We start from the raw sequence: 288,358 nt of genomic DNA on the forward strand, positions 1-288,358 counted from the left end.
CAGAGGTCACCCCCACAGGAATGTCTCCAGAGTTGCTCCTGTGTTTGTGTCTTCTGCTTAGAATATGCTCTTCCAGAGATCCTGTGGCCCTCCTCCTCACCTCTGCAGATCTCCCTCCCAGGATCCTGGTTCCAGCAGGACCAACCTGGCTACACAACTGTTCCCTCCTGCTCCACCTAGGCTATCTAATCTTCCCAAGCATGTCCCACTTTTCCTTTTCCTTAGTGTGTGTGTGTGTGTTTCTAACACTTCACCCTTTCTAACTTACCATATCTTTTGATTACTATCTCTAGAGCCAGTGTGTGTACAGTGCTTCCAACACCGACTAGCTGTGTGGCATGATGAAGTCTCCTCTATCACTCGGGTAGCTTTTCTCATATATAAAATTGGAAACTTAATAGCATAATGGATTTTCTAGTGCTGCACTCAACACATAATAATCACTATGCAAATGTTTAGCAAATAGACTGTCTCTCCCTGTGCCCATGCCTCTGGGAGCTCCCCAGAAGTGCTTGTCATGAGTGGTATTAAGCAGAGGGAAAAGGTGAGTAATGAATGCATTTTCTAGAAATGTTTCTTTTGGAACCTGGATTTAGAAAGGGTTGAGATTTCCAAGGACAGTCATGGGCACAGGCCACTATCCAGCTATGAGGAGCTCTCTACCCATCAGAAAATCCTGAGTAACTTGTCTCCAAAATCTGCCCAAGAGGAAGGACTAAGATGGGTCACGAAAGTTTTGCCAAGATTTTCAGAAGCCACACAGACTTCCAGGGTAACTGTATGTTGGAAAAATGAAGAGAGGTAGCATTGAGACATGGTGGATGTCTCACCAGTTCATCGCAATGCTAAGGACCTTGATGATGTGAGAAAACATTGCACCAAGGAAAGTATGTTGGGCTGAGTAAGGTAAGCAGAAGTGCACATGGCGTGGTGTAATAAAGGGGAAAAGAAAAACAAATACATATCTAGGCCAGGGCCAGTGTTTTCCAAATGAATCCCCTAGAACACTCAAACTAGTTAGATGTGTTTTGAAGAAAAGTTCTGTCATGAAGTTAAATTCTCAAACACTGTGAGCTATACACTCCCTCCTGGAGACAGATTCACAGGACGTATTCCCAGAATCAAGGCTCTAAGAAGTCCCTCAGTAAAACAAATGTAGTTACTTCAAACTTTGAAATGTACGTGGCCATGGGTCTTTTTCTTCTGGAACATTTGGAAACAGTGTCCTCGGATCTGGCTTTGGAGATCATTGTGTAATACATGAAGCTCCTTGGAGTCAGGTCTTTTTCTCATTTATCTTTCTATCTTGAAGATCTTGGTTGGGACCAATAACCTATGAGTATTTGACAAATTGTCATCAAACAAGTGAATATCCGGATCAAGGTAGGGTGGCAATCCCAAAAGAACTGGAACGAGATGAAGATGGGAACCAGGCCATTGAAAAGACTTTTGTAAGAAACATTATATTGTAGTAAACTTTTTTCGATGCGAGCTAGCCATCACAGCTGTGAAGGCACACCTGCCACACTTTCTCTGTCTCTCAAGTCTGGTCCACACTCACTGTTGGATGCCAAGCTCCCTTTCGGTCCACAGGCTCTCGTACTCTCACTGGCACAAGTGCCCATCCATGTTCTCACCAATGTCTTCTCTTCCCTCAAAGCCACTTACTTCTAAACCTTTTGAAGAAGAGGCTATTTCCATTGCATTAAAGACACTTTCTAGAGACCTGGGCTGTTCATCCTATATCAAACAAATGTAAAAACTTGACTCTGCAGTAGCACACAGTCTTGGGACACCAAAATTACACTGTCTTTGGATGATTTGACTTTTCCTATCTTCCTGTTTTTCAAACAATTGGCTCTAAGGACCTTCAGAAGCTCCTTAGTAAGTATTCCTTAGCTTTTTTTTTTTTTTTTTTTTTTTGCTTAAATTCTTTTATTGGTACATTTTAGGTATACAATATATTTACATTTATCATTGGGTGCTTGTACATGATGTATCTTGGTTCTTATTTTTTTCCCATTACCTGTGTGCCCTTCACCTCTCCAAGTACTCCTTAGCTTTGATGCTTGGCTTTGTGTCTCAAATACCATCTTCTGTTCATCCTGCACTACATGTTGGTCCTCAAATATTTTACTTGTATATTTAACAGATCTCTATGGTGAATCCCTGATGTGCTGACAAAGAGAACATGAAGGTCCCTGCCTAGGGTGTGGGCATTCTTACAGAAGAAACAGACAATGGACAATAAACACCAAGGAGATTATAGATTTGGGAAAAAGTAGTAAATGCTATGGAAGAGCAGGGAGAAGTAGAGCAAGGTAGGTATATTTCCTTCTAGCCAATTGCTGCAGGATTGACTTCCTCACTCAGAAGATAGGAAAAAATTATGGATGGAAAAATGCTTCCAGTAATCCACCAGGAGGGAAATTATGCTATCTACCTGTAGCATTTCAGGATGGGAGGGCTCTCTTCTGTATCAGAAAAAAGTCTTTATATATGGAGGAAGAGATGGGATTCATCTTTTACTGTGGGGGCAGAGCCACATTCTAGTAACCACAACATAAATGAGTGAGGCATGGTGACCTCCAGCCAGCATAGAAGTAGACTGAGCAGGCAATGACATGTCTGGTCCTATGGAAGAGGAACAGCAGGAAAGATACGGATGCTGCTCCTTATATACACTCACTTTCACAGTTCACCACCTTCAAAGGTGGATGGGTATTTGAAAGTCCCTCTGGCTATAACAGCTGGCATTCTAGTGCGGCCCTTGTCTCACTCTCTTTTTCTTTCGCCCACACACATCTGCAGCTTTAGAGAACCATAAACCACACCCATATATCGGAGGCTTGTGAGATTTCAAATGATCTCAGCTCCAGGGCTGAGCATGTCCAGGAACGTCTGACCTGACTTTTTCTCTGCAATTTCAAATGCCCTTAGGGCTGAGGACAGGAGACATAAAACCACTGTTACTCCAGAAAACACAGAGAGACATTGGCTACCCGTTAGGGTTCTTACCTTAGTGCCCTATTTCCCAAACTGTGCCATTGGGCACCTTGGGAAACTGTAGTGAGCTCACAAGGATTTCATGGGAGATTTTACATTTCTAAGGGAAACAAGGCAGTACTCAACCTCTCTCAGGGCCTGTGCAAACTATTAGCTCAAGGTAATTTGCAATTTGTATGTTAGAATCACACTTCCTTCCTTTTGATGATATTTTATGTTTTTGCAAAACTGGATTTTTTTCAGTCATCATTAAGATGAGAAGCAAGGACCATGCGAAAATCAGTGTGGAACAGGAAATGAAAATAGTGGTTCCAATTTGATTTCAAACTGAGAATTTTTCCCAGTGCCCAATAGGCATGCACAGTCCATTCATAACTAACTGGGGTTAAGAATGAGAAAAAAAGATTATTTCTCTCAAATATTCTGTATTAACTTTCAAAGAGCTACTAAGCTGTTAAAACACAAATATGGAAGTGTTTGGATATAACTAAGTGGAATGATTTTGTATCTCTTTTGGCCAAGAGAAAATATTACTGAACACCACATGCTTACCTTAGTTCCTTACCATTTTGCTGACATACAGTAACCCTGCTTCAGTGGGACCTTCTAAGAGTCTAGAGCTAAGGGTCAGGATGGTGCCCATCCTGAGGGCAGAAGTAGTAATGGTATAGCTAACGTGCACTGAGCAGTAATTTACCAAGCTCTATGCAGAGTGTCCCTCACATATTATTTCATTGATATGCGTTATGCAGTTTACTTCATTTTATTTTCCTTAACCCCAAAAAAAGGTTTTCCCCAGAGTCTCTGGCCCCTGGACTTTTAGAGGAAATTTAGAAATCAGTGAATATTTCCTGTGACAGATTCCATAAAAAACATTATAACTTTTTCTGACAATTATAAAACCAATTTTCTATTCCCTGCTGCATTTTCAACAACCCACACATTAGAAAAAATACCAATCTCCTCTAAAGTTCATAATTTTTCCTTCAGAATTCTAAATAGAAATCAATGAACCAAAATAAATTCAGCAGTGCTCCCTGCTAGGCATCATGGAGGATGCAAGATGGTAATGCTTGTTCTCTTTCCTCAAGGGGATTAAAACCTAGTCTATACATGAAGCAACTAGAGGAAAATAAGAAAGAGCGCATTATTAATGGACTAAGTGTGGAGGTGGAGGGCAGAAGTACACTGAGAGAGAAGTGAGCTCTCAAATTGAATTGCCACAGACTTGGTCCCTCTGCAGCTTGCCTTCCTGCCTCATTTCTCCCTTGCTATGAACATCCTTCCCCTCCTTAGACACCTCTTCTGTTAAATTCTATACTTCCTCGGTTCTAAGACACACTCTTCACTCAAAGGGAGACTCTGTTTCTCTGGAAATCACTGCCATTTTAAACATTATCAAAAATTAATCTTCCCCTTACCTGAAAGCTTGCTAACTTTGGTGTATCTACCAAAGGTGATGGTCTCATAACTTCATGTGCCATTCAGCTTTTGTATTAGCTCTCCTTTTCTTTCTACTCAGTCTTCATATGTATACATGTATGTGTGTATATATAGGCTATGGGCTCCATCACCTCTATAGCTTTACTATTTTTCTTTGGAACTTTCTCACCAGTGCCATTTTCATGTTTATTCATTTAATTATTCAACAGGTACTCAGTGTCTGCTATTGTACAACTGCATGTTAAGGAACAACCACTGACAAGAAAGTATGGTCACTTGTCTCACAGAGGCCAGTGAGCTATACAAGCAAGTAAGACACATTTATAACGCACTGTGAGAATTGCTATCATGAATAAAATGTCGAGGTGCCATGGAAGTCATGGCAGTCAAGGAAGGCTTCTTGAAGAAGATGATATGCAGTGCTGCTAGATGGAAACACGTTAGGGGGGTGTGAAATGAACAGAAAATGTTTCCGGTAGAGATAATCCAGGTCGAACTCATCAAGGATGTGACACATTCCAGAGACGAGAATGAGTTTAGTAATGCTGAATGTGAAGTAAGAGGGAAGTGTGTTCCAGAGGCACAATGAGATTATATACTCGGGAAGTAAGCAGAGGATTTATCCAGAAGATAATGGGAGTGACGGAAAGACTATGCAGGCCATGCATCATAAGATTTGCGTTTTCTTTAATTCATTTACAAATTATTATTTTCTTTATCGATGCATTAGTATTTGCAGTATACAATGATAACATTCATCATGTGGAGCTGGCATATGCACATAACACATCCTAAATCTTTGTCTGCCCCTTTCCCTCCCCTCCCTCCTCTGCTGGGCTGAGGCAGCGAGTAGAGTGGAAAATGAGGGGCAAGCCTGGGTCAGAGGTGAAGACTGGACAGGAGGCAATGGGAGCTTGAACTAGAAACACAGCAGAGAAAGTGGAGAGAAGAGCCTGGGCCAAGGTATATAAAGCACTTGGGTATATTTGGATACAGTAGGAAGTGAGAGAGAAGCAGACATCAGTGACTGCAGCTCGCATCCGTGAAGCGGTAAACATAAGAGAAATACATTTGAAGGAATAAACACTATTTTAGTTGGAGAAAAGGTGAAGATGAATTTATCTCTGATACATTCAAGTGAAGGATTGGGCCCAGAGGCCAAGCGAAAGGGATGGAGGGACAGATTTGGAATTCATCAACCTGTAGAAGATAACTGACAAATCCAAAGGTGTTATTTTTAAATTTGGATTCTTCTAGCTCTGACTTTACGTCAGATGCACTTGATCGTCTTCACACTTATTCTATGTTTGCTTTCTCAACCATTCTCCTTCCCATTCGGCATATTATAACCTCAATAAAGTTTAAGCTTCTTTCCACAGTTTGAAGAAACATATGTTGAGTTACAAAAAGAAAAGAAGGGAAAGGGAGAAGAAGAAGAAGAAGAAGAAGAAGAAGAAGAAGAAGAAGAAGAAGAAGAAGAAGAAGAAGAAGAAGAAGAAGAAGGAAGAAGAAGAAAGAAGGAAAGTCCAGCTTATATCTCAAGTGCTTTGCATCAGTCACTTCATTCATTTAGCATGCATTTGTTACGGATCACCCTCCACCCCCATCTTTCAGTTACATGAAAATTAGGGGATGCAGAAACAACGGTGACTCCTGATGCTGAAAAGGTGGCTGGGAAGGTAGACCTGAAGTAAACAATGAACTAAATAACTCTATAACCGTATCCAGCAGTACTTGCTCCGAAGTGCACAACAGCTATAAAAGCTTGCTATTCAAAGAGTGGTCCATGAACTGGCTGCTTCAATACCACTTGGGAGCTTGTTAGAAAACCGTAATCTCACTATCCACCCAGGAACTAGTGAGATCAGATCTGCATTTTAACAAGATCCCCGGGGGATTTGCGTGCACATTAAAATTTGAGAAGCACTATTCTGGAGTCCACAGGGCTGTGAGAGAAAACAACAGGTGGACCTAAATTCATCTTGTGGGTCAGGGAAAGGGTCCCTGAAAAACTGGCTTCTGATTGGGCCAGAGAAGTAGGCGAAGGTCAGGTGATTCCCAGCCTGGAGGAGTACTTCATCATGTTCCTAAGAGCAGCTCTGAGAGATTTAAAGGCTGTATCAGTCTACTTTGGTTGTCATTTGAAAATGCCATAAACTAGATGACTTGCACTACCAAAATTTATTTTCTCTCAGTTCTGGAAATGAGGTATCTGAGATCAGGGATCAGTGTGGTGAGATTCTAGGGAGGGCTCTTCCTGGCCAGCAGAGGGCCACCTCCTTGCTGTGTCCTCACAGGGTGGGGAGAGAAAGAGACCTTTCTCTGGTGTCTTTTCTGAGAACACTAATCCCATCACGAAGGCCCCGTTCTCATGACCTTACCTAATCTTAATTGCTTTCAAAAGTCCTGTCTCCAAATGCCCTCACCTCACGGTTAGGACTTCAACGTCTGAATTTAGGACACACAATTCATTCTATTGTAAAGGTTTTAAGGAAAGGAGTGTGGAAAAATAAGATTTCTGGTTTTGAAATTGTACTCTGGCTGAAATGTGCAAAAGGGCTTGAAGAGGATCTAAAATATATTTTAGGAGACCAGCTAAGAAACTAGCTCAATAGAAACAGTTACAGACACCCATAGCTTGGACAAAGCTGTATGGGTAAAGAGGGAGCAAAGTGAAACATTTTGGAATATTCAAGGGTTAAACTCAATAGTCCTTGATAATGGTGGTTGGGGAACAGGGTCAAGAAATTCTGTCTGTCAGGGCCGGGGGTTTAGCTCAGTGGTTTCGCTGCCTGCTGCGCAAGTGTAAAGACCTGAGTTCGATCCCTGGTACCAAAAAAAAAAAAAAAAGAAATTCTGTCTGGTTTCCAGCTTGTTCACTTGAATAAAGATGATATGAATTCTTGAAATAAGAATCATGAAATTATCATATTTGTGCATGGTATGTATAAGAATAGCTACCATTTGGTGAGCATTTATCATGTGCCAGTCACTGTGTAGATGTACACATTATCTTAATTACTATATGACACAAACTTTACCTTCTGAGATGCAAAGATCAACTCAGGCAAGCTAGCTATATGTACAAGACTATGACGATAAGGACTTTTTCTTAGATTTCAATTTTTTATTAGTGCATGTTTGTGATACACAATGACCACATTCTTCTTGGGGAGTTGGTACATGTACATAACACATCTTGATTCTTTTTTCATCTTCCACCCTCTCCTTCCATTTCTTGGTCCCCTTACCATTTGCAAAAGATCTATCTCCATACTTATTCTCTACCTTTTATTTTGCTTTTTATTTATATTTGGGGTTTCTCGTATAAGAGATACCATGTGATGTTTAAGCATGTCTGTTGATTTATTTTTCTTAACATTATGTTAAGGGTTTAAAATGGTCTGGCACAAAGAATAGTTCAGAATACTTTGAAGAACTTCAGAGAAGCTAAAGTGGAGAGGGGAAAAAAGGAGATGTGATGACTCCAGGTTGAGGAAGGCAGAAATAATCATGGAAGGGGAGAGAAGAATGACACTATTGGCAAGTTCCTTTAGGAAAACAGTGAAGAAAAGTTGGCCAGGAAGGGAGGGACCAAATTATGAAAGCCCTTGAAAGTCTGTAATTTGGATTTTACAGAGCGAAGGGTTTGAGTATGAAAGGAACATGACTCTACAAGATTCAGGAAAACCTGTCTGGCAACAAAGAAGCTTGGAGTTAGGAGGCTTGAGTCCCAGAAGCCATTAATTAGTGTTTGTACCATGCGGGTAATGGGTCAGAGTTCTGGGTTAGCTTGGAGAAAAAAAAACAATGAGACTTCATTTCTTGGGATGAGAATGGAGATTAAAGGGGACTAAACTTTCAGGAATAAAATTTCAAATTCAGAATCAGAGGGAGATGGGGAAGAGGAGAATCATAAACCTTGGATCACCTGTCTGCAGGCCGTATGGTATTACGTATATTACTATGTTAAGATAACTTTCTGTTTCACCACAAAGCTAATTTAAATTTCTAAAAAATTATACCAGATGAAAGGCTGAAGTTATGATATTAAAAAGACTTACATAGGAAAGAGAGTATTGTTAAGTATAAAAATTGAGGGGAATAAAATATGGTATTCTCTTGAAGAAACAGTCCCCAAATCATATGAAACATTGTGTTCTGTAAGACACAATTGGCAAAATGAAAAGAAACTATTACATTCCACTCTGTTACTCCATTCCAGATGCACTAAATAGCTGCTTATATTAAAAAAAAATGGTGTTGGGTTCAACCTTTCAGATGAATAAGGGCTTTGTTCCTGACTCGGTCTAGTCATGGAACCATCATATTTAATTTTTTTTTTTTTTTGGTACTGAGGATCGAACTTGGGACCTTGGGCTTGCGAGGCAGGCGGCGGAACCACTGAGCTAAATCCCTGGCCCCATCATACTTAATTTTTAAAATTCAAAATGTTGTGTTTAGTGGAAGGAAAATGTGTGCTTATTGTGTTTTCTAAGTGCCATATGTTTTTGTTTTCAAGGCATGCAGAAATGTTGTTGACTGGAAAAGAATAAATAAGTAACCCTTACCAACCTTGCCATTTCTCTTCTGCTTTATCTCAGAGAACCTCAGCACCTCGCAAGACATTCTTTGTGGAGGGGCACCTGGTGGCCCCCCTTGAATAACGTGTCCTGTGTGTTCAGCAATAAATACCTTCCTGTAATCACCCCTCCATTAATGACGACGTGGGCCAAAGCAAGGGATTTATCAAATGGCATCTGAGACGGTTAAGGTGCACCTACTCATTCTGTGGGAGTCTGGCAATAGCTCCGAAGGGTAATGTATAGATATCAATTTTATTGTGCAGCATTCCCTAATTGACGTCCCCAATGGTCTGAAAACTTAGATGAAAGATATATGGGCTACAGTAATTAACCACTGCAATAACAGATGTTTTACAGAAAAACTGTGTGTGCCTGGGCTACAAACAGGTCTTGACTGTGAATATGTTCTTGGCTGATACATTCTCTCTCAAGCATGGAAATCATATGTAAATGTTTTGTAAGGTATCACTTTCCATGGCAGGCATTGAATTGTTTTTCTTTAAAACAGATATATATAATATTCACATACGCCTTCTTAAATGGTACAACGACTTCAGTTTCAGGTACACCCTGCATTTCTTTGGAATCTGCGGAGTTCGGTGTTTTCCAAAGTATTTACGGTGCAGCTCCCAGCTTTGGGCTGGCTGTCTTCGAGCGTGTTTCCTGAGCTACCCCTCTCTGTGCTCTGCCAATTATGTGCCACTTTGTCTTGGTGCTATGATTGCTTTCTTCGGAGAGGGAAATTCCCCTTTCATCAGTATGGATGCGCTGTTTTCAGACACTGCAAGCGCTGTGTTGCCGTGTCAGTCATCCTATGAGGGCCCGCTTCAGACGAGGAGGGCTGACGAACTGGCTGCCGATTGGCTGGCCGCGGCGGGGCGGGTCTTGTCGGAAGGAAGGGCTGCAGCTTTACAGCAACAGAGTTTAGACTGTCTATGCTTCATCATCTGAAGGTAAAATTTTCCAGATACGGCAGACGGCGTTCAGAGTACAATAAACAGGGAAGGAGAACTATTGGCATGGAAATTTCTTCCTCATGATGCAGTGGAGAAGCCTGGGCCACTCGATTCTGCCAGATGTCCCTGGGGTTACTGTACAGGGGGAGGACAAGCTGAGCTAAACAAGGTAGGCGATCCCTCCCCCCCTTTTTTTGAATGTTTAAAGAGTTTGCTGCAGTGTGCTGCATTCCATGTGTGTTGCTTAGGGAAGCCAGGGAAACCGGATTCCACTAATTCAAATGTAATACTTGCCGGGAATCCTGGAGTTTTACGTAACATTTTGATTTGAGAAAAAGAAATGGCAAAAGCTCGAATCTTCGCCGCCTGTTTGGGGTGAGGCATACAGGCGAGTTTTTATTCAAAGAATAGATCCATTTATTTATTTTTTTTTTTAAATTCAGTTGAAATCTTGAGGGCATTTTTATTTTCTTGTCATAGAAAATTTTCAAGCTGTCATAGTTAGTTCTGGAATAGGTAAAGTTTACGTTGATTCTGTTATTTGAAAACAGACCTGCAATTAACAATTCTAAAAAACAAAACAAAACACTTAATAGTAAATAATCATCGATTGAATATTTGGGCCCAAAATAGGTTTGTGTATTGGAAATTAGGGACCTCCCTCCTTCTACAATGCTAGGCTTTAATTGAGTTTCAAAGACACGTTTTTAACAACCTAGCAAGAGGTAGCTTTCTGGCAAGTTTTTGATACTGTAGTTCAATGTTTACATTTCTTTTCCTGGCATGTCCGAGCCTTTGTTTCCAGCTTTAAAGTGGAACCATTATATTCCAAAGTAAAGCTGGGTTAATAATGCTTACTGCAATTATCTGATCTGTATGCATTTTTAATGAGAACACACAGCCAGCAGAATAATTTAATGAGAGCAAGCTAGCTTTTAAAGCTGTGTTTTCACCGCGCCGAACCATATCAACTTTCTTGCCGACAAGCAGCAGTGAGAAATGATGGAAAAGATTTATTTTTAACACACTTGGCCCAGGAGAGGGAAAGGATATATTTGTTAAAGAATTCTTTCTGCCCTTTTCCGTTTTAAATTTCTGCCAGGCATGAGGAAACTGTGCTTTTTTGTTAGGCCTCGGAAGCATGTGTTTACAATAAATGTGTAACATTTTTAGAATAGTTAGCAAGCACTGAAGCGAAGGAAAAGAAAATCCAGACTTGCCTAACCACAACCGTGAATGCTTTTCAAGGGACATTACTGTCCCTTTTACAAGACAAAGGTTAAGTGGAAAGATAGTTAACTGTACATTTTGGGGACAATAAGGTAGAAAGAATAAAGCAGGGGGACATCTTTATAATCTTTACGTAAGAGGAAGTTTCTTCAGCTCTCCCGCTCGCTTTTGGAGGGCAGCAATGCTCATTTAAATAACGGCAGTGCCACATAGATTCTTCTAGACCCACTGTTTTTACTTTCAAGGAGAAGTGCAGGACACTAGCCCAGAACTTCTGACGTCATCCCCCAACTATTTGTGCTGTGTGTTCTTTTATTCGGGCTCGTGGAGAGGAATATTTCTCTAAGTCCTGGGCAGGAACATTCTAACTCCCAGTTAGCAGGACTTGAGTTATGTCTTCAAATTTTAGCTTGTTCTTTATAAACTCTGAAGAAATCCCCTTCATAAATAAAGCATCATCTCCTACCTGCTGGTCAGCACAGGTTTTCTTCAGGGTTCTGGCTTGGCTGCTAAAAAGTAGCAGGAAGCCGAGCTCAGCTTTCTTTCAGGCCTACCTTCCCCCTGGTGCACCCCAGTACTGCCACCTGTGTGGACTGTTCCCAGGGCCCTATTCCCAGTCCCCGAGGAGCTATTGTCTAGGATGCAGGTTATGCCACCAAGTTCAAGGCTGCTTGTGATGGTGAGAACAGCTGCTTTTAGAGATAATGCACCATGTTCTAGGGCAGATGGCCCAGAGGAAGTAAAATACAATACTACCGGCTGTTAATCCCGTGTCACAGGTGGCACTCTTGGTCTTGTGGATGAGGGGGAAGATTAGTGCTGACTAAGGATCCTTTTAAGATAGAATTTTTGTTAGAACACATTGGAGTTCCCGGGAATTCCCAGTGCTAGTCCGCTAGTCCGTGTCCTCTTTCTCACCACTCACTGAGCCTTGAGCGAGTGCCTACCTAATTTTCCTAGCTCTTAATAGAAATGAATAATACTTTCTCTCATGGTGCCAGCACTTTCAGAGACCTTGACCTTGTACCCCCCCCCCAAAACAAAACAAAGAAAAAGAAAAGAAAGTTGTATCTTGGCACAATGAGCTATTTAAAGTACAAAAGGTAGAAACCCTGGTATTAAATTGTTGGATGATATATGTCTTGCTTCATCTTATGCTCATAAAATTTTTCTAGAGATATTTATTCTTAGACCAACAATTACATTTCCAAGGAAGTCAGAGAATTGTCACTTGCATTTTCTCCGTAGATCTAGTCTAATATACTAGAAGCTGAGCAAGGCAGACTGTTCCAGGGATAGGCCTTGTAGTGCCCAAAGCATTTAGTGCTATTTTTACTGTGGCTTTTGTATTAAATTTGTGAAAGTAAAACAAAAAAGGAAGAAAACAAAAGGATGGGAAAAAATATGCTTGTGAAATATACTGGTCATGTAGCTTTACTGCTTAACCGCCTGCCTTCTCTCTGCTGGTTGTTTTAATTTGCTGTTGCTATGGTGAAAACAAATCAATATCACATGGCTACCAGCCAGTCCCGCGCTCGGGGAGCGCCATAGAAATTCAAGATCTGGTACTCAGGATTCCAAGTAAGAATTGGGAGAAGAGGATTTAGATATTGAGCTGAAAAGAATTCCACAGAGCACAATGAGTAGGGTCAATCTTGTATGCTTTTTCTCTTCCTTTCTTCCTACACTCCTACCGATAACAAGAGATGGGAAGGAAAGCGTATGTTTACATTTTCTAAAATAAAACAGTAACAACACGGAAGTAGTAGGAGACATTGCAAGGGTTAAAGGATTCTCATTAATGAAAAGATCGTATAAGTCCAAGACATGTTGGTTGTTGAAAGCATAGTTTGGGGGGCCTCTGACATCTCTAGGTGCACATCAGAGCTGGCTCAGACAGAGAACCCCAACAACGAAGCAGCTGCTGGGCAGTGGAGACCAACCAAGGCTGTCATGGGAGGTTGGAGAGGCAGGACCTCAAAGACAGGAGAAAGCTGCAGTCGGAAGTGAAGCCAGTCGAGCACAGAACTCCAAGGGCATGGCAGAACAGAGAGAGAATCTTTTCCCACTTTTACAAAATCTGCCTGGAAAGAGAGGAAGAGGCTGCAAGGAGAACTCAAGAGTCGTAAGCCCAGGATCCTTCCCGGAATGAGCTGCTGAATTAGACAGATATGGATGCCTACTGCGGCATGGCGCAAGGAACTTGGTATTTCATGCTTTGAAAAAAAGCCTCTTGGCAGGATGAAATAGGAAGTCTTGGGCAGGCAGTGTTCATCATTTACAATACTATTTTTTTCTCCTTGTTTTTCTTCTGCTCAGTTTTTGTTTTTCTTCTTGCAATTGTACATAAACTCATAGGTGCGGCTGTGGTGATACTCAGTCAGGAGTCAAAGGTGGTATGGAGCTGGGTTTACATCAGGCCCAGGCCTCCATCTGCATGCCAGCTGTTTACAGAGGTGGGTGTTGGAGGTAAACCCTTACTTAGGGTTTCCTTTACGAACCTGAGCTCCAAGATGGACAGGCTTTTGGCTGGCCTCTTCTCCTCAATATGGCAAAAACACTTGCTAATAAAAATGGACTCCACAATGTACCTTAGTGCTTTGACAAAGAGTTCATCGTCTAAGGTATCCTTCGCCCGCAGATTCCATCCATCAGTCAACAAGTGTTTGTTAAACACCTCTTGGGCTCGCTGGCTGTGGCTAATTCAGTTAGAACACGAAGCCAGTTATCCAGGACCTGCCTTTGTGGGTGTGTGCACAAAAATATGAGGTATAAGACTGTAAGTTTTAAAGCCTTGAATGATATTGTGATTGCCTACTATCAGTTTACACTGTTAATCATTAGACATGGTTTTTAGGTTTGAGATGGCTTTGGTGTTGAGAACAAGAAGAATTTTGAGTTTGAGATATCTGTCTGTCTGTACTTCTTTTAACCTTTATTATGTTTCTTAGTATAAGAGCTGTTTCAGTAATATACAGATGTGAGATGAGAGATACCAAAAATTCTAAATGTGGAAAAAAAACCAAGAAAAGAAAAATCCTAAATGTGAGTGAGGCTACTGTGAGCAATCACAGAGTCTCAGCAGCCAGAGTTTCAGCTCTAAAGTGACCAGGGACCATGGGCATATGGTTTATAAAGCCTTCAACATTAGCCAGCCAGCAAAAGGAAATCTTAGACATTGTCCCACTCCTGCACTGCAGGGTGCCTACCGAAGCCCCTGGTGCTGTTAGCGGACTGTCTGTGTCCTCAGCAAGGAAACTGAGGCCTGACGCTGGAGGATTATACTCCCCACTTTCCTCATAAAAGCAGAGTTTGTTTTAAAATTGATTTCCTCTTGAAATATCAAGTTGTCTTGTTGTTGGGTTTTGGTCCGAATTAACACCCATTCTCAGTCCTGGGTGTTGGCAAAGAGCAGGTCCAAGGTCCTGAGCATCAGTGGCCAGCTGGTTGCTGCTGAAGGACTTGGGGCATAGTAAGGCCCCTCTAGGGACCGAAAGGGAGCAGGCAAGACTCCGAAAATGCTGCTGGTCTCCCTGCTGAGCAGTTTGCAATCCACAATAGCCAGGAAAGGAGATACTTACAAACAAGATAAGAACAGTTAAGCACACAAAAGTCTTCAGAAGGGTAATTAGCATATGCGTCGCTCCTTGCCCTTTACAAAGGGCTTTCAGTGGCACTATCTCAATTAACAGTTCAAACAGAGAGGTAACAAACTAGGGCACTCTGGCAAGGGTGTGGGAGGTAAAGCTCCTTCAGGACAAGATTTATAAGCTAGATTTAAAAATCTTTTACTCATTGATGGTTTGCAGTGGTTAATTGACTCGAATTTTGAAGCAAAGGACCAGTTTAGAAGTGTACTGGGTAGGTGGGCACATACCTCTTGTCCCCAGATGCATTCTTACACTGCAGGTGTATTTAGAGTAGGCTTTGGGAGCTCGAAGAGAGGTTGACTCCTCAGCTCTGAGTGCTCAGAAGGTATTAGGGCACAATATATGTGCCTACTCCACGTCCCAACCCCCAACCCAGTCATAGGGCAGTGAGGTGCTTCTAGGATCCACCATTTATTAATGATTATAAAGGGGAAAAAAACCAAAGTCAACAAGGAAACCAAAATTCAAATATTCTGTTTTCCCATGGGAGCATCTGAGTTCTCTTAAACCTGCTGAAAGGTTGGGGGAAAAACAGTATTTAGAGTCACGTGTTATAAACAAGGGCTTTGCACACATATCTCATGTAATTTAAGCCTTAGAACAACAACAAGAGAGGCCCAGAAGATTAATGTTCTTCCCAATTGGCTTATATAAGCAAAGAAGCTCCCAAGGACTCAGTGACACACTTGTGACCCTGCAGCTAACATTTGGCAGAGCCACATCTTAAATTCAGGCCTGCAAGACCCCTAAGCCCTCTAGGTAGGCAGCATCATGGCTTCAGCTGAACAAACAAAATGGAGAAAATAAAAATAATTCACGTGCACAGAGCTATTAAAGCTCAAGTTGGATGTGGAAGGTCAGTTATTTTTGAAATCTCAGATGTACCTTAAAGTTTATATTATATTGTGTAAATAAGAAGTGTAGGACCACGGATTTAGCTCAGCGGTTTTGCCGCCTGCTGCACAAGTGCAAGGACCTGAGTTCGATCCCCGGTACCAAAAAAAAAATAAAAAGAAGTGTAATCGTGATGGTAACTTGCTACCATCTTGTATGTCACTTCAGTTTTTATGCTTATTTTTAAATGCCCCTTTTCTCCTGTTTTATAAATGAAGACTGAATTTGAGTGAAGTTAAGGACTATGCTAAAAGTCTTATTAGCCAAAAAGTGGAAAAAAAAAATTCCTCAAATCTATGGAGACCCAAGTAGATGCTATTTAATGAGATGAATGAAATTGCACTGCAGTGTCACTTGGAGTTTTCTCGTAATTCATGTGGCATACTTGAGTAGAGCCCAAGCCAAGCAATTTTGGTAAGACAGTAATGTTTTTAATTAAGAGATTGAATTATTCTAAAAATTTATAAGTTTCTGGCATCTTAAATGAAAGTTTCAATTAATCAAACTAAAAGTATCAGTGAAGCATATATTATATAAATGATTTAGTGCTTGTAATTTTAATGTTCTGTGAGTTCAGGAAAGGCGAGTTCTGTTTGGGTTGGAGTGGTAGATAAGGTCTTGGAGAAAGGGCTGCTTCCTCTGGATCAGAATGGAGATATTTTGTCTAGATCCACATTTCTGATGAAGAATATTCACACCCCAGGCCAAGGGCAAAATTACTCGCTATGTAAGAAAACAGTCGAACTAATATATTATTTAGCTTATCTTTTTAAATGTAAATTTTCATTTATGTTCAGTATTGTATAGAAAATCTAAGTATTGTTATGAATGCATACCACTGACAAATAAGTAGCTATCTTTATGATGACTGTTTCTGCTAAAAATATTTGTCTGACAATATGTGGTCAAAAAATTTACAGAAGCCAGTGATCAGAATCTCAGGAAGGAGAGGCAGCATGATGTGGGGTGGGGACAGTGAGGAAACATGTCTTTGGAGATGAAATGTTAGGGAACAGGGGTACATCAGGCTAGATGGAACAGCTGGAATCAGAATGCAGAAGAGCTGAACAGCCCTACGAAGGAGTTTTATCTCATCACCTGTAAAACAGGTCTAATGCTTTATAGAGATTCATCTAGGATTTATTAGATTGGGTAAGAGGTTAGAACATTTGTAACAAGTGATGCCAGTGGCCAGAAAACTTTTGCAATATTCTGGGCATAGTGTGGGAAGGAGGTGGATGAGCATGGGAAGTGTGAGAATGCAGGAGAAAAGGCAGATCCAAAGGCATCTTAAAGGAAAAATAGTACAAACTACCGAGGGCCTAGAAAAGCCAGTGATAAGTCATGGCTCTCAAGAGAAACGCTGATGGTAGACAGTATGAAAGAAGTGGGGGTAGAGAGAAAAGGGGGCCAAACAATGGGATTAGGATCAGAGGAGCAAGGGAGATGATGAGTTTTAGGATTAGGGCCCAGAGATTTTAGCAAGAGATGGGACATCTAAGTGGAGAGATCTCATAAGTATAGGACAATGTGGAGATGAAGAGCAGTCTAGACACCCAGTTATCAAGGTCAGCCTGAGACGCAACTGTGTAGATGCTATAGTTGAAGCCATGAATTCTCAGAACCTCATGGAAGGTGGGAGCATGAAGAGAGATGAGCAGATGATACAGGAAGAGCTTTTGGGAACATAGCCAGAGGTCTAGAAGAAGAGCTAGCAAAGAACCAGGAAAATAAATATCCACAAAAGAGAAAGTGTTTTAAAACATAAATAAGCAGGGCTGGGGATTTAGCTCAGTGGCACCGTGCCTTCCTCGAAAGCGCAAAGTCCTGAGTTCGAGCCCCAATACCAGAAAAAAATAAAAAATTAAAATAAACCCAAATAAACATTACGATTAAACACCATAGCCCAGTCTCCAGGACTGCATGAGAAAGCAGTGTGGCCTTCTGCATTGCACTAACCTCTCAAGTATTTTACTCTCTTTGGCACGAGTCTCTAGCAGCAGTCAAATATTCATCTAGGGCAGTGATGGTGCACCTTTTGGAGCTTTGAATGATATAAACAGTTGACTGCGGCACGTGTGCCATAGATTCGCCACCACTGGTCCAGGGCCATGTGTAGAGCTTTAGAAAATTGGAATAGAAAAGGGAGCATTTGTTGCTAATCTTTCATATCTATAAGTGACTTTCTAATAAGTAGATCTCCATTAATAACCAAAAAACACCATTTAAAACCAACAATTATCAAGACTTCTGTATCTGTCTTTCAAAATAAGCATTTGGGGAGGGCCAGGGATTTAGCTCAGTGGTTCCACCACCTGCCTCACAAGCGCAAGGTCCCAAGTTGGATCCCTGGTAACTAAAAAAAAAAGCATTTGGGGGATATTACTGGTTAGAACAGTAATTCCAGTGTGACTGGAAATAGGGCTAGATACTGGTCATCTTGGTCATCTTGTTCTCCAAGACCGTGGAGTTTATTCTTCCTGGATCTAGTGGCTCCTACATGAGCCCGGCCATAGGACTGCTTTGAAGAAAACAGACTTTCAAGATGAAAAAGTACTTGGCCAAGTGGTTGCTGCCTTCATGCCAGGTGCCTCCGATGACTAAATCAGAACAGCACTTCTCAAACTTTTGTGTGCCTGCAGATCACCTGGGGATCTTATTAAAAATGTAGATTCCGATTCAATAGGCCTGGGGAGAGGCCAATATTCTGCTTTTCTAACAAACCCCCAGAGGATGAGATGGCGCACGTCTGCGAGGCTCTAAACTACAATGGCTGTGTTGCAGAAATGTAAGGGGCTGCAGATGCCTGGATCCAGAAGGCTGCTTTGAAATGCAAGCCATAGGGCTGGAAGCAGCTGCTAAAACTTCAGCCCAGGAAGCCTCACCAGGCTGCCTCAGGCTCAGGGTGGGGCTGAAGTAGGGCTGAAGTAACCAGCAGCCTTGCACCAGAGCTGCTAGGGCCAAGGTCGGAAGGCGGGGACTTCACTGGGGTTGACCAGCTCTGCGGCTGCACATCGCCTGTCTGTGGATATCGTCCCACACCCAAAATGTCTGCCTGCTCTGTGGCACAGACTCCGATTCCCCAAGGGATTTGGTTACCACCTCCAGGAAAGGCTAGTGTGTTTACACATCTGCTCCTGAGATTTTTTCTTTTCTCCTAAGAAATACATGTGTTAGAAATCAGCCTTAGATTCCCTTTTTCTGGGGGTAGAACTAGAGCCCCAGAGTCTAATGTGCCTACTTTAGCTATCACAGCCTCAGTGAGCCAGTTTGGGGAGTTCTGGCAAAATCACCTATTCAGATGTAGATAATGCTATTCTGTGCTCATCTCTCCAAAGAATATGAAGAGCACAGAGAGAGTGTTCTATGCCATTATCACTGCATTTGTTTAAAAATGTTAGATTGAAAGTCTCATAGCATGAAATGAAGACATCATTAGAGGAGATAGCCTTCTAATGGAGTTGCCTCTGCGAAGGCCCAGGCCTGATTCCAGACATTTTCTATCTGGTTATAAGGCTCCTACCTTGCGCCTCCATCTGCCCTCTCTCCTCTGGGGTGCTTCTCTTCTCTGTGCCCTGCGCGTGGCTTCCTCTTTCCTACAGCCAGGAGTCAAGCTAAACTGATTTAGAGGAAGTCTTCCTGCCCAGATGCCCATGTAGGCCACCCAGATGGCTGATGTTTTTATGAATTTTTAATTTACCACTAACCTTTTAGGAATGAAACGGAGCAAATGCTTACTGAATTTATGGACTGCCTACTATATGGCGAGCCCTCTGCTGAGAGCTCTATGCATGTCAGTTCAGTTAAAACTTTTCTCAAAGAAAATGAAGCTTAGAGAGACCAAGCTGCTTGCCTGGGTCACACACTAACCAGTGACAGGAAGAAGGGTGAAACCCACGTTGGTAGCATAGAGACACCCAGACCTTATTTCAGCAGCAACTGCTTGGGGGTTGCAAAAAACGGGGGATTGCTTCAGGAAATCTTTCACAGTTGCAACCACAGGGAGCAGAATAAAATAGTTCAGCACTAAATAGTTCAACAGAACATAAACAAGCAATTACTGGCGCACTGTGCAGGCAGGAGTCCAGTTTTAGCCGGGAGTCCCTCCTCACAAAGGGACTTGGTACACCGCCAGGCATGACGAGGGCATGGTCTCCATTATGTGGCCTTTTCATTCCTCTCCAGCCTCATACGTGTATGTGCATGCGCAGGCGCACTCTCTGACTGAGAGTTAAAGAACCCGATGGGCCTCACTGGGTAAATGGCTCAAACAGAGAGCCCACAAGCTCATGACCAGCAGCTAACCTTTTGGAGGGTGAGTTGTTTCTCGTGCTGTTGTGACTCTGTGGCCTTCTGTGAGAACTCTTAGAGACCCCATCTTCATCCCTAGGCAAGCCTCCTTTTTTCCACCGAGGCAGGCAGTTCTCCTCTCTGACTACACAGGTGACTGTGAGAGTTCGCGTGGTCTCCTTTCTCCTCCTGGCTCCAAGTCTGCACCTCCCATCCAGCCGAAAGGGCCCCTGACCCTGGGGTCCTCCTGCACCTGACCAGTGAAGGGATGATTGATTTCGCACAGCCATCCTCCAAGCCGCTGCAGTGTCAGCTTCCTGGCAGCCACCGCAAAGACTGTCCCCTCAGGAAAGCAAACAAACCCTATCTCTAGAGTTTCCCTGTTTCTTTTCTTTACAGTTCCCCAGTGCAACTGGGCTGTAATTAAGAGCGGGATCAAAGGGACTGTCTGCCCCTGGGGCCCCCAGAGAGCTTTGATCTTTTTAACTCTTTACCTCCCAGAACTGGCTACTCCAGTGGCTGCCTGGTGGATTCAGGCATTCAGGTGCCAGCATGGCGGTTGCTGTGGGGAGACATTTTAGAGTCCTTAGAGTCCAAAGGAGACCTCTTTACTTTCTAACTACTCACCTGCTAACTACCTTGTGTCTCTCCAGCTGCACAAGCCCAGCTCCATTGTGCATCCCAGCCATAACATTTGGTCAGAAAATTCTGTCCTGGGCTGCAATAGAGTGCAATTCCATGATACCTTCACTCCTCACCCTTATTTCTAACTTCAGGACTTTGGATTAACCCTAGGCGGATCCACTGAGTCTCCAGCTGGCCAGCCCTTCACACATTTGAGGATGTCAAGCTTCCTCCAGCAGGACCAGTATGGCAGCTCCCTTATTTGGGGTGTGACATTTTATTTATGCAACCCAAGATATTCTTGGTTTCTCCAGCAGCTTTGGCCCATGATTGGCCATCTGAACACTGAACCAGCGGTGGTAGGGAAGATGGTGGGACACTCGTTTTCTCTGGGCTCTGCTCAGGCCTGAGCACAGTGGGCAAAACCAATAGGTGATGGTGAAGTGGGGAGGGACAGACATCTTCCACAATGGCAAGGGATGCTTTAAAATTGTCTCCAGTCCTCACCGCAGACCAGTGATGGCAAGCCTTTTAGAGACCGAGTGCCTAAACTGTGACCCAAAACCCACTTATGTATCGCAAAGTGTAGTGCAACACTGCCATCAAGCCTGAGTGCTGAGGTTTTAGTTTAGAAAAAACTGTCATTCAATGCTTGGATGCTGGGGTGACTTGGCTCGTGTCCCAACAGAGAGGGCTCTGCATGCCTGTTGTGGCACGCATGCCATACGTTCGCCATCACTGCTATAGACTATGGCCACCTCCAGAAATACCTGTCAAGGTGCTAGACATTGTCTTGCCGAATGAGGTAGATAAATAGAGATTTAAATAAGCGTATGTGATATACGCACAAAGAGTGATAGATGGAGATACATCGTCACACAATTTGAGTAACACACTAAGGCAGTTTTCAGAGTTAAAATACATGGTTTTGGGTTTCCTTTTCTCTTGTTGTTTCTTTAGTTTTCTGGCTCAGTCTCTGGGTGATCATTTTAGCAGTAGCCCAGCCTCCTCGAGTTCCTCAGCGGCTCTCAGCACCAAGTCTTCAGCAGCTTAGAGACAGGTTTGCTCCGCCAGTAGGTGTCAAGGTCACAGAAGAAACTAATTAATCCCAGCTGCAGCCAACAGCCAGCCACACTCACCTGCCCTGCTTCCTCCAGACAGCAACCAGGAAGGATTTTTTTCCCTCAGTTCCACTCAGGCCCACTCAGAGACACCCCAAGTAAACACAGGGAGGGCAAGGAGGGCCTGGGCCACTTCCCTACCCTGTGTCCTGGTTTTCATCTAGAGGAAGCAGGAATCTGCTGCATGGTTTTTCAGACTTGCCCTGAGACAAGCATTTCGATTTTTAACTTAAAGATCCCTAGGCCTCTACTCTACTGCACTCTGCCTCTTTTTTCTTTCTCTCTCTTTCTTTCTTTCTTTCTTTCTTTCTTTCTTTCTTTCTTTCTTTCTTTCTTTCTTTCTTTCTTTCTTTCTTTCTTCTTTCTTTCTTTTCTTTCTCTCTTTCTCTCTTTCCTTCTTTCTCCCTCTCTCTCCTTCCTTACTTCCTTTCTCTTTCTGCCCCTCTGTCTGTTAAGATTACTGATGTCCTATAAACTTTTCCAACAGTCTGCTTGCCATGCTGAAGATGTGCCTTTTTATCAAAAACTGCCAATTTTCTAGCTGACTGCTAAAGAGCATGCATTCCCCCACCTCAGGGTGAAATTTCTGTTGTATAACCCAGACCATACTAAATAATTGATCCAAAAAAGGAACTGAGAGGAATGATGATTTCTAGAAGCACTGGTAGCCAGTAACCCAAGATAGAAAGCTGGAGAATGTTGCCAGCTAATCCTGTGTAGATATGGGTACATGTTGGATCTTGAGTTAATCGCTTTGTGGCTGTGAAGTTGCATTTGATGTTCTGAACTCTCCCTTCCAGTTTGATAAACTAGCACAGAAAGGCACGGCACAGAGGGGACAGGTCTGTGTGCTTTGTCAGGTCAACACGACAGCGCCCCTCTCTGAGGCTTCAGTGACCCTGCATGTCCACCATGCCATCTGTGGTCCCTTCCTCCTGGGCCCCCAAAGCTGCTGAGCCTGGGGGTTGGGGGTCATGGTCACTGGTGTAGGAGTTACTTTCCCATTACAGTTTGGCAGAACCCAGAAAATCCTGAAGTTAGGTCTGTGACACTCCATCTGACTGGTTAAAAACAGAAAAAAAAAAAAAATCGAAACCATATGTTTAATATCTTATCTGCCTCCGAGCGAACATGTTGCTATTAAATAGCCACTGACCTGTCCACTGACTTGCACATTATGGGCATGAGCCTGGGCAGGCTGGGGAAGGTAGGGAAAGGGCCACTCTATTTGCTTCCTTCCTCAAAACAAAAAAGGGCTTCCTTCCTCAAACGGCTTCCAGGCCCTGGCCAGGAAGCTGAGCCAGGACCGCATTAACGGACCGACTTCCCTCCTTCACTATTCCTTCTGCCCCTCGTGTCTGCGGGACTGATAATTAGAAACACTTTTCTCCTACACACAAAATTACTCCCTCACACACATTTTTCTTTCCCCCTCTTTGAGATGGCAGTTTGCTGCCAACAAAAACTTGTTGAAGGAGAGCACATGCCATCCTGGCCTGAACAGCAGATTTTGCTTAAAATGGATCCAGAAAGGGGGTCCTGGAGGTGGGGGTGGGGGAGTAGGGACTGAAAGGACCCCAGGGAGTGGAGCTCCCTAGGCCCTGCAGATATTTTATTTCTTAACTGAGGTGTGGATTTCTCAGATGTGTTTGCTTTGGGAAAATTCAGGAAACTGGACACTTAGGATTTGTGGTCTTTTCTGTTTTTAATAAAACCATTTTAAAAATATAGTTGGCAAGCTGGGCATTGTGGTGCATGTCTGTAATCCCCAACACTCTGGGAGGCTGATGCAGGAAGATGACAAGTTTGAACCCAGCCTGGGCAACTTAGCAACTTAGTGAGACCGTCCCAAAATTAAAAACCTTTTAAAAAGGGCTGTGGGTATGGCTCAGTGTGAAGGCCCTGTGTCCAATCCCTGGCACTGCAATTTTTTTTAAAAAATGAGCTGCCCACAGTGTACTGGCTATTCTAAGATAGAGGGAAGGCTCATGGAAAGGGCTCCTAATCTCTTCTTCTATTCCCATTTGTGCCTCCCCTCCTCATCTGTCTCTGTCCTGACCCTCAGACCTTCCAGAAATGGTCTCTTAGGCATCACAAGCATCACTGATCTCACTAATAATGAGAGCCCTGAAGGACTACAATAGTCAGCTCGTCATCTTCTCTGGGCTCAAGAGGACATAAATGCCTCAGATGTGAAACTTGAAATGAAGAGAAATGATCAGTGTTAAACAATAATAAGAAGGAGGATAGTAGTGATGATGATCATGATGATGATGATAATGATGGCCACTTTATGATCCTGCACAAAGTATCTTCCTTTTTCTCTGTTTTTTATTCAAATACGTGGAAGTTTTGCTTGAAGAGTTTTTCTCTAGTTGACATTAAGACTAGTGGAAGAGGGCCGGGGATTTAGCTCAGTGGTTCCACTGCCTGCCTCAAAAGCTAAGGACCTGAGTTCGATCCCTGGTACCAAAAAAAAAAAAAGACTAGTGGAAGGAAAGACGAGCCAGAGGGCTGCAGATGACAGTCCCCTTTGACCTCTGCCTTTCTCAGTATGTAGCCATAGGACCTGTTAGTCCATTTAAGAACTCAAAAAATAAATAAACCTGGCCAAGTTAGGTAGCAAGAACCCATAGCCCAAGAGCCATCAACACAGATTTATGTCCTGGGCTCCTATAGAATTTGAGACAGTTACCAAATCGCCTGGGACTTTGTTTACCTCTTTTGCAGAAGTCATTATGGTCATGCCCAACTCGCTCAAATTTTGTGAAGATTTGGTGAAACAAGGTACCAGAAGTGCCTCACCCATGGTGAGGGCCCCTTTGTCAATGGGTTGAGACTGATAGCATTGTCAATTTAATCTCGACCAGCTCTGCCAGGACAAATGTGTTTTACTTAATAAAGTTATTACTAACTATTGATAAATTTGCAAAAAAACCCCCATATGAACAGTATAGGAAAAGGAAAAAAAGTATGCCTTAAATCTTCACCCTTTTCTGTTACTCTCATGGAATTTATACTTTAGTATGACAAGTCGAATGTATAAGCACCATGGTGAAGATCACACATGCCACAAGGGAGGTATGGGGTGAGTTTGTTACTGCCATCCAGGCAAGCAAAGAAGGGTTCCTGGACAGGACAGCATCTGACGTGGCCTTGACGTGACCTTGGTGTGGCAGTGCATGCACTCGGGAAGTACCCTGGGGTGTGAGGTGCAGTCCCAGGAGCATTGGATGCAGACTAAATTGTTGATGGCCTTGAATTCCAGCCATACTATGGATTTTAGAACTCATTCAGAATGCAGCAGAGAGTTGCCACATGTTAGAACAGATGTAAGATGGGGTCAGGCATCACTTAAGAGAGAATTCCGAGAGAGGGACTGGACTGGAGAATTACATGCACCCTGTTCAGTCATGAAGGCAGCAGCTGGAAGAGGGACAATGAGAACCAAGCAAGAGCTGATGCCGGGTGCAGGGAGCGAGTCACTAAGTGCATGGGCAGGATGTATGAGGCCAAGGGAGAGGGAGAGCATCAGAGAGGATCTGAAGACACGAACCCAGAAGCAGAACACCAAGGATGCTGATGAGAGGAGGATGGCAAGGGTCAGAACGGTGGTTCTGGACACTGGAAGGTTGAAGAGAAGCTGACTGTGCTCTTGGAAGTGCAGGTTTGTGGTTTCTGGCATGCAGAGCTAGATGTAGATTGGGGTTCATCCATAGAGAACAGATATTTGGCATCCTAAAAGGAGGTATGATAGCTGAGGAAGTAATTGTAATCTAGGAAAAGGTTGATGCCCCAGCCTTGGGGAATGCATACACATAAGAGGGTTTCCTAGGCACACTCCAAATAGCAAAAATTTCAAGGGCGGGGAGCATTTCATAGAGGGCACCTTGGAACAGGTATCTGGGCCTTCTGACCTTTCTTGCTGCCTTTGGGTCATGAGAAGGGATTGTTCTATTAGAGTTTCCTGCACCCGGGTGATAGTGAAAAATAATGCCAGATCCTGAAATTCAGTAAAGATGGGGACTAGGCCTGTGACCATGACATGTGGAAGTTAAGGTGACACCCTAACCTCACTTTTGGAAGAGTGGTTGTGGGAAGATAAATTGCAAGGCACAGGAAGCAGGAAGTGAGAATGTTTTTAGAAGGTTGCTTTGGAATATGCAGGGTAATCAAAAGAGACGTGGCAGTAAGTGGGGAGGAAACAGGGTTAAGCTACAGATTGTTTGGGTTTGGGGGGAAGGTGTGCTGGGTTGGCAGATGGCGCCTGGTGCCACTTGGAGCCCAAGGAGGCTATGAGGCCATTGGGGTGGGTGGGCTGAGGCCACAGGGAAGAAATGTTTTTTACAAATTTATAGGAATAAGTTTGATTCTGCTGTAGCAGGAAAGGTGAAAAATACCGGATAAATACGAAGGATGGTAGCAAGTTAAGGTCCAAATGCTGCTTCAGGAAGCTCCCAGAGGCTTTTTGCCTTGAAATGAGTTCTGCTGTATTCAGAATAACTATAGCAGGGACAGGCCAAAGAGACTGCATCCAACCCCATTACTAATGAAAGATGAGCTTTGCACCATTACAGGCTTAACTAAATACAGCAACTGCTGCTTCTTTTTAAAGTGTTCTACAGTGTCATTTGTCGTACTTCTGTTACCTTTTAATTTTCCTTAGCTTTTTGCTTCATTCCACTGGGTATTAGCAAAGGATAATTCATGATCCTAGCAATCTTCCATTAATGAACAAAATCTACCAATGCAGATGCCATATGTGGACTATTTTAAGTGCCTTCTTATTGCAGCATTCCTTATGCATTTTAAACTTGAGCCAATGTCTGGAAAGTAGTACATACTCAATAAATGCTTGTGAGATACAATTGAGTGAAGTGTTTTGTTACTGAGACAGACATTACTATAGGTGATTATTAGGTATGTGTCATACTCGCAGAAATCTATAGTCCATCTTCCACCTAAAAAGAGTCAGAATTTTCCCTTACAAAGAAAACAGAAAACATGTTGCCCCTGGAAGAGTATAATTTCTATGAAGTTCTACTTTGGTACTAAAGAGAGACCAGCTAAGGCCCAACCCCTTAATCAAGTATTGCTTTACATTTAAACTTCAGTGAAGAAGTTTGGCTGCTGAAGTCAAAGGGCAGAGAAGTGAGGGGTGAAATACATAAACTGGGAATTATCTGAAGTGTCCTGAGTTAACATAAGTTTTAGTTGTGGATTGCTGTAAGATAAATCAGGTAATGTTAAGCTGCACAAAATGTCCAGCATGTCTCACAAAATGTATTGGCCTATTTCTACACCACTTAAAAACTAAAGGGCAAGCACACCCACAGTCAAGGCCAAATGAGATTTGCAGCCACAGCACAAGGTCAGATGTCTATATGACACTCATGTTACCCAACTACAACCCCAAGAGGAGAAAGAAATATTTTCTCACCATGCCCATTTACTTACCAGTTACTCCAAAAATTGGTTTTGTTCTCTAGACAAACTCTTGGGAAACTTAGTAAAAAAAGATTTCTTGGCCTTTGCCCCCAAGATTTTGACTTGGAGTCTAGTTTGGGGTCCAGGAATTTATATTCATTGCAAAAATGCACAGTGATTTAGTCACAAACTTAACAGACTTGCAGGCACCTGGGTTTAAAAACTATTTGGATCCAAGGGAGGGCAGGGGAATGGAGAAAAAAATAAGAACCAAGATATATCATGTAAAGGTACAAACTCCCAATGATGAATGTCATCATATTATATACCTAAAATGTACCAATAAACTTAATAAATAAAAAAAATTTGGATCCAACATTCATTTTCTGGCCCTGTTGTGAACTAGATGCTCAACTTCAGGCAAATTTGAAAATATATTGAAACCTTAGTTTTCTCCTCTTTAAAATGGGGTAACAAAATCCACTTTGCTGAGAGTCAATTAGTATTAAATGAAATCAAAATGAAATTAAATAAAATGTAAAGGATTTTCTATACTACACAAATAAACACTCAATGTATAATAGTCAAGGCATATTTCCTGAGGCAAACATGAAACTATTAGAGAATAACCTCCAACTAATGCTCCAGGCATTCCAAAAAGAGCAGGGACTTCAAAAGGAGGATTTCTCCAAATTCTTAAAGTATTGTTGTCACTCATAAAGACCTTATTGTTCTTCTAGCGAAATGCAGAAGGCTTTATATTCTACAAAAGAGTTTTGTGCTGGACTTTTGGGAATGTTTACCCTTGGTAGGAATGATGGGACCTGGAGCAGATTATCCAAGACTAGAGGGATCTTAATATTTCTGAGATGATTAAAATGCAGTTGCTTTTGAAAACAAAAAGGCTGGGCTACATTTGGCAAGTTTTCTATAATGCATGAATGAAAATGGATCATTTGAACAAACTCCATGGTAGGCTGGACTGTTTTGGTAAGGATAAAATGGATTCTGTACTCACCCAGGCTGTTTTTAGGTTGTTCAAGCACATAATAATTGGATCTTATTAGGACTAAACTTCTGAATTTAAATTTTTGGAAATGAATGAATGAAAGATTTTCCTCTGGGGCCACCAAAACGTCCCATAATATTTGCCAGTCCATTAAGGCCTCTAGTGAGCCAAGGAAGGTGAGCCTCTTTGTCACCCAGAGAACGAATAACCAAGGATGCTTCAAGGTGCTTCTTAGAAGCAGACTTTCTTTCCTTCCTGGATATGGTGACCCAATTGCCTGTGTTGGAAAATTCAATATCACATGTTCTTTTTTTCCCACTGAGAACCCATCAACAGCAGAGAGACTTTCACAACTTAGGTGTTTGCTAGAACTCTGGGTCATGAGATTTGGGTCACACACAAACAAGAGGAAAGAAATGTGGTCTGGAGTCCATTTGATCTGTACACAGGGAGAAAATAAGAACAGAAAAGTGAAAAAGACATTTAAAAATAGAGAAAGGAGTGAAAAGGGAAGTGTATGATACCCTGAGATCTAAAAGTCTCAGCTCCAGCTTTCACTTGAGAAAGATTTTCAAATTTTTCCCAATCAAAATATGTCCACAGATCTTCAAATCCATTGAATCCACTGAATCATCTTCAAAAGACTCAGTCCCTCCATTCACAGGATGTTGATCAAAATTCATGTGTCTAGTTTGATGCTATGTAAAGGAAGCAAAATAAAAATGATTGGCAGACAGCAATCAAAATGAGAAGTGAAGACACACACATATGAGCATCACCCAAGCACACACTCATTCGCACACTTGTACATTCATATCCAGATGCACTCACAGCAAAAGCCAGTGGAGAATCCTAAGACTAACCTCCTTTGGATTGGATCCTGGACATGTCGTGCTTAATGTAAGTGGGATGGAGGGAGAGGTCTGTCCAAGTGGGGCCAGGTGGGCATGACTCCAGCTGGGGAAGGCCATATACCGAGTTTAGAAGGATGCTTGCATTTAGATAACTGCGAAGGAGAGTGGCATACATCCTATATCAAAGGAAACTGCTCAAACAAAAGCCAATGGGAGGAAATGAGCTCTTATTGTGTACACACATGGGGTTCCTTGGAAAGGAAATTGCCTGATTTGGGACACTTCCGATGCCTTCTGAAGCTACAAGGAAAGGCTGGGCCTTTGCCCACAAACCAGAGAAGGCATCTCTTTCAACCCTGAGTTAGCTGCAAGGACATGGGTGGGATTCCAGCAAATCCACCCACACTCCTGCACTTCCAGAAACCTCAATTGCAAAATGTTCTTGAGAACCCCAAATCCAGTTCCTATGCTCATCCTTGTACTCTGGGGTATTTTGATCTAGGAAAAGGTGGAGAGTAGGCACTTGGCTCAGATATCTTGCTCTCTCCTCGGCCAAGGCTCACCTGTTCCTTAGAGCCCACCAGCCACAGGAGAACAGCTGAGGCCCTGCTGGGCTTCCTCTCTGCAGGTCCCTTGGTGTGGGCCAGGCCAACTTGGCTGAGGCCCCTTGATTAGCTGGGGTGGGAGTTACCTCCAGGCCCCTGAATGGGACAATAATAGCATCAGCACTCCTGTTACCTTCCATTGTCCATCAGAAATATAATCCTGGCAATGAGGTTTTGATTTTGGAGGGCACAGCATGGAACCTGCTATTTATCCTGGGCCACAGGGGGAATATAGAGATATTCCCAGTCCCCAAGATTTAGCTCAGTGGTTTTGCCGCCTGCTGCGCAAGCGCAAGGACCTGAGATCGATCCCCGGTACCAAAAAAGAAGAGGAGCATCCATTCCAGTTAACATAAGAAATGGATCCCCTAGGTTTTGGGGGCTTAGGAGCACCTAATAGTCTTAAAAGAGCCTGGCTAGAGCAGGACTTGTTATTTTTTCCTCCTTTGTGTTGCTTGATTGACAGTTTGAGTACACTTAAGCTTGGATCCATGGGGATGCTCCTATAACAGGCATGTAAGATGGAGACATTTTCTACTGACATCATCTTCTGAAAGTGGTGCTCGTGGAAGGAAACCCGAAAGCAGACCGAGGAGGCTGAGTGGAGCTGCACTGGTGGAGGAGGCACCATCTTCCCTCTGACTCTGCCCCCAGCGCCAGGCTTCAGCATGAGCTCAGTGTTACTGCCCCAGTCGTCCTCTCCATACCCACTCCCAGGAGACCTTCTGCAGCTGTAGCCAGTAGCAGATGTGGCCAGTGGAAGTAGGGGAGAAAAGTCATCAAGATAATGCTCCTGAGGCTGGGGATTTAGCTCAGTGGTTCTGTCACCTGCCTCACAAGCACAAGGTCCCGAGTTCAATCCCCGGTACCAAAAAAAACACACCAAAAATACAAAGATAATGCTCCTGAAGTACATCAAGTTCCATTGCAGTTTAGGTAGATAGATTTTCAGTTTACTCTGAAAAAAATCTAGGTCCTCACTTTTCTTATGGTCTGCACTTGGATGTTTCATTTATGTAGTCAGACGGCAAACCTGCCTGAGATGGACAGGCAGGATGTGCCAGGTCCTTTTCTGGGTGCTGGGCTGCAAAGATGCATTGGCCTGCCCCTGGGCTCAGTTGGCCCACCTTCCAATTCTAATTAAACCCAACAGCAACAAGGTCAACCTCAAGGAGATGAGGGTGGTAGGGGGCCCACGGGGGTCAGGGAAGCCAGCAGTGGCTGTCTGAGGGGAGTGAGGCCAAGGAACAGAGTTGGGAATGATTTTCCAAAGAGACATGAACTGGGCCTTGGATGTTGCACTGAGTGACAGCAAGCAAAGGAAGAAAAGAAAGGTGTCATAATCTCACAGTTGTCTTCTAATTAGCACACTCCTTCGAATTAGTTGCTTCTGGGGCTTATCGAGTCTCATCTATAAACCAAAACTAATAAGAAGTTAAGCATTGAACAGTTGTCTTGCTTGCTTCTTTCCTTTTCTTTTTTGGTACTGGGGATCGAACTTGGGACCTTGCGCTTGCAAGGCAGGCGGCAGAGCCACTGAGCTAAATCCCCAGCCCATTGCTTCTTTCCTTTTCAAGGGGAAACCACATGAATTAACAGTTAAATTTGCCAGCAAATAGCATAATGTGGATGCACAGAAACAAGACTGTTTTATTCAGCATGGATAGGCCTGGGTTGCTGCAGATTTTATCTTTTCGGCATGGATCTTGTGTTTTACTATTCATCAGGAGCAATAGGGAAAAAAAAAATTTAGAGTAAAACTTCTCTGCGGATTATTCCCCCTGCATTTCTTCTACAGCATCAAAAAGGCAAGCAAAGGAACCACACCCTTGTTCTGGGCCACAATGTATTTTTCCCTCCCTTCTGGCTAAGAATGACTCAATAAAAATACGATTCATCTCACATGATCTTGAATAATGGCTGTTCCAGAATTTCTCATAGTTTAAAGGCTAAATTGCAGGATTAGGTCATAGAAATTCTTGTAAAATTCCAGTGTGATTCTTGTATTTATTTCAGAGTCCCAGACGTCATAAATTTAAAGATTGACAAAACTAACTTGTAAATGGTTTCATGTTTTCTTGCATCACCAGCATGACTTTTGTAACTGTCCTGGATAAACACAAGCTGTAATTTCAAAAGCTACAAATTGGAGGACACAGAGAAAACTAGGCCAGTACCCAATAATACTGCTGAATAGATCAAAATCAGGAAAACTAAGGAAAACATGTCACGTGCTAAGGAAAACATGAAAACAAATAGAGACAAGTCCACTTATATTCAGGATGATCCCCCCAAACCATTGAATTTCAGTGAAAACCATGAAACTTTGACTTTTTCATGTATTAACAGTGCTTTTGTGCGTTTGTTTCATAATGTAGACCAACTGATAATGTGACTTGTTCCTCATTGACTTTGTAATCTCGTTCTTTGCCACACATATAATGGCCTGTTTGTTTTGCTGCTGGTGCATGCAGGCCAAAGAATTAGACATTTGTTTCCCAGTGCTTGTTTTGAAGAAATCAGTTCTGGGTACATCTTTACACTGCCCATAAAAACAGAGGCTTATCTGGGTGAGAGATACATCAGATCTGCTGTAGGGTAGGCTTACATTTATCCACCACTATAGAAAATGAAGTTGAAATATAATAAAACTTCATTTCAATCTAATTACCAAAGAGCCTGAATTATAGACTATTCATAAAGATGTACAGTTTTATTAATTATAATGACATACAGCAATTTGAGCCAGCCAAGGGTATTTTATCTAATAATGACCCTTAAGAAGCTCTTATTAATGAAGAGATAAGAATGATTTATAAGTAGTATTATAGGTATTTATATCTAAATGAATGGTAATGAAACTCCTGAGAAGTTTGGTCTCATAAGTAGGGTAAATATTCCCATTAGAATGATGTTAAGACTAGTAATTTATTCAGCAAGCATGTCCCTTACACCGTTTAATTTCATCAATAGTTTAAAGGTGAAGTCTGGCCTAGGCTAGGGGTGGTTTCAGTTCACATAGGAATTCTGATCAGTGAGTGGTGGCTGTCTGCCTGGAAACCCATTTTGAGAAGCTGTAGGATGCCAAGTCTAGGCTCACAGGGAAAAAGTACTGGGATCAATTAGTGATGCCTGCCATGGATGGGAAGGGGAAGACTAGACCAGATGGCTTTCATTTGCTAACAGTGGCAAAAGTCCTTCCAAACCATTACAAAGCAGATTCTCAGAAGTCATCATTATTCTGTACAAAATGATAGTAACTTCTGTGTTTCCAGTAACAAAGTTCTTGGGTGTCTCCAAAATCCAGCAGTGGAAGATTCTTCCTACGAGGATGGTAGACATTTGACTATCTTAATTGACTTAGACACTAAGTAAGAAAATTAAAGTCAGGGCTCAGTGGTACAGCTGTTACCTACCAAGTGTGAGGCCCTGGATTCAATCCCTAGTACTGGGGTGGGGGGGATTAGGCTAAATTTAAATGTAGCTATGTAAAATGCATTTTTGTTTATACGAAGGTAAGGAACGAAATTGTTTTACAGCTCTTCTTTGTCTTACGTTATTTGAAGGCAGAGGATGAGGGTTTTCACACTAGAGTGAGTCCTTTGAAACAGTTTAATATTTTGGTTTAATTTCAAGTGTAATTATAATTGTAGTTTTGAAATAAAGGAGTTAAGTACTTATTATCCTCTACTAAAATCAATCTAAAATTCAGGTCCAAATCCACGTAGCAGCACCCTGTTCTTTTATCTTGAAGTTAAAGAATAAATAATGTAGAGGAGAACTAATTCCCAAAAAGCACTGTATATTCTAGGTATGTTGACATTCACTTTCAAAAAAATTTTATTTTCTAATGTAATACTCCCAGCTGCATGAGAGATATGTGGTATTGCCCTATTGAATAGATAAGAAAATGAGATTTAGAGAGGTCTGGTTAGGGGTTCAATACGGAGCTTAAATTGGAACTAGCCTATAAAGTTGGCTAAAACTTCTGTTTGGAGTTTAGAATTTAAGTACATGACACTTGTCCCAATTTTTAAGCAGGACGCTGTGGGTGAGGTTTTGTGTATTGACTAATAAGAATTTGAGAACCTTAACATTTTGAGAGCCCTCCATAATTGTTGACTGCTGCTGTTTCTCATACACAACACACATACAGACAGACATAAACACACACACACATACACACACACGCACATGCACACACATAGATGCCTATTTGAGCTTCAAACATTTATTGCTACTGCAAGCTACTCTGCCTTCTTATCTCAAAAAGAAAATGTGAATGCATACTCTTTATGTTAGACTATTGCCTAAAACCTAGAATGGGGAAATTTTTATAGGAGGATAAAGACTGTAAAGTATATAATAAAATCAGCAGTGTGTGTAAGAAACTAGAATATCATTCTGACATTTTGTTCAGTACGTAAATTGAACTTCTAATCCGGAGGAAGTCTGCTTTCAGTTTAACCACCTTGAATAAACTCCTGGTTCTAGAATTCTCTGTCATTTGGTCGGCTGGGGCCATAAGGCTGGGCCTTTCTCTCTCTCCTATAGAAGCCTTTTTTATTATTATTAATTTCTGTTGCTGAATTTTTGACCCTGTACAGAAAAAGAGATCCATTGTACCGAACCACACTCCAGGACAGACTCCCCAGAGGGGCTTTTTCCTTCCTGCTGAAGGACGCAGATATCAGCTTTATGAGCTGGTTACAGTCAGCTTTGTCATAAAGCCAGCAGATTTTCTTAATATACTTATTACTGTTTTGTAAATAGCACAGGGGCAATCATGAATCTGAATCACTTATGGAGTCACAATTAGACCGGTACTGATAATCTTGGGATAAAGGGGTTGAGTAGCCCAAATAATCAAACTAGTAATTGGAATTATTTCTTATTGTGTAAGCCGATAGTCTCAAAAACAATCTGTTGAGTACCTAATGTCTACCTCTGACATTTAAGGAGATAATACATGCTAGAAGTCCTTTGTTTACTGTATAAAATTCTATGTAAATACCAGCTGGTTGTATTAGTGATAATAATTATATTAAAATTTTTAATTAAGAAATGTAGAGCAGTCCAAGATTGCCCACCATGTTTCTTTATAAAGATAATTCATTTAAAACAGCAGTACGTTAAAGAAAGCTTTTGTATATAGGGAGGGGAGGGGAGATAGGAAAAAGGAAGAGGCAAGATATATCATGTACAGATGCAAATTCCCTATGACGAGTGTTATTATGTATATCTAAATGTACCAATAAATGTTTTGCTAAAAAAGAGAATACTTAGAAGAATGAGCACTTGAATCCTAACTTTATGTTAATAATATAAAAGCTTGCAGGAAGCAGATAAAATGCTTTTTCCTTTAAAATGATTTGTTAAATTCTGAATTGCCCTTTGAACCCTTTAGAAACAGGACAGAATAAAAAAAAAGAAAGAAAGAAAGAAACAGGACAGAATAGCTGAGCTCTAAGGCCTCAGACTGGAGACTACTTTTAACTCTGGCATGACTGCCGTTCTTCATGCTCGGAGAGACAGCTCCATTGCTCGCATACCTGCTCCTCGTGTTTATCGATTGCTGTTAATGATCAGCCTGAAGCATGAATGCATGCATTTCAGTATAAAGCGGCCTGGTGGTTAAAGCAGCCATGGGGCCAGTACTGAAAGTGTTTAGAACTCTAGATATTTCCTTTCATTTATCTACTTTATTTTTTAAAAAGCACAGTGGTAAACCAATTAACAACATCTTTTATTCCATGTTCTCATCACATTTTGGTTCAGTGGCATCATTTTTATTTTAGACAACTTTATAAACAGTCAATATTTGAATCTGCAAGCTAATTAATTTTTCCACCTGTGAATTTTACCCTCAAAATAGGCTTACCCAAGTCTAGAAAACAATCTGAATCAAAGCATATCTGGCAAATCCTTCACTGCACATTTTAACCTTAATTTACCATGCATCAGACAGCCTCTTTCTGGTTTAGTGTTTTTATGCTACATTAGAAACAATGCTTTATAGCAGATATTCTTTCCAGTATTTATTACTCCTGGATTTAACATGTAATTATTTATTCTTTGCATAACAATTTACTTTTCATAATATTTCACAGCCATGGTTGCAGCTCTTACGCGTGGTTGAAGAACTGAGCTGGTGAGAGTCTGAGACAGTGATTACAGGTCTCTGATATCACACTTATGTTTCATCCCAAACCTTAGCCAGCCACTCCGGAAGTGTGTGCTATGGGTCCCCAGAGGGGCCAAGACATCAAATAGTATATCCATTTGAAATACAAACAGAAAGTTTATGCTCATTACTGCTGCTAAAAATAATAAAATCAGTCTGGGGTGTAGCTCAGCGATGCAGAACTGTACTTGTCTATCATGCACAAGGCCCTGAGTTTTGTCCCAGGACCAATAATAAGAATAATAAAATACTTAAAAGTTGTTTTCTTAGAATGCCCCCCTTTTTCTTCTAAAGTCTTATGAAATCAAAGGAGATGAAGAGAATACGGAGCAAAACCCTTAATATAATGTTCAAACTGTCATTTATGGAACTTTAGTGGTTAATTTTATATCAGTTATGTTTTATTATTAGAAGCAATAATAAGCAGTTATAATTTAACATTTTTAAGCCAAGTCTATGAGAAGTGTTATGCAAATTTTACTTTTATTAGAAAAGCTACAATTTGCAAGCCATTGTCACTCCATTCTGTTATTTAATCTTTTCTTAAAAGTTGGTCAAACCCCACCGCCCACACAATCTACTTCCTGTGAGTTAGAATTACTCAAATTATCAAGTTGTTTAATGATTAAACTGTATTTCACCTTTTGACTTATTTCTCAATAACATGTAATTTCTGATAAACAATTTCGCCTATTTTAACATCTAAATGAGAACAGCTCAAAACAACAAAATTGTGTACTGACTGAGTAAAATAATATGATTTCCCCGTTTCTTTGCTTTCTTGCAATTGAGGATATTCAGTCCGGAAAGTGTGTCCATATTTTATAAATGATCATCACTGGATTGTAGTCGCATTTGACCTACTGTTCCATTTTATATGAGGAAATGACATGTTCACAAGCATTAAAGCCCAGGAGGCATTTTTAGAATTTTTGTCTTAGACTGTTTTTGTTTTAGTTTATTTTCCAATGAAAACATATTTGCTTTCCCAAGAAAAAATATAATGCCTAATATCATATGGTAAGCATTTGGACCTGACAATCTACATTGCTAGAAAACAGGATTTTAAAGCTCTAATAATATGATATCATAACTTTTATTAGCATTTCTTGTCACTAGTATTTACCTTGGTTCTCATTGTTTATTTTTATAAACTGTGCTGTGATTAACATCCCGACAGATATTTAATCCCATTTGTAATTTTTGCTCTTTAGTGAGATTCCTGGAAACTGTTATTTTTTAAATTTCTTGCATATCTAAGAATATTTTTAAATTTTCACATGGGAAATATACCGTGATTGAGTACATCATGTGGATTATTAAATTTCTCCCTTAAAATGCTATAGATATTTTCAGGTTGAGTTTGTGTGTCTGTGTGTGTGTGTGTTTGTGAGTGTGTGTGCATGTGTTTTGCAAAAAAGAAATTGTAAACCAGTCGATTCATTTGTAGTTAACTGATTTGGGCAGAGGGGTAACTCATTTTGGAAATCTCCCGTTGTCTTCATGATTGCTACGAAGGTCCAGGTTTGTAGAGTTCTTGCAGGGACCAGAGCCCAGAAGCCTCTTTGGATCTCTGTTCTCAGCTCTTTTTTAAACCTTGCAAGATTTCCTTAATTACTTTTTAATTATTGCTTTCATTTCATTTGTGCATTTATTTTTTTCCTCTTGATGAACTTTAGTGATTCTTAGGTTGGATCTTTTGTTTTCTGACTTCCGGGTCTGTCAATAGTTTTTGGATTATTTTAATCTCATTTCCATTTTTTTCTATATTGTGGAAATTAATGTTTTAAGCATATTCTCTGTCTCATTGATTCCACTTTGTACACAGATTGTGCGCTTTACTGCGTCAAATTCAGATTTCAGTTCTGCTCTCAAAATGTATGATTTGGCCCTTTATGTCCACCAACTACCACACTTATTTCTGGCTCTCCTATTTCCTTTTAACTTAGTCTGTTGTCTTCTCATCTTTCCTATTTCATATAAGTTCAGCTTTCTTTTTTTATTAAGTTTATTGATATAATTTAGATATACACAATGGTCACATTCAGCATATGGAATTTGTACCTGTACATGAGATATCTTAATTCTTATTTTTTCTCATTCCCATCCTTTCCCTTCAACTTCTCTTCCCCTCCTTATTCACACAAGCTTTGGTCCTATTTCACATTTTCTATTATACATTTCGGTCCTACACTTTGTTTCTCATAGCAGAGAAACAATACGATATTTTCACATGTGTGTCCGATTTATTTCACTTAAGAGTATGGTCTCTAGGTGCATCCATTTAGCTATTACTGTCTCAAGTTTATCCTTTTTTGTGCCTGAGTAGTACTCGGTTGTATAAAAAAACAACATCTTCTTTATCTGTTCATTGGTTGATGGGTATTTGGGTTGTTTCCAAGATTTAGCGATTACAAATTGTGTTCCTATGAACATGGGTGTGCATATATCACTATTATATGATGCTTTTAATTCTTTTGGGAAGATACCAAGAAGTGGGGTAGCTGAGTCAAATGGAACCTCTAGTCCTAGTTTTTTGAGGAAACTCAACACTGATTTCCACAGTGGTTGCAACAGGCTACACTCCCACAAACTGGTTTCTTTTTCAGCATTTGTTATTGGTTGATTTCTTGATAATAGCCATTCTTTCTGTAGTGAGATGGAATCTCAATGTTGTTTTAATTTGCATCTCTCGAATGACCAGTGATGTTGAACATTTTCTCATATGTTTATTTGCCCTTTGTACTTCATCTGAGAAGTGTGTATTCATTTCAGATGCCTATTTTTGGATTGGCTCTTAAATTTGGAGGGTCTGATTTTTTTCAGTTCTTTATATATTTTAGATATCAGTCTTTTGTCTGAGGAACAGCTGGCAAAAATTTTTTCCCACTCTGTTGATTATCTTTTCGCTCTGTTGGTGATTTCTTTTGCTGTGCAAAAGCTTTTTAATAAGATGAGATCCCAGTTGTTGATTCCTTGTAATATTTCCTGTGCGGCCAGGGTTTTGTTTATAAAGTCTTTGACTATGCCTATGTCTTCAAGAGTTCTACCTAGTCTCTCTTCTCTCAGATGTAGTATTTCTGTTTTAATATTTAGATCTTTGATCCATTTTTATTTTAGTTTAGTTCATGGTGAGAGACATGGGTTTAGTTTTAGTCTTTGGCACGTGGAAAGCCAGTTTTTCCACACCATTTATTAAAGAGGCTATCTTTCTTCCAGTGAAGGTGTTTGGCCCCTTTGTCAAAAATAAGGTGGCTGAGTTTGTTTGGGGTTGTTTCTGCATCTTCTAACCTGTTCCATTGATCATTGGGTCTGCTTTTTTCCAGTACCATGCTGTTTTATCACAGTATCTCTGTAGTATAATTTCAAGTCAGGGACTGTGATGCCCCCTGCCTTGCCTTTGCTTTTGCTATTTTGAAATTGTTTATGCTATTCTGGGCCTCTTCTGGTTCCAAATGAATTTTAGGAATGTTTTCTCTAGTTCTGTGAGGTAATGTTATTGGTATTTTGAGTGGTATTGCATTAAATCTGTATAATAATTTTGGGAGTATGGCCATTTTCACTATGTTGGTTCTACCTATCCAGGAACAAGGGATGTCTTTCCGTTTTCTGATATCCTCTTCCATCTCCTTTTTCAGAGTACTGTAGTTTTTGATGTAAAGATCTTTTACTTCCTTTGATAGATTGATTCCTAAGTATTTTATTTTTTTCGATGCTATTGTGAAAGGCTTGGTTTTCCTCATTTCTCTCTGAGTAAATTTGTTATTTGTGTACAGGCAAGCTATTGATTTTTGAGTGTGAACTTTGTATCCAGCTACGAGACTGAATTTGGTTATTAAATCAAAAAGCCTTTTGGTGGAATTTGGCTTTCTTAATCTTCACTGAAAGCACAGAAAGTGAGATGTTGCCCGAAAATTACTTTATACTTTTAATAATAAACCTTCAACTCTCCTCCTTGACTCTCCTTTGGTTTGCAGAATCCTTCAGTTTCATATTAGATCTTTATTGTATACAGAGCTGTTTATTTCTTTTTTATTCATTCACTCATCTTTATTCATTCACTTAGCCGGGATGCCAAGGATGATGTTGCTGTTTTCTCTGCATCGAGAAGAAACACCAGACTGTCAGCCTTTGGTTTGGCGTTGCTACCAGGCTAAGTTTAGAGGTTTTCATTTTACCTGGTAGAAGGACAGAGGCTTCAAAATGTGGCTAATATATTTTCTTGTTTCTTTTTTTATTTAAATTTTTTATTAGTACGTGCTTGCAGTACCTAGTTTTCCTTCTATAGAAATCAGATGCATCCTGATTTACTAAGACCGACTCCATATATTGTGATTCTTTTCCTAAAATGTATGTTTCGTTATCTATTTCTTCTTCCAGAGAAATGTCCAAATCATTTTTCAAGTTCTTCCCCATACATCATAACAACCTCCCCCAACAACAAAATTCCTCTGAGACTTTATTAAAATTGTGCTAAATCTACAAGTTAATGTGGTAGGAACGAATATTTTAAAATAAGAATGGTGTGGTTGAGGGGAGTAGCTCAGTGGCAGAACACTTGCCTACCGTGTGAAGGACCTGGGTTCTATCTCCAGCAATGAGGGATTTAAAGAAAAGAAGCCTTTAGTCCTAGGTTCAATTCCCAGCACCACAAGAAAAACAAGAAAAGTAATGTTAATCTATATTTATCTCTCAATTTCATTCAAACTATTACTTTGTATCTTAGTAAAGTGTATTCATGTTTGTCCAATACATCTCCTGTTAACATTTTTAACAGCTTTTTTATAAAGCTGTCAAAAATGCAGTATTTTTCTATTATATATTCTACCTGATTATTGCCAGAAACAAGAAAACCATTGGTTCCATTTAACTTTATTTAGTTATCTTATTTCTAGCAACTTCACCGAACATACTTTTTCCTTGTGAGGATTAAATTTAATTCTCTTGAATATTCTCGGTATATAATCATATCTGAAGATAATGTTAACATTATCTCCTCTTTTCCGATAGTTGTGCCATATACTCCTATTTCATGTTAATGCATTGGCTGCCCCATTTCCTGACTTTTTGAAAATTTTGAATAGTTTATCTTTAGAACATTCCCAAAAATAAATGGTTACTGATAGAGGCCTCTATTCTATATTTTCTTGTGAATAAAAAATTCCCAAAGAGAATTTTAAACTGATTATAGCAACCAGCAGCAACTTTTCCAACTTGCTAACTGAAGGCTGGGATACTTAAGCATCTCGTAAATATTAGCCTTATGATATTAATAATAAAGTTCAGGGTAGTACATTTAAAATTGATTGCATATACATTTCATGCTTAATAGAAAATACGGCTTTGTTATACACATTTAAAATTAACTTTGTTTGCTTTTTTTTTTTTAACCCATGCATACACTTACCTACTCAACAAATATTTAGTGAGCCTTGTACTTGAAACAAAGAAATGAACTGGTTGCAGATTACAGCCTCTCGGCCTAGCCTTATTAGGGATATATAGTTCTGTTGATATAATGTGCCCCCAAATGTGCCTGACTTGAATAACTGTTATCAAGTGAAAACGTATATACTTATTAAGTTCTTGTTGTATTCTAATTACATACTTAGGAGTTAAAACTTGATCCTTTGAGATAGAGACACTTGTGGCAGGTGAGTTAAAAGAGGTGTCACTTGTTAATCCTGTTCATTCTTTACCTGTCCAGTTTCTTGTGTCAGCAAGGTTTCTCATTTGAGGAAAGTTTGGAGCTATACATATAATAAATGTAGAGAAGTTAAAAATATTTCAAGTTTGTTAGTTTTCTTAAACATCCTTAAGATAATTATTTCTTTATAAAATAAATAGTCCTTCAAAAAGTCCTCTTTTGAGACAGTAATACTGTATGTATTAATGCTCATAGAAATGATCAAATAGTGTTTGTTGGATGTTTATATTCTAGAAAACATATTTGGTAGATTTTTCTTAGGAATTTTGAGGGTGTTTGTTTGTTTGTTTTAGATTTTTGCAGTAGTGGTGATTGAACCTAGGACCTTTGCACTGAGATACATCCCCAGACTTGTGTAATTTGATTTTTTATTTTTAAGTTTTGAGACATGGTGTTGCCAAGTCACTGAATTGCTCAGGCTGGGCTTTAATTTGGATTCCCCTGGATTACAGGAGTGCACCACTATACCCAACACAGCAAAAACAATTAAACATGTAAAATTTTAATTATTAAATGCTGCTAATAAGAAGGATTTAGACATTAGATTAAAATATTATAACACTGAATTGTTTCCAAATTTGGTAATGCTTCTGAATTCTGTGTAAAATAAACAATAATTTACACCTAAAAATCTTTTGGAGTGATTGATACTAACTTTTGATCCATCACAAAGGATTTTGTTACTCTGTAATTGAAAAGTATTTAGCAATATTCTGAAAGTAGGTCATGAAAATTTTAGTTGTAAAAGTTTCAACTAAAATAAAAATCTGTTATTAACTCTTTCTCTAAAATGGCCATTGAAAAAGATTTGCAGAAAATTTCAGAATAATATCTTAATCTAAACATCTGATTTGAACTTGACTTTTGACTTCTTTTGACTCTAAATCCGGCTTCCCTTGTCCTCTATCACCATATTTGATTCTCGTAATTGTAGGAATATAAGATCCTCTACAATTCTCAATCGGCTTTTCAATTACTGTGTTATCCTCAGCTATAGTAAAAATTTTTAAGAAAAATAATTTAATGGACTTTTTAAAGCAATATTGATCCTTGTCAAGCAAGAGCAAAAACAGCTGAAACCAATGAATGTTATTTTTCAGTGGCGTGAACAGCTGATTTATTTATCTTCCAGTAAATAAATCCATATGTTGGATTTCTCAGCCTCAAAGGTGATACCAAAGCCAGAGTATGCACCGAGCGAGCTCTCAGGAACTTAGCTCTGGAGAAGCACTATTTTCTTCTCCTAGGAGTGGTAGCGATTTAGCCAAAATCATTAGGCTTAATGAACCGTGCCTTGTTCTCCAGAGTTAACAAACTGAGCCCCTTGGGTCACAGTCCTCCCCCTCAAGACCCTTCCCTCCGCTGGGGAGAAATGTTGATTCCTAGCACATCTGAAGAGGACAGGACCTGGGATGCCTTGTTGCCCAGCATTTCGAGCTTTTCCACTGCAGCATCCTTTCAGCAGAGGAAAGAGAAGTTGGACTTTTTAGGCTTAGAAGCATTAACAGAAGTTTCCTATTTATCTACAGAAATTTCTAAATATTGCTTTTTTGTTCCAATATAAAAAATAAAATTTAAATTAGTTACCACTTCCAGGTATTAGACTTGTAAGGTAAAAGGCCGAAGACCAAGACCAGACCAGGCCACACAACAAGCCTTTATTAGGGGAATAGATCTGCCGGGCTGTCTCTGAACAAAGGAGAGACAAAAGCAATATGGCTGGGGCAGGGAGAGTCTTTTATAGAGACTGGGGTGGGGTTTGTAGGGGCTGAGGCGGGGTTGTAGTGACTAGGGAATGGAGGAGCCTGTGACATCACTAGGTGGTAGGAGGTGAGCGAGTATTAGGTTACTTTCTAGGTGGGAACAGGGGCATGCTGGGAAGAAGGGTTTATTCTTTGGTGGGAGCAACCATCTTGGCATGACGTCACACAGGGGAGGGGGCAAGGCACGATAGGAAGAGGGCAGCTACTATACATAATAGCTGCTGAGGTAGTGGGAGATCTATCAAGACTTTCTCTTTGGCCACGAACTTTATAAGTAACACTGATGCTCCTGTAAATTGCACCTGAGCTTGACAGTTGCTGCTTTGTCTACCATCTTCTTTTATGTTTGGGTAAACTGAGGCCTGCAGAGGAACTATGACTCCCAGATAGTATGTGATGTGCAGGATTAACCTTCAGTTCTTTTAATTCCCAGTGATACCCATTTTCTGATAATTAAGCTACTCCCAAAGGGCAACCAAGAATTTATTAGAGCATCTTTTTACAGTTTTCCACTTTGGAAAAAGAATGAGTAGTTGCCCTTTTCATTCTAGAAACTGCTTGGAACCTAACGGGCTTAGCCGTGTTTTAGGAAGAGGAAGAGGATGCTGAACCAATAATCTGTAGCATATCCATAATTCACCTACACTCTTGGTTATAAAGTGCTTCTCTTTCTGAAGGAAGCCATTGCAAAGCCTAAACCATTAGTGTAAGAAAGGTAGCAGCAAACCCTCAAAGTGGCCAGCTCAGGCATATAGAGCTTTATTATGTCGTTTTTTTTTTTTTTTTTTTAACATTGGAACTATTTGCAAAGCTGGCTGAAACTTTAGAATGCCTGTTAGCTGGATGATGAGTTGGTGGGTGAAGAACTCGTCATCAGAGGTAATAAGTAATTCCATGGGCCAGGGATTTAGCTCAGTGGTTTTGCCACCAGCTGTGCAAGCGCAAGGACCCGAGTTCGATCCCCAGTACAAAAAAAAGAAAAAGTAATTCCAATGATGAGTCATTTTCACTGGAAAAAGTGAAGCAGCCAGGGACATGCATCCCTGCCACCTGCTGCCGACAGGATCAGAGTGGCCTTAGCCAAAATTTCCACCATCAGTCTTGCAGTCTTCCTAACAAGAAGGACCCCAGAAATGGCAGTGCTTCATAGTAACCTTCTGCTGTAATTTTTCCCAATTCCTCCATAGGTGCTATGTGGTCTAGAGTACGTATCAGCAACAATCCAGTAGGAGGAGGCAACTCAAGTTTCAAGTTCAACACTTGCTTGCCCAGGGTCCATGGTGACATAAGCTCCGTGTCTTGACTCTTAGCACTGTGGATCTGAGTAAACAGTCCATTTCTCACTCAGAGAAGTCCTGGTGATGTCACTTGCTAAATCCTGATAAGTTATTTTGATTACCACCAAGAGGACACATTTTGATAACAAAACATCATTTTACATATGTAAATATATTTTATTATCACAACAATTAGTTCACATTTCATCTCTAGTTAAAAAGAGACTATGATTAAAATAATGCTTTAAACGTACAAGAATCATTACATGGCTAAGTTGCTTTTTCATACATAGTGTTGGTGACCAAAAAATAAAACATTTTGATCGTTGGGATATGCAAACTATTGTAAGTACATAACCATGTGATACTCTGTATACCAGAAAAAGGTATTCAGACTTTATCTTTTTATCCCTCATTTCCGCTTGTCAGGTTTGGTTTGATTCAAAGCCATTGGTTCTCTTAGAGAAAGAGGTCAGACCAGTTTGGGGAACAAGCACCCTTAGAAGAGCAATTGAAGTATGCACATGGGAACGCAAATGATAAAATCGTTTTGAAAAACAATGAACAAGTAACTTGAGAGCTTGTCTTAAGGGTGGTATCACAGGTTATGCCAGGTTATTAATTTTCCAGCTCAGCAGTATGCCTCTTAAAAAAAAAAAACACTTCAAGGCAAATGAATCTATTTTTGAAAGAAATGCAGTGGGTCAAGAGGAATCACAAAACTGAATGAAGTCCACAGGCCAGTGGGCTTGGGAAAGCAAAACTACTTACATTTAAATAAGAATTGTATACTGAAGAAAATGTGCAAACTGTAGCAAAGACAACAGTGTTGAGTGCACTCTAAATGTTTCCTGGCTCATTTCCATGACACCAAAGCAATCCCCAAGCCCAGATGTTTATGGAAATGCAGATTCATGTAAACAGCCAGGGAAACCTCAGATGTAACCTCATGTGGACCTTTTACATTTTGCTCCACCATTCACAGGATTTAGGGGAACACTGGCCATTCCTCAGTTTCCCCTTCTATAAAATGGGAAGATGCATGGTGGCCACCACAGAAGTGGCTAGTGACCCAGAGTCAGCACAGCCTGTAGCTGGGATTCTTCCTTTCCTCCCTGTTTCTCTGTTGCACTCCTCAAAGTGGTGGCCCGCAGTTACCATGGTGATGCGGCACACAGTGCCGTTGCTTAGAAATAATGACAAGTGGTGGCAGCCAGGAAGCAGAGCAGGGTGGTGATTAGCCTCTGAGGAGTGCCCGGTCTGGCTATAGAGGCAACAAAAGAAGCTGTTCCCAAGTAAAAGAGGGATCAAGGAGTGGGGTACTGGTGCTCCCCAATGTCACCTCCCTGTGCCTCAGTGTCCCCAGGTTTCCACGCTACAGAATATGCACTTTGTTACCAGAGTATTTTATTGCTTAGGGCTCAGGGGATTTAAACACAGTAAATATTCATTGTTGATTTCAATATCTGGCAGTTAGCTCAATTTCCTGAAAGATAAGACGAACTGTTGACTCAAGACTCATTTCTGTAGCCCACTTCATACTTGTGGCTTGAGTCACTCACTCCTTGTCAATGGCGATTAAAAAGTATGGCAGGAAATTGATTTTTTTTTATTTCTAGGGCGAGTGAAATCACAACAAAACCCAATCTCACTTTAACAAATTGGCCTCTCCCTGATCCAGGATTCCTGGGTTCTGCTTTTCTGCTCAAGTCAAAAGGAAGGGAATATAAGGAAATCTTATTTTATTGAATGTTAGTGAAATACTGTCACCTCAATGTCTACCCCTGTTGAGACTTTCCCCATAAGTATTCAGAAAAACAAGTAGCTCTCTGTGATTTTCTGGGCCTCCTGAGCCTGTGGAACCGTCAATCCACGCACGCACCCACGTGCAGCTCTGTGCCAGGATGACTGTGCTCTGCACAGGAATTGAGGGAGAGGGTCAGATATGGAAAGAGCTAGAAGCTTCTTCCTGCAGAAGAGGGTGTCTAGGGCATCCTCAGAAGCCAAATTGAAAACTCAACAACTATGGCCATGCCGCAAGAGACCAGACCAGAGCAGCATCTGCTTTGCGTCCCTCTTCAGAGACCTGTAAACCCCACCACCACCCAAGGTTCTCAGTGATGAGGGTGCCTGTGGCTCAGAGCCAGGTCCCTGTTGTTAAGGAACATCTCCCAGCCCCTCAGACTGCAGCCATTCCTGCTGATGGCCTTGGGAACCAGTGCCATTCCCATTCAGAAGTTGGAGACCTTTGTCTGGGGCCAGACCCAGAGCAATGCCCCCCCCCCCCAACCGCGCACATGGAGTCTTGGTGGGATGCTGCAGACTCTGGCTTCCGGCAGCCTTCTGCATGCCATGCAAATGGGAAAATGTGCAGAAGAATTCAACTGTGGAGGACCAAGTTCCTGGCCCATGTCCCTCATGCAGCTTGGCCTCAAGTATTGTGCAGAAGCTCTTCTGCCTGATCTTCCCCAGGCGTGAGTGCTGCAGGGACAACTGCCGCCACCTCCCCATCTCTCCTGGAGCCCCTTTTGTGCTGCCCCCTCAGGCCTGAGATCCACTGGGAGAAGGAACAAAACGGGCTCCACAAATGTCCCCTTCCCCTGGTACAGATACTCCCTTTAGATTCCACAGCTCAAAAGCCCTGCTAACAAATCTAGGCCAAACCCAGCCGAGCTGATAAGATTTCCAGAAGAGTTCCTAAAAATACATTTCTCCTTAAATCAGCCTTGCCAATCATTGTACAATCATAGAACTTTAAAGACAGAAATGGCTGTAGAAATTGCTGAGCCCCCTCCCTTTTAAAGCTAAGAAACCAGAGTTCCAGAGAGCTAAAATAATAGCAAGACCAATAACAGCAGAGAAATATTTCAGATCACATCAAGGAGATGGAACAAAGCAAATCATACAGGCAGGCACAGACTGCGAGCGCTAGAGACTATTCAGTCGTTTGTCTATCCATTCAAGTTTCTGCTGAGTGCTCTCTATATACCAAAGTTAGATCTTACTCTAGTTGTCAGAGATATAGACAGACTCTATCCTCTCAAGACATTGCATTCTAGCTGTGCGAGAAAACCAACAGATAGGCATGCAACTATTTGAGTGTCAAATAATGAGAACTTCAGAGGGAAAATAAATCGGAGTGAGCCAGAGTGAGAAGGTAGGACTGACGTAATATTACATCAGCAAAGGAGTCCCCATGTGACTGTCTGGGAGAGGAGTATTCCCAGCAGAGAGAACGGCAAGGTCAAAGCACTGAGCAGGATGTGTCTAGCTGTCCAATGACCAGCTGAAGGCTAGGGTGGCTACAGGGGAGTAAACAAGGAGTGAGGCAGTATGGGGGAACATCCAAGGTCCTGAAGGCTCTGACTAAAGCTCTCCACTGCCACACTCAGCGAGGTGGGAGCCAGTAGAGGTTCCTAGGCAGAGAAGCAAAACACATTTCAAAGGCTCCCTTGGGGTAGATTGTTGGGAGTGACTACAGAAATCAAGGGCAGAATCATCAGGAGACTGGTTTGGAGGCTACTGCAGTAACCCAGGAGAGAGAGGAGTGGCTTCAGTGATGGTGGTGAGGGGCAGAAGGTGAGGGGCAACCAGAGTCTGGAACTACTAGGAGAGTCAAGCCGATGGATTTGCCAACCGATCAGATGTAGAGCACTTGAAGGAAGGAAGGAGGGACAGAAGAAAAGGAGCAGGGTATACAAACTGGGGAGTCATCTGCCTAAAGCTATAGAACTGAAGGAGTGTGCTTAAAGCCCTGTCACTGAGCAAAGAAAAGGTTAACTGGGGCCTAGTAGATTTTGCAGGCAGATTGTTTGTTTTCCAGCCCTTGCCTCTCCTCTCACCATCCCCACCTGCAGGTATGCTAACCTCTGTCTTCCACTAACACAGGCCACCAGGCAGAAACTCAGCCCTTGCTCTCCTCTGTGTCACCCTTCACCTTAAACACCTTATCTCAACTGGTCCTCAGTAAATGTTTGTTCTAAGCTCCACCTGGGTCTTATCTCCCCATTAAAGATGCTAACCCTAGGGTAAGTGCTGCTATCTGGGTAATCTATCAGTGGGTGCTACACTGGCTCCCTGCAGTGCTGTCCAGCTCTGCCTTTGCCCCTCTCTCACTGACACCAAGCGCACTTTTTATTGCTCCTTCTAGGCAGTGACTCATTCTGATAGAAGGAGGCTTCCACCCTCAGCCTTTGGCAGAGCATGTGTGACTGAGTCCACAAGGAGTCCAGCCCTTCTAGGTTGGGGACATCAGCCACACCCACTGCTGCTTTGCTTAATGCCTCTACTTAGCATGTGCACGGTCACAAGCGCGCATGTCATTTGTTTTTGTTTTGTTTTGTTTTGTTTTGTTTTGGTGCCGGGGATTGAACTCAGGTCCTTGCGCTTGCAGCAGGTGGCGAAACCACTGAGCTAAATCCCCGGCCCAACTTTGAGGTATTTATGGAGTCGCAGGACAGCAGATACAGTTTCCACCCAGGAGAGCAGCCCTTCCACTGTCCTCAGCTGCAGTTCCCTCCATGTGCACTGTCCTCGGACCAAAGGCCTTTCTGTTCTTTAAACTGTCCTACGTCCAAGGCCTTGGCCTTTGCAATGGGCAGCTCCCATGCTCTAGCCTTGCTCTCTGCCAACCAAGGGTAGATGGAGAAATCAACAAAACCACAGCAGTTCATTGCAGAACAAATTCCTGCTACTCCACAAAAGCTGCATCCTCTGGGCTACTTGATGTTCCCAGCTTCTGTCTCCCTCTGCCGTCGTGTCACTGCCACAGTCAATGCCCTGAGCATCTGTTCCCTTCTGAGGGTTCCAACCCTGCCTCCACCTGTCTGAGATGGCAAGGGTTTGAGACACAACCTACCTGGGCATCATTTCCCTGGCGTGTAGCTCCTGAAGCTGGTGACCTCCCCGTTCCTTCCCTCAGGATGCTTGCAGCTCTCTGGCCCCTGACTCCATGCTGCCATCTTTCCAAGCTCCTTCCAATTTCTCTCTTTCCCTTCAAAAAGAAGGCACCCTGGGAGCAGCAGGCACAGGTGCTTTACAAGGTGCATCCTTACACTTCCGTGAGCAAACCTGAGGATCCACAAAGGCTGGTGCCTAGGACCCTAAGGCAGTCAGAGCTCACTTGACTCCAGAGTCAGGAGCATGGACAACTGCACTGCTCTTCATGTCCTTGGAGCACCAAGAACCATAGGCATGGAGTATCTGTCCCCCAGCTGCCTCTGTGCTCACCCCACAGCAATGTGCAGTAGAAACCACTACCCTGGAGAGCCAGCAGCAGCTTCCTTATCGCAACAGCCCATCACCACTAACCGCCCATGTGCCTTGATCTCCTCCTAGCAGTGGACTTTACTGGCTCCTCCCTCCTCTTGAATCTCTGGCCCTTTCTCCCTTGATCTTCCCTTATTTAGAGGATCTTTGGTCCCTCATTAGTCTTTTTCTGTGGTTTGGCCTGCTTTTCTTTTCTGCCTCCTCTAAATAACTAAATGAAGTGCCCTTGATCCTGCTCAAGTCTTTCTCTTTTCTCTCCTAGATGTGTGCACATATCTCTCTTGCACTCTTGTTCTTGCTCTTGCTCCGTATGTGTCTCAGTTATCTCCTGTCTTAGCTGTCATTTCCAGGGACATGCATCTCAGCTCTGTGTCTGTGACCATGGCCTCTATATCCGCATTTCCAGCTTGTGTTCCGCTCCCGACACCCTCCCTCCAAGCAGAGCATCAATGTTCTCCCTTGCAGGATCCACATTTTGAAGTCTCTTTCCTGTTCTTCTCATTCCCAATCCCTAAAGATTACCTGTTGCTAATGAGCCTCTTTCAGTCTGGATCTGGAAGCACGCTCCTCCTTTTCCTCCCACCACTGTCATTTTTACCTGGATTATTCCTTTTCTCCTGGGCCACCGCTATAACCTCTAACCAACTCCTCACTTGCTGCAAGCTCTTTCCAGGTCTCATGCATCCCAGGTGAAGCTCCTAGGCAGAGCTTCCTCCAGTTGGGGTCTTGTCTGCATCCTTCCAGTACTCATGTGGTGACACATTACGCCCAGGCCTACTTAGGTAGCCTAAGACCCAACCTGCCTATTCTCAGTGGGAACCATACAACCCCAAAGGAGCACGATGAAACCTAGGAGCACTGACTTTTAAAAAATATGTCTGTTGGTTACACTATTCATTCCTTTCATTTGATGATGAAGTTATGTTACAAAAGTTTTTTTTTCAAAAAAGAATTGGCAGCAGATGCATAGGCAGATGATGTGGCCATTAGCTGGTGCCAACAGAGGGAGAGAAGGACAAAGGTGAGCTGAGAGGCAGGCCTGTCCACCACAGGCTGAGGCCAGGGAGGAAACTGGGAGTTCTAACAAAGACTTCCTTGGGAATTCAGGGTGGGATTCAGCCAGCAGCTTGGCAATGGTATTGTCCGGTTGCAGCCATGGGTTCTTGGACATCCAGGAAACCAGTAAGTGCTATGTCAGTCTTAAATGTTCTCTAATACAATTGCTTTTATTCTAATAGCAGTGTCTCCTAACTGAATTACAGGTACTGGGACAGAAAACACAGCCACAGTGAAAAAACATAATTTGAATACAAATATGTGCTGAATATATTCTATCTGGCTGTGGTTTCGGGAATATATTTAGAAATTTTCTCATTTCTAATTAAAGATGGGATTTCTATCTCTGCATATTTCTGGAACCAGCTAAGAAATACATTGGAAATTTTCACATATTAAAATGAGCCCTGGATTTTGTGGGTTTTTTTACTTGTACTCTAAGATATAAGATACTTGGGAAAAAAGTTTTAGTTGGGGATTTTTCCTTTTATTACCTTTGTCAAGGAATATTGACCTTTTTGACCCATGTGTGACTTTGGGCGTCTCTGTGTTTTATTTCCCTACAGAAAAGTACTTGAAAGTATGTTCAAAAGAGCAAAATACCATGTGAAATGGAGATATCGCTGTCAGCCATAGTTCTTTCCTCTCTCAGAATGAGTGTTTGTAGTTACTTTTAGAAGAAGATTATCAAAGCTTTCTCTAACTCACATTCTAGAAAGGACTTCCTGGCTTGTACCCAGAGTTTTTCTACTTCCTTTTACTTACACATCATTGACTTGGAGAAAATTATAACTGTTAGTAAGTAGAAGTTATTTTTGCCTGTCATTTCTGTATCTCCATGTGTCCATACTGACAGGTATAACTAGCAATGTGGCTTTTCATAATGCCAAACAAATCCCAGTGAAGTTCCTAGCAAGTAAAAGAACAGTTTTGCCTCAGTTCACCCACTTATTGCAGTCTTAAAAAGTTCAATTATACTGACTGTTCAGAAATTAGAAAATAAAACTGGTATGTTTCATTGAAGCTCATATTTTGTTTTTGTTTTGTTTTGTTTTGGTTTTTTTTGTTACCAGGGATCAAACTCAGGTCCTTGCACTTGCACAGCAGAACGAGCTTATATTGATAGAAGTTAGATATCACAGCAAGAGTACTAGTAATATACTGTGCTTGTGCTATGCTGTGATTGCAGTACATATATTTATAGCATTGGCATTATTCTTGTTTACAAACGGAAAACTGAAGCTCAGAGAGGAACCATTGCACACCTATTCAGATGTAGAAGAGGGACTTGAATGGGGGTCCAGTCCTCAACCAAGCAGAACATTCAAAGAACTCTTTTTATACACTTTCAATAAATTATACCAATTAAAAGCCTAGAAATAAGAATTCTTTGAAAGACATCACTTTTGCTGTCCTGCTCAATCTTTTTCTTTGAAAAACCAATCCTTTTTTGTTTTTTTACACTGTATTCTCTCTCACTTCTGTATTTTTCTTGGTCCTCTGAGCTTCCTGTAAGAAGGCCCCAGTCAGAAACCTCTTCTCCGTGCCTGTGATTACATGGCAGTATTACACCCCACTCCTGGGGGTCAAGTGGCTCTCAGCCTTGGTGCTGCAGCGGGCAGCTTCTCAGGGTCCCTTTCCAGCCCAGGGTGCCTGCATCTGATAGGCTCAGGATAAGGCCCAGTCATTGATCTACAGAGAGAGAGCATTGAGAGCTAGTTTAAATCAGGCTCCAGAAGTGCAAGTGTGGATGCTCCAATATCTAGCCACTCCCAGGAAGGAAAATTATTTTTTTTAAAAAATATGCTTTAAGAATTTAAAATTATTAAATTATTAAAAATTAAAAATAGAAAACTCAAAGCTTCTGAAAATGAGAAATAGAAAGGTTAAGGAGATAAGGGTCCTTTATTGTAATTGGATTTATGCAAAATAAAATTAAAGGCATCCTATAAATTACATAATGGTTAATGAGTCCTTGACTGTCTGACTCAGAAACCAGTTTGTTTTGCAAAGATCCTTTAATCAGCTCCCTGGGAGCCCCAGGTCTGGCAGACAGTTAAAATATCCTAGATGACCAAAGTATCCTCATGGATACTGCGCTGCAGAACTATTTCGCTCAAGGCGGTCTTAAATTTTGATCAACCTCAGTCTCAAGATCACACGAGATTGATGTTTTCCCTTAAAAAAAAATGAACAAGCAATCTGCAAAGAGTAGGTGGGGTAGAGACAGCTGGGGCCTGCAGCCTGGGCTTGTCTGGGGCATGGAATGGAGGGAGGCGCCTCCTCTCCTGGCAGAGTGCAAGCCAGGCTCTCCAGACTGGCCTGGCCGGCTACGTAATTGAGTGACTGTCAAAGAATGTGAGCTGCCAATTATTCCATATAGTCAAAGGTCACACCACTCTGGAAAAATCTAACACCTAAAACAGTTTTAAAAATGTTTTGATAATGAAGTGTCATGTATATAAAGACCCTAAATAGTTGAGATTTGGTTGTAGAGTTGAATGGCAAGCACTTTGGCATTTCAGGAAATACTGCAGACCCTTGTTTCCTTATCCTTGAATTTTTATCTGGTCTTCCCTTTAGAGACCGTGACGGAGGAGTGTGAGGGTTCATTATAACACACCCTACAGCCTTTGCTGACTGAGGCCTGAGCTGCTGGTCTCCAAGGGCCACAGGTCCTTTTAAGGTGGTGATTCTGTCCCAGACAAGCCCCACCCACCCCTTGCAGGTCTCCAGGGCTCTATGTTAGTCTATTATCAAATGCTCATAGAAGAGTCTTATCTAAAGCAAATCTCTCAGGTGTTTTCTGTTGGTCTAGTTTTGTTTTGCTTTTATCGATCAGACACATAGCCACAGGGAATCCTGCAGCTGGTTCAGTGGGAATCAGTGAACTGAGGACCCTGCAGGCCACCCAGGGCAGTCACCTCTGTGCATCCAGCATGCCGAAAGGTGCCTGGCCAACAGCAGGGTGGCAAGGGATGCTGACCTCAGCGATTCCCAAACTGAGGCATCCATCACCCCCACCCAGGCCTTGTTAAAATGCACAGTTCTGGGCCTCATCCCCAGAGTTTCTGATGCAGGGCCTGTGGGGTGAAGCTGGAGAATTTGCATCTCTAACCTGTTCCCTGGGGATCCTGCTGCTACTGGCTCAGGTACTACACTTTGAAAATCACTGAGCTGAGGGTTCTGGGTTTGGGAACTCAAATCATTTATCCTTAGGGCAGCTACTGTCCCTCAACCTGCTTAGCAGCAGCAGGATAAGCCACAGGTACCTGCTGGAATGTTCCTGCAGCTAATACTGAAATTCTTTGTTTAGAGCATTATACCTTTAGCTTAGAATTTGTGCCATATTAAAATGCAAATGTTCCTGGAGGAGGATCAAGAGTTCATTCAACAAACATTTGTGGAGCATATTCTACAGACCCGTCACTGAGCTGAGCTCTCGGGATTCAAATATAATAGCCAAAGTCTATTATATACACAGAGCAAACCCTGGAGGAGTTTACACTGAGGGGGAGGCAGTTGGATAAATCAATATTTACAGTTCTTGTGAATTAAGAAATAATGACGCCTATTTAAAAATAATTACCAGGCAATGTTAAGTGATGGGCTGTAAGAGAGGGCCTGAAAGGGGCTAAAGGAAGACAGAGAAAGAGGAGCTGCATCAGGACATGGTGGGAAAGGCTTGCTGGATGTGACTCAGTGGAAGGGCAAGGGCAAGCTCTCTCTTTCTCCATGAGGGAACTTAGAAAGGCAGGAGGTTTCTGCATGTCAGCAGAGGAAGCCAAAGGAGAAACTAAAGGCCAGAGAAATAATGGAGGCCGCCACTTCCAAATCTCACCTAATTCTGCACAAATGGGTAGAGGCTACTGAAGGTGGGGTAGTTTGAGACATTGGAAATAAAACTAAAGCCAAAGCCAAAAAGAAGGGAAGAGAGATACAAAGTAGCTGATAGCAAAGATGAACACAAGATGATGCAAAGATGAACAAAGATGATGCAAAGATCTAAAGAAGACTAAAGTTAGTAAAATTGTATTGTTTTAGGATTTTAGTGCTCTTGTCGTAAAGAGGTAATTGTGTGAGATGACAGATGTGTTAAACTGCTTCCCTATAGTAACCATTTTACTGTCTGTGTATCTCATAAAATATATTATGTTTTAGACCTCAAACACACACAATAAAGCTTATTAAAAATAGAAAGAAGTGAGAAAAATGGAAGCACAAGCAAACCAGTGAAAGAGACTTACACAGAAGTGGAGAGTAATGTGAGCTGAGATTCTGCTTCCCGGGGAGCCCAGAACTTGTGGGGAAGGTGGATGGGGTCTGGCAGACTCAGGGCCAATGCTGGAGAGGGCCTTTTCCAGACAGATATATTATTGACAGGGGGCCTTTGGGCAGAGGAACTTGAAAGTGCCACTTCTTCTGCTCACCCAGACAGTGGGAATGGAAACTCTGCCCCCAAATGAAGCACGCTCAGGCCAGTACTTCCAGAGCATTCTGATGCACTTCTCACCTCCAGTGACTACTGGAGGCCTGATGGCACTCTATCCACTTCCAGGTTAGCAGCAGCTAGAGGCAGGAAGTAGTGAGATCTCTCTGTGGTTCCCTGGGGCTGCAGAATGAAGTCCTGAGAGCTGCCACGGATGGGTTGGGGGCCCCAGGTGTCCTGTGCAGCCAAGTCTGATCTCCAAGGCACCTACCTGCTCAGTAGCTGTGCTAGGGCAGATGCACCCCAGGCACAATCCTGGGCATCCACACAGCATTATTGCAGGGAAGGAAGAAGCCTGAAACTAGATTTCTTTGATAAATATGTATAGAGCAACTCTTTTTTAATCACTTTACTTGGGACACTTTATTATATAAGAAGAACTTTTATAGTTCCTCATGTAAATGTAGGCAGAGACTATTATCAACATTTTACAGGTGAAGAAGGTAGATCTCAGAAAACTGACTCAGCAAAGATAGATAACAAGGAGCCATGGGAAGAGGAAGGCTGAAGGCAGATTCTTAGGACTGGGCACTTTCCACCATTCCAGAAAGTTCCATGTAAACGTGTTGTCCGCAGAAATACAATGAGAGCTACATATATAATTCTGAATTGTTCTAGTGGTAAAAAAGAACCAAGTGGTATTAACTTTAATAATATTTAACCCAATATATTAAAATTAATTTAAAAAAAAGAAAAGAAAGCTTGGCTACCCCTGCTTTTAAAAGCAAGTTTATATTAAAGATTTATGTGTGGAATCTAAAAAAAAATCAACTCACAGAAGCAGAGAATTGAATGATGCTTACCAGCGCTGGGGAGAAATAAGGACTAGAGATGTTAATCAATGGTATAAGATTTCAGTTAAACAGGAAGGATAAGTTCAAGAAATCCATTGTATAATGCACTGACTATAGTTATTAGCAAGTTGTTGTATTCTTGAAAATCACTGAGAGTAGATTTTAAGTGTTTTCACCTCCGAAATATAATATGCATATGTTGATGATTCACAATACATACTCATTTCAAAATATTGTATTATACTTGAGAAATATAAACTGTTATTTGTTATTAAAATAACAAATAAGTTAAATTAAACAATTAACAGATAAATTAAGCAATTAACAAATAAATTAAATTAATAAATTAAAATTTTTCCAAAGGCAAGTTTGTTTTGATAGAATCTGACCATCTAAATTCTGTTTGGGCTTTATTATAACTAGAAATGAGAATCTGTTTCTCTAGGGGAAAATGTCCTTCTCAGCGCAAGGTATATCCAAAAGCTTATACTGGACTGGATTGAAAGCATTGGCCCTGTGTGGTTTTAGGAATATCTGAGCAATTATTCATCTCAAACATGCATAAATGCATGTTTTCCTGTTTCTCTCCTACATGTGAAGCCTGAGGGGGACTCCACTGACTTTGAGAGTGATCACATACTTCATCTTTGTTGTCCTATGCAGAACTCAGGAACTCTCTATAACATTCTACAAACACAAACTGTATTCAGCCCATGATTTGCAATCCCCTTGGCATTAGTGCCCATCTCCTCAGACACAGAGCCATGTTCCCTTGGCCCTTGCTTCCCCTGTGTTTTGTTCTCCGCTGGGATGAGAGATGGGGGGAAGGTGGTGAGGACGCAGGCCCAGGCTGGCCTAGGAAGCCTGACCCAGAGTAAAGCTGGCCTTTAGACTTGTCTTCCTAAGCTCCTCGACTGAAGTTAGTTGATATTGGTGCTGTGAATGTGTGCTGCCAAACAGACAAGCAGGAGCCTGACTGGCTTCCTCAAATATTTTATAATTGAAGTTAGGTATGTGTCACAGCTTTCAACATTGCCAGTTCCCTTAAATGCACATACATATGTAACTCATGAAAACACTTTTACAAACAAATAAAAGAATGATTGAGATGAAGCAGCATCAACCACCAGCCCCAAGAGAAGACTTTCTAAATAAATGTGTCATGATCAGAAAAGCTGGAGAGATACCATTCTGGTCCCTCCCTTACTACAGACTGAGAAAACACAGCAGCTCTTCCAAGAATAGGAAAAGCACTATTGCAAGGCAGCCTGCTTGGCTTGGTTTTCCCAGCTAACTAAACTTAATTGAGATGGTATAGGTCCATTACTCCATGCAGCCTTTTGATACAATCAAGAAAGATGTTAAAAAGAGATGTTTGAAACTGCTGCTGTCGTGTAACATGGCTACTGTTTTATAATAAGCAGTTTTATAAGTAGAAGGTATATGCTCTAAAATAATGATATAAACTATAGTATGGCAAATACAGAAAGTAACAGTCATTTATTGTCATTATCAAGTATTAATGACTTCATATCATTGCATGTGCTATACTTTTACCTGACTGGCAGTGCAGCAGGTTTGTTTACATCAGCATCACACAAACACAGTTACAATGGCTAAGATGTCACTAGGAGATAGAAATTTTTTAGCTTAATTATACTCTTATGGGACCACAAACGTGTGGTTTGTCATTGACCAATATGTCATTATTCAGCACAACTGTAATCTACTTTCAATGTGCATTAAATTCTCAACTGTACAATTTTTAGAAAGATGACAAGGCTAAGCAATTATATAAGGTAGTTTATGGTATATACAGTTTTTGAAAATGACCAGCTTCTGGACCATCATCTTTTATTCATACTTATCCCGGTAATGTTAAATTTTTAATGTTTGAATAATTTCATAACCTTTGGAAAAATTAAGAGAAATGAAATGTGCTGACTTTAGAAATCTGAACTTATTACATTTTTGTTATACAGATGTTTTAATTACAGGATCCATACAAGAGAATATTTTTAGACTGTGTCTCAGTTCAAAACTAAACTGAACTCAACTAAAATTAACTTGCATTCATTTAGTCATTAGTTAAATTAGTAAGTAAACAGTTCTTGAGGCCTAATAGATGCCATGAACCAAGGAAACTGAGATACAGGAAACTATAAAAAATACTTTTTACTGTAGAAGTATTCACAGTATAAGGGGAATGCTAACATTAAGCAAGTAACAACAGGAGGGAGGGAATGGTAAGAGATCAGAGAATAAATATCAAGAGGCTCCTACCTATCTACCTTGAAGGTCAAGTCTGTGAAAACTAGAAATAACACAAAGAGTAGGAGCCCACGCTTCATCCAAAATGACAATATCTTCATTATATAGAAGAAACACATCCCAAATAATTGTTTATAGAATTCCCTACAATAAAATCAATGGCCTAAATGTGAAATTAATTGGGAGCCACAGTGGTAATACACTGGTTTGCGATTAAGCACATTAGATTGAATTGTTGCAGAAGGTTTAATTATTGTGGCTGCCACACTCATCCGTTTGAGTCATTCCTAACTTTTGGACTACTGCCTAGATCATTCTGCAATTCGGCTTCGGATGCATATTCTTCTCTTTTTTTAATGTATAACTTTCCTTACTATATTCAAAGCTCTAAACTGCACTTTTGCAAATTCTAGACAAGAGCTTAATAGTTTGTTCAAGTCTCAATTTCATTGAGTTTGGGCATAAGCTGATGTTCTCTTGTGTTTTGCAGGTTCATGATTTAAAAGTGCCTGTGTGAAGTCACTTTTGCTGGAAACTGCAGACTGGGAGCTCTTTTTACATTCATGTCTCATTTTTCTGTCAAGTACACTTTACCCTGACTTTATGAGTGGATGAAGATACCTCAGTTGTCTGACTTTGCTAGTTGCTTAATTTCAGAATTTCAAAAGAACGAAGGAAGGAAATATCCTACTAAAATATGAACATCTGAGAGGCTTCTTTTCCAGCAACATCCATTTCTGAGCATCAAAACTGAATATTCTCCAAAGGAGTGCCATGATATTTAAGTCACTTTATTAAAAACAGTTATATCTCCAAAACAGTCAAGAGACTGAGACACGGAAAGCCAGAGATGACACTGAGCATGCTTTTATTGCGGCCCTCAGTCTTCAAGTGGGGCATATTGATTGGTGAGTGACTGCCTGCCAATAAATTCTCTCACCACTGTGTCTCCTGAATTGGACTTCATTAAGAAATTTATCACTTACCTTCAGACTTACATGTGGGAGTTTTCAAAACAGTAGTTTTGGAATCATTGAAACTGGGATTGATTTCATCCTTTAACAGAAACTAACAGTCCAAAGTACTTTCTCATCATGGCTTTGAACGTTGCCCCAGTCAGAGATACAAAATGGCTGACGTTAGAAGTCTGCAGACAGTTCCAGAGAGGAACGTGCTCACGCTCCGATGAGGAATGCAAATTTGCTCACCCCCCAAAAAGTTGTCAGGTTGAAAATGGAAGAGTAATTGCCTGCTTTGATTCCCTAAAGGTAAGTGAATGCATTTTACATGTCAATTCAAAACCACAAACAGAATGTTTTTCATTGTACTTTTATGGAAATTTAATAATCACTTTGAGATACTGTATTCTTGTTTGTGGACTGGGAGATTTCCCCTCAAATTTGTTCATATCAGGGATTGATAAATTTTTTACACATCTGTGTTTAAATTAAAATTACATGATGGTGTATTTCTGGACTGGCATGACATTCACATACCCAAGAGTTTTAAATCAAAGTCAGTCTTGTGACAACTGAAGATAAATATTTTATTAACGTTTGATCTTCTGGAGGGTGTATAAAGGTGAAGAAATTGAATGTGTCACTTTCATGTGCCAGTCACCGTGACTTACATCTTGAAGAATTTTCTATTCTTGTGGTTTTCTTTCTTGACCAAGGGCTTTCTAAAATACTTGTTAATAGTGCTTTCATTCTCTTTGAAAATTTTTTATGGCTAACAGAAATTATTAAGTATATATTCAATACTCTGTACTTGGGAACCTACTATCAGTAAGTTATATAACAAAAGAAACTAATGTGGTTCAGAGGGCCCTTGATGAGCTCATGTCTGGTAGAGAAAATACAGCGCATCAGCAAATAACAACAGAGGAAGGAGAAAGACATTCATGCATTATAGGAGGAACAGAGAGAACCCTTCTATGAGAAACCACAGAAAAGAGCTGGATTCCAGCTGAGCCTTTCAAGAAAGGTTTTGGAAGGTGGGGGACCTGAGTTGTATACTGAGTTGGCTTGAAGAAATGGGAGAATGTAATGAATAAGCTAGTTGACAGATGTGGAATGATTTAACCCAGGGTGCTTGGGGTTTATTTAGCCCTAAAATTATGGTGCTATGAGTTCCAGATTGTCTCAGGCAGTCCTAAAGGCATGATGATACTGCTCTCAAGAGATCAAGTAAGACAAATAATGTTTCCGTCTCTGTAGAATTTCAGTAAGCTTATTCAACAGTTTAAAATTTATTCATGCTCTTGATATATAACTTGAGAATTCATAGTGCTGTGAGTTTACTCAAATAGTCACCTTACTTAGCCTGTTCTTGGGTGTTGAAGGGACTGGTTGTGTCTTTGAAGAGAAATTCATCTTATCTAGAGTATTATGTTTTGTTTTGTTTTTTTTGGTACCGGAGATCGAACTCGGGACCTTGCACTTGCAAGGCAGGCGCCGGAACCACTGAGCTAAATCCCTGGCCCGGAGAGTATTATGTTTTAAGAGACTTATCAATCAACTTTTATAACTCTTATAAATATAAGACTTTAAATCATATATTTATGTATTTTAAAAGGGAAAATTTATATATATACTAAAAGCAGAATAATACATTTATAGCCCAAAAGAAGACTTTTAAGAGTAAAAATTTGACAAGTTAGATGTTTTATCTACATCATGAGCTATCTGTTTTATTTCCTTTTTATCATAAAAGGTTTATTGGACTAGTCTAAACTGAACTGACTAGATGGATAAATCACAATTCATATAAACAATAACAGTATAAGTACTTCTGTAAATTACTATTTATTTTACCTTTAGTCTAAAAAACAAAACCAGGCTGATTTTGCCTATATGATCATCACCAATGGAAACATTCACTATGAAAAGCAGTATAGATTTAAAATTGGATCATAAGAGCTTCAAGATATGGAAACAGGTCAGAGATGAGAAATTAATTTTTAGGTCATCTGCAATTCCTTTATTAACCCAAGTGTTCTTGGATATTTGATATTAAATATCACTATTTTTATAAGTTTCTTAAAGCTTTATATTCCTTAAATCCAATTGAAGAAACACCAGGAAATATTCCCAACCTACTAAGGCCACATGTTTCCCAAATATCAACTGGGCAAAAACTCCCAGCAGAGGCCTTGCTCCCTGTATTCATTAAATGATGAGGGCTCCCCAGGACCACATTTGTTTGAGGAGTCCAGCACATGCATCCAGGGTTATGAACTATGTTATATTTTGTGTGAAAATAATATGAACTGAATCCATGAGAATGTGGAACACTATTCGAGTAAAAGAGGCTTAAGTCATTTTCGGTACTGTCCAGGAGACCCATATTCAAGTTGGAAGCATGTTTGTACATGGCTTCAAGTTATCAGTTCACTTCTAGAGCTGTAGAATTGCAGATTACTTAATTTGTTTGTGATATTGTATGTTTTTAAAGTTGTCAAACTGAAAAGAATGTGAAAAGACCCCACAGGCACAAGAATAAGTCAGGCCTGAGTCTAAACACCTACTCAGTCACCTCGAGGGTGTGAGTGGGTTATTTATGACTGATTAACTGTTCCCTCCTCAGTAAAATGAGGACATGCAGCAGAAAAATGACTAAAGTATGCAGAGTCCCTAGCAGCTCCAAAAATTCATCATCACATTGCAAGGTTGCTTTTAGGATTAGAAGTCCTTGCAATAGGAATGACAAGTTAGAAAGGCAATAAAAATAGTACCTAAAAAGAAAACTAGTCCTCATGATCATTGTGAAACTATTTAACCTTATTACATTTAATACAAGTTGAGCATCTCTAGTCAAAAAAATCTGAAATCTGGAGTGCTCCAAAATCCAAAATTTTTTGATCACTAATGATACCACAAGTGGAAAATTCCACACCTGACCTCATGTGACAGTTTGCAGTCAAAATACAAGAAATTATTTAAAATGTTGTATAACTTTACTTTCAGGTGATATGTATCAGGTGTGTTTGAAACAAATGAATTTTCTGTTTAAACTTGTATCTCATTTCAAGGATGTGTCATTACTTATAGAAAAGTTTTCCAAAACATGAAAATATCCAAAATCTGAAATGCTTCTGGCCCTGAGCAGTTGATGTAAGAAATATTCACCCTATAAAAGGAGACAGTGTTGCTCAATGGAGCCAGCTTATAATAGGGAGAATGGGTCAGGGATCGAAAATCAAACAAACTTTGATGAGTCCTGGCAGGGCATAGGAGAGCTATTTCATTTGAGACAGAATACTTTATCTCTTTGGCTTCAAGTTCCTCATATAAAATTGATATAATAATTCCTATTTTTTAAGGTTATTGCGAGGAATACCTGTCTGCATGTCCCACATGCTTAATCCAGAGCTGAACATGATAGGAAGTGGAGATGTTGATTTCTTTCCCTTCATAATAAAGTCTCCCAGTACAGCCATAATTGTGATGACTGGTTTTAAAGATGTGTCCATCTCTTCATATGACCAACTCAGAATCAACTGTGTGTGATAATATCTCAGTCCTAAAAATTAGTCATCATATTAAAAAAAATAAGGTTTGGGGTAGATACCATTTTTGTATTGGTATTGTATTGTTATTACAAGATATTTTCTGCAAACACCATGGAGTATTTTTTCTTTCTTTTTTATCTTGTTTTTTTCCCCATTTTCCTTCCTTCCCTTCCACCCCCCACCCCCCTACAAAAGCATTGTTTCTGTTTTTTCCTCCTTTTCTCATATTTTTTCCTTCCCTTCTTCCCCTGCCCCCATGGAGTATTTATTGATATAACTGTGAGAGGAACCTGTTCTGGCCTGTGGATATAGGGACAACTCAATTGTGAGTTTTCTTATTGTTATCAGTTGTTTGTATGTATGAGTAAATATTCCATAATTGCATAATAAAACAAATTTTTGAACATTGGAAAGTTACTGAAGTCTTTGGAAAGAGACCTGTACTCCTAATCCCCTTCTCCAGCTCTGAAAGTCTGTCTTCTAGTTTCCTGTCATTTTTCTTCTATTTACTTTTTTAGATTTCTCATATAAAAGAAAACATAGGATATCTAACTTTCTGAGACTGGGTTATTTTATATAACATGATAGTCTCCAGTTCCATCTATTTTCCTGCAAGTGACATGATTTCATTTATCTTTATGGCTGAATAATATTCCACATTTTCTTTATGAATTCATCTGTCGACAGGCATGAGGCTGTCTCCATAGCTTAGCTATTATGAATTGCACCACTGTAGACATGGGCATGTACGTTTTGATATAGTCTGTGTCTTTAATTCTGTGGTATAGCTGGACCAATGGTATTTCTACTTTTAGTTTTTTGTGCAACCTCCATATGGATTTCCATGGTGGTTGTACTAGTTTACATTCCTACCTACCCTGTAGAAGAGTTCCTTTTTACCATATCCTCTCCACTATTTATTGTTTTGTTTTGTTTGTGTTCTTGATAATAGCCGTTCTCACTAGAGTGAGATGAAATCTCAAAATTGTTTTGATTTGCATCTCCCCAATGGCTGAAGATTTTGACATTTTTATATAATTTTGGGCCATTTGTATTTCTTCTTTTGAGAAATATCTATTCAATTCATTTGCCCATTTATTGATTGGATTATTTGGGAGTTTTAAGTTAATTTTTTGAGTTCTTTATAGATGCTAGATAGTAATTCTCTGTCACAAGAGCAGCTAGTGAAGATTTTCTCCCACTCTGCAGATAGTCTTTTCACACTTTTGACTGTTTCCTTTGCTGTGCAGAAGCTCTTTAATTTGATATAATCCCTTTTGTGATTCTTGCAGTTACTTATTGTGCTGTCAGAGTCCTACACAGGAAATCTTTGCCTGTGCCTATAGGCTTCAGGAGTTTCCTTTAAGTTTTTTGTTTTTTTTTTTCCAGTAGATTCAGTTTCTGGTCTCATTTCTAGGCCTTTGCTCCACTTAGATTCAACTTTAGTACAGGGTCAGAGATAGGGAACTAGTTTTAGTCTAGTCACTGGAACTAGTTTCAGTGGATATCCAGTTTTCTCAACATCATTTGTTAAAGAAGCTGTCTTCTTTGGCCTCTTTGCAAAACTCAGATGGCTGTATTGCAGAAGTTGGTTTATATGTCTTCTGTTATCCCACTTAGCTGCACGTTTGTTTTTGTTCAAGTACCATGTTCTTTTTGTTACTATGGCTTTTTGGACTACTTGAAATCAGATATTGTGATGCCTCCAACACTGGTCTTTTACTCAGTATTGCTTTGGCTATTCTGGGTCTTTTTTGCCTCTATATGAATGTAAGAATTTTTTCTAGTTCTGTGAAGAATGGTGTTCTTTTAATAGGGATTGTGCTGAAACTGTAGATGGCTTTGGTAATGTGGCCATTTTAACAATATTAATTCTACCAACCCATGAACAAGGAAGGTCTTTTCATTTTCTAGTGTCTTTTTCAGTGTTCTATAATTTTCATTACAGAGGGCCTTCACTTTCTTAGTTTGGTTGATCCCTGGGTATTTTTGGAGGCTATTATGAATGGAATAGTTTCCTTGATTTCTTTCTTGGCTAGGGTTCATTATTGGTGAATAGGAACGCTATTGATTTTTGTGTGTTGATTTTGTATCCTGCCAGTTTATAGCAGAGTTCTTACAGTGACATTTGTATAGTATTCACCAATGTTACCTTGTTGCAATTTATGAGAAACACATGCAAGCAGTTGATTTTGTTTTGAAAGTTTCAGTATGATGATGAGCCATAGATACCACTTAAATATTTTTCAGAAGGCCAGATTACATTCCAGAACACACATTAGGTTGACTTGACAAAATGCAAATTGTTTCTTGAGCAATGAACTCACTTGCAGCAAAAGTCTTGATGAAGTTAACCACATCCCCAGTGCCTCTCTGAGCCATAAAACATTTTCCCTCAAAGTTAAGATCGTTGAGATTTTCTTTTCATATTCTTTTTCTTGTAACTGACAGGAATTGACCTGGACTATAATGCAAATTGAAACATCTGGAAAGACATATATGAACTAATGTTAATGTTTACTGAGATTAAGGTTTGGTATTTGCCATTTTCATTTTTTATTTATTCACTTAAACATTTGAATTCAAACTTAGCTTTAAAAAAAGGAAACAGTTTTCAAAATCATATTGCTAATTTTCGTTGAAACTACTCAGTATTTGGAGAAACTGTGTAGAAAATTTTTAGAATTCAGATGTAACTTTTCTTAATAAGAATTGGTTCAAAGAAAGACAGTGGGATTCATTGCACACCTGAATCAAATGATGTCACTTCTCTGTTTAAGATTTTCCAGTAGCTTCTGGTCTCACACAGACCAACATTATAGATGTGGGAAGGCCCTATGAGATGGGTCTGCTGCCCAGCCCAACCATCTGACTTCATTTCTGCAGGTCTTTTATCCAGTCCGCTCCAGCCCTGTGTCTTTGCTGTCCCCTCCATATGCCCCTAGGCTTCGTCTTTGGACATTTGAGCTTGCTCTGTGCTCTCCCTGAAGCACTCCTGCCTCAATTATAAAAACAGGGAGCACCCTCATTTCCTTCAGGCTTCTGATAAAAAAAGACAGATTGGTGAAGTCTTTCAGCCAGCATTAATACAAAGACTGACTCCACCATTGCAGGAACACCACTTCCTTCTCACTCTGCCTTCCTGTTCTCCCCAACAATTACCAGCACTTGATATTCTGGATCATTATTTGTCTGTGGGCTTTGGTTTATTGGTTTTTATCTGCCTCCTCCCTCTATTCTGCTAGGAGGTTAGCTGTACGTGGATGGAGATCATGTCTGCTGGGATCACTGGTGTCTTCAGAGCCTAGAATAGTGTCTCATACATAATAGATACTCAATCAATATTTGTTCAGTGGTAGAGCATGTTCATCAGGCAAGTATTCAAGCTTCTCAGACATGGCTGTAGAATATGACTATACAGGGCTGTGTTGCAGTACAAGGACGATTTCTCATTGTAGTGTCTATGTTGTGATCTACAAACCCCTGGAGTTGAATGGTACATAACTTGTGTGGCCATGTACTTGGCCCTGTTGCCAGTATCCCAGTAGTTTTCAAATCAGGGAGCTCTGTGCAGGAATTTCAAGACACAGATGTGATTCTGGAGGTATAAAGCAACATTGAAAAATTGACAAGTAAATAATTTGATTTTCCTCTCAGAGTAATTTAAGCTGCAAGTGATGTGGAAACTATTTTTTCCTGCTCTCTCATTCTCTCTAAATTTCAGATGTAAAAAGAGAAAATCTAGCTCATTTATCTTTGATGGCAAATAAAATTTAGTCTTAGTATACATGGATGACAATTTCAAAATTAAAAGTGATACATATCAGGCCATTCTGGATGGTTCCTAAAATCATGTGCTAGAATTGCTACTGGACCCTTAAATAGAGGCTAGTGATTTACAGAAATTGCTCATGTGTTTTCTAAATTACATGCCTAATTTTGCCTGATTTGCAAATGTAATCTCAGACAAATTATTCACTACCAATAGTAATCATTGCAGTCGTATGGAACCTACTCTATGTGAGGTACTTTTCGTACATGGGCTAGTCCTTGCAATAACTCTATCAAGTAAATGGTATTCGCCCAACCTCATTTATGCAGATATAGATTCAAAAATTTAAATAACTCAGTTGTAACTCCAAACTTGTAAGTGGTAGAAAGGGGACTGAGCCCCATGTCTGTGTGGCTCCAAAGCCAGCACTATCGCTTCCCTTCTCCTGACTCTTCTTACAGAGTAAGTCATTGATATAATTAATTGTAAAATGCCTAATAGCTTCATAGTATTCGTGTTTGACAAGTTTAGTGTATTGAAGTACAAACAAAAATTCAAAAATAGAAGCCCCCAGGAATAAATCTATTTAAGAACTAGAAATTTAAATATTTTAAAAAGAGAGAAACTGCAAGAGGAAGCAAGGCACATGTTATTTATTTTTGTTTGTCTCAGTGTACAGATATATATTGCATCATTTACTAGATCTGTGTAATAAAAATGATTTTGTGCCCATGCATTGGGGCATGTGTATGTGTGTGTGCATGCGTGTGTGTGTGTGTGTCCACGTGGTTCTGAAATGTTTCCACCAGCTTTTAATGCAGCACTGATCCATGCTTGAAAGGTTCTTGGAGCCACCAATTGTACTTCTTGCATCACAAGTCCACTTCTCTGTCATCCGGCTTCTGCCCTCCTGGCAAATCAGCCACCTCCCTGTGCACTCCTGCCCAACACTTCTCAGACCTCCACTTCTGTTCATTACTGGAAGTCAGGGTTCTAGAATAAGCCTATGAGCTTCCAAAAGATGGAGTTCCAAAAGAGGACCATGAGCCCTGGCATGGCATCTGTCCAGCATATAGCCAAAATACATTTAAAGTAAGCATAAATTAATAAAGGAATCTCCATAACTATTCCACATGGACTTCTGACGATCACTAGCAACCTCTCAATTTAAAATGTTTGTGTGACATTCAGCATTTTAACATCTCTGTTTCACTGTGCAGGGTTGGTCATCTCTAGAGAATCCTTTCCCCACGGTGTTTTCGGAGTTCCTTTGCCTGCTCCCACCTTCCTTCCTATTTTATCTCTAATGCCGCCAGTTTCTCACCTTGCTCCCTAACTGTGGCTGTCCTCTAGGACTCTGGAGTGGACTTTCCTATTTCAGACTCAGTCATTAGCACTGGAAGCTTATCTTCATTCATGGATTCAGTTCCACCTCTGTGCCAATGAACTCCTAATCTGGTGTTTGCCCTTTCCAGGAACCTCGGTGGCTCCAGCTGCCTAATGAACATCTCCATCTGAATGGCCACTGCACCTCCAATTCCACATGTCTAGATCCAAATTCTTCATCCTGCTCTCACCTCAAGCCACTGCTCCAGGCCCCTCAATGCCTTGTTCCCCAGGCAAAAAACTTGACCACCAGGGCCTGAACTCTTGGCCTGTTTGTCATTATTGTTATTTTCTTGTTCTGGCTGTAGGGAAGTGTGACATCTTCATGAATTAAGTCTAATATCCAAAACTAGGAAAGCACCCACTCATGTTTGCCTCTAAAAACTATGGGCAGATTGCAAGTTAGGAAACCCTCATCTAAGGAGAACTCAGAAACATTAAAATGGGCACAAAGGATCATTGAAGAAGCCTTTTGGTTATTTCACAGATTTGACTAGAGCTAAGATTAGTGTCAACTTCTTCCTACTATTTCAAGATACTTTGTACTATTGAAGGAGAAACGTGTAGCTCTCAGGACAAGAGGACCACTAAGCCCTATGTAAAAGCAGGTGGAATTAGTTCTGATACGGTGAGTGAGGGAAGAAATTAGGAGTCTCAAGGCATCAAGCTTCAGCCTAAATGTCTCAGTGAGGGCCAGCACACATGCACAGTAGATGATGCACTTTCCTGGAGAATAAGCTTCCCTCAGCACAACACCTACATTAAAATTCAGAGTCAGGCAAGATAATATCTGTATTAGCTTCCTAGGACTGTCAGGGCTGTAGTATTCTCTCATAGTTCTTGAGGCTAGTCGTTCAAAATCAAGGTATTTGCAGGGCCCTGGTCTCTCTGTGCCTTTTCCATCTTCTGGTAGCCCTAGGCATCCTTGACTGGTGGCAGCATTACTCTAACTTCTCTGTGTCTTCACATTTTTATCTGTGACATAGTCATCTTTCTGTGTTGAATCCTCCTGTTTTGAGGCTGGGCCCACATTTTCCCATCTTGTAAGAATACCAGTTAGATGAGGTTAGGGGCCCACCTTTCTCCAGTGTGGCCTCATCTTCATCAATTACATCTGCAACGAATCTATTTCTAAACAAAGTCAAATTCTGAGGAACTGGAAGTTAGCACTTCAGTGTATATTTTGGGACAACACAACTCAACTCGTGGCAATAATAAATAAATCTGAAAAGCATCAGAAATCAAACACCATGCTCTAATTCGAGTTTAATGATTGGAGTTGATAAGAGAAACGAGGCAGAAAGAACTCCAAAGAGTATTTGGCACTAAGGAAAAGAAGGAATGATGACACTGGATGTTTCTGATGACAATCTTGTGGGGCTAAAACTTCTTAGAATAGGTAAAAATAATATGTAGGGAAGAATGACAAAAGTTATTTTTATCTAAAAATGAAAGGAGCACAACATCAGTTTTCATTTAATTATATTTTAAATAATTACATTTGTTTATTACTCATTTTATATTGGGCAGTGAGGCTAACTTTTATCAGCTTGTATACCAGTTCTATGAAACCATTTCTCAATAGAGATTAAGGAGAAAGAAATATTTATCATGTTAAAGGATTTGCTTAATGTTTTAACAATGGAAACAGCATTCTGCCCATCCCTTTTTCTTTCATTAAAACTTATTTTTATTTTAGGATTTAAAAAAAATGTAATTAAACAATAGGAAGCAAAGATTTCAAATAAAAGCCCTGAGCTGAGAATCTGCACCCAAACCATGGTTTTGCTGAATTACAATCTATGTATCATTTCACCTCTCTGAGTTCCAGGTGCTTTAGTTATAAGTAGAGTTAGTTTGTCCTTCCTTCATATCTTAGGGCTCTGCATCAAAGATTCAACCAACTGCAGATTGAAAATATTTGAAAAAATATTACTTGTATACCTAATATGTACAGACCATTTTCCTTTGTCATTCCCTAAATATATAGTATAACTATGTATATAACATTTACATTGTATTAATTATTGTAAGTAATCCAGGGAAGATTTAAAGTGTATAACAGGATGTGTGTAGTTTTATGAAAATATTTACCACTTTATGTAAAAGACTTGAGAATCTGAGGGTGTTAGTATCTAAAGAGGTCTTGGAAAAAGTTCCCCATGGACAATGAGGGATTACTGTATGCATTCATTCATTCATTTCCCCTTTAACTGAACTAGAGGTGTGTGCTAGGTGTCTGTCACCCTTCCGTTGCTGAGGCAAAATATCTGATACACAGAACTTAAAGGAGAAGACTTATTTTGGCTCATGATTTCAGAGGTGTCAGTCCATGGTCAGCTGACTCCAAGGCAGAAACACGGTAGAAGAACTTGGCAGAGAAAATCTGCTTAACCCATGACCAGAAAGCAAAGAGAATGTAAGAGAGCCAGAGCAAGAGGAATGGATGGGGGACAAGAATACACTCTCTTAAGTCACACTCCCAGTAACTCACCTCCTCTAACCAAGCCCCACCTCCTATTCAGCTATGGATACATCAGTGCTTTAATCTATTGATGAAGTTAGTGCCTCCTGATCTAATCATCTCCCAAAGCTCCACTTCTGAACACATGGGCCTTTGAGGAGACCTTTCTGATCCAAACCATACCAAGGTGCAAACTGAAAAGGAACTAGTGACTCAGCTTTCAGTGTTGTGGAGACTCAGGGATTTCTAGGAACTGCAGAAAATTAACTGAAGAGCACATAACCCATAGGAAACAAACAGGTATTGATGCTTTGTGATAATCCAGCTGGTTTTTAAGAGCCAGAGATCTGAATTTCTATGTGAGGCGTCCCAATTTCTGAATCTTGCCAATCCATTAAAATATTTTTAAACCTTAAAGTCCAAACAAACCACATTAACAGGAGGCATTCAGCCTGCAGACTGCCACGTTTTACCTCTAAAATAAACAAACAAATATTGATCACATGACAGAGCCTGCTAAAAATCATGACTATCCCAGTGTCACTGCTTCTTCCATTGATAGACTTCACTGAGGGCACAGTGAATTCATAAACTGCCTTAAACATCTTTGAAAGACTTGATTCACAATGATTTGGTGATTCTCTCTCATGTAGTTTTTCCTTCCCTCCCTGGCTGCTCCTTCTGTGTCTTCCCTTTCTCCTGACCTCCAAATGCTGGAGTCTCCCCAGATGCAATCCCTGAACCTCTTCTCCACATTCCTTCACATTCACAGTGGACACTTACTGTTCTTAGAACTCCCCAAGCTTGTCCTTGCCTTCAAGCCTTTGGATGTGCTGGCCCATCTACCAGAAAACTTAACTTCATAGGTGACCTCATCTGATACATTGACCACAAACATTTTCTACCTGTTAAATATCACTTAACTTTTGTCTCCAGCCCGGCTTTCTCCCCATGTACCCATTGCTTACTTGGGCATGAAAGTGACCTTTCAAATTCACTATGTTCACTAACAACTTCCAAATTCACCTTTCTCCCTTCTTTCCTCAGTTATCTCCTTCGCCATAGATGGTATCATTCATATAGTTGATCAGATCAAACACTTTGAAGCCTGGCTTAATTGAGTACTTTTTTTTTTTTTTTTTTTTTTTACCATTACTGCTATATCCAATCCATTGCAAGTCCTATTCTCTCTGTTTTTGTGCACATCTGAAACTGGAACAATTTCCGTCACTTCTACCATAGCCAACGGTGGTTCATAGGTCCATTAAATACTCCCAAGACCTCTCTCTTTGCCATTCCCTACCCCAGGTGACCATTTCAAAACAGAAGTCTCAGCATGCCACTCTCTTGTTGAAAACCTTCTCCTAGCTTTCCATTCCATTCCTGAAATCCAAAGACCCCTAAGGTCCAATATGGTCTGGCCCCATAGGCTGGCCATTCTCTCCCAGCCACTCTGCTTAGTCTCATGCATGGGCTTGTTCACTCTGCAGGGCCTCTGCCCTGGCTTTTCGCATCTCCTGAGATGTTCTTTCTCCAGCTGACGGCAAGCCTTAGATCTTCCCTTTAGTCTGATCTTTATTAAATATCGCACACCTACCCACAAAAGCAGCCCCAGAACTTTACACTTGAGTGGTGTTATCTATGTGTGTCTCCATTATCTGTCTCCACCACTAAGATGTAAAGCTGTGATGTCGTGATCTCATTCCTGTACCCCAGTGTACCTGGCAGCTACTGGATGCACAATCATATGTGGATAAATATATTCTTAAATCCTAAACTTTTAGATAAGACTGTTCCAATAAAATTCATATCACTTGTCTGGCAACCTATTGTTCAGTTTCTTCCATTTATGTACAGACAGAAAAATATCAGTGTTAAAGGCTTTGTACAAATAGGGATTTTTGGTTTACAACTCAAAAGGTGTTTGTGGGCCATGTTCATATTCCTAGCTATCCTAACAGGAAGGTCACCTGGAGACTTCCTACAGTCAACTAAAAGCTATTAAAATTCATAGAGTAGTTCATTGGGCCAGCGTTGGCAACTCTCCAGTTCCCTTTTAAAAGCCTGACTTTAAACTGCCATTGGTATTTGATAAAGTTTTCACTAATCTGTTATAAAATAAGGACATTGAACTATGTTTTTCCCATGAAGATAAGTTAATCCCATTTAAAAGTTATTTTTTATTCTGAGATTGTTTCCTTTTTATTTTTACGCCATCACAATATTTCTTTCTTTTATAAAATGATTATCTTAGATGAGTATTATAGTCCCTTTTCCCTTAATGCCCTTGCTTGGCAAAAGAAAAAGTAGGTGACATGTCAGTTTCCTACTCTACCTATTAAGTATTAGTGCTCCATAAAATTCAAAGGCAAGGATCTACCCTTCTATACTACTTTGACTGAAATCCACACCCTCAGCCTCTCTCCTTTGAGTTCTAAACACTGTAATTGTTTTGTCATAACAAAGTTATTGTTAATCCACATGTTACCTGGGAGGACTCTCAAAGTTCCTCAAACTTTTTTCTGCTATCAAATGAGGACACTTTGATCCATCCAATAAACTATTTTTCATTTGAAAGTAGGGGAGAGGAGAGCCCCTGTGGAGACCTTGAGACCTAGAATGCATTTGTTTCTGTGACCCCAAGCAAGACCTCAAGAAGCCCAGGACAGGTGTCAGACAATGCCAAGGTCTACACCATGGCAGGGGGCACAACTCTGGGGCTGTGGAGACCAGCCTTGCTCTGCAGGGGCTCCACCAACAATGAGCTTCACCCATTTCACAACTGAACTGACCCCACTAATACTAAATAGCATATTCTTTGCACTTGGTTTGATTCAATTTCTTCCAGCTCAACGATTATAGTCCAGTGTGTATTACTCTAGCCCTGTCATGACCGAGAATAAAATTGATACTTTCAGGACAAAGTCTTCCCAATGAGTGCTGACCTTTGGGACCAAAGGAGTGAGTAGAGACTGACATATTATCTGCAATCAAACTTACCTAAGCCATCCTGTCCAACCAAACCAGCGTTTTAGGGTTAGGACCAATGGGACCACTTTCTTGATTCGGGTCATATTCCTACATTGACTGTTAAGCCCTGTAGAAGATGAAATATTTCCAGGGGAAAAGAAAACGACTCTGAGACCTTAACCTAGTTAAATCAAAAACAGAATGACTAGATTCAACTTTAGACCTATTTATATTTCACTTAAATTATTATTACCTAGCCAGAGCATTTCTTATTCTTAAAAAATATTGTGTCTAATTTTTGACTGAAGGAGTGATGTGTCTGCTAAGGTACATTAGTAATCAATCTTAATATAGAAGCTGACTTGTTGAAAAATAGAATACAGTACATGTAGGTTTTTAAAAAATGTCCATCCTGTTCACTTCTCACTTCTCACGGCCAAAGAATATTTCAAGTGGTCCTAGCCCTTATAAAAATCATTAATGACACCAAAGAGATCATTTCTACACCTGCCATGAAACTAAGCCCTGACCTAGATGCTCAGAATCTAAAATTAATCAGTAGCAGTGCTCATTTCAGACAGTTAATTCACCTAGCTTCTCTTCCATTCCCTTCAGGCACCCAGCCATTAAGAGGAGCTGACATGTGGAAAATATTGGGATAAGAGTATTCTTATCTTTCTTTAATACATATATGTATTTACAAGAAATAGTGACTGAGGAGGATTTGTACAGACAGGAGGGTGGAAAGCCTTCTCTAAAGAGTAGCTTTCAGAGCTGAGATGTAAAGGAGGAGGCAGGCCTGAGAAGGGTGAAGGGCTTCTCAGGGAAGAGAAAAGAAAGTGCTAAGCCTGGAAAGGGAAGTTTGCCAATTCCTGGAAACAAGAAGCTCGAGACAATAAATAAGAGGAGCTGTGTAGGAGTGTGCATTTTATGCCCAGCATAAGACTTGAGCAAAGGGGTAACAGGCTCAGATTTCTCTTGTGGGAGGGCCACATGCCTGGGGGAGTTGTGGAGCTTTTGCATCTTCCAAACTCCTGGCAATAGCTCCTAACTAGGGTGGTGGTGGCAGAGACAGGGAATGTGTGTAGATTTGAAATATACTTTGGAAGTAGAATTATTAGGAAAGATGCACCATGATGAGTTATTAAAAGAATCCATTGATACGCATCCTGTTTCCATTTGTTATTCACCTTCATGTCATCTAGACATTGAAGAGGGGACTGCACTTTCCTCTTAAGAGTATGTCCCTCCTGTGTCTGTCTCTCTTTTTCTCTTTCTTACTCTTCTTACTCTCCTCTTCCTCCTCCTCCTCCTCCTCCTCCTCCTCCTCATTCTTTTTCTCTCCTATCTTTGACTCTCTGTCTTGGTATCATCCTCTCTCTCTCTCTCTCTCTCTTTCTCTCCTCTCATCTTTTTGTGCTGCTGGGAATGGAACCCAGGCCTTCCTGGGTTCTAGGCAAACTCCACCAAACACACCAGACCCGATTACTTTTTTCTTAAGGTCTTCAAAGACTCCTCTCCATTTGTTGAGGGGCTGGCTGTAGATCAGAGCTCCAAGGAGAACTTGGTTTATTATCTGTGCAGACTTCAATATTAGGCCGCTTATGTATTAAAATCTTTCTCAAAGTACCTGATATAATTGAAGCTCCAGTTATATTTGGTTTTTCCATGGTCTTGAGATCTTGAGATTAAATCTCATTAACTTTTTTTTTTTTTTTTGGTACCGGGGATCGAACTCGGGTCCTCACGCTTGCATAGCAGGTGGCGAAACCACTGAGCTAAATCCCCAGCCCATTAACTTTTTCTTAAGTATTTTAAATAGAAAGTTCTGTCTCATCATTTGCTTTCCAGAACTATTTATTTCCAGTTTCAACTCTTAAGTAAAATTCCAGGTTATTCTGACAGGAACTTTAAATCCACTTCTTTAATCATATTCTAAAAATTGTTGTCAAGATCGAAATTCCTTTTTCAGGGAACCCCCTACCTACTGAAAATATCTAAAATCTCCATTCAAAGTACAAATACCTTCATGATAAGTAGTTGCATTTCTTTTTTCTTATAGATTTTGTTTTCATTAAGTTCATATTGACTTACATTTTCTTAAAAAATTGTTTACCTAGGGTTTCCAACTTTATCACTCATGTTATACGTCAGTCTTCTCTTTATTATTTAATAGATATATTTTATAATTTACTTTTTTCCTTTTCCTTTTCAAATTAAGTTAATCAAAGATGTATCTATTTTATCTGAAAAACACATATTTACTCTTAGCTACCAATTCTACAAAAGATAATTTATTGTTACACTTCTTTTTTTTTTACTTTTATATTTATTATTTTCTTTCTCCATCATTCCTTATTTGTTTTGTCTTTTTTCCCTAAATTCCGAGTAGAATATTGGGTTATTTTCTCAAAATTCTTTTTACTTTAAGACATATCTACTATATAAAACAGCATTACTGTTATCTCATAAGTTTTTGTTAAATAATAATCTCACATTTGTTACAGTTTAACTTATTTAACTCAATCATTACTTTTACAGCTATTTTAAAATACTCAAGTAATTCGGGGTTTTTTTCCCCTTTAAAGTTCCACTATTAGTTTTTAGTAATATTTACTGACTTAGATAACAAGATTGTGCAATTTTTACTTCATAAATGCATGGAAATATTGTTTTAGTCCAGATTACTATCAAAGTTTGTAGGTAGTACATGACACCTGAGAAAATGCATCTCCTGTTCTTAAGGTAGAAGCTTATACCAATGTGTGGATATTTTTTCAGACATTATATAATTCAAGTGCTTTATGTCTATAATTATTTATTTTTGTCTCCTGGGCCCGCCAGAGTTATAGTATTACAAGGAAGTTTAATCTACTCATGTATCTCCATGTAATTCTAACAACCTTTGTTTCCATAGAGTGATACTGTGTTATCCTGTGCTTGGTGATTACTGACTTTTGTGGCATTTTAAAGGTTCAGCCTTGTATCACATACATTTAACCCTTTGTCTAGTTTGTTCTTTAGCATAAAGATACCATTGCTGATCTTTTCATCATCATGCTTCATATATAAGTGTGTATGCATATGTGTATCTGTCTATGTAAGTATCTAAGGGACTTCTGGATCCTTATTTTGGAACTTTTAACAGGGGTCTACAGTCTAGATCATCACTCTCACTATGTGAGGTGAACAAAATGCACCAAAAGTAATAGGATTCATGCACCTCAAATGAATAAACCTAATGCCCATATTAATACAGTGTTATCTTGTAGATTATTGGTCTAGCATCTCCAAAGATCAGATTTGCTGAAACAGAGGCAATCAAACTCTATCACTTATATCTGGTAGGCCACAAGCATAATGGGAAAGAAAGGCCCTCCTTAAATCCCCCTTGTCTAAAACATTTCCAACCAGGTTCCTGTGTCTGCCTCCTCTTTCTCTTTTTTCTGCTATATCCTCCCAAATGCTTCATCAATCCATCAATGAATCTATTCAGTATATTGCCATATCCCTCAGGAGAGACTTGGAAATTTGGATTTTCTAAACCAACTGAGGAGACACAAAGCCATGCAAAACTAACAATTAAATATTAAACTATTTGGTACAAATTACTAGTAGAAGAGTTTTTTAAAGAAAAGAGATAGATGTGCCTAAATGCATTTAATAGGCAGCCAAAAAGTATAATGACAGAGAGCTTCATGAGCCAGGGAGAATTTAGCTAGGAGGAAAGACTGATCTTCATGGTGCATACCCTATGCTAGTAATTCCCAAGTGTGAGGTGCCTGTTCAGCAAGTCTGGGGATAAATCCCAGGAATCCGTATTTTTAGAACTACTCCCATGATTCAGATGCACAGCCAAGTTTAAAAAATATTAAATGATCTCATCACCTACTCTGAAATTGTTCTTATGCTGTTGTTCTGTATAAATCTGTTATATATCCCTGAAGGTCTTACTGGAAGTTTATATATGTCTTATAAGGAACAAATAAGGCACAAAACTATGTTACTCCATAGATAGCACTTTTTCCAAATCAGGATAAAAAAATAAAAAGGATCAGGCACCTGCACACACTCCCTGACTTCTTGTTCCTGTGTCAACTTCAATTGCAGTGTCTACAAGACAACAGTCTGTAAGGTGTTAACTGTGCCTGTAAACTAAAACAACAACAATCCCAGGGGGTTTTTTTGGGGTTTTTTTGAGACAGGGTCTCCCTTTGTAGTTCAAGCTGGCCCTGAACTCACTATATAGCCCAGTCTGGCCTCGAACTCTCAGCAATCCTCCTGCCTCAGCCTCCCAAGTGCTGGGATTACAGGCATGTGCCACCACGCCTGGCAACAATCCCAGTTATTGCCAGTTTTATTATTATTGGTAATATTATGGTGTCATTCCTTGGGAGGAAAGAGCAATCAGTATGTGGAAAAAAATAGGAATGAACTGGTTATGTTTATTCTGGAGAAAGAAAGATTCAAGGAAACATGATAATCCTCTCCAAATATTCAGAGTTGGCATGTTGAAGAGGAAGTGCCCTATTTCTATGTAAAAAACAAGGCCAATATATGAGATCTATGAGAAAACTTATCTTTGTTGAATATGTAGAAGTGCACAATCATACCATAAGGAATAAAAGTTCCCATTTCATAAACTGTTCAAATAGATGCAAGCCCGAACTGATCTTTGGATTGTGTCTTTTCTTTGGTTCTTCCTATACCAGAGACACTAAGAGACTGCCCCCATGTAGAATTACTTGCTAGCACTGCCAATCCTACTTTAGCAATAGAAGATTTCCCTGGTGTCAGTGTTGAGATACCTGGTTGCCTAGCAACCAATAAATATCTATGATACCTCAGAAAATCATTTCTGTGTCTGAGTTGATTGTGTAGTTCTTAACATTACACGTGGTCCATTTCATTCATGACAAGGATTGCCATTATAGCTTGTTACATATCAAAAGTGTTGATCTGCAATTCTCACAGTTCTAATCTTTATCGAACACTTGTCAGCTGCCCAGCTTAGCTATGATGCAAACAAAAAAAGAGGTTTGACCCATGCCGATGTCAGGATGAGATGGTGAGAGCAGAATAGCAGTGTAAGGATCTGGAAAACTGTTAAACACAGTTAAATCTAGCAGAGTTCTTGGAGTGATGGCACAAGTTTAATCATGAACTTTTCAACTCTGGAATTCGATGAATTTTTAATATGTGACTAATACCAGCATCGAAGGTATAGAACGAAGTTTAAATACATAATACATTTTAGTCATAATTTCCCTTCATAAACTCCTAGGAAACCAACCCATTATATCTGGATAGTTTAAAAGTTTGATCTCATTTATAAAGGGCGGCTTTACATTACAAGAACCAAAGAGCTGTTATTTGTCAAACTTCTACATTAAACATCTGCCAAGATATCTTATTAGGTTTTCTTAGTAATAATGACTCAGTACATAAGATAAACCATACAACCCTGTCAGATTCTATCCATGCTAAATAATTGAGACATTCATTTCCACCCCTTTGTTTGATCTCTCAAACCCAAATTGTAATTTAAAAAAGTGATTGATTTTGATTAATTCCTTTTTTTCACTGAAGATTTAGAACTGCTTTAGGTAGCTTTTTGTTAGCCAATCTAAGACATTTTGCAATAATACAATTAATCACATTTTTAATGAAAATGATGGCATATTAATTGGTAATTTTGGGATGAGTGTTCTTCCTAATTACTTATTAACCTTTAAATCAGATATACACAAGGGAACAGAACAATATTCATGTCTTTGGAAGCTTTTACAGGGTAGTTTTTATAAAAAGAATCCAAAGAAGCTGTCTCCCCCCCACCAGAGAAAACTTAAAATTATAACAGGAGCAAAGTGTGGTATGATGCTTAACACATTAATATGCTATGGAAGTGTTCAGTGTATCTATTCTTGGCACTTCAGTGACTCATCATTAATAGAAGTATGGTTTAATAAGATAGCAGAGATGAAGCTCTCAAATTTTCTTTATCATTTAAATTTGTAGCTAGTTGCAAAAGGTTCTGAAAAGAGAAAAATCCTCTTATTAGTTGAGATATTCTATTTGAAAATCTTAATATAATTTAAAAAATTCCACAATGAGTGTAATCATTATGTCCTGCAAACATGTACTAAAAAAAGAATATCTTATTATGTATACTAGAAAATGAGGAAGGCTAGGTCCACAGAAGATTTCTGGAACTTTGGCTTCAAACATCCAGCCTGACTTCGTAGAGCTGAAGAAGGTTCCTGACGCACTGCCATTTAAACAGTAGGCCCATTTAAATGGTTGAACATAAACTAGATGAAGCAACAGATAAGTGGATTTCAGAGTCCAAGAGTCCAATTTCATTTTCCCTGATGGGAAAAGAGCCCACTCTGGGGCTTTGTCTCTCTCTGAGTTTCTCTTTAGCCTTTTTGTCCATGTAGCTCTGTTGAAAAAGAGTTACTATTTGAAGGTCAAAGTTGCTTTTCACTCCTTCTGGAGATTCATTTTATACTTGTGCTTGACCTCTGGGCCTTTCCTTTATATCTTTCCTACTTTCTCTCTCTGCCTTCATTTGCATCAGTGGGAATTTAGTGAGAGCCTAATGTGGAGTGGGTTATGTCTTTGGCACAGAGGTTACAGCAGTGAAGACACCATGCCTGCATTCCAGTTCCAGGTAGTCTGACAAGGGATCAAGATGCCAGACGTGGAGTCTGGGCAGATCAGGAAAAATGTCTCATGGGTCTTGACTGGGAGGATGGGGGCAGGAATGAATAAGAAAGGGCAACACTCTGACTCTGCCTTCTCTAAATGCATAAGGCCAGCTGCTCTCTCAGCCACCTCATTTCTGCCTTTGTGTCCCTTCATCTTCCATGTCTCCCTGTGGATCATTATCTGCTTGAGTAGCCCTGGTGAGGACCAATGAGCAGCAAGAAAGAGTAGGACAGTGTTCAAAGGCCCTGCTTTGGAGTGACAACGGAGTTGACTATCCATTCTCCTATTAGGGTGTGTGCATTCCAAGAGGTCTGTGTGCAATCAGACCGAGCCATAGCTGAGGTATTGCATGCCATTCTCAGCAAGGCAGCATTGCTGAAAACATATGCAAAGATAAAATACTTAACTATAGGCAGAATAGCAATTAATAGGTAAATAAAATCTTTCTTGAGAGGAAGAAGAGGTAAGAAAGAAAATAATAATAATAACCATAGCTGCCATTTACTGAGCATATACTATCCATAGTGCACTGAACCAGGCCTTTTCAGTATATATATGTAATTCTTAAAATAATTCTGGAGGCAGCAGATTTAAAAAAAAAGCAATTCCTGGAATAGTTTTTGGCACTGAGTAGGAATTCATTCAGTGACTGTTTCTAGAATAAAAGAATAAATCTATTTTCTTGGAGTCTGTCTACCACCCCCCACCCCGCTTCCTAGAACAGAAGCTGCTGAAGGGCAGGATCATTGTTCTTTCTGCCTTTAGCCTGTATCCCAGGAACCTGGGATGGAGGCTGCCGTGAGGGTCTCAGTGAGAATGCCCCATGGAAAGGGGGCTCAGTAAGGTTCAGTATTGTAAGCAAAAGTCATATATAAACTGGGGAGATTCAGTTCTTGATCATATACCCCCAACCTTTTCCTTCTGCCTCTCCATGCCCATTCTCTAATTATTTCAGGCTGCTCGTATTCTAGAGGTACTTTTCTGTCTATAGCCCAGCAGTAAGTTCTGTTAAAAGGACTTACCACAATAGCATGCACTGGGGAATATTTAGCTCATTCCTATTACACCAGAGAGGATGGGTAGACTTTATTCCTCCTGTTTGTGCTGAAAGAGCAGTGGAGGAATACACAGGCAGAATGGATTGCCATTCCCCTTGCAGTGGAGTAGGGCTTTAGGTCTGGAGACATTGCAGTTTATTTTTAACAATGCAAAGGCAAACTCCTCAGCCCAAGGATATTGTGGGAACCCAGCCTGTGAAGGCCGCCTATAACCCTATAGTGCATAAGCACAGTGAAGTGAATAACTTGGAGTGTACCTGGCTAGTTTAGAAGGAAGGCAGAAGGAAAACAAGGGGATGTTAGAAAGTACAGGATTAGGTATGAAGATTTTTGCGCTTGTCTGAATAACTCAAGTGACTCCGAATTTCAGAGTGTGGGCATTGATGTTTCATTATTTTATAGTACTAGGTTCCAGCTACTTTCATTTTTAAAATTTTATTTTCTATTTTTTCTATAATAATTCTTCTCTGTATTTTCTTATGAGTTCAATAAAATCTAAAGATTACTAATATTGGCAGGCTTAAAGAGGTTTTGTATTCTCATATGAAATTACAGCATTATGCACTGTCATATGGAATTAGGCACTCCTATGGAAGAATAATTTGATTTAGACTTGTAGAGAAGAGTTTGTGAACACATGTTATTTTTTGAAATGTTCATGCTATTCAACCTAACCACTTCATTTTTAGTATTTATTCTAAAGAAATACTTGTGTTTATGCCCAAAGAGTTATGGAAAAGGACATTCATTCAGTGCTGTTAATAATAGTGAACAGTGAAAACAATCACAAAGCTCATCAATAACTTAAGGAAGAAATTGGTTAAAAGAACTATGGTTCATCAATGTTGTGAAATAACTGTGTCATTTTAAAACTAAGGTAGAATTGCTGATTCTATCTGTTTGTCTGTCTGTCTCTTATCTATAGCAAACACTCATGCAACTTGGAAAAATATCCAAAACATATTATTTAGTAGGACTGAAAAACTTGCTATAATATTTTATACACTATTACCTGTTTATATTTTAAATAGAAATATTTATATAGGCACATATATACTGTGTTAATCAGGTTGTAGCAGCTAAGCTGTAGTAAGAAAGCTGAGAATCATACAGCCTTTAACCATGTGATATACACCAATGAACAAGAAACTTACTTCTGTCTCATCACAAGATGTGGTGGGTGTTCTACAGTTGTTCAGGGCCTAGTTCCCTTCCCTGTCATTGCTCTGGTATTCTCTGGGATCTAAGACCTTACAATTGCATGGTTAAGGCTAGGTCACTGCTATAGGCAACTTCCAACCAGCATTGAAAGAAAGGAGAAAATATGGAAGAAGCCTACTCAACTTGAGTCCCAACTTGGAGACTGTACACATCATGTCCACTAACAACCTATTGGTGAAAAGTAGGCCAAATAGCCATCCTTATAGTAGTAGGGAGATTGAAAATTTAGGCTTGGCAAGATGACCAAATATCCAACCAAAGCTCTATTATGGTATAAGCAAAAGAGCATACATTTTGGTCTGTACATTTTTTCTCTTCCATCTTAAACACAAATAGAAAATAGGGGAAACTGAAGGATGGAACAGGATGTTAAAGGACATCTTTGCTTTAGCCATGTTCTGTAAATTGTTACTGTAAGTAGGAGAGACCCTGACTGAGGTCACATACCCTGTCTAATTCAGAGTAAGTGGTAGCTCCATGCAGCCCACTTGACCTTCTGCCTGATCTCTCATAACTCTTTCAACATTGCCTTTCTCTTCATCTTACCCTTTACCGACAATATCTTTACCCTACTATCTCTTCCATGCTAACCACCATTGAAATGCTTCAAAAATCTAGGTGCTCAACACTTAGATTGTTACCATTAAAAAATCAGATTGTCACTCATCTTTTACTCTCACACTGGTATTTTCTTACTCCTTTACTCACACAAATGTATTGGGCATTTAGAATGATGACGGATACAGTAGGAAGTTGGAGTGATGAGATAGAATTATCATGACACTAGCTTTCTTCCCCAGAGACACCTATCTAATTGGTCAGGCAAGACATCTGCATCAGAAAAGGTGAGTAACAATGGCAGTTCATATGCCCAAGTTAGTAATAAATCTATTAAGCTAAGTAGAACTTCAGAACAGAAGGTGATGACTAGGATTAGGTTTCAGGGAAGGTTCCTTATTGAGATGAGACTGGAATTAGGCCCCCAGGCACATGTGATATTTGTCTAAACGTAATGAGAGGAACATGTCTTGGGGTGCTGGGGTGAACATTTATTGCTTGCCTGTGAAATGCCAGACATTTTGTATGCATTATTCTATTTATCCTTGCAGTATGTCATTAAAATAAATGCCCTAATCTTGCAGGCAAAAGAAGCAGAGAGTGCCTGTAGCAGTGATTCAGGATCACGTAGCTAGTAGGTAGAAGGTGGGATTTGAGTCCAGATCCGTCTTGTAGATAGCTCTGTCTGGTTTCTGATTACTTCACTGTTTCACAGCATTTGAGACAGGAGGAAAAGCAGAGCAGTGTAATGGGTCTGGTCTGTGGAGGGGCAGGGAGAGAGGAGCAGGTTGTGTGGCAGGATGTCCCTCTGTGTCCTTTCAGGTTGAGGTCACCCTCATGTCTGAGGTGCTCTGGTACAAGAAGATTGAGTTACTCATAGGAAGTACTGTATCATGCTTCACTCGGCATTGAGTTCTCCCCCAGTCCCAGGGGAAAGAAACCCTGCAAGCCAGTCGAGCTCCACGCCCCAGTTTAACAAACCAGTTTAGATGAAGGGGTGAGTTGTCAGAAAACACTGACAGTATATGCTATTACTCCAGGTGGCAGAGCACGGATTGGACGCAGGACCAGTGTTGCTCCCAGTCCTAAACACTTGGCACCACAATGCACTGCCTCAAATGTGCCTCTAACCTAGAGCCCCACACATGAATTGGGGTTACAATTCCACTTCCAGAAACAGAGAAATTATGTCGAGGGAAAGATGTGGATGGGAATGGGAGCAGTGAGATTGTTGGGGGCCGGGGGCAGGAGTCTATTGGGGCAGAATCTCTCAGGTGTCTGGGGACAGAAGCTGAAAATGCACCTTTGGTTCATTGATGTCACCAGACAGTTGCTAGCCTCTTGAAGGGAAAACAAATGGAGTAGGAGGCCACTATAGGGGCTGGGCAGGGTAAATGGAAACCCAAAAATAGGGACCTAGAGAGACCACGGGCATCAGCAAAAGAGATGGAGAAGGTGAAACAGCACTGCAGAGGGAGCCATGGTCAGAGACACTCAAGATGGCGGACGTGAAGAGAAGGCTCAGAATCCAAGTGTGTCTCAGCCAAGAGCTGCTGGCTTGCTCTAAGCTGCCCAGGCTGCCACCATAATATTTCAGATCATGTTGAATTTATTAGGAATGTACTACATTCCATTAAATGCTATAACCATGAAGGACAGTGAAGTATTTCCTCTCAGTCATCACTGCTGTGAGTGGCAGGATGCCCTGCTTTCACAGAGGCTCCCTATGATGGGCATTGTTTTCCAATAAAGTATTTGCTGAACATTTGCCTTACATAAACAAATAGAAAAAATAATAATAGTTTATACTCCCTCTGAACATTATAAGAAAGTGCAGGCTTCCATTTAATGAGGTTTGGAGACAACATAGCAATTTTGATGTCCTGTCAAGCTTATTAAATTGCGATTCTACCAGGATTTTACATTGAGCCAAAACCAGCATGTCCCAGGGTATAAATTAGGCATAATTGGATATGCACCAACTCTTTTGGGTCACTGGGATATAATTAATGCTATAATTGAATAAATGGTGTTGTGATGGCCTGAAAAGCCCTCTCCCAAAACTTCTAGCCCACTCTCAGGAAGTAACTGAGGAGGTTGAGTATACTGTGTGACTTTTATAACTGTGTTTCCCGAACGTTACCTCCTATCTGAAAAATCACTCCAATTCAGACTTTTGAATTGGGGGTGGGATTAATTTGCATTTTAAAAAAGTTTTCTGGTTAATTCAGTTGGAAAGCCATATTTTGAAAACACAGTTTTATGCGACTCAGGGAGGAAACTTTGCCACATGTTTTATCTATCTAAACTTTGTAGGGATTAGCTTAGTTTGGTGGTCAAAGTGTCTATTTGATCATTTCTTACACTAGCTATCTGTATGAGCTAAAATTTCTATTTAAAAAATTGTTTGATCTTTTCTTTTTAGTACTGGAAATTGAACTCAAAGCCTTCACACTGAGCTACATCTGTAGCCTTTTGGTAATTTTGTATTTTCTTGCTAAATCACTGAAGCTCTCCAGGCTGGACTTGAACTTGCAATCCTCCTGCCTCATCCTCCCAGAGTGCTGGGATTACAAGCATGCACCACCACGCCCAGCTGCTTTACATTTTTTACGTAGGTCAAAAATATAAAAACAGATTTATTTACTTTTTACATTTTTAATTTAATGATGCTTGCTATTGTCCTTTGGTATTCTATATAAATTCTCTATTACATCCTGACCATGGAGTATAATGATTTGACAAGAGAAAGCTGTTATAATCCAGGTTGAGCTTCCCTAGTCCCAAAATCCAAACTCTGGAACATTTTTGAGCATCGTTTGATGTTCCCCTGGAAAATTACATACTATGAAACTTTGTTTAATACACCAAACTATTAAGAATATTGTATAAAATGTCCTTCAGCCACAGGTATAATGTGCATATGAAACATAAATGTACCTTAGGCTTCCACTTAGGACCCATCCCTCAAGCACTCTATTATGTATATGCAAATATTCCAAAATCCCAAACAATCTGAAACCCAAAACACTTCTGGTACCAAGATTTTCAGATAAGATGTACTCAATTTATGTCATAGTAAAGACCCCTGAAGACCTAGTTCTGCACCCCTGATCTGTCATTTGTAAAGTAGATGTCCTACGCAAGCTATTTGCAAAGTGACAATCATAATGGCAATATCTAGTCTGCTTACCTCACAGAATTATTATAAAAATCAAGTGATGTTGTGAAAGTGATGGTGCTTTGCAGACTATTAAATGCTTACAATCATAATGCATTACTACAAAATAGAATTAAAATAATAAGCCCTATGGTGTTAACTCCAGGGCAGGCCCTGAGGAGAGGAAGTTGGAAGGATACCAGTCTGCCTAATTTACGGAAGCTCTATTTTACCTTTATGCCTTAGATCTGATTTATATGTTGGTCTTTTACGTAAGGCTTCGCTGGAAATATGGAGCTTTAAAAAAAAAAGGTTAAAAAATCACTCTTCTGTGTTATTTGGGCTTTCTGCTCATATTCTTCCTTCTTCTAATTACTGGCCCACCCTTAAGCAAGTAACTGCTCATTAACACCTTCCTAGGATTGCTAAAAAGGTAACATTCCAGTTAGCTTTGTGTCTTGACTTCTTATCAGCACTTCTGGTTAAATTCTTTGTTTGAGTCAAAACTAATGGATAAAGTATACTTGTAGATGAATTATTATTATTATTTTCAAATTCTCTTTCTACTACCTTTATGCATATTAAGAGATTGCTGTAACAACAGAATTCTTACTACTTGTAAATAAGAATGAATTCTAAGACTTATGCATATATGAAGCAAACATAAGGGGAAATAGAAAACTAATCAGTCTCCAGAGCTCAGACAACACTGGGTTGATATAATTTTAGATTAACTGATTAAAATTCTAAATCATTATTTCAGAACTCCAAACCACATATATTTAGGGTGTCTATATTTTTGTCAGATTCCTATGTGGAATTTTTTATGAAAAGTTTATCATATTTGACAGAAAGTCATTCAAGCAATAATTATTTCTGAGGGGAATTGAACAAGAGAGAAACAGAAGGGGAAAGTAGAAAAGGAATAGAATAAATGAATCAATTGCTGTATTTACATGCACTAATGGAAACAAAATACAATAACTTCTATGACAAGTCTGCCTATGTTCCCTATTTTTCACTCACAGAAGAAAGGTGGGGAAATAGAGATTTTTTTTCTATTACATAAAATATCATTTTCTCTCTTCTTCAACATCCTTGACCAGAGGGCCTAACATAATAGAATGTTTCAGATGAAAGAATTGTCCAGCCTTATTTCTCACCCGTGCCCGAGCCTAGCTCACTACATTGTGATCTGGTTTTTACTCCCAACACTGCAAACTGCCTGTGATGAGATCACCAGTAACAATTTAACTATCATCATCATTGGTCATCTTTGCAACCCTTAATTTGCTTGGTCTCTCACCAATACTGAATGCTGTTGAGCACCTTTGCTTTCTCACTTACTTCAAGCCTGACATTCTCCTTTCTTTTCTCTTTCCTACAAAACACGTATTTCAGAAGCCTTCCATTACTAACTCAAACAAACTGATGATGGTCTTTTTATTTGCCCCATGTAATTTAAGGAACATATACTGCATTTTTTGCAATGATCTGTTGACACTGTTGAGAAGCTGGTGCTAGGCCACCAGTGTCAATGCCTGGGACACAAATGGAAAATTCACTCTTTGATAATTCTCCTTTAACTTGCTCCCTTTGAGCAAGGAACAAAGGAGCAAACACTTCTAGAGAAACCTGAAGGGATTCCCAGCACCATAAAGGGTTGGGGAAGGTGTGGGTCCTGAAGTCCTACTGATTAGCTTGTTTTCTGTGAGAAAATAACATGCGTGGGAAGTCCGGAGCCTTTGGACTTTGATCTCTTGGGGCTCAGGAGAGTCTGAGGTTGGTTGCTAAGCAACAAGATCCAAAGAGTTTTAAGTTCTTGACTAGTTGACAAGCAAATGTGCGTGGATTCTCAGCGAGATTTCAGGAATTTATGGAGGCTCATCTGTGCCTAGATCTTTTAATGTTCATGAGGTCCTCCTGCATGCCCAGCCCTTTAGATTGTTACTTTTTATCAACACAGCATCTGTTCATTATTTCTATGTATGGTCCTGTTAAACTGAAAACTTTTTCAAAGAATGAAAAAGAAACCGAAGTCTTATAAGTCCCATTTCCTAGCATCCAGTGTATAATGTATATTCCATAAACTCATACTGATTGATTGATTATTTGGCCTACCATCCTAGTTGGTTGGCAAAGACCCTATTTTCATTTTTCTTGATGGACACAAGTTTAATGACACTTGTAGAGACAAACTTTGCCTTTTAACTTCCATTGATTTTCCATTGTGAGTGCCAGAGCTTAAATTGGTTCCAGTTGCTTAAAAGAGATGTATATATTTCTTTTACACGTTTTAATGGGAAAAAAATGCATTTAATGTATTATTCCTAGACTAAACCAAAATCACATAGTTTTTGCAGAAATGTATGAATGAAAACAAAGCAGTTACTTTGGAAGTTGAAATATCATTATATTGGATTTCAGAAAAGTCAAGTGATGCCATACTTCATGTGACTCCAGGTGAAAGAGAAGATATTTAGCCACAACAGGAAAGGGAAAATTAAATTCAAAAGCCCCCTTATGCAGACTTGTCATATAAAAACAGAACAACAAGGTCCTGTGTTGGATCCCCAGTACCAAAAAACAACAACAAATTGAATAAATTCATGTAGAAGCAATGTGACAGTAATCAGTGAATGTGAATTCCATTTTAGACAAAAGAATATTCATGGCAATTTTGCTTTTTAAAGATAAAATAGCTCTTTTTATCATAGAATCATCAAATCTTGGATCTGGAAAAGATGTTTGAGAATTAGATTATTTTCCACTGAGTGCTGCGAAATGACTCCTCTAGGACAAGAATCATATTTTCTGCTCTCTCTTCAAAATATCCACAATGCTAAATCAAAAGCTGTACCCTCAGTTCCCTTAAATAATGGTCAATGATGCAGATACCAATGATTCACATCTACAGAGTCCAGAAAGAAAATCTCATCCTGACTTTCTAGATGTGTGGCTCTATTTGATAACAACTCATTTTGACCATAGACTATTGGAGTAATAGGGATTACATCTTTGGAATTTTTCCCTGTGCCATTCATTAAAATATCATGCACAGAGCTACACTGGTGCTTTTGTTCCCTGACCAGCATTGGCTGGCTGCCATAATGCCTGCAGGCCCAAGTTCATAGAGCCCCTGAACACTGACCTGCCCCATTCAAAACTTGTTGTGAGAGCCTTACCTTTATAATGCCACAGTACAGTGACTTACAATGATTCCAGATCAATACTCCTGCTCAGGAAGTCCTACCAGCTGTCAAGGAAGGGTAATTAACACATCTCTCTCAATTATGCATGGTGGTAGAAGAATTTCAAACATTTGGCTGGATAACAAATCCGTCCCCCCTGTTAGAGAAAGGTCATCCCTCTAGCCATCTGGATATTTACTGTTCTTTAGAAATGAGCTTCATGGAATTTTCTGTTGGGGTGGGGAATTTGAGGACAAAGGGAATTTCCTAGGAAAAATGACAATATCCCATTTAATACTGCCCATGCTCCTACATCAACAATCTTAAATCTGACATTAACTTTTATTTTATTTATCCCACTTTCTGTCAACATACAACCTATTTAGTCTACCCACTGTAATCTCAGATGATCCTGAAGTCATAATATTATTGAGCTCTACAGCAGAATATTTGTTATTTCCTACATGTTTGCACAGATTATAAGCAATTACTGTGAGAGGAGGTGATAAACAAAAGGCACCTGGAGAGAGGCCAGGATGGGTAGGTTCCCATGCTTAGGGGTACACAGTCTAGCAAAAGGAAACCCGGAAGTGATTGTAAGACAATTGCTATAGTCTATATTACCAGCACAGTAAGTCAAACAAAGCCCTGTGAGGAGAAGATGCTTTTGAGGGAGACTAAGAAAGCACCATGGGACAAGGGCCATGAGAGGTGGGCCTGTAGAGGGGGGACGAGAAGGCGCTCCAGGCACAGAGTTTCATGAACGTGGATGTGGAGACAGGCAAGTGCAAGATGTGTTTTGAATCTGAGAGAAACACTGCTAGATCGCATTGTAGAAGAATAGGGAGATAAAATAACAATGGTACCTTGAAATAGGGTTGTGAGAGAACTGAAGTAGGAAATTTGGACTTTATTTGATAAGTTGGGACAAAGAAAGATTTTATCAGAGAAATGAAAAATTAAATAAATGACCTTTGTGATGAATAGAGATTGAACTGCATCCCCTTGAAAATCTGAGGTGCAAATCCAAACCCCTGTATCTCAAGATGGAACTTATTGGGAGACGGGATCTTTACAGAAGTAATCGAGTTAAAGTGAAAGCACTAAGGTGAGGCCTAACTCCATATGACTGGTGTCCTTATTAAAGGGACATTTGGACACACAAGCAGAAAGGGAAGATGATGGGAAGAAATATAGGGAGAAGATAGCTGTCTACAACCCCTGGGAGGAGACCTGCAACAGACACTTCCATCGCAGCCCTCAGAAAGAAACATCTTGATCTTGGACTCCAGGCTCCAGAACTGTGAGACCATAAGTTTTTGTTGTTCAAGCCATCCAGTTTGTGGTGCTTTTTCACGGCAGTCCTTGCAACCTCATACCATGACAGGGTGTGAAGTGAATTGGTGAGGGGAATAATGAAATAACACGGGTCTCACAGTGGATGCTAGCAACAGGAAATCAAAGGAAGAGAGAGAGGTGAAAAGTATCTTAGAGAGCGATGCTTCATGGCTGAGCCCCTGACAGAAATGTCAAGGTGTAAAAAGCCTAAGTGTAAGACACAGAAAATCATCATGCTCTGTTCAGGACTCAGATTGACCATGGGAAGTTCTGAGTTCTACTTAGTTCTGGCTCTGACTTCAAATAGTTCTCTGATGTCAGGTGAGCTATTCTCTCAAGTCTCAGCATCTCTGTCATAAAAGGAGAGAGACCTCTGTCATAAAAAGAGCAGGTTTCAAGAGCTTATCTTGTACAACACTGGATCACCTTGGGTTCCAGATCCAAGAACATTTTGACTTCACAGTGCCAATTACATGATGCTTCATGTTAAATACAATAAACACGTCTCTACCTATGTCTGGGTATACATGAGGGAGACTGATAGTCCAACTCTTTCCAAAAGGTATTTCAGGGAACTTTTAAAATTCAGCATTTTTTTTTTTTTTTAAAGGAACGACAAAGTAGAAAATTGACCCAAAGGAAAAGAAAAACATATTACAGGTTACCTGAGATGAACTCATTATTGGATTTGAACTTTAGCTCTAAATTTCCTGGCAGTTAAGACAAAAAAGAAAAACATGTGCTTATTGTCTGATAGAAATCAGTGTAATATGATTAGTTCTTGAGGAAAACATGTAGATAGGCTGAGTGCTCAGATAAGGTTACATTTAAGAATATGCCATTCCAAGATACATTAAGGCCCATACAAAAATCCATACTCTTTAATCCAATAATTCCACTTATATCAAGGATAAAAAAAGGAGGGGGAGGAAGGACTGCATGTGCAAAAATGCTTGTCTCAAAATTATTTATGAAAGTGCAGAACTGTAAGGAGCCAAAATAGGGGAAATAGTTAACTTAATTGTGGTGGCTTCATTCAGGCACATAGAATGCAGGCATTGTAGACTAAAAGACTCTCCAAAAGCAGAAAGACACAAGGTTTAGGATAAGCTCAATGAGAGTAACTGTATAAAAATATGTAATATATCAAAAGTGCTCAAATATAGTAGTAATTATGGTAGTGATACTCTGAAGGCACCCCCCCCACACACCATATTTCCCAATTTGAAATAATGTTTACAATTAAATTTAATATAACAGGCCAGTCACATACTTAAGCTTTACATTCTAGCTATGCTTTTTGGGATTCCATTTATTAAATTAAAAGCAAAGAGGAAGATTTCAGAAATGCCAAAATAGCAAACCAAAATTGTATTACTTGGAAAGAGCTGTTAATCAAATTTTTGAAAAAGCTTTGGGTTTTTAGAAGTGAGTTTTTAAAAGAATGTGTGGGTGTGTGGGACCATGCAGAAGCCCTCCTCATTTGCTTCGACGTCACTGAAGCTGCTGACATGAGCCTGTGTGGAAGTTCTGGACAGGGACTAGTGATGGAGACAGTCCAACCAGTGGTCTCTGGGCCTTCAAATCCTCCTGGGCCTCCACACCTAGGTTAAAGTTCTTTGTGAGAACGTTCCAGGCACCAATAGTCCTCTTCTTGAATAACGTGCCAATTCTCCTTTCCAGATAATTCTCTGCCGTTCTCCACCTTGTTATTTCCCTGAAGTAAGGAAGAAAGCTTCTCATCCTTCTATGACTAAGTACTAGCTCTTAGTGTTACATCAAAACAGTATAAAGTTTTACATTTTAAAATACCCATGGCACATAAGAACATTCTAGAAATGATTCAGCCTAGGCAATAACTTGAAAAAATGATGCAAGAAGAATAATATTGGTATGCATGTCAAAAATTGGCTCAGCCTTGAGCAAAGTGCTTCCTTCCAAACATGAGAACCAATCAATGATAACAGATTGGGGAGGGGGAGATATATCATTTCAATTGATGCATAAAAATTAGTTGATAAAATTCAATACCTCTTGTGATCACAACAAAGAAGTTTCTCTTCTACTTGCAATATTTCTCCCACTTCACTTCCCTCTTCTAGGTTATTTTCCTAACTTCATGTTTTCTTACACTTTTTTTCAAGATTTCTACCATTTTCTTTCTACTTCAATATATTCTTTTACTGCAGCCAAGTGATTAACAAATTTCTTTACACTGAATTTTAATGAATTCTGAGTTATTTTCATTGTAAAAGTTGGTCCAGGAAAAGTGGAAAATACCTGCAAGAAATGAGTCTATAGGGATGGGTCTCAGCAACCAGGACATTCTCAAAATGCCTCTTCTTTGCATTGGTCTTAATGACTTGTGGTTTGCTCTAACCACAACTATTGAGTTCAGAATTAAATTATCAGTAGCCCATAACTTATATTCACTGTTTATTTTTTATTAGTGCATATTTTCAGTACATAATGTTTACATTCTTTTGGGGAGTCGGTATATATACAACTTTCATTCATTTTATGATTTATTATTATCACTATCAGTCTTTTAAAAAATGAAAATTTCTTTTTCAACATTGGAAAATTCTCCTTGAGCCCTATACCTCCAAAACTGTTTTCACTATCTGTTGATTGGGAACACATCTTGCAAAATGTACTGTGTCTTTAAATGATAGCATGCCTGAATCTGCATTTCATTCCTCACAGTGGAATTCTTAACTTTGAAAATTGATATCCATTTATTTCCAAGACACTGTTCAGATGACACACAGGGTTTGATGGCACCTGCAGCCATGTACCCTGGTGGCAGCAATGCCTACAGAGGGAAACACTGATAAGCTCAGAGCAAAATACTTTCTAGAAAATTCTTAGGAAGAATTACATGTATATGTACCAAGAAGAAGCAAATTCCCCAATAATTCAGGACCATGAACTTGAAAATGGAGGCGCCCAGTCCTGCCTTCTAAATTCTAAAGGTCCAATAGTTCTTTACAGCCTAATATTTGTGAGACTAATGGCAGGTTCCAAATTTAGCATTAAACCCTAAACATGGAAACTGAACTATCAATCTGATTATTCTCCAACAAGTGTTTCATAGTTTTCCCTGTTTTCTTCTTTTTCATAGTCCAGTGGCACTGCTTCCCTCACAGCTCGTGAGCCTTGCCCCTGCCCAGAGGACAGAGCAAAAGGAGCTCAAACCCCAAGGAATCAATATTCACTTTATAGGACACCCATTAAATTAGAAGTCAAATTGGTGTGACTGGGTGGGCCTGAAGATTATACTACTGCGAGCTGTACATTGGCCTGGCAGGCAGGTACCCAGGCCCTTTCCCTTCTGTCATAAAGACCTCTTCCTGCCTTGCTGCTCTTAGAGGAGCATCAGTAACTGCTGAGGACACAGCCCTGATGGATGGCTTTGTCCTCCACACAAGGCTCTCCAAGGCGGCTTTGCAAGGATGGCCTATTCCCTTCCCCACAGTTTGGATTTTAAGGCTAACATGCAGGCTGCTGGGAAAGCCACCCAGCTCCCCTCATTGAGGGAAGCAGGCGAGGCCTAAGGGCTGGCATTCTGGAAACAGGGCCTACCGCCTCTGGACTTGTGTTTAAAGGCCTTGTGCTGTCCTGGGCTCTGACCTGCTCCCTGATCCAAGGGCAGTGCTAAATGGAGTTCTGTATGAGATCAGCAATATTTAGCGATTGGAAGTTTGACAAAATGCACTTCCTCATAATTTATTAAAGTTGCTAATACATTTTAAAAATACGTGAAGAACATAGAAGCCTCTCGCTAATACAGCGCAGTGCATTAACCCTCCATTGATTTTGCATTTCAGTTTCAATCGGAGTAAAAGCCAGAGTCCTCACAATGACCAGGAAGCTTCACCTGGTCACCTCAGTCTCCTCTCTTTTCTCATCTTAGTCACTGTTCTCAGCCATGCTCACTCTGCACAGCCATGCTGTCCTGGTTGCTGTTCCCAGAACATTCTTGGTGTCCTTCTGCATCAAGACGTGCACTTCCTGTCCTCACCCAGAATCCTCCAGACTTGCTCCATGCCGCTTCTACACCTCGCTCACATGGAATCTTCTCATGGCAACCTTTTACGGCCACCCTATCAAAAAAATGAGTTCTCCACTTACACACTGCCTGTCCCCGCTCAGGTTCATTTTCTTTCCTAGCACTCAGCACCATCATACTCGCCGTTTTACTCATTGATCTTGATGAGTGTCTGTCCTGTTCCCTTAGAATGGCAGGAACTTAAAAAAAAAAAAAAAAAAAAAGGCAGGAACTTTTGCCTGTTTTGTTCATTGCCTTATCTCCAGTGTTGAGAATAGTGCCTGCCACGGAATAAGAATCAAATATGCACTGAATGAATGAATGAATGCTTGAAGGTGGTAGTGAATTCTGCCCAAGCATATGATCATTGGAAGCAGCTTACCATGGTGTTTTCCTTCTACTGAGATAATCAGCAGCTTGGACACTGAGTCAGCTACTCGAGTGTCAGGGCTTCCATGTGGGAGGAAGGAGGCTAGATGACAAGGGCCAAGGGAGTTTGTCCTTGGTCTTGGCTTTTGAGAGAGCTAAGTTTGAATCCTGGCTTTGCCATCTACCAGCTCCATTACCTCTGACAAGCTTTTCGCTTTAGGTCAGCTACTTCCCTGGGCCTCAGTTCACTCAATATGTAAAATAGAGGTAATGATACAAAATCGTAGGGTTGTTGCAAGAATCAAGGTCAAAGTATGTTAAATATAAAGCAATAGAAAGCCCTCGCTAAAATGAAACCTATTTTCATATATATATTATTCATATTAATTTGTAGAGTTTGCATTATTGGTAAAGCAGGAATTCATCTCCTTTTTGGCATTTTTATTTTAGGGAATACATTGAATCTATTTTAAGACTCTTTGCAAAAGTATTTTTGGTCTTACAGGGGGAAAACCCTCCTAATGTATACTTGTAGCAAGTTCCAGTATATATCTATACTATGTAAGGACACAAAAATGGACAGAATAGCATCTGAAGCAGTAAAAACCACCTTCAAGACACATCTGTTTGCCCTTTAGTCTCATCCCACTAGTTTGACAGGATCTTGCCTTGAGATGCTAATGTCTTTCAAAAATTCATTTGTTAAGCAAATCTTGACTGAACAGTCTCTTGGGCACTGTGCTCTGTACTCTAGCCTACTCTGAGTGGCCTGAGCAAGCTTCTGCTCATAAGCAGTGGACAGTGCTGGCCTGAGATGGGAACCAATATTGACCATGGCAATAGCAGGCACGAGGGTCCAGTGCTGTCCCGAGGGGCAGATAGATGGAGCAGTGCAGAGGAGAGAAAAGCTTCGTCCGGGGTGGCAGGGGAGTGGTTGGAGAGTCACTCATGTGGAGGGAGGTCAGCTAGGGGGAAGGATAGAGGAGGTGGACAGTTCTCCACCCTTCACCCTCTGCTGTTAGGGAAATGCCCTCCTCTGGGTATTTAGGCCTTTTCAATAAGCAAGGCATTGATAGACGCCTAAAACGCACATGCTTAAATCTTCCACTAGTTATTATATATTCCATGTGTGTACCTGAAATCCAGGTGCCTCATTTTGGCAGATCTGGGAAACTTGTGGTCTCCTTATAGGAGCCCTGTGACTGCTGGTGGTGCCTCTTTGTGCCCTAATAGATGAGATGTACAATTAGTAGTTTGATGTATTGAAATTCAACCATATGTATAAAGTGTACTTGCTCATTTTAACTGGGTTTGTAAAGGTGTATGATTTATGAAACATTACATGAATCCTTCTGGCTAATACTAGATTTAAATATTACTTATTACTTTGGTTTCTTTCCTTTCTTCTATTCCTGTGTATATGGGTTGCAGATCTGTGTGTCTAGACATACTGAAAGGTGGGAATTGTTCTACACAGATTTGTATTCACTTCAGCCTAGCACACTTCCTAACACATGGCCAGAAGTCAATGATTTTATATTCAGAAAGGGTGGTGATTTTGGACCTAGGCTACTTGGTTCAAATCTGGGACTTTCCCTTTATCAGCTGTGTGACTTTGAGCAAGTTATTTAACCTCTCTGTGCCTTAGTCCCCAAATGTGCAAAGTGTAGATAAGAATAAGACCTACTCTCAAAGACTTACTGTAGACACTAATGGAATCATTCCTTTAAAGCACTTAGCACTATGCTTGTCTCACTGAGGATACAAGTGTAGTTTTTTACATAATTATATGAACATGTGACAGAAATACAGAGATTCAGAGAAATGGGTCAAGGGTCGCAGTTCTGAGTTCAAGTCTTGGTTCTACTTCTTGCTACCTGCCTGCCCAGATGCTTAGTCTGCCCAGGCCTTATTTCTGCCATCTGCCAAGGGGAGACATTGACAGTATCTCCCTCTTGCACAGGTCTGCCTGGGGTTATGCTTGAGCATGCAGTAATAATAATGGTGTATTCAACAAATATCCCTGAGTATTATTACTATATATATATATATATATATATATATATATATTCCTTTCTCTTTTTTGAAAACATTAGACTCTGTAATAATGGGTAAATTCAGTTTACAAATAAAATCTACCAGTGGTTTCTGTGCTTCAGTATTGACCTAGGAGGAGTGGATGGGGGATATTTGGGGTTTGCAGAGGGAAAATACTTCTTCCACCATTAATAAGGAGGCCCAAAGAGCACAATGTCATATCTCACAGTGAGACCTCATATCTCACTGTTTGGTTGGATGTGACCGAAGCTAGTTCAGCCCCTGGGCCACGGAGATGCAGACTGAGATGCGGAGGTTGCTGCCTCAATGTCCCCACCTTCTTTAGGTACATCCTGGAGAGGAAGCATCCAGTGGCAGGAAGTCTGAGAAACAGCAGCAGAAGTCTAGTGAGGTTGGCTACTTTGGAAAGTCCATGAGCGGCTGGAGGCAACAGGACCAAAGTGGGGCAGAACTTTCAGGTGCAGCCTGGAAAGATGCAGGTTCTTAGACCTGGAACCCAGAGGCAAAGGGATAAGCCCCATGGGCCCCTCAGACATAGACCTGCAGTACCCAGTGGGTGAACAAGATCACGCAGAAGGAAAACAGTTGGGGCCTGGGACAGGACAGCCATCTCGTCATCAAAACTGGGGCACCAAGGCTAGATTGCTCAGGACAAAGACCGAGGGTCAGTTCAGGGTGTGTCCTGGGAGTGGAGACCTAGGTGGAGGAGCTCTAGCCAGGCCCTGGGTGAGGCAAGGATGAGAAAGAAGTGAGGCAATTGGGAAGGTTGGGTGAGGGGATGACCAGAGCAGGCCTCTTCTCTTTACTTCCTCCCCTGCCATTTATACCCTGTCAAAGGACCCACAGAGGCAGCCACAAGGCATGAGTGAGTCTACAAAAATGCATATTGTTTGTGAAAGCAACTTCAAAATGCTGGCCACATTTACCCATTTGCTTTGATTCCCCTCCTACTTGGCTGAATGAGTCCCACCCTCCATGACATTTTAATATCAAGGACAATTTTTATCAAGTCATTCTCTGTAACCAGAATATAAAAATCATCCCAGCATTTCTCCTTGAGAATGGATCTTCAGAGACTCAGTGGGCCTTTACGCATTACTAAGGAGTTTCTTAGTGAAACATTTTGTCTTTTACTAAAATAAATCTCTCCTGTTAAATCTTCCATATGAAAAATCTGATAGCATTTAGGCTGACTAGTTTCATTGGTAGAAATATCCTTGTACGTGTTAAGGATTTGGAAGTTGTTAAAATTTATTTCTGAGTGAAGAGGGGGATCTTATTTCCCAAGATCATGAAAAAATTAGAATATGCATTACAGAGCTAAATCCTAGTGTCAGAAGACGAGTGTTTTGGTGGTGTAACTTCCAATCAATCTGATGAAAAAAACCCCATACCATCTAGCACCTCTTACCGATGACTGCGTTAGTTCCCTAGGGCTGTTATAGTAAGGGTTATACACTGATTGGCCTCCAGCAATAGAAATTTACATTCTCACAGTTCTAGGCTAGGGAGTCCAAAGTTAAGGGGTCAGCAAAGCCATGCTCCTAATGAAAGTTCTAGAAAAGTCAAATTTCTGTCCTTTCTCTTCCTCTAGTAGCTTCAGATGCTCCTTGGCTTATGGACAGCCGTCTTCTCCCTATGTATTTCATATCGTCTTTCCTCTGTGCATGTGTTTCTGCATCCAGATTTCCTCTTTGGATCAGAACAGGAGTCAAACTGGACCAGGGTCCACTCTGAGGACCTCGTCTTCACTTGATTACATCCCCAAAGACCTTGTCTCTGAGTAAGGTTACTTTCAAAGGTACTGTGAGTTACGACTTCAGCATATCTTTTCAGAGAGACAAAATTCAGCCGAGAACACTCACCATCCTGTATCACCTCCCTAAAGTTCATTTCACAGAAAGTCATCTGTTTTATTTTATACCAGCCTTTCACATATTGGACCAAAAATCTGTCACTGGGTGGCTTCATCCACAGACCACAAGGAGCAGAGGAGAGAGTGCATGTTTTAGTAAGAGAGGACCAGAATGCAGCCTGATTGACTTTAACATGACCTTGGGAAGTACCTTTACGTCTCTCTACACCACCTTTTACTTACCTTTAAATCGGGGTAACATATTACAAGAATGTTGTGAAGCTGTAATAAGATAATGTGTGTGAAGATGGCTTTGTAACGTGTGATATGAATGTTCCATTGTGAATTTCTTAAAAATGCCTCTGTAGAGGGTGGCAACACAGAGTGTGAGGCCGGTCTTCCTGGATAACAGCTCAGCTCTGCTGCTTCCTAGCTGTATGACCTTGGGAGGGGATCACCCCTCCATGCCTCAGCTTCATCCCATAAAATGGGAATGTTAACAGTATCGCTTTTAAGAGCTTCTAGTGAAGATTAAATGAGGATGATCTTCAGAAGCACTTAGAAAATGCCTGCTACACGATATGCATGGCATTATATAAGCCTTTGCTATTTTTGTCAAGGGCAGGGCCACGCTTCTTGTCCTGTGTGCAATGGCATCCCAGTTTCTTGCATAGAGCAGATGCGCTGTAACCAGTTGTCAGATGGATAAAGGAATGGAGACACCTCCTAAGTCCCCTCCCACCACGTAACTCTGCTCAACTCCTCCAGCTAGTACACCGCCAGTGCCCATGCAGTGGTGCAGTGTGTGTCCTACATCTTCCCAGGTTGGTTTTTCTAGACAAAGTGCAGCCTCCCTCTGCTGTAATTCAGGTCTGCAGGTCGTTCCCAAGCCACCAGATGATCCAAACCAGTCTAAGAGGGACGTTCTTTTCCTTTGTGACTCTGCATGAATGCACGGTTAAAAAGGATATTCTGGTTTCTCTTCTCCCAGTCTGCCTTCCTTCCCCCCATCTTTCCCAATCTTCCCCTCCTTCCTGCCCAGCCCTTCCCCCACTTCTTCCTGGAACCATTCCCATCTCTGACACCAGCTTTGTCAGGAATATATTCATCATCAGCTGTGCTTTTCAAAATAGTTTGCCATAAGCACCTCCCAGGTGAGCAGCATCCAATCACAATTCACAGGAGCCAGGTCTTAGAGGGCCCCTGTGGTGTCACATTTAACTCTTTAATTGCTGGGATCCTGGAGTGTAGCTGCTGGAATCTAGGGGAGACACTGGAGCAGCCTGAGAGGTGGGAAAAACACTTGACATGACACCAGCTTGGGACAGCAGCTATTTGCGACCTGGGACAGAAGTATTTTCGGTATGTTAATAAATGGCACAGGTACATAGGAGACACCTGCCAGATGTCACCCTCTAAGGCCAACTATCTGTCCCTGTCTGAATTCCAGGGAGCTGTCTGGGTAGGCAGGTGATTTATTAGAGTGTTTCAAATCAGTATGAAAAAGACTATGCAATAACAGACAGAGGGCAATAAGGTTCTGTGCCTTCTTATGGATACCACCTACCCAAAAATTGCCCAGCTTCTGGAATTGCTAATGCCTGATGATAATAAAAATAGCAGCCAGTATTTTTTTTTGCAAGCATTTACTTTGTTCCTGATATTATGTGAAGTCCTTTATAAGGCTTCAGGAATTTAGCCCCACAGAGTGGTTGTTAATTACCCTGGCTTGCTTTAGTTCTCCAAATGCCCACCTCTCCTTTGCCCTACCTACCCTCAGCCTGACTAGATAATCCGATTGATATTTTCCAAATGTATTTTTTTTTGGTACCGGGGATCGAACTCGGGACCTTTGCACTTGCGAGGCAGGCGGCGGCACCTCTGAACTAAATCTCCAGCGATAATCTGATTAATAGCTTAAATGTTAAATGTCCATCTTCTGGAACATCCCTGACCCCAAAACTAGGGAGAGAGCCCCCTAGTTTGTGCACACACAGAACCTTGTATCGCCCCCATCATGTCACAAGCTCGGCACACAGAAGGACTCAGTGTGTACTTATGGAAAGAGGGAAGATCACTGGATAGCCTGCACTGAGTGCCCCCTATGTGAGTGAGGGTCCTGGTGCTATGTACTTAGGGAGAATACAGGGTATAGAAAAAGGCCTGCTCTCCCCTACAGGGAAAATCCTAGGGCTGTGATATGAATATTTCACGGGGCTTCTAGCTCATCCATGGTGCTGCATGCATTTATGCACATGGTGTCAGAAAATTCTATAAAGTCAAACGGCCAGTAGACCAATTTCTTGTTAGGTTTCTGTGTTATCACAGTCTACACTAACTGATGTCCCTCTGTGACTCGGAAGGCATTTATATTCCAGCTAGGGAAAATAATTTTCAAATGAAGTCTCTGGTGCGCAGAAATTTGTTTCCTTGAATCTCTAGAGAAGCAAGAGGCTATTTTTGGTTTCATCAGTTTCTCTTAACTGGCACATTTTCAATTTTAACATGTAAAATTAAGAGAATGCACGATCCTTACTAGTAAAAGTCAGGGCTTGGCCCCTTCAGTGGAGAGGTAAACAGTCATCCCCCCCCCCCCACCAGACAGCACCAGGAGAAACTGGTACCAGAGAAAATGTCCAGGCAACCAAAATCCATTTAAAGGGGCAGATGGGATGGGAAGTTGAATTGGTAAACTGTAAGCAATAGACCTTCTTTACCTTTTCTCTCCATTTATTCATTTTTATGTTTTATTTATTTAAAACAATCACAAAATTAATGACATATGCCAAAGTCAGTAGTGCCAGAAGGACTAGGGTAGTTGTATTGGCATAATAATGAATGAGTCTCAGATCTCTTGTAAAGCACCTGTGGTAGCCTTAAGGTTTTCCCAGCCCTCTGGTGATAACAAGCTGCCCTAAATGCAAATCCAGAGATAAGAAGATCAGGCAGGTCCAGCTAAGAAAGGTGAAAGTACTGATCCTGGGGGTGGGGGCAGGCGAAGAGCTCTGGACCGATTATCCATAGTGAAGGTAAGGCAGTGGAGTGATCCACTGGGCCTGGTGTGGTTTTCTGGGAAGGCACCCACCTGCTTCCCTGGAGTCCCACTTTCCCATCCTCCCCTAAACTTGTCATTGTGCCATAGTTGGTGGTGCTAAAATTACAGGTGGTGATGACTGCCTATCAGCATTTGTGATTGCTCCTCTTTACCCATCTGGCTACCCTGCCAAATCTTGCCTAAAATTTTCTACAGGCTTCCTCTATACCATAGAAGCAACAGAGAAAGAGGAGCTCATCCCAGAAAAGAGATTATAAATATTCCATTTTTATCTCTCTTAATAAGTACAACATTTTATGCTATTTACAAAAAAAGTATTGCAATGTAGTCTATAAAAATTGACTTGTAATAAAAATTGAACCAAATAATAAATTGGGCTTATTTTAGATTCATGCATAATGTTGATGATATGGGCAGTTGTTCACTTTGATGGAAGTTCTGGCTATCGTTTGCTTATAATGATTTCCCAAGCCAACAGATTAGACGGATATAATCCCAATGCCCTTTTGCAGTTGTATTTTATTTGTTAAATTATGTAGTTGGAACTGATAATGCAAGGAATTCATGTGGCTCAATTAGTTTATTTAAATTCAAAAGAACCCTAAAAGCCTAATCTGTCACTTGCTTAGAGTACAGCTATTTCAGTTCCATAGTTAATGTTATAAATTAAGCTCTGATGTAAATAACCACTTTATTCCCGACACTTTCACTTGCCCATATCCTTCTGGAAATTATTGGAGGAAGAAGAGGCAGTTCAAGCTAAATGTTAAATTCAGCCGTGGCTTATTTGACTTCAACCTAGCAAAATGAAGAACCTATGAAAACCAGCTATTTAAATCATAACCCACCTTGGTTATAACTTAAATCATAACCTTTGAAAGCTTTTGAAACTTTGAGGAAACTGAGGCTGTGAACATCTAGTACATCCACCTTGTGGTGTCACTTAGAAAAGCTGGCTTCACTTTCCTTGGCTCAAGGACCAACATAGTGGTCTATTTGATGGAGGTTCTCCCTTCTGAGCTGTGTACACTGTTGGTACTTAATAAATTCTCCTAGACCTAATCGATTTTGACTTAATTTCCCATTGCTGCTAATGCTTCTCATGCCTGGCCACACTGACTTCTCATAATTCTCGGAACACATGTGGACTGTTGCCAACAGACATCCCCAATTTTTTACTGTAACTGTTGACATACGTGGCTTTTCCCTTTAACTAGACCAGGAACATTCAAGGGGAAAAGAGATGTAGAAAAAACATACATAGGAATTTACATTTTTTTGAGCAACTTCTGCTGTCTCTTGGGCTCTAGCATCTGTTGGAGGGCATTGGGATATGGCAATAGGATCACCCCCACTTTACTGAAGAGAAAATTGAGGTATGGACTGTTATAAATTGCTTGCAAAAGTTCACATGGCAATTTGGAGATGAAACCACAATCAGAATTGCAAGATTTTCCTACTGCTTTTAACCCTAAGTTAGTCATGCTTCATCGATTAACCCTGGCAAATCTCAGCAAGGAGATAACAAAGAAAAACATATCTGAGGCTCTTTGAAAGAGCAATGACCAGTGTTGGCAAGAATAACAAAGGGTTAAAGAACTTGGTAGACAGGCCAGACAGATGCACAGTAATAAAAGAGAAAAAAAAAAAACCCTGAACAACTGTTAGGGAGGTTGTTTTAAATATCCCATATTCTTATCCACTACCCAAAGAAACAATTAATAGGAACAATAATAAAGCTTAAGGAGCACCTAGTATGTGCCAGGAACTGTTCAAATCCTGTATATGAAATAACTCAGACACACCAACTTAAACATCCCATGGTTCCTCTTATATGACAAACCCAAAATACAAAGAAAGAGCAAGATAAAAGATAGACGATGGGAAAAGGGGAGATGGATCTTTTGCAAAAGGGAAGAGCACTAAGAGATGACCGGGGAAGGATGAAAAGGAATTAAGAAGAGCTACGTACATGTACCAACTTCCCACGGAGAATCATTAGCTACTCCAAATATGTACTAATAAAAAAGTAAAAACTTAAAAATAAATGTCTACGAGGTAGGATCTCTCATTGTCCACATTTTACTTGCCCAAGATCCCATGGCTTCGAGCCCTAGTAGTTGGGTTCCACAGTTTAAACTGCTTACTCTGTCATTTAAACTGCTTCTCGAGAATTCCCAAGGCAGAATAGACTTTGGGAATGTTACTCTAAGGCCAGAGCTTGCATCCCGACCTCCAGGTCTCAGGAGGTCTCACGTGTGGGGAATATGAGGAATCTGAGCTCTCCCATGGCTTTTCTATGACCAGCGCTGAGGTCCAGAGCAGGCTCCAGTGCTCAGTGTCCCCCGAAGGCTGCTTTTGGAGCACATATCCTGTGTCCTGGAAACCTGTTGTTAAACAGCTTGGCCTGCTCATTCGAAAACATCACCTGCTGAAAGCAGTGAGTAGCTGAGACAGAGTTGGGACAGATCAGTTTGTGAGCTGGTCCTTACCTGGAATCATTCTCTCCAAAGGGGCCGTTTCAGGGTCTGCTGACCAATGTTGCAGCCATGCAAAGACAATTAAAACTCTCCCCAAGTAATATAGTACATACAGCAGGGGCTTATTAACTGCTAAAATTGTAGATCCTATGACATCCATTGCTTTTCCCATGGATAACTAATAGGATATGGTTGTCTGTTCACTATTCCTATGTGTAAATAATGCTCCTATTGTTAAAGGGAGGTTCTCTAACAATCTTCCAATTAATCTGTTTTGCTTCCATATTTTAAGTGACTTTTTCAATTAGGAGCACACTAGAAAAAGATTCTAAAAATTACTTGTTTAAAAATAAACAATTAGAAAATTTCATTTTCCTATTATGCTTTTTCTTTCTCATACCAACCTGATTCTGAAGTCTTTTCTTAGCCAAAGCTGTCTTTTTCTCATCCCATGCCATATAATTTAATGGCCGTGTAATTCTCATAGCTCCAATCTGTTGTTCTTCCAAGTACATATTACAGTTATTTAGCATCTTTCTTCATCCTATTGAGAACCAACATGGGTATTCTGTATTAGAGTCCTTCATGGTTGCTTATTTTAATAAATTCAATTCAGCTTGGAATTCTAACTTGATTCTAACCATTGTCCCTAATCTAAATATTCCTGGAGAAGAGATTTCTTTGGGATGTAGAATAAACTGCAAAACTCCAATGTACACTCTGAAAGAATTCTTTTATTATTTTTAGTCAAGTGGTCTCCAAATAAGATGAGCAATAATGAAATTAGAAATGTAAAATCGAATAACCAGGAAGAGATTTAAGTGTACAATAATGCATAAATCTGATTGTGTTAATCTTCTACTGAGAAACTCTCAAAGGCTATGAAGTTCACACCCCTTCGCGGGGTGGGGCTCTGAAGTCCTTGCTGCCTGGTGTCAGCCCACCACTTCCTGCCTTGCTCTCCCCAGCTCTTCTCCTCCTCCCGCCCCTCCTGCCCTCCAGCCTAAAACTGCTTTCCAGTTCCCAGAAGACACCTTCCCGCGGCATATTCTCCTCCACTGAGTGTTCTCAGTTTTTATTCCTCCCCAACATACACACAACATGTGCATACACAATACACACAGTACACACAATACACATACCACACACAACACAGAGGCACAATTACACAACATATACAACACCTACACCGCACACAACACACACCTTATACATACAATATATGTACACGACATAAACAGTACCTACAACCTTTACAACACAAATACCACACACACAAAATATACACCGCACAAAATACCTATTCCACACACAACACACAAACCATATATACACAATATATGGGACAACATTCAAAATAAACACAGTACACCACTCACACATACCATACACAATACACACTGTGTATACACCATATACATGTACAAAATACACAGCACAACAATACACCACATACAATATATGCCCAATATGTGTGCATAATACACAGCATACACCCCACACACTACACATACTGTAAACACGGCATATGTCCACATAAACACATATACACTTTGCCCACCACTTATTTTTTTTGCCTAGTTCCTCCACATCCTTTAGGTCTCAGGTGAAATACTTCTCAAGAGACCTTCCCTGATGCAGCGGCCTCAGGTCTGACTACTCCCACTCCCATCCCCTCCAGAACACATATTATAGTTTGTAATTAGACACCGATGCATGGCCAGATTTGAGTAACATCTTCACCACTAATCTGCAGGCTGGTCTTTTTTTGCTCTTCTTTGTTAACTAACACAGAACACAATGCCTGCCACATAGAAGGATCTCAAGAAATATCTGTTTAATAAATGAATGAATGAGATCCTAACCTAGAATTATACAACCACCTGCTGTTTCTACACCTGGCCTGTCCTACTCATGGTGAGCAAAGGCCCCCAGGGCTTATGTGGCCCACGAGCTAGACCCTCCATGTTAGCCCTTGGCATGGGCCTTCTCACTGAGGCTGCAGTTCCCGAAAGACTCAGCAAGCACTGACTTGGTGCTCCTGTCTCCATCCTTCCGAAGCTGAGCAGCCCCAGCCCCCAGGGCTGGACCCTGCTTCCTTTATCCCTGGGGAAGCAGTGTCTCACCAGGAAGTGAAAGCTGGAGAGGAAAGCATTAAAACTAGGCAAAACCTAGCACCCACAGGGAGGATTTTTCCAAGACATTTTTGTCTTTATTTCTTAGACTAAACTCAGGAGATACTGCTTCTGACACTTCTGTTTTGTTTCATGATGATGTACAAGGATGCTTTACATGTCTGACACTGCCCTCTCATTCGGTTATGACAACTTGCTTTGATAATCAATAGTTTTTGTGCAGTGATGCACAGCCTGAAAAATCTTATGCCTTAATAAAACCTTCCATACCAATTGTTTACTGTGTCAGAGAGCTCATTATGTTTTGACAGTTGCTTTTCCTTTAGGACTTTAGAGTCCTTTAGAGTCCCTTAACACAAATTCTGTTTCCTGGAGTCTCCAAGTACTTCCATGCTTCAGACATCCATGGACCATGGACCAAAATTCTTCAGAATATGAATGCCAGATACAAGCAGGGCTCAGGGCTGTCTCTTTAAATATAGGTACTTGCAGAAATATCATGTAGAACTGAAAATAACTTTAAACATAAAATACGTGAGTAAGCATTACTAAGTAGACTTTCTCATGCTTTAATGAGAAATTTTGTTCTATATGGAAGAATCAAAGAGACAATTGAAATACTGCTAAGTGCATGATCCCATACTCACTGGAAACAAAATATTATATACAATTAATTTTTCTTTCTTTGACATTAATAACAACATTTACTCAATGCTTACTATCTGCCAGGCATTTCTCTAAACTGTATGCATGTATTAACTCATTTAATTGCACAACAGCCATTGGAGGAAGACATAGTAATTATTCTCATTTTACAGATAAAGAAAAAAACAGGTAATCACTCAAAGTCATATAGTTAGGAATGGCAGGACAACCTGAGCCCAGAACTTGTGAGCTTTGCTATCCCTGTGTCTTCCTACTGATAGATAAGCTGGGTGAATATTTTTTTAGCTCCCAAATCCAGATAGAAACAATAAAATTTTATTATGCATGCTACTATTTTGTGAAGGGTAATGCTAGATTTTTATTTTCCCTAGAGTTTAACCATTGCTAATAGACAGTTTGGTATAATGACGAAATTGAGGCAGATAGACCTGGATTTAAAATGTAGCTCTGCCATTTCCTATATGACCTTGGATGACTGCCTTATAATTCTTATCCCACCTGCCTTTTGGGGAAGCAGAGATCTTTACTGTCATTGTAAGGAGGAAATGAGATAACCATATATAAATTGACTGGCACATAGGTGATCAATAGCTTTCTTTATTCCAAGTGTAAGAAGACATTGGGAAATTACATTAATTGTCATGAAAAGGAAGATTTGTTCAATAAATTATGAATTTAGTGTTGTAAAACATATGCTCCTAGCCAAAAATAGTTACTGTCTTCCAAGAGTTACAGTCATATGAAGGGATAACAGCATTGTTAAGAAAACTACATTTTTCCAACCAAATTGCAGTTTGTATGAGCAGTTACAAAACATGACTTTAAAAGACTGGTGATCAAATTAACAATCAAATGAATGTACATACCTTATCCTGCTTGTGGAAAGGTGGATATTTCACTAATTCCATCCTTTTTCTATAGAATTCCGCTTTCCCAAACTCCTCTATTAGAGCTCTCTGCATATTTGTTTACACAGACCTACAGGTGCACTTTGTATATACAAATCTCCATAGGTCAACTGCCAAGTAGTGTTTGTGGCTAAAGAGAATGTCAACTGAGGGTGCCAGAAAAAAGCCTGAGATGATTTAGCCTCAATCCAAGAAGTGCTATTCTGTTAATCCTCCTGCGTTCAGTTGACCGGCAGTAGCTATGTTTTGTATCCTATGACCACCTCCCATCACCAGTGAAGAACTGCTCTTGGGATCTGACATAAAGGCAGCAACTCAGAGACTGGTCACACAAGTGCACTGTAGGAGCTATGATGTCCTGGAGAGCTAACTAACCACCTGAAAGACTCAGGCCATTCATTGTCCAGATAGGGAACAAAGAGAAGTAAAATAAGAGATGCCTGAAGCAAGTTGACAGGGATGGAGGGACCCTGGGAAGTCACAAAGCAATGAGTACAGTTAGGATCTTAATAATAATAATAATAATCAAGCAGATTTACCCAGAGAAAGATGGAGAGAAGAGCAGCTATTCCTGGGCTGCTTTAATTGAGATTAGCTTGCAGAAGTAGTTCCAGTTTACTCTGTCTTTACAGTAGACTGCACAATACACGTCCTAGGATGTCTATTTGTACATAGAATGATGACCAAAAACATCTGCAATATGAACTTGAGAAGGAAACCCACTGGCATTGCCCACTGCTATAGACTCTTATTAGACATCTTGTTCCTTCTAATGCCCTCAGTTCCCACCTTGTTATCTTACCCAGGAGGGTGACATAACTGTGAACGCTACTGAGAGCAGACCCTTAGGACAGCCAGGGTTGATGGCACAGACCTCCAGAGCTGAGCACGGGATACATGTCTGTCCGTCTCTATGGCAGTGAGGAAAGATTCACACACCATAGAGGAAGCTTCAACTGCCAACAGTGCAGCTAAAATTAGTGGGAATCAGAGTGAGAACTCCAGATGTTTAGAATTAGGATGACTGTAAACATTCATTCCTCCAGATCTACCAAACTTGCTTTTAAAATTATTTTTATATCTGGTAAACAAACCCATATTCTCTTCTCCTGGTTGCAAATGGACTGATTCTTTAGGGAGTGATAATGCTCAAACTGCTTCACACAGTTTGCTGTTCTTTCTCCAGCAATTGCATAATTCACACATCAACATGATTCTCACAATTGATAGTTTTGAAAACTTGGGGATTAAGTGTAAACACTGCCATATGCAGTAACTCTTCCAAACTGGTTGTATGCACACCTGGCACTGAGGGTTTTTGTTATTTTCTGTTTTGCCATCTCCAGTGTCCAAATGTTATTGTGGCCATAAACACTCCTCGCTATATCATGTCATGACATTAAATTTGATACTCCTGTCATGGGGTAGGATGGGGGTAGAGGGTAGCAGCCTTCATACAACAAAGTAATGAGTTGCAGGGGATTACCTGAGTTCATGCCTAAGATCTTCCCCTCTGTACCACCAAGAAAGGTCAGCTCCTGTGCTCCCACTGCTACTGCATCGACAACCTGAAATACGGACATCCTCAGCCAATATGGACACACACTGGACATGCTTACTCCTGTCTCCACTGCACAACGCTGTCTCATAATTATTCTCATTTTGACAGCACTCTTGCATGTACAAACCAGCAGGTTCAAAGGCTGATGGTCACAATAAATGTGCCCTTCTGATTGCCTTCCATCCTGTCTATGTAGATGATCTTTTCCTTTACTCTCAGCGGTCACATTCCTGTGGAATCTATTGTCAGGGTTTCAAGGAAAGACGGAAGGGAGAGAGGGAGGGAGGAGGAGGGAGAAGATAGGAAGGTGGGTGAAAACCCTGGGAATCTTCTCTGTTCAACAGATTCAAGCACCTTTGATAATTAGGTACAATTTGATTCAGTCCTCCCAGTACACACACACACACACAAACACACACACACACACACGCACCACAACCTTTACTGTGGTTACTAAAATATGGAGTGAGTGTAAATTGATCGACATGGGAGTTGCAGGCTACTCTTAATGCTTCTAACCCCAACATATTCATTCTACAGGGCCGTTGTTCAAGAGAGAACTGCAAGTATCTTCATCCTCCGACACACTTAAAAACTCAACTAGAAATTAATGGGAGGAACAATTTGATCCAGCAAAAAACTGCAGCAGCGATGCTCGCCCAACAAATGCAATTTATGTTTCCAGGAACTCCACTTCATCCAGTGGTGAGTGTGTCTTAGCTAAGATCGGCTAGCTGATTAAAGTGCTGCTACAGGCAATGCCACAGTGACCTAAGATGATGTCTCCTCCTTTTCTCTTTGGTTACAAATAGAGCTTTGAAACTCCATAGATGCTGAAAATAGTTATTTTTTAATTAATGAAAAATGTGTGGAAACAGAAGGCAAAGACAATTTCTAATCAATATGTGTGTAAAATATGCATCACTCCAACTCTTTCTCATCAGTAAACTTCTCTCCATTGTAGAAGGGAAACAGTTCTGCATTTTCAATGATAGTGTGGGTTAATTATGTACAGAAGAGGTTGTGATGCCTAAGTTACTTTTAGCAATGTAGGAGAAGTATATTTAGTTCCATGGTATCATTTTTATGGTGGAAGAAAGTGAGAAATGAGAGGTGAATGATTTTCCAGTGCCATGTAGGTGATGAACTGGGAACCTTGGACTTGAACTCAGGTTATCTAGGGTATTTTCTGCAGCATGCTCCAGCAGGAGCCAGATTACAGCTCCATAAAACAGATGCCAGAGTCCCATGCCAGGAGACTCTGCCTAGTCACTGTTCCCAGCTGTACAGGCCTGCAAAGGGTGTGGCACCTGGGATAAGAACCACAAGTTCACGGCCAAGGGAGTAAAGTAAATGAATATGTATTGTGTATTATGTGCTCCCTGACTGCAATATTTGAAGGTACTTCCTGAAAGGTCTAGAAATTGTTCTAGAAACAAGGCCCCAGAGGAAAGGGTTGAATCTGACTTCAGTGGGTTTCTTTTACATTTGTGAACTATTTGTCAAAAACAAACTAATTTAAAAGAAAACAACAAGGCCAAAGTGAGTGAAATTTGCTTCTTTTAAAAAAAGTACACAACACAAAGGATTATTGTGTAAAAATCAGTCCTTATTGTCAGAAAGGTCCGTGTGACTGAAAGCTGCTGAATTAAAAGGGAGAGCTGCCAGTGAGTTACGTTTTCTTACTCTGCCTGTGAGAAGGGCTGGGGAGGGTGGGGGTGGCCAACAGGAGAGGAGACAATCTGGGCCGGCTGTGAGCAGTTCTGCTTATCTTCAGGTTTCTTTACCACAGAGCCAGAACTGGTTTTGCAGAGTTTAAATAAAACAGCCAGGGGCAAGGGCCTAGAATAAGGAGTCCTTTTGGAGGTCAGTCCTTAAAGACAGCACTCTTTTTGGGGGTGGAAAACCACATAGAAAGGAAGTGAGATTGGATGAGGGAAGGCTGCCTGGAGGAGGTCTCAAATATATGTATCCTTCTGGCTCTATTTTTTAAAAAATTAATTTTATTGGTATAATTTAGGTATACAATATAATGACATTCATCATTGGAAATTTGTACCTTTACATAATCTACCTTGGTTCTTATTTCTTCTGTCTCTATTTAAAACAACATATATATATATAATTTATGGTTTTCTTTTATTGATACACACATATAAATTATGGTATTAAATTACTCAAATGCTAAAATAATGTAGTTATGCATATTAAATAATGTCTTTGGCAATAAATTTAGATCCAGCAAGGTCAGCATAGTAACAGGACATTATGTGTCTCGTTCACTTAAGTCAGACGCTTCCTATTTATTCAGAATTAATAAGAATTGACCCCAGTACTCAGTGGCAGCAGTGTTAATATGAAAATTCCACTCTTACCATTAACTATTGAAAGTCATGTTTACATATTTGTCTCAAATATAGAAGTTAATAATCACCATTTCTCTACAAAAAAAAAAAGGAATGTTAAGTTTAAATATTTCAGTAGAGGATTTTAAATTACAAGGATTATTAAAACAAAAAATGTGACAAGTCTAAAAACTATCAACTCTACCAACAAATCACTTCAGAATTTCAGAAATGGTAGTACCCTAGCACAGTGTACTCAGCTGAATATTGATTGGCCTCAAGAGTTTCCTGGATCCTATACATGTCACCTTATATGGAAACAAGGTGTTTGTAGATGTGATTAATTTAAGCATCTTGAGACAGTTCTGTCCTCCTGGATTAATGCAGTCACAAGTGTCTTTCTGAGATGGGCAAAGGAAAACTTGGCACAGACAGGAGGAAGGTACCATGTCCACAGAGGCAGAGGCTGGAGTGATGTGGCCACAAGCCAAGGAACACCAGCAACCAGCAGAAGATGGAAGCGATAAGGAACACACCTTCCCAAGAGCCTCTGGAGGCAGTGTGGTCCTGCCATCACCATGGTTTGAGCCACTGAAACTGATTTTGAACCTCTGACCTCCAGAACTATGGAAGTGTAGAATAAACTAGTCTACACGCTTGTGGTGATTTGTTTACAAAAAGTACAAGCAACTGAATAAATACAGAAATTGCTTAAGAAAAATAATAAACAGAGCAGCAAGAATCACTTTTAGTTCTCCAAGTTAAAACTCTGTAAAAGCATTAAGGACATTTTTCCACTCCTTCCATCCACCCACACCTGAATTCCTACTGAAATTTCTCCCCAGTTTCCTCCGTATTACCAAACTAGTGGCCACAACGCTCACTCTTAGTCTTTATTGTTGCTATAGCCAGAATGTCTATGTCTACCTGTGATTCATGTTTCAAATCCTAAACCCAAAGGTTATGGTGTTTGGAATTGAGGCCTCCGGAGGTGAGTAGGTCAAGAGGGTGGAGGCCGCATGAGTGGGATTAGTGCTCTTAGAGTAAGAGATAAGATGTCCTTCTGCCTTGAGAGGACACAGCCAGAAACGGCTACCTATGAACCAGGTTGTGGATCCTCACTATACATTTCATCTGCCAGTGCCTTGACCTTGGATTCCCCTGGAACTGTAAGAAATAAATTTCTGTTGTTTAACAGCCACCCAGGTAATAGTATTTTGTTATAACCACCCCCAAAGACTAAGACAATTAAATTCACCCTCTTAGTGATACTCACACATGTACTCCATCTCTTCTTTGTTAAACCCGTCTCTCTCTCTGAGCCTCTCTTGTCTTTGTCTCCTTTGCTCATTTCATGGCTCTGCTGTAAGTCAAGTCCGCAGGCTAGATACTTCTATCTGTCCTCTCCTTCATGGTCTCATCTATCCCTGATTCTTTAAATCATTTTGCAGGCTGAAAACCTCCAAATATATCTTTCCATCCAAACCTTTCCTCTGAGCCTCCAGCTCCTATCTCCTCCTTCCTTTAAATTTCTCACATGAACTTGACATGTTCAAAACTAACGTCTTTATGCCACTGAATTCCCATTTCAGTAAGTGGCACTATCAACCCATGATCTCAAACCGAAACCTGGCTGGCTCTCCCATCCGGTCTCTGGCATGCAGTTCTTCAGCAAATCCTGCCATAACTGCCTTCAAATCAATCCATTTCTCTACCTCTTAGCACCCTCTTCTGAGCCACCATCAACCTTTTCTCAAAACACCTTCTAAGCATTTCCTTCCCTAATTTCTCAGTTCCACTCTTGCCTTAATCCAATACATCCTACATACAGCAATCAAAGGAATCTTTTTAAAACAGAACTAGGATCTTATTACTCCTTCACTTATGATCCTTCAGTGCTTTCCTATGTCCCTCAGGCCAAGGCTTAAACATTTAACCTTGACTGTAACCTGTAATGTCTGTTGTGTTCTGGTCTCCATCCAACTCTGGGAAACCAAGACCCACTGATATACTGGGAAAGTAAAACAGAGAAAGGGAAATGGGGGAGCGAAACACAGGTGGTGGAGTGAAGAACAGAGGGAGGAAACAACCAGACCAGAATTTCAGAAGTGATTTTCTTCACGAAGGCTTTCTGCACATCTTGTCTTCTGGCCTCTTCAGCTGAAGATTACCTCTGAGAGATGACAGGGACCAAATGGTTCCTGGCTCTGACAGCCTGGCAGCAGCACTTGTGCAGGAACTGCAGGCTCAGTCCAGGCTGGAGATGCTCTGTTTTCAGGATGGTGTCATCGAAAAGAGGTGCCCTTCTCTCCTCTCAGCTGCTAACCATGAACCAAATTCAGACACCTGGATCTGTTGTTGGCCTTGACATCATCCCATGAGATTCATTTTATTCTGGGACCTAGTGGCATTTTTCCAAGGCAACAGGGTCTAAAGTATCCCATCTGTAGAGGCTCAACCTGGTGTGGGATATGCACCCCTCTCTCTAGATGTCCAAAAACATCTAGGCAACTGATGGATTGAGGTGTATTTTCCACCCTCTTTTGTTTTAAGAAACAAAATGTAGGAGTACGAAGAGTGGATGAGTTCCTCAGCTTTTATTGCCTGACAAAATACCTCAGGACTAAAAAGGAGAAAGTATTTATTTTGACCCACGGATTTAGAAGTTCCCACCCACGGTCACTTGGTTCCATTGTTTCTGGGCCCATAGCGAGGCAGAACATCATGGCGGGGACCACTTGGTGAGGCCAAGCTAAGCTATTCACCTTAGGGTGGCCAGAAGCAGAAAGAGAGAAGGGGCCAGGGACAGAATACACTCTTCAAAGGCCTGTCCCTACTGACCTTCTTCTCCGACTAGCCCTACCTCCTAAAGTTTAGACCAATTCCCAATAGGCCAGTAAGCTATAAAGCCACCAATGCATTAATCCATCCATGAGATCATAATCCAATTGAACCTTGCTGCACTAAAGAGAAAGCCTTTGATACATGAGCTTTCAGGAGACATTTCAGATCCAAATGTAGCAGTGAACATAGCCCCTGACAGGAAGCCCGAAGTTGTGGATGCTTTGCCCTGACTCTGCCTCAGCAGTACTGACCTTGGGTTATCCTCTCAGTATCTCTCCTCTACTCTCCTCTCACCTGCTGTCTGCATAATTCCTGCTGTCAACCTTGCTTTTTTCGGATATTCAAATTAAAGAAGACATTGTGTGAGAACAATGCTTTGAAAATACCAGAATTTTTACAGATGAATTATGAAACTATAGTCCATAATAAAATACAGTAAATTACCATGACTGTATTTGTTTTACTAATCAACTTCAATGAAAAACACTATATATAAAAAAGGAAAGCATCTAATTGAATCTATGTTCAGTAGGCCTATGAACTTTAATTGTTCAGTTTTACATGATAGAAAATACTTCTTTTCAGGCCAAGGATTTAGCTTAGTGGCACCATGGCTCCCTTGCAAGCGTAAGGTCCTGAGTTCAGTTCCCAGTACAAAAAAAAAAATATATATATATATTTTTTTTTTCTCAGCTCATATTTCAAAAATGAAGAAAAGAAATTTGCTACAGTTTAGTTCAGTCTTATATTTCTAGTTAATATATCGCTGTGCTGATTACACTCCACTTTAAATGCATTGAATAATTTTAGGCAAAAATCTTTATTAATGGTAATGTTTCAACTACTACTGATAGTGCTTTTTATTGAGTTTGGACCATGTAAAGTAGAATAGAAATGGCATCTTGTCCAGCAGAATTCTTTAAGCTAAGTACTTTTGCTTCTCCTTTGCAAATAAAACCTTAAATCTCAGAGAGGTTAATTTCCTTTCCAGGGGACCAAAAATGAGTAAGTGACAGAGCACTGGATTTGAACTTAGGTTTCTCTGCATTTAAAATCTGTATTTTTACTTTTGTTCTTTTTTTTTTTTTTTTTTGGTAGCGGGGATCGAACTCGGGTCCTTGAGCTTGCGCAGCAGGCGGCGAAACCACTGAGCTAAATCCCCAGCTGTATTTTTACTTTTAAATAGCATTATTTATCTATGAACTATGTTATAGCCATCAACAATAAAACATACTAGAACATTCATTTTAGATCTTTCAGTCAGATGAACGAATGATATATGTTTTTGAAGGCAAATGTTGGCTAGTTGAAATAGATTTACTGATATTCAAAAGGGTTTTGGGGAGTGGGTTGTGTGGTCTCACATACTACGACAGTGAAGGTACAACCTGTGTTTATGTCACCATAGTGATCCAAGGGAAGGGAAAGCTAGGAATCTGTTTCCACAGAAAATCAAAGTGGAGATAAGAGGGCTCTTTTCTCTAAATATTTACTTCAGTTACTAGTCTCTGAGTTAAATTACTTACTTAATACAAGTAACGTATTAATGGCTGGGGTCCCCAAAAGTGGCCACACATCAGACCACGTACTAAATTTTTTTAGTGCAAATGTCAAGGTCTTTGCCTAGACCTGTTGCATTAGCATTTATCTCTATTTTTAAAATTCCTCCTGGGCTTTTCCGATATAGCTGGCTCATTGAATTCCTGAGCTGTTGTGATTTATGACTTTTTCGAATTGATTTTGGGAAAAATTCTCACGTTATGTAGTTACATACTATTAAATCATTGTTTTCGGTGGTATTAAATTATAAAACCATTACTGAAAAAACTGCATCTTTCTATAATTTTGACTCAAGTGGGTAATGTACACATACAAAATTTTGTAGAAATTCAAATGAGAAAAATATCCTGCCATCTACTTCCCATGTTGAGACTTCATGTTGCAACTTTCTCCCAAGTGAATTTTATGTCTGAGCCATAAAAGATATAAGAGCTGCTCAAGGGAGGACTGAGCAGCAGCCCTCTAAGGCCATTAAAATCATCTTTCAGACCTCAGCCATTTCATTGAAGATGTTCAGTCTCTCCAGGAACTACCTATACAAACTATCAATAATTTACTGATGATCACTTTTAAGAGAGATTCTTCTATCATTGTTGTAAAGGAAAATGTGTTTACTAATCATAGATTGTTCTTTTTGCCATATGTTAAACAACCCATTTGGAGTCACAAATAGACAATGAGAATGTTACCCATGATGTACAAATACAGAAGTAGCATTTCATAGGCAAGGCATAGTTCAGTGTTAGAAAATTGCATTAACATATGATTGCAAATATCTGAAATCTTGTCCTGAAAACAAATAGGTGAAAAAGCACCCATAACTAAAACTCACCCAAACAAACAAACAAGATCCATTCAGGCCCAATTCAGCGTAAAATTTATTCAGAGAAAAATCTTCAACATCTTAATTTCTTAAACAATAATTCTTTAAAGAAAAATCAGCTTTGTTGTTCTCTTAAATGTTCATGATTTCTTTTCTGAAAGGAATAATTATTTTCATATTAATTGGTAGAGCTTTTAAATGTAATCATCTCATCAACTCACTAGCATATTTCTCCTTATCCCTGGATGATGACTACAGGAATAGAGAACATATTTAATAAGGTGTTAGATACTTACCACTGCTGTGTTGATTCTGTGATCTAGGAAACCAAACCAATTTTTAATGCCCAATTGAGAAATTGGTCAGTTGAAAATTTCAACCTTTTCCATCCAGCCTTTCAGGAATAGGAGGTTGGATTGAGACATAGTTGAGCTAAAGCCAAAAAATAGTAGGTCTACATGAAAACTGCACAAGAATTTGGGGAAGATATATGCTAGTGATGGAAATGGAAACATACTGGTGAGACTGAGGAAAATAATATCCTAAGTAAGCTTACTTGTTGAACGTGTATAAACTTGGTCACCTTGAAAATTAGGTAAATAAAGGATTATTTTTACTCTTTTCCCTTTCAGAACTATGTAAGAGAAATCAAAGTTAATCACTCTCTTCTCCATAGGTTTTTCTGCCCAAGTTTTATAAAACTAAGCAGTTTGGAATGATGAATAATTACAATGAAATATTATTTTCTTTTATTGAGAATACTTTCATAGGAACAAAAGTTTAATCTGTTCTTTGTAACTAGATTTCTATGTTCTCTCATGTTTTGCATGGTTTTGGAAAAGAAGGATCTGTGTGGTTTTTGGTTGTTTTTTTTTAAGCAAAACAAAAGAATGTTTAACAACTTTTACAGTTCACCATTGAATTATGCAGCTAACACAAATATTATCATATGCAATGAATAAATGAATAAATTTTGCTCAAATAATACTGGGTAATTTTCTAAAATTTTGCTCTAATAACACTGGTAATTTCTCAAAGTTTTATTCTAAAGAAATCCTTTCCCTGTGTTGTCTTCCTTTAACAGCCCACTTTTCCTGTAGGTCCCGCCATAGGGACAAATACGGCTATTAGCTTTGCTCCTTACCTAGCACCTGTAACCCCTGGAGTTGGGTTAGTCCCAACGGAAATTCTGCCCACCACGCCTGTTATTGTTCCCGGAAGTCCACCGGTCACTGTCCCGGGCTCAACTGCAACTCAGAAACTTCTCAGGACTGACAAACTGGAGGTAATTCTATTATGTTTGTGTTTTGAGATGAATTTATGGTAGAAGGATATTATGTAAGAGAATGTTTGAGATCATTCAGTCTTCCAAAAAAGCCATACACCCACATATGCATACTTGTCCAGTAACTCTGCACTCTTAATTCCATGACTTGAAATTAATGCCAAGTATAAAGAAAATTAGCCTATGGAAAAATAATAACTGATACAAGCAGACATCAGCTGTATAGAATGTGTGCTTAAGGACCAAATATTTGGTAACCATCAGAATACTGAACCAGTCACTAGACAAGCCACAGAGATGGCTCCAAGTCGATAGCATCCTGCCATGCCCAGCATTCATGGTTACTAGATTCTAGAAAGTTCTGGTAATGGTCAAGAGTCCAGCAGGCATGGCAATGGGGAGTACTCAGGGCAGCAGTAAATGCGATTACAATATTAACCAATTGGTGTAATCAGATTTCAGTATTTTAAGAACAAGTATGGCTGTTCTAGTATGTTCCAGAATATCAGCTTTGGTGGTTTTGCTCATAAATAGGGGGAATTGGAGGCTGGGTAAATTTAGTTATTAATCAAAGTATTTTCTTGAACTTAAATTCAAGTGTTCTATAAAATTCAAAAAAACAAGCTCATACATTTATAAAACATAAATTTTAAGGTATAAATTAAGGCAACCTTTCTGCACTTTATTGAATAAAATTTCTCTCTAATCAGAGCTAGAGAATTCATCCAGTAACAGTATTACAATATTGCTATGATAGTCATAAGATCATTTTGTATGTGCAAAGATTCAGATAGATTTTTCAAAGACCTCCTTTAATTCCACTATTGATTAAAGTTGTTAGGTGATCTATGCATCCTTAGAATGTTGGATCATTACAGACTATTCTTCCAGTGTGCATTAAATATTAATTCAATAAACCTTAAGGGCAACAAAATATTTGCTGCCTAATATCCTGTGAATGTTTTACAATTCAGAATGTCAAACTGCAAATTTAAAGATTTATTTCTTTTACTCAGCTTCTATCTGAAGTATATGGATCTCTAGATAAAGAGAATGTAAACTAATCATTACTATTTTGAGGAAACCTAGCCTATTCCGGAGAACATGGAATAGACCTCTGGGACTGGAAAAGTGTTTTGGGCTCCACCTGCTGGGGCCAAAGACGCGTTAGTGTTCAGTTTGTGTCTGCTGCAGAAACCAAATTAAATTAGAGGAGTTAGGAACAAATCGTCCTTCCCAGCAGGGCTGGAAGACAAAGACATATTTAAAAATTATTCGCGACTCTAGCAGAGAAGATTTCAGTCCATTTCAAACCAGGAATGATGTCAGCTGTGCCCAGACACCCTTGGTAAATGCCTGTCTACACCTGACTCTGTAACAGACAGGAATCATTCCATTTATGGAGAAAGGCTTCCTCATAATCTGTGTGAACATCTTAGTAATTTTCACTTTGTATATTTTATGATCTAAAGATGGAACTCCCAAGGTAGGAGGAAATAATGAACAACTTTGTGGCTTGTCCTGTTTAACCTTTGACCTCACCAGGCCACTGATCAGGGAAACTATATTCCCAAGTATGTCTGACTCTCATAAGACTTGAATTTTATGTTAGTGAACTTTCATGCAGTGTCACAGATAATTAAGATATGAACTACCACTTAACATGTGTTGACAGTGGAATTGAATCCTAAAACAAAATAACTTACAATTCTGCTAGCAATTTTCCCCTGCTAATGATATTTATAAGCAGAGAAGAATTATGTAAGCTATATGTATGTTATTTATCTTATTTTATGTTCTCTATATTCAGGCCGCAATGAAGAATACTCTTCACATTCTGAAAGCATATTTTTATATAGTAAAATCTTGATCCTCCAAAATTCCCAAAGGATGAAGAATTTTACCTACTTAAGATATTAGGAGAATTAGGAATTAAAGAGATTTTAAAAATCAGCACTTGTAACTCTATTCTACTTCCCTCTATTTCTTAGACTTTATCTCTTAACATATTTCTCACCTTTTATCTTTTATTTCTGTGTTCTTTTGGGGCTGTCAAAAATAACTTAGTGACCTTACAGAGGAACTCCTGACGTCTTAGAGATGGTAGTTTCCTGTGACTGATGACTGTTGGCATCAGTTACCCTCCTAGAGCAGGGAGAAGATGGGAGAAGCAGAAGCATTGAGAAGCCTCTCACTCTTAGGCCTCAGAAAGGAATAGCGTGTATGTCACCTCCGGACACTCTGTGGAGTTGAAATTATTCCTCTATGAAAATCAAAAGCAAAACCAAAACAACAGCAAATCCTATTGCATCTGAAGAGTGATTGCCAGAGCAGGAGGGTGAAGGGTGTGTGCCTATGGGGAGAGGGGAGAGAATTTGATACGCTACTTGGGGACAATGGAAGCTTCATTGAGTTTTCTTTGTTATTTTAGCTAAACTACAGGTTTCACAATATTTTCTCAATTTCGATATTCATCCTAGAAAAAAAAAAGGCAAAACAAAATTCAAATTGGTTTGCCACAGGTCATTCTGGTTATGTGAATTCTCCATAATGAAAATTGTGTTCTCAGTGACACAAAAGCCCACCTCCTGCTCGGAAAGGAAAAGCGCCCCTGCCAGGTGGCCGCTCTCCTCTGCAGCGCGCTCTTCTCCCTTGTCCCAGGTATGCAGGGAGTTCCAGAGAGGAAACTGTGCCCGGGGAGAGACCGACTGCCGCTTCGCACACCCCGCAGACAGCACCATGATCGACACAAACGACAACACCGTAACCGTTTGTATGGATTACATAAAGGGGCGTTGCATGAGGGAGAAATGCAAATATTTTCACCCTCCTGCACACTTGCAGGCCAAAATCAAAGCTGCGCAGCACCAAGCCAACCAAGCTGCGGTGGCCGCCCAGGCAGCCGCGGCCGCGGCCACAGTCATGGTAAGTGCGGCGACTCGCCGCCCCGCGCCGCCACCAAGCGCGGACTCTCGGGACACGTGGAGGGCTGCTATTCCCGCTGCTCCGCTGCCTAAGTTTTGTTGTTGTTTTTCCCCTTTTTGTTGTTTGTTTTCCCTTCCTTTTCCTTCTCCAGCACAATAAATAAATCCCTAAGGTGCAGGGAACCCAATGCGGTCTGTGAGCACTGTTCACATCCAGTTCTGCTGTGAGCCTGCACTGCACGACCGACCTGGGGTCCTCCTAAGAAGGGAGCCTGGGGCCTTGTAAACAATAAGCAGGTGGGCACCGAGGTTCAGGGACAGCAAGGGAAAGACAGGCCGCTGCAGCGCAGCAATGCAAGCCATGAGCTGCTCACAGCAGAGAGATGGCGTTCAGCGATGCCTAGCAACAAGTGACCCAGCCGAAGAGGCTGCCTTCTTCTTATTCCTATTCTCCCCCCCCCCCCCCAGGTCATCACAATGGGCAATACTGGTCAACCGCAGTTCATCCCAACCCCCAATTCCATTTTATTACAACAGAAATTCATGAAACAGTTGAAAATGGAAGGGTGCTGGATGATGCTAAAACAAACAAAAGGGCTCTGAACCCAGGCCTGCCTCCTTGATTCTCCTTCCTGTCCCTTAGAGACCAGCAGCAGCAGCAGCACTATTATCACCTAGGAAGCTGTTACAGCCCCAACATCCCAGAGGGACCAAAGGTCCCAAAGCCACCAGAAGCTTCATTAGGATCACCTAGGCACCTGTTAAACCTCCAGAATCTTGGGTCTCACCGTAAACTTTGGGGAATGAGAATCTGAATTTGAAAACATTCCCAGGTATTTTTGCGTGCACTTTTAATATTTGAGAAGCACATGCCTAGAACACTGCTTCTCATATTAGCTACATTTGGGGTTGCAAAACAATGTGACATTTTGATTCCTTCTCCCAAAGCTGCTGATTTAATTGTCTGGTATGACTTGGGAAGTGGCATTTCTTTTAAACCTCTCAGGTGATTCCAGTGCACATCAAAGTTGGAGAACCTTTGCACTAAGTTACAGGTATTTCTAATTAATTTGTTTTAATTGAGATCTGCCTTACCAGAAGTCTATTTTGGTAAACTCACTGTGCATTCATTCATTCAGAATGCCGAGTCCTGCCTTGTATCAAGCAGTTACAGAGTAGAAAAAACAAGGCAGATTTTTACATACACAGTGAGGTTAGAGTTCAGTGAGAGCAATAATTATAGTCCTCCCACTGCTCCGTGACGTGATGGGAATGCCAGGTGGACCCACTGCGTTATGAAGAACTCAGTGGCCAGTATCCTTGGGAAGGATACATAGACCTTCGTAGATTAGAGGTGTCATCTAAAAACAGGATACATAGCCCTTTGTAGATTAGAGGTCTCATCTAAAAACACATAATTCTAACTAGCTAGTAACCATGACCTCATACCCTGACAACTGACCAAAGTGGAAGGGTAGCTTTATACAAACAAGTTCATCATCACTCAACATTCTATTTACGAATGTTTAGAAAGGTTTGGACCTGTGATAAATAATAGGGCTACAGAGAGAGAGGAACAGAGCCTGGCCAGATAGAGTCACAACTTGTTGTGGAGTTTTCAGTCATAAAAATCTTTCTAATCTGAGCTTATCACCAAGCATCTTGAGAAGGTCCTTCATCTGTCTCAGTTTTGTTCTCTTTTCTCAGAGATCTTGCCACTTTGGTGTTCTTTCCTCAGTTCCTCCTCTTATGCCATTGGTCACTATACTATTTTCTAAGTTCTTATATGCATGGTCATGTATGCATCCACATAAGAGCTCAGTAAAAAAATACATAAATTCACCCTTTTAGAGTTCTAGTAAAAAAGAGGTTTCTAAAACCTGTTGTACTTTGGAACAAAAAGAAAGGATAATAAGATGAAAGTCTACTGTTGACTCAAAGATGATGAAAAAGCAATACCTTCAGAGTGTCAAGGAGTCTTTTGTACTTTTGTCCAATGTGGAATCAATTTTATCATCCATTTAGTGAAGATCTCATTCTATGAGAAGTTTTGTTTTTTTGTAATTTTTTGCAGGCCAGCTAGAACTTTTCCTCATTGGTGTATTGATGAGCACCAAGAACATGTTTTTCTATAAGGTTCACATTATCAACCATAATATAAACCACAGGTATTCTGGATGTTCCCAAGTCTAGTCACAACTCAAATTCCAAGAGACAAACACCCAACTAAAGGGGCTTAAATGAAAAAGTTGGATATTACTAGATCATGTAATGCCTTTCAAAGAGGGGAAAGGAGAAATGAAGCTCAGGAATGGCTATGTCCAGGAACTTGAAATCCAGGTGGTGTCTCTCATCTGTCTCTTCCCTGCCTCTCTTGATATGATAACTATATGCAGTTAGGTCAGCTTCTCTCCATAATATACATCATGGCTGTGGATGCCTATAGGTACCAATTCTCATATTTCTGGACAAGAGAGAAAAGAGTATCTTCTACATCATATCTAATGGGCAGGGATACTTAAAGGTCCTTTTGGTGGCTTTCCCTATGGCCAGAGTGACAGGACCTACAGCTGGTACATCCTGAATCTCAATGGCCATTTCACACCACTGGGGTATAAGATGAGGTTCTGGGAATATGAAAACTCCAGTATCTATATAACTCAAATAGCTATCAAGACATAACCATGGTACTCATGGTGACCTTAGGGCTGAGCCTTGCTTGATTTTATCTGCCTGTTTTCCAGAAATGCCAGTTCTAACACCCACAATCAATACATATTTTAGTCACTGAAGGAACAATATACCTATCATATGTCAATAATAGGTGACCCAGGCTGATGGCGATACGAGTGAAAGTGGCCATTTACACAAATAGGTCATTCCTTGACCTCGTAATTTTCAGTCTCAGCTGTACTCTGCTGTAGGGCCTCCTACACATTTTCACATTATACTCATCAGGATGCATAAAGGTTACTGCAGTGGGTGCCAGTAGAGTTAGTTACCATAGTTTCTCAGATTGTTACATCATGCCCAAATTCTGGAGTTCTGAGAAGTCACAGGATCTTGCAGCATCTTCAGAGACAACCCAAAGGAATGTAGTTTCAGAACAAAAGCTAGTGTCTTTCTGACAATGACATGAAAATTACTGAATCTGTCATGTCTTTTTAGTTAAAGTGAGAATCTCAATCGAAACCAGCCTAGATACAGTTAGATAAAGTATTTTTCCCTAGCAGCAGGATTACCCAATACATTGAAGGAAAACTATTATTTTATTTCCTTACTTAAAAGGACAAATGGGAGCAATGATTCCAGTTAGAAGGTATTAATATTACATTCACCAGGCTTCCACATCTGAACTCAGTGCATTTCCATGGCGTAATTTTTATTATTGTCTGGGGATTTCCCCCTTATTTTCATTAATCAGACCCTGTAAAAGAATTTAAAACTTTGACTCCAGAAAAAAAGACATTTATTTCCTTTTGAGCCTTATTCTTTTATAATACCTTTTAAAACATAAGCATCACCCTTGTTAGAATTTTTTAAATGTGAGAATAAGCCAGACAGAGTTCTCCTTGGTAGTTTTAACACAAAGAGTATTTGATCTGCATGTACACAGTCTTTATTCATATACACCAAAATGGGGCAACACAAGAAGGGAACCAGTTTGTGAAAGGAAACAGGACAAGCTGCAATCAGCTAGATAAGTTTCCATTGTTCAAGAAAACATGGACAGGAACTTTGAATTCCATCCTGCTCATCCACATCCTTTTATGCCATGTTAAAGTAGCAGCTCTGATTATTTTTGGCAGGGTCTCCTGACCCTTCCAGTTTGGTCTTTGCCTGTAATACCTGGCATGGGCCTTGGTTTGCTCATCTTAACCTGCAGTGAGCCTGTTCCTCAATGCAGAAAAGGAAAACTCACTGTCCTACTCATGTAGCCACATACACAAAGATGGAAGGGCCCAGAGCTACCAGGAGGTCAGAAGTGTTGTCAAGGCAAGAACAGAGGATACCATGTGAGTGGCACATAGGAGCTCAACTAAGAGGAACTGTTCCTCTGCTTTGGTGCCTAAAGAGGCTCCGAGCATACACTGAGTTCCTCGATCTCTAAGGTTGGGTCTAAGCCTGCAGATCTCTCAGTGCAGGCAAACATACCAGCCACCGAACAATCTCAGCTAAACCAGAATATCTGTGTACTAGAAAGCCATATTGGCGTATGATTATTCACCCATGTAGATTTTGCAAGTGTGTTCTACACATGTGCTGTGCAGTGAGTGGCATATTTAATCCTAATATATTTGCTCTTCCCTACAATACTTCAGAGTTTACTTGGTAAGAAGATATTTGCATCTCATACAGCAAACATGCAGTATGCACTATGCAATGGAAGACACATGGTACCACTTTCATGCTCACTGTAGTGTTCTCAGTTTCTTTACACTCCTAGGTGATTCTAAATTCTATGAAAATCAGGTTTCAACAGAGAAAAGGAAAAGAATATTAAACTTCCAGATGATTAGCCTAAAAAATATTCAGTATTTCTTATTCTTGGAGCCTACTTGGAGACTTCATTAAATGATGCTTTGTTAAATCTGAATTTTGTTTGGAAATAACAGCCTTTGGAGTTGCTTCTAGTCAGCATGTCTGAAAAGATCCACTGAATAATATTTTAATTCTGTAAATTCTAAGTAGTGGGAAAAATTGAATCTGTAAAGTTGAGACCAAAATGGTTTTGAATTTAACCACCCAATGTTCTCAGTGTGTTCCATGAGAATAGGCTGTGTAGCTTTCTTTAGTTAACACAGAGCAGTTTAAGCTCAGAAAACAAAACAAAACCTCGTATTACATAACAATGTGAAACTTTGCAGGGCTGAAAGATTTTAAAAGAATACGTCATCATGGAAGTTACATAATGTTGAACTCACATTTGAGGAAAGAATATCCAGAAGCTCTCTTATTGTTGAGTTCCTTGAGTTGTTTTTGGTTTGGTTTTAGCATTCATAATTTTACTTTCATGACATTCATTTCATATGTTTTGATAGCCTCTATCAAAACTCCCCCCAAAACATTTTCTCACCATTGACCATTCTAAATCCCAACCCAACCTATTATCCTTCCCACTTCATTTTGAGTCTCCCTCAGCTGATAACTCTTTACCTATCTCCTATTGTCTTCATATTTTTTATCCTGAATCATCAAATGATGATGAGCAACCATTTATTTGCCAAGGAAAATATCATTAGTTACCTCCATTTTATTTCAAATGTCATAGTTCTATCTCAGAACTTAAGAATATAAACTTTAATTGTTAGACAAACCTTAGGGATTTACTTATTGTGCTAAACAGAAAAGGGATATTTCATTTTTATTTGCATTGGAGCTCTTCCTTTGAATTTATTTTCACAGAATTTCATCACAGAATTTTTAGATTTTTTATAATAATTAACAAGGAATAGGAAGAATTTTGTTGTGGTTGAAATCAATCCATATTTGTTATTATTTCAGTTAAGTGAAAATATCTTCCCTAAGTATGGTTATAAGTTAAGGATACTATTTTACTTCTAATCTTTAAGTAGTTATTTGCTATTTTTAGCAGTTGTACTTGTCCTAGCCAAGACTTCACTTCTCATTAATTGGTTTGATTACTCTTTGTAGCTATAAGTACAAATAGAATTACAAAACAGAAATTATTTTGATACTCAAGGACACTAAATACCTTTTTAAAGGGTATTTTTTAGTGTAATCTGGTAAGTTGCTTGAGATGAATTAAATTATAGTTTTAAAGGTAGTAGAAAACAGAATGGATGATAAGTTAGTCGTTAGAAACAGGAAAACTAAGGAAAAGTGAGAAATTTTTGAAACTCATTATTTAAATAAAAACTTATTAAGTTTGGGACCTTAGTCCATATTTTAAGACCCATACTTAGCGGAGTGAAGAGAAGAATTGAGACAATTATCCACGTGATTCAGACAAAAAATAAAGATCCAAACTCAAACAATTTTGCCTAAATAATCTTGTGTTTGAATATTTTTTTGCCTGAATTTTTTGTCTCAGTTTGCTACTTCATCTTGCTAGGCTACATCTAAATTTAAAAATTATTTTTATGAAAATTTTCAACTTGGATTGTACTTGATGCCTTCATTGTTTTTTCATTTTGAAAACTAACTTATCAGAAGTTCTTCAATCCAATGGCCCTTAAAAGTTTTGCATTTTTTTCTGAAGCAATATAAAAAATGCTTATGGTGTGTATGCAAGCTGCTGTTTTAATTAACTTTCCTGAATTTCAAACATCTATATTTTACTCTCTTATATGCTTTTAACTAAGGTATAGTAGATGCATTTTTGCTTCAATACTAATTTAAGGTGTAATATTCATTTCTTTAGAGAACATTTTTGTTGTTGTGCATGCCTAGTGTTTTGTATGTTGTATATTGCATTCAGAATATTTTTTTCCTTCTCACCTATCCACAATGCAATGCCGTTCCCATGATGCACCTCTGCTTGCTGTTTACCTGTATGTTAATTCGCTTGAATCCCATTGGCCCACTGCCATCATGTGCTCGCTGCCTGTTATTAAAAGACTCAGTCGACTGCCAAAGCAATGAAGCGACCTCTCGAAGCAACTGTAGACCTGGTACTTTGACCTTTCACCTTTCGCTTTGCATGTAGCTTTTCAGAGAACCATCTGAGATTTGTATTACTTGTAAAATATTGGTTGCAAACAATCATTATTATTAATTTATAGAAAAAATTCAATAAGGTGTTTAGCCATCTCATTTTCATATGTAATCTGTGAAATAAATTAATCCTAACAAATTTTAATACCTTTTCCAAAAGAGTGAAGCAAATTTAAGTTACTTGGCTCAGAAAAATGCTCATCATAATCCTAATTAACCTTTAAATTCAAGAAATTGCCATTTAGTTAAAGAAAAGAATAGGTATTAATAACACAAGTGCTTCTTTCTCCCTCCCGTAGAATAGTTTAACCCATTTTAAAAGCTGAAGCCATTTTTTTCGTTGTTGTTGCTTGATAGTTTTTCTTTTCCTTAGTTGAGATGCTACTGTTTTGGGTTACAGAAATCATGCTTTCGCTCTCAATAACAAATTCTCACTCATTCGACATTGCCGCTGTTTAAATTAAGGTGCATGGCAGAGGCATCTCCTTAGCTTTCGTTTTTTTTTTAAAAAAAAAAAAAAAAAAGAAAAGAAAAGAAAAAAAGAATGTTGCAATCGATGATCTCTGTGGACACTGAAGCGATGTTTCCTTTAAGTTAGACATATCTTATCGAATTCTTCATTTCTAGGCCTTTCCTCCTGGTGCTCTTCATCCTTTACCAAAGAGACAAGCACTTGAAAAAAGCAACGGTGCCAGCCCGGTCTTTAACCCCAGCGTCTTGCACTACCAGCAGGCTCTGACCAGTGCACAGTTGCAGCAGCACACCGCATTCATCCCCACAGGTAGGTGCCGTCACGGTCCCGCGTCTGTGTCCTCGTGTTCTTCCAGTCATGTGCTTTCTTCTCATTTCTTTAAGCTGTTTGGTGGAATCTAGTTTGCATTTAAAGGTAACAATACAGCCTGAAATGTATCATTGCCATAGATATCTAGGTATATTGACTTTGCTTTGATAGCTAAAGATTTAGTATTCTAAAGCCAAATATTTGATAGGGCTGAGTGACAGATTCAACCCCTGAGAAGTGGAGAGCAGTTAGGATTTCTGGTTTTTCTTGTATTCAAATGAGGCCTGTAAAATTGTTATGTAAATAAGACCTTTTACGTGTGACAATTGAAATTGTCCCTAACCATGAATGACCTAAAAATATCAATTCCAGTAAATACTAACCTTTTTTTTCTATTTCTATTCAGAGCACTAAAAAAAAGGCTATTCAAATTAAAGCAATCCCCTACTCATATTTTTATATTCATTCTATCTCTTTTTCCATCTTCTTCAACTTTCACCAAGTTCACAAATCTGTAGAGCTCTTAGCCAATGCCTGATAATATGAGGCGCATTAACTTATTATTTCACCAAGATCAATTATATTAATCATAAAAATCACAGAGTTAAAAGGATCCTTAGTGACCTCCTCATCCAGATGTTTTACAGATGAGAAAACTGAGGCCCCCTCCATAAGTGACTTTCCAAGGTGGCACAACTGGGAGAAGGAAGAGAACCTAGGTTCCCTGAGCTAGTCCAGTTTACATACATCACACCACACATCCAGTCTCTATGTATGGATTTCACATGGTTCGCCAAAAAAAATCAGATAAAAGTAGATTTTTTTTTTTTTAATGTAGAAAGCAGATCAGCTACCAGTGAAGAAACAGAAGTATAAGGCATGTCAGCTTTCCTCCTTTGACCTCTTGGGTGACCACAGACCCAGGCAGACACACACACTCTACACAGTCACCATAACTTGACTGTGGTTTTCACCTGTGTCAGAGCAGGAGATGACTTAGACCTTGGTAGAAAGGCCATCCATTGAGCTTTTTGTTTCAAAGTCAAAAGTCCTTATTCTATGATAGTGAGTTGAAGGTAAATGTAGATGAATAATACTTTCATTAAAAAGAGCTGATTGATCCTAATGCATATGATTGGACTTCTCCAGTGGGTTATTTATTCTTTTAAATTCCATAGCATATTAAGAGTTAAGACTAGAGGGAGTTAAATAAATCTCCATGATATTCTTTTGTGTTACAACTATACTCTTATATGAATTAGTAACTAGTAGACAACTATATTTTATTATATGAAAAATATAAATTACATAAGCAAAATTATTTTTAGTGTTTAACTTTCTTATCTTAGTCCTGTACTTATCTTAAAAGAAACTCACAGACTTGTAAAGGGACTCTAATTCAGTATATTTAACTTTTGCCCTATTATGACCTTAGTGACATGTCATGCTGTTACAGTTAGCAATATTTGTACTCGGAATCCACTTAAAAATAACATAATCACTAAATAATTACTAGACGGTCAGCTTACCCTAAGGTCTTGTATGCTTTCTACAAGTGTCTCATTGTAGACCTCTTGACCAATACTGTAAGAGACAAAAAATTAAGGAAGAATATATGGAAAGGGAAATCATAAAAGGACAAGCCTGTTTTGGAGACATAGGTAATAATCCCTTTACCATCTCCTGAGAATACCCATGAAGCCCAGGAGCTCAGCCTCATGAAAGACTTTGAAGCCCTCTAATACATGTTTTAACACTCCAGGCCAATAATGACTGATTGGTTAAAACACTGAAAGAATCTTCACTTAAAAACATTTCGCCTGGAAACCACTCAAATATTTCCAAGGCAAGGATGAATCCGATCCAAATCAATAACCTGATTGCTGTTGAACATATTTTATTTTGGACCGTATTAGGTATTCGTTGCTGTGGTTGTGCACTTCTGCCCTCTGGTGGATTCTCTTGGAACAACTCAAATGTGCTGGCAACCCTCCTACAGTGAGTGGGCTTTGGAAGTCAGGGTGGGTCCCAGGCCCTTATTCTGGGAATCAGAGGTGTTTCCATCTGTTACATGAGATAAAGATCAGGGTGAAAAGATACGTGGATGTTGTGTTGTGAAACAGCATTTCAACTCTCAAGAAATGTTTACATTTTTCTTAAATAATGAAAGAGAAAATGATTTTATTTAAGGAAATTAGCATACTCCTTCTCTCACTTAAATCCGTAACAGAAGTTTCAGTGTTTATGTTAGGCCAAGTTTTTGTGGGTTTCTTTCTTATAAATTACATTTTCAACCTTATTTTAAAAATTATAACGATAATATTCATTGTTAATGATGGTTGTTTTTAAACCTCTGCAAATCAAGTGATGTTCAAAAATAATTTTTGTAACCTGGTAGATGGTGGGCCCATTATTTTTACATGGACAGATTTTCTATTTTTCTGTAAATGTTTTTTATAAGCAATTATCATAAGTATGAAGCAAAAGACATATTTTTATCCTCCCAGAGGTTATCCTTTATTGGAAGGTCATTCCTAGCAAAGCTTCAGATAGGCTACTAAACTCTCCCATTGACACAATGTGAATCTGGATTTCAGAAATTCTGCCTTCAAGCTATAAAGACATTAAAATAGGAGAAACACAGATTCTTCCCCAAAACCATACTAGGATAATTATTGCCCTGGTTGATGGCCTAGCACATTTACAATAGGTGGGATTTTTCCCCTTTTTTCTGTTTTGATAGGGATTATTTTAACCAAGTAGTTATACTTTTTCTTTGCTATATTAGGAACATGGCAAAACCACACATAGTTACAGAAATAGCAGAAAATAATTCTTGGCATTTCCCTGACAGGTTTATTCTGAGTTACTGAAAGTGTCTTTACAGATATTATCTCATTATTCTTCAAGATGTTGCAATTCTGTTAGTGGCAAGAATAGTTCTTTGCATTTTGCAGATGGAAAGACTGAGGCTGTGTCCACACTGCGATGTGGTATATAAAATTAGTGAAATTATCCAGATCATTCTGGCTCAGGCACTAGAGCGGAAATATTTGTGCAACTGCAGCAGAAAATATTTGAGAAGGCTTTGTTCATGGAATTAGTGCCCTAACAAAAGGCCTTAGTTGGTCAGGACAATGGAAACTCATAGAGTCCTTCCTTAGTTTATTTCATTACTTCAAGAGCACAAAATAAGTCACACAGGGCAAAAGTGCTAGCCCAGATATTGCCTGATAATGAGAAACCATACATATTACATAAGGTCATCGTGCAACTCGGTGAGAGATGTATCAGTGTTCAGCAGAAACTATATCTGCATAACCACAGTAAGATGTATCTGTTCCATTCAATTCTGCAAACATTTCTTGAACATATAGTATGTTCTGAGTTCCACAGCCAGTGATGAAAATGCAAAGGCATTGAGAAATAGGTGAAAACCAAGGATAACGCACAGCCTTCAGGGTGGGCTGAGGGTCTGAGCGTGAAGGAAAGAAAAGGAGACAACGTGTTCTGCCTTCTGTAAGCACCACAGTTGGTGGTTACAAAGGATATGGAGAAAGAAGACTATGTAAAGGAAGAAAAATGTGCTTGAGACTTTGAAAGAGAATGAGATTTCACCCTTGGGGGAAGAGCATCACAGGCAAGGATGGGAAGGGCGCATCTGAAGAACAGGAAGTTGTTCACTGTGGCTGTAGCACAGTGCTCACAGGAGAGAGTGGAAGGGAAGATGGCAAAGATGCAGCTTGCACAGCTGGACCAAAATCTGACGTTAGGTAAGAGAGCACTCACATGCAAAAGCTTTGTTTTTCCAGTATTCACGTCCATCTTGGGCCAGGTAGAGAGAAAGGCTTATCCAATTAATTTGGTTGACCATTTCACCACCTCTAGGACTAAAGATGAAGTGACATAACTACAATGAACCCATAGTGGCGATAGGAGCTGCTATTATTGGTTGTTACTCAGATGATGCTAGTATACATGACACAGGAAAGCCGTCCAAGAAAGCCTGTCCACTTTGGAACTCAAGAGAATGAAGAGGGGATTGTTATAGGGATTAATTTGAATCATTCACAAGCTTTTGGGCTTTAATAAATTTTAGGAACGCACTGTTCCCAAATCACCTCTTTCTGAGGGCTAAGTACATCCATCCAACATATTAACCACCTATGGTGTGACTCATAGACCTAGCCAGACAGGATCTCTGCCCTTACAACTTTACAGGAGAGGAGAAAAGATGGATGTTCAACAAATACCCACGTAAATATATAATTAAATGCTTTTAGAGTACTATGAATGAAAACGTGAGTTCAATGAGATTAAAATAGAAAACTGATTTACATGGCTGGGGGTGGGTAGGTGAAAGAACAGTTGAACAGTTTTCTGAAGAAATGACATGTACCTTAAGACCTGGGAGATGAAAAGAGAGGGTGATGATTATTCTAGACAGAAGGGACGACTTGTGGGAAGCTCAGAAATAGGACAGAAGTGTTATGTGTTCCATTCTCGGGATCCTGGTGCCAGGGAAGAGAGGTATGGACAGCATGGAAAGGTAGTCAGAGCCTGGAGCTCAAGAGTCTTCATCCCACCAGCAGAAGAAGCCAGCGGATCATTTACAGCAGAGGAGTGGCCAGGCATACATTGAGAGATGCTGACTTGGTCAGCAGATTGGAGAATGACTAGGAAGGGAGTGGGAAGGCTACTTAGGGTGTTGTCACATAGCCAGGATTAGAGATAATGGTGACCAGGACTTGAAAAGTAGGAGTAGTGATGGACAGACAAATGCAAGTTGCACTTCAGAAGCAGGATTGCTTTGGCTTCTTAGTAAATTGAACCTGAGAATGTCACAAGGGGAAATAGCATCAGACATAACTTTAGGCCAGAGCTCTTCATGGACAGTGATGCTTACCAGGTATTTGAGATAAAGTTTTAACCTGTTGAATTGGAGACCTAAGGGTCCAGGCAAGCACTTAGAAGAAGGACCTGAGCTTAGAGAAGAGATCTGGGCAGAATACATAAATGTGGAAGCCATGAGCTTATAGATGGTATTTAAGTCCATGTATTGAATGATACACCAGGAAAACATTTAGAGTAGATGAAAAGAACCCAGAACTGAATCTGAAAACCTCCAGCATATAGAGATATAGACTTCTAGGAAGGAAGAGTAACTACAAAGCAGACAAAAGAGAGGTGCCAGAAAAAAATAGTGTGTGTGTGTGTGTGTGTGTGCGCGCGCGCGTGATGAAAAATCTAAGGGAAGGGCCAGGGATTTAGCTCAGTGGTTCCGCCGCCTGCCTCGCAAGCACAAGGACCCAAGTTAGATCCCTGGTACCAAAAAAAAAAAATCTAAGGGAAGACGGTGGTTTGTTATGGAGATAGTGGCCAAGTGTGACATGCTGCTGAGACTCAAGAACAATAGAGTAAGGTGCGAGAGTTTCCACCAATTGCAGCAGTATGGAGTTTTGTTTGTTTGCTTTTTTTTCCAGTACTGGGGATTGACCCCAGGACCTTCCTCCTCAGCTCTATCCCCAGCTTTGTTTTCTCCTCCTTCTTCTTCTCCTTCTCCTTCTCCTCCCCCTCCCCCTCCCCTTCTTCTTCCTCTTCCTCCTCCTCCTCCTCCTCCTCCTCCTCCTTCTCCTTCTTCTTCTTCTTCTCTCTTCTTTCTTATTCTTTTTTAATTTTTGAGACAAGGCCTCACGAAACCACTAATTTCCCAGGCTGGACTCAGACTTCCCTCAGCCTCCCAGAGTGGCAATGTGCAATTTTTTGATGAGTAACATTTGCAGTTTGAGTGGAGAGGTGAAAATGAAACCAAATTGGAGAGAAGTAAGCAATCAGTGGGAGCAAGGATGTGAAAATTTATGTGTAGGTAACATTTCAGAAGTTTATGGAGGTGAGAGAGATAAAACTAGAGAAAGCAATTTTAAGGGTAAGTGTATGTATGTGTTTAAAGTTGGATGGACCGGCACATGTTTGTTGAAGAATCTAGTAGTAGCCCAATTAAACTGCCCCTTTTTCTGAGTAGGTAATGTTAGCCTGATCAAAATGCAGATCAGGCAAGAAGTCTCCCTCTGGTATGAAGTGCTCAGCAAAGAGAATAAAGATGTACAGACTTCAGATTTCTCATCTAATATCTCAGAAGGCAATTCTGAAAGCTTAAGTGGGTACACCTATGTTCATTAAAAATTACTTCTCTGACACCTCCATCCCACCTAATCATCAGTTACCAAATCCATATATTACCTAGATTTTCATTGTAAGGAACTGAACCAGTAGCAGGTAATCCCTTAAAGCTGTAAGTTAGTTCTTTTTTGGCTCTCCCCAACACATATTTCTATCATGGTCAGAGTGTTTTGATTCACATACATTATAAGACACCCACAGGTAAGACAACTATTCCTAAGGGAAAGCTGTAACCCCCACCCACCTAGACACTAACTTGGGATTTCCTAGGAGTTCTGCCAAAGGCCTCTGTCAGGTAACACTTACGCAACTCTGAAAAAATCTCCGCGTCTGAGTCCTAATTCAGTCCTAGTTTTGCACTGACTTGCCTCGGTAGTGTAGAGACTTCCTTGCTGGGTGCCCCTCCTTTGTCATAGAACCTCAGAGCAGAAAGTAGCTCACAGACTTCTGTGGGGCATCCTGCCCAGGAACCCCCATCTTCCTACATTACTGGCTTTCATGCAGTTTATAACCAAACCAATTTTCTATTTGATTTTTTGATATACAGTTTGCATATAATCGGACAAAATTTTAATGCAGTAAGTGCAGCATAATCTAGTCAATATAAGATCTGGATTTAGGAACAGAGTCCTGTTTCTAGCCTTGCCCTTGACTCACACTAAGCATGACCTTGGAGGAGTTACTATTGCCTCAGATTTTTCATCTGTAAAATACTTCCTACCTCGGAGGATTAATTTGATAAGATACATTCTATAAAATACATTGAGATCTTAGAGGAAGCATACCATGGCATTACCACAAGTCATTCTGATTAGAATCATGTCGATGTATTTGAATAGAAAGTGTGAAAAGTGGTCTAAGAGTAAGCTTGGAATATTATTGGCTTAAAATAAAGTCAGATATATTTGTGTCTGTACTGATAATGTGAACAGCGCTAAAAAACTGTGTTAACTAACCCTACTTATTTCTGGTTGTGCTTCAATCTCACTTTGAATGTTAACTCTAAACCGCTAACCTGTTTCTTTCCCTTTATTCACTTTTTCCACCCACCATTGCATGACATCAGGGTCAGTTTTGTGCATGACACCCGCTACCAGTATTGGTAGGTTTCAACCTTTTTTATTTGTCTTTTATATGATGTACAGTACCTTCATTTGTTTGAAATTTATTTCAGAGATGGTAGAAATGCTTTAGGAAATAGACCTGAAGGCTTATTTGGCTTTAGAGTTAACATATAGGTTTTTAAAGATGTACTTACCTATTTAAGAAAATGAACAGTTTTAATGTGACCTCTTGTACTAAAACAATCACTACAAAAACATAAAACCACAAGTATGAGTCTGCTTTTTAATGATTTTTGTTTTGTTTCTCTTTATAGTTTATCTGATATAGCATAAGAAAAACAGAGAGGCAGGCTAATTTCATCAATGTTTTAAAGTTTCATAGTGGTGTGCCTTTATCTCCTCTTTGCTGTGTGTTAGAGTTATCAGAGTTTCCCAGAAGTATTTATTTTTTGAAAAACAATTATACATCAATATATTTTGAAACCAAATCTGAGTTGCCTTGCTTATATTTTTAAGTGCAAATTTGTGATTTTTTTGTATGTCTGCATTCCCTTAGATATAAAATTTTAGTAGTCTATAGCTAGCCTCACACATTTCAATGTCTTGGTACAAAAGTCTGTCTCTAGGACATATGGATTAGTTCTCCTTGGAATCCAGAAAAATAAACATTGGCAAAATTTGTCGCTATTTCAAAGAAACTATGTTAGAATTTACATCAAGGCCATGATTTCTGCTCCACTGTTTAATGATCAAAATAAAACACAACCCGCAGCAATTCCAGTATACAGGAGCAATGCCAAATTGAAAGAAAATTCAATTTAACCACAATTAATTCCCAAGAACATCTCATCCCAAACTAGGCCTACAGATATTTTATAATTTATGAGTATTCTAGATTTGATTATGACATTCTTACTTCATTGGCTATTACCAATCATATTTATAGAAACAACTATTAATTATAGTCACTATATACTCTGAATTGGGAATGGAGCTATTATTAGAAATAAAATGTTTATAAATATATCAACCAAAGTAATCTGCGTTGGCCTTTCTGGGAATCACTGATTATGTTTTAAAACTTCCTTTAATTGTACTTGTAATAAGCTATTTTCCCTTTTTTATTTCTCTCCCATGCTTCCTTGCTTTGCATTGTGATTGCATGCCATCTGCTGGTTTAACCCATGATGGCTTGCTGCTCTGATATTCACCATGCCAAAATACCACTTCTATTACCATAATGCTACACCCTCCTGTTCATTGCTCCCATGGTTCCCCTCCTGAAAGTACCCATGATGCACAGCGCTACGTCCGCCACTGTCTCTGCAGCAACAACTCCTGCAACAAGTGTCCCCTTCGCAGCAACAGCCACAGCCAATCAGGTTTGCTCCTTTTAAAGCTTTCTTTCACAAATCCCAAACTCTAAATGAGTGCTGATATTTAAAAAAAAAATTCTCGGTGAGAATTTTTTTTTCACGTTTATCCATCAAATTTTATTTTTTTAATTAGTTTATAGCAAGCATTTATGGACAGGTTGCACTTATTTAGAGTTAACATTTACTGCAAATAATGATGTAGCTATGTTTTGTGTTGCACTGTTTGTTTTCATACCTAATATTGTGTAATTAACCTGACAGGCTTAAATTCCTTTTAGTACAGCATTACTTATCCAGTGGTTTGTGAATTGCCGCATAAAAATTGTAGAAGCGAACCCATGGGTGCTTCAGAAATGGCTCTGTTTTGATTTGGATCATTCAGACTCTATCATCTATTGTGGAAGCAAAAAATTATCTTGGAAAAGCCTCCCCTTTTTCCTAAGTTCCCAAATTTGAAGTTTGAATAATTCTTATTAACATCTGACTTTGGGCACAGATGCCACAAAACTCAGTCCCCACTTGACAATCTGTTCAGATGCTGTTGTAAAAGCCAAACCATACTGGAAGGAGAGCAACACACCACTGTGTTCACAAAGGCTGGATATAACTGATTAGGAGAGTTTAACTCTGTTGGTTTAATGCATGTGCCAATGGATGGATGTGATATTTCCTAGTGAGAGCCAGATGACTATTTCCGACTCTGTGGTCACAAGCTGACTGTGCCCCTGACCCTGCTGACCAGCTTACCCCCATGCACTCCTGTCACAAGGAGATGACTGAGATGACTGAGCTTAAGCTCTCACCTCGCCTAGTAAACTACTTTATTGCGCATGCCCTCCCTTCGTAGAAGAGCAATTTTGTTCTTTGTTTAGTTTTATGTTTCGTTTTGTTTTTTAAAATAAAATTGACTGTGCTAATGCAAGATGAAGACAGATATAAAAGTAGACTGGAGGGAAGGGCCAGGCTATTAGGGAAAAATGGTAAGTTGAGCATTAGGGGAAATCATGTTAAGGCATAAATGGCCAATTCCAAATAGCATCCTGTTGGCTGAAAGGGCTGATTCACACTCAAGTGAAGATGAGATCCAGTGCGCTAGGTTTCATTACTAAGTGGAGAGATGTGAGTGTATTGGAAGGCAGGAATAGAAGTTAAATCCCAGGGCAACTCCTACTGTGACAAAGCAGTAGGGACCAAGGAGGGAGTACAGACAGGCCAAGGGGACAGTACAGAGCCAGATATAAACCATGCACTTACAGTTCTTCCCTGCATACCTTTAAAATGCCAAGCCATTCAACTCAGCTTCCAACCCAGCATTAAAACAAGCAGCAAATAAACTCCTTAGTTGGGGAGATGATTATTTTTTTAAATCATGTGATGGGAAAAGGGAGAGAGACTGTTTGCATCCTTCCCTTATTAGGTTCAAAGCACCTCATGTCATTTGCTCATTCTTTTTAGGGAAGCTTAATACTTGTTTCTTTTAAGTGTAAATCCTGCCTCCACACACCAAGTTTGTGCAATTTTTGACCCATTTGGGTTACAAAGTCCCTTTGTATGAAAACAAATTCGAAGTATAATACTATACCTAGTAGTATTGATCACAGTAAAAATTTACCTGTACTTTACAGCAAGTTGAGCGTTTCTGATGCCCAGAGATCTTTTCCAGGAAAGAAAAGGATAAAGAAATACTTAGGATAAATTCCATCATATATTATGAACATTTGGCCATGCATCATATACACTTTTCTAGCATAGTGATTCTTTTTGCTTCCATTTGAACAGATTGCAAGCATACGTGTAAGTTTGTGTATGTGGAGGAGGCAGGGTAGGTAGTGTGGACTATTTGAGCTAAAATACATCACCTTAAAGGAGGATGTGATTGGTAAAGGAACTAACAAGTTTAATTTCAGTTTAACCCAAAGAAATATAATTAAAGAAAGACCTGACTAGCTTAAAGAATCCGAGGTTCTGTGTTTTGTAGTTTTTCAGGTATAATAGTTGCTGTTGTATCACATGTAAATGATGAAGTGAAGTCTTTCAGCAACTCTGGATGAAGGTCTGCTTGCATATGAAAACCACAGAGGAATAAATTATTGTAAGCCTAAATCTTCAGATGTATATTCTTGTATAATGTTAAGAGGTTTCAAAGAGCAAAACATTTACAAAAGAACGTGGGAGGGCTGGGGATTTAGCTCAGTGGTTCCGCAGCTTGCCTCTCAAGTGCAAGGTCCCGAGTTTGATCCCCAGTACCAAAAAAAAAAAAAAGAACCTGGGCATTCTCTCACCACCCAAGAACAGGAAGCAGAGATTGCTAATGACTGTGAAAAAACAAGTTATCATCTTGTTAAAACTTTAGCCTTTGAACTCAAATCAGGCTGAGTGTGGTGGCACATGCCTGTAATTCCAGCGCTCCTGAGGCAGGAGAATTGCATGGAGTTCAAGGCCAGCCTGAACTACATAGTGAGATCTTGTCTCAAAAAATCAAAAGTAAATAAACTCAACTCAGTTTATGCGAATTACAAAAGTCATTTAAACATAATGAATCTCACTTCCCCATTTGTAAAATAAAGCATAAAACTAGGTGGCCTCTAAGACTCATGAGTATTATGTAAAGTCCAAAGCAGGATCAAAAAGGTAAACACAACAGAATGGAAAGTGGGCTAAAGATTGCTCAGGAGTGATGAGCATCCTGCCTTCTTGTCCTCCCTTGAACCATCTGTCTCTTACCCAAAATGCAACTGGGCTTTGACAGGTTTTTTTTGTTTTGTTTTTTCTGATTTAATCAACTCAGATTGTCAGATATTTCCAGCCTCATAGGTACTTGTAATTAGACACAAGATATTCATAGGAGAAAGAAAATAAACTAAAACTTCCCATGCTAATTTTTCCAGTCCAGTGTTCTTTACATATTACCCCACGGTAAGCCCATGGGACAGGCAACCAATCCACAATTATATCCTCAGGTTCAACCACTAATAAGTTTTAACCGAACTTAAACTGGTGATTTGAAATTAAATAAAAGCAGAATCTAAGTATTTTTTTAAAAAACATTTTGATTGTTAAGCTCTGGGAATAGATAAGTAGACAAAAATATGATAAGTAAATTTATTAAGAGTTATTTCCTATTTCAAGTAAAATCTGGGTTTTAATAGACAAATTATACCTAATATATTATTATTAACCATGTATGTACCAGGTATGAATCTAAATAGTCTCTCTAATATATTATATGTTATACATTATTTATCAGATATTCTACTCCATTATATATTATATGAGAGAATACATGTGTATAAATATAGATACTCATTCAATCCTCACAATTCTTTTATGAGACAGGTACAATTTTCCTCATCCTCATTTTACAAATGGTAAAACTGACAAAAAAGTTAAATACATTAACCAAAGCCATATCCCTGATAAATGGTCCTGCTAAAGTTTAGAGCCAGGCAGTCTGGTCCACAGGAATTGATCTTAACCACCATGGTATACAACCGCTTTGTATGGTTATGAATACACAAAAGTAATTTTTCCTGAAGTAAAACTGTCCGGTGAGACACAAAAGCACCAAACTCCATTGCTATAGGGGGAAATGAAGTAGTCCTGATAATGCCGCTCAAACTAAGGAGGATCGTGTAGTAGGAAGATGAACTGAATTTTAACATAGCTGCCAGCTAGTTTTATAATAGCCAGGTCTTATTTAGAAACCATGTAGTTGATCTCATTGATTCTATGTAATATTATAATCAGTAAAAATAATAATTTCTGTAAAAGGTAATTTAAGAAAGAATTAGTCATTAGTCTTTCTTTAGTGAAGCTGGTTCATGGGTCTCTTTTGTTATAGACTCAGTTGCTAGCTTCTATTAGTCTCACAAATAGCTTGGTAAGAAGAAAAATCTTAAAATGATGGTAACCTGTAAGATCATTAATTTCCACCACTAACCAAGGAGTGGAATGTATACATTTATAGATGCCTGTATTAAAAGAAATTTAGAGTATACATCGAAAGAGGCAAAGGTAAATGGTTTAGTATATGGCTTACCTAGTTTTTTCATTTTAGAAATTGTATTGAATAAAATGAGAATACAGATTAAAATTCCTATAACTTGAATTATTATACTACTCTATGCTACTATTGCTTTAATATTTTTAATTCAAAATTACATTATATCTCAAAGGAGGAGAAAATAATTTTCTGAATAAATATGTTTTAGTTTCTTCATTTATATGCAGAGATTATTCAGTTCACTTAATACCATCCTTAAAGGCCCAATTAAAATAGTTTGTACTCTGAGTCTTCATGAAGGCCCCTGACCCCAGCTAAAGTTACCTTTCTCTATCCTCTGACTTCTGCAAGGACCGTCTGCACCTCCTTTAAGGCATCCTCATTAGGGAGAAAGAAAGACAAGTCCAAGTCCAAAGGTGGGGGCGTATAAAGTTTAGCTGGAGAAGAACCAACATTCCAGCTGCCAGTGCACTCATTTGCAGGACTGGCTCTAAGATAGGTTTGACTCCCACTGTACAGCACCTTAGAGCCAGATTAAGGGTTCAGCCCCTGCCTGACCACTGTAGAGTTTTCAAGCAGAATGGTGATGGAAACGAAACTTAGGAAGACCGAGCAGGTGGATCTCAGGCAGGCGAGTCTGCAGAGACCATTAAGTAGTTTTAACAAGAGCCTAAACCAGAACACTATCAGCTGGCAAGTGGCCTGCTTTGTCTTGCCTTTTCCCGTTACATAGGGAGTGTTATTTTAACCAAGGAGAAACGTAGGGATGATTTCATACTATGGCAAAGCCTGTACAAATAAATGTCAGGTGGCAGAAAGAGAGATGTAGGCTGACATGAAAGGTTAGCTCCAGGAAGTTGCCTCTTGGGACCTGAACTCAGTCCCTCCCAGGACAGCAGCTAGGTAGACTCCCTGACCTCTAGTGTGCCCACCCCAACATATGGCTTCCCACTGCCTGGCTCAGTGAGACTTATACATACCAGAGCCCCAAGCCCTCCAGGCCTGTTCTGGAGAGAAAGAATCTTTCAGACAGAGAGAATACACATTACAGCTCTCTGGACAGGAAAGCCATGATCCATCCCATTCATTTTGGTGTGTGAGTCCATGCCAGGAAGAAAAATCCATACAGTTGGATATTAGGAATCTTCATGGAACACCCATAGTGGTGCCTTAAAGCTGATGAAGCCAGATGGTATTTCTGGCAATATGTGACCCAACACATTAACTACACCTCCAGAAAGTGCTGATTCATATTTACAATTAAATTCAAGGCCTTGTCACATCTTCTGAACTTTCCTCCAGAGATTAAGTCCATTCAACAGAGGGTTGGCCTTAAAATTAGCTGATAATATATCACATGCACGTATCTATTTATTAGAATATCTGATAAGTCGGAAAATTCCATTTTCCACACATGCCTGATGTAAGTTTGCTATGCATGTTATCAATTTCAACAAAATGTCTCATCAGAAAAATAATTACATCTAACCAGAGTGGCCATGATGCTTTATCTGGCCTGCTATTCATTACTAAAGAGAGAAGAGAAAGTCTCAAAAGTATCCTCCTTTGTTGATTCCTCACCTCTCAATGTGAACACAGGCTCAAAGCCACTTGTATATAGGTTCTTAGATATGTAAAATAACCTATGCTAACCAAGAAATGCAGAAAGATACGGTCATAGTTTACTTCATCTCTCTTGGATCTCAGAATTTTATAAAACATCTATTATTCAGTGCCATCTGTTGGGACTATATTCAGACAAATGTAGGAGGCATTCAACATTCCCCACTATTCACCACTTGACCCATTTTGGGGCCTGTGTTCGTTTCACAAGAAAAACAATCTTGGTTCTCTAAGGCCCCAGTGTGGGAGGAGCAGGCTCCTGTCATCTCTCTCCTGAAATACACCGCAAAGTGGCTGGCCTCTCCTTGTGATGTTCAAACTGCAAAACAAAACATCCCTTTCTCACAGTTTGCTCATTCCTGGGAGCAGATTACGGAAAGCAGCTGAGCCCTAAGTATGCTGTTCTTCAAAAAAGCAGAAACAGCAATGGTCAGAGTCTAGTCCTTGCAAACAGCATCCAACTTGAGCCATCTTTCTCAGCACTGACAAAGTGGTTGAGCCACCTTGAATGTGTTTGCTTATATTCTGACTCTAAAGAAGGGGTTAGGTTTCAGGATTGGATCTGGTTGCTTTGAATGAGGCAGAATTTTGCCCTATCAAATATTTTGTGGAGAAAGCAGGGTAGGAGGTAACAATGAGATTGAAGCCTATGTACAAAAAATAAAACAAAACAAAACTATAAAAATTGGTTTCAGAAATTAAAGCTGCTTATCAATGTGAGTCTAAATTCTATTGTGCAGCATGGCTATGGCATTAGAATCCAGACTTGCTAATATGGTTGAAAAAAATGGTTTTTGGGGGGGAAGGGTGGCTCTGCCAGTCTTACATGAACTTGGTTCTATGAGAGCAGTATAGAGGGAGAGGAATTTTTCTCTTCAAGAAACCAGAAAATGAGACAATAGTCCTTTTATTTTCCTGCCTCAGAAGAGGCTGCTTTGCAGGACTACCATGAGGTTTAATTAATAAATGTATTTTCAGATTCTCTAAGGAAAGGCTAAGTTATATAAGCATTGTGATCTAGTACATTTTCATTTTCATGAATAATTTACACCTCTTGGTGAGGAGCTTGGGCAGAATTCTTTTGTATATAGCACGTAAAGACATAATATCAGTTCCAGTTTTGTGCAGCTGAAGAGAAAAATGTCAAGAGTCCTTATGTGGAGCTTTCCTGCCTGGTGATTGTCCTACTTATTATACCTCTAATCCCATTCTCTTTTGCATTTTGATGGGATTTAGGGGGACCTTTTTGGATTGAAAAGTCATATTCCCTGTAGTATTTTGGCTTTTGTTGATAGTAGTAAAACCATGCTCCATTTCTCTAATTTTAAGTTTCTTTCTTTCAGTGGAACCAATATGTAGTTCATCCTGTGTGTGTGTTATTTCCTGCTCTGGGTTTGTAAAGATGAAGAGACTAGCTGTAGTGCAGGAATTCAGACTCATTTCCTAGGGCTGAATGATGACATTCATTCTTCCTAAGAGTTGCCATGAACAGAGTAAAATGTTTACTCGTAGGATTTACCTATCCACGCATTGCCACTGCTGCCCCTCTTTTTGCACTGCTATCTGTGAGTGTGGGGAAGTGGCCAGCCTTTCCCCACAGGTGCAAGGCAGGAGAGACAAAACCAGCTGAGGCTCCACTCACCAGATATGGTGCTGCCATGTGTCAAAGATACATTGGCTTGAGGTCTGGCCTCTGCTCCTTCTAGACTTCCCTCCAGGCCACATGACTGGAGGCAGTGACTTCCATGGTCAGACATGTCTGAGTCTGCTGATCATTCCAGAGGCCACCAATTGGGGGAGGTGCTAAAGATATTCCGAGATTCATTGCCTAGTCCAGAGAGGTGAATTGATCATGATAGGCCATAAAACAGAATAGTCTAATACACTTCATAGGAAGTAGACTGCATAGCAGGGTCCATCTCATCCCAACAGCGACTAGGGACACAGCTCTGAGGAACCTGTAGGAATTAGGTAAAGGACAAGTGTCCTAGCCACTTTCTTCATCACTGTGACAGAATACCCAACACCTGCAAATTGAAGGAGGAGAGGTTTACTTTGGCTCAGTTTGTAAGGGTTTCATCCACAGTTGGCGGGCTTCAAAGCAAGACAGCATGGCATAGGGACAAGGCTGAAGATAAGTTCCTTGTGTCATAGCATCCAGGAAGTAGAAAGTATAAAGGGAGGGGCTGGGGAGGGAGCTATACCCTTCCAGGCCACACCCTCAGTGATGCACATCTTATGACCAAAACCCACCTCTTAATTGAAGTCAGCTGTAAGCCCTCATAATCCAATTACTTTCCAAAAGCTCTACCTATGAGAACATGAGGCTGTGGGGGACATCTGGATATAAACCATAACATAGGTAAGGACTAGTTTGGAATTTAACATGTAGAGATGAAAGTAGGACAAAGTAAAAAAGGGATCTCACATTATAAATGTGCCATCATTCTACTTTAAAGGTGATGTCACATTTCACCATATTAGATATGCTCTATTTTCCCTTTCACATGTTAAAATAAAATCAGAGTTCAAATCTGGTCACAACTCTTAATTACAGCCTGCAATTACAGACCTCAAATCCGTCTTTCCTTGAAGCCTGGATTGGTTTGCTTTCTGTCACTGTGATAAAATGCTTGAGATAATCAATGCAAAAAGAGAAAAGGTTAGTTTTGGTTCACAGTTTTGGAGGTTTCAGTCTATGGTTGGTTGGCCCATTGCTTTGGAACCTGTGGAAAGTCAGAATATCATGATGGGAGCACATGGTAGAGTAGTCTTGCTCACTTCATGGTAATCAGGAAGCAGAAGAGAGGCAGAAAGGGCCAGGCAATAATCCCCTTCCAGGGCACTCTCCCAGGGACCTGACTTCCTTCCACTAGGTCCCACTTCTTAAAGGTTCCACAAGCTCCCAAGAGCACCAAGATGAAGGCCCAGTCTTTCACACAAGGGCCTTTGGGAGATTATAGCAAATTTAGTGCTTTTCCTCATGTCTTACATTCTTCCCAACAGTGTATGTGGCTTAGAAGGGAACTTCAGGATCAGTCTCAGACTTTATCTCAGGCAGACAGAGCAGCTATGATTACATCTCAGATCTGAAGAGGGGGACCTTGTTGCTTGTGTGAGTGGAACAACTTGCCTTGGGCCATACCACCAGTGAGGGAGAGAGACACCAGGGAGTGAGAAGTAGAGAATCTACTGGCCAGTCATACAAAATGTAGTTGAATAGGTAAAGAGGGCCTCAAAGGGCAGGATGAGAACAGGACAGGTATGGAATGAGAAGCTTGGAAACATCAGTTTACTTACCAAGAGTGAGTGTACAGATATGAGCAGGGAGAGGCTGAATGCAAGGTCACTGCTAAGGGAGCTACTTTATCAATGAAGTGATGAAATCAGGAAGGAGAGAAGAGAAAATCAGGGAGAGAGAATGAATGAGCAACAAAAATTCAGAGAGGTTTCTTAATCCTTTACCCTCCTTTGCTCACCTAGAGGCTGTATCAGCCTCCACAGTGCCTGTAGATTTCAACACCTTCCTCCTCTCTGCCACATAACCTCCATCAAGACATCTTTCCCATTGAATTTCATAAAGGATTCTTGTCTATTCCTGTTCACTTTGATTTGTGCTAGAACAAATTTGTTGACTGGTATTGTCTGACATCAGTTTACGAAAACCTATAGCTACTCTAGCAATTAAAATCCATCATGCCTGAGCATTCAGTATAGTATGCTAGAGGGTTTTTGGTCTGTTTGTTTTACTTTCAGTGATCAAATTATATTATTATTATCATTCCCCTTGATTTGTAGAATTCAAAGATCCTGGGGCCAGGGATTTAGCTCAGTGGTTTTGCCGCCTGCTCAAGGACCTGAGTTCGATCCCTGGTACCAAAAAACAAAACAAAACAAAACAAAAAAGACAAGGGAAGAGAGTTTTGGGCTGGGGATTTAGCTCAGAGGTTCCGTCGCTTGCCTTGCAAGCACAATGACCCGAGTTCGATCCCTGGTACCAAAAAAAAAAACAACACAAAGATCCCGGAGCTTAAGTTGATAAGTTTCTTGTAATCAAATACAGACCTATATTTTTAGTATTTACAGGTGCTTCTGGAAGTAGCAGCATTACAGTGATTGTTGTAAAATGTCACTTATTTTCCCCCAGTCACAGATGCATCAGGTATTGTAGGTCTGACCCAAGCAGCATCAACTAAATCTTAAAGGCAGAAAGTCAAAACTTACTACAATCATGCCAGAACTCCCCAGTACATAAAAACAGTTATGGTGCAACTTACATTATAAATTGGAATAGGAGCCCAGATCAGTGAAGTGGCTTACCCAGTTCACATGAACACCAAGGGAACCAAGCCTGGGACTCACTTATCTGTGTCTTGCCTACAGCAGTGTGTTTTCACTTTCACCACTGTCTTCTGGAGAAAGTGCCTTAGATGATCACAGGTGGGCCCCAAGGGCTACAGAGCACACTGTCCTCACAAATATAATTCAGATCACTGCCCTTCCTGCAGCACCTATCATGTGCCAGCCTTTCATGGGAATTGCTCCACTGAAACCTAAAATACCCTTGTAAGGGATCACTATTATCTCCACTCACAGGGAAGGAAGCTGCAATTTAAAGAAGCTGAAAAGCTTGCCCAAGTGGCTAAACCAGACTTAGAATTTTCTCCCAAGCTCCTAATCCTTTACTTTCTAGTGAGAAGGACTAGAGTGGTTAAGAGCCTTACTCAAGGCCGTGTAAGGGATGAGACTCAGCCTTCTAACACCAGGCTCAGGCCTCTCCCCTCTATCAAACCACAGTTCACCATGAACATACTCACTCACTCTTCCTTTTTTTTTTAAACAATAACTTTGCTTCCTCCTTAAAATTTAGAAAGATTTTTGAGGAAACACAAAGATGCCCAGAGAAGTTCAACTTGACTCCTTCTTTTTCTCCAGGTAGTTTTCCAGTATTAATTTCATAACTGTTCATTAATCATTCATTCAATCTTTGCCATTGTTATACTGACATATGTGAAAGAGCCAGAGAACCACTTTAGTTATGACGATTTAGGAGAGAAGGAATTGGTTGAATTGACTCCTATTGTTCATATTCTTTTCTTGGCTCTTTTTTGATATCTGTAACATTAAGGCTGGCCTTGAACAAGGAAAGAAGTTGAAAGGGAAACCTAAGAAGTGTATTTTTAAAAGTCCATTGTGCTTCTTTGCTTTGGACAAAAGTATTTTAAGGATTGGTTAGGTTTGGGGGGTTTTGTTTGTTAAAACTAAGCTGGCAAGTCCCCTCCTCCTTCTTCCTGCTGCTTGTGTGAGACATAAGAAAATAGATGAAGGCTGAGAAATTGAAGCACAGATGTTTATTAAACAAGGGTGGGTGCTGAGAAATGCCCATAGTCATTTACTCTAAGTGCAGTTATCTAATTATTAATAAATACTGTCTTGTCAAAATATCACATTTGTGGCTTAGACTAGGAAAATAAAATAGTTTAAATATTTCCATATATATATAAAATATGTACATATATATTACCATTAATAAATGCTTACTACTACCAGCACTTATTGAATACATTATCTAATTGTCACAGTGCCCTATGAGTAGGAACAATTTTCAATTCCCATTATAAAGAAGAAGAATACTCAAAATGAAAAATATCACATGATATACCCACGGTAATATGCCTACTAAGCCTGGAAGCTGAGTTTTATCCAGGTCTAACTTTAAAGAAGGGGGAATTCTGCCACTCACAGGATGTTAACCTTCTCCTGCAGTGGACACTGGCCATCATGCACAAATGGCTATCGTGTTATTGTATTACAAGATTTTAGTTTGAACAATTATTAATATGAATTGACAGTCAAAACTTTAATGAAAACAACAGAGAAATTGAGTCTAGATTAGTCATCCATGACAGCATATACATGTAAAGAAAGAGAAGTGCATTTTATATTTTTAAAAACCTTAATCTCATCAAAACCAAGTTTATTTCCAACATAGGGAGTATCATGCTGTCATATATTTAAAAGCACAATATTATTTGAATGTATATTTATCAGAAACTAAAACTAAATCTGATTTAGGATTATGGATTCTAAAATAATAGCCTAACAGAAAGCAACCATCATTTATCAAAATCCAGTATTACATATGAGACACTTTATAGGCATTATTTCATTTAATAGTCAACATAATTCTGTGAAGTGCCTCATGCATTTTCCAGATGAGAGAAATAATTTGCTTAAAATTCAGGGAAGTAGGAGGTGGCTGGACAGGTTTAGACCTCAGGCTCTCGTGCCTACAAATCTGGTGACTTCATCATATTTGAATTAGATTGAAGCTCATAATCAATGTAGGATTGGGGTGAGCGTCTTTCTATAGCTCTCCTTAAAAACTCCTAACTACTGAGTTTACTATTGGTTTTAAAAGTTTTAACCACATAAGAAGAAAGTTCTAGTAGAGGTACTTATTGAAACTCCAAGTTCAATATCAAAATGATCTGAAAATATTGTTAGTGAGATCAATAAGGGAGTAAAGCTTAGTTCAAAGAACAAGAGCTAGAAACACAGGGGTAAGAGGATACTACTTCACTCTCCCAAGGGTGATAAACTGTCAGGTAATTCTGGCTGAAAAGAGTCTACCAGAAGGACCCCTCTTATCCAGGGCTTCCTGTTTTTCAAACAACATAATTTTTAAAAAGAGATACCATTTTTCTCTACTATCCCCATAGAACTTCACTTTCATATCAGTCTCAAGTGGATTAAACATCACTGGTTAAGCCCAAATGCTTTGGCAGCTGGCAGGAGACAACAGAAACTTAATTTGGCTTTAAGTAAAACCATAGGCTAAATTAGAAAGTGAGCCATGGATATTAGTGATAATTCAGGTGCATACACAGAAAACAGGAGATCCCACTTTGAAGCCAAAAATAGGAAGGACAGAAGGGAGGGTAAGAAGGAAGAAGGGGTGAAGAGTTGGTAAGAATGGCAAAAGGGCAAACAGAATTTAAAGGGTACAGAGATTCAGTTCAGATGAAAAGTTCTGCAGGTGGATGCTGGTGATGGTTGCAGAATGAGCTGAATGTACTAACAGTGTAATGAACTGTGTGTTTGAAAATTGTTAAAGTGGTATATTTTATGTTATAGTCACATTACTATAAGTTTTTTAAATGATGATCTGAGTGGATATTTTGCCAAAAAAGAGGGGATTAAGGATTGACAGGAAAGTATCTAATTGTACATAGGGTTTGTTATATTAAATCTTTAAAAATTATTCTTTTTATGATAAAAATTCTTTATTGTTACTATTTCCCCTTAAGAGTTCACTTTTCCTAAATCAGATTACTAAGTACAAATGTGAACACTTCTTCAGTGGACTAAGTCTGTTAGAAGCAAGATTTATTTATTCTGATGTGCCAGGCCTTAACAAAAGCCTTAGTGGCAACAGATCTTCACACCTCTTCTCAACAAATGCATATTAAGAACCTACTATGCCACCTATATTTGGGAATACAGCAATGAAAACAAGTCCCTATTCTCATGGGCATTATAGAGTTGGGGGGCAATAAGCAAACATGCAAATATTTAGAGTCTAATTATTATGTAATGAGGATCATCTCAGAAAGTTAGCGGTGGTGCTGAAAGAAACCACTGAACTTTGTTAGTAATAAAGAAATAAAAGAGAATCTGGGAGCTGCCCTTTTTTATTCCTTTTCCTCCCTTGGTTTCTATTTTGATAGCTGTCACACCAACATTTTGGGGTACTTCCTGGGAAATTATTAGGAAGGATGGGTTAAGCCTGGGTTAAGGAACCACCACACTGCAAGGGTGCCAGTGTGATACAAGCAGAGAAACTAAGGCCTCAGAGAGGTCACAGTAGCAGCACAGACAAAACTTGTAAAATTCCACTGAAGGTTTTTTTCCTTTGCACCACAATTTTACACACAATTAAGTGGTTCTGTTAACCTCTTCCTCATGGCTCTGCCTCTGTCTCTTTCTGACATACCACACACACACACACACACACACACACACACACACACAGAACTAAAAAGGTAGAAAAACTAATTGTCTTGGACAATTTGTTAGATGGAAGTGTCACTTCACCAATTTGAGAAGTGTGCGAGAGGACAACAACACACAAAGACATATTTCCATGCCTGGTACGTAACATTACTCTGACTGTTCCTTTCACTGAATTTTAGCATTGGGTTGCTTTTCTGCCTCAGTGTCTCAAAAGCCAGTTTTTAACAGGCTGAATTATACATTCAGCTCCACTGTTTAAAAAGATACTGTAGCCAAAATGTGCTCAGGATTCTAAGTCTGACATAATGGTAGCAGACACAAAACAGGGCATTGAGCAGAATTGGGGACTTTATGTTAAATTCAACAAGAACTTGCTTCTGTGATTTTTTTTTTCTTGAGCTGAATCTTCAATTTATTACTTTGAGAAAAATTCCATACTGAAAAACCCCATATTGTATAAATGAATGTTTTTTAAATGTCTTTACATTTGTTGCATAAACTGATTTTTTTCTAAAAAACTCATTTTTGCTTTAATTTTTCTTGGACACTTTGTGAATGTGCATATCTATCAGTTTTCTTTATTTATTTTTAATTCTTGAGGTGCTAGTTAGTAGCCTTGAAAAGACTTAAGGTGTTCTGATGTCAACAACAAAATCAAACAAAAATAGAGAAAAATACTGCCCACTTACACAACAAAATAAGTCTTAATATTATGTTACATAAACTGATTTTTAAAGGTATGGGAAATTTTTTCTTATATTCTACCTTCATGTCCAGAAGTCTCCGATAGATTACCTCAGATGTGCACACATACACACATATGAAATGACTTTTTAAGTGTTTGTTCAAAGTTCCTTGGTTACATGGTTTCGAACTCAGTTTTCCTATGAACATAGCAACAGTGTTGGTGGTTAGGTCTCCAGGCTGGTCTAGAGATGCACTGTACACACAGGTCTTGAAACCATGAAGCAGAACGTGATGTTTTAAAGTTGAATTCTACATAACGTTCTTTCCATGTATTGAACAATGGGAATCTTTACTTCAGTTCAAAGGGCTCTGCAAAGGTGTCTTAACCATAGTAGGCTCTATGGATCCACTACATGGGGCTCAGTGCTCATGATATTAATCAAGGATAATACTGTGCGAAGTATAGGCCAAACTCCATCCTTGTACATGGATGTTTCTGTTTCTTTGAGCTTCAGTAAAGACATCAGAAGGATGTGCCTATCTCAAACTTCCAAAGTGTGACTGAAAATTTCTTCCCCTCCTTCACCTGCCAGAAGTAGAGGAGCCTTAATCCATGGTGAATTCCATTACTGGAATTTAGTCAAGAAAGCTTTGGTGTGGTGTGGAATCAAGACTGTCAAGTGAAAAATATAAAAAAGATAAAATCTGAGGTCTATTTCTGGGTAGCCAACAAAACCATGTACACAACCCTCTTTCTTGTTTTCCATATGCTATGGGCTGATCTGCCTACTTCTTTTTTTCCTTGTTCTCATGTGGCCTTTCCAATCCAGATTTTATAGGATTTTTTTCCCCTCTTCTCTACCAGCTGCTGAACAAGCATGGTCTCATAGCTTCTCTTTTCCAGAATAAACACATAACACTCTTGGGTATATTTTTGTTTTAACTACTTCTAGAGTACCAGGGACACGACCAGGAATTTTAAAAAGTCTGCTTCTCATATCCCTTTTACCTCTTTCCTTATTTATATCCTGTGGGAGGAAAAAAGAAAAGAAAAAGAGACAGTCACACTTGGATGACATATGGACTGTATGAGATCTGTGGACAATCCTCCTATCAATGTGAAACCAACAGAAGTGATCTTAGGATGTCAACAGGGAGCTAAGAATAGAAAGATCTGGTACTGGGGTAGAGAAGGAGGACCTAACTCTGATTGAAGCATAAAGAATTTCCCATTATTCCTACTTCCTTTTCCCTCCATGGATATGCCAGCCTTGCACCCCCGCTTTGGAAGGGCAGGCAGAAGGTGCATGAAGAGGAGGATATCCAACCCCATAGGGATACTGACTTCCTGGAACACAGAGCATGACTGGGTGATGGATCATTTGAGGGACAGCTTTTGTCTGATAAAAATACATCAGAGATGCCTTTCCAGTTATCCCCAAAGCCCTTATTTTCCCATCCAATCACTTTAGGGTTATGGACAAAAAAAATGTTAAAGCCATCTAGTCATTTCATTTGTATGGCTTTTGGCAAAACATCAAAGGTTTTTTGTTGTTGTTTTGGTTTGTTTGGGGCTTTGTAATGAATTCTATTTGGTCTGGAAAGCTCCAGATACTTTCAGAAATACTTTCTGACCAAAACCAGTTACTCTAGAATGACCTTGGGAGCTTGGATCACTCTCAGTATGAAACCATTAGGAATGATCCTCAAGATTTCCCCAGGCAGTTGGAAATGAGAGAGGCTGGGGCTTCGGTGGAGAAGAGCCCATGGGCAGAGCTTAACTGCTGTCATTGTGACAGTCTAGGTATTTCCACACCTGGCATGGCCTCGCGTGAGGAGTAGAAATGGACTCAAGTCAGGAATTTCCATTCGTGGATTCTGTTGCATGCATTCTGAGTTGTCATGTCAGTGGGGACCCTGGTCAGTATTTTCAGTGAGGCTTTTATTATTACTGCTTTTTATGTAAACAGTAATTATTAGTATTTTAAATGTTTTTCATCTATATTAGAAATACATCAAAAACTTCTGTTCAAATATAACAAAGTGAAAAATAGACAGAAATGAGCCAGCAACAGAATGATGTCATTGAAAATAGAGAAATTAGAGTTTTGGATGTGAATTTTATATTCACAACACAGAGAAAAACAGTAATTTTGATAAAACTGCTCTTTAAGGTGCTACTTATTATTTTGTGACAACCAATCTCAGTTTGCTCAAGAGGGAAACTAGCTGTCATATTTGAGAACTTTCTCCCAGAACTTCAGTATATGCTTTTTCTGTGCAAAGCAAAATACCTTTGAAAATAAATCAAATGTGATATGACACTGCCCTCCCTCAGAGCAGTATTTCCCCAAAATAATGAATACAACTAGTTTTCAAAGTGTCTTTACATATACCACTAATTATCCCTGAATTTTTGATACGATTAAAGTCTATAAATAGTCATGAGATAGGCCCAAGGAAGTTATCAAAGGTGGACATTTGTTAACATGTATAATTACAATTGTTTTAATTAATTACTTTTTATCTGATATCATGTTCATCAGAAGACAAAAGATACTGCTTTGGATGTCACTAATCAATGTTATGATTAAATATCAAATTCAGTTGAACCCAAAATATACAAATGTGCCTGTGTCTTTGCGCAATTTGCTTCAATAAAAATCTCCACAGTTCTTACTCTCTGACGAGGTCAGGGAATCTCAGACAGACTGCTGTGGAGAACAGATGTAAAGTAGTAACAGTAGAGAGAGGTAGAAGGAGGAAGCAGTGCCAATGGAGAGGAGTAAAAAGGAGCATGTGTGACAGAATGAGAAAACCGTAGCTAAAGAAAAATAGAGGGCCTGAGGTATAGCTCCGTGATAGACTGCTTACCTAGCATGCAGAAGGCCCCAATAGTTTGATCTCCAGCACTGCAAATCAATCTCCCCTCCCTCTCTCTTGTCATTGATTGGGATAGTAACAGGTGAGCCTCCTTAGCTTGCCCATACTTTTGGGAAATTCCACTTGATTTTCTATCTTTAAATTAAAAATAAATTTTCTTTAAGGAGATAGTGAAATATTCTTTTTCTAATTGCCTTCTGAGGATACAAGGCCCTGTAACTATGGAAGAAAACTTCTAATAAATCTACCAAGTCTGGATGTTTGCCTCTGGTAGAATTTTTATTTGTCTGCCATGTTTCCCTCCTCCTTTCATGCTTGTGACGGATCCACTGAGATGCCTTCACGTTTCAGTAAGGCCACACAAATATTTTATAAGGTATATTTTATCTATGTCTTCAAATTCAGCATTACAAAGACAGTGTTTGATAGCAATTCACAGGAGGATTTAACTAAAATATCCCTTATTCTTTTCTAAGTGTTTCATGCTTTTGATACATTGGAACAATTGGCCTTTTCACTAAAACATTTTCCCTACTGATGAAGCAAAGCAGAAAAGTTCTTAGTGAATTTAATATTGAGCTATTATTTTACAAGATAATTCATCTGATATCCCTGAATTTTTGCAGTGAGCACTTTCATATAAGAAGTATAAATATTCTAAAAGTCATCTAGAATCTCCCAATTTTAAAAGCCTATGTACTGTTCCTGGAGATCAGCCACAAGGTAGAAGGCCCAGAAAGCTTTAATACTTGATAACTAAATCCTACATTGCTTGGTCTTCTTACACTCTCCTTTATGAAAACCTGCTAGTTCAGCTGTTGAGTTCATGATGCCAATGTGTTCAAGCTCAGTGTTTCAGTTTCTGCATAGGGTGTTTTGCTTTAAGTCAAGTGCATATCACACCCTGATGAGCCCTTTTTCAAGTGATAGATAGCTCAGCCTAAGTCTATCATCATTAGGGAAGAGACAGGACAACATGCATATTTCATAGCTCATTACTCGGACAAGGAAGGGATAATATATTCTTTTTTTATACTGAGGTTATCTGTTGGTCAAATGCCCTGTGCTTGTTTCTTGGAGTCAAAGCCAAATGCCTGGAAGATGCAGGATGAACTGTCGGATAGACCTTCTCTCCTCATCCCAGTCCCTCTTACATGGTGGCCTCAACTGATGTTGCTATAGCTTGTGCTGATGCCCAGCTCAGGAAGCAGTTATCCAGAATTGTGGGTATCTCTCCCAAGAAAGTGAACCTGATGAATCTACACATCAACAGCTCATAGCTGAATTCAATCCAAAGATATATTTGAGTTGTTTTTCCTAACATAAATTTCCAGCTTCTTTTGGAAAATGGAAGGTCAAGCAATATGGAGCCCAGGTTTCTGCAACTTCAATTGCCTGGAGCTGAGTGGCTGCTGCCAATCTCCCTACCCGGTCCACTCACTTACATTCATGTCCTAGCAGGCCCCAGTGGACTATTTAGACAGTACCTAACTTAGTCCACCTTTTAATAAGCTTCCATTGACTATGAGTCAGGTCCTTTGCTGAAGATAGAAGAATTATTAAATGGCTGCTGGTAACACATTTAGTGGGAAATAATCCATTTGAGGTTCTTTGGAGCCACTCATGGTTCATCTTTAATAAGTAAATATGAGACGAATCATGGACTAAGTTCATATGGTGGTAACTTAGAGATGCATATTGAGCAGAATCATCAGATTCGGAAAGCCAACCACTCAGGGGATAGTTTAATTCACTAATTATGATTTCTTCACCCACAAGTAGACTCTATAGCAACCAACCGATATTTTGGCATTATAAATACCCTTGTTTCAACTAAAGGGGCCAGGAAAGATTTATGAAAGTGCTCATGACTTGAGATCAAATGTGTCTTTGTTTTAAAAATAGAATTATGCATTTTGTGGGCATCAGCTATTCTCACTTTCATGTGTTCTCCTCTTAGTGGAAAAAGGAATTGAAAATAATGCCTTCAGTTCAGAATTTTGATTTACCATACAAGATTGGCAAGACTCTCATTTAAAAATCTAACCTCCTGCCATGGTTCTTTGCTGTATAAAATACTGCTCACTTAAGAGACTAGCCTGTCAGGGAGATAAATAGAAATGGATCTTGTTCAATACGTTTGGTTTCTTTCCTATCATCATAGCTTGCCAAGGTTTCTCAGAAGCTGACACTGACGCAGCGGTGCTGTGGTTGGGTAGGGTGTTTTGTTACTGTAAGCAGTCATGGTGTGATATCCACTGGGAGGCCTCAGCAGGGTGTGGTTTGCCACCCAGGCACAGATGCCTGAGAAAGCCCCAGTCTCACAGGTCCCTCAGCGATCCCCTCCATGTCGCTCCTCCAGACAGTGCCCTCTGTCTCATCCAGCACTCCTGGCTCTATTTTCTCCAGGCCCCACCCCAGGGCCTCTTCTTTCCCTGATTCTAAAACTCACAGGAGCTCCTTCTGACCACTTTCGTCAGCTGGCTTCCAAAAGAGGGACAGACAGGCTCTTGGGAACCACTGCTTCTCCTCATCCTGTCTCAGACCATCACCCTTATGCCTGAGAGGGGATTTTGTGCTCAGAGCAGAGTCAACGTCTGGCTTATGCAAACCAGTTAAAGTTGTTTGTGTCAGACTACAATACATATTTAGGTTGTAAAGTATGGCTAGAAATTCTTAGTCTACTAAAAATCAAGGAAATATATATTAAAATTCAAATAAAACCAACAATGCATCAGGAAAACATGCAAAATATACATATCATCTTATTTTAAATTACATTTCTTTAGTGCCAATCACAAATATAATCTGAATAAAGAAAAGCCAAATATAACTCCTAACCGCAGAAGCAACAATCAAAGGAGGAGTAGCTAAACACGAGGCATCAATTGGCAACTGTACTTCATCTGGAACCCCATTCTGACTCTACTTCCAGGGTATATTTTAAACCCCAGAGTGCATTTAATTCACATGTACCAGTAAGCTATAGTTCTCAGAAAAAAATTTAATATCAAATGATGTTTTCAAGAAAACTGTTGTACTAGAAAATGGAATTCCTAAGGAGAAACGTCCAAAGCTTTCCTGATGCCTAAAGTCAAATCTCTTGAACCTCTTGAATAACTTCAGCTGTTAACAATGCAACTTATTTTTTTTATATCAGATACATACTCCATAAGATGGCCAAAGACACAGCTCAGTGTTATCAGTTTTCTGGCTTAGATGCCAGCCAGCAGTCACAGCTGCAAGTTCAGTAGCATCAGAGCTCATTTATATTTGTGTCTTTATCTATATATTGGCCCATGGGTAGGCTGGGAAAGAGGAGAAAGAAGTCTGGGTGAGCCTAGTTAATACTTTTAGTTAACGCTGAGACTGATTTATAGTCCAGTTAAACCTCAGTGGTCATACGTGTCTCTTTGTCAAACACAAGTTCAAAGCATTGTTGTAACTAATTTCTGTAATGCAGATTCACCCATTCTTATTTATGTATTGCTGAGCTTTCTGTAGAATACTTTTCTTTCCAGGTGGTTGGGAATTTCATTCCATATAGCATTTTTATTTCAATCAATAATCAAGAATATAAATACACTTCAAAATATTCATTATTATATGTCAATTTTTTCCATAAGTATTTTAGAGAGACTCTTGCAAAAATAAAAGAAAACACAAAACCAGGACATGATCTGTTGCCCTAAGAAACATTCTTGTTTGGAAAATTTAGATAGCATTGAAGCTCAAGAATGAAATAGAAAAATTCCTATTTAAATATCAAATATCTATAAATGAAGTTATAAGCTGGCCATTTAGAGATTATTATCTAATTATACACTATTCAAAGATAATATGATAATATTCAAATGCAAAAGGCTATAATGTTTACACATAAAATTGTAATCTTATTTTTGTTCATATTTATTATTATATGAAATAAATACTATTTCTCCCAATTAACTTTAAATTCCAAGCAATTTTTTAAAAAAGAATTATCTTAATATCTGCTTTTGAGCTTCCATTAAGTACAAATACTTAATTGTTCTTCCTCTATTTTATCAATTCTATATACATAGGTATGTTTCAGTAAAATAAAGAATGTGCATATTTATTTTGTAAGATAAACCATTTGAGTGTACTAAAACTGTAACTACAGAGCATTCACTCAAAAGGAAAAATATTCACATGTATAAATTCTAACATAATGTGATAATAAATTATATTTCTAGAAACGAAGTTTTACTAGGAAATGAATCCCAGTGTGTGTGTGAATATTAGCTGACCCTTATCATAAAGAAATTTTATCAGTTATTCCTCAACAAGGACTCTCAGATGTCTAACAAACATTTTGTTTATTAATTACACAAAGTTTAGACAAAGCATTGCATAAAAAATAAATATTTTTGTTAGAGTGTTTAAAACTTGGCTTTTAAGCTTAATATTGAATGAACCAGACCACATAGGCCAAACTCCCCTCCCTCTCCTTTGGAGAGCCATGGAGTTGCAAATGAACTTGAAATCAAACTGCAGCGACCACAGTTTGCATTTGATAATTTAGCCCTATTTGTGCTTTACCTTTGCTTTTGGATTTATTTAGAATATTTTAACTGCTTGATTTTATTTTTATCCCTTTTTTCTCTCTAATATGTGACATTTAAACATACATTACCTGGCATTTGAAACTGGTTGATGTTATATCTTGAGAACAGAATTACTTTTAATAGGAATATATCTTTGAATTATGTAAGTTAATAAATATTATTTGATTTATTATAAATTTTAAGGTACTTATATTTAGGCTTACAAACAACTCTTTAAGTACAACTGAATCCTCTGATTAGAATTCTGGGGCCGGGGATTTAGCTCAGTGGTTCCACCTCCTGCCTCATAAGCGCAAGGCCCGGAGTTCGATCCCTGGTACAAAAAAACCCCCGAATTCCTGATCACAATAACAAATATTAATTGCACAACTATGTGACTCTTTAATAAAGAGATTGAGGTTTAAACAGACTGCATGGCTACATATATGCTGTCACGGTTTTACAGAAAGCACTGTGTATTTGCGTCATCATTTTTTACAGTAGCCACATAGCAGAAGTGGTTAAGTGAAAAAAATGCTGAGCATGAAGGGTGGGGATTGTACAAAATTTTAACTGCATCAAAATTATGAGAAATTGAAGAAAGTTCCTATTTTCAAATATCTATTTTCTAAGAGTAAAACTTAAACGCATTATTTTCCCTCTCAGAAAGAGACCTAAACCATGCTTGTGTTTTTCTTTAACAGATAATTCTGAAGTAATCAGCAGAAATGGAATGGAATGCCAAGAATCTGCATTGAGAATAACTAAACATTGTTACTGTACATACTATCCTGTTTCCTCCTCAATAGAATTGCCACAAACTGCATGCTAAATAAAGATTTAGTTCTTCTGGACAGACCACAACTCTAAGAAGCTAGTGCTGCTATATCATATATGAGTATTAAATATGGTATGCTTAGTATATTCCAACCTAAGATAGTTAACTACCTGAGACCAGCTGTGATGTTTAAAGACATAAAGGATAAAGTTTACTTTTAAAGGGTTTCTAAACATAGTTTCTGTCCTAGGAATATTGTCTTATCTCCATAACTATAGCTGATGCAGAAAAGTCCAGACAATGTACTCATTTCGACTCAGATACTTCAAATTTAGCAATAAATAATTAGCATTAGTTAAACCTATTCCAAGGGCAGGTTCGATTCTAACTCCAATCACTGTCATTTCATTTACTCACTGGATCTAAGGGTATGTTTCACTTCTCAACACGATGAACGCTGCAGCAAAGATGAGAAGTGAAGTAAAACAGATAGATACCTGTCCTGCAGGTCTAAAATCTGAACGAAAGTCCAAGCACAAGTACAGGGGACACATCAAAGTGTGGTGTTTGGTTTGCCTGGAGATGCCGCATTGAATCGTGTGATTCTAGAATAACATTAAATAGATTGAAAAAGAAACTTTGCACGGTATGAGATTCATACCCCACCCAACAAAGTCTTGAAGGTATTATTTTACAAGTATATTTTTAAAGTTGTTTTATAAGAGAGACTTTGTAGAAGTGCCTAGATTTTGCCAGACTTCATCCAGCTTGATAAGAATGAGAGGCCCATGCCAATAGTCTAATCTAAGGGATTAGTCTTTCAAACTCACCATCCGGTTGCCTGTTACAGAATAACTCTTCTAAACTAAAAACCTAGTCAAACAAGGAAGCTGTAGGTGAGGAGATCTGTATAATATTCTAATTTAAGTAAGTTTGAGTTCAGTCACTGCAAATTCGACTGTGACTTTAATCTAAATTACTACGTAAACAAAGAAGTAGATAGTTTCACTTTTTAAAAAAATCCATTACGGTTTTGCATTTCAAAAGTTGGATTAAAGGGTTGTAACTAACTACAGCATGGAAAAAATAGTTCTTTTAATTCTTTCACCTTAAAGCATATTTTATGTCTCAAAAGTATAAAAAACTTTAATACAAGTACATACATATTATATATACACATACATATATATACTATATATGGATGAAACATATTTTAATGTTGTTTACTTTTTTAAATACTTGGTTGATCTTCAAGGTAATAGCGATACAATTAAATTTGTTCAGAAAGTTTGTTTTAAAGTTTATTTTAAGCACTATCGTACCAAATATTTCATATTTCACATTTTATATGTTGCACATAGCCTATACAGTACCTACATAGTTTTTAAATTATTGTTTAAGAAACAAAACAGCTGTTATAAATGGATATTATGTGTAAATGTTTAAAACATCCATTTTCTTTGTGAACATTTTAGTGATTGAAGTATTTTGACTTTTGAGATTGAATATAAAATATTTTAAATTTTGGCATCATCGCCTGTTATGAAACTAGATGCACCAACCATATCATTTTTTTGTTTGACAAGAAAGAAATCTGCATTTTAATTCATGTTGGTCAAAGTCTAATTACTATCTATTTATCTTATATTGTAGATCTGATAACCCTATCAAAAGAGAATCACATTCTAAGTGTAACCTGACATAGTGCTTGTATCATTGTATTTGTTTTAATTTGTGGAAAGGTTTGTATCTAACTTGTATTACTTTGGTAGTTTCATCTTTATGTATTATTGATATTTGTAATTTTCTCAACTATAACAATGTAGTTATGCTACAACTTGCCTAAAACATTCAAACTTGTTTTCTTTTTTCTTTTTTTTCTTTGTTGATTCATTTAAACTCATTGAAAACATAGTATACATTACCAAAAGGTAAATTATGGGAATCACTGATATATTTTTGTAGATTAATTGTTATAACACTGTCTCTTTTTTTCTTTCATGATACTGATTTTAAAAATTATTAGCACACAACTATTTTCAGCCCTTTAATAATGGAGCATCAAAAACATCACCTGTATCCCCAAGCAAATATAGAAGACTGTATTTTTTACTATGATATCCATTTTCCAGAATTGTGATTATAATATGCAAAGAATCATAAATATGCCATTTACAATAAGGAGGAGGCAAGGCAAATGCATAGATGTACAAATATATGTACAACAGATTTTGCTTTTTATTTATTTATAATGTAATTTTATAGAATAATTCTGGGATTTGAGAGGATCTAAAACTATTTTTCTGTATAAATATTATTTGCCAAAAGTTTGTTTATATTCAGAAGTCTGACTATGATGAATAAATCTTAAATGCTTTGTTTAATTACAAAAACAAAATCACCAATATCCAAGACATGAAGATATCGATTCAACAAATACTGTAGTTAAGAGACTAACTCTCCACTTGTATGGGAACTACATTTCACTCTTGGTTTTCAGGACATAAAACAGCACTTCACAGAAATATTCTTTCAGCCATATACCACTGGTAACATTTCTACTAAATCTTTCTGTAACATTTAAAGAATTCCCTCATTCATTATCTTACACTGTAAACAGGAGTCTAATTTGTATCAATTCTATGTTTTGGTTGTAATATTCAGTTCACTCACCCAATGTACAACCAATGAAATAAAAGAAGCATTTAAAAGGATTGTATATAGTCTTTCTCCTTTTCGTATTAGACAGACTGATAATTAGCCAAACAAAAAAGTTTTTGCATTCACGTGGATAGTTTTCAAAGAAGATAAGCTCTGGTTCTCAAATGGGAAATGAGTTGTTCTCGCTTTGGGCTTTAGCTTTTTCACAATGAGAAAAATAATTTAAATGGTGATTTGGATGTATTTTTATTATTCTTTAAAATTAGCAATAACAATAACGATTCTGCCTGATAATGAAGAGACTGAGCATCAATAACTAAATGTGGGGAAAAAAATAGTTTCCTTAACAGACAAGAAAGTACCCATTAGCCTATAAGACAGGTTTCTGATAAGCTCTTGAGTGGACAAAATGTCCTGGACCTGAGACTCAAAAAAGAGACAGAAAGGTGAGTTCTGTTCTCTGCATAGATGCTGGCCAGGCAGACTAAGGACAAAACAGGTTCAACAGAGAAAAGGAGATGATGGTCCATTTCTAACCATCCTCTTCCTAAGTGCTATAGACAAAAGGAGTCACAGATTTTCCTTTGAAACTCAGAGTATTTCTTAAGGAAGGAGCCACTGGCTTCTGGGATGGTGTTTTAGTCCATTTTGTGTTGCTGCAACAGAATACTTGAGGCTGGGTGATTTATAATGACTAAACATTTATTTTGGCTCACAGTCCCGAGGTTGGAAGTCCAAGACCATGGAACTGGTACTGACTCACTTGGCTTCTGGTGAAAGCTTCATGATGTTTCAGCTCATGGCAAAGGAAGGGCAAATGTGCACAAGACACAAAACATGAGGGGCAGTCTCACATTATAAGAGCCCTTTAAAGGTCTATTTCTCTCAGTACTGTTATACTGGAAAATTAAATTTCAATGTGAGTTTTGGAGAGGACACACCATAACCAAACCATAGCATGTAGGAACATTCCTTGTTGTGCTGGGATTGGCAGAAATTACCCGCTTTATGGACTAAGCCAGGAACGTAATAGAGTAAGTTTTCTCTGTGGTTAATTTAAAGCTTCAGGCCTCTTGAGTGGTTATGATATCCCTTATAAGAGTAGAAAACACAAACATTTATCAGGTAATATATATACAAATAAAGATGCTTATGTCTTTTCTTTATTAGTACATGTTTGTAAAAAATAGTGTTTACATTCCTTGTGTGGAGCTGGTACATGTGCATATCACATCTTAATTCCTTTTACTTCCTCTTCCCCTTCCCTCCCTCCCATCTTCCTTCATCTCTTGGTCCCTTTCCAATTTGAAAAAGATCTAGCTCTCAGCTATTATCGCCATTTTATTTTGCTCCTTAAATTATTTATACTTTAGGTTTCTCATATAAGAGAAATCATGCAATATTTAAGCTTGTGTATCTATCTGATTTATTTCACTTAACATTATGATCTCAAGGCCCAACCATTTTCCTACAAATGACTCATTTATCTTTCTCTATGAAGAGGTAGCACTCTACTATGTATATCTTTAAGCTCCATCATCAAGATTTCCAAGGGGAAAAATACTTTAACACTTCTGTATTTTAAAAACTGGCTACATATTTGGATGAACAACTTTTTTTAACTAGAAGACAGGAAAAATAAACCCTGCTATCTCATCAGTCACTCCTTACAAAATAAAAACTCCAAAAGCAAAACAAAAAATTCTGTTAATAGAAAGTTCAAGGTGACAAGTCTAGACAGCAAGTTGTTATTTTAGGTGAAAAATCTAAGACAACTATACTTACAGTTTTTTACACCTGGTTTTATGAATTGTAGTTTCCATCAGTAGACTTTTTGTGGTACCACATTAAAATCCAAAGTGCAACTTAAAAGGATAAAAAAAATCTACTTTATCTCTTGAACATATAAATGTTTAGTTGTAAAATGTCAATTATCCTATAATTACCTGCCAAAAGAAAAGTATTAGTAATCAAAATTGGATTGCAAGAATTTTGGGGCAGCCAGGAAAATCAAAATACAATTCAGCATTCTTTTATTTATAACAGGAAGATATTGATTCCCTAAATGATTTTTTTCTTCCCCTTAAAATATCCTAGTTTCTCTAAGACACTAAATAATCAGTCTATTGGCTTGGCCCATCTCCATAGGAATGATTGAGTCACTGTGAATCAGTATGATTTATGCAGAATGAAACATAGTAATGACTCCCTCTACTCCTGGTAAGGGAGTGAGATGGCAGCAATAGAGATGGGCAGGATTGAGAATGTTCACCAGATACCTACCCAGGTGTTGGGCTCCATGCTATGTATTTTATATATTGTCTAACAAGCCCATCTTGTGTTGAAAGGATTACTGATAATTGATAATTAATTCCAATTGCTACAGAGATTCCTACTTGAGGTACAACAAACATTCTGCTTTAAGAAGTAGCTTGATTCTAGATCAACACTGCCTTTCACCGTCTGCTGCCTTGGGTGATTAGATCCTTGGCTCTGCTCAAAGCCTTTGTCTGGTGCATTCTGATTGTATGACCACACATATGATTTCACTTTCTTCCTCTGTTTCAGCTATTTTTCTTCTTCCTTCTTTTCTCTCTCTCTCTCTTTCTTTTTCTTTCTTTCTTTCATGTGCTGGGGATGAAACAAGGGGCCTTGTGTACTCTAGGCAAGTGCTACACCACTGACCTACATCCTTAGCCCCTTTTTCAACTACTTTGAAAAACGCTGCCCCCTCATTTAATGTGTGGTTTTAGTTGTGGCCCCCCAACACGATGTAAGTTTCCTATGAGCTAGTTGGCCTAAATTTTTTTTTGTATTAAATTCTTTTATTGGTACATTGTAGGTACACAACACAATTACATTTCTCATTGGGAATGGTACCTTTACATGATGCATCTTGGTTCTTATTTTTTCCCCATTCCTAGCCCTCCCTTCACCCCCTCCACCCTTCCCTATTTACAAAGACTTTATTTCCATTTTTTCCATTTCTCATCATTTTTCCCTTCCCTTCTTTCCTTTCCCCTGCCCCTCCCACTACCCCTACCCCTTTGGACCTTTTCTTCCTATTTTACATTATCGATTATTCATTCTAATCATCGGTACATTTTAGGTATACAATATAATGACATTCATCATTGGAAATTTGCACCTTTCCATAGTCTCTCTCGGTTCTTATTTTTCACCCTTGCCCAGCCCTCCCTTCAACCCCTCCAGTCCTCCCTATTTACAAAGATTTTGTTCCTATTTTTCCATTTTCTCATATTAATCCCATTCCCTTCTGTCCTTTCCCCTAGCCCTCCCACTTCCTTCCCCTTTGCCCCTTTTCTTCCTATTTCACATGACCTATTATACATTTAGTCCTTATTTACACTTTCAGTTTCTCACACCAGAGAAACTATTCGGTATTTACACATGTGTGTCCTATTTATTTCACTTAAGAGTATTGCCTCAATATGCATCCACTTAGCTATAAATGTCTCTAATTTCTCATTTTTTATGGCTGAGTAGTACTCCATTCAACATCGGTGTAGGAAAAGATTTTATGAACAAAACCTCAGTTGCCCGTGAACTAGCACAAACCATCAACAAATGGGATCTCTTCTTATTAAAAAGCTTCTGCACAGCAAGAGAAACCACCAGCAGTGTGAAGAGACAACCCACAATGTGGGAAAAAATCTTCACCTGCTCTTCCTCAGACAAAAGTCTACTATCTCGAATCTATAAAGAGCTTAAAAAGATCAGACCTCCCAAATTTAAAGACCCAATCCAAAAATGGGCATCTGAAATGAACAGACATTTCTCAGACAAAGAAGTAGAAATAGCAAATAAATACATGAAAAAATGTTCAACATCACTGGTCGTTCAAGAGATGCAAATGAAAACAACACTGAGATTCCACTTCACTCCAGAAAGAATGGCTGCTATCATGAAATCAACCAATAACCAATGCTGGCGGGGCTGTGGGGAAAGAGGAACCCTGCTCCACCGCTGGTGGGAGTGTAGACTGGTGCAACCACTGTGGAAATCAGTATGGAGATACCTCAAAGATCTAGGACTGGAAGTCCCATTTGACCCAGCTATTCCACTGCTGGGGATCTTCCCCAAAGAATTAAAAGAATCATACCACAGTGATATATGTGCACCCATGTTCATAGCAGCGCAGTTTGTAATAGCTAAAACTTGGAAACAGCCCAAATGCTCATCAACTGGAGACTGGATAGTTGGCCTAAATTTTAATAAAACCATGTTGGACATCTCAAAACTAGTGAAATCCCACAGAGCTGTTTTCATGAAACAGTGTATAAACAGAAAGAAAGTCCTTTGGCTCACTTATCTTTTACATAATCTTTAATGTTACAAAGACTCTATTATCCTGATAATGTAGATGAGAAATCAAGACTCATAAAAATTAAACAACTCTTTGAAGATCAGAGCTTCAAGCTCTGGCTTGTCCTAACTCTACAATCATGTTGCAATGAGCTTTATTTGGGGCATCCTTCAGGCCAAAGTTTCATTAGAAATTCAGAATAAAATATATATCTAGATTTAAGGTGCTGCTATAGTAAAAATCCTTGATTAGGTTATTTAAAATAAACAGGTTTTCTTTCCTATCACAAGTATATGATTTATGAAATACTATAAAGCAATGAACTACAAATCGAACTACTATTCTAAATTGAAGACAGAGCCTTATTCTTTACTAGGACCAGAAAGGTTACATTGTGCCATCTCTCTCCAGTCTTACCCAATTTTGTCTTTATCAAGCTTCCATATTGTTTTCCTAAAATAAAATATATTGAAAGTCATTGAATTTTTCCTAACAAGGATCCAGCAATTCCCATAGAAGCAGCCCCTGAAAATATGTAATTTCAGAGTCTGGGGAAAATAGTCACAGAGAATGAATTTCTGGATAAAGGTCACACATGGAATATGTTTGCCTGAAATCTGATTGTGTCCAGAGAGGCTGAGAAGTTGAATCTTGCTGTTGTTTTTCTTTGCCTCATAATTTTACTGTGGATCTTTCCAAGTCTTTGGTTTATATATACAGGAAAAAAAAAGATTTATGTAAGTTATTGTGTGCAAACTAAAATTATATAAAGGCAGACAGTCTTAACTTTACTTTTCTTTTGCTAGAGAAACCTTCCTTCAAATGAAAGCTTACCCTAAAAAGTTTCCAAGCCACACAGCAGCCAAGTGCACTGGTTGCAGAGGACTCCCGACTCCTCAGAGCCCCTAGTAAGCTCCTCAGTGCAGAGACAGAAACCCATGCATTTACATACAAATATGAGAACTCCAAACACTAATGCAAGATTGACTATGAAAGTATTTAATTATATAGAAAATATAAATATATAGAAAAACAACATACCATTTTCATGAATTACCCTTTTGACACGTCAGTAATGTGTTTTGTTTAAATATTTTCTGCATACCTCTTGCTTACATCTTCATATGATAACACTTTTATAGTGTCATTTTCTATACAGAGAACAAAGTTAATTTGATCTTCAAGGGCAACTGGTTGAAATTCATTTTTTAACGTGTATGGTTTTTATTGGTAACTTAACATGTAACCTCACAGGCAAACATACATGTACTCCTTATCATACAAATACAGGGATTCTAGATTCAATTTTGAACAATTCCCATCTGAAATTGTAAAAATAAATATTAGGCATTCTAATTCTTTATGCTTTATTATCCTGATAGGTAAGTATTAATAAAGACCAAATCCTCTACTTAGAATTATATGCATCCAATGCCTAGAAGAATTTCCCATGGATTAGCTTCCACCACATACACCTTATATCTTCTCTTCTACGACTTGCTTACTTTTGGGCAGGTGGTATAAGATACACTCTCACTGCAATGCAGTCCTCTGGCTCTGCATCTTAATAATGTGATACCTGGAGAGCCAATCTTATCTTACAGTGAGATGCCTAACAACATTAATAATATACAGAAATGGCTATAAATCATATGATTATATTTTACTAAGTCCAAGCTGTAAGTTGGGAAACAAGTTTCCAATCAACTTGTTTAGGGCTGGATCCGGAAAATGACCATGACCACTCCAATGACACCCTACAAAAGGGAGTGAGATGGAATAGAAGTCAGCATAGGAAAAGAAAGTGGCCCTAAGCAATTGCAAAGTTTATAAAGCTATGAGCATGAACACATATATGGCTAAGGTTCCTTCCTCTCAAGTCCTCAAAAAGATTCATGCAGGCGGGAGGTTGTGAAGCTTGAGTTTCCTTAGTTTAATGGTAAGTCTACCTCTAGCCCCTACTTTAAACAAACCAACAATAACATCCCTCAATGTTCAGTGGTTTCCCACTGTCCTTATGATAGAATTCAAACCATTTTTCCAGGCCAACACCATCTCCAACCTCATCCTATACATGCTCCCCTGAGCTAACTGCTACCAAAACCCTCTGACATCCTCTGTTTCTCAAATACATGGAATCCTTTCTGCTTCCTGAATTTCTGTTCTTTCTGCTTGAAATGCTTGTCTCTATGGTCATGGCAGAATCATTTTCTTCTGAAGATACTATCTCCTCATCCCAGATCTCAAGTGGCTTATTCTATCTCACTGATGTTTATTGCCCTCACAGCACCTAACCCTTGGTGTAATTATTTTCTTCATCTCTGTTTCAGCTGCATGGTCCATCTTTCTCATTAGAATTTAAGCTCCATGATTTAAGCTCCCTTGTCTTGTTTGCCACCACATCCTCTTTGTTTAAAACAATGTCTGGAATATAGTAGACTCAATAAGTCTATTTACTGGATGAATCAATAGTGGTGTCTGATGAGACAGACATAGTAAAAAACCTAAAACACAAATAGTTTCTCATCTGTGCTCACACTCAATTACTTTCTTAACTAAGGAGCTAGCCAGAAATCCACTCATTTAACAGATATTTTTGAGCTTCTAGCCTGTATATCACAAAATCCTAGAAAGTAAAGCTCAAAGTGTATTTCCTTAAGGCTATCAATCTGAAATTATCCATTTATAATCTAATTAGAAAAAGAAAAATTCAAAATAAAATAAAATAGAAGATATATATTGAGGCATTCCATGAAGTGCTACAAATTACCAACTAGACAGTGAGTGCTGCAGAGGATTGGTGGGAGCTCAAGATGTCACAGAAGGTTCCCTGGAGGAGAATTCTCTAGAGATTGTATAGCAGAAGAAGTAAATATTGCATTTGGCAGGACAAAAACCATGAGAAGCATCAGGAATAAAAATGCAGAGGTAGATGATTAAGATGGATGGTGGTTCTATGCTCAAAGAAATGAGAGGCACACAACAAGCAGGGCAGGAGGGGGCATCAGCTTTTACAAGACAGCCATAAAAGCGGGAAGAGTGGCAAAATGGGTGCTGTAGTGTGCTGTGAGAGCCTCCCTTATTCTCCAGCATCCTGGGTTAGTACTCAGTCCACTCTCAGCTCTTGGCCTTCTTTTGGAATTGCACTGACTAAAGAGAGGTGTCTGGTTCAAAGCCATCCAATCTCCTTCAGCATGGCCTTTATCCAGTTAGTTGAAGGAAGAGTATGAAGTTCCACACCCTTGTCTCTCAGGATAATCCTGAAGAGTCATTTACAGCTTCCTGTGAGACAAGCTGTGGCTTTGGTTGAGACTATACCCCAGTCCAGATTCTCCTGTTGCCCAATCATGCCTCTTCCTTCCCCATCACATGGTTTGGTCCCAGGTGTGATCTCAAATAAATTATAAGCATGTTACTCTCCTTCCCAGAGAGTCCAAGCAGTGATCATTTACCAATCCTATTATTTAAGCACTTGATTTCCTTCTAAATTTACATGAGAAATATATCTAAATTCACAGTTTGATTCTTTTATGGCAAAGAAATTATTTGCTTCTAAAAGTGTCTTGCCTAAGGTAGCACTAAATTCATCCTAGAAGGAAAAAGAAAATGATAAGAAAAAAGTTTTCCTGAATAGGGGTCCAATAGCTCAAGAAATAATAACAAGTCAACAAATGTGATCACATTAAATTAAAAAGCTTCTGGTTGGCAAAGGAAACAAAGAACAGAGTGAAGAGGCAGTCCACAAAATGGGAGAAAAAAATTGTGAGTCACTCTTCACACAGAATTAATATCCAGAATATATGAAGAACTCAAAAAAGTTTAAAAAAGAACAAATAATCCAATAACTAAATGGGCAAATGAACTGAACAGATACTTATCAAAAGAAGAAGTACTAATATCCCATAATTATAGTATATGAAAAACTGTTACATATCTTTAGCCATCAGGGAAATGCAAATCAAAACTACTTTGAGATTTCATCTTACCCCAGTCAGAATGACTATCATCAAGAATATATATTTTAAAAAATGCTGTTAAAGATGCAGGGAAAAAGGAACTCATTTTCATTGTTGCTGGGCACACAAATTAGTACAGCCACTATGATAATCAGTATGGTAATTACTCAAAAAACTAAAAATACAGTGGCCATTTGATCCAGCTACACTACTCCTTGGCACATACCCAAAGGAATTAGGGTGAAAATACCAGAGATACTTGCATATCTATGTTTATTGTGGCATAATTCATAATAGCCAACATACGAAATTAGGCTAGATGGCCACCAACTGATGAATAAAGAAAATGTAGCATATATGCACAAGGGAGTATTATTCAGTTGTAAAGAAGAATGACACTGCCCAGCGATGAGGAGCAGAGCTGCCCCCGGTGCAGAGGAGGTGAACCTTCCAGGTCGCTGAACCACTGCCCACAGCACCTAGGAGGTGAGTCACACAGGGGCAGCAGCACACATCCCCCCCAATCCCATTAAAATGAGAAGACACACAAAAAGAGACTCTCAGATCATCTAAAGCAACCCCAAAGGGAAACAAGATGGAACGATCAGATACTCAACCCCCTAACTCCCTGAACTAGCAACAAAAGAGGATCTGGAAAAATGAAATCAGAAATAATTTCTCAGATAACAGCAGAGACTTGTGCATAGTGCAAGACATGATTAATAAAGCCAGAGTCAACACAGATAAAAAAAAAATAGAGGAACTGAGGAAGATGATGAAATCCCAACATAGGAAACAAATGGAATCCATAAAAAAGAGGCAAACACATTTCCAGGAGATTAAAAAATCCATTGAAAGTTTATGCAGCAGAATGACCCATTGTGAGGACAGAATTGGAGATATAGAAGATAAGTTTGCAATTACTGACCAGAAAAAGAAAAATTTCTTTAAAATAGTAAGGGACCATAAGAAATCAATCCAGCATCTGCTAGATGATGCAAAGAAGAATAACATAAGATTGCTCAGAGTCAATGAAGAAAAAGGAGAAAGTGCAGACAACATTAAAAAACTGTTCAAAGAAGTGATGGCAGAAAACTTCCAAAGCAGGGATAAAGAACTTGACATACAGATAAGTGAGGCATATAGGACTCCAAATAGCCTTGATCAAAAAAAAAAAATCTACACTTACACATATAATAGTCAAGATTCCAGAAACACAACAGAAGAACAAAATCCTACAAGCAGTTAGAGAAAAGAAACAAATCACATACAAAGGAAAGCCCATCAGAATCACAGCAGAATTCTCAACACTAACCCTCAAGTCAAAAATAGCCTACAGTGAAGTGCTTCAGGCCCTAAAAGAAAACAACCTCCAACCCAGATTGATGTACCCTGCAAAACTATCTTTCAAAATTGATGGAGAAATAAGATACTTTCATGACAAAGAGCACCTTAGGAACTTTATGAATACCAAACCAGCAATCCAAAAAATTTTAGACAATGTCCTAGGAAAAGACAATGAGGATCACAATCCCAGGAAGCTCAGAAGAATGAATCCATCTGGCATGACAAGAAATTAAATGCAAAGGAGGGGAATCCAACAAACACAAAAAGTCATGACAATGATAAGTCAATATGTATCAGTTATAACCATCAATATTAATGGTCTCAATTCACCAATCAAAAGAAATAGACTGGAAGAATGGGTCAAGAAGCAAGATCTAACAATATGCCGTGTACAAGAAACACACTTAATTCAAAAAGAAACTAACAGATTGAAAGATAAAGGATGGAAAACAATTTTCCATGTGATAGGAACCAAAAAAAAAAGCAGGAGTAGCTATCCTTTTTGCAGATCAAGTGGATTTCAAATCAACACTGATTAAGAGAGACAAAGGACACTACATCCTTGTAAAGGGAACAATCCAAGAGAAAGAGATGACAATCATAAAGATATATGCACTAAACACTAGTGCACCCAACAATATAAACCAAATACAAATGGACATGAAAAATCAAATAAGCACTAATATAATAATAGTGGGGGACCTCAGTACTCCACTGTCACAAATAGACAGTTAAACTAGACAAAAAATAAACAACAAAGTACTAGAACTCAATCAAACTCTTGAACAAATGAACTTAACAGATTTTTACAGAGTGTTCCACCCACAAAATCAGAATGGACTTTCTTTTCAGCTGCACATGGGTCATTCTACCACACACACACTCATAGAACACGTTTAAGTAAGTGCAAAGGAATTGAAGTTATCTCCGGTATATTATGAGACCATAGTATGATGAAATTGGAGATCAGTAGCAAAAGAAACTGCAAGAATTTCATAAACACATGGAAATTGAACAACACACTTCTGAATAACCAATGGGTTGGAGAAGAAATTAAAGAAGAAATCAAACACTTCCTATAATTAACTGACAATAACAATACAACATATTGGAATCTATGGGACACAATGAAAGTAGACGTACAAGGGAAATTCATAGCAGTGAGTGCACATATTAGGAAAACAGAGCGTGCCCAATTAAACAACCTGACGCTGAACTTCAAGCTTCTAGAAAAAGAAGAGCAGGACAAACTCAAAGCTCATACAAGGGAGGAAATTATCAAGATCAGACCAGAAATCAATGCAATGGAGACTAAGAGAATGATACAAAAAAACAATGAAGGCAACAGTTGGTTCTTTGAAAGAATCAACAAAATTGACAAACCCTTAGCCAACCTTATCAGAAAAAGGAAAGAAAAGGCCCAATTCCATGTAATTAGAAATGAAAAGGGTGAAATTACAACAGACCCAGTAGAAATCCAGAGGATCATTAATACCTACTTCAAGAACCTATACGCCAATAAGAAGGAAAACATAGAAGAAATGAACAGATTCCTAGACACATATGAACGACCAAAATTGAATGAAGACCTAAAAATTCTGAACAACCCAATAACAATCAATGAAATTGAAAACATAATTAAAAATTTACTAACTAAGAAAAGCCCAGGACCTGCTGGCTTCACTGATGAATTCTACAAGACATTTAGAGAGGAACTACTGCCACTCCTGTTTAAACTCTTCAAGGAAATTGAAAGGGAAGCAATACTCCTGAATTCATTCCTGCAAGCAAGCATCACCTTGATCCTCAAAGCAGAGAAAGACCCAACTGAAAAAGAGAACTATAGGCCAATCTCACTAATGAACATAGATGCAAAAATCCTTAATAAGATACTGGCAAATAGAATGCAGAAGACCATCAAGAAGATCATACACCCTGACCAAGTAGGATACATCCCAGGGATGCAGGGATGGTTCAACATATGCAAATCAATCAATGCAATACACTATATCAATAGAGCCAAGGACAAAAACTATGTAATCATCTCAATAGATGCAGAAAAAGCATCTGACAAAATCCAACATGCATTTATGATAAAAACCCTACAAAAAATTGGGATAGATGGTCTCTACCTCAAACTGATAAAAGCCATCTATGCAAAACCAACAGCCAATATCATGCTAAATGGTCAAAAACTGAAATCCTCCACACTAAAATCAGGAACAAGACAAGGATGTCCACTATCACTACTCTTGTTCAATAGAGTTTTGGAAACATTAACCACAGCAATTAGACAAGAGAAAGAAATAAAAGGACTAAAGATAGGAAATGAAGAAGTCAAACTGTCATTATTTGCAGATGACATGATACTTTATATAGAACACCCCAAGAACTCTACCAAAAGTGTTTAGACTTAATAACCAAATTCAGTAGAGTAGCTAGATACAAGGTCAACACACAAAAATCAATAGCTTTCCTCTACACAAACAACAGACTCACTGAGACAGAAATAGGGCAAACAATTCCTTTAACAATAGCATCCAAAAAATTGAAATATCTAGCAATCAACCTAACAAAAGAAATCAAAGACCTCTTCTCTGAAAACTATAGCACTCTGAAAAGAGATTGAAGAGGATATCAGAAAATGGAAAGACATCTCCCTTTCTCCTGGGTAGGAAGAATCAACATAGTGAAAATGGCCATATTTCCAAAACTGCTATATAGATTCAATGCAATCTCAATTGAGTCCCAACAGCATACTTCACAAACCTTGAGAAAATAATCCAAAAATTCATTTGGAAGAAGAAGAGACCCAGAATAGCAAAAGCAATTCTAGGTAACAGAGACATGGCAGGGGTATCACAATCCCCAACTTGAAACTATACTACAAAGCTACTGTGATAAAAACAGCATGGTACTGACAAAGAAACAGACCTGAAGACCAGTGGAACAGATTAGAAGATGCAGAAACAACTCCAGACACTCTCAGCCACCTCATCTTCCACAAAGGACCCAAACACCCTCAGTGGAGGTAAGATAGCCTCTTTAATAGTGCTGGAAAAATTTGGTTTCAACATACCAAAGATTAAAACTAGACCTATATCTCTCACCATGCACTAACTAAATTCAAAATGGATCAAAGATCTCAATATCAGGGCTGGGGATTTAGCTCAGTGGTTTCACCACCTGCTGCGCAAGTGCAAGGGCCCAAGTTCGATCCCCGGTGCCAAAAAAAGAAAGAAAATCTAAATATTAAAACAGAAATGCTGAACTGGCTGGAACAGAGGTTAGGTAGAACTGTTGAAGACACTGGGATAGGAAAAGATTTTATGAACAAAACCTCAGTTGCCCGTGAACTAGCACAATCAACAAGTGGGGTCTCTTCTCATAAAAAAGCTTCTGCACAGCAAGAGAAACCACCAACAGTATGAAGAGACAACTCACAATGTGAGAAAAAATCTTCACCTGCTTTTCCTCAGACAAAGGACTACTATCTCGAATCTATAAAGAACTTAAAAAAATCAGATCTCCCAAATTTAAAGACCCAATCCGAAAATGGGCATCTGAAATGAACAGACATTTCTCAGACAAAGAAGTAGAAATAGCAAATAAACATATGAAAAAATGTTCAACATCACTGGTCATTCGAGAGAGCCAAATGAAAACAACAATGTAACTCCACCTCACCCCTGAAAGTATGTCTACAATCATGAAATCAACCAGTAACAAATGCTGGCAGGGCTACGGGGAAAGAGGAACCCTGCTCTACTGCTGGTGGGAGAGTAGACTGGTGGAACTACTGTAGAAATCAGTATGGAGATACCTCAAAGAACTAGAACTGGAAGTCCCATTTGACCCAGCTATTCTCCTGCTGGGTAGCTTCCCCAAAGAATTAAAAGAATCATACCACAGTGATATATGTGCACCCATGTTCACAGCAGCAGAATTTGTAATAGCTATAACTTGAAAGCAGCTCAATTGCCCATTGGAGGCTGTTTTCCTTTAGGGCTTGTAATATGTCACTCCAACCTCATCTCGCCTTGAGGGTTTGCATTGAGAAGTCGGCTGTGATTCTGATGGGTTTTCCTTTGTATGTGATTTGTTTCTTTTCTCTAACTGCTTGCAAACTTTTGTTCTTCTGTTGGGTTTCTGGAATCTTAACAATTATATGCCTATGTGTAGATTTATTTGATCAAGGCTATTTGGAGTCCCATATGCCTCACTTATCTGTATGTCAAGTTCTTTTCCCCTGCTTGGGAAGTTTTCTGCCATTACTTCTGTGAAGAGATTTTTTATGTCATCTGCAGTCTTGCCTCTTTCTTCGTTGACTCCAATCAGTCTTATATTATTCTTCTTTGCTTTGTCTAGTAGCTGCTGGATTGATTTCTCTTGGTCCCTTACAATTTTAAAGCAATTTTTCTTTTCCTGGTCACTAATTGCAATCTTATCTTCTATATCTAAAATTCTGTCCTCACATTGGCTCATTCTGCTGTGTAGACTTTCAATGGAGTTTTTGATCTCCTGGAAATCTCTTTGCATCTGTTTTATGGATTCCATTTGTTTCCTATGCTGGGATTCCATCATGTTCCTCAGCTCTTCTCTAGATTTATTAATCATATCTTGCACTATGAGCACAATCTCTGCTGTTATTTGAGAAATTATTTCTGATTTCATTTTTCCAGATCCTCTTTCATTGCCAGTTCAGGGAGTCCAGGTGCTTGAGTATCAGTGTTTCATCTCATTTCCCTTTGGGGTTGCTGTAGGTGATCTGAAAGTTTGGTTTTGAGACTTGTTTATGCCTCTTCTCATTTTGATGGCAGGGGGTGCTATTGTTGCCCACACAGCTCACCTGCTCTGGGATGGAAGCGGCGGAATGGCAGCCAAGAAGCCCCCTCCTCTGGGCTGGGAGCAGTGGAATGGTGGCCTGGAACCCCTTCCTCTGTGCTGGGAGAGGTGGCTCGGTGGCCTGGAAGCCCCTTCCTCTGGGCTAGGAGCAATGGCATGGTGGCCCAGAAACCCCTTCCTCTGGGCTGGGAGTGGTGGAACAGTGGCCTGGAAGCCCCTACCTCTGGGCTGGGAGCGGTGGCATGGGGGCCTGGAAGCCCCTTCCTCTGGGCTGTGAGCAGTGGAACGACAGCCAAGAAACCCCTTCCTCTGGGTTGGGAGTGGTGGAATGGTGTCCCTTACATCATGATTTTTATATCCTAGGAAATTCTTGCCTACCCTAAATTCATGAACATTTTCCCTTATAATTTCTTCTTAAAGTTTTATAGTTTTAGTCTTTCATATTTAGGTTCATAGATTCTTTAAAGTTATTTTTATGTATGGAAATAAAGGGTTGAGGTTAATTTTTTATATACAGATACCAGGTGTTCTAGTGCCATTTGCTGAAAACACTATCTTTTCCTCGGCTCTTGAATTGAATTTATATTCTATAAAATGTTAATGTTAAATAATCTTTCAAAACTCAGTGGAACATATATGTGTGGTTCTATTTCTAGATTCTCTGTTTTATTCCAATGATCTATATGTCTTTCCTTACACCAACACTGCCTTGATTACTGTAGCTTTAGAGGAAGTCTTAAAATTAGGTACTAAATGTCTTCCAACACTGTTTTTTTTTCTTTTTACTTTTCTAGGTCCTTTGTACTCCTGCATAACTTTTAAAGTTCAATATCCAATTCTTCATTTATAGCAAGTATACATAGACCTGAACTTTTATATATACCTTGTGTTTTATAATCTTGCTTAATTCAAATACAAATTCTAGGGGCTCCTAGAGATTTCTTGGTATTTTCTCTGTAGATGATCATTTCATCTACATATAAAGATTTTTACTTATGCCTTGCCAATCCTATGCTAATTGTTTCTTTTTATTGCCAGACTATTTTGGTTTGGGCCTAGGTTTCAAAGGCCCAAAGGACAGGTAAAGAGTAGGCATATCTGCCCTTGTTCCCCACCTTAGGGAGAAAGTATTGCATCTTTTCCATTCATATAAGGCCTTTTTGCTTAAAGTATGGAGTACATGTCTTATCAGTTGACAAGGTTCAATTCTACTTCTAGCCTCCTGATAGCTTTTATCATGAAAAGCTGTAGAATTTAGTCCAATACTTTTTCTGCAACTACTGACAGGATCATATGGCTCTTTCCTTTCCTCTGTTAAAATGATGACTTCTGGGGGTGGATCTTCCAATGCTGAACCAACACTGCCATCCCTGTAATAAAACCACTTTCTACATACTGCCAGATCTGGCTTCTAATAGTTTGTTTTGTTAAATAAATTTCTATCTATGTTCATATTTTTTTCTTCTATTATCTTTATCCAGTTTTAGGATTAGCACAATGTTGAGTTCCTAAAAGGAGGGGAGAAGCGTTCCTTCTTTTTTCTGCTTTAAAAGTTTGATATAATTCATCAGTTAAAATGTATATGAGCCTGTTGTTGTCATATAGGTAGGTTTTCAAGCTAGGAATATACTTTCTTTAATAGGTGCTATTCAAATTTTATATTTCCTCCAGAGTTAGTTCCATTAATTTGTCTTCCAAGGTACTTCTTAGAAGTTGTCAAATTAATTTCAAAAAAGATTTTTGTAATATGCTTTCAAAAAAGATTTTTGTAATATCCTTTTAAATTCTGTAAAATCTGTGGTAATGTCTTCTAGATCTTGATATTGTAATTTTAAAAATGTATAATTGATATTGTATAATAGGATGAAAAGGTCTAAAGGAGCAGGGGAAGTGGGAGGGGTAGGGGATGAGAAAGAAGGGAAAAGAAAAAATATGAGAAAAGGAAAAAAATTGAAAAAAAGTCTTTGCAAATAGGGAAGGGTGGAGGGGGTGAAGAGAGGGCAGGGTAAGGGGAAAAAAAATAAGAACCAAGATACTCATGTAAAGGTACAAGATGCCAATAATGAATGTAACTGTATTTTATACCTAAAATGTACCAATAAACTTAATGGGAAAAAAAAGTTGTCAAATTTATTTCAAAAAAGATTTTTGTAATATACTTTCTATATCCTTTTAAATTCTGTAAAATGTGTGGTAATGTCCTCTAAATTTTGATACTGTAATTTACAAAATGTATAATTGATATTGTGTAACAGGATGACAAGGTCTAAAGGAGTAGGGGAAGTGGTAGGGGTAGGGGAAATGAAAGAAGGGAAAAGAAAAAAATAAGAGAAAAGAAAAAAAAGTGGAAACAAAGTCTTTGCAAATACAGAAGGATAGAGGAGGTGAATGGAGGGCAGGGGAAGGGGAAAAAAATAAGAACCAAGATACATCATGTAAAGTTACAAGATCCCAATGATGAATGTAACTGTATTTTATACCTAAAATGTATCAGTAAACTTAATGGGAAAAAAAAGAAATAAGTCAGACTCAAAAAAGATAAGTATTGCATGTTTTCTCTCATATGTAGAGTGCAGGGAGGAAAAATATGACATTAAGTAGAAGGGGGACTATTTGAGAAAAGAAAGATCGGGGGGAAAAGAAAAATAAGGCAAGGTAGGTGAGATCCAGGCATTTATATGTATACATGAAAATGCCAAAGTGAAATTCATTACCCTGTATAATCAATACACACCAATAAAAGTTACATTTACTGAAAAAAGAAGAAAAATATCAAAGTTGAATTTTTATGGATTCAAAAATGATGAATTTTCATATACTTTATGGTGAAATATAACTTTTATTTTTTAAAAAAAGGGCCAAATTTTTATTCTTAGTCTTATATTCTTGAACCCTAAATCAATAATTATTGGAAAATATTACCAAATTATTTCTTGGGGAAACCAAGTATGTTTACATAAGACTTAAAGTACACTACCTTTGCATTTGTTAAATATACTCCAGGGTCCAAATGTGGCTGTAGAACCCAAGGAGTTATAAGACTCTAGGATGTAGTCTACTCAACCCTTCAAAGACACAACAAAACTATCTGAGGCTCTTCCTTTATGTTGTTATCTATTTGTGCAAGTTTAACTGGATCACACTTTGCAATTAATAGAGCTGATGTGCAGTACTTTACACTACTGTGGTCTTCAATTAAGACTACAGAAACATATGCACATAATCAATGTTCAGATTATCCCTACTCCTCCAAGATTTAGTATGTTTTGAATGCAAATCACATATTAGGTGGTTTTGCTCTGGCAAAAATCTTTACAGAGATCAATAAACATACCCAGGGCATGAAGTGATGGCTAGCTGAGAACACAGGGACTTAACTTTTATACCTCTAGCCACAAGAGCCACTGTGAGAAACAAGAAATTGAGTTAATATGGGAACTCTTTGTTGATCACTGGTTTGGACTAACATTCACCAAATCCCTTTATTCTGCAACCATCAAAGGCAGTATAGGATAATGGTTCAAGCATGGACTTAGCAGCAAAGCTAACTGAGCGCAGATCCTGGCCCTCTACTTTCTCCCTGTGAGACAAGGCAAATGAATAAATATCCAGTCCCCTCTTTTTTTCTGTGTGAACAGAGCTGACAATAACAGTATCTGTCATGTATGGTGGTGTGTTAATTCCTTTTCTCTCATTGCTGAGACAAAATGCCCGACACCCAAAGTTAAAGGAAGAGTTTATTTGGCTTATAGTTTATAGAGGTTTCAGTCCATAATTGGCTGGCTCCAAGACAGGGTGGCAGAGGGCAAAACAGTTCATAGTAGCAGAAGACAGCAAAAACAACAAGGGTTAACACTTAACAGTGTCCTTCTGCCCCTTTTATCCCATCCAGACTATCAGGATTAGGGCGATGCCATACCAATCACTCACAGGTGATTATGAGATTTAAAGAGTTACTACACTCAGAACTCCTGTTCTTGGAATATAAAAGCATCAGCTGTCTTCAAAAAACAAACCCAACTTTAAATGATTATCATTTGCAACAGGTTTCCGCATGTGTGTTATTTCCCAGACAGGACAGCCTCTCAGTGCTGCTTCTAGAAAGGGTAACTGGGACAGTCTGGTTGCCTTGCTGTAGAGTTAGGTAAAGCCAGGGTCAGTAATCAGACACTGGCTTAGCTCAGCAGACAACTCAGCAACTTGTACCTTACAGTAATGAACATTCCAGACTACCATTTCTCAGGGCACACTGGACTAAATATATTGAATAAGTCTCTGGAGGAGAATAACAAAGACAGCTGGATAAAATATTAAAACTCTCTTTAAATGCACTGTGGAGCTATTGAAAAAAAAAAAAAAAGGAAGAAATGCTCAGAGGCTGAAAAAGGCACAATTCTTTAACATGAGCTAGCACCAAATCTGCCTGGTAGCATCTGCCCAACTCTGGGAAACTGGAGTCTCCACATGGCACAGGAGACCAAAGGGAGGAGTCAGGCTGTTCCAGGGAGAAAAGGATAGAATCTGCATGTAGCCTGAGCCTCCAAGGTCACATGCTCTGCCGAGCTCAGTCAGTGCTCATCAGGCTGGTTTCCGGGAGAACCAAGCCCCCAACTCGAGCGTAGTTCTAATGTAATATTTTTGAAGATCAAAATTAATGCAAATAAGTCTATGATGAACACCATAAAAATGTAAACAAAGATAGTCTGTTGCTATTTATTTGATTTATAACCCAAGCGAGGACAGTAAAATTATAGGACAATGTCACTCGTGAAAAAAATACATCAGCACATAACCAGTATAATGGAGAAAAGACATTATTTCCTAAAGATACAAATATATCATTAAATAAGATCAAATCCATTTATGATAAGTTCTTATGACAAAGTAATAAAAGAACTTTCAGATCCCAATAAAGGATATATGCTGTATGGTCAAAAAATATAATGAATATTTATATTTTTAAAAATTATGACATAGAAGACACACTGCATCCATCATTACCAAAATACTCCCCATACTTTGAACACATTATCCCATCATTCTTGCCAGTTTTAAAAACAGCTCTGGAAGTCCTCTTTACTTGAATAACCTTAGCTGAATGGGATCAGAAATATGGTGAATGTTGCTACTAAGTGTCATCCAAAGGAAAGGTAGGCTTGTCAAAACATAATGGTGTGTCCTTGTCCACTTTTACACACTGTATCTGGTACCATGAGACTTCCGGTTTTTTCCCAAGTCAAAATGACCACGTAATGTAAGTGTTTTGAATCAATTCAAGACAGTGAGGCAGCCACAAGAGCCAACTGAAGACACTTACAAAAGAGGACTTCCAGAACTACTTCAGAACATGCCAAGAATGGTAAGATAAATGTATTTGAATCAAAGAGGAGAATTTTCAGGGGGATTAATGGCAATGTATCTTTCACTGTAATAAATTTTTTAAAATTTGAACATTTACTGTGCTTTTCTGTCATACTCCTATATGAAACACCTACACCAACCACAGCAATTAATGTAAAATGTTAACAAAGAATTCCCTTTGAGGAGCAAGGCAACTTAAAAACTATAGTTACTTTTATTCAACATTGTACAAGATCTCTTTGCTAGTAATGCAGTACAAGAAAAAGAAATAAGATATATAAAAATATGAAGGAAGATAAACAAAGCTCATTATTCCCAAATGACACAATGTTTTATGCAGAAAAAGCAAACAATCAACAGATAATCAGCTTAATAAATATGCTTATCAAATCTCCAGTATTAAAATTAATGTGCATTAATTGAGACAATCTAATTTATTGTAGTTGATATATCATAGTGGCTGGAAAAACAGTTATATTTCTCAACAGGTGAGGTTGAATTTATGAGTAGCAAGTATAGGAGGGTTCCTATTCCACAAAGTTACTTGGGAGCCCAGCTGTTAAGAGATGTCACTCATCCATCACATGACTTCCAAAGTCTTCCAGGTATGTACAGCCAGCTGCATACAGGGAAAGAGAGGGCAGTTGAAGAGATGTTTATGAGTCAGAGCCCAACCATCAGAAGTCAATCACATGACCACACCTAACTGAAAGAAAGGCTGAAGAGAAAGCTGCATGTGTAGGGGGAAAGGGAAACAGTTAATGAAAAGCAAGGTTTTTCATAATTAATAACTATTATATAACTACATCCAATAGTAATTTACAAATTAGTTTTTAACAAAATATCAATGACAATATCAAGAAAAATATAACACATCTAGGAGTTAATGTGACAGAAGATGTGCAAATGCTTTCTGAAAAAAATTCCACTTGTAGCCGGGGATTTAGCTCAGTGGTTCCGCTGCCTGCCTTGAAAGCAGAAGGACCTGAGTTCGATCCCTGGTACCAAAAACAAACAAACAAAAATTCCACTTGTTTAAAGAACTTAATAGGCACAAATGGGAAATCAAATAACATCATTAAGGTTTCACTTCTTCCCATATTAATCTATAGCTTTAATGCAATCCAATGAAAAATACCAACAGGATTGTTTATGGTACCTGACAAACTGATTCTCATATGTTTGTGAGAAAGCAAAGGACTAAGAACAGCTAAAATACCCCTAAAGGAGAATAAAGTAAAGAACTTTTTTAACCCTTACCATGACTAATTAATAAAATGGGAACTGTCACTATGGTATTAGACAAGGTTGACCAACAAAACACAATGAAATGGTTAGAAACAGCTCACACTAATAAGAAAACTTGATTAATGGTAAAATGATGGATGGACACTGACCAGGGGGAGTGGAGAAACTACGGATGAAATGGTACTGGGGGATTTGGTTATCCAATGAATAAAAAATTAAATTGGATCCTTACCTCTTATCATACATGAAAGTCATTACTTCCAATTAGATTAAAGATTTACATGTGAATGGAAAAACTATAATTTTTGAGAAATAATTCATAACATCCTGGGAGTACAGCAAGATATATTAAATATTTTTAAAGAGGCTCAGAATTTTAAAGAAGATAATTAATAAATGTGATGTCTTTAAAATTAAGAAGTTCTATTTATCTAGAAGCTCTAAAAGTGGATGAGAAGATATAAGCTAAAAGAATATATTTGATATACCTATAAGAGATAAAAGATTAGTATTTGAATATGTAAAGAACTCCTATAAATCAATATTAAAAAAGACAAACAGCCCAATATAAAAATTGGTGAAAGACATAAATGGACATTTCATAGAAGAGAAAATATACATAGCTTCAAACATGTGAAAAAACTCCACTTCCTTAATAAACAAAGAAATAAAATTTAAAGTCACAGTTTAAAATCACAATTTCAGATGACCAAAAATTTTAAATGTTGAAGAAGAAGTGTTCTTATAAAGTGTCTTGGGGAGTACAAGTTGGTGCCATCACTTTAGAAAACTACTGAGCATTTCCTAGTAAAACTGAGTACGTATATGGGTAAAAGGCTAGGGTTGAGATCTAAACCCCAACTTACCAGTGAAAACAGCGGCTGGGCGTGGTAACAGAAAATGTGACAGACTCTGCCTATAGTGAAAACTCTCACCAATGTCCTAGTTGAATGTCATCAAATAAGGGAAGAGGAGTGGCAAAGTAGTTAAGTAAGTGATTTTGAAGTCAGAATCCCTGGGTTCCAGTCTTGTCTCTAAGCAATTATTAACTGTGAGCCTTGGGCAAGACCCTTATCCCCCTGGGCCTCCATTTGACTATCTAGAAATGGGGCCAGTAAGTTTGAACATTTACCAAGGGTCTTTATCATTACTAATTCAATGAAAATGTCACTGGAGATAAGGAGAAAATAGAAGGGGGTGAGAGTGACCCAACCCGAAACAGCTCCCTCAGAGCACTTAGGGTCATAAGTCATCTGGTTCTACTGCCTGGATGTCTCCTCAGGAGTGCTCTGGAGGCAGCGGTCCCAGGTGAAGGCCAGGGAGACACAGCTTTAGTTTTGGCTAGAACGTGGTGCGTTCCTGATAGTTTCACACAAGTCCAAATTCCATGTCCAGTTTCCAAGTATAAACGGAGAAAATGAAATCGCTCCTATTTTAAAAGCTAATTACTAGTAAAATACAGATCCACATTTCCTGTGAAATAAAATTCTATCTTTGAAATAAAGGTCTCTGGAAGAATTATTCAACACCTTTGTTCCAAGCAGGGAATTTCTTTAGTACAGAACACACTGTACCCTACACAGAAAATGACTGACTTAATTTTAAAGGGGAGACAATTAAAGCATATAACTGTTAAAACACATTTAAAAATATCTACACCATATCACTAAATAGGCATAGATGGTGAGCACTTCCATTTTTGAAAGTTTTATGCTGACTAAATGTAATAAAATATGTGAAGATATACAACTTACCATCTAGAATTGGAAATAATGAACAAAAAAGTTCAATTACAATCTACATTAGGACTGCAGGTCCTAATCATCAAGTTTCAGTTTCTTTGGTTGAATGCTTATTATACATTTTTAAATTTTTTATTAGTACATGTTTGTAGTACATAATGTTTATGTATTTTAAATTGTTTGATATTTTCAGCTGACAGCTTTTCAGTATGTATGAGATTTTTTCTTTTCAAAACATGAGATTAGAGATAAGAAATATAAAGAAAAAATCATTTAAAGGTTTTCTTTCCTCTTGATTTAATTAAACAGAATTCTAATTTGCATGCATCATGATTCAGACTCTGTACCTGGCAAAATCCAAACAGTAAAAAGTACTGTACACAGTTGAATATATTGAGTTCATAATCCTAGTTTCAAAGTCAGCTTGCTTACAAAATTGTGCAAATTTTTGAATTCTACCAAATTATTTGGAGTCAAAAAAAGAATGCTGTCTCTTTTCTTCTTTCCTTCCCAGTAAAAAGAAGTGGAAAGAGTAATGCTCCCGGGCCATTTCCATTTACTCATTCCTGATTTTCTTTTTCATTTTAGAAAGACATTTGCATTACTGAAGATATAATCAGGTATACAGAATAAAACGTAAATGTGTATGTTCCTACCTCTGAGTTAATGATCAACACATTTACAACACAGGCAAAACACCCATAAATGCTTCCTGATCACACAACTCTTCCTCTTGAATTTGTCATCTTCATAACTTTATGAGCTGTGAATCTTCAAGCCATCTGGGATATCACTTTGAATATTTAAACTTTATATAAATGGTACTATAGAATATGAATCATTCTGCAACTTACTTTACTCAACATTGTGTGCCAGAATCATCCATACATACACATATGGTTTATGTTCATTCATTTTCACTGCCATATAGTGTTCCATTTTATGAGTATGTTATATCCTGGTTTAGTGACTATTATAAATATGCATTCATGCTTATAAATGGACATAAGTTGTCTCTGGTTTTTTATGTCACATTCTCTCCAATATCTTTTGATATTTATCCATTTACCTTGTTTGCCAGTCTGCTATTCCACTGTGATTAAATACACTTTTCTTTCATTTCTAGTTAAGCCTCTTCCCTACATGTTTCTGGTCATTCAAACTTTTTCTTCAAAGCTTTGTTCTATACATCCATCTCTTTTTTCTTCCTTTTGGGTTTTTCCCTTCCTTCCTTCTTTCCTTCCTTTTAATCGTTCCTTCCTTTTTCCTTCCTGCCTTCCTGCCTTCCTTTTTTTCTTTTTTGCTTTTAACGTCATCAAATTTATTAAGCCTTTTCTTTATAGTTTAATAAATTCTTTCTTAAGGTTACTAAGATATATTACTATATTTTTGCCTACAGTAGTTTTGCCTTTCAGATTATTCCACTGTAAGTGATTTTTATATGCAGAGAGTAAAATAGGGATCCAATTTCATTTTGGTTTCCTCTGGAGAAGAGTGAAATCCTACGGCATCATTTATTGAATAGTGCATCTCTTACCCAGTGGTCTGCTACTGAGACATAAATCAATTTTCCCTATGTACATGTGTGGGCTTCCTGCTCCTTCCTTCTGGAAGGCACTTCCAGTTTCTTTTTAGTTGAAGTGAATCCCTTAGCCATTCTTTAGTAGAAGAGTCAGTGAGTAGTAATCTTTCTTAGAAATATATATAAATGTTTGCCTTGTATTGAATGACATTTAAATGGATATACAATTTAATTTTCCCTAGAATTTTGAAGATATTGTAGTGTTTTCTGATATCTATGAAAACAGAGATTGTGCGTGAAAAGTCAAAAGTCAATTATCCATTGAACTTATTCATTTTTACACAATCTTATCTCTCATAGCTTTATATTTTTTTCTCTTTATCTTTGATGTTCTTCAATTTTAACATAAGGTTCCCAGATGCAGACATTTTATTTATCTTGCTTGGGTTCTGTATGATTTTTCAAATTTAGGATTCTTTCTTAACTTTAAGCTTAAAAAAAAGTTTTAATATTATTTCACCATCAGACTCTTTCTTTCCTCCCTCTGAAATTCCTATTTAGCTATCTATTGATGCTTTTTATTTATCGTCTATGTCACTTCATTTCTTTTCCAAATTTCCCACCTTCTGTCTATGATGCATCCCCTATGGTTTCATCAGATGCTCCTTACATTTCACTAATTTCCTCTTCCTCTGCATCCACTTTATAGCTCAATCATTTCTATTTTAGTTACTTTATAAAATGTCTGCAAGCTTTTTAAAAAAAATATGCATGCTCTCTTCCTAAAATAAAATCCAGTTCTTAAAGTAAGGTCCCTGCTCCTTCTTTTATGCCTTGAACATTTTAAACATTTATTTAAAAGTGTCTGAGAAACTGCAATATTTTGTTTTAAAGGGTACTTTGTGTGCAAGTGAGTCTCCTTGGTGATTTGGGTTTTTTCTATGGGTGGTCCCTGGCACCAATGACTGCTGCGGTATATCTGTGTTCTCTCTTTATGATATTCCTTTCCAGCCTTGTGTTTGGAACACATGGAGGGATTGCGGCCCTTTATAAGGTCAGTAAGCAATGTTTTTCTGAGCCACTAAAAAGATAACCCCTTTCCTGGATCCTGGGTCTTGCCATTAAACAGAAGAATTGATTCAGGCCACAAGTGGGCTTCAGAACCCGAATTACCCAAATATGTGTTTCCTGTCATAGGAGCTGAATGGTTCAAGGCAATCATGCCTCTTACACTCACATTCTATGTGTTTACCCTTAGGAAGTTCATCTTTTTTGGGAGAAATACAACATGCGTCAACTTCTGCTCACTACTTTAGCTGAGTTCCCTCCTTAATTCTGGCAACCAAAGAATATCCCACAGAGTTTTTCTAGGTATTTGGTAAAATTTATATTCTAGACACCACTTTCATGTGTCTAAATGGACAGTGGGTATTTCTCAGCTCTGTTCACGCAACCATTCCCAAGTCACATCTTTCCTTCCTTTCTCTCATCCTTGGCTTCACCCACCTCTAGCTTCTCTGTCTCATGTTTACGTCTTTCCCTTCTCATTTTCTGATGCTGCCCTCTCCCTTTACTTACACCACAAATTATTATGGGTTCAAAACCCCAGATCTTGGCCTTCTTATCTTCATATTTTTGATGCTCACTCTTGAGAGATGCACTCAATTCCTTGCCATAGACATGATGATGATCAACAAACCCAAGCCAGATATGCTTCCTGAGTTCTAATCCCATGCACTGACCTCCTACTCTTATATAGGTACCTAACTTCATTAGGCACTGCAATCTCAACATATCCAAAACAAACACTTATAAAAATCTTTATTCTCTATTACATTCCCCATCTCTTTCAATGTATTTTCACCTATCTGCCCAGATACTGAAGCTAGAAACCTGTGTACCATTGCAAATTTACCCTTTCTTTCAGTGGCCCCATCCAATCAATAATATACTTCTACACATTCTAGGTATTTGCCCCTCTTCTGTCCATTCTCTTCTCCATTCCACTAGGATGGTCAAGGCCCTGGCCCTCCATATTTCTCCCCTAAAGAGCTCAAATAATGCCCAGATAATCTTCCAAGCTCCCTTCAGTCTTGCTTAACTTATAAATAATCTCAGACCAGAAATATACCATGAGATTTTCTTATTATGTCTCTTACCACTGTACCATGAAATTACCAAAAAGAACTCTAAAAAAAATCATGTGTCCATTTCTAGCTGAAGATGACTTTTGGACAGCAGTCCAAGATTCAGCCTCTCTCAACTTTCCACACAAATATATATGGCACACAGAAGAAAAAGGTAAAGGCATTCAAGTACTCTATTGCTAGAATATAGGAGAAAACATCATTAACAAAATTTACAAAGCTGAAATGAACATTAAAATCACTGGGTGATACTGAGTAACACTATGGGTAGAAGTGTTTCTTCTTATTAGAAGAAAGTACGTGTCAGCATGTAAGGCAGGAGAGAAACATCCTTTCTTCTCTATCACTGTCCTTGGGGATCAAGGACCCAGAGGCATTATCAACCAGGCTACTTGGCAACCAGCCAGTCATTAGATATAAAAACTACTGTCAGTAGATATAAAAACTGAGAATCATTTGCCTGCATTCCTTCTAGCCAACAAAATCCAACAAAGCCCATGTCTGCTCTTCAAGTAGATTCAAGCCAAAAACTCCTAGAAAGTAACAGGACAAGACATAAGAATGACCCTGGAAACTGGGCTAGCCTTCCTGTTAACTCTCACTACCACATCAGAATAGAATTCCAGCTTTCTTACTAAAGCACATTAAAACAAAACTTACTAAAAGTCTGATAAAGGTAGCCTTTCCTGAACAGATCTTATCTGCACAATAAAATTCAACTGTCCTGTAGAATTTGAGACCTATGCTATATACTGAATACCTTTACAATCTTATTTCTCATGATATCTCCAAACATTGGTAAGTCCAGCTACAATGTACTATTCAATAATCCTGAAGAATTCTCTGCTTGCACACCTTGTCTAGGTTTCTCGTGGAAACCTAGAAGACCCTTACTGAAATCTTTCTCCTTATTAAAAATCTATTTTTCAAGGCTTGAAACTTTCCAATGTCTTTCCAGATTTCTAAATTTGAATTAATCTCTCCTTTGTCCTATAACATTGTCTTGGTACTTCTATATTAATACTTATCACTGCCTATTTTATGCTATGTTGCTTCTTCCACTAGACTGTGAATGTTTTTTATTAGATAACACATATCATAGTGCCTTCTGTATCAAAGATATCCAACAATGTGTTGAGTTAATTGGAGATGAAAATGGACTATAAGGAGCTTCTCATTCAGACCTCAATTTTTACTATTCCATTTTATGTTTATCTTTAAAATAATAGCTGGATTTTGTCACTAAGCCAAGCAGCAGGCTGAAAAGGAACTAAATCTTGAATTTCCTTTGCAATTTTAAACAGGAAACCCATAGATAACACCTTCCTCAACAAAGAAAAGAGGTACTAAAGACCACAAAGGTAGGGGGGAGGGGTGCATTGAGGTCATAAAACAAAAGGAAATTCCATTTTCTAATCTCCACAGGCTGGTCAGCTGCTGATCTCTCTTATTGCATTAGAGCAATAAAACATGTTAGGGGAGCTCAGGCGATGTTACAGTAATAGAAAAAGCAAGAGTGACACAATTATAAGTAGTCAAGGTCCTTCTTTCCTTCTTCCATTTGAACAGTAAGAACTTCTGGTGTCAATTTTAAAGCCAGTTAAGCATTTGTTGCACAATGGTAAATCATCCATTCAAACATCCTTCATAGTGTTTCCAGTGCAGACAGAACCCTATGTGAAGGTTGCAAGTCATTTATATAGTGAACCTTGCATTTAAAATACCATGGAGAAACTGTCTTTCCTATTGGGTTTCAAGAATACCGATTCTGTGATGGTTCTGAAGGGCACAAAAATGTTATTTTCCATCCCTTTTCTCACTAAATTAAAAAACAAAATTTCTCTTGCAATCTTTCAGTCATTAATTTGGCAAATACTAATCAAGGTCTTGCTATGAAGCACTGTGCTAAGAACAAGAGGCAAAATAATGAGAAAAGCCTGGGTGGCCTCCAACCTCATGGAGGTTACTCTCCCTTGGGAGATACTGATACTGATAAGATTAATTTATGGACAAAAGTAAATTGTACTTCTATCCAAGGAAGTCTTGTGGAAAGAATATGAGACTCTATAACAAAGGGATCTGAGTTCATCTGAAATCTCCCCCATGGGAGAGTTAGAAAACTTCCCTAAAAAGGCTCTTGGCTGAGATTTGGAGGTTGAGCCTGTTACGCAGCGGGATGAGGAAAGAGAATGTTCTGGCAGAGGAAACAGCCTCACAGAGACCTTGTGGCCTGAGAAATGATGTTTAAGAACACTGCTGAAAAACAGCTTTAAAAGTCGATTGTGGCTATACCACACAGTCCTCTACCTGCATTATCATTCAGTGGCTATGGTTCTGGAATTTTACATAGCATTCTAGATCATGAAAGTAACTATTTAGTTGTTTGGAAAGCTTGGAAGTAAATATTTTTAAGAATTTGGATGGTGTATATATCTTCAAATGAGGTAAAGCAAAACAATAACAACAACAACAAAAACATCCCAGAAGATACGAATAGCTAAGTGTGTTCTGGAATTTTTTTATTCAGCTTTTTATTTTGTAACCTGTCCTCCTTCTACTTCCTCCTCCCTAGCCTAGAGGCGTAGTCACAGGGCCTAAATCTTTTACTCTGCACTTTCAAATGAAAGGCAGCCTTAAAAAAAAAGTGAAATCGTTTCTGAGATTTCACTCAATTCTTCTGAGCATTCTGTCACTGGACCTATTAGCCAAGCTAACAGAACATTCTGATACATTTTCCTGGAGGATCTTAGGACAGAAACCAATACTATGAAAAAAAAAAATCAAATAAGACCTGGGTGAGTTTTGCACATCTGGGGGTTTATTTCATAAAATTTCCAAAGTTTGTTTCACTGACTCAGAATGACTTTGGAAATCATTATTAACTCAATGTTCCTACCTGCTGGACAGCATGTTCTGCTTTCTGCTTTGGCAGGGGCAATACATTAATCTCCTCCTATAATCCTTACATGCAGGATTGGCACAGTATTTATTAATTCACCTTTCACTTAAATTGGTTTTCCTTTTAGCTGCACTGCCTCCAACATCCTAGATGAACCATATCTATGTGTTAGGATAATGTAAGATGGGGTCAAACCTCTTCTTCTCGAGGTGGGCTTAATAAATAAAACTAATAGCTGAGACTGATGGCCTATTTAGACAGTAAACTACAAAACCTAAGATGGATCATGTAATTTGCAGCTCTATGACATGTATTAAATTTTCAGACATAAGATAAATAATTCATGTAAGTAAGAGCAGACATCCAAGAATAAAGTTTGTGGTCATTCTCTCATAGCAGGTGAAATAAATGAAAAATTTCATTAATTCTTGACTTGGGTGTCCCACAAGTTCATTTTAACTAATTACTACTTAGTTGAGATTGAGGTATAGATTAAGGAAATTCTATTATGTTTTTTAACTAAAGACTTTCTCAATTAAATATTTAGACACTGCAAAAACAGAGCTCTAAGTCTACATTTTTCTTTCATGACTCTAAAGTTAACATACCACTTTGTGATTTAGAGAATTAAACCCCTCAGGTAATTGAGGGAGGGGAAAAGCAGGCAAAAGGGATGCAAGTGCCAAATTCTTCTTTGATGCCTGCCAAGTAAAACCTAGTAGATAAAATATGGAATTAGTGTTGAATTTTATTGATAACTTCTTATGTATTTAAATTTGTATGCTCTTAAGTGATATGACCACTGAATTCCCCCCCAGGTTTTGTAACTTGCAAGATACGGATAAAAATCTCACTTCTTTGTAGACTAGCTTCATGATTTAACTACATTTGAGGAAGCCAAGATAATCCTGAGATCCTCTGAAGAAGATACATAAGACGATGTGATTGCTCTGCTGAAAAACTATACCAATCAGACCTGCTGCTAGGACATTGCAGCTTGGCATAAGAGAATGGCTAGATTTCTAAGCCAACAAGAACAGGACAGGTGACCAGGTGGCAAAGATATCTAGCCCGAGAAATGCAAAGATGAGAACTACTGAGGAGTAGCTCAGGGAAAACTTGAGTACTGGTGCTGAGTACTCAACACTGGGATACAGTGCTTTAGTCAGTTAAGACCTCCCTGAGTGTGCTATAAGGCAGACTAGCTTTCTGGAATTTTCTAAAGATAAAGAGAGTGCCTGCTTTCCATGACTTATGAGTTGTGATGGACATTATATAACATTAATTTGATTTCTTTTATCTTTAGAAATGCTTTATTAATAGTATTATTCCCATTTTACAAACAAGAAAACAAAGGCACAAAGAAAAAAGTTTTAGTGATCTTTTTTCCAGCACAAAAAATGACAGTGAATGTTATGGTGTAAAACTAACATGTCCCCCAAAAGTCTCATGTGTTTAGAAGATGACTGGGTCACAGTGGTGCTATACTGATCAGTGGATTCGTCTACTGATCATTTCAGAAGTTCTTGTTCTATTAGGAGGGGGCACTGGGTCACTGAAGCAGGACCTGGAAGGGTATATTCTTGTCCCCAGCACCTAACTTCCTCCTGGCTTTTGGATTCCTAGATGCCGTGGGTTGATCAGCTTTCCTTCACCATCCCCTTCCACCATGCTATTTCTGCACTGGAGCCAACTAACCATGAACCCAACCCACTAAAACTGTGAACCAAAATAAACTCCTCTTCCTTTAAATTGTAGATGTCAGATTTGTTATCTCAGTGATAAGGAAGTGATAACACAGTGAGGGACACAAGTGAAACTCAGCCTCCAGCCTTTCCCTCTCTTTATCCTGCTAGTTACAGAGGAGCAGAGAAGCCTGCCATGGGGCTCTCTTTTGTATCAAATTTTGTTTTTTTCACAGGATTAAAAGTTAACTAATATTTACTATGGATGATGGATTGAATCTTAGAAATCCCTGTGTCCTTGTGTAAAAATGTTGGAATATTGACAATTCTGGGTATAAATTCTCCCAAGTAAATTGTATTTACTTTGGAAATAGTTACCTAAGATTGTGAAAGTTCTACAGGCATGGTATTGAGCTACAAAACCAAAGAGTTCCTTTCTATATACAGGATTAAGTTGGTCTTTGAACATCTTTTTTGAAGATTAGAGATGAACCGAAGAGGTATCATTAGATTGCATTTAGATTGAAGCACAGGCTTTACATTTGGAGAGTCAAGGGGAGATAACGGGTGTGTTTGAGACCCTTCTAGTAGTTTGGAGCCACAGCAATCTAGGGGTATTCCTACATCCAGAGACTGAGTCACCCTAATCCAGTCCTACCCCTCCCTAACCTGTCAAATCTGAAACAGGCACCTTCAAAGTCAAATCATTTACTTGGTGCTTTGTTTTTCCTGCAACGGTGGTGTTTCCAGATTGCCAATCCCTCCAGCTCCCAGTCTGGAATATATGAGGCGAAAGAAATTCCAGAAACTCACAACTGTATCATTCCTTTAGTTAAAGGTCCTGAAAAGATTTGACTTCTTCTCTCCACCTTTCAGAGTCTTGTTTGTTTTATATATCATATCCAGAGTTTTAAGCAGTGCTTAGTGAAAGAAACAGGAAAAAGTATGTCTACATCATTTTCCAGAAGTTGTAGTCTCCTTGTCTTTTAAAATTATTATTGTGGTAAAATATAACATAATATGAAATATGTGGTGCTAGCATTTTAAGTGCATAGTTTGGTGGCAATAAGTACTTTCACAAAGCTGTGCAACCATCACTAACACCCATTTCCAAATCTTTTCATTATCCTAAATTGAATTTGCTATACCCATTACACATTAATTCCTATTTCCTTCTCTCCAAGCCCCTAGTAACCACTAGCCTATGTCTATGAATTTGCCTATTCTAGATATTTTAAGTTAATGGAATAATTCAGTATGTGTATGTTTGTGATTGGCTTATCTCAATTTGCATGTTAAGGTCCTCCCTGTTGCAGCGGATGTTGCAGCAGATCTCCTTTCTTTTTATGGCTGAAAAATATGTCATCAAATAGATATACAGTGCCACATTCTGTTTATTCATTCATCTGTTGTTCGACACTTGAGTTACTTCCTAACTTGCCTTTTGACAAGGTACTGCTGAGAGTTATGGTGAGACGGGAGGGTGAGCCTATGTGAAAATCTTACCTTGGCTCATTCTTGTCCCATGTCTCAGTACAACTAAAGGCAGCAGAACAGACAAACCTTGATTCCTAGGATACAAGTTCCAGCATCCTGAAACAATACTCAACCAGTTTTCCTTTAAGAAGGTTGAGCGAGGCTATTTTATAACCTATATTATTGGTATATTATAACCTATATTATCAGTTTATTTACTTTAATAACCTAACAGTATGGATGTATTCACAATGCAATCTAATACTTTTTAAATATCAAAAATAAAATAAAATATTGTGAGTCAGTGTACATCCCTACTCCTCGAGGCGTCATCGGTCTCTGTCAGAGCACAGTCCTGCTCAGACTGCCCCAGTGCTGTCACAGAGCCTCAGAGAACCAGACAACCAAACCTGCAGGGAAATTAAGAATGGGAAAACCCTACAAGCATGTTTGTGAACGCTTTTCCACCACTTCAGATTTTGTCAGAAGACATAGATAAGGTACCAAGTCATATAATTAAAGTCTACCAGATTTTTTTTTTAAAGTGCTTAAAGACTTGGAAACTGAATAGTTGAGAACAGTGTTCCATGTTCCTGGAAGGTTTAGTCAGCGTCAACAGAACCTTTTGTGGTGACTGCCACACTCCTATGGAAAAATAAGTGCTCCATAAAAAATACCTAAGCTGTTCTTATTATTACTACTACTATCTTAGGTGGTCCCCAAAGGCCATACACTGGAGGCTTGGTTGTTAGCCTTTACTGCTATTGGGAATTAGTGAGACCCTTAGGAGGTGGAGCCTCGTGGAGGGAGGTCAGGTCATTGGGGGTGTGGCATTGAAGGAGATATTGAGACCCTGGTCCTTCCTTTCTCTATCTTTGCTTCCTGGCTGCTATGATATCCACCTCCCATCCCTGTATTCCTTGCCATGATATTCTGCCTTGCATAGCCCAAAAGCAATAGAGCCAGATGATCATGACCTGAAACCTCTGAAACAATGAGCCAAAATCAATCTTTCTACCTTTTTTGGTTGTTTACTTCAGATGTTTTATCACAGAAACAGAAAGCTGACTAACACACATGGTGAAACAAACAATCCCATTTCCTCCTCCAAGTTAACAATGGGTAATTACACTGCTATTGCAGCTTTGGCTTTAATGCATATTAACTATTTTAGGGTAGGAGACTGTTTAGTCCTCCCCTCCCAAACAACCAGCTGTATTATGATGGACTCTAAACTCTTAATTACTGGCTCTAGTTTCTTCCATGTCAATTCTGTTCATGGCAAAAATTGGCCATGGCATTCTGGGAGATCTGAAAATCAGAAAAAGCCAAATCTTCATTTATACTGAAATCTAAACTGATGAAGAAGGGCCCTTGATCTCATTCCAATCACTTATAAAATGTTACATATGATATATCAAATATAATTACAGAAGAGCCAAGATCAGAAGATAGAATGTGAAATCACTTGGTACAAAAAAAAGAGAAGAAATTCAAGCCTAGAGTAGAAAGTAGATATTAAGGTTGAAGCTTTTCACAGAGCCTTAGGGCCTCAAGATAATTCCAGGGCCTGGGAATAAAGGCAGGTTGGACCTTCAACACCCACAATATTCCCACCCAGTCCTGCCTTTGTCAAAGAGGTCAAAAACCATTCCAAGAACCCTTGGACTGCTCAATATGTAAGTTACTTAAAAACCATAAATGCAAAACCAGGAGTAGAGTATACCCTCACAGTTTACCTGGGTCAGTTCCAAGGGTTATTGTCCCAGCTTTATTATTACTAGGACTTCTTTTTGTCCACAGAACTGTCTGTATTTATTTATCTGTTTATGTGTCCTTGTTAATTGTATTTCAGAGAGTGGTAAAATAACTGTGAAGTACAGACCCAAAGTGGAGACCACAGATGCCAGAAGTGAAGTGGAATTTCAGGTTTTAATTCAGGTATGTGGGGATGAAAACTCGAGTAGCCAAGGTAGCCAAGATTCAAATCAATCAACCTCAGTAAGTAAAAATGGTAGACATGAAACTCATGCATTGAGCACTTGCTACATGTGAGATCTAGGTTCAAGCTTCATACTGCAAAAATAAAACTATGAAACAATCTAAAAACCCACCCAGCAGGGTTTGGAAGATTTCAAATGTATCTAAGGAAAATATATGTGAAACTCTGGTACAGCTGTTGAATTCAGGAAATTTCTCGGCCCTGTCTCTTTGTTTGAAATTTGGGGAGCAGAGCTGAGGTACTCTGAGATTCCTGCTCAGTTGTGGACCCAGGGGAGGGGCTGGGCTTCTTTCGAGGGCCTGGGAAAGTCCTTAAACATGGGATTTTAGAATTCCCCTCAAACAGGATCTCAGGGATCAGAGTAACCACAGCCTTAAATGTAATTGTGCTGTAGCTCTGAACATAATTCTGCCTTTCAATATGGTGTATTACCAAGCTCTCAGCTTCTCCCTGCATCTGGAGTACAACATCTTGCTGAAGAATTTTTCTGTAAATTAATCGTATAAAAACCTCTAATGAAGAATTAAGTTGCCAGAGTAATTTCTAAAATAAAATAGATATTATTTACTAAATTTATGATGTTCAGAAAGGAGGGGGCAAAAATGTATTTCATGCGAGTAAGAACTTAATTTGAAGATTTTTTTTATTAACTCACCCCTAAACCCCTAAAGTTCTCTGTTTTGAAGAGGCAGACAAAGTAGTTGCCATCTGTAAAAGTATGAGAAGTTTTTTCCACATAAAAGAATAATTTTAGTTCAACTGAAATAAAACCAGTCAAGGCAACTTCAAACATTAAGCCGTCTGTCTTCCTGTTAAATGTGAGAGGAGGAAGTCAACACTGACTTCCAGATATCTAATTATACAACAAATCCACCCCTAAACGAGGCAACTTCAGAATCAGTTCCATTTTCAAACCATTACTGCGTGCCCAGCCATGGGCAAGGCACTCTGGATGAGAGGATGAAGCCTCTTCCTGGATTTTACATGCTAGGGCTGTGCCAGGCAAGAAACAAGTAGTAAAATTAATGTAAGAACTGTGAAGGAAGTTGATTTGTAGTAGTGTTTTGAGAAAAGTAACCTTCAGATTTTAATGTCCTAAGTGTCATCTCCATGTGTACACACAGTGGAGATCTCTGAAAAGTAGTGTCATGTCAAGGCGAATTACTGGACTGAGCCCCAATGTGATGAGCAAAGTTCTCCCACATCAATGTGAAGAGCTGTACCGATTCAAACCCTGTCAGTTGGATTAAATTGCCCACCACCCCATCCTCTTCTGGAGAAACTGTGGAGTCATCATGGAGTCTATGTAGCCCCAATCTAACACAGAGGAATGAGTTATGAAACATGGAGCCCTTTACTGAGTTCAGACCAAATGGCAATAGTGTGGAACAAATCATCTTCATGAGTATTCACCTGACTCCACCCTAATTGGTCCTGATTTTGGAGGTTGGCTGCTTTGCTTGGAAGCAATACAGCCAAGGGAGGAAGACTATCTCTGGGGTTCCAGTGTGGAGGATAATCTCCAGTTGCCAGAGCTGGACCAGCATTTCTGAGAATCCCAAGTCTCAACCCTGAATTCTCTGGAAAGCTCTGCCCCATCCCTCCCCATCTGCTGGAGGCCCAAGACCACCCAAATCCATGCACATCCTGTGTTACTATGAGGGAAGTGGTCCTGAAAAAGGTCACTATCACCTCTTAAGAGAAAGGGAGTTGGGCCTGGTCACTGCTGGGCAACCCCTCATAAAGGTTTCCTTATCTATATCATAAATAAAAGGCAGGGCATGGCAGAATGTGGGTGTGCATAGTTACCAAGGCACTTGCCACACACGTGATTGCTAGTAAGGCTCTAGCAGACCTAGTGTCAGCACCCTACTTCCCTAAATCTCTGCAATCAAACCTTGCCCTATCATGTTTTTGCCGTGCCTCTGGGCCATAGTTGTGGCCGCTGGTCCTGGCTGCTCCACAGGAGGGCTGGGCCCCCTACTCAGTCCTGCTGAACTCCAAGCCCCTGGGCCAAATAAGCCTTCTTCCCTCAAGTCTTATCTACCTGAATCTACCCAGGCTCTTACTCCTCCAGCAGACTCCAGGATCTTTGATTAGCTGGATTCTTTGGTGGCCCTCAAGATGTCTCCACCTCAGAAGTTCACTGGACAGCTGTTGTCAGAGCCAGATATGTATGATGCAACACATCAGGGTCTGCCAAGGGTCCTAGGTCAGCCAGGGGTCCAGGGTCTGCAAGGTTCTTGGCAAGAGAGGCTCCCAGAGCTTGCTCCAATGCTAAATATGGGTCAGAGTCAAGCTCTAGCTGTGCCTCCTCACCTCAAAAGGAAGATCCAGACTGCCAGGGTACATCAGGCTGCAGACCACCAGGCACTTGAAATGTTTGTTCCACCTCTAGACAGTAAGAGTTCCAAAGGAGCAAAGTTTCTTTCATACCTGAACAAGAAGGAGGATCTAGCTCAGCACTGGTGGCTTGCTAAAATGGTGGTTGGAACACCACATCAACTTGCAAAACCTAGGCTTCAGAAACAAACTTTGCAGGATAATTATGTAGACCTGAACGCAGATAAAGCTGATCATGACAGCTTTGATCTGGAATCCCAGGAGAACCCAGATGAGCCTCCAGGGCCCCCTGGACAAAGCTGGACTTTCTCAATTCCAGTTCAAGGCCCAAACTCAGCACCCAGACGCTTCCCATGTCCAATCCTCTTCACCTCAGCAAGAAGCTGCAGGTCAATTCTCACAGCAGCCTGAGGAAGTGGAACCTTCTTCCACCCACCCAGCATGCTGCCCAGGCTCAGCCTGAACTTGATGCTGATGAGTGTGTAGATTAGCTGTCAATGCCTCCGGAGGCAAAAGCTCCATCTCCTCACAGGAGTGAGGCTAGTCACTCACACTCACCATTTGTCACAGTGGCTATGGAGGTTGTGATAACTGCACATAACTTACTCCAAGGCTCACCCCAGAGAATCTTGAGGAGGGAACCTTCTCCTATCCAGCAGGAGACCCCATCTCAGCCTCCAGGCTCTCCTGGATAGAATGAACCTTCTCCCCAGCCAGCAGGATGAGCTAGTTTGGCCTTCTGAGGTTCCTGAGGGGATGGGACCTTCGGAAGCCAGCTCAAATTGAAAATCCCCTGTGGGAAGTCACACTTCCAGTCCAGGAAGACGCTTAAGAGGCCCCTCTGCAGAGTACAGCTGAAATTCCACCACTTCAGGAGGTGACAGTGTAACCTGCAGGGCAGCATCTAGCTCCTGAACATACTTGTCAAATGTGACAGTTAGTCCAGCAGATGTGGAGCTTTCCATTAACTGCAGAACCCAACAGGGAGTTCAAATCTCCTCCAGCCCAGCAGGAGGCCCCATCTCAGCCTCCAGCATCTCCTCTAGAGGTCCAACCTCCCCATGAGCAGGGGTAGGCAGCTCAGCCTTGAGGTTGCTCAGGAAGCTGACTCTTCTGGGGACAAGCTCAGAGCTCCAGCTCAGCCTGTAAAGTCTCCTTTTCCTTATCCGGGTCTCCTTTCTATTGTGCTCCTTTTCTAGTCTTTTATTTGCAATTGCCCTTTGCTTTTCCTTACCCACTTTGATTTAGCCCTGTCATATCATTCAAAGTGTCCATTTTTAGAGGATGAATTATATAGTCTAAGGGTTTCACTTTCAAATCTAATTAGAGTTTAAACATAAAGCTATTTTAGAGATGACAAGTTTACAAACGCGACCTACGTAATCATTCAGAAACCCTAAAATCCCCTTGTTGCAAATAAGACAACAATGAATTCTCTGAATTCATGAAACTGTTTTCTGGGCATCCCAGGTACTGACCAAAAGAGGAAATATATGCTTTCAAATACTTTTCAGTTTCTGCAGAAGACAACTGAAAACTACTGTTGCATAAGAAAACCAATAAAGGGTAAGTTGAAGCAAAACACCTCCTTCTGTATTTGTTGAATAGTTTCAGGAAACACTCAAATCCTCCTGGATTGCCCACTCTGGGGAGGGCTGGCACCAGGCTCTATGCGTGGGTCTGTGAGATAAGCTGCAGCCCAGGGCTCACTTTGCATAACCTGGCTACTGCCTGGAGCTCCTGACCTGCGTTTTGTTATTAAACCTGTATGAGAGAAAATATTTCCATTGTTACACAAAGGACAAACTGTCTCCTCCAGGGAGTCTGGCAGGACCCACTAACTAACACTGTCAGGCAGCAGCACCAGAAGCCACTGTCATCAGCTATAATGCAATTAGGTTCAGAGAAATGCTGGGGCCAACAATGCAGTCAAACTAAGAGTAGAATGCCATTTATTCCCAATGAAAACCTACTGGCAATGTAAACAAATAAATTCTAATAGAATAACTTTTCTTTGTTAGGAATCTAGTTGCAAGTAATAGAAACGCACTGATATTAACAAAACGTAAGAAAAATGTAGTGTAAAGTTGGGGAGAAGGAAGAATTTTATGTGTCAATAGGAGAAAATACAGCTAGATCATCCCATAAGGAGGATAGTACACAGGAACCAAAGGAGACACCTCTGAGATAAGTCCACCACTGCTTTTCTCTTTTCTCTGTATAACAATCTACTTCATTCCTTGACATTTCTCTATAGGTTGGCTTTCTCTGATGATTCATTTGTACACAGACCCCCCAAAAAATCTTTCCCAGTGTAGTTATCTCTTCTTAGTTCAAATGCCAGTTCACGATTCTAAATTACTAAGAGGAAATACACCTGACTAAACCATGAGCCAGGCACGATGTACCAATGCCTAGACCAGGGAACACATGTGTAACAAAATCTGGAGCCTGACAAAATCCCCCAAAAGGAACCTACAAAGGAATGTAAATGGTCATATGCATTTTTATTCTATGTATGTAGTGCAAGAGTCCTTGTTTTCTATTTTCCCCCCGTACATTTAGAAATAAATTAAGCACCGGGGCACACAGAAGCATTGTGTTCTGACTAGGTAGGAATGCATTTTAGCACACTCAACTGTGCCTCTAAAACCTTGTGTACAGAAGTACATCAGACTCTGTAATTCATGAGCCAAGGGCCCTGACCCAGACAGACCAAGGCTACAGCCTCGCGACCAGGATGCTGGCATCCTTGGTGTTCCACCTTGTCTCTGTCTTCAGGCTGGTCTTGTGTGAGGCCCCATGAAGTTTCTGTACCACCTACAAATTTTAAGCTTTACTGTCTTGCCTACATCAGCCCTCAAGCTGTGATAAAAGAGAGGCTCATAACAAGGGTATTAAAAACATAAATATTTCCTTAGTAGCTTGTCCAAGTCTTGCCATCCAGATATCTTTTATAACTAAGCAACAAGCAAAGCTGAAATTTTAATATATATCAAGGACATATTTAAATTCTAAAAATTATCCTACTATTTTTCAGACTTTGTGACTCATGTCTTTTAAAACTCATTTAGTTTCATGATTTGCTTTTATCATTATTAATGTATTTTTTTTACCTGATTACAACTCGTTATTTTTTTATTCAAACAGAAGTTGACGTGATTCTTGTTAAGACTAACATGCACCAAGATTTAAAAAATGACAAAATCTACTATTTTGTCAGTTTCAAAATTTGTTTGTCGTCAGCTTAAGGATTTGTTTAGAGAAACAAATGATTGCCTAAAGGACGTGACCCAGTTGTGGTTCATCTTCATTTAAGCCTATGTTACTGCTCTTTGAAGAATTTACACCATATGAAATTTCACATTGTTATAATTTTATCTGGTATAGAGTTTAAATTCAAAGTTGAAAAACACCTCTGATTTTAAGTATTATGAAACTAGAAATAAAGGGAGGACAAAACAATAATTCAATAATTTGGAAATTTATAATTTTAATACCACTTAATATTTCATAATCTCTTTCAATCAATATTTATTGAATATATGCCATATACTGGCTAAAGCATTATAGAAATTAAACAGATGAAAATATACTTTTCCATCTCTTTCCCCAGACATCCATGAGTCCATGTATTAACTAAAATGACAGATGGAGATAAATATAATACAAGACAAATTATAGTAGTTATAAGAGAGGAATATAAATAACTTGGGAAATCTGGCAAACGATTAATTCTAGTGTAAGGAACATAGGGAGAAGTGGAATTTAAGCTACATTCTGGATCAGGAGTAGGTGATTTCATTATTCATTATCCTCAGTAGAAATTTTCAGGATCATCACTTAGTTTAAGTATGATTTTAACATCAGAAAATTGAGTTAATATTTTAAAACTGATTTTCAACTGAGGGGCAAATCAGAATCATCTAGATGATTTTGTTCCACATACTCATGTTCAACCCTCCTTCCCTCAAATTCTTCATTGGTGAGACTTGTGGGGAGGGGTTTTCTGAAACAGACCACCATGAGGACAAAAGGCAGGTACTCTCCTGGGCCTTAACTCAGGACCTGTTACTCATTAAAAGTATAATATACATTTTTCTCTACCCCCTCATCTCCCAAACAATCTTGTTGACCTCAAAAACGAGGAACATCACTAAAGCCAGGATACCTTTGCATAGCATTTCTCTAAAACTAAACTAGATAAGAAGATAAAACTTCCAGGATTACCACAGAGGGACAGGGAGCAAACTCCTAGCCTCTTGTTATATATTTAACGAATGATTTGTGCTTCCCTCTGAGGCAATTGGGGACTTAAAAGCCACTTTTCCCGAAAAACAGTAACTCTTCACTTGGACCTGCTGATGCCCTTTGGGTAACCAAAAGGAGGACAAAGCTTGACGTCTCTGCTTTCATTTTTTAATCTATCTCTTCTATTAATTTAAATCTTTGGGTCATATCCCTGCTGAGTTCCGCATGCAGGCAGGATAATTCAAGGAGTGTCTATGTAAAAACTGGTAACACAAGACTGAGGACACCAACATAAGAGATCTCCAGGGACATAGTTAATTGCCTACTTCTACAGCTTCTAGCTCAAGACCTCCTGGAATGGGCCAATAAAAGTCTCAGTCATTTCCCTAAACTTGTAGTTGCCCTGGAGTCCACCAAAGCCTCTGCAGAACTGAGGCTGTTCTCACCCTGAGCAGGGGTAATCGTCTCTTGGGAACCAGATTGCTCCTCCAGCTGTAAGGACTTATCCAGAGCTGCAAAACCAGAACTGATAATGATCAACCAGACCCTAGCCAACTTCAACAACCTTATTAACCCTGGCCTTTAGCCAGGCATGGTGCTGCACACCTGTAATTTTAGCACTCTGAGAAGCTGAGGCAAAAGGATCACAAGTTCAGGCCCAGCTTGGGCAACTTAGCAAGCCCTTCTCTCAAAATTAAAACAAAAAATTAAAAAGGAGGCTGGGGATGTAGCTCAGTGCAAAGGCCCTGGCTTTAATCCCTAGTCCTGAACAATGAATGAATAAAAGTAACTCCTATGAATGTGATTGTAATTACCATCATAGTAATTAGGAGCCACAATTGACAAATTGTATTATTGACAAATTGACAAATACATAATGAACCAAAATATATTAGTGATAAAGAATAGGAGAGAAAAAAAATACTGACCTTTTTCCTTTGTTAATGGGTCAGTCTGATCTTTTCCATCATTGTGCTCCCCTCAGCTCTTCTGCTCAAGTTCAAGCCCCTTCCCATTTTCTCCTCTGTCTCAAAACTTTTGCCTATAAATCCATGCCACTGCCTCAACTTTAATTTCCAATGTAAATGAAGCAAGGACCCCTGCTAGCCAGTAACACTTGGGCACTACCCCAACACACACACACACACGCACGCACGCACACACTATGACGAAGTGTGAATGCCACGGTGAAAGCTGTTCACAGAAATGTCCTCAAATGAGAAACAATTTCTGTAAAAATATTTTTTCGACAGATGATTTAAGGTTTCTTACAAGATCTCATTTGACTATTAAAATTAGAAATTATCAACACAGATCATTTTAATTTAGGAATTAAATACATATTTGTAAAAAATATGTATTTATGAAATGTACTTTAGTCCTTTCTGGGACCAAATGGAGTAAAAACAGATAGCAGTTATCTAGATGGAGATCTATTGTCCTGACTGATTGAATGTTCTCTACTTCTGCTTTTGGAGGAGCCAAGGTTTGAGGAGTATGATATAAAGACCCATTCCTACTCACAGCCAATTCAGCAAGCCATGGCTAGATGTCTTACTGAGGCTCAGTCTGACCTGTCCCCATTAGTCACATATCCCAGCATCAAAGACGGGTCAAAGATGCCCCAGGTTAAGACAACCTACACCCCTAATGTACATAGCAGCACTCAGAACGCTGAAACTCTGTAACTTCAGTATAAAAATCTTCATCACAATCCTAACTTTACAGATCATCAATTACCCTTTTAGCTTCTTTCACTTTGACAGTGTATGTAGCAGGACTTACTTTCAGTCTTGGTACTAACTGTTGTTCACACAATCTAATTATGTTGACAGATTACTATTCATTAGATAATTTACATATGCTAAAGAATATTTTCACTGGAAACATTAGTTTGAGCGAAAAATAGCCAAAATCTTTATTTAAAAACCTAATAAACATTAGTTTGAGTGAAAAATAGCCAAAATCTTTATTTAAAAACCTAATAGATAAACAGTAATTTAAAAACCTAATAAAACAGTCCTCAACAGAATGTAGAGAAGGTGGCATGAATTAGGGAATAGTTAACTTTGTTCAACTACCTGGTCCACCAAGGAAAATAAATTACTATCTTTGAATGTACTGATCAGCTCCTTTCATTCAAATGCAATGCGCAATCAATTTTACCAGCACTATAATTACACAGAGGTAGCACTTGACTAAGTAAAGAAGACTGATTTTTACAACTAACTCAGACTTTTAAATGTGATTAACTATTCATTAAAGGGCTAAAACTGTATTTGACAGGCTGTGTGGTGTGAGAACCATTGACTAGGATAATAACAAAAGATGATAAACTATTTCTGATGTTTGAGAAGATAACAGAGAGGATAGTCATCCTCCCTATCCAGGGAGGATAGGATGACAGTCATCCTTGATGAGATAACTGGACGACCCTAAAGAAAACTGGACGGACCCTGTACTGTGACACTGTTCTGTCTTCCTCAAGGTGCCTCCAAATTAGTAATGAACACAATGGTGTGAGAAGTGGAAGAGAAATCAGAAGAATCAGATAAGGGACAGGGCTCCAAAGAAAGCTTTGTAATCTCATACAAATAAGAGACTGTTCTAATCAAGTTCAAGAAGCTAATAAGTGTGAAGGGTGTAACTGTGCATGTTATGCAATGTGAAGAAATGAACCTTATTATTAAAAAAATAAATAAGGGTATGACACAGAGTACAGTGGATTCTCATGAATTCTCATGCTTATGATGGGTACACAACTTCTGCCATGACTTATGCCCTGATTTAAATTATTCTCTTCTACTTTATTTTCATTGTTTAGTAGCAAAGTAAGCATAGTTGAGTGCCCCAAAGTCAATAGAGCACTAGCATAATTTAACTGCATATTTCCTACTTACATTTTAATGGGGACTGGGATATTTAAGTCAAAAGGCTAAAAGGCTAAGTGTGCAATTTTGGGCAGAAGTGAATTAACAGAAGAAATGGTTTTTCTCAGTTCCTTTCTGGCACTCCCTCAAGTCGAAAGCCATAAACTGCCTTACCTATTGCAGACCTACTCTTCTTGAGATGGAAGCTTCTTTGGAAATACAGCTAACTTTAGAGGAAATTGTTTTCCCTTTCTTTTCATCTTCTCTGTGTGCAAAAAATAAGATTTTTAGAAGCAAAGTTAGTGTCTGTTCAATTTTCATTTGTTTACAAACATTTTGTAAATTTCCACAATGTTTTAGGCATTGCGCTGAGTGCTGTTAAAACAAAAATGACCAAATAACTATCCCAATTCTAGTTACACAAGAAGACAGAGCAATGATGTCCTACTGGTGTTATGACAGAGTTCTGTCTGGGTTACTTTTGGGGTCACAGAAAGCAAGAGGTAAATTCTATGTCCAATAATATCAAGACATGTTCATATGCCTGCTGTAGCTTCATTTTTAAAGAAATTCTTGTATTTGTATAGAAAATAGCATTTAAAAAACCACAAAAATCATATTTGACCAGAAAACACATAATGTCTCAAAACTGATTTTTATAACCAAGTATTTATTGTTTTTGTACTATTACATGTGGAACATCTTTTTTTTTTCAAAGTGCTTCACTTACCTGGAACTTCTTTTTTTTTTTTTGGTACCAGGGATTGAACTGGGGTCCTTGTGCTTGCGAGGCAGGCAGTGGAACCACTGAGCTAACCCCCCGGCCCTACCTGGAACTTCTTATTCCTTATAGCTTTTTTGTTGAAAATATTTTTCTACAGCAAGGTACATAAGGTATTCTAAGGAAAACACTTTAAATTACATTATTTACTAAAAGGCCTACCTTTATATATTACTAGTCTATTGAAATGAAATGTTTCTTTTCAATCAAATTCCATTCATTTTCACACAATGCATGTCAATAACAGCTACCATAAAAATTAAAATTATTAAAACAAAAATTATTTCCTGTTTTCATTTTTTTGCTACTCCTCATTTTCTAGTTTTGTTTGTGAAAGTTTAAATCTCTCCTTCTCCATGCCCTCCAGTCTATGATGACTTCTTATGACACTTTGTTTATAATGCCCACATTATAAATTATTCATTATTTTGAATAATGCCTTAATTACAAATGCACCCTGGTAGTACCGCTTTTTCTTCTGTATTAGTCTTCTCTACATTGGTTTAATACCTTTTATAATCTTGCTTTGAGACTTTTGGCTTCTGACTTTTTCCCTCAGTGGCATCCCTAGAATGCTATTGCTACAGAGAATTGAAGAGTTAAGTAATTCTATATTTCCCTTATCTCATCCTTACTTCATTCCTTTGCCCTTTGGGCTCCTTATATCTTCCCTTCCTCTCCATGTGGCCTAGATTTTGACCATGTTCTTCAAAATATGGTTCCATATTAATTTTCTTCACATAATTTTCCTTGCCTAACCCACTACAATTGTCTCCGTTTCTCCCAACCCCTAAGAATTCATGTATAAACTATATTATTACCATGTATATCATTATCATACACACAGAAAATATTTCTGTGCTTTTATTTAGTTCTTTAGTTACATAAATTTTGTAATATTTTATATACATTGTAACCTCTAATTTTCCATTATTAGCATTAATTATAGCTATTACTACATAATGTAATTGGTTGCTTAATGTCTATCCCTCCTGCTAGAATACAAGCTCTTCTGGCTAATAGTTTACTTGTTATAGCCCCAGAACTCAGAAAAATATACACAGTAAGTACTTGATAAATATAATGTCTTTCATATACCATTTATACTATTAGAATGGAAGTGCTCATAAATGCTTGGCTTTTTAAAACACCATTTTATCTAAAATTCCTTACACTTTTCTAACAGTTGGGTTTTCTGTAAGGTACAGAAAACCTAACTCAGATTTAAATCAAAGCACACCAGCTGTTTAAGGTGAGCATTTCCAGGGCTAGTTTGTCAGCCAGGACTAGGCTCTTCTCATTATCTCCTTAGCCATCAGAGACTGAGTGGCTTTCTACCTCAAACAGAGGCCATCATGGCCCAAAGACAGTGGCCACAGCTTCAATGTGCAAAGCAGGAACCGAGGGAAAGGATATAAAAATGGGGATCTCTCCTCACTCTTGTCAGAATCCCAGAAACCGCCAGCCCTGGCCAGAACTGAGTCACATGTCTACTTCTGGACTAATCAGAAGGGAAAGCATTGCTATTAATGTCCAATCTTGATCCATCCCAGCTTGTCTGGCAAAAACAAAGGAAAACCGCTAGGTTTGCAAGCAGCATTGTGCCCACTCTTCTGCTGTGGTTAGTGAACAACAATAAATCACTGCTGCCCTCAGAATCCTCACGTTCTTAGGATTCTCCAGGCTTTTTCTTTGTTCTTCCTACTTTGTAATTAAAACTTTTCTTTCAGCAATGTTTTCTGCTTAAAGTTGTCTTTTGAAAACATTTACTTTCTCAACCAACAGGTTTCTTTTGTGGATTCTTCTGTACACTCATTTAATGTTTGCATTCTAATCCTCTTTTCAAAAGCACCAAGACATGTCAAATTTTCAAAAGGAGAACAGGTTTATTTTGCCCCTTCTTTTCCATTCACCATATAGTTCTGCTTTATTTATTTATTTAATTTTTGGTACTAGGGATCGAACTCAGGACCTTGTGGTTGCAAGACAGGCACAGTGCCACTGAGCTAAATCCCCAGCCCTGACCATATAGTTCTGTTTATCAGCTGTAGTATGTGACTTGGAGACAAAGAAAATTTCATCTTTTCCCTTCACAATTGCCAGCAGCATTTATAGGTGTTAGGTGTATTTGACATGTCCTTCCCTTTTATGACTAATCAGAGATGTGCAGGCTTGCAAAGGGACCACTAGGAATCAGGGTATAATAGCATGAACTCTTGATCACATCACAAATGTTTTCTACTAATTTGTTTATACTAAATCCTGTGCATGTTTCCTTCTTGTTGGCATCAGGAAGTCCCAGAATGCAGTATATTTCCCACTTCATTCCACTTATTTCAACATCTTTCACAGAAAGAAAAGGAGCCGAGTTTCCATGGTAACACAACTGTGACAATTGAGGGTATCTGGAGATAGGTGAGATAACTCTCTTTCAGATCCTGTAGTGAGAAGGCAAATGAAGTTTTTTTTTTTCTCTTTCTCCCTTTCTTCTCTCAAGAATGGGACTCTGTAACTAAAGGGACCCTGCAGTGTCCGTATGAAGTTATGGGTTTTCACTATCACAGAGATTTACCACTTTTGGAGAAAGTCAGTTTTGTCTTAGCTCATGTTTATTTTGGTTTTCCCTACAAACAAATGAATGAAGACATAATTTTTTAGTTCTAAAATCATTCTTGCAATAGAGCTTATTCTGGTATATAAATAATTAAGGGATCAGGAAATAGACCTCCATCTCATACTCATCTTCAAAAATTCTCTATAGGTCTTGACATCCTTCTTACAAGACCTAATCTTTCGACCAGTATTGCACATACAGTAACAAATCAAGTATATACCAGAAGTCAGAAGGGGTGACAAAACATGCTCCTACCTGTTGTTTCTATGCCTCTTTGTGGCATTAAGAGTGAAAACAGACTTGTCAATATGAGAAACACACAAGAGCTGCAACTACCCGATGGGCTGCAGTCTCTACGCTTTTTACCAAAAAAAGTATGACTAAAAGTCAAAGAATATATCCCGAGAAAAGAAAAAAATGCTATTTTACTCTCTATTATGCTAGGTGGAGTGACTAGGAAGCCCACTCAATATTTTTATGACAACTTCTATCAGATGTCCTCCAATCCGGAGTTTGCCAGCTTTGAAGGGAGTAATGAAAACAGCTGCTTAAATTTACTTCTGGAATCACAATCCAAAAGCAAATTTCAAAAGCCAAAAATCAAAACAAAAAGCAAACACTGGACTTTTATTCTTTGCAAAGTGAATGAATTTTTAGCTCCACTGTAATGCAAAAAACTGGATGGGGTATCTGACCTGTAAAAAGAGAGAAAGTTTGATATTTCTTGGCTCTACTTAATCTCCACCAAGTTCAAGAATTTCTTATCACTAAGATACACAATTAGAATCTTACGAGAAGGGCTGGGGATTTAGCTCAGTGGTTCCAGCGCCTGCCTTGCAAGCACAAGGTCCTGAGTTCGATCCTCAATACCAAAAAAAAAAAAAAGAATCTTACAAGAGACAGTGTGTCTCTTCAGGAGAATGTAACTGCTTAGCTAAAGTAACCACAAAAAAGCATACTAGTGTTACACAAAATATGAGACTTCTAAAAAGCTAGGTTACCTATAACATGGTCTTGAAACATCCCCGCCAAAGTAATCAGACATGAAGCATCCATGCAAGCCCTCTCAACTTTAATTCACTTCTTTGTATTACTAGCTTAGATTAACATATCAGATCCTCTTCAGTTTCAATTTCTCTTAAAACATTCTTTTTTTTGGTACCGGAGATCGAACTCGGGTCCTTGCGCTTGTCAGCAAGTGGCGAAACCACTGAGCTAAATTCCCAGCTTCTCTTAAAACATTCTTGATTCTTTGTTTTTCTTAGTTTGCCTTTGCTGCCCATTCTGGTAGCTCAGACTTAACATCTCATATTTTGATAATACATAATCAAGGAATAATGACTGATTTATACTGTCAGCCCTCCATATCCATGAATTCAGCCAATTGTAGATTTAAAATACTGTATGCAGGGGGGAACTGCATCTGTATTGAACATGTACAGACATTCTGGTCATTATTCTGTAAACAGTACACTACAACTATTTGCATAGCATTTACATTGTACAAGGTACTATGACCTTGAGATGATTTAGCAGGAGGATGTGCGTAGGTTATATGCAAACATGCCATTTTATATAAGGGATTTAAAATTCCGAATATTTTGATATGAAGGGGGCATTCCAGAACCAACCCTCCACAAATACTGATACAACTGTATTTTTATTCAGTGAGAGACAAATGTAATTTGTATTTTAAAATTGACAGAACACTTCCCCTCAATTGCATAATCAAGAACTTCTTGTTATTTATGGCAACTAGTACAAACATAAGTTATCCATTGTAAAATAATGGAGCAAATGAGCAATAAGTCACTGCTAAATCTGCTAAATCACTACATCTTTGCAGTAGTTTGATTACTGACAGAAAAGACGGTAAAAAGAACACCTGTCTGTTACAGAAACTCAGACCAAAATCTTCTCCACAATGATCTTGTGGGAAAGAGGAACAGTGGAGAGGTATACACTGATCAAATATTAGAATTGCAGAAGTGTATTCTTTTCAGGAGATGTGACGGGGAAGAGGGAAGGCTAGTTCCAGAAGGAACGCTTTAAAGTAAGTGCAAAATCAATTATTCAAAAATCATCATCCAGGGTGTTTGCTATAAAAAGTCGCCTAAATTTGACGATAGAGCTGGGAAAGGTTGTGGACCTAAGATCTAATGCTGGAGACAGAATGATGATTTTTAAAACTGAGTAATAAAAGAAAAACGTTCTAGAGGCTCGCATGGACCAATGCAACTGCAGCACGATTATCTCCTTTAAGGACCGGAAAATTTCTCAGCCTAAAGACAAAAGTCCGCGTTTTCTCCATTCAGCCCACGATCTAGCCTACATGCAGCAGCACCACCTCCATGCCCATCATTTAGGCAGAATACACGGAATTCATCACTCTCGCTTGCCAAAGAACTTGTGCCTTTGCCAGAACTTGGCACTGCAACTGTCCCTCCAATCTCGGCCCTTCCCAAACCCGGAGAAGCCCCCGCCCTCACTCTATACCACCCGCCCTCTAAGGCAAGGGAATCGCGAGTTGTGATTGGCTCAGCACAAACCTCCGTCATTCATCTGCTCACCTGTGATTGGTTATCATAGAGTGTGCAGGAGTAACCGCCCTCCCCGGCGAGGCTCTGGGAGAAGGGTCAGCGGGTCCTACGACTAAACTTTTTCCCGATTGGTTGAAAGAGAAGCCATCACGTGGTAGAAGACGTCTCTCTCTCTCTCTCTCTCTCTCTCTCTCTCTCTCTCTCTAATAGGTCGTGAGTGGTACCATGGGTTCCAGAATCGTAAACTGATTGGTTAGACTGAATCCCACCTTCCTACACGATGCTCCCAGCGGGCTGTTGCTGAGGTGTCCTCCGGCCTTCCAGCTGCCGCTGGAAAGTCCGCATTCCAGGTTTTCCACGCGCCCTAGGCTGACGGCGTGGGAAGAACTCCACCTCTATCGGCCACTGGGGGCGGGGCTAGAGGGAGTGGGCGGGGACGCGGCGACGTCATCGGGCGGGGACGGTGCGTAAGTTTGGGCGCCGCAGACTAGCCCCTTAGGCGTGCTGTCACCCCTGCCTCAGAGTCCTGACCTTTGAAACTGGGCTTCGTTTTGTCGTGTTTATGCAACCTCGGGCAGAGGCTTGGAGGCTTTCATCCCCTTACACAACGGTTCACACCTTCAGGTTTATACAAAATAAAGCCAAATTCCCCGGAATGCTGACAGACTGGGTGGTGTCGACCCCTGGTGTTCACGTCATGGTGCCCCCACCTCGGACGCTGCACCTCTCTTTCTCACTCCCGGCTTCAGATTCAAGCCTGGAGATCCCTTTCGCCCCTCTTCCACTTCGGCTCCTTCAAATCCTGAGCACTGGTGTCACAGGTGGATGTAGCTCCCGCCTGAGGCGAGCAGCGCACACACGCGCAGTTCGCAGGCCGTGCTTGGTCGGGGTGCGCGGTGGGGTGCTGTCCGGTGGACTCCGTCTGTGCTTGTTTATCTAAGCGCCGGCAGAAGCTTCCGCGCCTTGCAGGGCCCCTCGGGAGCGCGCGGGACCGGTCGCCTAGGCGACTGGCCTCGGGGCGGGGCTTGGTCGCGGCCCCGCCCTACCCGCCGGCCCCGCCCCCGGCAGAGCTGCGGCTGGGCTGGTGCGCGCGCTCCTGCGCCTGGGAATCGGCGGCGGCGGCGGCGGCGGCGGCGGCGGCGGGCGGGGAGCTGGGCGTGGAGCGCGAGGGGCGGGGCTCGCGGACGGGCGGCACTGCGGGCCCGCGGCTCGGGCGGCTCCAGCGCCTCCGCGCTCCTGCTCACCCTCGGTCCCTGCCGGCGCCGCGGGGCCACATCGCTGCCGGCTCGGCCCATGCCTAGGCCCAGGGCCGCTGCGCCCTAAGCCGCCGCCCCGCCGCCGGCACCCGGGGGGCCTCGGCGGCCGTGAGCAGGGCGGCGCGGGGCAGGTCCGGGCGCGGCGCGGCGGGCGCAGGTCTATGTCGCGGGCGGCGGCGGCGGCGGCGCCCGCGGAGGGACGATGCGCGAGTACAAAGTGGTGGTGCTGGGCTCGGGCGGGGTGGGCAAATCCGCCCTGACCGTGCAGTTCGTGACCGGCACCTTCATCGAGAAATACGACCCCACCATCGAAGACTTCTACCGCAAGGAGATCGAGGTGGACTCGTCGCCGTCGGTGCTGGAGATCCTGGACACGGCGGGCACCGAGCAGTTCGCGTCCATGCGGGACCTGTACATCAAGAACGGCCAGGGCTTCATCCTCGTCTACAGCCTGGTCAACCAGCAGAGCTTCCAGGACATCAAGCCCATGCGGGATCAGATCATCCGCGTGAAGCGGTGAGCGGGCCGGGCCGGGGCGGGCGCGGGCGGGGAGCCGTCTCGGGAGAAGCCCGCCTCGGTGCTCTCCATCCTCCTCCTCCTCCACCTCCTCCTCCTCCTCTTCCTCCTCCTCCTGAATCTCAAATCGGAGCGCTTTGTTTCACAACTAAAAAATTTGGCATCCCGTGAACCCACACAGCACGGCCCTTTGTCTCCTGGACAGCGTTAGTAGCGCTGGTGCAGATCCCCGAAGGAAACAAAGTTTAAAACTTGTAGGGATGGGGGTGTGTGGGGGAGAAGGGCGCTGCGGGAGCAGGGCCAGCCTTCCCTGGGTGGGACGCGCACAGGTTAGGTACACCTTTGCAGGCTTTGACAGCAGACGCTGCACACACGGATCCTGTTCCTAGTGTCAGTTCGACTTCAGTGCTGCCGAGGCGTTTTGCAAAAAATGAACTCTTTAGTGCAAAACTTTAGAGACAGATCAAATTATCTGAAGACGGAACAGCTCGGCAGGGCTGAGAGTATTAGTCTATCGGGGCACAGATAGGGCCTTCATATTGAAAGCACGAGGCGTAACTTTTTTCTTCAATCTAGCCATTTCCCTCCTCTCCTCCCCCAAAAAGGGATTCCTAGAAATAAAGCAAGTTTCTTCAAAGGTTTGACTCAAGCATAAACTAATTTAAACTTAATGCAAATAAATTCTTTCCTGATAAACCTTTCTAAAATACACATTCTGGAAATATGTCTGTTAGCTTAGGTGTTCTTAAGTTTTGATTGTTTTCTGTTAAATTGACGGAGTTTATTTTTCCCTGTAATTTTAAGTTTTAGAAATGTAACATTGCCAGGGTTTGGGTAGATTTTTTTCTAATTGTTTTTTAATTGTCCAGGACTGTCTGGTCTTTGTTAGCTAATGCTGCTAATGCTATGTCATTTTCTTTTTTCCTGTTTTATTCTACCTGTAGTCCTAAATTGGAAGACATGTGCTAAAGATAGTTGTATGTGTATTGTAGGTACAGCACATTATAAATCAGTTTGAGTCTACTAGTTTCAAAGGGCCAGGATCAAGTCCATTCTACTCAGGAGATGCTAAAAATTTTGTTACAGGTACTGGGTTTTTAATGCAACATAGATTAGAAGAAAAGCCCTCTCCCCATTGCCCCACTCCATCTGGTTGAGTATGCCTTTTAAAAGCTAAACTAAAAGATTATTTCTTGTGTTAAATTGTAAATTAAAATACAGTGAATACTCTCATGTTTATTATAATCTGTGACTCTAATAGCGTTTTATTTCCCCAGTCTTTTTTTTTCTTTTTTTTTTGGTACCGGGGATTGAACTCAGGTCCTTGCACTTACGCAGCAGGTGGCAAAACCACTGAGCTAAATTCCCAGCCTCCCAGTCTCTTTTTCTCAAAGATGTGTTATAGATAAGAGATGAACAATTTTGACATTAAGCTATATGTGACATTTAAGAGGCTACATTTAGGTGACTTAAATTCTTAATTATTACCCCCTTCCCTGATACCCCTCAGTTTAAAAAAAAACAGTCTCATCCATTGCCACATGGCAGTTTTAGGCCAAATAATGCAAGTAAATGTTCCAGCTGTCCCACGTTCACATTTGAATGCATACATATAAAAATGTAAAAAAGCACGCAGACTTTGCTACAGGGCTAACTTCTTGACACAAGCCTAGGGGAAAGAAATGACAAAATACTGGATAGCATGGGCCACGTAATTTTGTAATTTCTTATATAGTGCAGATTGCTTTTCTTAGTAATAATACTTTTTTCAGTCCACAGGGTTAGCCTGTGTGCTAGGACACTATTTGTTTGCACTGTGATCCAAAATTCTACTCACCTAGGTACTGTTTTACTCAGTAGTCTCAGTTCTTGACATTGATTAGCTGAATTAGAGTTCAAAACTCTTTCACTGGAATTCAACTATTGTTTACATAAGAAACACTAGCGCCCTTCTATGTCTCACCATAATCTCATCTGGCTTCCCAGTCTATAGTATCATGAACAATTTTAATCTAAAGAGAAAGAGGATTAACTGAAGATTACATCTATTATAACGCCATATATGTATAAGCCATATAGTATTATGGCAGATGTAAGAGTTCTTTAACGCCTCCTATTTAAAAATAAAACATAATTTTCAAATGAGTGAACTTTCTGCTCATTTGGGGACCAATTTTTAAAGGAATCGGTTGTTGTAGGAGGTACTCAGGAATTGCTTCCTGCCCTTTGGCCATTGCGTGGGAGCTGGCTGCTTTACATATTTTATACAACAGTTGTTGAAGAGATTTAATGTTATCGAAATGTAGATGATACAAAAGTTCAGAAAGATTTGGTGGTACCTTACCCAGGACATCACTGATGGAGAGGAGATTTAAACCAAGATCTGCGTAAATCCGTGTATTTTCTGTACCAGTCTGTCTCCTGGCCCATTCAATATCCAGTCTTTCATTCAGGCCAGCACTGTTCAACAGAAATGTAATGTGAACAACTAAATAAGGAATTGAAAAATTTTTAGTAACTGATTTAAAAAGTAATATAAACAGGTAAAGTTAATCTAAGTAATGCAATTAACCCACTATAGTCAAAGGATTGCCATTTCAACATGTTATCATTATTCAAAGTTATTAACAGGGTATATTGTACTTAAACTGTCTTTGAAATCTGGTATGTGATACTTAGAGTACGTCTTGATCAAACTAGTCACTTTTTGAAGTGTTTGTCACAGATAGTTACGGACCAAATTGGATGGCATGGGTGTAAGGTGTATATAGTTTGTGGAAATGCTTATTTCTGTGAGCCTCAGTTTCCTTATCTGTAAAATAGAGAATACTATGTGTCTTTCAGAGTCATTGGATTTAAATTAGATAATGTGTATTAAGGTGCCCAACATGCTACCTGGTACACCGAAACTATTCAGAAAATTCTAGTTGTCATTCCTTTATTAGTAACTTTGTCAGTCCTTTAAATTTTACCCTTGATACAATTGAAACTTTAGAGGAAATCACTTCTAGTAGTAATTGTATTTTGTAATCCAAATTGTATTTTGAAATCCAAACTGAGAATAGGCAAGGTGAGACTAAACAATTAAAACAATCTTGGAAGATATTTTGTTGGTATTCTCTTATAATATTTTATTATATAAATTTATTATATAAATATATTTATAATATTTATTATTATTATATAAATATAATATTTATAATATTTTCCTTTATAAAGAATCTTTTTCTTTTTAAAGGCAAGAAACTTGAAGCATAGTGCTAATCCATAGCCAGACAGTGAAATGGATCTTTTCATTGGACTGTAATAATTTCAGATGTTTTCTTTTTTGCTTTTTAACAACATAAAATCGGCCCATACGTCCTTTATAGGTACACACAAATGCACATAAGACCACTTTGTCAAAGCCAAATGGACCAGTTGAAAATGGTTATCAGTATAAATTCATACGCTTTCTTTAATTTGATATTGAGTGAGATCACCCACACAGAGTGATAGAGGTGCAGAGTATGTTTCAATTCTACTGAAATTAGAATTCTTCTGATTGCATAATTGCTTCTCTCCCCTACCCACCCCCGAGTTAGCTGTAGTCCCAACTTGAAGTATCTTGGAACATGCTACTCAAGGACCATTTGTTTTAAGATAAAGCCCAGAGACCTTCAGCGTGACTTTAAAGCCCAGCATGCTTGTTGCTCCCTGCCTTTGCAGCCACACCTCTTGCAGTCCTCGTTAGATTTCCAGCACCCTGGCCTTATTTTAATTCCCTAACCATCCTTTCTTTGGGCTCTCCTACCTTAGCAGTCTTCCACCTTTTGGCAAGAGTGAATTCCTGCTTACTCTCTCACCCTGCTTAAAAGACTTTTTTTCCCCACTTGAGGAAGCCTCTAACTGAATTAACTTCATTTCTGTCTTCCCACATTAGAACATTTTCATGCCTCATACCCTCTCTCAGCTACACAAACTTTCAACATCAGTGCCCTTTTGCCCTTTCCCTTTCTTTGTAGCACTCATCAATATTTACTTGTTTGACTTATGTGCGGATAGTCTTTCTCACTAAATTTTAAGTCCATGTGGCTAGCATTGCTTCTGGCTCATAGGAAATGATAAAAATATGTCAAAATAAGGAATGTTCAGAAAGAAAAGTATTTGTATTGTCCTTTAGTCTCAGTTTCCCCCAAACATTTTAGTGTTATAGATAGAGGAGATGGTTTTTTAAAGTTGATTTTGCAGATGGAGGACAGAATCTTCCTTCGGTGCTAACTTTCTGTGAGAGTATGTCTGAGTTGGGCTAACAAGAAAAGAGGTAAAGTTTAACATAAACTCAAAGAATCAGAGCATGATGTCTTCCAGCTGGAGGAAATGGCATGGGAAATGCTTAGAATGTGTGTTTGGGATGTCAAATAGACCAGGTTGTCTACACTAGGAACTTACATGGCACTGTGAGGGGAGGTAAGGTGAAAAAAATTAAAGCTAACTTACAGCAGGTGAAAGAATTTGGATTTGATCCTATAGTCAAGGGAAATAAAGTAGTATGGAAGTGATTTGATAATTGGCTTAATGGCAATATACCACTCAGTTTTATAACTGGAGGAACAGTTATAAATATTGTGATAATCCAGTATCTCCATGAAGTGTGAAGATCTTCAATTAATATGCTGTCTATAGGAATAGATAAGAGAGATGTGAGTTTTGTTAAAAATGAATTAATCAAACAGTGGAAGAGGGCAAGATCAAAAGTAACCTTGACATTTTTAACGTAAGTGAATAGGATTATGGCAGAATTCTGGGGGTAATTATTTCAGTTTGGGAGATGGTAATCATATAGATAGCTGTGCCTAATGAGTAATTGGAATATTTGAATAAAGCCTTAAAGGTCAGGTTATATATGAATATAAAGATTCAGGATCATCTCCATAGTTCAGATTGAGAAAATAGATAAATAAAGAGTAGAAATTGATAGATATGGCTAGGAATAGAAATTAGAAATGAATGAACATAGCCAAGGATAGAATTTGAGAGTTGTAAGGTAAACTAGGCTAGAAGGCATGAAGTGTTTTAAGATTAGGGAGAAGGTATTGATTTGTACTACCCAAAAGTTTCTGCTCTTTAAAAGTTATTATTAATATTTTCATAGCATTTAAATAATCATCTGATTGTTTGCCCTTTTCTCCTCAAAATAAGTAGCCATAAAAACCTACTCTAAGGCAGAAGCACATTGCTGATTGATATTTGGCCCATGACTAATTGGTAATGTAGAAATGAAACCAGAGAATATAGTAAATGATGTCTGTCCCAAGTTAGTGAAACTTATGGCGCTCTATTATCAGTCTTTCCCAACAACTAGATAGAGATAAACCAAAATTTAATTCAAAGCTGGGCCTCCAAGGTACAGACCCTAATAACCATAAGTCATTTTTAAAATTAATAAGTACATATCATGAAAATTTGATGACTAAATCGTATCAATCAAACATAAAGAATTAGAGTATGGAGAAGAGGACTAATGGTAAGAGCTGTACCCACTTAAATATATACAAAACTAAGATTTATAAACTGAGGATATGGTTACAAAATAGAATATTAGTGTTAAAAACATTGATAGTATAAAACAGTGTAACTAATAAGTTAGGAAAGGAAAATAATATGAATAGTAACAGCTATTCAAGTGGTCAAAAAGATGAAATTTGTTTTAAAAATGATTCCAGGAGCTCAGTGTTTTTTGTAACCTTTATATCTTTTTTGTCTGAAGGTTTTTTGTTTTGTTTGGTTTTTTTTTGGTACTGGGGATTGAACTTGGGTCCTTCCGCTTGCAAGGCAGGCGGCGGAACCACTGAGTAAATCCCCGGCCCTACTTTATGTCTTTTTTGAAAAACCGTTTGATTGAGCTATGACTGATACACACAATGCTGCACATATTTAATACATACAACTTGATTTGTTTATAAACATGGATCCATTAAACCACTACCCCAGACCATCGTATAAACTTGTCTGTCACTTCTAAAAATTTCTTTCTGCCCTCTTTATTCATTCATTCATTCTTTCATTCTCTTTTTTTCTGGTACAATACTTAACATGAGATCTATCTGCTTAGCAAATTATTAAATATATAAAACAATATTCTTAACTAGAGACACCATCAAAGAATAGATTTGTAGGACTTTAACTAAAACTTTGTATGTCATGTTTTCGGGTCCAAAATTTTTTCCTAAAAGGGAAATCTTAGTTTTTGCTGCATTGTAAAATCAGAATATTACTATATAGTTTCCTCTTTGCCAGCCCAGGACTGTAATTTTTAAAGTTCACTTTACAGATAAGGGATGCTCTACCTTCAGCTCTAATATTCTGTGTAAGCGTTTTTCTCTCCAGTTGAAGAAAGGAGGAACTGGGTAGAGTTTAATAATGAACCTTAAAGAATCAACAGCTTTGACTTTAAGCATTTTCTCATTAAGATTTTGATGATAATTGCATCAATAAAATCTGTAATCAGAGAAATCATTATAATGATTTATGTTTTTAAGTGGAAGGGGGCCAAAACAATTTAAATAGCTAGCTCCCAACCATTCTCCTGCACATGAACAAAAGATACCAGTTCCCCTTGCAATACTCTGGTTTCTCTTCAGATCGTATAAATCTTTCACCGTTTACCAATTCTTGCATATTGAGAATCTAGCAAAAGCATCAAATGCACAGTTTGAAAGGTGACATGACTGTCATGACATTCAGACCATTAGCAAGGGCATGGTGTTGACTTTCTAGCTATATTTTAGGAAAAATCATAAATTAATTACTAAGCATGAAGGAGGACATAGAGGAACTGATTAAAATGTCTCTAGGTGACACTCCCAACAGAAAGAACCAACATAATTAGAGTTTTTATTTGCTAACTTTTCCCAGTAGTAATACACTTGAATAATTTATTGTAGGGGAAATTATATATGGCACATTAAAGTATATATATTTATACATATTTGTAGTCAAAGATCTTTACCCAAAAAATGTGTATACTACTTAATTTAAGGGAATTTTTTTCAAGTATATTTTTAATGTTATACTGCTTTTCTCACTATCTTCAGAACCTAGGCCCTAAGGGAAAAATGAGTAACTTCACTCTGGGTTTTCTTTCCTTCTGTTTTGACTTTATCCTATTATTTGTTTCTCTTATCTTTTTTTAAAGGTACCTATATTTTTCAGGCCTATCGTAGTAAAAGATTTGTGAATTCAGGGCCAGGGATTTAGCTCAGTGGTTCTGCCACCTACCTTGCAAGCACAAGGTCCTGAGTTTGATACCCAGTACCAAAAAAAAAGAAAAAAGAAAAAGAAAAGAATTGTGAATGCTATAAATCTTTTGGGAAAATATTCGAATTTGAGTAGACTTTCAAAGATAAAACTTAGAGGCTGAATAGTTAACAAAAGTAAACATATAGGCATAGGATTTCTTTTTAAGAAAAGTGTGATGACATTTTAATGGCATACAGAAATATGCCATAAATATTTTTGCCTTTGTTAAATTGACAGTTGTGGTTCATTTCATTAAAAAAAAGTTCTCAGCTTTAGAATTAAATATACCTTTATGCTTTACCAGATCAAACTGAGCTTTTTAGTAGATTGATATCAATAATGGTAATGCTATGAGCTTAGACATCTGCATTTCATTAATGTATGTAAGTAAAACATCAATACAGTGGTACCTCAGCTCACAAATTTACTTCATTCCATGATAATGGTGATGAAGGCCCCATTCTTGTTCGTGCAGGGAAGGTGGCCATGGTCCTCTTCATCGCCCAATGTGGAGTTCGCAAATGGAAGCAAAATTTTACTGAATGCTTCTGTTTGTGAACCGAGTTATTCACAAACAGAAGCATTTGTGAACCTAGTACTGTACATTGGTAAAGTTTAAAGAAATCAAAATATCTGAAAATGGAAGAGTTCAAGTTGCTAACATTTTATCATGGTATTTACTGAATACTAAATAGATTGAACTTTGACCACCAGAAAGATTGAAACCTTTTTGGAAATACTGGGCCCAATATTCTATATAACCTTTATTTTTTCCTTAAAAAAGCAACATTTCAGTTTAAATTGTAGGTCGTTGCTGTAAAACACAAATGTTTTCAATTATGTTCATCAGGACAAGGTGTGTGAATCAGTCGTCATTAGTGTATTGTACTAAGTCATGGTTTGGGAATGTCCTAATTACTTAAGTTTCTCATTGCTGAGGCTTAATACCTGATACCCCAAATTAAAGGAGGAATGGTTTATTTTAGCTCACAATTTGTAGAGGTTTTGGGATGACAGGAGAAACAGTTCATGGCAGGCAGGAAGGATGCAGCAAGCAGCAAGCCTTTCTTTCCCTTTTATCCCACCCAGTCTACAAGCCTATTGGATGGTGCCACCCACACCCAGGGTAGGCCTTCCCATCATCCATACCTAGAGCATTGCCAAACCAATTGGTAGACTAATCTAGTTATCACATCCTTAACCCATTATCACACACCTATGATCCAGCCACTCTCAAAAGCCCCACCTGGAAGCTCATGAGGCTTTGGGGACATTTTAGATATACAGTGGTACCTTGGTTCATGAACTTAATTCTGTTCACAATTCTGATCAAAAACCAAATTGGAAGAGAATCAAATCCAATGATTAGATTCAATGTTGACTTTATTGAGAAATTTGATTCAGTTCTCATCCAATTCGATTTGCAACCAGAATCATGGAAAGAATTAAGTTCATGAACCAAGGTCCAAAGTAAACTATAACATTCCACCTCTGGCCCCTAAAACACTCATGAGCTTCCCTTTAAGCAAAATGCATTCAGTCCATCTCTAAGGTGTTGCCAATATCCCAACAGTTTCAGCATTGCTGAAAAGTCCAAGTTCAAATTCTCCTGTGAGATTTAAGGCAAACTTCAAGCCCCTATGAAAATGAGAAGAAAGTTAAACACTTCCAACATACAGTGGCACAAGATAAACATTTCCATTCCAAAAGGTACAAATAGCTGGAAAGAAAGGAATGGGAGTGTTGTGGCTTGTGTCCAGATGTCCTCCCAAAGCCTCATGTAGTCTTTTTTTTTTTCATGCAGTAGCCTTTTTTGAAGGTGGCTGAATCTAGAATGTATGATGCTGGGATTAAGGGCATGTGATTACTAAACCAGTACGTGTGAGTGATTGGTTTGGCACTGCCCTTATCCCAGTAGTCTGGATGGGATAAAGGGGGCAGAAAGATGCATTTAAGTTCTCTTGTTGCTTTTGCTGCTTCCACTGCCATGAACTATTGCCCTTCTGCCAACTTGCCTTGGAGCCAGCTGATAATGGACTGAAACCTCTACTAACTGTGAGCTAAATAAACCTTTCCCCCTTTAACTTTGGATGTTGACTATTTTGTCTCAGCAACGAGAGAAAAGTAACACAGGAACCAAACCAAGATCAAAATCCAGTAGGGCAAAATATTAAATCCTGTAGTATCTAGCATACAGGGAAGTCTGGAAAAATGTGAACTCCAAAGGGCTTGGGTGGCTACATCCCTGTAGCACTACCTGTGGTTGTATCCCTCATGGCTTTTCACTTGGGCTGGCTTTGCCCCCTCTGCATGGCTTTCCTCAGACCATCTATATTCCTGGCTTCTCCAGCTTTGTGGGAGGGGGGTGTCACCTGCACTTTTGTCTTCACACTCACAGCTTCAAACACTACCTGCTCAGAGCCACACTGGCCTCCCCAGCCTTCTTTTGAATTCTAGGTGGAAACCTTTCTGACCCCACAACTCTTGCATGCTGTATACACCTAAAACTAGCACCATGTGGTTGATGCCAAAGTCTGCTGCCAGCTGGAGCAGTAGCCAGGCTTCCTTCTCTCTTGGATATAGGAGTCTAGTGGCTGGATTGTTGAGCACTCTGAACCCATTCCTGAGGAACAAATTCTCTATGCCTCCACCATTCTGGAACATGGTTCTCTGGGGCTCACCTCTGAAAGCAAAGTCTTTCACTTTTGCAATTTTGAGCCTGAGAAGCTTGGGCCTCTCCTTTTCCTCACATGCCTTCAGCAAACAAGTTCTCTTCTATTTTGACTTTACAGATCCTGGGTTTATAGGAGCCTCCTTTCTGATGAAATTCAAACCTTTTAAAATTGCTCAGCTGTGCCATTTGTTCTTGATTCTCAATGTAGAGCTGGCTGAAACCTCCCTGACAAGCTCAGCATGGTGGCACATGCCTGTAATCCCAGCACTTGGGAGGATGAGGCAGGCAGACCACCATGAGTTCAAGGCCAGCCTCATTTACATAGTAAGTTCAAGACCAGCCTGGACTACATAGCAAGACCCTATCTCAAAAAAAAAAAAACCTGACAAAATCCGTGCCACACCCTGAATGTTGAGCTGCCTTGAAATTTTCTCAACCAGATCAGTTGGTCTGCTATCCTTAGTCTCCTTCAAAATCTCACAATATGTGAACAAGATGTAGACAAATTTTCTGCCAGAGCTTAACACTTATGGCCTGGACTCCAACTGCCAATGGAGTCCTTGTTCCTAACTGAAACCTTCCAAGCCTGGTCTTTTTCATCTGTTTGTTTGTTTGTTTTGTTTTTTAATGAGTATTCTGATCTTCTGAGCTCCAACAAGAATCTCATCAAGTTCATTTTACAGCATTGACTTCAACCTACATCTCCAAACCTTTCCAAACTCCTCTCACAAACCACTTCTAAAGGCTTCCAAGTCACATAGTCAGGTAGTCACCACAACAACCCCACTTCTCAGATACCCAAATCTGTCTTAATCACGTTCCCCATCGTTGAGACACAATACCCAACATCCTCAGCCTAAAGGAAGAAGAATTTATTTTGGTTTGTAGAGGTTTCAGTCCATAGTCAACCAGCTCCAAGTCAGAATGGTATGGTGCAAAAGCCTGAGCAGAGAAAAGATGCTCACCTCAGGGAGTGAAGGGAGGAGCTGGGAAGGAAAATAACCCTCCCAGGCCAAGGCCCCAGTGACCCACCTTTTCCAGCCAGACTCCACCTAACAGCAAGTCGGTTATAAACCCTTGTAATCCAATCACCTTCCACAAACCCCACTTATGAGTGCATGAGGCTCTTGGGGGAATCTAGATAAACCATAACAATTATTATCTATCACAAAACAAAATATTAGGGAAAAATCTGTTGTCTTCTGCTGGACTGTTCAGCAGTGGTTTTCACATTTTTTTTAACCAGGGCCATCAGTAAGAAATAAATTTTATATTACATATATATTATATATAGGCATGAATACAAATAACTAAAACCAGTGTTTCATGAAACAGTAAACTTGCTTTGTCACCTATATTACATTTTGTATTTATTCTTTTCCATTTTATTCACTTTTTGAGTGCTCTTCATAACCCACCAAGAGATCTCATCACACATTATTTAGAAGCACCATCCTGAATCATTTTTTTCTAAGAACACTAAATAGAACTATCTGCTTAATGTTTTAAAATGAATTATCTCTCTCCTGCTTTTCCAGTTTCCTACAAAACTATGCAAGAATATAAAAATGAAGTAATTTTCTAATGTTCATTACTAAATGCTATTGCAGTATAGAGAAAGATAGCATTTAGTCACTGAACAAAAAATACTGATAGTGTAACTTTTGAGAAAGCAGTTAGTACTGTTTGCTATGTAGAACTGTGAGGTTGTATTTCTCCTGGTCTTATTCATTCTAGTAAAGCAGGACAGCCCATGTCTTCTGGAAAACCAGAATAGATCAAGGGATATTATACAAGTTGAACATCCCTAGTCCAAAAATTTCAAATTCACAATGCTCCTAAATCCAAAACTTTTAATACACCAACACAATGCCACAATTGAAAAATTCTGACGGTCAAAATAGAGGTGCATTAAAAATACTGTATAAAATTACTTTCAGGCTATACATATATAAGGTGTACATGAAAGAAACATAAGTGAGAGTCATGTTTAGACTTGGATTCCATTCCCAATGTACCTTATTATGTATATTCAAATATTCTAAAATCTGAAATCTTTCTAGTGCCAAGCATTTCCGAAAGGAAAATCTCAATCTGTAGTAGGAAAATCTCAATACTTGGACTTAAACGTGTGATTGCAAGATCATCCATTACTACAACTAGTTGTTGAGGAGGTTTGTGAAAGTCTGCTGCATTTGTCCAGGAGGGTATTGATTCAGTAAAATAGATGAAGACAGTAAAATAAATGAAGAAGACCATAATTATAGTATCTTCAAATCACTTGGTAAAGTTACCCAAGAGAATCATTGTGAACCTTTACTTAAAACGTTTAAGAGTGTTATTTTTCATGCTTTCCATCCCTTCAAAATTAATAATTCAAATGTGGAAGTCCTACATCATATTAATAATTCAATACATATTATTATTTTATTCTTTAGTAGATGCCTTTACAGCTCTCTGTAAATAAAATATTAAGAGTGTTTTTCTCTACAAATTGGTTAGAGAATTTTATTCTAAATTCTAAATATATCTGTCTTTTGGTTTCCAATGAACTTAACATATTTTACATACATAAATATAATAATTTTATAACACAGAATTTTTTTTTCCCTGGTACTGGGGATCGAACTCAGGGCCTTGTGTTTGCGAGGCAGGCGTGGCACCACTGAGCTAAATCCCCAGCCCTCTAACACAGAATTTTGATGTGCATGCTAATCATCTATGAAGATAGTTAAGTTTTAATGTGGTTAAAGCTGCGCTGCAGCACTTACTAGTTATGTAATTAAGGGGAAGTTAATGTTTTCAGCATTTTCATTTCCTTGTCTTAATGTAGATATGATATAATAACTAATGAGGTATTGAATATAGTGTTTCTTTATGTAGTAACCCTAAAACGTCAATAATAAAGTTTCAACAGAAATGTGAACAAAACTCAAGCATTTATCTGTCTTTTTAAGACAGCACACTGCCATGTAATTTCTCAGGAATTAGGTTCAATTGCCTTTTTATATCTTGACAAATTACATACTGAATCTGATACCACATTTCCATTTTGTCCATTATTTTCTCCTGTTTTAAGCCCTTGCAGAAAGTGCTACAGCTCTTAGAACAGACCTCAAGAGAGCTCTGTGCCTTGTGCCTTTGCCTGTCCCTAGAGACCTAAACATGTTGGCTGTAAGCGGTAGCAGTATGTTTTTGGGCTCACAAGGAATTGGAGTAACTTTTAGTACATGTACTTCAAATATAAAAATGGTATATAGAAAATAATTGGCGTGTAATAGTATTTGTTAAACAATACTTAAAAATATTGGTAGTGATAATAAACCTTTTTTAATATCAAAAATTATGCATGAGATGAAGATAATTTTAACAATTTTCATTATAAAGTGTTGGCAGAGCTCTTGATAAATCAATTGCAGAAAAAGTTTATGTGTCTTTGTATAAAACTTTTCACTATCAACATCAGAAAATATGGTTTAAGTCACCTGATTTTCATAGCATTGCTGTGGGCATTGTGAAAAATAATTGTAAGATACTATCTTTATCTTTCTGATATGCCAAAATGTACTGTCAATGAATATGTGTTTGACAGTTTTGACTTAGACAGAAATAACAGTTTTTAAAATAATTTGATTTCTAAGTTTTTAAATACTTTTTCACCTAAAACATTGCTTTTACTAGGCCACTTTTTCTAAGAAGTTTTTCATTTCTTGTAACTCATTACAGAAGGTCAGGAGTTTGACTATAGGACTAATGACAACAATTACATATGTACTTTGGCATATGTCTTAACCTGTACAGGCTGCTGCACCAAAATACCCTAGCATGGGTAATTTTAAATAATAGAAGTTCATTGCTCACAGTTCTGGAGGCTGGGAATTCCATAGTCAAGGTGCCACCAGATTCAGTGTCTGGTGAGTCTGTTCTTCATGGATGGTGCCTCTTGCTGCATCCTCTTACTATGAAATGGGCGAATGAAGTCTCTTATAAGGGCACTGATACCGTTTATGAGGGCAGAACCCTCATGACCTAATCACCTTCTGAAGTCCCCACTCTCCATTCTGTCACATTGAGGATTAAGTATCAACATGTGAATTGGGGAGGATAAACATTAAGAACACAGCAGTATAGCTAGAATTTTTATCCTCTCTATCCAAGGCGTAACTCCTCTCTCCCCTAAATGGCACACATATAGATATATATAGATATAGATATATTGTTTTCTTTTTCCACTTTGGGAACCAACAACTCAAACTTTGGCTATCAGTATTATTGGCTGGTAAAGTGAAAGACTGGATGACCTTTTTAGGACAAATAGTTAAATACATACATGTGTGAAGGCTAATTGGGAAGTTTACTAGTACATTATACATATACATGTTAGCTAACCAGACTAAGATTTTTAGTGTACTTTTTAAGAGCAGGAAATGAAAGAATTTCTCAATATGTAATTCAGTTTTGCGGGCTGGGGATTTAGCTCAGTGGTTCCACTGCCTGCCTCACAAGCACAAGGTCCCATGTTTGATCCCCAGTACCAAAAAAAAAAAAAATCACTATGTCATAAAATATTGGGGACTGGGGATTTAACTCAATGGTTCCGTCGCCTGCCTCGAAAGAATAAGGTCCTGAGTTCGATCGCTGGTACCAAAAAAAAGAAAAGCAAAACCAAATAAATAAAATATTGGGCCGGGGATTTAGCTCAGTGGTTCTGCCGCCTGCCTCGCAAGCGCAAGGACCCGAGTTCGATCCCCGGTACCAAAAAAAAAAAAATAGGTAATTCAGTTTTTACATAATACCAATGACACAAATTTTAGTGGTCTGGCATTAAGAATCTTGTGTCTGCTCTTGTCTCCGTGGCCAACAACTAATCTTGGAGTGCGGTTACCTTTATTGAGGAAAGCTGCAGTCAGAGTGACATCCCCGGAAATGGAGCTGCCACATGGAGCAATGTGTTGGGCGGATCCTCCATCCGGGTGTTCGAGCTCAGCAAGGAGAATGCCGTGAGCCATAGCAGCCTTGACCCTGAGGGAGGCAGCCAGGGAGCTGAGTGTTTGCCATCTTTGCCTAGCAAATTAGCACCTTAATTATGGCAGCATACCTTTCAGTGGTATCTTAAAGGCTGTTCTTGATGACAAAATGTTTGTTCCTAAGGCCACACAAACATGCCCTCTGATTTTATAGAAAGAAATACCATATATTTATGGAGGCAGAGAAGGCAGTTTCTTCCATTGCTGTCATCAGCACATCCTAATCTTGAAGCTGTTCTTCTAAGGCCATCCTGAATGGCTTCTAACAACCCCCTGTATTGTTTCCCTTGAGTAAGTACACTGCTTTGATCTATTTCCTTTCCTCCAGAGGTGATCATGTACCTGGGACAGTTCAGGTTAGGCTTGTTGTCCTGCAAATTCACTACAGCCAACCCTTTCCATTTCAAAAGTGTCTCAGTTACATAGTCACTCAAAACTCTTACCTCAAACTCGTGTTTTTATAATCTTGACAATTTAAATCTCATCTTTGCATGTAATTTAGTGTTGTCTAAATAAATAGTATCTTCTTTGACCTGGCCAGCATCTTTACTGCTTTTGTTAATTTTGTGAATCCTCGTGAATTGGAAATTTTTCTCAGTTTTAAAAGAGGACATCTTTTTAACTGAGTGTGCTGGATTAAAGATAGCTACAGATTCTTTGACACAACTTGGATTGAGGAGTAGGATCTATTTCCTTTCCCTTTGAGTCTGGGCTGACCTAGGACTACTTCGAATACAGTCTTGCAGAAGTGATACTTGCCCCATTGTGGGCCTAGTTTCTAAAAGGATTAGCAGCTTCCACCTTGTTCTCTTGGAGCCCGGAGCTGTCCTGTAAAACGTCTAGCTCCTTTACAGGAGCACTCATGAAGAAGCCCTGAGCCTACTTGACTGGCGGAGGGAGCTCCCTCTCGGCTGTCCATACCAGTGTGCCAGGCCTGAGGTGAAACCACTTTGACCCTCCATCCCAGCCCCACCCAACCTAGCTGTATACCTGAGTGGCCCAGTTAATATGATCTGGAACAGAAAATTCACCCAGCTGAGTTCTGCTCAAATTCTTGACCCCAACATCACAAAGTAAACAATAATAAAATAATGTTTAGAGCCATTAGTTTCAGAGGTAGTTTTTATACAGTTTTAGTTATCTGGAGCAATAAGACATTTTTTTAGATAAGCATGTTGACATTTTAGGAATTGTTTTGGTAAAAGAATACTGTTGACCCTTTGGATTTCTTTATGAAGATCTTTTAAAAATATTTAATGAAAATGATTAAGTATTTTAACTCTTAAAAGAAGGTAAATTGATGGAGCCTCTTTCATCTCCCCTTGAAGTTTGTCCAGTGTCTTTCTGCTACTGCTTCTGTCCATACATAATTATTCTTGAATATCACATTCAATTTTATTAAGAACATATTAAGATTTAATTTCACCAGAAATTACACACACAACACCCTTTATAATAGCTTGTACTGGCTTCTCTCCCTTTACCCATTGATTATATTGTTTTTAAAAGTAATTGGCATATACCATCTAATTTATGTTACAAAGAAGACTTCTTCCTTGTATTTGATCATGTCCTGCTTCAGGTTTGACATCTAACACTTGGAACATAGAAAACACCAAGTTAATGTTGAATGTATGAATAAATGTACCTTCAGGTCATTACATTCTTTATTTTGAACACACTCCCCCCAAAAATCTCTGAGGCTTCATATCTGAAATCAGTTTCAGCATTTCAGCATCTAATGCAAGGCACACTCAGTAAATAAAGCACTCCAGATAGTGTACATCCCAAAATGCTTTTCACCCTGATGGCCATGAATAGGTTTGCATTCAGTGACATTTCTATCACTTGAAACACTATGGACTATATGAAAATGCTGTTAAATTAGAAGACTCTTCATTGTCTCATTTTACGTCACTAAGATCCAGAACGGATTCCAGCACTGGGGACACAGCTATGTATGGAATATTTATAGTCCTTGTCTTTCTCAGATCCCACAGGAAGCTTCAAAGGGAATACAGTTGATGACAGAAACAAGACTAACTCAGAACTCCTAATACTGTGCAGAGTTGTAAGGTTTTCTTAGTTGTTGCTGTTGTTTCTGTTTTGTTACCTCATCTTAGTAGGACTTCAGAGCCATGGTTCATATCAGTGTTTGCAGCACCAGCAAGATTAATAGAATAAAGAAAAATGCTGTTTGGAGAAGAGGGTAAATCTTAGCCTGTGATATTAGAAGAAATAGTACATATCTTATTGTTCTGAACCCTTTCCCACAGGAATGAATTGTTTTCAGACTAAATGGTTAGATTTGGCCATACTTGGCCAAGGACCTGGAAGCCAGAGACAGGAGATAAAATACTAACAGTTGTGGTACATTTTTACAGCTATGTCGCTGCAATTAAGATTCTAGAATTGACTTGCTAACAGATGGTTTGAGAGAACTTAGAATAATTAGCATTTCTGTAGTATTTGACAGTATCCGTAATACTTTAATGGATAATTCATGTAAACTGTTTAGCACAGAGTCTGACACATACCAAGCCCCCTGAAGATCTAACTGTTATTACCATCATCTTCCTTAACATTACCCTTTAATGTTTCCATTTCACATAGAAGGAACCGAGGCTCAGGAAGGTCAAGTGACGTACTCAGGGGAACAGAGGTAGGACTTACTTCTAGGTCCTCTAAGTCAAAATAGACTCTCTGACTTGTACTACACTCCATCTTTATTTTAGACAGTGGCCAAATTATGATTGGCCTTGATTGTTAACCTTGGGGTAGCCCTTTAGGTACTGTAGAACTACGTTTATGGAGAGTTATTGGGGATGGGGAGGAGTCCATAAATGCGATGTTTTAAGATAATTATTGTAGAAATGGAGTAGTGTTAAATGAGTGAGAAATTGGAAGTGAGACCAGTCAAGAGACTGTTGGAATAGCTCAGTTGTGAGTTATTTTGGAAATAAAAGATTTGTAGTGGATATGAAAGAAAGGGATAGCCAGGGATTTAGTTCAGAGGTTCTGCCGCCTGCTTCGCAAGCGCAAGGTCCCGAGTTTGATCCCTGGTACCAAAAAAAAAAAAAAGAGAGAGAAAGAAAGGGCCAGATTTTCTCACATTCAGTAATTCCTTCATTTTCTGTTTCCTGTACTCACTCCTCCGTTAGACCAGTGGTTACATCCCTCATACCCTATACCTGATAACAATGAAAGACTGTTGGAGACTTATACCACCTAATGTCCCTTGCCCTACTGTAATTTCTCACAGCTGTTTCTACCTATGTTTCTCTATGTTTCTTTCTTTCTTTTTTTTTAGTATTGGGGCACTGAGCTACATCCCCACCCTTTTTATTTTTGATTTTGAGGTAGTCTCACTGTGACCCTAAATTCTAAATTGCACAGGCTGGGCTGTAACTTGCGATCCACTTGAATGCTAGAATTATAGGTGTGCACCACCATTCCTGGCTGAAACTTCTTTTACTTTAGTGTTGGCCTGAACCATGTCAAAATATCTGTAATTTATCATTCTTTTATTGGCTACTGTTGGGGGCCATATACTTTGCCAAAAATAATGAGCTCTAGCTGCTTTCTACAGTGTGCATTTGCTTTCTTTGGCTTTTTCCATATGTCTCCTGTTACTTCTAGTTCAAATCTAAAGACCCTTCTAATAGATAACACCAGTCAATCCCACACCAATTGACCCAGCTAGTTAAAACACATCATGTCTAATTGATGTGCTGCTCTTCCTCTCCTGAGTTATATATTGCTGGGAAAAAGAAATGCTAATTCTGTTGGTGTCATAACCTTAGTTTTGTAGAAAGCTGGATTGTAGGAATATAGTGTTTTGGCTTTCTGAAAAAAAGCTTTATTTGGTGCTAGTAATACCTAGTAATTTAGAAATCAGGCATATTTTAATATTTTCTTATAACACTAAAAATTTTCTCAGATGAATGCTCTTCAATTCATAGTTTTAAAAGTTCCTGTAAGCCTTAGCTATTCATAGTTTTGAAGCATCTTTAAATCTTCTGCATTCACAGGTAACTTTTAGAAAGTACTTATAATTGAACTATAATTGTATAGAAGATACATGTGAATTTTCATTCATGAATATTTTTGCCAAGGATTCTGAAATAAGTGCTGAGAAGGAAGATAAGTACTGTAATTTAACCCAAATATAAATTTAAGTAACAGTTCAAGTAGTTTGCATATTCCTGAGCAATGAACTCAATTTAATCTTTTCAAGGACAATAGTTAGACCTGCTTTTTAATGCACAGGTTTTGGATATCAGCTCTCACTAAAGATAAAATGCACATTTTATGTCTGAACACCTTTGTCCTTTGGTAGATGAAAGTTGTATTTTTTTCTTGTATATGCCCAAGCTTCAGTTTTCCCTGCTGTTTAAGTTAGGTCAAAAGAAGCATGCTTTGTTGACAGGTTTTTAAATGAATATTTTTGATTCTGTGACTAAAAGTACATGAAAATTTAGCTACACATGTAAGTATCAAATAGAGATCTGTAACTGCTGTCCTCTACCTTATTTTGGATATCTTAGATATTATGCTTTTTAAAAAGCTAGAGAATCAACTGTTTTATTAGATAGTTTTTGCATTTGGCCTCTAAATGACAAGGTTTTAGGCTTTGAGTTGTGAATGCCTCCTTACAAATAACGTATTTCTGGCTTGGAAAATTTCCATTTCTAATCACAAAAGACCATATTAAATGTAGTCATCATTATATTTTCTCTTTAACATGGATTTTTGAAGACTGTGGTATCTTGATACACCTGAAAAGAATTGTGGATGCAGTTTATAGATCTAGTACTGAAGAAAATGTTCAGAAATGATTATCATTTTTATTTCCAGTAGCATGCTGTTCTTCAATGTTAGTATTCCATATACTTTTAGTCTCTGGCCAATTTTGAATATAAATTAAGCAGCATAGGACTTGGACAGGAATGTAAAATTTATTGGTAGGATTCAGCTGATTAATAAATTGATCAACCTAATCATGCCTCTTAACACAACTTAAATACCTTAAAACACATATATGTACCCTGTTTGTCTTGAAGGTTGTTCTACTCTTCCTGTTTTAATAAAGAAATTCTTTCTTTTAATAACTTACTGATTCTTCTATTTCATTTTCTTTTTTGCCAAGGTATAATTTGTATGCAGTAGAGTGCCCAGATCCTAGATTTACAGCTAGATTCATAACGCTATGTCACCAAATTCCAGATGCAGAGGTAGAACAGACAAGCCACAGAACAGGCTCCTTCATGTTCCATTCCAGTACCTTTCATGTACACAGCCCAACAGTGAACTTGTGGCTTCTGTCATTCAGCATCTGCTGAGAGATTTCATCTATTCTACCCCCGTCCCGGTACTGGGGATCAAACTCAGGACTTTGTGCTTGCCAGGCAGGCATGGTCCCACTGAGCTAAATCCCTGGCCCCAAGATTTCATCTATGTTGTGATGTATAGTGGCAGTTAATTCCCTTTGAGGGAGATGCAGGGTGCCCCTTCTGTGAGCATACTGTGATTTTATTATCTAGTCTGTTGGTGGACATTTGAGCAGTTTCTAGGTGGGGGCTACTATGAATAAGTACGTATCTTTTGGTGGATGTATGTATGCTTTCTCTTGCTATATACGTAGGAGTAGAACTATTGCTGGTAGTTCATGCTGCCACATGATTTTCCAAAGTAATTATAACTTTCCCTCCACTAAGAATTCCAACTGCTCCACATCCTGAATTTGATACTGTCAGGTTTTAATTTTAGCTAATCTAATAAAATTCTGGGTATCTCATTGTTATTTTAGGTTTTGTTTCCTTCATGTATAATCACGTTGAGCACCTTTTCATGTGCTTAATGGCCATTTGGGTGTCTTTTGAGAAAGAGGTATTGAGATATTTTGTTTTAAAAATTGGATTGAGTGTTACTTTTATGATTTGGATGGCATGTTATTTTTATGTTTTGTAGAAATTCCTTCTACATTCCGGACACAAGTCTTATCATATATCTGTATTGAAAACACTGTTCCCAGTCTTTGGCTTACCTTTTCATTTTCTTAGTAGTTTCTTTTAATGAACATAAGTTCTTAATTTTTTAGTAAATTCTGTGGCTTAATAATCTGTGGTGTGTGTGTGTCCTGTTTAGCACATCTTTCTCTACAAGTTATGAAAATAACTCATCCATATTTTCTTTTTAGAAAATTTTTAGCCTAACTTCAGTTTTGTGATATACCTTTAGATAACTTGTATGGGTGTGTAAGATAAGGATCAAGGGAACATTTTTACTGTGGCTACACAGTTGACCTAGCACCATTTATGCAAAAGACCCTTGCACCAATAAATTGTGCATACATACACCTTTGTCATAAACAGGCAGTTGTGTGTGTGTGTGAGTCTGTGTCTGGGCTCTGTGTTCTCTTTTTTGTGTTTTCTCTCTTCTTGTGCTTAAACTATACTGTTATAAATTATTATGGCTTTATAATAAGGCTTGATATCTGGTGCCTGATCATCCAGCTTTGTTCTTCAGATTTGCTTCAGCTCTTCTGGGTATTTTTGCTTTTCTGTAGAACCCTTTGCATTTCCAAGAATCAGTCTGTCAGTTTTCTTGAAAACTAACAAAAACCTGTTGGAATTTTGATTGGAATTGCCTAGAATCAGTAATTCAATTTGTGGAGAATTGATGCAGATAATATTATTGGATCTTCAAAGCAGCAAATATATCCTTCTGTCTTTAGGTGTTTTTGAATTTATTTAATCTTGTTTGGTTATTTTCATGTATATGTTTACATCTTTATATTTTTTTCTACTATTTTATGTTTGGTCATACTGTAAATGGTTTGTTTTAAATGGATGTTTTCTAATTTTAATGCATTTGAATTCTGCATATAAATTGAATTGGTTATCTACAGCTTTACTTTTTAAAGATTTATAGGCTGGAAATACAGCTTAGCAGCAGAGTATGCCTAGCATGCATAAGGCCCTGGGTCAATCTCCAGCACCACACACATGCAGAAGTAAAAGTTTATAAACATGTTTATAATTTTTGTGTTGCTACTCCTTTTTCTTTTTAAAATTTTTGTGCCTTTCTTCACTAGCTGGACATAACTGGCCTTAAAATTTCCCCTTTTTTGAACTTAATCTTTTTATTACCTCTATTGTAAACCATAAATTACATAATGACTTTATCATACCTTTTTATTAAGGTTTTATAATTGTAGATTCATGTACAATTGTAAGAATTAATAGAACCATTTGCCCCATTTTGCCCAGTGATAACATCTTGCAAAACAAGAGTACAACATCACAGAATATCCACAGTGATATAGAACACATCGTCATCACAGCAGCCCTCATGTTGCCCTTTTATAGCCTTTCCTAGTCCCATCCCCAACTTTGCTCCTGTATCCATCCTCAGCCCCTGTCAAATGTTCTGTAATTTTGCCGTTTCAGAAATGTTACGTGTTTGAAATCATACAAGATACAACCTTTTGGGACTGACTCCTTTTACTCCCTGGAGAGTCATCCATAATGTTATGTATAGCAATAGATTATTCCTTTTTATCACTGAGTAGCATTCCAGCGATGGATTTACCACAATTTGTTTATTCACTTATTAAGGGTATCTTGGTTGTTTCTGATTTGAGGCTGTCGTGCAATTTCTCATTTGTATGATAATTACAGGTTGGATTTTAAACCTGTCAAACTGTTTTCTAAAGTGGCTGTTCTGTTTTATATTCCATCAGCAATGTATGAGTGATCCAGATTATTTGCATCCTTAAACCAGTTTTTTGATGCTGTTACTATTTTATTGTAGACGTTCTGATGATGGGTAGTAACAGCTTATTGTAGTTTTAATGTACAGTTCCTTAATGGCTAATGATGTGATGTTGAACATCTTTTCATGTACACGTTTGCCATCTATTTTTTCTTGCATGAAATTGTAGCAGACATCCCTGCCCAGGACTAGCAGGTTATAAGTGTCATCTGCTTCTTAATTCAGCTATATTGTTTTATATCAGCAGTCAGACCAAAGCTCTGCAATGCTCACATGGGCATGTCAGATGTCGGATTGGGAGAGTATAGCTTCTCCCCTAATGGCTGTGACAGAGACCTAAGACTTGGTCTGTGAAGTGGCAGGGCTCTGCTGAGTTACGTGCAGCCGAGGTCAGCGTGACCCCAATTAAAATCCTTTCCCCTGAATTAGGGCTTCTCACTGACCCAATGGGTTGCTTGCTAATTGCACCCAGTCCCAATATCTGTTTCTTCATTCCAAGTAAGATAAACAGTGCTTACTCCCAAACAGACCTACTTGGTGCTATCATGCCAGATGTTTGGCAGTATATCACTAGATACCTTCAAAGCACAACCTTTCTGTAATTAATAAGTACTGGATGCCTTGGGAGTCTTTGTCTTTGCTGCCCAGAGCAGCACTGATCAGCCCAAGACCCAGCTTTCTCTCTAAGTCTCGTTTCTTTCTTTATTCTTATTAGCTTTGTGTAGTATTGCCTCACAGGAGACCAGGACTCACTGCAGGGGTCTCTGGTGATGTCCCCTTTTCCGTTCCCTATATGAAATGTCTGTTCATGGCTTTAGCCCATTTTCTAATTGCATTGTTTTCTTTCACTATTGAATTTGGGGAGTTCTTTATATATTAGAGATGTGGTTTAAAAATAGTTTCTCCTAGTATAGGCCTTTTCATCCTCTTTACAGTCTTTCATAGAGCCCAAGTTTTAATTCTGATTAAAAATCAAAAAAAATTTTTATTTTAAAAACATGAGGGTTCATGTTTTTATTGTCAAGTGTAAGAATTCTGTCTTGCAAAAAAAAAAAAAGATTTCTGTCTTGCCTTAGATCGTGAAGATTTCCTCCTACATCATTTTGCATTGTATGTTTAAGTCATGAACTATGTTGTTAATTTTTGTATATGTGAGGTTTAGTTTAAACATGACTAATTGTCCCAGCCTCTTGTTGAAAGGTTATTCTTCCTCTGTTGAATTATTTTTGCAACTTGGTTAAGTATGAGTTGGGCATATTTGCATGGATCTGTTTCTGGATTCCTCTATTCTGTTTCATTGATCTATGTCTATCCTTCAACCAATCTACACATTCTTGATTATTGAGCTATATATTAAGTGTTGAAGTTCTGTGTACTGATTTCCTCCACTTTAGTCTTCCTTTGCAAATTGACTTTCATGTAAATATAAGAAAAATCTTCCTTTGACAAAATTTTTATTGGAATTGTGCTAACCTGTGTATTAGTTTAAAGGAGAATTGACTTTAATGTACTGAGTCTGCCAATCCATGGACATAGTTATCTCTTTATTTATTTAAATCTTTGGTTTTTTTAATCAGCATTGTATACTTTTTGATAGACAAGATCAGTACATGACTTCTTAGATTTATAGCTATAGAAATGAATATAAAGTGAATATAAATGAATATACCTATATAAAGTGAATCAGTTATTAATGGTATGGTGTTTTTAATTTCACAGTGTATGTTTACATTACTGATTTGTGTATGCCAAAAACATGACTGATTTTTGTATATTTACAAATCTGAACTAACTTACTAGGTTTAGGAAAATTTTTATTTTCTTCTTTTGCAGATTCTTTGGAATTTGCTTAGCAGATAATTATGCTACCTGCAGTTATAGAGTTTTATATCTTTCTCTCTGATCTGTATGCCTTTTATTTCCTTTTCTTAAATTTCTGCTTAATTTGCATTGGCTAGAAGATGCTGTACCATGGAGAATTAAGAGAAGGTATCCTGGGCTGGGGATTTAGCTCAGTGGTTCCGCCGCCTGCCCTGCAAGCAGATGGACCCGAGTTCGATCCCCGGTACCAAAAAAAAACAAAAGGAGGTATCCTTGCCTTGTTCTGGTCTTAAGGCGAAAATACTCAATCTTTCAACACTAAGTAGATAGCAGTATAAGGCTTTATAGATGTTTTTTAGCAAATTGGTGAAGTTCCGCATTGGTTCCTATTTTCCTGCGAGTTTTTATTTTGAAGAGGTATTGAGTTTTAATGCACGTTTTTTTCTGTGTAGATTGGTAAAATCATGATTTTCCTCACGTGTCTGTTAGTATGGTAGACTACATTTTGTAAACTTTATTTTTAAGTTGGATGGCCTGAGGAGACCATAAAGTTGGAAAAACCCATAGGAAGATATGATAGTTACTTTTTTTCCTCAGGAGGGCCTTAGAAGGTAGGGACAGTGTTGAAGTTTTTATTTATACTGTCTCTATTAAAAATGATTTGCATCTCTCGAATCACCAGTTATGTTGAACATTTTTTCATATGTTTATTTGCTATTTCTATTTCTACTTCTTTGAGAAATGTCTGTTCATTTCAGATGCCCATTTTTGGACCGGATCTTTAAATTTTGGAGGTCTGATTTTTTTTTAAAGTTCTTTATTCTAGATAGTAGACCTTTGAGGAACAGCTGGTAAAAAACTTTTCCCACATTGTGGGTTGTCTCTTCACACTGAATGACTACTATCATGAAATCAACCAATAACAAATGCTGGCAGGGCTGTGGGGAGAAGGTAACCCTTCTGTGCTGTTGGTAGGAGTGTAAACTGGTGTGACCACTGTGGAAATCAGTGTGGAGATACCTCAAAGAACTAGGACTAGATGTCCCGTTTGACCGAGCTATTCCCCTGCTGGGTATCTTCTCAAAAGAATTAAAAGAATCATACCACAGAGATATATGTGCACTCATGTTTACAGCAGCACAGTTTTTAATAGCTAAAACTTGGAAACAGCCCAGTTGTCCATCAACTGAAAACTGGATAAAGAAAATGGTTGTGTTTTTTTTTTAATAAAATGGAGTACTACTCAGCCATAAAGAACGAGAAATTAGAGACATTTATAGCTAAATGGATGCACATTGAGGCCATACTCTTAAGTGAAATAAATAGGACACACATGTGTAAATACAGAATAGTTTCTCTAGTGTGAGAAACTGAAAGTGTAAATAAGGATCTCAATGTATAACAGATAATGTGAAATAGGAAGAAAAGGTGTGAAGGGTAAGGGGAAGTGGGAAGGGTAGGAGAAAAGAAAGAAGGAAATGCAATTAATATGAGAAAATGAAAAAATGGAGACAAAGTCTTTGTAAATATAGAGGGGTGGAGGGGTTGAAGGGAGGGCAGGAGAATGGGGAAAAATAAGAATCAAACGAGATTATGGGCCAGGGATTTAGCTCAGTGCCACCACACCTGCCTCACAAGGGCAAGGACCTGAGTTCGATCCCCAGTACCAAAAAAAAAAAAAAAAAGGTACAAATCTCCAATAATGAATGTCATTATATTGTATACCTAAAATGTACCAATAAAATTAATTTAAAATAAGATTAGAAGCTCTTGTTGATCAGTTTATTTTTAGGACTTTTAAGGACTTGATTAAAATAATAATTCTGAAAGAGCTTTTAAAAGATAATTTTATAGTGTTGAACAATTAATACTTACTTTTAAAAAATAAAGGAAATGACCAAATGTTTGCTAAAGTTGAAGGATAAAATTCTCTATTAGTAGAAATTTAAGAATATGTGAAAAGATCTTCAACAAGACAACATTTAAATGTCAAATGATTTTTATCTTGCATAGGAAAATGTTTTTACCTGAAAACAACATCTTTAAAGACATCCAGATACTCAACAAAATATAGGTGGAAATCCAGAAATAATAGTAAGGCAAGCATGAAGTGAGTTACCCTGACTAGCATATATGAAATATTACTTTTATAGATTATAATAAAGGAAGTAGCCACTTTGATAAAACAACAATTATTTTATAAATTTTAAACTAAAACGATTAGTGTTTATTAACATCATGATATACTAAACTTTTATAAGAAATAGTAATTTGGATAACAGATATTTTTAAACATGATCACTGTACAAATACATTAGAAAGAACAAGTAATAGGGGCTAGGGATTTAGCTCAGTGGTTCTAGCGCCTGCCTTGCAAGCACAAGGTCACGAGTTTGATCCCCGGTACCAAAAAAAAAAAAGAAGAACAAGTAATAGGAGGCATATAGTAGTCCCCCTTGAGGCCTAACATTTTTAGTCATGAGATAAAGCTATATTTGGAAAATTGGAAATTACTTAGAAGCCATTTTTTATTCCTTTTTGTGAAAACCGCTACCTACTTTGTCTCCTTCAATAAATCCATCATCACATCTTTGTACTGCCTTCAAAATGTACAGTCTGCACCCCAAAACACTGTTTTGGTCAAGCATGGACCATTAATTGACAGAATACACTACATAGCATAAGTGTGTAGTAGGCTATACTATGTATTTAAGTTATGTACACACTATGATGTTTACAAAATGATGAAATCTCCCAGTGACATTTCTGTGAACATAGTCCCATCATTAAGGGACATATGACTGTATTTCATCTTTTTTTTCAATTAATTTTATTGATACATTTTAGATACAATGATCATATTCATCATAGGGAATTTATAGCTGTACATGATCTATCTTGATTCCTCTTTTTCCTCCAATCCCCTCCCCTCCCTTCAACCCCTCTTCCCCTCCTTATTAACAAAAGCTTTGTTTCCAGTTTTTTCCTTCTTCCTCTTCATGCCGTAACTGTGCTTGTTTCCTTTGTTTCTTGACTGTCCCTACCACTTTCCTATTGACTGTCAGTGCATCAGGTTTTTCTCCTTTGTAAAGTGTTCCATCCCTAGTTTTTTCTCCATGGCTAACTGAACTCTCAAACTTCAAGCCTCTGCTTAGGTCTCTTTTGGAAGCCTTTTTTGCTCAACCTATGTAATATTGGCCTACCCACATTACTATATGTTTATCGTGGTTAAAATTGTTTTCTAGGTAACGACTACCACAGTGTTTTTATTGTATTGTGTGTTTACTGTGTTTCCTCTCACTTGAATGTAAACTCTAAGGACCTTGTTTGTCTTGTATCCCCAGTGCCTCACAGACTGGCTTGTAGATACTCAGAGAAGTTAGTTAATGAAAACCTATGAAGACCAGATTCTTAGTAATACAAAATGTAAATAAGAGTTCAGAAGAATGAACCAATTATATAAGAGTACAGGAAGATTTTAAAGAGATACAATACAACCTACATCCTGAGTGGAAGTTGGAATTTGATTGGTAGGGGGACTACAGTAGCTAGAAAATTACCGTGAATAAGGCACAGAATCTGATACAGAAGACCCTTTATAGAAAGCTGTGGGAGGTAAAGTTGGATTAGCTGTGAGGAGCAAGTCTGGCTGGAGAAGCTGAACAGAGGGGTTTAGATGTGACAGGGTCAACAGTGAATGGTGTTATCAGCCCTAGATGAGGGAAGTATGGATGGTAGAAATAATTGCTTAAGGGATTGATTCATTTCTTCTAAGTTTTTATTTCAGGGACACATTCATTTTAATGTCTTTACAGTCTTTAGTGATTTCACTCTTTCATTTTAATATTGGTAATTTGTGGTATTTTTTTTCTTGGTTAGTTTGACGAGTTTATCAATTTTATTGGTCTTCTCAGAACTAGTATTTTAATTTCATTGATTTTTATATTTTCTGCTTTTGATTTCTTTGCTTTTTGCTCTTTATGACTTCTTCCTTCTGCTTAGTTTGGATTTCTTTTGATCTTTTTCTAGTTTCTTAAGGTAGAAGCACAGATCATTAATTTGAGATCTTTTCAAATATAAATGTTTAATGCTATAAATTTCCCTCCATGAGTTGTTTTAGCTGCATCCTACAAATTTTGATATGTTGTGTTTTAATTCAATTAAATGTTTTATAATTTTCCTTGCAGTGTCTTTGAGCTGTGGATTATTTAGAAATACTGCTATATGGTTCAGTTTCCATGTGTTTGGAAATTTTCCAGATATATTTCTATTATTCATTTCTAGTTCAATTCTATTATGGCTTTAGAATATTTTATATCCTTTCAGTTCTTTTATATTTGTTACAGTGTTTTTATTATAGCCCGAAACATGGTCCTTCTTAGTGAGCGTTCCAGGTGTACTTGAGAAGAATGTGGTGTTGTGGGGTGAAGGTTCTATAAATGTTAGTTAGGTAAAGTTGACAGAGAGTGTTGTTTAGGTGTCCTATAACCTTGATTTTCTGTCTACTGGTTCTGTGGCTTACTGAGAAATATGTTTGACATCTTCAAATATAATTAGAGGTTTAGATTTATCTAGCTATTTTTTCATTTCTGTCCATTTGTGTATACTGTGTTTAGTAGATTAATTGTTAAGTACATGTGCTTTTGGGACTGTTGTGTCTTCTTGTTGAGTTGGCTCTTTATCATATAATGTCCCTTTTATCCTCTGCTAATATTCCTCATAAGAAGTCTTACCTTGTCAGATATTACCGTGGATAGGCCACTGTAGCTTTCTTTTGGTTTGTGTTTACATTTTTGTAATCTAACATATTGATTTATATATTTAAAGTGAATTTTTTGTAGATGCTTATGTATTTGGGTTTTCCTTTTAACCTGATAGGAAAATCTCTTTTTAACCCATATGTTTAGTTCCCTGTATGTAATGTTAAAAGGCTTCAGTTAGGTCTACCTTTTATTGTTTTCTGTTTTACCCCTTTTGCTTTTTTTCTATTCTTCACTTTTTGCTGCCCACCCCTTTTTTATGATTTGAATGTTAGTATTTCATTTTAATTTATCGGCTTTGTATTATTTTCAGTGGTGGTTTTAGGTATTAGTAGTCTTATCACAGTCTCCCTAGAATTTATATTTTAGCACCTAAAGTGTAAAGAGCTTACAAACATGTGGATCTCTTTGCCAGAGTTCTCTTTTTTTTTCTTTTTTGGTACCAGGGATCTAACTTGGGACCTTGAGTTTGCGGGGCTGGCGGCGGAACCACTGAGCTAAATCCCCACCCCCAGAGTTTCATGTGTGTTGTATCTGTCTGCATCAAAACTCCCAAAATGGACTGTTACAATTTTTGCTTTGAACATTTATAAGTATTTTAAAGAAATGAAGAGGCGAAAAATAATATCATACTTACCCAGATACTTACCATTTGTGTTGTTCTTTCCTTATTCCTGAAATTCTAGTTTCCCTCTGATACCACTTTAGGTGAAAAAACTTTCTTGAACATTTCTTTTGCAACAAGTTTGCTAGTGACAAATTCTCCTAGCTTTCTTTTATCTGAGAATGTTCTTACTTTACCTTCAGTTCTGAAGGATAATTCTATGTTGATGGGGTTTTAATTTATTCCTTTAGTATTTTGGTATTTAGTATTTTAGTATTTATTCTTTTAGTATTTTAAAGCTCTTCTTCCACGTCTTCTGACATCTGTGGTTTCTGATGAGAAATCGTTGGTCATTTTGTTTATTTTCCTGTATGTGCAATACATTCATTGTCTTTGACTGCTTCCAACCTTTTGTCTTCATCTTTGGTTTTAAGTTGATTATGCTATGCTTTGACATGGTTTGCTTTTGCTAAACTTCTAAAATTTGTAAAATTGTCATTTTCACCATGTATGAGAAGTCAACCATTATTTCTTTCATCTTTTCTGAACCAGTCCATTTTCTCTTCTCAAGTCCAGTGGCATGCATGTTGAACTTTCTTATATTGTTTTTGTATTCCTGAAGTTCTACTCAGGAATGTATTTTTTCAATCTTTGTATTTTCAGATTGGATAATTTATACTCATCTATCTTTATGTTCACTGGCTCTTCTATCATCACTGTTCTTTGCATCCAATGAATGCTTTATTTCAAAGATTATAATTTTCACTTTTAAAATTTCCATTTAGCTCCTTTTTTCTGAGAACATCTTACTTTTCTGTTCATTTCAAGAGTGTTTACCTTTATCTCATGGAACAGAAGTATTCCAGTTGAGTACTTCTAATCTAAAATGCCAGAACCAGAAGTATTTGGGATTTCAGAGTTCTTTGGATTTGAGGATATTTGAATACACTTTACTGGTTAAGCATTCCTAATCTGAAAATCTGAAATCCAAAATACTCCAGTGTTGTTCAGAAGTTTCAGAGTAGGGGTGCTCAAACTATAATGGCTTCTTTAAGATCTGATAATTTCAGCATCTGTGTCATATCACATCTATTGATTACCTTTACCCTTGAGAATTAGTCATGTTTTCTTGGTTCTTTATCTTGTAATTTTAGATTGCATTAGATGTATATTGCTCAGACTCAGTCCTTTTACAACTTCCTGGAGAATTTTATTTGTTTGATTTTTGGTTCTTTCTTGCTTTTTCTTTCAGTCGATAACCAGCCCACTTGAGCTCAAAATGCAAACTCCAGCTCTCCTTCAGGAGCTGGTTCCCGTATCAGTTCAGTTTTTAAAACCTTCACTATGTTGTTTTGTACACACACTACTCAGGGCTAGTCTGAAACCCAAGCAAGGGTTTAACTTGTGGTTCAGATCTCAAATCCTTTATTATACTCCTTTGGGTCTTTCCCACTCATATGAAGATCATATTAGGTTATTCTCATTCATACATAGAATTAAGAAACCCTTTTCTCCAGTCCTGTCCTCTCTTAGATCCCACTCACACTCCTCAGACCACAGGCCCATTTCCTCAGTCCTCTGGTCAGAAGTACAGAATTTTAGCTTTCTGCACAACTACACAGTCCTCACTTGGGATCTTCTCCCAGACAAAATGAGTAGAAAAAAAGAAAAAGGAAAACTGGCAAAGTCCCCCATTTGTTTAGATCTGTTTTCCCAGTTCGGTTAGTCAGAAAAACATATTTCTTTGATACTAGCTTTCTGTATTTTGTTCTGACTTTTTATTCTTAACCATCAGGGAATAAAAGACTTCTGTTGGCTCATACCATCTTGATCACACCAGCAATCCTCAAGAGGCTTTTTATACAGCATTTAAAATGCATGTGAGTTGGATTTCCATCATCAGTTGGTCCATCAGAATCAAACTATTAAGAATCTAATCTGATAAAATATTAACTCATGATTTCTATGAAACCAGATTATTTTTATTTACACTGGCATAGTATGCCTGATAATTTTGATTATCTTGGTACCACTCCTCTATTTACACAGTTTTTACATTTATAAATTTCTCTCAGTTCATCTTGAGTATGCATTCTGAAACCAAGAGAAACTCAAAGCAAAGGACTGTGGTTTCTATATTCAAGCTAAATTATGAAAACAGCCATGTTAAAATGAAATATTTAATCACTCCAGAACTTGTCAGTTCAAAAGAAGAGAATAGCCTTATTTAGTTTACTTAGCTCATGTTTTCCATCCCTACAAGAAGTACTGATGTTTCATGTTAGCAAAGTGTGGAAGGACTCCTCAAGTTCTAGCCGAAAACAGTCCTCTTCTTCAGAGCTCCAGTGACATTTGATTGGAGATGGAGTTGTTGTTGTTTTGTGGTTCTAGGCATTGAACCCTGGGCATGCTAGGCAAGGAGTTTACCACTGAGCTGTATTTCCAGTCCCTAGGACATTTTTTGGAAAATTAAAAATATTAATTTGAAGGTAGGCAACAAGCATTCTTAAAACTTGTAGTGTAAATCTCTGGGTGTCCACTGAAACTGAATATCCACTGAAACTGTATGCATATACACAGACACACACAATTTTATGTATCATTTGAGACACAGATCACACTTCATCAGATTGCTGTTTCTCACTAATAGGAAAAAAGTAATTAAATTATAGTATTCAGTTATTGTGTGGATTCCATAAAATAAAATACTATTTCACCATTAGAATAAAATGTTATTTATTGGAATGGAATGTTTCATAATACTAAGTAAAAATTGAGACTACTAAATATAATTGGTATAATAATCTCCTTTAATAAAATTTTTTATTTGTTCATGTAGATATGTATAGGAAGATAGTCTGGAAGGATATACACCAAAACAATTACAAGGATTATTCTCATAGAGGTGAAATTAAAGGTGTTTTCCATTTTTCTCTTCTCTTTTTTAACTATTGCTAGGATTTTTTTTTTTTTTATCATGATGCCTTGTTTTATCTGAGCAGGAGAGGGAGTAAGAAACCTGTTTTCATTTGGGTGAAAAGAAAAGATGCTAACAGGCAAAAGAACTAGTACCTGTGAGAAGGGGCGAGGGTGTTACAGATCACAGCCCCTCATACAAGGCTGCCCTCTTTAACTGAGTTTTAATACTAGCATTTAACAGAACTGATGGAAAGGACAGAGCAGGTTGCCTTTAGCTATGAGTTCACATCATGAAAGATGTTCAGATATAATCTGAAAAGCCATTTGGCAAGGTTGCTATGGAAGTGATTGAACCATCAGGTGTTCTGACATTTTGCCTTGAGATTTTCTTAGTAGATGAGATTTTAACACTGGGTGGAAAGTTGAGCCAGGGGACTTAGAAAAATCTTCTGATTCTTGTTTCTGAATTCAAAAAGAATTGTATTTCAACCTGCTTATGACCAAGAATATAACAGCATGATAAAATTCCCATGAAGTATGGCCTCCTTTTAATAAGCTATAATACAACACCTCAAAAGTAGATGTTAAAGGGAATAACAGAAGTGATATCTGACTATAATTCATCATTGGTGAACAAACGAGGAGGAATTGATTCTGAACTGCCACAATTTAAAACTATAAATAATACACAGAAAATATTCTTTAAGGTCACAAGGTTGTAGAGGAGGCCAGTGATTCCTAAACTCTCTGAAGCTCAGAATCAGACTTCAGATTCAGATTCAGTAGTGTTGGAGTAGGGCCAGAGAATCAGTATTTTCTTTAATCCTCAAGTTATTTTGATGACCAGCCATGTTTACACACCACCAGAATAAAATACACACACTTCCATACACGCACATCAGTACAGTTATGAGAAAGGAGAAAACAAAGTCATCGATGAATACATCAAATGTTTTTGAGCTACTGATATTTACAAAGCTGCTCACTGAGAAGCCCATCAACATTCTACAGCTAAGTGATGTTTCATTCACAACCCATGATGCACAGCTGCTTAAAAGAGCTAGACTTCTTTATTCATACATATGTAATCATGCTCGTGAATACAATAAACAGTATGGAAATTCATGTCAATAAAACAAGTGTTTGTCCGCAGACTATAAACATAATGCTGTGAGCTGCATCAGCTACTCTGGCTGTGGCCATGCAGTTAAATGATACACTGTGGTTGGTGAGATGCTTGCTGATGTGTAAGATGACACATGATGAGGTTAACAGTCATACTTAAATTGAGTCCTTTGGGAACTTTGGATTTTCATCTTCCTTCCCAAATGAAATGTGTGGAGAAGAGGAGAAACAAAGACAACACATAAAACCATGAGAATAGAACATGAAATGAAAGTAGCTCCCATCACCTGCTAACGAGCCACCTCGTCTTCCCAAATAGTAGAGTGGGCCCTGCCATCAATTCACTTTGTTTCCAGAGGCCACTTTTGACACCCCACTGCCTCAGTTGTATTTAGCTTCAAATGAACAAATTTCTTAGCAACACGGAATGCTACAGGAGATGTGCTGAGTTCCACAGATGGATTCCACAGGTCTTGTGAGTGTCCTTGAACCACCAGTCACACTCCCACTGGCTCTCATTCCACACTGTCCAGCCTGTCTCCCATTTGCTGTGCTTTTCCTGGTACCTCGACAAACTTTCCCAGTGAGGCCTGTGATCATCTTACTCAATATGGTACCTGTGCCCCCATACTGGTCTCTCTGACCTACATTTTTTTTCTTTTGCCTTCTGGTAAACCTTTTTTTGGGGGGCGGGCAGTGCTGGGCATGGAACCCAGGGCCTTGTGCATGCTTGACAGGCACTCTACCACTGAGCTACATCCCCAGACTAAACCTATAATTTACTTATATGTTTATCATTGGTATCTGTGTGCTCTACTAAACTGTAATCATTGTGAGTGCAAAGATCTTTGTTTCGTCCTTTATGATTGGTCAGTGAGGAAGTAGTATCTAGCGAACAGTAGGATCCAAGCAAATATGGATGTTTAAGTATATGCTTCAATTGAAGTTCTCAGAGTAGCCTTCAGTATTCACATAGTTAGAAACATCCCAAATATTAGTGTTTGAACAAGACTGCTATAAAATAGAGCTGCTTAGGTCCTGAGTGCATCTTTGAGTCCTGTTAGTGAATACAGCATGTAGCAAAAGCCACTCTGCTGGTAGAATTGACAGTCTGCTGCTTGGTTCTTGGTTCCACACGATCTCATGAGGTTTCCTCATCCCTTTTGGCTTCGCTGCTGCCATGCGCTTCCATATTGCTTTTGAAGATCAGTTTGATGGATGTTGTTCTCAGAGGGCCGATCCCAACCCGGTAAAAGATGGATGTGACTCACCATGTCTATTGTGATTTCTAACTTCAGAGTTTAAGGGCATTTTGGAAACTAGTCTACTTCATTTTAGACACCAAGAAACAGTGGCACTGTTCATGTGAGGCATGTTAGAGATGGAGCTCATCTTAAGTCACTGAACTAGCTAGAGACAGTTCTGAGACGGTTTTGCATCTTGCCCTTATCTTCCTCACCTGTCTTTCTTAAGGAGGAGCCAAGTTCCTCTCAGTCATACTCTACTTACAGGACCCTGTCCTGTCATCCCAACCCAGAACCGTTGGAGATGCTCTCTCCAGCAAGTACCAGTGTTTCCTTTCTTAATTCCTCAGTGTTACGAGAAAGCTTTCCTGCTTTTCTTCTTCCTCACTACCATGATGCTCGGCATGGGCCAGAGAAGGGATTGCCAGTGTCAAGTTGCTTTGGTGCTGCTTTTGACTTGCCTGCTTTGCTTGTTTCCACCCCTGTAGCTCAGTTTTCTGACTTGGTTTGTGCTTCCTCAGGGGCACCTTCCCTTCCCTGACTAATGTCTGGTTCCTAACACTTTGTTTCTCAAGCTGTGCTTTCACATCAGTGGGCTGGAGGAAGGGAAAGAAATACCACTTTGCATTTATCTAGTACTTGTTTTTTCATAATTATCTGACTTGACCTTTGGTGCAACTTTGTGTGTTAAATTGGAACAGACATTCTCATTTCTTTTGTACTGACAAAGAAATGAAATACAGAGATGCAGAGGAAATGATTTGCAGTCTTTCATCAACAAGATTGGAAGCAAAGCCTCTGAATCCTACTTTGAAATATTTTCTACTGTCCCAAACTTTAATGTTAACAGAAAGACAAAATTTATTACCATCTAGTAGTTTGAAATGTACATTTTTTTCTAAAAGATCTTATCTAGTTTTTTAAATCTTCTGTGATATTAATCTGTATTTCTTTAGCGTCTTGATTTTAGAAAAGATTTCTGACAACTCAAAGATGGACAGGTTCTCTGATACTGAATTTTCATCTACATTATTAAATGTTATTACCAGTTATTAAATGCTATTACACATAGGCCTGTGTTTACAATGTTCTGGTTGCCCTTTGGAGAATCAGACTGTTGGGTAAAATTTATTCAAACTCTTGATTTAAACAGTATATCATAGAACCATTAACAATTTCATATGTTTGCAAGTTCAGAAAAATCCACATATTCAAGTATAAACCATGATAAAATATTATATTTAAACTCAAATATATTTCTTAAAATATCTCATAGCTAATAAAAGTGATATAACTTTCCTTTTTATTAAGTATTACTAACAAGGATCAAAATTAATTTTTAACCTAACTTCAAGTGATAAATTTGACTTGTTTATAAGTTACTTTAGTGACAAGCAAAGCATTTTAAAGCATACTGATGTATCTCTTTTCATAAGGGAGAGGCAATTCAGTTGCATCTTTACAAGAGAGGCAGTAGAAACTCACCTCATCCTGACATGGCTGGCAGTGGCTGCTCTCTGCCAGGCTTCTCCGTACACAAATCAAGAGAGCCGATAGTGGTGTCCTCTGGTACAGCTTCATTTTCACTGGGTTTGTTCTCCCACAGGACAGCCCTGGGCACACCTAACTGTTTATATGTAAGAGTGCAAAAAAAGTGAAAAGTCCTTGTGTCCTAGGGATCATAAGTTACAGTTGGAAATTCATACAACATCCTTTGATACAAATACAGTTGTCTAAATCCATTTCCTGCAAAATGATAATATCCAAACTGTAGATTTACCCTTGATGTTGTTATTCCCACTCATTTTAAATTGCATTTCAAATTGCTAAATGGCACACTGCCTAGAGTATGCCCTCTCGTTGAGGCCATTCTTAATTGGGTCTAGTGCCCTACTACCACCAAAAGTGAAACTCTTGGCAATATGATTGGCTTTACAGGTTAGGGTGGGTAGAGAGAATCATCTTGGCAGGATGATGGAATTGTGCAGGTATTGTAGCAAATGATTACTACTTACTGCTCAGCTTCCTGCGTAATAAAAAGTCTGGGAATCCTGCCTCAGTCAAGTCTTGACTATATGGTGTTTCCTCTTCTGACTAGCTGTGTCCTGTTGGACTTGTTATCATTTGTGTGCAGTTTTGCTGTTCACTTCCTCTGTAAATCAGAGATACAGTCTACTTATAGGAACACACACATGATTTGTACTAAAATTACAAAGAGGACAAAAACTTTTGAAATGATTTTTAAGTAAAAGTAAATAACTATATTTCTATGGTCAAGCATAGTAAGTAAATATGCAAGCAAGCACCAGGTATTTTCACACCATGAAATTTGTTATTTCCTGTGTTACAGGGAACAACCATTCTATGAAGAGAGAATCACCCTTCAGTAGCAAAATGATTTATGTCTTTTTCTTTGTTCTTTTCTTATCACACTCATAGCTTTATCAATTTAGCATTTTCCAAACATGGTTAACAAAACCCCTAGTCCATTTAAGAAAGAAAAGACAGGTAACATTAAATAAACCCAATGATGGAAATGTTTAATCAATTTCAGAATGAAAAGTACCGTAATTATTTCTTTCAACTGGCTAATCTAACAGTTTTATAAAGGAATTAGGATGTAGTTGTACTTGATGGTTTCCATCCTGATTTCTAGGAGGTATTTTTTCTTATTTAGGAACTATTTTAACAACACTGGTTTGGATGTTTGTAAAATGTTGACAATTACATTTACTCAGTAGAGCAAGTTATACATGATCAGCTGTGAAATTTTTTGAAAGCTTCTCTTAGAACAAGAAAATTTAATCTAAGAGGAGTTAGTCTGAGATTTCCTAGTATATCTGGAAAGGTAAATTTATTTTAATATGTTCATGTTAATGGCTGTAATTTGCATGTCTGGCTGCCAGTGGCTCTGAACCCCTGGTGGTACCTGTATGACTGTCTCATGGGGCAGCATGGGACAGTCCCATTTAGTGGTACAAGCCACCCAATGGGATAGTCATGAATATCCCACCAGTGGTTCAAGCCGGTAAGACCATGTTAATTGCATGTTAATGTAATTATATGTTGGAGTATATAATTAAAAATATTTTTAAAAATGACATTTGTGATCCATTCTGAGAGTAGTTTTGAAACAACCTTAGGTAGGTATCAATTCAAGTGGTGCAAATAATTTTTCATGGAACTAAAGAGACATACGTAGTGGAATATAGTGAAAAAGAGAAAATACGTTTTACCTATTTAACTTTGAACTAAGTGCTACAATATATGTGTTTTGTTTTGTCTTTCATAGGTATGAGAAAGTGCCAGTCATCTTGGTTGGGAACAAAGTGGACCTGGAGAGTGAGAGAGAAGTATCCTCCAATGAAGGCCGAGCCCTTGCCGAAGAGTGGGGCTGTCCCTTTATGGAGACTTCTGCTAAGAGTAAAACAATGGTGGACGAACTCTTTGCAGAAATTGTGAGGCAGATGAACTATGCTGCTCAGCCTGACAAAGATGATCCGTGCTGTTCTGCCTGTAACATACAATAGCATCCAAATCTGGCCGTCCTGTACAGGACTTGCCCGGTATCACAGGCGAGAGACTTCGCCTACCACATTGCAGAGTTGGCAGGATGTGTATTGTGCAACTACAGTGCACTGCAGCCCTTATTCAGAAATGAGCAGTGATTGTCAGCTGATGTCTTTGAGTACATGTGGGTTCAGTAACTACAGTTTTCACCATTGTCCTCAGCCTCCTTTATGCATCTGCAACTTGAAGGCATAGCCCATCGATCTACAGGGTGATCTCATTTGAAAGCGATGATGGCATTGTCGCTGAGTTGACAGAAGCAACTATTGTATAAATTCAACTGAATCAGGAGGGAGAAACCAGAATTCCTCTGACCACTCACAGTTAAATATTTTGTCTTCTTTACAAAAAACATAACTAAAGGAGAATATTTTCCTACAAGAGTACTGAATTTCAGGAATTGGGAGAGAGCTCCTAAGCAGTGTATTCCGTCAAGTAACATAACAGCTGGCCTGCCAACAGCATTGCAGGGAGAGTCTGCACAGCTGACACGTGTCTGTTTTTCAAAATTGATGCTTAATTGTAGATGTTATCCTAATTTGTGACCTAGTACTAACTCACACATCAATCCTGATAGAGCAAAAGTCAGAACAAAGTTGTGTGAAAATACAGTCTGGCTTTGGAATTTGTTAAGTCACCTGCTTTGCCACAGAAAATGGAGGCTCTCACAAGGGTTTGACCAGAATTAAAATCCCAAACCCACCCTCTGTTAACCAAGCAGGGATGGTCTTTATTTCCTGAACAAGAAGGAAGCAACTGAGATGGAGAGATTGCCTAGCCTTACTAATAAGAAGCATTCTAGTAGCTTAACTAGTACCATCATGTAAGGAAAATGAAGCCATGTTGCAGCCACATGTTCCCGTTTGCAGAAACCTCACAGGACAGTACAAATATCTGGCATTTTTATGTTCGTTAAAGCAGCAAATTCCTTCTCGCCTTTAAGGGCTATGGTGTGATGTGACCCTTGGCTAACCTGCTTTGGAAATCCAGTTTGCTGTAGCAGAGCTTTACTGCAGGCATTTAAACAATTGAATAACCATGTGAAATAATTTGGGCTTAAAAGTAGAACATAAATTATAGTGTGGAAGGTGAGGGACAAAAAGCCTTTTATCTTTAATTTTCCTGGAGAATTATATAAAGGTTTTCTTATAACAATTCTGCCCTGATTACTGAAGTGGCAAATAAAGCTGGAGTGAATATTTTGTTTTGAAAAGGTGCTCAAGCTCTGACATTTTTGGTTTTGATAGCCGTGAAGTATTTATCATTTGCATGAGTAATGGCACAGGAAAAACCTATTCAAAAGTTTTACAATCAAATGTGGAAAGGTTTTCACCTCACTTCAGAGTTAGAAATCCTGAAGCGTTGATCTTGAGCCCACTCTCTGGAGAGAAATTTGGCCTTCAGAACTGCAATATCACTGAGCTTATGATATACTTAGCGCCCAAATTTTCTTGGTTCCACAGTCTTGTGCAAGTAACCTCTGGTCTTACATGTGTAACTGAGAGAAGAGTGTGTGTCTGTGTGTGCATGTGTGTTTATCGTTCCTAAGAATTTGGCACAAGTCAGAGATAATTGCCTATACTGAGAATCTATACTGCAGAATATAGTGTATCAAAAACATTTTTTTCTTTGAAATTATTTAAGGATCTTTTCTACATCCTGGAAGTCATCGGTAACCCCCAAGTGTTTAGTAACTGGCATCAGGCTTTAAAGGTAGAAAAAAGGGTTGATAGTATTTTTCATAGATGAGAAAACTGAAGCAAAAATGTGAATAAAACTAGACAATGTTTGTTAGAGAATCTTTGAATTGTGAATATTTACATTCTTCAGTATAAATTTTTTTATAATCTTCGATTACAAAGCACCTTGTTTATAGGACAAAAAAGTTTTAACCAATTTTCTTCAGGCAAATTTCACCATGTAAAAGTTGATTTGACCCAAACAGAATAATCAAAGATTCAAGAAGTATGATTTATCTACTGAAACAGAAATATTTGTTAGTAAATTGGTTGAGTTTTGAAGCTTTTAACTTCTAATAATGATTCTGTGTTTTAGAATTCCTTAATACCAATTTGTGACAACTAATGTTGTGTATTAGAAACAGCCCTACAGACTCCACAGTTTTAGATCATGGATTGCTATGCAGACATGAAAAATAGGTGAAATAATGTGAAAGGTCTGGCAAAATGAGGTGGAAAAGATTATCAAATTTGGAGTTTTGACTAGAAATGTTTGTCAGACAGTAAGGTGGGCTTTTACTGTGAAGATGTTGCTAAGAACTGATTGGCCGCCTGATGAGTGTTTGCACGCAGCCCTATGTGTGTAGTGACAAGACATCAAAACTTCCCAGAAACGGAGGCCTCCTGCCTCTGCCGTCGTTGGCACAAATCCAAATCGCCGAGAATCCAAATCAGCGAGAATGAATATGCTTGCCGAGATGGGAATAAAAAGCTCAAGAGCAGGACGGTTACACTTGTTGGCACATGAAATCATAGTGGCTACAGAGGAAAGTTGGTGACCTGGGTCACTGCTTACATTATGCCCTGATCAGACTAGCATCTAGATAAGTGAAAGTTTTTCTAACATGCCTTAAAAATATTATGGTTTGATCCAAAGACCCACTATTTCTTTAGCTGTTGTGGTCAGGTTTTTCTTTTCTTTTGTTTTTTACTTTTATATAAAGGCAGCATTTTTTCTTAAAATTTTTTTTCTCTTACTGTTGCGACTTTTGGGTTCCTTTAAGCTGTGATAGTGATGGTAACTGATGCCTTTCATTTTATTCAACTTACACAAAACAAGCCAGCATCTGATCAGAAGTATTATATAAAATCTTTCCTTAAACTGTTGAAAGGTGCTTTGATGATTTTTGTCCTTTGGTTTGTAGAATTAGGACTGAACCTTTGACTCTGCTACAGTTGCCATCATTTTTCTGTGGTAAAACTACTGATACTTGCTTTTCTATATAAAGAAATGTTGCCTAAGGATGTCTGGCATTTGCTTTCAAGGGTGGATTTTCCCCATATGAATGTTGTCAGTGTCTGTGTGAACTGAGCGTTTTGTTTCTCTCTGTTGGGTTTTGTTTTTTAGTTTTTTTGTTCCTGTCAGTAGTCCTGTGTTAGCACTGGTTAAGCTTTAATTGTCTCTTTAGCTAATCAAATGTTAAAGACTATGGGGGTCTTTTTGTTTCTTTTTCTTCTTCTTTTTTTTTTTTTAACTGTCATCGTGCATCTATTAAATCTTGATCAGGGTTTCAAGAATGACTGCAGTAGGTTTTGAAAACAGACTTATCACTATTGATTTGGGGTTTCCCAGAGATTATAGTTCACAGTTAGTTGTTGAGCTCTAATACAACTGACCATTTAAAATTGAACAACCATTTTTTGTTTTATAACTGTCAGTTGTTAAACCTTGACATTTCAATTAAAACATGAATTGTAGTTATAACTCAATGCAAATTCAACAGTTGTATTTGGAGTTAAATTATTTTAACAAATAAATTTATTTAATGAAACTCTGGATTTTGTTTGTTTTATGTACTCCTGTGAGTAAAATTTATCAATATAAAATCATCACATGATGAACTTAGTACTCTTCAAACAGAAATATTTAAGCCAACTTAAATTAATAATTCATCAAATAAAAGATATTAGTAGATCATTTCCACACCTTTTAAAAAGTGAAAGTAAGCTGAGCATGGTGATGAAACCCTGTAATCACTCAGGAGGCCGAGGCAGAAGGATCTGGAATTCAGGTCCACCTTGGGCTCCATAGTAAGTTCAAGAGCAGTCTGGAGTACATAGTAAGACCCCGTTTCAGAAAAAGAAATAAAATGAGAAAAAATTTTAAATCAGCCATTATAAATACAAACTTACCTTTATAAATGATATTTTATATTTTTATGATAGCTAATTAATTTGAAGCCCAATGCTAAGATTAACAGAATTGTTCTTGATAATTAGCATTAAGTAGCAGTTGCTCTATCATTTTGCCAGCATCACTAAAATATTTCAGTGTCCTTCCAGTGATGGCTGGAGGCTGTCTTTCTGTCTTCAGCTCATGTGGATCTGAAGGGGCCAGATGCTGAAAGTTGCTGCTATGTGGGGCTGTAGGGCCTGCTTGTTCTATATGGGCCCTGTGAATGTTGACAGATGCTGTTAATTGTATACAGCTCAGCTGCTCTGATAAGGCGCCCTTTCATTCCTGAAGCCAGTTTCAACTGTGCCTTTTGGTTATGTTGCCTTCAAACTCTGTTGAAACCCGCTGGCAACATTCCACCAGTTCAGAAGCTTCATTGTTTTAGAATATAAAATAATTTGAATGAATATAACAGAGGCACTGTAGGCTGAATCTCAAATTCTTAAAGGAAAATATGCCTCTATTTTAGTAATTAACCTGCTGATTTGCTTCTTAATCTTGTTTGAAGTGTACTGTATAGTATACAATATCCAGACCAATCAAAGAATAAAATTTTAAACCTATTCTGATTTGAACTTAGAATTTTAGGCTGAAAAACAATATTTTGAAATTCTCTCAAGTTACACATTTATTTTTTGTTAGAGGTCCATGAATGAAATATCAAAAGAATACTATGTCGCCCAATCTACAGCCTTTGAGCCCCATGAAGAAGAAAGATTGCCATAGACTCCCTAGAAAAAGCTGTTGACCTTTTGCTTCTTAGTTTAAGATAGCTGTGTTCCCATGTAAATAATAATATAGTGGCTTTGCATTTGTTACATAGATAATTTAAGCTGGTTTTACATTTGCCAGTATCATCTAAATGGTTTTCTTGCATCCAACAAACACATGAAATATTAAGAGATTTGCTGCTCTTTTAGGCATGGTGAGGTATGATTTCTTTCTATATTACAACAAGTAATCTTCATGTTGCCTTCTATGAATTCCTCCAAAATGTATTGGCAGGACAAAAGGTGGAGGACAGGCTGCGTGAGAGACAGAACTAAATGAAGAGACCTGTCTTACAAGCATGAATTGGGAAAGGAAATTGAAGGAGTAAGGTTGGTTTGGTTGGGGAATTTTTAATGATCAATGCATTTCAAAGACCCATAGATACCGACATCATTATATTATACATTTATAACTTATATTGCGCATATTTTAGGTATGGTGTACTTTTTTACCTTAAAAAAAATCAGCTGTTTGTGGAAACCACAAAGGAGAGGAAAAAATCACCCCAACTTCCACATCCCCCAGACACCATGTTACCATTTAATGCAAATCATCCTCAGCATCTTTCTGTGTGTACGTAAATACACAGGCACAGACACATGTAGGTAGAAGGATAAAAAACAAAACGTGTTACTTATGAGAAACTGGCTCTGAGTCCTAAAATCCAAACTAATGAAAATCAGAACTGAAGTGGCAGAGTTGAGGTGCAGACCTCCACTTCTAATTCACCTGTTCTCAATGGTTAGTTCTTTGACTGAAGTGTACTCTGCTTATTCACTCCTGTGTCCGACCCTGGGCGGCAATACAGAGATATCACATAATCCCTGACCTCAAAAATATCCTAGTCATGTCTCCCTGCCTTTCCTTTTTCTCTCAAGGCAGAAACAGATTATCATACTGGCAAGATATACGTACAGTTTGTTCCTTTCCTATTCATATGCGCCAGACACCAGTAACCAAGGCTGAGTGAAAGTCCCAGGCAGACACTACCTATGGGAACACTGCTGTGGCCCTGGTTTTGATTTTTGGTTTTTGTTTGTGGTATTGGGGAATTAACCAAGGACCTTCACACTGAACTACATCCCCAGCCCTTTTTAATTTTTTATATTTCAAGACAGGGTCTTATTAAATTGCCCAGGCTGGACTCAAATTTGGAACCCTTCTGCCTCAGCCTCCTATTGTGCTGGTATGACAGGCAAGTGCCACCATGCCTGGCTTCTTTCCAAGGCCCTCGACAGCCTGAGCTGGTCTGTCCTGGGAGCTTGAGATACCTATGCAGTAAGGTAGCATTCCTGGTCCCACTGCTACAGGTAGGGTTTACTTCCTAAGGAAACATTCAGGCTAATAGGCTCAGTGAGCAGTGCGGAGGAGAAACCAAGCCAATCTGGGGACAGCAGCAAAGCTGAGAGGGGTTAAGGGATCTGTACATCAGACATTACACTGGAAAATGCTGAGTCTGTGCTACAGTTACATGTTAGACGTAACTAGGTTTTAGTGAGATTCACTTCAAAACAGGATCAAACTTTCTGAGACTCGTACAAAATGAGGAGTGATTTACAGGTAATTAGAGCAATTTAATTATTTAGTGGAGAAATAACACCAAGAAATTAAACACTTGGTGGAAGAACAATACGATTTCCGTGAAGTGTCACAAAGTTTGAGTAAGACTGGGTAAAACATGAAATAAAGTGGGGCTTAATGCATTAAGACCTCTGTTAGTCCTGACTGTGTATTAAGAAACTAAGAGAGACACAACTTAGAATCTGAATCCAGCTTCTAGACAAAGATCTGCCAAAAGATGTCCCAGCAAATGGACATTGTTTATTTCTTTGGTTGAGTATTATCCTAAATGGATATGACAGAGGTCTTATGCCATGAGATGTTTTGCAGAAATTGATTCTAGAATAAGTTTGGGAAACATTTAATGCTACATCTCACATCTTGGAAGATACCCACAGAAATTCTAGTGATGTTCCAAAACTAACCTGACCCCTGGACACTTTCTTCAGATAATACATAGTAGCATGCTCTGGAACAAAATGTGGAAAACACTATAGGTATTTGGCCTCCAAATCCTGCTGTGCGAACTCTGTACAGGTGAGGTGGCCCGGAGCTGTTGTGAGCCTCTACTCTCAAGAGGAGGTTGGGGAGAGAAAGAATGGAATAAAATAGAGGAGGGAGCAATCTACAGTTCGTAGACATTTGGGTCATTTTCAGTGTGGACCTATTATTTCTCTAAGAAAGCTGTGAATATTCTTGGGTGTGACTTTTGGGGGACAGACACAAGTCTCACTTCTTGGTAGGCATCTAGGAGAGGAATTACTGACTGGGTCACCAGTTCTGCCTGTTGAGCTTTGGTAGACAATAGTCTTCTCTGAGTGGTTATTATCCTTAACGCAATGTGTGAGAGCTCTGGCTGGCCCACATCAAAGGATGGATCCTGACGGGAGCAGACTGTCCTACAGAGCTTAGGGTGTAAGATGCTATTATAGAGCCCCTGGTGTTGGCACCTGTCCCGGAGAGTAGTGGGAATGGAGACCTGATGGAAGAAGAAGCTGAGAGATGCAGAACCAAGGACAGCCTGGGGGTGAGTGGGAGCTTGAATATCCCCTCAGAATTACCTCGAGCTGGACGAAGACGGCTAGTCCTCTGTGCCCTCCATCTGTCAGTCAGTGTGACCAGGGTTGAGATCCAGCCTCTGAAGGATCAGACAGCACTGTCACTGGCCAGGCCGATGGTCACGTGATGGAAGGGAGCCGGTGGTGCTTCACAATCTCCACAGTTCAGCCCCTCACACGTGCCTGCTTCTGTCAGCCTTTCCCAATTTGATGTGCATTTCCCTAAGGCCACTAACATTCATAAACTTGGTCGTTGTTGGGGATACTTCCTTGTGAAGTATCTATTCATGTCTTTTGCCCATTGTTTAGGTAAACTTGACAGCTGAAGATTTGCTCAGTCTTTGTGTACACACAAGGAGTTCTTTAAATTTTCCAGATGCATGTTTGTAAATTTTACCAGATACAAGGTTCCAGACTGACCCTTGTCTTTGCACACTCTACTTGGTGTCTTCTGATAAACAGAAGTCCTTAATTTTAATAGTCAACATATCAATCTTCTCTTTGATGGCTACTTGTTCTTGGATTCTCTTTAAGAAATCCTTTCTTACTTGGGGTTGTTCTGGACCCCAGTGGTCTGCTGAGTTGAACCTGTGAGTAGAATAATGGTAGAATAACTATTTTAACCATACAGAATGTGTTGAATAATAATAGACTTACCATTATTAATCATTTTTGTTTCATATTCTTGATGAAATATTTAAACATTTCAGCAACAGAGTTGGCTTTTGGCCAGTGTTCCCACAAATGTATTTCATCAAATACACATTCGGTGTTGAATGGGAAAAATGATTCTCTGGTCAAATAAGTTTAAGAAACACTTGTTTAAATAAAGTCGAGCAGGTTGTTGGAGTCTTCCATAGCCTAATGTAGGTTTTATAACTTCAGTGGTAGATACATTACATCCCCCTAATTATTTGTCTACAGAATTGTTTTGGGTTTTTTTCCCCCTCAGAGCATTTCACAGTACTAGTGTTTCACAAGACAAAGAGTATGGTGTCTAACAGAAAAATGGATTTAGAAAAAAAGTGAATCCAAGAATCTAGAATGATAATTTTTTTTTTTTTGGTACCAAGGATCGAACTCAGGACCTTGCACTTGCAAGGCAGGCGGCAGCACAACTGTCTATAATGATAATTTAAAAAACAAGGATGATGAGCCATTCATAGAAGGTATGGGGTAATAGATATAGAAATACTGATAGAATCAAGAAGTCACCATTTTGCAGTTCCTCCCCCATATAAAATAGATTCGGGCAAAGATCAGCAATGCTAAGACCATCAGATGGAAAGTTTGTAGGGAAACAAGAGTTACACTGTCTCAGTGACCCTTCCCACAAAATACTTCTAGTTGCTAAGGGAAAGGGGTAGCTTTTCATTTGCGACATCTGGCTGACATCCCCTGAATGACGTGATCAAACCTAGCACCACCCACAGTGGGTCAGAATCCACTCTGGGCTCCTCTGTGATGCAAAGGGAAGCACCCCTTGTCATTGACATGGGATTCCTAATTTGAATATAAGAAATAGGGTGCAATCAGACAGGTCCACATCGTGAGGCATCCCACAGGAATAGGTTGAGCTGCTTCAAAGTGCCATGAAGATACAGGCAGTGGGGTGAGTGAAAAGGGCTCTTCTCGATATTAGGAGACTAAAAAGATACTTCAAAAATAAATAAAACAGTGGAAACAGTCGCTCCCAATGTTTGTCCTGCTTCCCTGACTTTCACATGTCCAATGTAATTCCACCAGCAAACTTCTGTTATATATAGAGACTCTGAAAAGAAGGAAAATTGGGCCCTGCCCCTAAGGGAATGCATCAAAATCTGCTGGACCTTGGTTCAAAAAGCTAGTTTTTTTCCCCAACTCCAGAAATTTGGAAATCTTCCACTGTGGACAATGCTTCTCTCCTTCCCGCTGAGAGTTTTGGAGGGAAGTTTGGGGCCTCCTTGTAACATAAGCTAGCTATGCTCACAGTACTCACTGCCCAAAGGGCAGGACTTCTGAATTTTTGTTGCCTTATTGCTGACCCCACAAATCTGGGATACTGATGTCCTAGGGTGAAAGCAAATATAAATATAAATAAGTATCTGCAGACCTTACCCCAAAAGCATAAATGAAGATTTGGGATAGACACAAGATGTCCCCTTAAACCAATTGTTTCCTTTTACTCTTCCTTTCCTACCTCTCCCCAATTCACCCCTTTCCTGTTGCTACTAGAACCCTTCTACAGCCCCGTATGGCTACATTTTCTCCATGTCTTAAACACGAACTTACGATATTAACATTATTTCCATTTAAGGATGATTTTAGCCTTGTGATTGCTCTGGTTGGTTTTCCTGCAACAAAACTTTCAGGGAGGAGAACTGAGTAGCTGGTTTCAGTAACTTCAATGAAATGAAATAAAAATGCACGAAAAATAATGATTATGTACGTAAACATGTAATAAAAATTTTGAAATTTGAAACATATTCCACACCCCAAAAATGCAGGAAAAATAAACCTCCTATTTAGACATACCAGCAGTACTTCTATAATTTTTTTCTTACTGATCATCTTTTTCACAAATGTCATATACATCAAAACCAGTTGCTCAGGATTAGTTTTACTTCCGGACAATTGTTCACAATTTTGACTGCTTGCCATACTGTCTGTCTGTCAGGACTCCTGGGCTGGAAACTCTCAAAGTCAGGGCCTTAGGCTTGAGAGCTGGAGTGGGAAGAGCAGGCAGTAACAGCCAGGAAACTGGATCTCAACTGGAGAAGCAGGGCAGAGACTTCCCGGAAGGGACTGAGAGAGAGTCCTTCAAGGGTAAGTCGTGACAGGAGACCTCTTTAGGGAAATGCCATCATAATTGAAAAATATACAATAGCTCATCTTCTTGTTACTCAAAGGAATTTCAAAGAGTAGCAAAAGCGCTTTTCTTTCCTATTTTATTCTATTGGCAGAGTTCCTACTGTTCCTTTAAAACGGTAGTGTTCTCTTTTCTTTTTACAATGACTTGTCAGTCTCGGTCCTAAACAAATATTGTCCGGCTTATTAGCCCATCAGTGGCTTAGAAAAATATAATTAAAGGTAAAATGTACTAGAACTGAACAATGTAGATACCCTAGTCACTCACTTTTAATTACATTTGGATGAATCCTCCATTGCCATGGAAACACTCTATGCTTAGGAAATGTAGGAGGCAGATATCTCCTCCAACTTTCGTATTCCTGTGCCTTAAAGAAATTTCTTGTTCTATTTACTCATTCAGAAGCTAGGCTGCAACTTTTCATTGGATAACATGCAAACTTAACTGGTGTTAGTTGCTCAGAGAAATTAATATAAAATATATTGTTTGCTTTCCATTGTTAGATTCATTCTCAATGGAATTATTTTCTTTATTGTCTGTAGTTTGGTTGACTCATCAAGTGGCTCTGTCCAATATGACAGACCCTTAGCTATAGCATGTGTAGTTATTTCACTTTACATTAATTAAAATTAAATAAAATACAGCTGTTCAGTAGCACTAGCCTAATTTCAAGTTACACTTGCCACATTTTAAGTGCTCATAATCATAGCTAGTTAGTGGCTATGTGTCAAACAACACAGATATAGACTATTATCATCACAGAATTTTCTTTTAAATGGCACTGTATTCTAATAAAAATCTGTTCACATCAGACCTCTTAAATTTTATTTGTTCAGAAACAATAAGAAACTACAAACACATTTGCAGAGCTAGCTGCAGGGACAATTAGCGCAGTCATAAATGGGCCTGCATTTAGAAGGCACCAAAGCTAAGTGTCACACTGTTGCTGTGGTCTTGCAATTCTTAGTAATTTTGAACAATGGACCCCAAATTTATTGACCGAGAACCTCAAAAGATATAGTCAGTCCTGCACATACGGGATGGAGCTTGGATGATAGACTCTTTGTTTCCCTTGCCTTGCAATTGGTTCCTTTTCAGCCTCCTTTCTAAGGAGAACAGTTGGTGCAGGGAATGAAACTCAGGTGCCTGGACTCCTTTAGGGGAGCTCAACAGGGAACCTCATCTGGGACTCAGCTTTAAATAGCATCTGTTCACGTGAACGGTGAAAGTCTAAAACAGTGTCCTGGTAGCTCCAGTACTAGGGACATTTTTAAGTTCTCTTATTAACGGGTGTTTTCTAGCATGGATTCTGATTTGCCCACAGTGGAATTTGGACCTGATTTGTTTTATTCATCTATTCATTCCTTTATTCTTGCAAGCATTTGCTCAACAAATATGAAGTATCTATTATGGACGAGACACTGTTATAAGTCTGAATAAAACACCTACTGTTGCCATCTGGTAAATTATATGCTGCAATTAACCCAATGTTAATGACAGATACAGGAAGACAGTAAAACCAAAGGCAGTCTGAACATTATCAAGGATTTATTAGCTACTCTCCATAATTCTACAATCGCATTAAAACAAAAACAATAAAAACAAGATAAATGTACAATTCCAACTGATTCATGTGCTGTTCTGAAGAGGAAAATTTTCCTCCCAACCAAATGATAGATTTTTTTTCAGAAATAACATAGCAAACAAAAAAATAGCACAGATAATAATAGTATTATAAATAACAATACAATTAACATCAAAGCCATTTTTACCTGTCAGGAAAATTCATTGCATGATGTGCTTTTTTGAGAAACTTAATGCCCAGTTATGTTTCAGTTAAATGAATATTTGCACCGGTGTTACAGTCCATGACTTTATATGACCCAGGTATGTATCAAATGGCAGAGGAAAGATATCATGTGATGATGATGCTAATAAAGGACAGTTTGCAAAACCAGAGACACTCATGCTGAGAATTGAAATGTCCTATAAAAGTGTCCTCACTTTTCAATATTGCAAAGATGCATACATAAATTGACAGAAAAGAAGGACCAAGGACTAAAAAATAAAAGGGGAGGCACTCCAGGGGTAAAGCTATATTATTCACAAGGCATGCCAAATGTTCCTGATTTTTGAAAACTGAGCTCTTCATACTTGGTCCTGAGTTCCCTGGCAGCCAAAGCCAAGAGGAAAACAAAATTACACTATCGATGGTGCCCTTGGGATAAAAATAATCAACTCTGCCAATGTATAGTAAATGTAGCCCTGAGTCCCCCAAAGGACACTGTGCAACATAGCAAATGATACCATCAGCTGCAAATTAAGACTATCTTGTGGTTATTTTTGTGATCTCTGTCACTTATTTATTCATTAGCACTATTCTTGTCAATGCCACATGTTTATAGAATGATTTTCTGGCTTTTGTATAAAGGGGCAGATTGTGAAATACTCTGTTTAGAGTATTTCAGGAAGAGGAGAGTTTTCCTTTACTTAAGGTTTCAAGCACAATGTTAATACCAATTATGACAAGGAAACTTTGTGAAATACAAAGAACCACAAAAGGATTTAGGTGAGGTGTTCAGAGTTTAGGGGCACCATTACTTTACATCAGGGTGCCCCTCGGATCTCTCATTGCAAGGAACACAGTGTCAATGAAACTATAAGAGAAATGAAAAAGAGAAGATAGAAATATAGAGTAGGGAGCAGAGAGCAGGCTTGAGAAGTAAGTCCTATAGGATCGAGAGTACTAAACAGTGGCACAGGGATGTCCTCTGAGAAAGTTCTAGACATTCAGCAGAAGGACAGATATGACTAGGGACTGTCTGGGCATGAAATCAGGTTGATATTTGGGAGGAATGTCTAGCTATGTATGTATTTAAATAAATTAACATTTCAAAGTAGCTTTAGGTTCACAGAAACACTGAAAAGAAATACAGTTTCTATATACCACCTGCCTTCACACTCACACCCTATCCCACTATCAACATTCTGCAGGAGAACAAGACATTTGTTACAATCAACCTACATCGCCCTGTCATTATCACCACGATAGCTAATCTTCTTTGTCAACTTGATTGGATTGAGAACCACCTGGGAAATTAGTAAAGCACATGTCTTTACATGGACACATGGATGTGTCCATAAAGGTGTTTCCAGAGATGATTGGTATGTAGGAAGCAAATGGAGGGAAAAGACCTGTTTAGATCTGGGTGGCATTGCCCAATAGCCTGCAGTACCTAATGGACAGAGGGCCACCAACTCAGGCTCTCTCCCATTCTGCTTCCTGGCTTCCAGGAGGTGAGCACCTTCTTTCTGTCATGCCCTTCTGCCATGATGTCTCTCCCTGGCCACAGATTTAAAAGCAATCCAGCTGGACCATGCACTGAAACATCTGAAACTGTGAGCCAAAACAAATCTTTCCCCCTTTAAACCATTATTCTTGAGTATTTTGTCACAGTGTTATGGTTTAGATCAAGAATGACCTCCTAAGGCTTCATGTACCAACAGGCAGGACTTGGGGGAGGTAATTGAATATTCATGTGATATGGCTGACTTGCTGTTAGGAGGTGGGGTCAGGTGGGAAGAGGTGGGATGTGACCTGGAAGGGTATAGCTCCCTTCCTGGCTCCTCCTTTTGCTCTCTGCTTCCTGGGCACCATGAAGTGAGCAGCTTTCCTCCACCAGACCCTTTCACTGTGCTGTTTCTGTCTTGGAGCCAGCCAACCACAGACTGAAAATGTGAGCCAATAAAATTCTACTCCTTGAAGTCAGGTATTTTGTCCAAGTGACTAAGATACACAGTGATAGACAGCTGACTAACACAATCATACAAAGTCAACATTTTACATTAGAGTTTAATTCTGTCACTGCACATTTCAGGGGTTTTGATAAATATATGACACATATCCACCAGTAAAAGCCTGTACATTTTTATCCTCAGGAAATCCCAGTTCCTTTTAGTTCAATGGCTAGACTTAAGCATGAGGTTACTTAACCCTAGACAGCAAGTATTCAGGATATGAGAACAAAAGAGCCACAGCAGAAATCAACCAAGTCCAGACCAAGAGAGTGCTTGGAGCAGGTCATGTGCTCTTCTCAGCTCAAGAGTTTGTTCCTTATTAACTCTTAAGTTTGACTTTCTGGAGTCATGGTCTAGCATGCTATAAATTCTAACGGGAGGTGGAAATAGCATGTGTAATGAAAAACAATGGAGACTGGGACAAATCTAATTAGGAAAAGCCAATTATAATCTTACCTCAGAAGACTGAGATGCTTAGGGAAATGAATTGAATTTTAAAGTTAATTAGGCAATAATATATTGTACCATTTGTTGAAAATCTTTCTAGATTTATGTGTTCAATTTCAGAGTTACAATAGCTGCAACTTGGAAGAACCATATACTCATTTCTAATTCCCTATTAAATTGCCCATGACAATTCTGAAAGCTAAAATCTGACAGAGTGCCAAAGTCAAGGTGGACTTTCTACTGATTACACTATCCTTTTTTGTTGCCATAGTAACACACACACATTAACTTAAAGGGAAAATACTAGAGATATTCTCACTGTCATGAAAGACAAAAAGAAATGTCCTTTATGATTAACATGTCATCATATTTAACACTGTTAGAGGTTTAACCCAATTCAATAAAACATGAAAAAGATGTAAAATAAAGATAAGAAATTATAGAAATTAAAAGAAAAATATTACAGATGTAGAACTATTTGGAAAAACTAAGAAAATAAATTAGAAAACTATCATAACTAAAAAAGAACATAAATAAATATATGTAAACCAGCGCTGTAGAACCATTGTGAGTTAAAAGGTAATTTTAAAAAGCTATCCAACACATTACTTCAAAAAAGAAAAATAAACAAACAAAAAACATCTTAACATAACAAAAAAGGTAAACAGGCTATGTCGAAGGAAGCCACAAAATTCAATGAGGGACATTTTGATATCACATTGCTAGAAGACTTAATAGATGCTATTTCCCTTGAATTTAATGCAACATTAATCAAAATGCCAGTGTTTAGGGAATAAAAAATAATTAAATAGTACACCTGGAAAACAAATTGAAAAGAGAGACCAGAGCACTGTAATAACACAGAGTAACGCAAAAGGGTCTTAGGTGCCTGATCTAAGAGTATTTGATAAAAATGAAAATAATTCACATGAAAAGTAAGACCATAAATAAAATGGTGTACATATTTTAAAGTCCAATCTGACTCATTCTGGATCAATTCCTGGCTGGGTTATCTTGAACAAGGAGTTAAATATTTTAAGATAATTTTTTCATCTATAAAATGATTATTATACATTTTATCCCAGGGTAATGGTTAGAACTAAAAGAGACAAACATATCACTTAGCACTACGTCTGTCTTATTTTCTTTGTTGTTTTATTAGACAACAGAACCTTCAGAAAAATGAGTTCCACAAGAGAGTCATTTTTAACCCTGATAAAGCAAATAATTTCCAATTAAGTCATAGTATTAATTTATACATTCTATAATAAAACCATTTCTGAGTATGGTATATTGATGAGGGCCTGGGGGTGTAAAATGTTGAAAATTACTGGACAGTAATTTTAAAATACCTTTAAAGAGCTTCAAACATCTTCCTGTCTTTTAATGGAGTATATATATTCCTGTTCTAGTAATACAATCCAAGAAAAAGCTATAAATATATTAATTACTATTTATAAAAACTCCAATATTCAAAAGGGAAACTATTAAGTAAAACATGATATATCCACACGGGAATATTTTAGGCTATAGAATTTGATCCAAATAAATAATTATAAATGACATAGAAAATTCTTAGAGCAAAATCAAGAGGGTGTGCACCCCATAATCCGAATTTTGCAACTAAAGCCGCCTGGATCACTACATCTATATATGACAGAAAGAAATGTGATGCATGTTTGCATTGCCCAGCTTTCCCACTGCTGGGATAAAGTAATCAACATCTACAATCTAAAGGAGGAGAAGTTTATTTGGCTCATGGTTTCAGAACTTTCAGTCCATGGTTAAGAGGTTAGTCGATCGTTCCTAGGCAGAGACAAAGCAAAAGTGCTTAATTCATGGAGGCTAGGAAGCAGATCAGGGGAACAGAGCCAGAGAGGAAGGGGCCAGGGACAGGACATAAGCTGTCACAAGGCCACAGCTCCATGATCCACCCAGAAGGGTGCTTTACTAATCCTCTAGGCAGCTCTGAAGACAATCAGGTTGACTATCTTAACTGCCCCAATGTTACTTCTGGATTATTGAGTTTCTTAGGCTTTTCTTTATCTTCCAAATACTGTACAATAAACCATTATTGTTTTATAGTAGAAAATATGTTATTAAAGTAATATATGTCAGGACAGTTAGAATGCTATAAACCAAGAAATTAAAATACAACATCTAAACATTCTTTAAATAAAATAAATGTTTACTTCCTGCCTGTATGTGGTTTAATTAGCTTAATTAATAGTTTTGGCATTGATTTAGGTTATTTAAAAGGCTCAGGTCTCTCTCTGAAAATATTAACCATCCTACAGTATTTTCAGTATTAAAGAATAGACTATTAGACCCAATGAACCTTTAAGGGAATGCTAGAATAATCCTTGGAATCATATATATATTATTTATATATTTTACATATAAATGCTTAATTACTATTAACATTGTAGTTGTTCTTGTAATTCTTAAGTTTCTCTTTTTTAAAAATGCAATTAAAAATAATTGAGGGTCACAGTTATTTGGATTCTTATTCATGGGGCTTCTCCTATTTAATAGCAATTATAGGACACCTATATATAATATTTTTTGTATTATTGAGGAAATAAGGTGGCCTTTGGGACATGTCAGATCTTAGTGAGAATTCCTGTTTACTCCCTAATTACATCTTATTACCCAAATTATTTTATCTCTACTAGTTTCAGTCATCTTAACTACAAAAGTGGGACAATTCTAAGAGTTGTTTTGAGGTTATTTCTGACATACCTGTGAATAGCACTGGAAAACTCAGGCTTTGTCCCAGAGAACTAAATTTAAGGATGAAATTTTAAATAGAAAAAAATTTGAACATGTACAATTTGAAAATGTGTCACTTTTTTTTTTTTTTTGGTACCAGGGATTGAACTCCAGTCCTTGTGCTTGTGCAGCAGGCAGCGAAACCACTGAGCTAAATCCCTGGCCCAATGTGTCATATTTTAAAGATGAGACCAATTCAGTCTACAGCAACAAAGAAAAAAACTAAACTTAGAATAGTTAGCAAAATCAAGTGGTTAAAATTGGACCAACAGACAAGAGTGAGTTTGGAGCGAGACTTGCTAGTTTGGCCCCTGTGGTCTGTGGTCTATGTAGATGTTCAGTTGATTCCCTACCCATCCCACCCTTCTTCCTCTCTTTCTTCCTATACTTACAAATTGAATTTTCTGGTGAATTGAATATTCTGATTCACTAACATTACTACAAATACCAAAGGCAGCTTCTCTTTTTCCAAGTAACTATAACTTAATAAAATGCACTTCATCTGAAACATATTCATGGATTGTGAATCACAGATTGCATCTAGATCTCTATAGATTAAAATAGTAGCCCAAGATTTTATAGGATTCTCAATTTAAACATCATTTGCAAAACACGGTTTGCAAAAAGTTTTTTTTCACCAAATGGATTTCTATACTTTTTAAATAAGTATTTGTGATAACAAATGTTAAATGATAACAAATGTTATATAATTTTCATCATATGGATTTCTATACTTTTTAAATAAGTATTTTCAATAACAAATGAAAAAAGATAAATTACAATATGCTGAGAATCACCTGTATTGTATCAAAGACAAATTGGGTCAGATTTTACTGAACCTAGTGATTGTATGGATATACATGGAAGATTTAAATATTTAAAACTATTCTGTTTTAAACAGTTGCCTTATAAAGTGAGTAAAAGTCAAGTACCTGTGGCACTTTTCCTTGTGATTATTTGTGTTATAAATACACACACACACACACACACACACACACACACGTATCAACTTTTTGGAAATGAGAACTCTCCAGGACCTGGGCAAATAAACAGAAAATAGCAGAACATATTTTACACCCACATCCATTGTCTTGAAGCTATTTAAAAAGGTATAAATGCAGCTTGAGTGAGAACTCAAGAGGAAAAAGGAATAATACTACAAATTAAATATTCAGAAGTCTGTAAGGAAGTTAATTTTAAGAAGGAAAATCAATATGAAAAGGATAGTACTGTTTGGAATTGATCTTTCTGATGTTTTAGCCCTGGGCAGAGGGACAATCTTGATAGAAGAGGAGCTAAAACATTGACTGCTGGCAAATGCATGTGTATTCTGATCCAAGATTGTGTGAGTTAATCACCATGAGGAGGGAAAAAAAAGCATTTGGATTTGGCACAAAGAGTTGTTGGGTTTGCAAACTAGTAGCCCTGGACAGTGAAAATATTGGCTCTGTGGAAAAAGGTGGAGACCAAAGACTTCAAGGATTGAAAGAGATTCTAGAGACTATCTTCATCTTTAGTAGACAAATGCCAGTTAACCAATGTACCCTGCAACCTGTCCTGCCTCTGAACTTCTCAGAGGCCACTCCTAACCTCTCTTGGAATCCAGCTGTACAGATTAAAAATATAACCTCCAGCCTCAGTTTTGTAACATGCTGGATAAAGATCTCAAGAATTATCCGCCAAAGATAAATCAATTTGAATTCACGCTTGTTTAAATGTTGTGTATCACTTTGAAGAGTGGAGTGTTGTGGCTGTGTCTAGATGTTCCCCAAAGGCTCATGTGGTCATAGGTATAGATTTTTCAGAGGTGATTGGATGAATCTACAGTGTATGATGCTGGAATTGATATGGTGCAATGCTAGGCTCAAGGGCACTAGGATACAGGTGTGAGCGCTACCTGCCCTAAGTAGCCTGGAGAAGATATAAAGAATGGAAAGAGCTGTGGTCACCCCTTGTTGCTTTGCTGTCTTCTGCCCACCATGAACTGTTTCTCCTCTGCAAGGCTTATCTGCCAACTCACCTGCCTTGGAGCCAGCTGATGATGGACTAGAACCTGTACAAACTGGGAGCTAAATAAACCTTTCCTCCTTTAACTTTGGATGTTGGGTATTTTATCTCAACAAGAAAAGTAAATAAGACAGAGGAGGAAGGTATTAGAAAACCAAATATTTTAAAAACTGAACTCTCAGTTATGCGCTTGCTGAACTTAGTGCGTTCTCATGTTTTAAAGCTACTATTAAATCTTGATAAATTCTCTTATGATGGAACTTCAAGTAATTTGCAGATTCCCTTATCCAAACCCTCACTTTTATTCCTGAGGCTACTGAGTCCCAAAAGATTACCACTGCTCAAGATGTTCCACAGAGCCACAAATGGTTCGTCTCAAACTGAGCTCAAAGTGGTTCACCAAATTTGTTTATTTTCTTACACCCTTTTTTTCAAATACAGTAATAGTGTAAGAATCCCCCTAGTTACCTAAGAATTCAGGAAATATCCTAAAATTATTTACAGTAACTCAAATTATATCATCCTTGTCCATCCATGTATTTATCTATCAAACACTGAACTGGCATTGATTACTTGAAGATTGTGCTGGGTTCTTTGTACATAAATAAAAAACAGAATACAGTTTCTAGTCTCCACAGTCTCAGTGTCTAGGTGGAGAAATAAAGTATGCATGCTATAAGCAGGGAATAGTAAAAGAAGTGCTCTAAAAGGGTACTGTGGTAGAACAGAGAATAAAGGACTAAATTCAGGTTAGAGTGGAGTCAAAAGTACTTGAAAGAAGCATTTCTGCAATTAAGATTTGAAAGAGCCACTGAATTTCCCCAGGCCGATGGGAGGAGCCTGGAGGCCAGCCTCTCTCCTCACCTCCCAGGGGTCTCACCTCAGTCTTGCTCTCCTTAAATCTGCAGCCAGCTTGCCTACCCTGATTCCCCAACTCTCCTCTCTCTCCCTTTCCTCCCTTAATTCCCTCTTCTCTTATCATGTGTCTTTTTGTTCATCAAAAATATAATAATAGTTAATACTTTTATTGAAAGAAAAGAGAATGAAATGTCTGGCTCTACACTTTAAAACAATGAATATAGGCAGGGTAGAAAAACAGGATTCTCATTCAAAAACACAAAATTTTGACAACTCTATGATACATAGACTAAAAGCAAAATTCTTTTTCATTTAATTCTCCCATTTACATTTATTTGGAAAAGCTAGTATGCAAAATTCTAACATACATTTTGAATTTCTTTTTTTTATTAGTGTATGTTTGCAGTACATAATGTTTACATTTCTTGTGTGGAGCTAGTTCAGGTATATAACACATCTTCAATCCTTTATTCATCCCCTATCCCTTTTTTCTCTCCCCTCCCCCCCTCCCTTCTCATATAAGACAAACCATATGATATTTAAGGCTGTGTGTCTTATTTATTTCACATAACATTATGGTCTCCAGGGTCCATCCATTTTCCTACAAATGACTCAAATTTATCCTTCTTTGGGGCAGAGTAGTACTCCATTGTGTGTAAATACCAGGTTTTCTTTATCCATTCATCTATTTATGGACATATAGGCTGCTTCCAAGATTTAGCTATTATGAATTGTTAAAAGCTAAATTCTTAACAATGATGGTGGGCATATATTGTTGTCAGTACAAATTTCATTGGGAAAATGGCATGTCCACAGCTCAAGAGGGGTTGGCTGAACCTGAGTCAGTACATGCAGGACCACAACTAGCTGATAAGGATCTTTTGGGTAACAGCCATGTACATACAGTGGTAGGCAAGCAGACACCATCAGTGCGAAGGAAGGGCTGCCCTTCCTCCAAGAACATGCAGCTCCATGCCAGGACACACAGCTCAGTGAGTAGATGGGAACTGGATTTCAGCCCCATTCATGCCCTCTGGCCCGATGCCCTTGTGAGTCCAGGACAGCGAACAGAAAGATTTGCTCCTGTCAGGAGAGCAAGCAGAGAGATTTACTCCTCCCAGGCACAGCGTTTGACTCAGGAGCAGACAGGTGACCAGAACACAGCCAGAGTCCATTCTTGAGACTGATAAATAAACATGAAAGGCAATAAAGATTTTTTTCTCTCTGGGATTATCAACCTGGAAATCAACCTGATGTAGCTATTTTCCTACCACTGGGGAGAGGCTATATGTACAATAAAGGAAATGCATAGAAGGAAACAGAGCCATCACACACATAACACACACACAGAGGCCTGGTACTATTTTTGAGTTCATGTCCAGCTAATCCACTCACTGACTTTGCAGTTCCACTTTTTAAAAAGTTGGTATTGGTATGTGTTATGGTTTCTATCTAGATGGCCCCAGGAGCCTCACGCTCTCCTAGGTGGGGCTTTTCGAAGAGGATTACACCCGGGGGGTGCTCCAGCTGACTTGCTTTTACAAAGTGGGGCCAGGTTGGGCAGGGAGTCACTGGAGATGTCACCTGAAAGGGTCTAGCTCTCTCCTTGGTTCTTCCCTCCTCTCTCTGTTCCTGGCTGCCATGACTTTCCTCTGTCCAGGCCCTTCCACCATGCCCCCAAGCATGCAAAGACTGAAACTTCTGAAACATGAGCCAAAATAAACCTCCTCACCTTTAAATTGCAAGTGTTGGGTATTTTGTAGCAGTGATGAGGAAAATGACTATGGCAGTGTGTGTCCCTATAATGCCGTCACTAAAATAGTTCATAAACATATAGCTTCTAACAGGGTCTGCAGATTCAAATGGCTGTAGGGATCCAATGCAAGGCAAGACAGTATGCTAGAGACAACATGGAGTGGTGAGGATTGTGACAAAACCGGGCACAAATACTTTGTCCAGAAGAACCGGCTGCTATTCATGCCTGTCTGAAATGGCACATGTGCAACTAGGTCAAGTTCTCTAGATTTATTTTGATGACTATGTGGAGATACATATGTTTATAGAAGATATTCTAATTTTTAAATATTACCAACCAATTCGAAAAAGAAGTTACAATGCTATGCAGGTCAGGGCTGGGGATTTAGCTCAGGGGTTCCGGCGCCTGCCTCGCAAGTGCAAGGTCCTGAGTTCGATCCCCGGTACCAAAAAAAAAAACAACACACACAATGCTATGCAGGTCAAATGCCATATATCAAGCCGGCTCATGTCTATTCTGGCTCATATCTTACTGTGCAATGCGGTCTCTACTGCTTCACCCCACGTCAGCTTCCTCCCAGCTATCTTCCACCTGTCTCTGTCCCAAGCTTCCTCCACTTCCTTATTGGAGTGCACTGTTACTATTGTTCCATTTTACTATTTATTGTTGTTAATCTCTTACTGTGGCTAATGTATACATTAAACTTTATCATAGATATGCAGGTATGGATGGGAAACATAGTAATATATATAGGGTTTAGTGCTCTCTCTAGTGCTATCACTGGGGTCTTGGAATGTATCCCTCAGCAATAAGAAGGGATTACTATACTGATTTTTCTTTTTGCTTCAAGCTCCAATATGACTTTGCACAATGATTTTTAACTAAAATTTGGATGTTCTACTCTTCACAGGTTTTTGCACTAACTTTTGTATTTTAAAATATTGTATTAAATTAGTACTTATCCTGATTACTGAGCTTTCTGGAATACTCTTGAGTTGTGTGCCCAGGGGAAGTTCTTCCTTTGCCTAACACTGGTCCTCACCCCATTCAGCCACAGCATAAGGTTTTACATAGTACATTTCCATGCCTCTACTCCTTGCCTTTGTGCTAATATTGTCACTCATTTTTTATTATTTTTACATCATTACAAACACATGATACACTGTTATTATTTTTGTTTATACTGGGGACTATCAGCAATTTTAATATTTATCTATATAGTTGTTCTAGATGCTTGGTAGAGATCCATATTTCTTTCTGGTATTATTTTTCTTCCACTTGAAAGATTCCCTTTAAACTTCTTATAATGCAAGACTACCAAATATAAATTCTTTCAGCTTTTTTATGTTAAAAAATAAATATTTGACTGGGCACAGTGATGTCTGACTGTAATCTCAGCTACCTGGGAGGTTGAGGGAGGAAGATTGCAAAGGCTAACCTGGGCAACTTAGCAAGACCCAGTCCAGACAAGTAAAAAACCAAGGAAATAAATAAATAGTAAATAAATAAATGGGCTGGGGATGTCGCTCAGTGGTAGAGCACTTGTCTGCCATGCACAGGGTTCTGGATTGAATCCTCAGGATTGTAACAAATAAATAAACACTTACAGATAATTATATCTTTACTGCATACAGAATTCTAGATTGACAAGAATTTTCCCCTCCTAGATTCCCATCTTCTCATGTACTTATTTTTGATGAGAAATCTGCTCCTGTTCTTACCTTTCCTTTTCTGTAATCAGCTTTCTATTGCTAATAATATAATGCCACAGATGGAATAAGTTACAAAAAAAATAAAAAAGGTTTATTTGGTCTCATAGTTCTGATGCAGAGTCAAAGGCCCATCAGGTGATTGTGGCCTTCTTGCTGGCAGCGCCGGGCATCACATGGTAAGAGCCAGAGAGCCCTTGAGAGAACCAGCCAATTGGCTTTTATAGCAGACCCATTCCAGAGCTAACCTATTATTAATCAATTAATTGTATGAACCCATTAATCTGTTCATGACAGCAGAGCCTTAACCACTTCTCAAAGACCCCAGCTGGACGCACTCTTAATATCCCATAGTGAGGATCCAGCAGAAACATGGCTTTTGGAGGGGATAAATCATATTCAAACCACAGCAGTACTTAACATCTTTCTTCCTCCTGCCTTTTATAAAGATTTTTTTTCCTTTTTTCTTATTTAAACAATTTGGTTATTGTCTGCATTGTTTTAGTCACCTTCACGATTTTGGTACCTGGAGCTGGTTGAACTCAGATGTCTGGATTTGTACTTTACACCAAATTTGAAACCATTTCTGTGGTTATTTCTTCATATTGCATCCTTCTCCTTTCTTTTGGAAATCCATTTACAGATGTATCCAGTTCTTTGAGGCTGTCCCGTAGTTTACTGAATATAAATATATATGCATACACATATTGTAATATCTGTATATAGAGAGACAGAGTATATATTTTTTTTGGAGTGCTGGAGATTGAACCCAGGGTCTCACACATGCTAAGCAAGGGCTTCACCACTGAGCTGCATCTCCAGTCTCACCATATATTTTTTTAAATTCTATTTTTCCTCTGCTTTTTATTTTGAATAGATTTTTTTATTGCCACATCTTCAGTTTCAGCAGTTTCTTCTCAAATGGTGAATATGCCTGTAATTTCTTTTCATGTATTTTTTAAAAATCTCACACATTAAAGTTTTATAGGTAGAAACTGGAATAGGTATTTTTTTATAGCCTTAGTGTTTTTAGTTTTTGAACATGTGGATTAGTTATGATAATAGTTTGACTGTCCTTTCTGCTAATGCTAACAACTCTTGTCAATTTTGGGTTGATTTTGTTTGACTGATTTATCTCTTCATTTTGGGATGCATCTTCCTGCTTTTTGTGCACAGATTTTTTTTGATAACATTTCAAGAATTGTAATTACTACCTTACTGGGTACTGGTTAAATTTTGTTTCTAAAAACATGATTGAGTTTTCTTCTAGGATGCTATGAAGTAACTGCAAAGCAGTGCGATCTTCTTAGGTCTTGCTTTTTAATATTTGTAGATGAAAACAGAGCAGTGTTTAATTTAGAGCTTATTCTGCTAAGAGAGGAGCCTCTGCCCACAAGACATAGTAGATGATCAAAATATACAGTGAATGTCTCAATTAAAAATTACTAAATTAGTAAAATGAAGGTTGCCATTAACCCGACCCAAAATAATTCCTCCTCACTTTGAACACATTTATCCCATCATTCTTGCCACAGTTCTGGAAGTCCTCTTTTGTGGGTATCTTTATGAGATAAAGAAAAATACGTGAATATGTGATAAAAAGAAAAATACAATGAATGCTATTGCTGAGTGCCATCTAATGGAAAGTCAGGCTTGTAAAAATATTACAGTGTGTCTTCATCTACTCTATTGGTCTGGCTCATCCTCAAAATCAAAATGATCATGAAAAGTAACCTTTCGGAATTGATTCAAGACACTAAGACAGCTACAACAGCAAAACTAAAGACAATTATGAAAGAAGATTTCTAGAACTGGCTTCAGAAAGTGACAAAAATGAAAATTTTTAATTCTGTTATTTATACTGTAACTACTGGTATATTTAGATTTATGCCTATGGTATTGCCATTTGTTGATACTTGTCATTTTTAGAACCTTTCTTTTCTCTAAAAGTAAGAAAGGAGATAAAAATCTCACCTTCATTTTGATTACTTTTGATTATTTTTTATCATTTCCTTCCAGTACGGAAAGTCTCCCCTTCTTTACTATTATTTTAGTGGTTATTCTAGCAAATATAACAGGCGGTCATGGTTTTTAAGTACTATTTTTATGTAAAACTGTTATGCCCTTCTTCAATAATGCAATAATTTAATAATCTTTTATCATTTTAATATCCTCTAAATTTATATACTATTGTTGTCTGATATTTTGATTTTATGCAGATGTTGAATCCCAATATGTTTTTAATATTAATTTTATATATGTACCCTAATGCTTAACATTTTTATTGCTTCTTAACTCCTAATATTTGACTACTTATTAGGATCATTTTCCTTCTCCTTGAAGAATAATTTACATCTACAGGTGAAAATATTTTTCTTGATGTGATTTTTTTTAATTTCATGCTTATTCTTTATTTTCACTGGGAATAGAAGGCTAAAATAGCATTATTTCCTTTCAGCAAATGAAATACAGCATTTCATGGCTTATAATATTCCTTACTGTTTTTAAGAAATTGGCTGAAGTATAATTATTGTTTTTTTGAAAGTAATCTTTTATTTTTTTCCAATAGATTTCAAAATTTTCTGTCTTGGGTTTTCTGAAATTTCATTTTGCTTAGTTTGGTTTGTGTATTTTTTTATTTATCCTGCTTGGATTTTTAAATCCATGGACTCATGTCTTTCATCAATTTCAGATTTTATCTCTTTAAACAATCCTGTCTCACTCTCTCCTCTATCTTATTTTGGCTTTATAAAATATGGACCTTACTTCTGGGCATGGTGGTGCATGCCTGTAATCCCAGCACTTAGGAGGCTGAGATAGGAGTACCACTGCGAGTTTGAGGCCAGCCTGGGCTACACAGTGAGTTCAAGACCAGCCTGAACTACATACCAAGACCCTGTCACAAAAAAATATGGACATTATCATAATATCTGTGTATTTTAGCAATTTTGCATTTTTCTAATTTTGTCTTATTTCCTTCCAAATATTTTTATCTATCTTTCAGTTTACAAATTTTCTTTGCAGGTATGTCTTGCCTGTTATTAACCTCATTGCATGAGTTATTAATTTCAGTCATTATATGTTTCAATTCTATACTTTGGGTTTTTTTATAATCTATTTTATATTTCTTTAATAGTTTTAAACTCTCTGGTAACATTTCCAATCTTTTCATTAATATCTCTGAATACTATAAACTGGATTATTTTTAACATCTGTATCTGATAAGTCCAATATCAGGAGCTCTTGTGGATCTGTTTCTGTTGCTGGTTGCTTCTGTTTGTCTTCATTCAAATTTTCTTGTCCCTCTGTGGGACTAGTTATCTTTGACTGTGTACCAGATATTACATTTGAAACATTATTGAGGATATGATTTCATGATACTTTCTTCAAATAATTTTTTTGTTTTCTTCAGCTGAACAACTGATGCACTAATAATCCGTAATACCAGTATCAAGTTTCAGGAACTGAGCTTCTTTTGATCAACTAGGTGACTTAAAACTCAATTCTTACCCTTATGGGAGGTTAGTTAAGTCTGATTCATTCTTCTAGGCCACAATGAAAATTACATGATTTGTTAGGACCTCTGCTCTTGCCAGGCTCTGAGATCCAATTTTTACTCCCCAAGAATACTGGCCAGCCCCTCAGCAGTTTCATAGACATTGGAAAATTTCTGTAGTGCAAAAGAATATTAGCTGTCATTTTGTTTCGAGAATTGTGTCCCTATAAATTTACACTAATTTAAAGTCCACTGATGACTTCAGATATTTTTCCTCAATTTTCTTCAATATAAAATCTGGTCTCAATTTAGACAACTTTAAACAATTTAAATTGTTTTTTCTTATGGATGCTGTTACATTACTTTAAAAATCATTTGCATTTCCCATTGGTTTATTAAAATATCATCAAAATTTTAAACTTATCCCCCACTGCCAGCACAGAGGAGGTGAGCCCCGTGGACGCCAGCAGCAACCCCCCGCCCCCCTGAAATGAGAAGACATGTAAACAAGTTTCAAAACCAGACTTCCAGATCACCTGAAAAAACCCCAAAGGGAAACAAGATGGAACACTGTGATACTCAACCACCTAGACTCCCTGAACTGGCAACAAAAGACGATCTGGAAAAAATGGAATCAGAAATAATTCCTCAGATAACAACAGAGATTGCGCCCATAGTGCAAGACAGGATTCATAAATCTAGAGAGGACACAGAAAAAAAAAAATAGAGGAGCTGCGGAACATGATGGAATCCCAACATAGAAAACAAATGGAGTCCATAAAACAGATACAAACAGATTTCCAGGAGATGAAAAACTCCATTGAAAGTCTACACAGCAGAATGAACCAATGTGAGGACAGAATTTCAGATATAGAAGATAAGATTGCAGTTAGTGAGGAGGAAAAGAAAAATTTCTTTAAAATTGTAAGGGACCACAAGAAATCAATCCAGCAGCTGCTAGATGATGCAAAGAATAATAAGACTGACTGGAGTCAATGAAGAAACAGGAGAGAGTGCAGATGACATAAAAAAAACTGTCCACAAAAGTGATGGCAGAAAACTTCCCAAGCAGAGAAAAAGAATTTGACATACAGATAAGTGAGGCATATAGGACTCCAAGTAGCTGTGATCCAAAAAAATCTACATATAGCCATATAATAGTTAAGATTCCAGAAACCTGACAGAAGAATAAAATTCTACAAGCAGTTAGAGAAAAGAAACAAATCACATACAAAGGAAAGCCCATGAGAATCACAGCAGACTTCTCAATGTAAACCCTCAAGGCAAGAAGAGCTTGGAGTGATCTATTTCAAGCCCTAAAGGAAAACAGCCTCCAACCCAGATTTATGTACCCTGCAAAATTATCTTTCAAAATTGATGGAGAAATAAGATACTTTCATGATAAAGAGCACCTTAGGAACTTCATGAATACCAAACCAGCACTCTAAAAAATTTTAGGCAATATCCTAGGAAAAGACAATGAGGTTCACAACCCCAGGAAGCCCAGCAGAATGAATCTGTTGGGCATGACAAGAAATTAAATGTAAAGGGGGAGAACCCAACAAAAAGAAAAAGTCATGACAATGATAAGTCAACATGTATGAGTTATAACCATCAATGTTGATGGTCTCAATTCACAAATCAAAAGAAATAGACTGTCAGAATGGGTCAAGAAGCAAGATCCAACAATATGGTGCATACAAGAAATACATTTAATTCAAAAAGAAACACATAGTCTGAAAGTTAAAGGGTGGAAAACAATACTCCATGTGACAGGAACCTGAAAAAGAAAAGCAGGAGTAGCTATCCTCTTTGCAGATCAAGTGGATTTCAAATGAAAATCTGAAACACTCTGGTCCCAAGAATTTCAGATAAGGGATGGTCAACTTGTATGTACAAATCTTTTGCGAACATGTGTTTTCATTCCTCTCAAGTAAAAACTTAAGAACAGGACTGTTGGTTCTTAACAGTAATACAAGAAATTTCTATATTGTTTTCCAAAATGGTTTTATCATTTTACATTCACATTAGCAGTATTAGAAAGTTCTAACTGGTTCACACCTAAGCTGACATTTGTTCTTTTAAAACTTTTAACTTCATCTCCCTAATGAGTGTATAATTCAATCTTGTTATTATACTGATTCGTATTTTTCTGATTCTAGAGTTGCACATCTTTCCTTGTGCTGTACTGGCTATTTATCATCTTCTTGTGTCTACTTTTTAATTGGGTTGTCTATTAATGATCTGTAAGAGTTCTTTATATATTCAGGTCATAGGTTTTATGCATTATAAATATGGTTTGTTTAAGGACTACTTTTCATTTTCTTAACAATGTCATTTAAAGTTCTAAATTTTGATGGAATCTCATTTATCAATTTTTTTCTTTTATACATCATGTTTTTTATATCCTAGGACATTCTTGCCTACCCTAAATTCATAAACATTTTCCCTTATAATTTCTTCTTAAAGTTTTACAGTTTTAGTCTTTCATATTTAGGTTCATAGATCCTTTAAAGTTATTTTTATGTATGGAAATAAAGGATTGAGATTAATTTTTTATATGCGGGTACCAGGTGTTCTAGTGCCGTTTGCTGAAAACACTGTCTTTTCCTCTGCTCTTGAATTGAGTCTATGTTCTATAAAATGTTAATGTTAAGTAGTCTTTCAAAACTCAGTGGACCATATATGTGTGGTTCTATTTCTAGATTCTGTTTTATTCCAATGATCTATATGTCTTTCCTTACACCAACACTGCCTTGATTACTGTAGCTTTACAGGAAGTCTTAAAATTAGATACTAAATGTCTTCCAACACTGTTTTTTTTTCTTTTTCTTTTTACTTTTCCAGGTCCTTTGTACTCCTACATAACTTTTAAATTTCAATATCCAATTCTTCATTTATAGCAAGTATACATAGACGTGAATTTTTATATATACCTTGTGTTTTCTAATCCTGCTAAACTCAAATACAAGTTCTAGGGGCTCCTAGAGATTTCTTAGCATTTTCTCTGTAGATGATCATTTCATCTACATATAAAGAGTTTACTTCTACCTTGCCAATCCTATCCTAATTGTGTCATTTTATTGCCAGACTATTTTGGTTTGGGCCTATGTTTCAAAGATTAATGGACAGTTGAAGAGTAAGGCATATCTGCCCTTGTTCCCCACCTTAGGGAGAAAGTATTGTATCTTCTCCATTCATATAAGGAATTTTTGCTGGAAGTATGAAGTACATGTCTTTTAACTGTTGAGAAGGTTGTGTTCTACTTCTAGTCTCCTGATAGCTTTCACCATGAACAGCTGTAGAATTTAGTCCAGTACTTTTTCTCCAACTACTGACAGGGTCATATGGCTTATTCCTTTCCTCTGTTAAAATGATGACTTTTGGGGGTGCATCTTCCTCCAATGGTGTACCAACACTGCCATCCCTATAATAAAACTTCTTTCTACATATTCCCAGATCTGACTTCTAATAGTTTGTTTTGTTGAACAAATTTTTATCTACATTCATACTTTTTTCTTCTATTATCTTTATCCAGCTTTAGGATTAGCACAATGTTGATTTCCTAAAATGAAGGGAGAAGTGTTCCTTCTTTTTTCTGCTTTAAATGTTTGATATAATTTATCAGTTAAAATGTTTATGAGCCTGTTGTTGTCATATAGGTTTACAAGCTAGGAATATACTTTCTTTAATAGTTGCTTTTCAAATTTTATATTGCCTCCAGAGTTAGTTTCATTAATTTGTCTTCCAAGGTACTTCTTAGAAGTTGTCAAATTTATTTCAAAAAAGATTTTTGAAATATGCTTTCTACATCCTTTTAAATTCCATAAAATTTGTGGTAATGTCTTCTAGATATTGATATTATAATTTTAAAAATGTATAATTGATGTTATGTAATAGGAAGACAAGGTCTAAAGGAGTAGGAGAATTGGGAGGGGTAGGGGAAAGGAAAGAAGGGAAAAGAAAAAATATGAGAAAAGGAAAAAAATGGAAACAAAGTCTTTGCAAATAGGGAAGGGTGGAGGGGGTGAAGGGAGGGCAGAGGAAGGGAGAAAAAATAAGAACCAAGATACTCATGTAAAGGTACAAGATCCCAATGATTAATGTAGCTGTATTTTATACCTAAAATGTGCCAATAAACTTAACGCAAAAAAAATTTTTAAACTTATCATTTTCCCTAAAATACTCTCTGATTTAAAGATGGCCAAAGAAATATTTCAGGGAAACAAAATATTACAAAATGTTTTGATAGTAAAAATGGTATATAGTCAGCCAAAAAATACTTTTAAAATGATTTTTTTCATAGAAAATTAGATCCTCTCTCTATACTTTTCTACTAAATAAACATTTTAAAACATTATTTTGAAGGACAGCCAAACTAGCAGCCTCTCTGGAGCTATCTGGCTTTGACCTCAGTGGTTGAGCCTGTGTACATGGAGTTTTGTGGCTGGGTGTTTTGTTTTGCTGTTTTGCTTTGTTCTCAGTATTAGGATTGAACTGAGCTGCAACCCCAGCCCTTTCGCTATTTTTCCTTTTGAGACAGGGTCTTGCTAAGTCACTAGATTGCCCAGGCTGGGCTCATACTTGCTATCCTCCTGTCTCAGCCTTCCAGAATACTGGGATTACAGGCAACACCATGCCTGGTCACAAGTAGCTTTAAGAAGCTCTACAGGCAAATGAGACCCTAGTTAATATACTAAAGCAGATGTCACTGAATGACTTAGCTCGTTTCTAACATCTTAGTACCACATGCAAAAACGGTAGAAGCTAAAAGTTACAATTTTTCAACTTGACCAAATAACCATATTCATAATTGGTTGGGGATTTGAGGCAGAATCTGCTGCTTCTGTCTCTGAAAGGCTTTCTGTTTCTTACAGTCACAGCAGTAGAGGTCCAACTGTCAAATCTCCAGTTCTGTGGCCACTGAGAGGTCATATGCAGGTTGCTCATTTTGTTGAATACCTGTGTTGCCCATCGTGGTGGCGGCTTCCTGGCTGTGTTGTGGCCCTGACTCCCCAATTCCTCAGCTTCTCCACAATAGTGAAAGAAGCATCACTTTTGCTCAGTCAGTTTTGTTCTCAGTTAGGCTGTCATTCCTGCAAGCTCAAGCTCAAGTGTACTCCCTACGACGTAGTCAACCCTAAGTTACCTGAGAAACTAGATTGCTTTCTATCCAGTTCACCTGAACTCTGACAGAGGCAGATTTCCTGCATGAGAAACTCTGAGGACTTTCAGCAAGACAGGGCTCAACTGAATGATATTATAGAAATGTAACTCTGCCTTGAGGAGGGCCACCCTTGAGCTGGGAGATCAGCTAGATGATGGAGCCTGTAGACTGAACTTACCTTATACTTCTCAAATCTATGTGCTGCCCTATGACCCCATCTTGCCAGAGTAGGTCTATACCAGTGATGGTGAGCCTTTTAGAGCTTTCAATGATAACCAACAGCCCGCTGCAGCACACGTGCCATAGTTTGACCACCACTGCTCTATACCATCTCACTGTGAGACCACTCAGTAGCTCAGTAAGTCATCTCTTTCCTCCTCCACTTTATTCCCTATTCCTTGCTCCACAGTACCTTTCATACTGTTTCCCGAGGCTTTTTGCAAAATGCTAATAAGAGAGTGCTGCTTCATTTTCCTGTAGTCTTCAGTGCTGCTCTAGGACACACGTCCTAGCTTTCGAAAGACATTTCTTTGCAGTTTGGTGCCTATCTTTTTTTCCCAGCCTCTCCCCCTACTGTTTTCCCTGTGCACTTGGCATTACAGTCATCCTGAACTATAGAGTTCCAGGACACAAGGAATGTTCCTTCATATCTGTTTATCTTTGACATGCTCTTTCATCACTGTGGCATATAGGTTGAGTTCGATCCCTTTTGTTCATCTCTCTTGTAGCTTTTTCACATCTTTCAAAATGTAACTTCAAGATGATTTCTTCTGTGAAATCTTCACAGGGAAAGGTTTCATGTTTTCCTCTGCAACTTCCCGGTACTCTCACTTATCTGCAAGGTATTTTCCATCTCTTCATTAGTAAGTCTCTTAAAGACAGGGAAGCAGATCTCACTACATTTTTACTGCCAGCACAAAGCACAATTCTGGCACATAATCAGCGAACAAAATGAACTGTTAGCCACATCTGGATGTAAGCCCAATTCTAGGGCTCTTCCTACCATACTATACTGTTTATTTCTTCACTTCATAAATTCCACTTGAAACTAAATTAATTGCTCAATTGTGGAAACATCTTTAATTTATATTGCAATATCTATAATGTCTCGCATCATTTATTCACCATTAAGAAAACCCCTTTCTGACTGCCCAAAACTTCACTTATCCTGCATATATTAAATATACACACATATGCACACTCACATCTCCCCTTCACATGTGCATTCACACACAGATAATGGCATTGAACCAGCTACAACCAGCTTGAATGTTCTAAGATAAATAAGAATAGATTTTAAAATAGGCATTCATGCTTACCATTTACTCTCTATTCTGGTTTTAATATTCCTTAATTCAATCAATTTGTTCGAGCTCTTCCAATATGAGCTTGCATTTGTAACCCAATCATGTTAGGTGCTCACTCTCAGCTTCCAGCATAGAGAGGAGACAGACAGGAACTAAGAGTCACATGATTACACACCTAAAAAACTGCTGGAAGCACAACGAGGAGAAGCATAGAGTGTTACAAAATCAGGGAGACCTCATCTGTTCTAGACAGTGTTCAGCCCAAAAGAGGGCTGAAGCAAGACCTTTAGGTTAAGTAGGAATATATGGGGCAGGAATAGATGGGGCAGAGAATTCCAGAGGGAGCAAACAGCATGTGTACAGGGTCCAAAATGAATGAAGGGTCTTAAGAACTGAAAGAAGCCAGAGTGGCTGGATATCAAGAAGCCATGAATTAGAGAGGCAGATGGGAGATTACAATATTGTGGAGACAAAGTTCAGGATTTGGATCTTTATTCTAAGAGCAATGGGAAACCACTGAAAGACCATGAATATTCCTGAAATCAATTTTATTTGTAGAGCTTAAGGGGTAAAACTGTGGTGATTATAGTCTTCCCATAAGAAATTTCTGTGGATTTCTACGACAAACACTATTACATGCCTCATCCAACTTGCATCGACAGCTTCCTTTTCTCCAATCTCTCCCACATCTAAGGCTAACTAACCTTGGTAGGGAATTATGGCCTACTAGATGTAAGTTAAAAGTCTTATAGGTGGAGATTATGCTTCCTACATGAAACAAAACAGACTTAAAAAGAAATTCTCTTCTCTTCAATTATTTTTTCACCTGTAATACAGATGTTAAGTCCGGTGATACAGCAGCCATATTGCAACCCTGAGCCAACAAGCATGGAGCTCAAAGGTGTGGGATAGCAAACAAAGAAGATACCCAAACAGAGGAGGAACAGGAAGAACAGTCCTTGATGACTTTGTCAAGCATCTGCAGCAACTTTGGCCTGTTTTTGTTTATTTGTTTGTGTTGTTTTATTTTTCTAGGTTTCTTACAAAAAAAATCAAACACTTAATTGGTTAAATGACTTGAAGTTTTTCTGGTTTTTGTTTTCTTTCTGCAACTAACCCATTCATAATTGATGAAGAGTGTGTAGGAACCTTGGACAAAAGAAAAAATGGTAGTGCAGAACTCAGTAAATCAAACATGACCTGTATTGGTCAGCTTTCCCATTGCTAAGACAAAATACCCAATACCCACAACTTAAAGGAATAGAAAGTTAACTTGGCTCATGGTTTCAGAAGTTTC

General features: G+C 38.6%; 2 protein-coding genes across 10 annotated transcripts; both read left to right on the forward strand.

Annotated features, from left to right (window-relative positions):
* Nucleotides 1-9,901: 9,901 nt before the first annotated feature.
* Nucleotides 9,902-163,116, forward strand: Mbnl2 (muscleblind like splicing regulator 2). 9 transcript variants are annotated; one of them, XM_004870844.4, is made up of 10 exons: nucleotides 9,923-10,160; nucleotides 58,995-59,772; nucleotides 110,525-110,689; nucleotides 118,641-118,841; nucleotides 121,503-121,766; nucleotides 128,347-128,400; nucleotides 129,071-129,224; nucleotides 136,471-136,506; nucleotides 137,756-137,850; nucleotides 160,329-163,116. In XM_004870844.4, exons 2-10 carry the CDS (start codon nucleotides 59,599-59,601, stop codon nucleotides 160,341-160,343), a joined length of 1,158 nt encoding a protein of 385 aa, XP_004870901.1. In that variant the 5' UTR covers nucleotides 9,923-10,160; nucleotides 58,995-59,598; the 3' UTR covers nucleotides 160,344-163,116. The 9 variants fall into 9 exon arrangements, with proteins under 9 accessions (XP_004870905.1, XP_004870901.1, XP_004870906.1 ...); XM_004870848.4 differs by lacking the exon at nucleotides 128,347-128,400 and having other exon boundaries at nucleotides 9,902-10,160; XM_004870843.4 differs by lacking the exon at nucleotides 137,756-137,850 and having other exon boundaries at nucleotides 9,962-10,160.
* A 51,089-nt stretch (nucleotides 163,117-214,205) lies between these two features.
* On the forward strand, nucleotides 214,206-257,103 carry Rap2a (RAP2A, member of RAS oncogene family). Its single transcript, XM_004870851.4, has 2 exons — nucleotides 214,206-214,791; nucleotides 253,315-257,103. Exons 1-2 carry the CDS (start codon nucleotides 214,478-214,480, stop codon nucleotides 253,550-253,552), a joined length of 552 nt encoding a protein of 183 aa, XP_004870908.1. The 5' UTR covers nucleotides 214,206-214,477; the 3' UTR covers nucleotides 253,553-257,103.
* Nucleotides 257,104-288,358: the final 31,255 nt, after the last annotated feature.

This window comes from Heterocephalus glaber, unplaced genomic scaffold (genome assembly GCF_053883595.1).
Source record: "Heterocephalus glaber isolate CG9 unplaced genomic scaffold, H.glaber_assembly_v1.0 deba00001577, whole genome shotgun sequence".
Classification (NCBI taxonomy): domain Eukaryota; kingdom Metazoa; phylum Chordata; class Mammalia; order Rodentia; family Bathyergidae; genus Heterocephalus; species Heterocephalus glaber.

What these genes read in the sequence shown, in the direction of transcription:
- Mbnl2 (XM_004870843.4), top strand. Translation starts at nt 59,599, where the DNA reads ATGGCTTTGAACGTTGCCCCAGTCAGAGATACAAAATGGCTGACGTTA. An exon ending in GAACTCCACTTCATCCAGTG is followed by an intron (nt 110,690 to 118,640) that starts GTGAGTGTGTCT and finishes TTCCTTTAACAG; the next exon opens with CCCACTTTTCCTGTAGGTCC. An exon ending in TCGAAGCAACTGTAGACCTG is followed by an intron (nt 128,401 to 129,070) that starts GTACTTTGACCT and finishes CTTCATTTCTAG; the next exon opens with GCCTTTCCTCCTGGTGCTCT.
- Rap2a (XM_004870851.4), top strand. Translation starts at nt 214,478, where the DNA reads ATGCGCGAGTACAAAGTGGTGGTGCTGGGCTCGGGCGGGGTGGGCAAA. An exon ending in CAGATCATCCGCGTGAAGCG is followed by an intron (nt 214,792 to 253,314) that starts GTGAGCGGGCCG and finishes TGTCTTTCATAG; the next exon opens with GTATGAGAAAGTGCCAGTCA.